This window comes from Macaca fascicularis, chromosome 16, assembly GCF_037993035.2.
Source record: "Macaca fascicularis isolate 582-1 chromosome 16, T2T-MFA8v1.1".
Taxonomy (NCBI): domain Eukaryota; kingdom Metazoa; phylum Chordata; class Mammalia; order Primates; family Cercopithecidae; genus Macaca; species Macaca fascicularis.
The window spans coordinates 47957285-48182231 of NC_088390.1; the positions used below are offsets into that span (position 1 = coordinate 47957285).

At 44.5% G+C, this 224947-nt stretch overlaps 4 protein-coding genes, 2 long non-coding RNA genes, 4 other non-coding genes and 1 pseudogene across 41 annotated transcripts; 8 read left to right on the forward strand and 3 right to left on the reverse strand.

The window, feature by feature from the left end:
• Positions 1 to 3340: 3340 nt before the first annotated feature.
• LOC141408789 (uncharacterized) lies at positions 3341 to 14839 on the reverse strand. Its single transcript, XR_012425576.1, has 2 exons — positions 14702 to 14839; positions 3341 to 3511 (listed from the first exon to the last, which is right to left on the reverse strand). It is a non-coding gene; the product is annotated as an uncharacterized lncRNA (long non-coding RNA).
• A 1031-nt stretch (positions 14840 to 15870) lies between these two features.
• RAD51C (RAD51 paralog C) lies at positions 15871 to 61410 on the reverse strand. Of its 11 annotated transcripts, none has more exons than XM_074019143.1 (9): positions 61324 to 61410; positions 58660 to 58758; positions 56507 to 56673; positions 49186 to 49319; positions 42447 to 42578; positions 30135 to 30201; positions 26203 to 26263; positions 17661 to 17724; positions 15871 to 16082 (listed from the first exon to the last, which is right to left on the reverse strand). In XM_074019143.1, exons 3-9 carry the CDS (start codon positions 56670 to 56672, stop codon positions 15978 to 15980), a joined length of 729 nt encoding a protein of 242 aa, XP_073875244.1. In that variant the 5' UTR covers position 56673; positions 58660 to 58758; positions 61324 to 61410; the 3' UTR covers positions 15871 to 15977. The 11 variants fall into 11 exon arrangements, with proteins under 11 accessions (XP_073875244.1, XP_073875241.1, XP_073875240.1 ...); XM_074019140.1 differs by having other exon boundaries at positions 17661 to 17721; positions 58500 to 58758; XM_074019139.1 differs by having other exon boundaries at positions 58500 to 58758.
• A 563-nt stretch (positions 61411 to 61973) lies between these two features.
• TEX14 (testis expressed 14, intercellular bridge forming factor) lies at positions 61974 to 199591 on the forward strand. Of its 22 annotated transcripts, XM_015438374.4 has the most exons (33): positions 61974 to 62080; positions 102770 to 102906; positions 122329 to 122443; positions 129981 to 130146; positions 131314 to 131450; positions 135494 to 135575; positions 137157 to 137287; positions 138117 to 138230; positions 140297 to 140420; positions 142481 to 142659; positions 149019 to 149170; positions 151871 to 152061; positions 152506 to 152656; positions 155795 to 156585; positions 161762 to 161868; positions 167343 to 167468; positions 167697 to 167782; positions 169273 to 169554; positions 171051 to 171151; positions 173921 to 174040; positions 175939 to 176005; positions 178292 to 178373; positions 181460 to 181522; positions 182407 to 182534; positions 183570 to 183775; positions 185195 to 185294; positions 186393 to 186467; positions 189854 to 189931; positions 190713 to 190812; positions 194370 to 194462; positions 196393 to 196502; positions 198107 to 198158; positions 199220 to 199586. In XM_015438374.4, the coding sequence occupies exons 2-33, from the start codon at positions 102771 to 102773 to the stop codon at positions 199254 to 199256; spliced, it is 4482 nt and encodes a 1493-aa protein (XP_015293860.3). In that variant the 5' UTR covers positions 61974 to 62080; position 102770; the 3' UTR covers positions 199257 to 199586. The 22 variants fall into 22 exon arrangements, 14 of the variants coding, with proteins under 14 accessions (XP_015293860.3, XP_045231035.2, XP_045231036.2 ...); XM_045375100.2 differs by lacking the exon at positions 173921 to 174040 and having other exon boundaries at positions 155795 to 156708; positions 199220 to 199591; XM_045375101.2 differs by lacking the exon at positions 173921 to 174040 and having other exon boundaries at positions 155795 to 156708; positions 175939 to 175978; positions 199220 to 199591.
• On the forward strand, positions 77004 to 77165 carry LOC123569626 (U1 spliceosomal RNA). The gene has a single exon (XR_006693441.1). It is a non-coding gene; the product is annotated as a U1 spliceosomal RNA (small nuclear RNA).
• On the forward strand, positions 88110 to 88272 carry LOC123569615 (U1 spliceosomal RNA). The gene has a single exon (XR_006693430.2). It is a non-coding gene; the product is annotated as a U1 spliceosomal RNA (small nuclear RNA).
• IGBP1C (IGBP1 family member C) lies at positions 92629 to 94035 on the forward strand. Its single transcript, XM_045375109.3, has one exon. It carries the CDS (start codon positions 92858 to 92860, stop codon positions 93878 to 93880), a length of 1023 nt encoding a protein of 340 aa, XP_045231044.1. The 5' UTR covers positions 92629 to 92857; the 3' UTR covers positions 93881 to 94035.
• Positions 95310 to 95497, forward strand: LOC123569659 (U1 spliceosomal RNA; annotated as a pseudogene).
• On the reverse strand, positions 96501 to 103317 carry LOC135967650 (uncharacterized). Its single transcript, XR_010581797.2, has 3 exons — positions 103180 to 103317; positions 102264 to 102323; positions 96501 to 96636 (listed from the first exon to the last, which is right to left on the reverse strand). It is a non-coding gene; the product is annotated as an uncharacterized lncRNA (long non-coding RNA).
• Positions 114938 to 115151, forward strand: LOC123569672 (small nucleolar RNA U3). Its single transcript, XR_006693476.1, has one exon. It is a non-coding gene; the product is annotated as a small nucleolar RNA U3 (small nucleolar RNA).
• Positions 121213 to 121430, forward strand: LOC123569673 (small nucleolar RNA U3). The gene has a single exon (XR_006693477.2). It is a non-coding gene; the product is annotated as a small nucleolar RNA U3 (small nucleolar RNA).
• Positions 199592 to 213082: 13491 nt separating the features above from the next.
• LOC141408791 (uncharacterized) lies at positions 213083 to 216245 on the forward strand. The gene is made up of 2 exons (XM_074019168.1): positions 213083 to 215203; positions 215861 to 216245. Exons 1-2 carry the CDS (start codon positions 213610 to 213612, stop codon positions 216010 to 216012), a joined length of 1746 nt encoding a protein of 581 aa, XP_073875269.1. The 5' UTR covers positions 213083 to 213609; the 3' UTR covers positions 216013 to 216245.
• Positions 216246 to 224947: the final 8702 nt, after the last annotated feature.

Sequence of the window (224947 nt, forward strand, 5' to 3'; positions counted from 1 at the left end):
GAGGTGGCGGGCGCCTGTAGTCCCAGCTACTCCGGAGACTGAGGCAAGAGAATGGCGTGGACCCGGGAGGCAGAGCTTGCAGTGAGCTGAGATCCGGCCACTGCACTCCAGCCTGGGCGACAGAGCGAGACTCCGTCTCAAAAAAAAAAAAAAAAAAAAATATATATATATATATATATATATATATTTGAGACATAAATAATTGCTTCTTATAACTAAGAAGTATATCAAAGCTGATTTTAAAAAAACCAGTCTATAACTTTTCAGTTTATCTTCAATTAATATTAGCTTGGGGCCAGACACAGTGGCTCATGCCTGTAATCGCAGCACTTTGGGAGGCTGAAGGGGGAGGATTGCTTGAGCCCAGGAGTTTGAGACCAGCCTGGGCAACACAGTGAGACTTCACCTCTACAAAAAATAAACAAAATTAGTCGAGCATAGTGGCACATGCCTGTAGTCCCAGCTACTTGGGAGGTTGAGGTAGGAGGATCGCTTGAGCCTGGGAGATCAAGGCTGCAGTGAGCCATGTTCACACCACTGCACTCTGGCCTGGGCCACAGAACAAGACCCTGTCTCAAGAAAAAAATTAGCTTGATTATGCAAGTCTGGAATATTCTGTCTATTCCATTCTAAAGTGTGCCTGTTTTATCTATAGGCAGAAATAGAAATACTATTTCCAGAAAACCCTCAATTTTGATTTGCTAGTTGTAAAAAACAATTGATTTGAAGCTAATATCATATCTCAAATAGTAAAACATAGTTTACGTTAACGTAAAATATTGGCATTTTATATTTCAGAGAGAGTATTATAACAAATTATATATAGCTCATATCCCAAGGCCTAAAAATTAATGCTTATGTAAATGTTTAACGCTAGGCCTAATAAGTTGCAAATATTGATAAGTTGCAAATATTAAAATGTATATTTTAAATTTATATTTTAAAAACTGAATGGAAGGATAACTAATATATAAATCAGGGGTGTGCAATCTTTTGGTTTCCCCAGGCCACATTGGAAGAAGAATTGCCTTGGGCCACACATAAAATATACTAATGATAGCTGATGAGCTAAAAAAAAAAAAAAAAGTCCATGCATAAACCTCATGTTTCAAGAAAGTTTATGAATTTGTGTTGGGCTGCATTCAAAGCCGTCCTGGGTTGCATGTGGCCCATGGGCCACAGGTTGAACAAGCTTGATATAAAGAGTTTTATTTATTTATTTATTTTTTGAGATGGAGTCTCACTCTGTTACCTAGGCTAGAGTGCAGTGGCGTGATCTCAGCTCACTGCAACCTCAGCCTCCCGGGTTCAGGCGATTCTTCTGCCTCAGCCTCCTGAGTAGCTGGGACTACAAGTGTGTATCACCATGCCTGGCTAATTTCTGTATTTTTAGTAGATACGGGGTTTCATCATATTGGTCAGGTTGATTTCGAACTCCTAACCTCGTGATCTGCCTGCCTTGGCCTCCCAAAGTACTGGGATTACAGGCCTGAGCCACCACACCCAGCCAATAGTTTTTAAAATATTAATTTGACTATGTTGTCAAATTGACTAGTAGGAAGCAACAGAACATCTGACAACTGAAAAAACTGAGTAACATAGAAACGTTTTCAAAGAGAAACTTCTTCCTCTTCTACATCCCAGATCAATAATATAAAAATCATCCCCATTTGCTGCCAAAAATACTACTGCTATAATAATTTTTTATTTCTTTTTTGTTGCTGGCTAATATGGTCATGTTGCAGCAATAATTCAAAGCTGTCAAAATTAAAATTCACATCAGGTAATAACTGGTCCACATGCACTATATTTTACTAGTTTTAAAAAACAAAGAAGTAAATCCCCAAAACAGATTCTAACCTTTATTCTTGTTTTAACCATTAATAAAAATCTTTTTATCTAGCATGGTTCTTTGAGGAACCAAAATTATTTATTATGATATACTTACAAAAGAAGAGGGCAGTGCTTGATGGTAATTTGATGATGGTGCTATAAATGGCTAACATGTGGTATGTTCCTTCTATAATAAATGGTTCTTCCAAAATAAATTGACACTGTTTTAAAAATCCACTTCAACCTTTTGCTACTAGTTTTCACTTTACAAAAGAAAAATGCTTTATGGTGGTAAAAACTTTACCTTTATTATCATCTAATTTTTAACTATCTTTATATGTTTATTTTAAATAAATACATGCAAGAATTCAGAGTGATACTGATCATGTCCTATTTTAGTCAGCAGATGCCCAATCTTCACTCTGGAACATGCATCAAAAAAAAACTAGCTTTTAAAAATGAAAATCAAACAGTCAACTAAATATGAAAACTTCACAAAGGTGTGTTCTTTGCTTAGATAGTACGGAATATTTTATTCTTAGTTGAGCTGATGGAATTGAGCCACAATGACATTTGTGACTAGAAGGGAAGATGGAAATGATTCCATTAACCTAGAGTGCTGTAGCATATGGTAATCATAGGTGGTAGAATAGCTGTGCCGGACAAGGGTAGAAGTAAGCCATGTGGCACAGACATTATCAATTACCACACATGGTAACCATGCTGACACAATGTATCTTTTCCAGAAAGAAAATGATTTGGGCATAGGAAGTAGTTTGCTGCCTTATGAAAGAGTGATCTATAAATGACATATCTGGCACCGATATAGCACACACATGGTTTCCAGTAATTCTGCAAGCTAAGGATTAAGATTTGGTGAACCTCCATATACCTAAGTAATAATACAATACATTGCAGTTATTTGCACAAAGGCAGCAAATCAAAATATATATGCAAACTGAAGTTGGGTCCTTCACACATGAAATTATTAATTTATAAAATATCCTTTTAAATTGTCATATAAAATTCTGGAATTTTGTATAGCTGGAAATACATGCCAATAATTTCAGGACTCTTTAAGGTTATAAAGCCTATGGGCAAAAGTTCAAGATTAGATCTAGGCTGTAGTGGGAAATGGAACTGCAATTATTTGTTCTAAGTATTGACAAAAATACTGAATTTAGAAAGAAATATAACCAAAACTGTGTTTTAAGAAAATTTAATATGCAGACATTCTTTCAGATGAATGCAGGATGGACTGAAGAAAATTGAAGGCTGGAATCAGTTGGGCAATTGGAGATTATGAGAGTACAGAAAAGAATGGTGTCAGTAGAAATGAAGATGAACAGAAAAAGCTAAAATGGACATTGGACAGGAAGATCTGAAATTCTAAGAAGGCACCTAAAGACACAACTTGGGAAGATCTTGTAACTCACCCAGAGAGGCTCTCAGGCAGCTGTTTCAGTTATCTGTTGCTATAAAACAAACTACCCCAAAACTTAGTGGCTAGAAGAAAAACCATTTTACTATATCTCACAGCTCTGTAGGTTGACAGGACTCAGCTAAGTGGTTCTCACTTGAAGGTCTGAGGAAGCGGCAATAAGGTAGCAGTTGGGGAGAGTATCTGAAGGCTCCACTGGGCTAGATGTCCAAGATGACTTACATTATATCTTTTCATCTATATTGAAAAAAATTGAGTTGATAATTAATATGTAAATATTTTTCAAGATATTAATTTGATTGTGTTGCCAAACTGGCCATTGATGCTGGCTGTTGACTGTTAGTTCAGTTAGGGCTGTCAACTGTAATGCCTACACATAATATCTCCCGCATGATGGCTTTAGGGTAGTCAGACTTTTTTTTTTTTTTTTTTGAGACGGAGTCTTGCCCTGTCATCCAGGCTAGAGTGCAGTGGTGCGATCTTAGCTTACTACAACATCCACCTCCCGGATTCAAGCGATTCTCCTGCCTCAGCCTCCTGAGTAGCTGGGACTACAGGTCCCTGCCACCAAGCCCGGCTAATTTTTGTATTTTTAGTAAAGACGAGGTTTCACCATGTTGGCCAGGCTGGTCTCAAACTCCTGACCTTGTGATCTGCCCACCTCAACCTCCCAAAGTGTTGGGATTACAGGCACCTGCCACCAAGCTCGGCTAATTTTTGTATTTTTAGTAAAGACGAGGTTTCACCATGTTGGCCAGGCTGGTCTCAAACTCCTGACCTCGTGATCTGCTCGCCTCAACCTCCCAAAGTGTTGGGATTACAAACGTGAACCACTGTACACAGCCTAGGGTAGTCAAACTTCTTATATAGTAGCTTAGAGCTTTAAGAGTGAATGTTCTAGTGAATAAGAAGATGCATAGCCTTTTATGACCTAGTCTCAATAGCATTACTTTTATGGTACTCTATTGATCAAAGCAGTAATAGGCCCATTTTAGATTCAAGAGAAGGGGACATAATACACATAATACACCCCACCTCCTGATGGGAAAAGTGTCAAATAATTTGTTTTAAATTACCATAATGACATTTACCTTCATGAATTTATGACAATTTCAGCAACTTGAACTTGAAGGCTCAGAAATATGAGTGCTCCAAATTTAATTAAATGGAGGGATATTAACTAATGTAAATCTCACAAGAGTATATCAAAATCACAATAACAAAGGAATTTACAGTGAGAACTATTAATTCCAAGGAGATCAGACATTTGTATTGATCTGGCTATACCCAAAGTATCTGGGGAAATCCAATTATCAATTGGTTGATAATTGGTATGCATAGAACCAGATGAGTTCATTACGATTCAAATACTTAATGGCAGCCAGGCACAGTGGCTCATGCCTGTAATCCCAGTACTTTGGGAGGCCGAAGTGGGAAGATCACACGAGCCCAGGGGTTCGAGACCAGCCTGGGCAACAAAGTGAAACCCTGTCTCTACAAAAAATAAAATAATTAGCTGGGCATGGTGGTACATGCCTGTAGTCCCAGCTACTCGAGAGGCTAAGGTGGGAGGATTGCTTGAACCTGGGAGATCGAGGCTGCAGTGAGCTATGATTGTACCACTGCACTCCAGCCTGAGTGACACAGACCCTCTCAAAAAAAAAAAAAAAAATTTAATGGCATGAAGCTGACATAGCCTGATGCAACCAAGAAAAATATAAAATAGGCCAGGCGCGGTGGCTCAAGCCTGTAATCCCAGCACTTTGGGAGGCCGAGACGGGCGGATCACGAGGTCAGCAGATCGAGACCATCCTGGCTAACACGGTGAAACCCCGTCTCTACTAAAAAATACAAAAAACTAGCCGGGCGAGGTGGCGGGCGCCTGTAGTCCCGGCTACTGGGGGGGCTGAGGCAGGAGAATGGCGGGAACCCAGGAGGTGGAGCTTGCAGTGAGCTGAGATCCGGCCACAGCACTCCAGCCTGGGCGACAGAGCGAGACTCCGTCTCAAAAAAAAAATAAATAAAATAAAAAAAAAAAAAGAAAAATATAAAATCATACTATGAGATGTCATTATAGAAAAAATTTATCAAATTGTTAAAAAAAAAAAAAAAGATAAAATACAGTGTTGTCAGAAATGTGAGAAATACCACTCTCAAACATCACTGGTGGGCTGGAACAGTGGTGTACATCTGTAGTCCCAGCACCTGGGGAGGCCCCGGGAGGCAGATCACTTGAGCCCAGGAGTTCAAGTCCAATCTGGGCAACACGGTGAAACCCTGTCTGTACCAAAAATACAAAAGATTAGCCATACACGTAATAACGTTTGCTTCCTAAAAAGAAATTAAGGAGGGCCAGGCGCGGTGGCTCACGCCTGTGATCCCAGCATTTTGGGAGGCTGAGGCGGGCGGATCACGAGGTCAGGAGATCGAGAACATCCTGGCTAACATGGTGAAACCCCGTCTCTACTGAAAATACAAAAAAATTAGCCAGGCGCGGTGGCGGGCACCTGTAGTCCCAGCTACTCGGGAGGCTGAGGCAGGAGGATGGCGTGAACCCAGGAGGCAGAGCTTGCAGTGAGCCGAGATCACACCACTGTGCTCCAGCTTGGGCAACAGAGAGAGACTCAGTCTCAAAAACAAACAAACAAACAAAAAAAGAAATTAAGGAAAGTGACTCAGAAACAGGAGACAAAATAAAACATACTTTTCATTGAATTTTAAATCCTGTGCTTTTAAAATTTAAATCCTGTACAAATATTACTTAGGAAAAAAATTTAATTAAAACACAAAAAAACAACAGCCAGAAAAAACCTTTTTTCTTGAAAAACTGACATACTTCCTATTAGACCAAGACTAGTATATAACCAATTTTTTATTCTTTGAGTTGGTTTGTAAGAATTCCTGATACAAATTCTCATTAATTGGCTCCTCAGCTTTTGTCTTTTATCTTAATTTTTTATTTTCAAAGTGAGTAGAACATAATTTCTGTAAAATTTCTCAAGCCCTTCTGAAGTGAGCCCAACTTTTAAATCATCATAAAATAAACTACACATGAAATCACTCTCAGAGTCATGGTAGCTAAAAACTTACATCTTAACTACACATAATTGGAGTCAAATGGATAATTGAAACATAAAAGGACATCATCAGATATCAATGGTACACAAAAACTGACAACAAGCAAAGGAATATACTGTGGTCAAAAATACGTAAAATCTTGTCAACATATTTTATGCCAAAATCAGTTTTGAGGGAGCAAAATGTTCTGTAAATTTTGACAGTAACAGTAAATTTAGGCACTGACGTTAACTAAAAATACGTATTATGAACAGCCAGCCTCTCTTCTGCAACTCAATGTTGTTATTTTTTAAAGCAATATAACATTTCAACATTAGTCTCAAAACTGAAATGCAATGTATTATATTGGGATCCCTAATATTATTGATTTTGAAAATAAAAGTGTATAAATGTCACTCCTTTCCATGTTTCCAGTACTGATCATTTAAAGTGAATATTTAATATTGCCTCTACAAAAGCAAAACCCATAAAATTTAGACCAATGAATTTAGCAATCATTTAGTCTTATCTTGTTTGAGAAATAAGGTAAAGGCATGAAAAAATAAAGGTGCCCAAACTGGCATGGCTTGGTAATGTCTCACATGCAACTAAAATGCATATCTTCCAACTCTAGTCCCACGTTCTTTCTACCACATTATACTGTAATTTTATCACTAGTTGCAAACAGTTTACTAAGAAGAAAAGTAAAATACAATAGAGAGAAAAATAAGAATAGCTAATATACGAGCCAGGTGCAGTGGCTCATGACTGTAATCCCAGCACTTTGGGAGGCCAAGATGGGGGATCACTTGAGGTCAGGAGTTCAAGATCAGCCTAGCCAATATGGCAAAACCCCGTCTCTACTAAAAATACAAAAAATAGCTGGGTGTGGTGGTGCGTGCCTGTAATCCTAGCTACACGGGAGGCTGAGGCATGAGAACCACTTGAGCCCGAGAGATAGAGGTTGCAGTGAGCCGAGATCGAGCCATTGCACTCCAGCCTGGGTGACAGAGTAAGACTCTGTCTCAAAAAAAAAAAAAAAAAAAAAGTGGCTCACGCCTGTAATCCCAGCACTTTAGGAGGCCAAGGTGGGCAGATCACCAGATCACCCAAGGTCAGGAGTTCAAACCAGCCTGGTGAAACCCCATCTCTACTTAAAATACAAAAATTAACCAGGCATAATGGCAGGCACCTGTAGTCCCAGCTGCTCTGGAGGCTGAGGCAGAATTGCTTTAACCCGGGAAGTGGAGGTTGCAGTGACTCGAGATTGTGCCACTGCACTCCACTCTGGGAGACAGACCGAGACTCTGTCTCCAAAAAAAAAAAAAAAAATTCTGTCTCAAAAAAAAAAAAAAAAAAAAAAAAAAAAAGTGGTGATGTGCATTTGGGAGGCTACTCTGGGAGGACGGCTACAGCCCAAGTATTGAAGGTTGCAGTGAGCTAGGATCACACTATTGCACTCCAGCCTGGTGGCTCATGTCTGTAATCCCAGCACTTTGGGAGGCCCAGGCAGGGGCACTGCTTGAGCCCAGGAGTTCCATACCAACCTGGGCAACATGACGGAACCCCATCTCTACAAAGAATAAAAAAATTAGCCAGATATGGTGTCATGTGCCTATAGTCCCAACTAGTTGGGAGGCTGAGGTGGGAGGATTGCCTAAGCCTGGGAGGCTGCAATGAGCCATAGTTGTGCCACTGCACTCCAGCCTGGGTGGCAGAGCAAGACCCTGTGTCAAAAAACAAACAAGGCTGGACCTGGTGGCTCGCGCCTGTAATCCCAGCACTTTGGGAGGCCGAGGCAGGCAGATCACAAGGTCAGGAGTTTGAGCCCAGCCTGGCCAACACGGTGAAACCCCTTCTTTACTAAAAATACAAAAATTAGCCGGGCATACTGGTGGGTGCCTGTAATCACAGCTACTTGGGAGGGTGAGGCAGAACTGCTTGAACCCAGGAGGCGGAGGTTGTAGTAAGCTGAGATCACGCCACTGCACTTCAGCCTGGGCAAAAGAGCAAAACTCTGTCTCCAACACAAAACAAAACAAAACCAATCTAAATGTCCACCAAATGTCCATTAACACAGTGGTCCCCAACGTTTTTGGCATCAGGGACTGGTTTCATGGAAGATAATTTTTCCACTGACCAGGGGCAGGGGGGATGCTTTTGGGATGATTCAAGCACATTACATTTATTGTACACTTTATTTCTATTATGACATTGTAATATATATGAAATAATTACACAACAATCAGTGGGAGCCCTGAACTTGTTTTTCTCCAACTAGATGGACACATCTTGGGGTGATGGGAGACAGTCACAGATCATTAGGCATTAGATTATTATAAGGAGCACGCAACCTAGATTCCTTGCATGCGCAGTTCACGATAGGGTTCAGGCTATGAGAATCTAATGGCACTGCTAATATGACAGGAGGCGGAGCTTGAGCAATGAAGGGTGGCTATTAAATGCTGACCAAGCTTTACTTTCTCCCCCAAAACTCACCTCCTGCTCTGCAGCCCAGTTTCTAATAGGCCACTGACCAGCATCAGTGTGTGCCCTGGCGGTTGGGGTCACGTGCATTAACAGAAGAATGGATAAACAAAATGTACAGTAGTAGTCTCTCCTTACCTGTGATTTCACTTTCCACAGTTTCAATTACCTGAGGTCAACCGATGTTTAAAAATATTCAGTGGAGAATTCCAGAAATAAACAATTCCTAAGTTGTAAATTGTGCAATATTCTGAGTAGCATGATGAAATCTTGCACCATCCTGCTCTGTCCTGCCTGGGACATGAATCATCCGTCTGTATATGCTACCTGCCCCATTAGTCACTGAATAGCTGACTCGGTTATCAGATCAACTGTCAGGTGTCAGTATGGCAGTGTTTCAGTTTAAATAGGCCTTATTTTACTTAATAATGGTGCCAAATTGCAAGAGTAGTGATGCTGGCGAATAGGATATGCTAACGAGATGGCATAAATTTCTTCTTTTTAGTGAAAAGGTAAAAATTGTAGATTTAATAAGAAAAAAATGTTATGCCAACATCGCTAAGAGCTATGGTGAGAACAAGTCTTCTGGCCGGGCGCAGTGGCTCACGCCTGTAATCCCAGCACTTTGGGAGAATGAGGCAAGTGAATCACCTGAGGTCAGGAGTTCAAGACCAGCCTGGCCAACATGGTGAAACCTTGACTCTACTAAAAATACAAAAATGAGCTGGGTGTGGTGGTACATACCTGTAATCCCACTACTTGGGAGACTGAGGCAGGAGAATCGCTTGAACGTGGGAGGCGGAGGTTGCAGTGAGCCAACCTGTGCGAGAGAGAGTGAAACTCCACCTCAAAAAACAAAAACAAAAAACGAGTCTTGACTGGGCGCGGTGGCTCACGCCTGTAATCCCAACACTTTGGGAGGCCAAGGTGGGCAGATCATGAGGCCAGGAGATGGAGACCATCCTGGCTAACACGATGAAACTCCATCTCTACTAAAAATACAAAAAATTAGCCGGGCGCGGTGGCGGGCGCCTGAAGTCCCAGCTACTCAGGAGGCTGAGGCAGGAGAATAGCATGAACCCAGGAGGCGGAGCTTGTAGTGAGCTGAGATAGCGCCACTGCACTCCAGCCTGGGCGACAGAGCAAGACTCCATCTCAAAAAAACCAAACAAACGAACAAAAAAAACACGAGTCTTCTATCCATGAAATTGTGAGGAAAAATATTCATGCATCATACATATAGAAGTGCAGTACTGGCCGGGCGCGGTGGCTCAAGCCTGTAATCCCAGCACTTTGGGAGGCCGAGATGGGCGGATCACGAGGTCAGGAGATCGAGACCATCCTGGCTAACACGGTGAAACCCCGTCTCTACTAAAAAATACAAAAAACTAGCCGGGCGAGGTGGCGGGCGCCTGTAGTCCCAGCTACTCGGGAGGCTGAGGCAGGAGAATGGTCTAAACCCGGGAGGCGGAGCTTGCAGTGAGCTGAGATCCGGCCACTGCACCCCAGCCTGGGCGACAGAGCAAGACTCTGTCTCAAAAAAAAAAAAAAAAAAAAAAAAAAAAAAAGTGCGGTACTACCTTTGGTTTCAGGTATCCACTGGAGGGTCTTAGAATGTATCCCCCTTAGATAAAGGGGGACTACCGTGATATATACATGCAAGGAATATTATTTAGCAATAAAAAGAAATGAAGTTTATATATGCTACAACATGGATAAATACTAAAAACATGCTAAGGCTAGGTGTGGTAGCTTATGCCTATAATCCCAGCACTTTGGTAGGCTGAAGCAGGCAGATCAACTGAATGTAGTTCAAGACCAGCCTAGGCAACATGGGAAACCCCATCTGTACAAAAGATACAAAATTAGCTGGGCGGTGGCCTGCGCCTGTAGACCCAGTTACACAGGTGGCTTATAAACACCATCCTAGTCATGACCAAATAGTATTTCCATCTGACCATTTGAAAAACAGAATTTGTTCATATCACGTCAGGGTCACCAAAAAAAATACCAAACAAACAAACAAAAAAAACGGAAAAAAGAAAAAAAAAACACAATGTGGCCGGGCGCGGTGGCTCAAGCCTGTAATCCCAGCACTTTGGGAGGCCAAGGCGGGCGGATCACAAGGTCAGGAGATCGAGACCACAGTGAAACCCCGTCTCTACCGAAAATACAAAAAATTAGCCAGGCGCGGTGGCGGGCGCCTGTAGTCCCAGCTACTCAGGAGGCTGAGGCAGGAGAATGGCGGGAACCCGGGAGGCGGAGCTTGCAGTGAGCCGAGATCGCGCCACTGCACTCCAGCCTGGGCAACAGCGTGAGACTTCGTCTCAAAAAAAAAAAAACAAAAAAAAAAACAAAAAAAACCCACAATGTATTCAAAATCTTATTTGAAATATTATTTCAACAAGTGGTTAAATGTGTGTTAGGCACTGAATGGATGGAAGGAAAGATGAAAAGCAGACAGGCTAGCCTATCACATCCACCTTACAGAGCTGCTAGAAGGATCAAATAAAATGATGTAGAAGTGTTTTTTTTTGTTGTTGTTGTTGTTGTTTTTTTTGGGATGGAGTCTCGCTCTGTCACCCAGGCTGGAGTTCAGTGGCGTGATCTCAGCTTACTGCAACCTCTGACTCCCAGGTTCAAGAGATTCTCCTGCCTCAGCCTCCCAAGCAGCTGGGTCTACAGGCATGTGCCACCACACCCAGTTAATTTTTGTAGTTTTAGTAGAGTAGGGGTTTCACTATATTGACCAGGCTGGTGTTGAACTCCTGATCTCAGGTGATCCACCCGCTTTGGCCTCCCAAAGTGCTGGGATTACAGGCATGAGCCACTGTGCCCGGCCAAAGTGTGTCATAAATAATAAAGAACTATATAAATATGTTTTAAGTTACATATCACAAAAATTGAAGCTAAAAATACAATTTATTTTATTTTTTTTGAGACAGAGTCTCACTGTGTCGCCCAGGCTGGAGTACAGTGGCGCGATCTCGGCTCACTGCAACCTCCGCCCCCCAGGTTCACACCATTCTCCTGCCTCAGCCTCCCGAGTAGCTGGGACTACAGGCGCCCGCCACTGCGCCCGGCTAATTTTTTGTATTTTCAGTAGAGACGGGGTTTCACTGTGTTAGCCAGGATGGTCTCGATCTCCTGACCTTGTGATCCGCCCGTCTCGGCCTCCCAAAGTGCTGGGATTACAGGCGTGAGCCACCGCGCCCGGCCACAATTTATTTTTTCTAAGAAAAAATACTTCTGAGATGATTTGCCAAACTAACCACAAGATGAAAACTGGATGCAATCATTGGTTTGCCAGAAAGTTGAGACTTTAACCAATTTACTGGTGTAGCATTAGATGGCAAGCCTATATAAAGTGTGGGACATAGGTGTACTATCATATCCTCAGTTAAAACCAAGTAACAAAAAATTCTAAGGGGCCTGGGCACGGTGGCTTAAGCCTGTAATCCCAGCACTTTGGGAGGCCAACGCGGGCGGATCATGTGAGATCAGGAGTTCGAGAACAGCCTGGACAATATGGTGAAACCCCGTCTCTACTAAAAATACAAAAATTAGCCAGGCGTGGTGGCATGTGCCTGTAGTTCCAGCTACTCAGGATGCTGAGGCAGGAGAATCACCTGAACCCAGGAGGCGGAGGTTTCAGTGAGCCAAGATGGTGCCACTGCACTCCGGGCCAGGTGACACAGCAAAAAGAGCGAAAGTCCATCTCAAAAAAACAAAAAAAATAGCTGGGCATGGTTGTGCATGTCTGTAGTCCCAGGAACTCAGGAGGCTGCATAAGAATCACGTGAACCCCGGAGGTGGAGGTTGCAGTGAGCTGAGATTGCACCACTGCACTCCAGCCTGGGCAACAGAGCAAGACTGTCTCAAAATAAATAAATAAATACATAAAATACAGTACAGTGTTATGATACTTTATAAAAAGACATTCTGGAGGCCAGGCCAAATGGCTCACATCTGTAATCCCAGCACTCTGGAAAGTTGAGGCAGGAGGATCACTTGAGCCCAAGAGTTTGAGACCAGCCCAGGCAATATCGTGAGACCCTGTCTCTACAAAATAATAAATTAATTAGCTGGGCGTGGTGGTGCATGCCTGTACTTTCCAGTCTGAAGTGGAAAGATTATCACTTGAGACTGGGAGGTCAAGGCTACAGTGAGCAGTGATCGTGCCACTGCACTGCAGTCTGGGTGACAAAGACTCTGTCTCAAAAAAAAAAAAGAGATCCTACATTATTTTATTTCATCTGATGCTTGGTAACACTGATATTTATCACTTATAACGCCCTCATACTCCTGATTTTATGATTTCAGAAGACAGAATATAAAGTGATGGGTATTTGTTAAAATGATGGCATCAATTATAATAAATTATATGCTTTGAGGCCCACAAAAGAGAGTCACAATTAGTCATTCTATGTCAGAGAAGTGATTTGAAGTTAGTCTTTGTTTATAGCCTCTGTATTGGCATAATTGTTAGCAGTGCCTGCTTTCACTCTCAAGTCCTGGTAGATGATGGCTATTCTATATAATCAATTGCAGAAAAGAATTACACTGACGTAATTTTATAAATTTACTGTTTAATCTGGGATAGGAAATAACACCTATCACTAAAATTTGGAAAATATTGCTGCTACAGTATTTAATATTCAATTATTCAAATAATTTTGCAGTCATAAAAAAGAACAAGATCATGTCTTTTGCAGGAACATGGATGGAACTAGAGGCTATTAGCAAACTAATGCAAGAACAGAAAACCAAATACCGCATGTCTCACCCACAAGTGGGAGCTAAATGATGAGAACTTATGAAAACAAAAGAAAAAACAGGCCAGGCACGGTGGGTCATGCCTGTAATCCCAGCACTTTGGGAGGCCAAGGTGGGTGGATCATGAGGTCAGGAGTTCGAGACCAGCCTGGACAACATGATGAAACCCCGTCTCTACTAAAAATACAAAAAATTAGCTGGGTGTGGTGGCGTGTGCCTGTAATCCCAGCAACTCTGGAGGCTGAGGTGGGATAATCGCTTGAACCCGGTAAGTGGAGGTTGTAGTGAACCAAGATCCTGCCACTGCACTGCAACCTGGGTGATAGAGCAAGATTCCATTTCAAAAATAAAAATTAAAAAAAAAAAAAAAAAAAAAAAAAAAAAACAACCAGACACACACTGGGGTCTACTACCTAAGGGTGGAAGGTGGGAGGAAGGAGAGAAGCAGAAAAGGTAACTATTGGGTACTGAGTTTAATTCCTGGGTGATGAAATAATCTGTACAATAAACCCCTGTGACATGAGTTTATCTATGTAACAAACCTTCACATGTACCCCTGAACCTAAAACAAAAGTTTAAAAATAAATATATAAATATGGTTGGGCACGCAGGCTCACACCTGTAATTCCAGCACTTTGGGAGGCAGAGGTGGGCGGGTCACTTGAGCCCCAGGAGTTCAAGACCACCCTAGCCAACACAGAGAAACCTGTCTCTACTAAAAATACAAACTATTAGCTTGGCATGGTGGTGCATGCCTGTAATCCTAGCTACTTGGGAGGTTGAGGCACAAGAATCACTTGAATCCTGGAGGTGGAGGTTGCGGTGAGCCAAGATTGTGCCTCTGCACTGCAGCCTCGGTGACAGAGCGAGATTCTGTCTCAAAAGAGACAGAAAAATTAATTAACTAATTAATTAATTTTTTTCCCCCACAGGGAACCAAAGTAAATTTTGTGAGTAAGTTGAAAAGTACGAAGAGCCAGGTGCCAAAATATTTTTAGGTGATTTTGAAACCATCAATAATTGAAATCTTTAACTTATTTAAGCAAAGTTAAGATTATTCAAAGAAAAATCTCAATGTAACAACTAGAATTCTAAAATGGATCATACCGTGTTTCAAAATATAGAAATAAGGCCAGGTGTGGTGGCTCACATCTGCAGTCCCAGCACTTTGGAAGGACAAGGCAAGAGGATCGCTTGAGCCCAGGAGTTTGAGACCAGCCTGGGCAACCTTGTTTCTACAAAAAAAATCCAAAAATTAGCAGGGCATGGTAGTGCCTACCTGTAGTTCCAGCTACTCAGGAGGCTGAAGTGAGAGGATTGCTTGAGCCCAGGTCAAGGTTGCAGTGAGCTGTGATCATGCCACTGCACTCTAGCCTGGGAGTGAGACCTTGTCTCAAAACAAAACAAAACAAAAAACGTAGCAGTAAATGATTGTGAGCTTATCAACCTATTCTGGAAGATATATGTTCCAAACAATCTCTAGAGAGAGATAACAGCTCCAAAGTCCTCCCTTTAACATTATAAAACATCATTAAATGCTAAACAAATGGCTTAGATTTTAGGATTGAGGTCACTAAAATCAGTGTGGTCACCTAAAATTTGTATCTTACCTAATAAAACTGAACAGAATGATATGCTGACTCATGGTGCTGCAGGTCATTTTAAAGAATTATCAAACTTACATTTAAAAAGAACATGGCTGGGCACAGTGGCTCACGCCTGTAATCCCAGCACTTTGGGAGGTAGGGGCAGGCAGATCACCTGAGGTCAGGAGTTCAAGACCAGCTTGGCCAACATGGTAAAATTCCGTCTCTACAAAAATACAAAAAAATTAGCGGGGCATGATGGCGGGTGCCTGCAACCCCAGCTACTCGGGAGGCTGAGGCGGGTGAATTGCTTGAACCTGGGAGGTGGAGGTTGCAGTGAGCCGAGATTGCGCCATTGCACTGCAGCCTGGACTACAGAGTGAGACTACATCTCCAAAAAAACCAAAAAACAAAAAACAAAAAAAAAACCACAATAAGAATATGAAAAAATCTTTTCTTCCTAAGATTTTCTAGGCAACTAGGAAAGAAAGGGGTAAAAACAGTCTGAATGGTAAATTCAGACTAGCCACATGAGATCAGCTTTCCACATTTGTGAAATATAATCATCATCTCTACTGAATGTTACTGAAAATGAAAACAGGGTAAAATATAATTGCAGAATACTGCTTTAGAAAAACTTTCACAGAATCATATTTAGGTATTTTTCCCATTCACTTCATATAATCTGGATTCATTCATGCCATAGTGTTTATTTATACTTTAAAGTAACAAGTCCACTTGTACACACTGGTTTCACAGCATCAATAAATTTGTACACTTTGAGATTTGTTTCTGGGTTATAATTCTTCCTCTGGTTCTCGTGACCGTTTGCGAGTGCTCAAGGAACCTTCTGTTTGCAATGAACATGCAGAAGTAACAACAGTATCTCTAAATCCCTGAGGCTGAAAGATAAAAAATACATATACAAATATGATTTAAGAACAGTTGAAGACTGATCTTAGAAATATTTTTAAGTAATTAATAAGAAAGTTACTTTATTCTAGGGCCAGGTGCGGTGGCTCACACCTGTAATCCCAGCACTTTGGGAGGCCGAGGTGGGTGGATCACAAGGTCAGGAGTTCAAGACCAGCCTGGCCAACATGGTGACCCCCATCTCTACCAAAAATATGAAAATTAGCTGGGCGTGGTGGCGCACACCTCTAGTCTCAGCTACTCTGGAGACTGAGGCAGGAGAATTGCTTGAACCTGGGAGGCGGAGGTTGCAGTGAGCCGAGATTGTGCCACTGCACTCTAGCCTGGGCAAAAGGGCGAGACTTCGTCTCCAAAAAAAAAAGAAAGTTCCTGAGATAGAAATTTATCAACCACTGTGAATGAAGAGGATAAATCTCAAGGATAGGTGCCTAAGCCCGGATTATATTAAGAGTATTTTATATATACTTATTTATACACTTTCATACACACACATAGAAATAACATTGCATTATAAAAATGTTCTGTAAAGGACAATCCTAACAAACTTTATGATAGCTTTGTTAGAAGAAGTAAAAGGAAATAACCTAAGTCTTAGGTACTTTACAGATTTATTTTCATAATTAAATACTCTAAAGTTTTCCAACTAGGATATTTCTCTCTTTTTTTTTTCCAACTAGGCTATTTCAAAGACACCTGGGCAGTACAAAACTAAGTGGATAATTCCATTTCAGAATCTCTATTTCTGTTTATGTCCTTATAAAAATGAGATAAAGCCTGGCCCAGTGGCTCACGCCTGTAATCCTAGAACTTTGGAAGACTGAGGAGGGCGAATCACTTGAGGTCAGGAGTTTGAGACTAGTCTGGCCAACATTGCGAAACTCCATCTCTACTAAAAACACAAAAATTAGCCAGGCGTGGTAGCATACGCCTATAATCCCAGCTACTAGGGAGGCTGAGGCAGGAGAATTGCTTAAATCAGTAGGGCAGAGGTTGCAGTGAGCCAAGATTGCGCCACTGCACTCCAGCCTGTGCAACACAGAGAGACTCCATCTCAAAAACAAAAAGAGATGCCAAAAATACATTTGGCTCAACACTATTGATAAATATGTATATTTCAGCCAAAAAATGTGTGTTCTATGATGTAAATTCACAGAAAAATTAACATCTTAAAGTGGGCTATATTTGGTGGCTACAATAGATCTATAATACCTACAGACCAAAATAAATAATGTTAGCATTTTTTCTTTTCTGGAAATCTTCAACAACTTTCACTTTAAAGATGTTTAATATCCTGACATTACATATGGCATGGAACACACTACCCCAAAATAAGTATTTCCTCTGTTCTTAAGAATAAATTTCAGTCCATTTGTGACTACAATATTCTGTATACACTACTATTTTGGGGACAATGTTCTAAGCATCAAAAGCTGTCCTCAAATATGCTTGCTGCCTACAGAAGTTAACAGAAGCAAGTTGTAAATTCTCTCTTTAGATAATTACTGCCCATCAATATCAAAATCCCACTCTAATCAAATAACACTGACTTTGATTTGAAACAGTACTGTGGATTCCTTCTGGCTGGGTGACTTGTACAATGTTGCCAACCTGCTTAAAAAAAAAGAATAAATACATACAAACACATGAACTTAATTAATTAAAAGTTCAGATGACCAAACTCATAATTTAAATGTTTAGGTTTATTATATTAATAATTCTATTATTTTTTCTCTAAGAACACAAAAACGAGAGAAATATTAAATATACACCCTTCAAATACCCGTATGTATATGAGTTATAAGAAATTTTAAAGCAACGTAAAAGTCCAATGACTGATTCAAATAAATTATTTTATATATGATGAGATATTACTTATGCTAAAAACTAAAGGTGGGAGAAAATATTCAAAGAGATAGGAAAGTATTAATAATATACTAAATAACAGTTATACCATATAATCCCATATTTGTAAGTATGTATACACACATCTCAAAAAATTGATAGAAGACTACAATCAAAAAGTTAATAGTTGTTATCACAAAGTAAAGGTTGCTTGCTTATATTTTCCAAACTGTCTGCAGTAATCATGTTTTTTTCATTATTGCTGAAGAATGATGTTAATTTCTTATACTACAAATGAGAAACACTTACTCATATTACACCAATAAAAATAGCTAGGAAGACATTGTTTTAAATGATGCAGCCAGGCATGGTGGCTCATGTCTGTAGTCCCACCTCTTTAGGAGGGCAAGGCAGGAGGATCACTTGAGACCAGGAGTTTGAAGCCATCCTGGGCAACATAGTGAGACCCTCATCTCTGTAATAATAATATAAAATGATTATGTCCCAAAAATAAGTCATGACAGAACAAGATCTGCTTAGGTGGGATTTTACTATATATATATATATATATAAATAATTTATTTATTTATTTATTTTTGAGACGGAGTCTCGCTCTGTCACCCAGGCTGGAGTGCAGCGGCGCAATCTCGGCTCACTGCAAGCTCCGCCTCCCAGGTTCACGCCATTCTCCTGCCTCAGCCTCCCGAGTAGCTGGGACTACAGGCGCCTGCCACCATGCCCGGCTAATTTTTTGTATTTTTAATAGAGACGGGGTTTCACCGTGTTAGCCAAGATGGTCTCGATCTCCTGACCTCATGATCCGCCCACCTCAGCCTCCCAAAGTGCTGGGATTACAGGCGTGAGCCACCACGCTCGGCCGATTTTACTATGTTTTATACAAAGTAATATAAAACTGAAAGCTAAAAGTAGCTGAGAAATAAAATTCTAAGCTCTTATTAACTATATTCAAGTACTGTAACAGCAACAAATATAAACAAAAACCTTTAAAACTGCTTTTTGGCTGGGCGCGGTGGCTCACGCCTATAATCCCGGCACTTTGGGAGGCCAAGGCAGGCAGATCACCTGAGGTCAGGAGTTTGACACCAGCCTGACCAACATGGAGAAACCCTGTCTCTACTGAAAATACAAAATTAGCAGGGCATGGTGGCGCATGCCTGTAATCCCAGCTACTCGGGAGGCTGCGGCAGGAGAAACCGCTTGAACCTGAGAGGCGGAGGTTGTGGTGAGCCGAGATCGCACCATTGCACTCCAGCCTGCGGAAAAAGAGTGAAACTCCATCTCAAAAAACAAACAAAAAAACAAAAAACAAACAAAAAAAAAAACCCCACAAAAAACTGCTTTTAAGAATTACTTTAAAACTGATACACTGTAACTTATTCACAATAGCCAGAGGTAGAAGCACCCAAGTGTGCATCCACAGATGAATAAAAAAAATGTGGTATGTACCTACAATAGAATATTCAGACTTAAGGAAGAAAATTCTGACACATGCTACAACATAAATGAGCCTTGAAGACATTATACTAAGTGAAATAAGCGAGTCACACCAGAACAAATATTATATGATTCCAATTATATGGGGTAGATAGAGGAGTCAAATTCAGAGACAGAAGGTAGAATGGTTGGTGATTGTCAGGGCCTGGGGGTAAAAAAGAACGAGAGTTAACATTTAATGGATACAGAGTTTCAGTATGGGAAGATGAAAAAGTTCTGAAAATGGATGGTGATGGTTGCACAATATGAATGTACTTAATGCCAGTGAACTGTATGTAAACATAAAGTGGTAAATTTTATATTGTACATATATTTTAGCACAATGTGATAAAACTGAAATAAAAAATACAGATTCTAACGTAGAGGAAAGTAAGATTCTCAGAGTTATAAGTGTCATTTATTTACACAAAATAGAATGATTTGTTTTCAAAGACAATTCAAAAAGGACATTTTGGCTTTATTTGTTACTCTCTTAATTTTGAAATTGCCCCTCTTCTCAGACACAATTCAAAAGAAAAACAGAGACCAAAATACAGCCGAATCCAAAATGTCCTATAATCCACAATTGCAACTTTAAACATAAACAAAGTAACTGCTAATATGTAATAAAAGAATAGCTATGTTGAGGCTGGGCGCAGTGGCTCACGCCTCTAATCTCAGCACTTTGGGAGGCCACGGCAGGCAGATCACGAGATCAGGAGTTCAAGACCAGCCTGGCCAACATGGTGAAACCCCGTCTCTACTAAAGATACAAAAAAAAAAAAAAAAAAAATTAGCCAGGCCTGGTGGCATGCACCTGTAATACCAGCTACTCAGGAGGCTGAGGTAAGAGAATCACTTGAATTGGGGAGGCGGAGATTGCAGTGAGCCAAGATCGTGCCTGTGCACTCCAGCCTGGGCGACAGGCCGAGACTCAGTCTCACAAAAAAAAAAAAAAAAAAAAAAGAATAGCTGTGTCGAGTAGAATTACAAACTTTTATAATTCTTTAGGGTTGATAATCTATCTTTAATGGAAAAATTCACAGAAAAAGAGAGGCAAGGTGTATTTTAACCTGCCTCAATAGGAAATGATTTTTTGAATGACAAAAATCAGCTAACTTTCTGAAAAACTGGTATCTAAATCACCTCATATCAACGGTATGTCCAAATAAGGTACCTAGTACATTTATCCTGAGGAAATTATTAAAAAGTGATAAGCTTTTAAGAAGCATTTACATGCTTATTAAGAATCCTAAAGTCGGCTGGGTGCAGCGGCTCATATCTATAATCCAGCACTTTGGGAGGCTGAGGTGGGCAGGTCACTTGAGGTCAGGCATTCGAGACCAGCCTGGTCAAAATGGTGAAACCCTGTCTCTACTAAAAATACAAAAGTTAGCCAAGTGTGGTGGCGCATGTCTATAATCCCAGCTACTTGGGAGGCTGAGGCAGGAGAATTGCTTGAATCAGGGAGGCGGATGTTGCAGGGAGCCGGTATCGCGCCACTGCACTCCAGCCTGGGTGACAGAGTGAGACTCCATCTCAAAAAACAAAAAAAGAATCCTAAAGTCAAAGGGGCATTAATTATTCAGGTTGAAAATCATCCTCAGGCCGGGCGCAGTGGCTCACACTTGTAATCCCAGCCCTTTGGGAGACCAAGGTGGATCACCTGAGGTCGGGAGTTGGAGACCAGACTGACCAACATGGAGAAACCTCGTCTCTACTAAAATTACAAAAAATTAGCCAGGCATGGTGGTGCATGCCTGTAATCCCAGCTACTTGGGAGGCTGAGGCAGAAGAATTGATTGATGAACCCAGGAGGCCGAGGTTGTGGTAAGCTGAGATCGCGCCATTGCACTCCAGCCTGGGCAACAAGAGCGAAACTCCATCTCAAAAAAAAAAAAAAAAAAAAAGTCCTCAAATTTCTAGGTAAAAATACCATTTTTATGCATCATGCCTCTTTAGAGATCTTTTTAAATGAAAACTAAACCAAAGAATCACTTGGCTCATGGCCCCAGTTGAGATGTAGCTTAACATATGGCTGAACTACATAGCTTGGGTCAGGAAGAAATAAGACAGAAGCACAATTTGTGCTCTAAAACTGAGCACACATATGAAACACTGTGTGGGGGTGTTGATTTATTACTCCACTCTACCACCAGATCATCTTGGCAAAGAGTAGTGTAATTCTGAATAATCTTGGCCTCGTATAATCATGAATATGCAAATTGGAGGAAAACCCACATAATATAAGGACACAGACAAAAGTATTTCTTTTAATAACTGTTGGAATATTATTCCATCATTAGTCTAAGGGTAAAAATCAGGTATTACTGGTGAAGGACAGGAGCTGGGGCATGAAACAGTACACCTAAGTTCAATTCCTAATATAAATTTGGCTATTCAAGATTTTTAGTTTCTGGATGGGTGCTGTGGCTCACACCTATAATCTCAGCACTTTGGGAGGCCAAGGTAGGTGGACTGCCTGAGCTTACGAGTTTGAGACCAGCCTGGGCAACATGGCGAAACCCCATCTCTACAAAAATTAGCTGGGTGTGGTGGTACATGCCTGTGGTCCCAGCTACTTGGGAGGCTGAGGTGGGAGGACTGCTTGAGCCCAGGAGGTTGAGGCTACAGTGAGCTGAGATCGCACCACTGCACTCTAGCCTGGGCAACAGAGTAAAACCCAGTCTCAAAAAAAAAAAAAAAAGATTTTTAGTCTTCCTCTCCAAATGAAAAATGTTCATTTTTATAACTATTTTTCACTGATAATGAATTTCTATTTCCATCCTTTTAAAATAAACTAAAATTTAAAAAGCATAAAAGCATACAAAATTTCATCCAACTTTTTTTTTTTTTTTTTGAGACAGAGTCTCACTTTGCTGTCCAGGCTGGAGTGCAGTGGTTCAATCTTGGCTCACTGCAACCTCTGCCTCCCAGGTTCAAGCGGTTCTCCTACCTCAGCCTCCCGAGTAGCTGGGATTACAGGTGCCTGCCACCATGCCTGGCTAATTTTTTTGTATTTTTAGTAGAGACAGGATTTCCCCATATTGGCCAGGCTGGTCTCGAACTCTCAACCTCAAGTGATCCACCTGCCTCGGCCTCCCAAAGTGCTGGGATTATAGGTGTCAGCCACCATGCCTGGCCTCATTTTTTTTTTTTTAAATATCTTAGAGATGGGGTCCCATTTTGTGGCCCAGCCTGGAGTGTAATAGCACAATCATAGCTCACTGCCACCCTGACTTCCTGGGCTCAAGCGGTTTTCCCAACCCTGGCCTCCCAAATAGCTAGAATTATAGGTGCCCACCACCACGCCCGGCTAATTTTTTATTTATCTATAGAGGTGATGTCTTGCCATTTTGGCCAGACTGTTCTCCAACTTTTGGGCTCAAGCTCATGCAACTTCAACAACTTAAAGATGCCAGGTTTCAAATGATAAAGAGCAAAACTACTTCAATTCTAATAAATGATGTCAATTTATTTTGATTACATAAAGTATGTACATTATTTATCATATATCCACAGGCTGGGAAAAAAAAAGTTTGAAGAAAAAAGATTTTACTTAAAAAAAGGAATAAGCTACATATTCAGATTGGCTAGCAATCAACGCAATACTACAATTACCTTCTAGAAACAGTCATCATAGAAGAAAAGAAATGAACTCTATTATAAAGTCAGCTATGGCTGGGTGTGGTGGCTCACGCCTGTAATCCCAGCACTTTGGGAGGCCAAGGTGGGAAGGTCACTTGAGGTCAAGAGTTCAAGACCAGCCTGGCCAAAATAGAGAAAGCCCGTCTCTACTAAAAATACAAAATTAGCAAGGCGTGGTGGCAGGCGCCTATAATACCAGCTACTCAGGAGGCTGAGACAAGAGAATCACTTGACCCCAGGAGGTGGAGGTTGAAGTGAGCCGAGATCTCACCATAGCACCTCAGCCTGGGCAAAAAGAGCGAAACTCCCTCTCAAAAAAAAAAAAGTTTATAAAGTCAGCTATAAAATGTAGATAATACTATTTCAGCCTATAGCCATACCACCCTGAATGTGCCCGATCTCATCTGGTAATACTATTTCAAAGAATTATGTGGAAAATAAAATAAAATATATATACATACACATACATACATGTATGTACACATACACATATATATGTATATACATGTGTATATATACATCTATATGTATACATATATATACATACATGTATATATACGTATACATACAGTGCTTTGCACAATAAAGGACAGTTAATAAATATTCAATAAATAGTAGCTATTATTTAATACTTATTCAGTTAACCTTTCTGGGCCTTGGTTTTCTGACTTTTAATAATAATCGGTATAGGTTCTGCAAATAATTATTGAAAAGATTATCTGAAATGTTGTAAAGTGCCTAGTAAAATACCTAGTACAAGCAAGCACTAAAATGACAGTATGAAAAATAAAAATTAAAATTAAAAAAGATCTTATGAGATGTAGAAAAAATATTATAGAACAGCAGATTTCCCCCAATCTATCTATATTCAATGTTGGTGTTGTACGTCATTTTCTTTTTTTGGGGGGGACAGAGTCTCACTCTGCCACCAGGCTGGAGGGCAGTGGCACAATCTTGGCTCACTGCAACCTCCACCTCCCAGGTTCAAGTGATTCTCCTGCCTCAGCCTCCTGAGTAGCTGGGACTAAAGGCATGTGCCACCATACCCAGCTAACTTTTTATTTTTAATAGAGACAGGGTTTCACCACGTTGGCCAGGATGGTCTTGATCTCCTGACCTCATGATCCACCTACCTCAGCCTCCCAAAGTGCTCGGATTACAGGTGTGACCCACTGCGTCCGGCCATGTATTTTATTTTCTAATTTCTTGGGAAGGATTTGTAAGAAGGTGAATTCATAAAAGGTTAACTCATGGTAAGCAAGATTTTCTGATCTCTTGGGTACCTTATCAATGCTAACTTCTAGAACTTGACAAAGAAGTCAAAGTTTTCCTCCTGATGAGTTCATAAAAAGATGAAATATCTTGCTCTGCTCCTATTATTTTTCTTCTTTTTTTTTTTTTTTTTTTTTTTTTTTGAGACGGAGTCTCGCTCTGTCGCCCAGGCTGGAGTGCAGTGGCCAGATCTCAGCTCACTGCAAGCTCCGCCTCCCGGGTTCCCGCCATTCTCCTGCCTCAGCCTCCCGAGTAGCTGGGACCACAGGCGCCGCCACCTCGCCCGGCTAATTTTTTGTGTTTTTAGTAGAGACGGGGTTTCGCCGTGTTAGCCAGGATGGTCTCGATCTCCTGACCTTGTGATCCGCCCGTCTCGGCCTCCCAAAGTACTGGGATTACAGGCTTGAGCCACCGCGCCCGGCCTATTTTTCTTCTTAAATGCATTTTATTAGTGAATATTTAATTATAGTCTGAAGAAGACTACTGTATACTAGCTCAGGCGTAATTCCTATGAAAAAATAAATGATGGAATGTGCTTTACAGAATAACCTAAAACTGGGAAAGTATAAACAATATGTTCAAAAGACTCTCAGCTGGAGAACTGTTGCCAAATCTTTACAATAAGGTTTGGTGCCAAGAAAAGAACTCCTTTTGTGGCTCTAGTATACAGCCACGTAACTTACAAAACTAGGGGAACTATCTCAAATTGTGATCATAGAAAAAAAATTAGGGGGAGGATTTACCAGACATATTGGTTTAAAGTAAAAAATTTGTTTAAATTAGGGGGAGACAGTCAATAGTAAAGCACTATGTATTGTGGGGAAAAAAACGTTACCTGAGCTCTTCGCAAATACCATTTTTAAAGAAGACACAAACTGCACGATCAGTTGCAAAAGATACATACAGAAGTGTAATCGATTCTGTTATGAGCTTCGGGTCTGCAAAACCTAACTTGGTCAGGCAAGATTTTTTTCAGTTTGTAAAACAACAAAGAAATATAGATTAAAAAATAGACGATTTCACTGGCTAGGCCCAATATGTATTTAAGTGACCCTTTATTCCATCTTTACCCGCATGCCTTTTAATTTCTCCCTTTATTAGAGCATTTCCAAACCAAGACCTCTAGGTTATACCAATTAATCACAAAGCAGAGAGGCTAGTATAAATCTGACATTTTCTAGAAGTATAGAAAAGACTTCACTGCTTTCAATGGCCTATTTTCAAGAAAATAAAAGCTGGTTTGTTCACTTGCTCAGCAGCTTTAAAAACAAATACAAAGATTTCATGCTGCCATACTTTTAAAGAACAATACTTGTGAAATGCAGGTAACTGGATAATAAAAGCCGGAGAGCAAAATACAAAATGAAAAAAAAGACACAATTTTATACAAGAAATACACTAAGGAACTAAGAAAAACCATTGTATGTTCCAAATAAATTAATTTTAAAGCTAACCTCAACAATTTTCCTTTTGTCCTGATTTTGTTCTTTTTTTTCAATCTCTTTCAGGAACACAGAGTACTCACCTCCTTCTACATGGCTAATAAATTATTTCAAAGAGCTTTAGAAAATGGCATTCCTTGGCCACCTACTCATTTCGGGTGCATGCGCCCCATCATTTAAATATTCCAGAGAATTTCCTATGTAGCTAAATATGCAGTAATAACAGCACATTTCTATGTTTGCTCTAGGTGATATCAGACAAGGCAACAAAAGTGTTACTTCATGGGTCATTGTATATCTCATCCACAGGACTAGCTCTAAGAAATCTGTAAGTGTTCATTCAGTGTAATTAACCCAATATTCAGAATTATTAACTTGTTTCTATACTGACCTTTGCTTTCGGTCCCAATGAAAGATTAGCCGTATTGTAGCAGCATGTCCCCAACTTTCCCCTAAGAGTAAAGAACATAATAACTGTATATTGCCTTACTGACTTGGTTATACATTTCTCAGAACCCCTCTGATCAAACATAATCTTACTTTATTTAACATAACAAAAGTTTACTTGCTTTCAAAAAACCTGGAAAATGAGTAATATCCTGAGATTACAAGATTTTTACCAATCTAGGGAAATAATGCAAATCATTATTCTCTATTTGCTTTTAGAAAACTTTATTGTCTGAGTCCATATGTGTGTCAATTTTCCATATCATCAAGCCTAACATATTTCTTTTTTTTTTTTTGAGGTGGAGTCTCGCTCTGTCGCCCAGGCTGGAGTGCAGTGGCGCGATCTCGGCTCACTGCAAGCTCCGCCTCCCGGGTTCCCGCCATTCTCCTGCCTCAGCCTCCCGAGTAGCTGGGACTACAGGCGCCGCCACCATGCCCGGCTAATTTTTTTGTATTTTTAGTGGAGACGGGGTTTCATTGTGTTAGCCAGGATGGTCTCGATCTCCTGACCTCGTGATCCGCCCGTCTCGGCCTCCCAAAGTGCTGGGATTACAGGCTTGAGCCACCGCGCCCGGCCAAGCCTAACATATTTCTGACCTCCAGAAGAAAAGTAAAACTCTGGTAAAATATTCTTTTTTTTTTTTTTGACATCAACAGAATATGTAATTAAGTTGTGGCATATTCATGTCATGGAAATGAACTACACTGTCATACAACAACATGGATGAATCCAAAAATAATAATGAGCAAAAGTTGTCAGTCATATACAGTATAATTCTATTTATATAAAAGCTATAAATAAGCGACTGTTGGGGATATACAGACAGTAAAATCTATAAAAGCTAGGTGACAATTATACAAAATTCAGGACAGTGGTTGCCTCTTTGGGGGAGAGTACACGAGGTTCCTGGGGTGTGGTAATGTTCCATTTGTCAAGCAATGGGCACCTGGACATTTATTATTGCTCTTCTAAATACACATTTTCATTTGTATATTCTATTTCACATTAAAAAGAAAAAAAGACCCAAAAAAAGCATTAGGTGTAACTCAAGATTTAAGCAATGGTGCTTGGGAGTACTATCGTATCATGTAGACATAGTGCAAGGAAATGAAAAGGTGGATATAATTTGTGAGGTAGAGATGATGGGCTCAGGATTGGACAAACTGAGCTCCTGAAATACAAGACTTTTATTATTAGTCATATTAGGTGTGAAACTGCCCTGAGATCACCATTTGCTTTTATGCTGGATTTGGAGGGCAAAGAGGGCAGTTGAACTCAGCAATTTACGTGTCCAGCACTGAAAATCTTCATGGTAAATAGGTTATATGTTAGGTTACTTCTCAGTCCCACTCAGCTCAAAGGGTTTGTCATTACCCTACTGATTTGCACTTCTAAGTCTTCTGCCTGTTGCATTCTGATGATCCATTTCTACGCAAGACACAGAATCTAAAGCTGAGACATAGCAATAGAAGACCAAAGAACAGACACAGCAACAAAGTTTGTATGAAACAAATCAGCCGGGCGCGGTGGCTCAAGCCTGTAATCCCAGCACTTTGGGAGGCCGAGACGGGCGGATCACGAGGTCAGGAGTTCGAGACCATCCTGGCTAACACGGTGAAACCCCGTCTCTACTAAAAAATACAAAAAACTAGCCGGGCGAGGTGGCGGGCGCCTGTAGTCCCAGCTACTCGGGAGGCTGAGGCAGGAGAATGGCGTAAAAACCCGGGAGGCAGAGCTTGCAGTGAGCTGAGATCCGGCCACTGCAGTCCAGCCTGGGCGACACAGCGAGACTCCGTCTCAAAAAAAAAAAAAAAAAAAAAACAAATCAGGAGGGTAGGAATGAGATTTTGATGTGCATCCTGGCCAAATTCCAGAACTAGCAAAGAGAGGTCCGGTTTCTAATTCCAATCACAGCAAATTCAGCCATCTTATTTTCACACAGAAGTGGTCTACATTGATTTTTAAATCTCTTTAAGGGATTAGGGAGCCTCTTAAATATAAAGGAAACTAAACTGATAGTAATGTAAAATGAGCAGTGACCTATCATACCAGCAAACACTGTCAAAAACAGAAAGCTAATAGTGGGACTGAAGTCTAGAACACAGGAGTTATGTTTATCCAGTGCTGCACTGTACAACAGGGCAGTCACTTGCCACATGTGGCAATTTAAATTTAAGTAAAATTCAATTAAACATTCCATTCCACAGCTGCACTAGCCACATTTTAAATGCCTCAATAGCCACATGTAGCAAGGGCTACTGCACTGAAGAGCACAGACATAGAACATTTCTATCATAACTGAAAGTTATATTGAACAATATCCTAGCAATATCCAAGATAAAGGGTGTTCTGCTAGTAAAGTAAGGTCGGCATCAGAATTATTACAACTTAAGCATAACATTCCTGAGGGCATCCATTTCCATTTATTTGCTTCTCTGCTCACCAACTCTGAACCCCTGCTTTCCCAACTTTCTGGTATCTGGGAAGAAAATAAACTGACTAGAAAACATAAATTTCACTGTTTGACAATTGTAATTCTCACTAAATTTATAAATTTGCTTTCTGATTTATCATGGCGTGCTGAAAGAATGAGTTTGAGAAAGGCTGAGTTTGATTACCCCTGAGTGGATCCAAACATTAGGAAGCTCTTAATTAAATGGGTGATAGAAAGTGACAAAAAGAGGTGGAAGAAACATGAGACTATTACACTCCCTTCCCTAACCTTCCTCCTTTTCATCCTGCTCACCTGGGCCAGGTTAGAATCTGTCCTTTGTACAGTACCCTGTACCTTTCTATTGTAACCTTTACGACATTATCTGTTTATAGAATGATCTATGCCATTAGTTGAAAACTAGTCCAGGGCAGAAACTTTTTTTTTTGAGACAGAGTTTTGCTCTTGTTGCCCAGGCTGGAGTGCAATGGCGCAATCTCAGCTTACTGCAACCTCTGCCTCCCAGGTTCAAGCGCTTCTCCTGCCTCAGCCTCCCGAGTAGCTGGGATCACAGGAATGTGCCACCGCACCCAGCTAATTTTGTATTTTTAGTAGAGACTGAGTTCTCCATGTTGGTCAGGCTGGTCTCAAACTCCCGAGCTCAGGTGATCCACCTACCTCGGCCTCCCAAAGTGCTGGGATTACAGGCATAAGCCACCGTGCCTGGCCAAAACTCTGGTAGAATACTCTTTAAGATTTTAGTGGAAATAAACCTTGAAGCATTGCATTCTAACAAAACCACGATATTCACTGTAATGTGATTTGTATTTAAGTGTATTCACCCTTCCTTCTCTCTAACACTGTGAACTCCCTGGGGGCAAGAATTTTGACACTATAGTTGCCAGACAGTAGATACGCACTTTTTTAAGAGTCTTACTCTGTCCCCCAGGTTGGAGTGCAGTGGCACGATCCCAGCACACTGCAGCCTGTGCCTCCCAGGTTCAAGCAATTCTCATTCCTCAGCCTCCCAAGTAGGGGGGATTACAAGTGTGCGCCACCATGTCCGGCTAATTTTTTGTATTTTTAGGAGAGACAGGGTTTCACCATGTTGACCAGGCCAGTCTTGAACTCCTGGTCTCAAGTGATCCGCCTCGGCCTCCCAAGGTGTTGGGATTACAGGTGTGAGAGGCTGTGTCTGGCCACTCAATAAATGTTAAATAACTAAAAGGAACAGCCAGTATTTAAGGGTACTGTGCTTAGTGCTAAGATTAACCAGTGAACAAGACAAATACAGTCTGCTTTCATGAAGCTATAGTATTCAATGAGAATCAAATGAAAGAAATAAGAAAAACTGTGATTAACTAAAATGTTTATCTGGAAAATCAAACGAAAGAGATAAGAAAAACTGTGATTAACTAAAATGTTTATCTGATTAATTACCCACCTAATGCAGGAACGAGCAAGGCCTGATTTTTATCAATCTTTGTTGTCATCTGATTGGTTAAAATTACCTACAAAAACAAAATGTAAGAAAATTAGGTGAGTCTCCTTAAAAATTATCAAGTAGACCAGCCCGGCCAAGATTGTGAAACCCCATCTCTACTAAAAATACAAAAATTAGCCAGGCATGGTGGCATGCACCTGTAATCCCAGCTACTCGGGAGGCTGAGGCAGGAGAATAACTTGAACCTGGGGCAGGCAGAGGTTGCTGTGAGCCAAGATCAGTCCACTTCACTCCAGCCTGAACAAAAGAGCGAAACTCTGTCTCACTAAATAAATAAATAAATACATACATAAATAATTAATCAAGTAAACAGTCTTGTGATTTTAGTAATCTGAAAATAATCTACCTATTACAGACAGCCATTTAAGTAATACAAATTTTTCTGATAAAAAATTTTTAAAATATACTCATAAAAAGATGGAGTTATCTGAAAATATGATTCTACTGATCATAAAATATTTTATTTTCATACTTTAGAGATGAGGTCTTGCTATGTTGCCCAGGTTGTCCTTGAAGTCCTAGACTCACATGATCTTCCCACCTCAGCCTCTTGAATAGCTGGGACTAAAGGTGTTTGCCAAATCTAGCTCATAAAACTTTTTTTTTTTTTTAAAGACACAGGGTCTTGCTGTGTTACCCAGGCTGATCTTGAACTCTGAACTCCTGGACTCACACAATCCTCCTGCCTCAGCCTCCCAAAGTGCTGGGATTACAGGCATAAGCCACTGTACTTGACCTATAAAAAACTTTTAAAAAAATTAGCTGGGCATGGTGGTGCACAACTGTAGTCCCAGTTACTCAGGAGGCTGAGGTAAGAGAATTGCTTGAGCCCAGGAGGTTGAGGCAGCAGTGAGCCATGATCCTGTCACCGTACTCCAGCCTGGCGAACAAGTAAGACCTTGTCTCAAAAAAGAAAGATTGAGTCTCGCTCTGTTGCCCAGACTGGAGTGCAATGGTGCGATCTCAGCTCACTTCAATCTCCACCTCCCAGGTTCAAGCAATTCTCCTGCCTCAGCCTCCCAAGTAGCTACGATTACAGGTGCCTGCCACCATGCCTGGCTAATTTTTGCATTTTTAGTAAAGACGGGGTTTTAATATGTTGGCCAGCCTGTTCTAGAACTCCTGACCTCAAGTGATCCACCCACCTCAGCCTCCCAAAGGGCTGGGATTATAAGCATGAGTCACTGTGCCTGGCCTGAGTCCATGTTCTTTATCATTATTGCCTCCCTAGAATATTTTTATTGAAAGGAATATGAAATCCTTAATAAATACCTCAGTTTTTATACTTTTAGGAAGGAGGCAAATATAGTATTACTGTTTATAATTTTATAGGAAAAAAGGAAACTGAGGCAACAAATTATGAGAAGAGACTTAAAACTCATTTTAAAAAGTACAATATAAGTAGATGAACTAGGAAAAAAAAAAATCCTAGTAGTCAGGTCAAATGACTCCAAATTATGATTATGCTAGTTGGCTAGTAACAGCCACAGGTGTTGCTTTGCAACTCACAGATGGCCCTCCAGGTTTCATATTGCTAATTCTCTTTGTATAAATACTGACCTACAAAAAAGGTTCCAGGTTTTGAAAGACAGTAATTTTAAATAAAAGCAAGGAAAACAAAAGTGTTTAAGGTTGACTTAACATAGAAGTCAGATCTGTTATCTTTCCACCCAAAAATCTCCAGAAATGGTTACTTTATATACTCTTCTAATACATATCTTCCCTCCAGAAAAAAGAGTTAATATTGGAAACTAAAACTGATAACGAAATTCTTTGAAAAGCAGTAAGAAAAAGGTGTCTGCTCTGAAAATGAGTATTTTACATAAGAAAACTGAAAAACAGCCCAGGAGCGGTGGCTCAGGCCTATAATTCCAGCACTTTGGGAGGCCAAGGCAGGCAGATCACCTGAGGTCAGGAGTTCGAGACCAGTCTGGCCAACATGGCGATACCCCATCTCTACCAAAAACACAAAAAATTAGCCGGACATTGGGGCAGGCACCTGTAACCCCAGCTACTTGGGAGGCTGAGGCATGAGAATCGCTTAAATCCAGGAGGCAGAGGTTGCAGTGAGCCAAGACTGTACCACTGCACTCCAGCCTGGGCAACGAGAGCAAGACTCCATCGCAAAAAAAAAGAAAAAGAAAAAGAAAAAGAAAAAGAAAACTGAGAAAGAAACAAAAGGTTGTTTGGCTGTTCCCATTGCAGTGGTAACACCCTAACATTTCTGTCCGGCCACAAAGGAGAAATCTGTGATCCACCTAGATCTCAATTAGAAACCAAGTGAATGACAAGATTTTCTTCCAGTTCCCCTCCCCTTACATGCCACAGGGCATTCTCCATTTGTTACCTCTCACTAGGCACCTTAGAAAAAGCTAAGCAGGAATTTAAATTGGAAGCTTTTCTTTCTTTTTTTTTTTTGAGACAAGGTCTCATTCTGTTGCTCAGGCTGGAGTACAATGGCATGATCTTGGCTCACTGCAACCTCCGCCTCCTGGGTTCAAGTGATTCCCCTGCCTCAGCCTCCTGAGTAGCTGGGATTACAGGTGTGAGCCACCACGCCTGGTTAAGTTTGTATTTTTAGTAGAGGTGGGGTTTCTCCATGTTGGTCAGGCTGATCTTGAACTCCCGACCTCAGGTGATCTGCCCACCTCGGCCTCCCAAAGTGGTAGGATTAAAGGCATGAGCCACCACACCCGGCCGGCAGCTTTTCTTAAGAGTATTTTTTAGAAATGGGGTCTCGCCGGGCGCAGTGGCTCAAGCCTGTAATCCCAGCACTTTGGGAGGCCGAGACGGGCGGATCACGAGGTCAGGAGATCGAGACCATCCTGGCTAACATGGTGAAACCCCGTCTCTACTAAAAAATACAAAAAACTAGCCGGGCACAGTGGCGGGCGCCTGTAGTCCCAGCTACTCGGGAGGCTAAGGCAGGAGAATGGCGGGAACCCAGGAGGCGGAGTTTGCAGTGAGCTGAGATCTGGCCACTGCACTCCAGCCTGGGCGGCAGAGCGAGACTCCGTCTCAAAAAAAAAAAAAAAAAAAAAAAAAAAATTGAAATGGGGTCTCACTCTGTCACCCAGGCTGGGGTGCAACGACACAATCATAGCTTACTGCAGCCTTGAAGTCCTGGGCTCAAACAATCTTCCTGCCTCAGCTTCCCTAGTAGCTAGAACTATAGGCAAGCACCACCATGCCTAACTAATTTTTAAATTATTTGTAGAGACAGGGTTTGGCTATGTTGCCCAGACTAACCTTGAACTCCTGGCCTCAAGTGATCCTCCCACCTTGGCCTCCCAAAGTGCTGGGATTATAGGCATGAGCCACTGTGCCTGGCCCACATGTAGCTTTTAAAAGTTAAATTAGCCGGGCGCGGTGGCTCACGCCTGTAATCCCAGCACTTTGGGAGGCCGAGGCAGGCGGATCACAAGGTCAGGAGATCGAGACCACGGTGAAACCCTGTCTCTACTAAAAATACAAAAAATTAGCCGGGCGCGGTTGTGGGCGCCTGTAGTCCCAGCTACTCGGGAGGCTGAGGCAGGAGAATGGCGTGAACCCGGGAGGCGGAGCTTGCAGTGAGCTGAGATCGCGCCACTGCACTCCAGCCTGGGCGACAGAGCGAGACTCCGTCTCAAAAAAATAAATAAATAAAAAAAAAAAAATAAAAATAAATAAAAGTTAAATTAGCCGGGTGTGGTGGCTCACGCCTGTAATCCCAACACTTTGGGAGCCGAGGTGGGCAGATCATGAGATCAGGAGATCGAGACCATCCTGGCTAATACGGTGAAACCCCGTCTCTACTAAAAATACAAAAAATTAGCCAGGCGTGGTGGCATGTGCCTATAGTCCCAGCTACTCGGGAGGCTGAGGCAGAAGAATGGTGTGAACCCAGGAGGCAGAGCTTGTAGTGAGCTGAGATCGCACCACTGCACTCCACCACTGCACTCCAGCCTGGGCGACAGAGCGAGACTCAATCTCAAAAAAAAAAGGTAAATTAGAGGCCAGGCGTGGTGGTTTATGCCTGTAATTCCAGCACTTTGGGAGGCTGAGGCGGGCAGATCACAAGGTCAGGATATCGAAGCCATGCTGGCTAACACAGTGAAACCCCGTCTCAACTAAAAATACAAAAAGTTAGCCGGGCGTGATGGCAAGCACCTGTAGTCCCAGCTACTCGGGAGGCTGAGGCAGGAGAATCGCATGAACCTGAGAGGAGGCTGCAGTGAGCCAAGATGGTGCCACTGTACTCCAGCCTGGGCGAGAGAGTGAGACTCCATCTCAAGAAAGAAATAAATAAATAAGTTAAATTAAAACTATAAAGTCAGCAGCTCAGTAGTATTAGCTATATTTCAAGTGCTGAACAGTCATGCAGCTACTGTACTAGACTGTACATTTTCATCTTTCCATCAGATCTACTGGACAGTGCTGGTTTAGACAGAGTAGTTTACCCATTATGTACCTTCAGGAAAATATAAATCAAACTACTGATTTACCAGGTATTCAACCTACCAAAATTAGAATTTCCGATTATTAGCAAATATTTATATAGTAATTATATTACTTTTGCAAAACGATTGGCCTCCGTGATACAACTGAAAATTATTATGTGATTATGCCAAGCTTCTAAAAAATAGTGTTTTTTTTTTTTTTTTTTTTTTTAAGACAGAGTCTTGCTCTGTTGCCCAGGCTCAAGTGCAGTAGCACAACCTCGGCTCACTGCAACCTCTGCCTCCTGGGTTCAAGTGATTTTCCTGCCTCAGCCTCCTAAGTAGCTAGGATTTCAGGTGCCCGCCACCAGGCTTGGCTAAATTTTGTATTTTTAGTAAAGACAGGGTTTCACTATGTTGGCCAGGCTGGTCTCGAACTCCTGACCTCAGGTGATCCACCCAGCTCGGCCTCCCAAAGTGCTGTGATTACAAGAGTGAGCCACCATACCGGGCCAAAAATTTAAAACGTAAAGTAACAATCACTTGAAATTATGAACTTCAGGCCGGGCACGGTGGCTCAAGCCTGTAATCCCAGCACTTTGGGAGGCCGAGGCGGGCGGATCACGAGGTCAGGAGATCGAGACCATCCTGGCTGACACGGTGAAACCCCGTCTCTACTAAAAAATACAAAAAAATAGCCGGGCGAGGTGGCGGGCGCCTGTAGTCCCAGCTACTGGGGAGGCTGAGGCAGGAGAATGGCGTGAACCTGGGAGGCGGAGCTTGCAGTGAGCTGAGATCCGGCCACTGCACTCCAGCCTGGGCGGCAGAGCGAGACTCCGTCTCAAAAAAAAAAAAAAGCAATTATGAACTTCAGAGCTTTAAAAATATTTCTGCCATCCAATGTCCTTCAACCAATGAACAGATAAACAAAATGTGATATATCCATAAAATGCAAAATTATTCAGTCATTAAAAAGACATTGATAGGTGCTAAAATACAGATAAACCTTGAAAACATGTTAAGTGAAAGAAGTCAGACATAAAAGGCCACATACTGTCTGATCTGCTTATATAAAATGTCAAGAAAAGACAAATTCACAGAAACACAAAGCATACTAATGGTTATGAGGGACTGAGGGAGGGTAGAATGGAGAATGACAGTTAATGAAAAAGGTTTTGGTTTTTTTTGAGACAAGAGTTTCACTCTTGTTGTCCAAGCTGGAGTGCAATGGCGCCGTCTTGGCTCGCTGCAACCTCCGCCTCCCAGTTTCAAGCGATTTTCCTGCCTCAGCCTCCAGAGTAGCTGAGTAGTACGTGGGCACCCACCACCACAACCGGCTAATTTTTTTGTAGTTTTAGTAGAGAAAGGGTTTCACCACGTTGGCCAGGCAGGTTGCAAACTCCTGACCTCAGGTGATCCACCCACCTTGGCCTCCCAAAGTGCTGGAATTACAGGGGTGAACCATTGCGCCCAGTCGAAAAGAGGGTTTTTTTTTTTTTTTAAAATCTGGAACTGTGAGTTTCCCAGAACCAGAATTACTTTCTCCATAGGGTACAAAGTTATAGTTGACCATAAGAAAAATTTGCATGAGATTTGAAAAGTGAGTCAAGGAGCAAACACTAAATATTCTGAAATTCATTGTGAGGTGGTTTCTTTTTTGGGGTGATGGAAATATTCTAAAATTATACAGTGGTGATGTTTGCAAAACTCTGTGGATACACTGAAAATCACTGAATTGTACATGTTGCAAGGATGAATTTTATAGTATATGGATTATGTCATTAAAGCTGTTTAAAAAATTATGCCAATAATAAAAAAAACATATATATATATATATATATATATATATATATGTTTTTTTTTTTTTTTTTTGAGACGGAGTCTTGCTCTGTCACCCAGGCTGGAGTGCAGTGGCCGGATCTCAGCTCACTGCAAGCTCCGCCTCCCGGGTTTAGGCCATTCTCCTGCCTCAGCCTCCCGAGTAGCTGGGACTACAGGCGCCCGCCACCTCGCCCGGCTATTTTTTTGTATTTTTTAGTAGAGACGGGGTTTCACCATGTTAGCCGGGATCGTCTCTCGATCTCCTGACCTCGTGATCCACCCATCTCGGCCTCCCAAAGTGCTGGGATTACAGGCTTGAGCCACCGCGCCCGGCCAAAAAAAACATATTTTTAAAGGACTTTCCCTATATCGATTTGGCAAAGATTTAAAAGACTAGTACCTGGCGGGGCGTGGTGGCTCACGCCTATAATCCCAGCACTTTGGGAGGCCAAGGCGGGCGGATCACCAGGTCAGGAGATTCAGACCATTCTGGCTAACACGGTGAAACCCGTTTCTACTAAAAATATAAAAAATTAGCCAGGCATGGTGGCAGGCGCCTGTAGTCCCAGCTACCCAGGAGGCTGAGGCAGGAGAATCTCTTGAACCCAGGAGGCACAGGTTGCAGTAAGCCGAGATCGAGCCACAGCACTCCAACCGGGGCAACAGAGCAAGACTCCATTTCAAAGACATAAATAAATTAAACGACTGGTACCCAAAGTTGGTAAAGATATGGGAAAACAAGAGTTCCCATTCATTGCCGTAGAGACATACTTTGGAGCATAGTTTCTGAGGGTAATTTTATAATATAAAACAAAATGTTCAAAAATCTATTCCTTTGGCTTAATATTTTCACTTTAAGAAATTTATTCTAGGCTAGGTGTGGTGGCTCATGCCTGTAATCCCAGCACTTTGGGAGGCAGAGGAGGGTGGATCACTTGAGGCCAGGAGTTTGAGACCAGCCTGGCCAACATGGTGAAACCCCACCTCTACTAAAAATACAAAAACCAGCCAGGTGTGGTGGTGCATGCCTGTAATCCCAGCTATTCGGGAGACTGTGGAATGAGAAGCTCTTGAACCTGGGAGGGGGAGACTGCAGTGAGCCAAGAGTGTGACGCTGTACTCCAACCTGGGTGACAGAGGAAGACTCTGTCTAAAACAGGAAAAAAAAAAAAGAGACAATCAATAAGGAGGTGGTTAAAAAAACTACACTACAGGCTGTGCACAGTGGCTCATGCCTAGGGAAGGTTGAAGCAGGAGGATCCCTTAAGCCCAGGAGTTCAAGAACAGCCTAGGCAACATAGTGGGACCTCATCTCTACAAAAAACTTATTTATTTATTTATTTTGGAGATAGAGTCTCACTGTGTCTCCCCAGCTGGAGTGCAATGGTATGATCTTGGCTCACTGCAACCTCCACCTCCTGAGTTCAAGTGATTCTCCTGCCTCAGCCTCCCAAGTAGCTAGGACTACAGGTAAGCACCACCATGTCCAGCTAATTTTGGTATTATTAGTAGAGACAAGGTTTCAACATGTTGGCCAGGCTGGTCTTGAACTCCTGACCTCAAGTGATCTGCTCGCCCCGGCCTCCCATAGTGGCGGGGTTACAGGTGTGAGCTTCCACACCCAGCCTCTACAAAAAATTTTAAAAATGACTGGGTGTGGTGGTGTGTGCCTGTAGTCTCAGTTACTCAGGAGGCTGAAGTGAAAGGATTGCTTAAGCCCAGGAGATTGAGGCTACAGTGAACCAAGATCATGCCACTGCACTCTAGCCTGGGTGACAGAGCGAGACTCTGTTTCAAAAAAAAAACCCAGCCGGGCGCGGTGGCTCACGCCTGTAATCCCAGCACTTTGGGAGGCCGAGGCGGGCGGATCACAAGGTCAGGAGATCGAGACCACGGTGAAACCCCGTCTCTACTAAAAATACAAAAAATTAGCCGGGCGCGGTGGCGGGCGCCTGTAGTCCCAGCTACTCAGGAGGCTGAGGCAGGAGAATGGCGTAAACCCAGGAGGCAGAGCTTGCAGTGAGCCGAGATCGCGCCACTGCACTCCAGCCTGGGCGACAGAGCGAGACTCCGTCTCAAAAAAAAAAAAAAAAAAACCCCAAAACAAATACAAATACAAAAAAAACCTATGCTACAGTCAAACAACAAAATACTATGCAGTTATTAGCGCAAAGCAGACTTATTAGTGTACATAGAAGAAAAAAAGTAGTGTACGTGGAAAGATGTTCACAATATATTAAGTGAAAAACAGAAAACTGCTTTGCACAATAGCATGTATAATATGACCTCATTTTCATTTCTTTTTGTGTTTTTGAAGACAGGGTCTTGCTCTGCTGCCTAGGCTGGAATGCAGTGGTGCGATCTCAGCTCACTGCAACCTTTGCCTCCCAGCCTCAAGCAATCCTCCTCCCACCTCAGCCTCTCAAGTAGCTAGGACTATGGGTGCGTGCCACTATGCTTGGCTAACATTTTTTTTTAAATTTGTAGCAATGAGGTCTCACTATATTTCCCAGGCTGGTCTCAAATTCATGGGCTCAAGTGATCCTCCCACCTTGGCCTCCCCAAGTGCTGGGATTACAGGCCTAAGCCACTGCAGTGGCATGACCTCTTTTTCTTTTTTTTTTGAGATGGAGTCTTGCTCTGTCGCCCAGGCTGGAGTGCAGTGGCGCGATCTCAGAACACTGCAAGCTCTGCCTCCCAGGTTCATGCCATTCTCCTGCCTCAGCCTCCCAAGTAACTGAAATTACAGGTGCCCACCACCACACCCGGCTAATTTTTTGTATTTTTAGTAGAGACGGGGTTTCACCGTGTTAGCCAGGACAGTCTTGATCTCCTGACGTCATGATCCACCTGCCTCAGCCTCCCAAAGTGCTGGGATTACAGGCCTGAGCTACCACGCCTGGTCTATGACCTCATTTTCTAAAAAGTAAGTTTGTGGGACGGGCGCGGTGGCTCACGCCTGTAATCCCAGCACTTTGGGAGGCCGAGGCGGGAGGATCACGAGGTCAGAAGATTGAGACCGTCCTGGCTAACACGGTGAAACCCCGTCTCTACTAAAAATACAAAAAATTAGCCGGGCCTGGTGGTGCATGCCTGTAGTCCCAGCTACTCGGAGGCTGAGGCAGGAGAATGGTGTGAACCCAGGAGGCAGAGCTTGCAGTAAGCCGAGATGGTGCCACTGCATTCCAGCCTGGGCGACAAAGCGAGACTCCGTCTCAAAAAAAAATAAAATAAAATAAAAAGTAAGTTTGTATATGTGTAAATTCTGCAAAAATATTTACACCAGACAACAATATTTACACCATCTCTGAGTAATGAATAATCGCTTTCTACATTTCTTATTGTTTAGATCTTTTTTTTTTTTACAAAAAGCATACATAACTTAAAATTTTTCTTTTGTTTTTTCTTTGAGACGGAGTCTTACTCTCTCACCCAGGCTGGAGTGCAGTGGTGCGCTCTCGGCTCACTGCAACCTCCGCCTTCTGGGTTCAAACAATTCTCTTGCCTCAGCCTGAGTAGCTGGGATTACAGGTGCGCACCACCAAGCCTGACTAATTTTTGTATTTTTAGTAGAGATGGTTTCACCACGTTGGTCAGGCTGGTCTCGAACTCCTGACCTCATGATCCACCCACCTCAGTCTCCCAAAGTGCTGGGATTACAGACGTGAGCTGCTGTGCCTGGCCAATTATTCTTATTTTATGTAATTTTTTTTTTAGAGATGGGATCAGGCTTTGTTGTCCAGGCTGGCCTCAAACTCCTGGCTTCAGGCGATCCTCCCACTTTGGCCTTCCAAAAGTATTGGGATTACAGGTATGAGCTACCACATCTGGCCTTAAAATTATAAAATACATTATCAAAAGCCATACATGTTATATATAAGCTAATTGGGAAAAAAACCTTCAAGCAAAGAAATTATAAAGTAAGAAAGGGAAAGTGTGTCCTTAACCCTACAAAATTCCATCCTTTGAAGTAGCCAAGGCCGGGCACAGTGGCTCATGCATGTAATCCTAGCACTTTAGGAAGCTGAGGCCGGCAGATGATCGCTTGAGCCGAAGAGTTCATGACCAGCTGGGCAACATGGTGAAACCCCATCTCTACAAAAAAAAAAAAAAAAAAAAAAATACAAAGTGGGAGAATCACTTGAGCCCGGGATGTCGAGGCTGCAATGAGCCCTCACTGCACCACTGCACTTCAGTAAGATTCTGTCTCCAAAAAAAAAATAAAAAAGAAGTAGCCAATGTTAATGTTTTGGTCCTTTCATATCATTCTCTTCATATATACAAATATAAATGCATACATATAATTTTGTTTTCTCTAAACTGAGATTACACTAAATATATTTTATATACAACCTAAATTTCTTCTCAGTAACCTATATGTAAATATCTTCTTCCATGTTAGGACGTTTATATTTACATCACTCTTTTTTTTTTTTTTTTTTTGAGACGGAGTCTCGCTCTGTCTCCCAGGCTGGAGTGCAGTGGCGCGATCTCGGCTCACTGCAAGCTCCGCCTCCCGGGTTCACGCCATTCTCCTGCCTCAGCCTCCCCAGTAGCTGGGACTACAGGCGCCCACAACCGCGCCCGGCTAATTTTTTGTATTTTTAGTAGAGACAGGGTTTCACCGTGGTCTCGATCTCCTGACCTTGTGATCCGCCCGCCTCGGCCTCCCAAAGTGCTGGGATTACAGGCGTGAGCCACCGCGCCCGGCCTACATCACTCTTCTTAAACACTACCTACTATTTGATGTTATTGTTTGGATTGCTTTTTTAGTCAGAAAAGGTGAAGCTATTTCTGTTAAAATAAAAACATAACTATGCAACCCATTAGTCTTGAGTGCCCCCTACTGGAGGCTCTTCACTGATATTAACAAAAGGCTAAATTACGATTAATTTAAGCAAGAAGTAATTCAAACACAGGGCACTATGCTTTTCAGCACATGGCAAAAAATCTGGAAATTAAAAGAAAAAAGTATGCTTTAAAATTATTTTACTGAGAAAGTTCTTTATTTACTTATGATGCATTATAGGTATGTGCTAAAGTCTCTCCAATTAAGGCAAAGACAAAGAAACCAAATTTAGCAGTTTGACCTTACATCTTACTACCAGACAAATGTGTGTATTTGTGTCAGTGGTGAGTGAGATGGGGATTCAGGGTGGGAAGTAATGGCGAACAGGTAGTTAAAGAGGAGTGAGGTAAAACTTTAAAAAAAAAATCTCTTCCCTTCTGAACTGATATATACTTCTCTCCTCACATTTCAAATCTTCAAGAGGTATTTGGCTCTACCTCAAAGCACCTCGGTTGTTTACACTAGGTAATGTTTCGATCCATCTGAATCTGTGATTACATACCACATAATAATCAAAGACTCAGAGTAGAAGAAAACCAGCGATATTGGAAGAGTTAACCTGAAAAACATCCAAAGTATATTTAAACAAAGAAGACACTGCAATTAACAAAGGTGGCACTTCTTTATCAAACAAAATCCTTTTTTTTCTCTCGAGACGGAGTCTTGCTGTTGCCCAGGCTGGAGTGCGATGGTGCGTTCTCCGCCCACTGCAACCTCTGCCTCCTGGGTTCAAACGATTCTCCTGCCTCAGCCTCCCGAGTAGCTGAGATTACAGGGGCATGCCACCACGCCCGGATAATTTTTTGTATTTTTTTTTTTCAGTAGACACAGAGTTTCACCATGTTGGCCAGGCTAGTCTCAAACTCCTGACCTCATGATTCACCTGCCTTTGCCTCCCAAAGTGCTAGGATTACAAGCGTGAGCCACTGCGCCCAACCACAAAGTCCATTTTTAAAAATGACATATTAATTATGCTTGTTTTCCAGAAAAACTGACACTTATGACCAGAATTTTTTAATAGAAACCAAAACCAAACTGAAACTTTACTCAAAACTGCATGTCTATATTATTTGTCAGACAAATGCTATTTTGATATTTCTAGACATTAACATTTTATACAGTCTTGACTTTGTTCTAAAATTCTCTTCACTAGTTAATACTTACAGCTAATCTGTGATTATTTGCAAGGCTGATCATTTGCTGGGCTAGGCCATTTAATAACCGAGTACGAAGAGACAGGTCATCTAGGTCATGACGAAACGGAAAAGCAATACCATCCACTATCACTAGTCGAACCTAAATACAGAAGAGATAATATTAGATTTGGTATCAAAAATAAAATAATAAAAATGACATCCAAAAACCATAGTCCGTTACAGGAAAAAATCTTAAAACCCAGGGCTTTATTTCCAACTGTCTAAAAAATGGCTTTCTTTTGAAAAGTTACAAAGCTATTCACCCAATACTTTCTGCGGTAATCACTAAAAGTTAAAATGGACTCTGCTTTGATAATTTCTCAACTTTAAAAAAGTAATTCAAAGGCCAGTCACGACGGCTCACACCTGTAATCCCAACACTTTGGCAGGCCGAGGCAGGTGGATCACGAGGTCAGGAGTTCAAGACCAGCCTGGCCAAGATGGTGAAACTCCATCTCTACTAAAACTACAAAAATTAGCTAGGCGCAGTGGCAGGCACCTGTAACCCCAGCTACTCGGGAGGCTGAGGCAGGAGAATCGCTTGAACCCTGGCAGCAGAGGTTGTGCCACTGCACTCCTGTCTGGGCAACAGAGTAAGACTTTGTCTCAAAAAAAAAAAAAAAAAAAAAGAAATTCAAAAAGAAAAAGGAATAATTATAATTTTCTTTTTTCTTTTTTTTGAGACAGAGTCTCGCTCTGTAACACAGGCTGGAGTGCAGTGGCGTGATCTCGGCTCACTGCAAGCTCCACCTCCCGGGTTCACACCATTCTCCTGCCTCAGCCTCCTGAGTAGCTGGGACTACAGGCGCCTGCCACCACACCCGGCTAATTTTTTTGTATTTTTTAGTGGAAACGGCGTTTCACTGTGTTAACCAGGATGGTCTCAATCTCCTGACCTCGTGATCCGCCCACCTTGGCCTTCCAAAGTGCTGGGATTACAGGCATGAGCCACTGCGCCCAGCCGAATAATTGTAATTTTCTTATAACTTGCCACTGTACACAGTCTTTACTGATAAAAAGCACATTTAAAGTATTTACAAAACATTCGGAAAAGGGGTAAAGAAAAAGTCTTGGTAAAACAACAAATTTGTCAATTAAACACACCAATTTTACCTTCAGGGTTCCTTTTATGTTTCTTGAAAAAAAAAAAAAACACCCCTTCAGGCTGGGTGCAGTGGCTCAAACCTGTAATCCCAGCACTTTGGGAGGCCGAGGCAGGTGGATCATGAGGTCAGGAGTTTGAGACCAGCCTGGCCAACATGGTGAAGCCTTGCCATGTACTTCAGCGTGGGGGACAGAGTAAAACCCTTTCAAAAGAAAGCCCTCCCAAAGCAAAACATAAACAGCGAGGTTAGAAGAATAAACCAATATATAAACCTTAAGATCACAAAATCAAAAAGCATCTAGAAACTAATCGAAATGTAAACAAACAAAAAACCCCAATGCTGTTTTTTTTTTCTATCTAGTGAGGGCTAGATTAAAGAAGAGGTTTTTATGAAGCTATGTCTAAGTCAGTCATTTTTTTTAAAGTATTTGTTTCTTCATTTAGAAGTATTAACTGACACATCCTTTCCTATATGCTAGTTACTGTTCCAGGCATTGGGGATGATATAGTAAATAAGAGAGAAGAATATAGTAAATAAAAGAGAAGGTCCCTGCTCTCTTGGAGTTTATGTTTTAGTGGAGTAAGGTACCATTAAATATGCAAACAAACACACGAATAAGGTAATTTCCAATAATTATAACAAAATAAAACCGGACGAAGTGATGAAGAATAGTTTAACACTAATAAAAAGCACAAAAATGCAAAAAAAAGTGGCATTATAAAGATGGTGAAAAGGACACTTATTTACAGTATGACAGCTGATATAAAAAGGCAGAACATGACCTTGTTCATCCTTAGCTGGGAATGTGTGCACAGGTTGATTCGACTTTTCATGACTCCACACATGACCAATGCTCTGTGTCCCCCCAATATTCGTAAGTTGAAGCCCTATCTCCCAGTGTGACAGTATTCGGAGAGAGGGCCTCTAAGGTAGTAATTAATGTAAAATGAGGTCATGAGAATAACATCCTGATTTGAGAGGATTCGTGTCCTTGAAGAACAAGACACCAAAGAGCTCACTCCTCTTCCTTCCTCCCCATGAGGACACAGCAAGAAGGTGGCCATCTACAAGCCAGGGAGAGAGCTCTCACCAGAGACCAATCAGCCAGAACCTTGATCTTGAGGTTCTAGTCTCCAGAACTGTAAGAAAATAAAATTTCTGTTGTTCAAGCCACTCGAGACTATAGTATTTTTGTTATGGTAGCCTGAGGTGACCACAACAGATTTTAGTATAAAGATATGAGGTATGGTGGGTTGAGGGGTGAGAGAAGTGAGATACTACTATAACAAATACCTAAAATGTGGAAGTGATTTTGAAATTGGGTAATAAGCAAAGGCTGGAAAAGTTTTGGGGCACATACTGAAAATATGGACATTAAGGGCAATTCTAGTGAGGCTTTTTTTTTTTTTGAGATGGAGTCTTGCTCTGTTGCCCAGGCTGGAGTACAGTGGCATCATTCTCAGTTCACTGCAACCTCCATCTCCCTGGTTCAAGCAATTCCCCCGCCTCAGCCTCCCCAGTAGCTGGGATTACAGGTGCCCGCCACCACGCCCAGCTAATTTTTTTGTATTTTTAGTAGAGATGGGGTTTCACCATGTTGGCCAGACTGGTCTTGAACTCCTGACCTCAGGCACTCTGCCCGCCTCAGCCTCCCAAAGTGCTGGGATTACAGGCGTGAGCCACCACGCCCGGCTATTCTGGTGAGACTTTATACAGAAATGAGGAACACGTTATTGAAAACTGAAGGAAAGCTGGTGCTTAGTATAAAGTGGCAAATAACTTGGCTGACTGTGTTCTAGTATTTTATGGAAGGTAAAACTTGTGAGAAATGAAATTGGCTATTTATCTCAGGAGATTTCTAAGCAAAGTGTACAGGAAGTGGCTTGGTTCCTCCTAGATCACTTACAGTAAAAATGAAAGAGGAGACAGATGAATTGAAGAAGGAATTGTTCAGCAAGAAGGAACCAGAACTTAGAGATGTGGAAAATTCTCAGCTTATCCATATGGCTAAAAATAAGAAAGCTTGCTCTAGAGAGAAGACCAAAGGTAGGGTTGAACAATCACTCTATAAATAGATTATCCATGATGTTAATCAGCCATCTCAGCAGATGCCAGTGACAGATAAGGGATTATAACAGCAGAAACACTGCTAGTTTGAAGTAAAGACAGAGAAAGTGGGAAAGAATGAAAGAAGACTGTTGGACTTCCTTGATTCCACAAGACAAAACCATTAGCTACTTGACTGTGAATGTGCCCTATTCCTCAAGAAAAGGAAAGAATGATGCCAAAGGGGATCACAGATCCTCAGAGCTGCCACTCTTTACATATGCCCAGGGGGCAATGCTATGTTTTTCTTGGTTTCAGAGGGTGGGGCCCTTGCAGAGAGAGGAAGGGACAGGGTCACCCCACAGAGCAGTAGGGTGACTCTGCTACTGCAGTGGGCCTAGAAGGCAGAGCATCAAAGCAAAGGATGATTCTTTTTATTATTATTTTTTTGAGACAGAGTCTCACTGTTACCCAGGCTGGAGTGCAGTGGAATGATCTCATGTCACTGCAACCTCCTCTGCCTCTTGGGTTCAAGTGATTCTTCTGCCTCAGCCTCCCGAGTAGCTGGGACTACAGGCACGTGCCACCATGCCTGGCTAATTTTTGTATTTTTAGTAGAGATGGGGTTTCACCATATTGGCCAGTGTGGTCTCAAACTCCTGACTTTGTGATCCGCCTGCCTCAGCCTACCGAAGTGCTGGGATTACAGGCATGAGCCACCGTGCCTGGCCAGCAAAAGATTATTCTTGAGCCTTATGGTCTAATGAAATTTGCCTTGCTAGGGACCCATAATCCTTTAGGGAATGTTCATCCTATGCCTGTCCTACTATTGTATTTTGAAAGCATATAAGTTGCCTGATTTCAAACGTTCACAGCTGGAAGGGAATTTCACCTCAGGATGAATTATAACTTGAGTCTCACCAATCTCAGATTTAGATAATATTTAGATGAGGCCTGGGACTTTTAAGAGTTGATGATGGAACCAGTTAAGACCTTTGGGACTGTGTGGATGGAATGGATACAAGAAAAACATAAATGTGGTGGGTGGGGGGGCAAGGGGCCAGGGGCAAACTTCTGGGAACTCAATTGTGTCCACTTAAAATTCGTATGTTGAATCCCTAAACCCCAACGTGAATGTATGAGGAGAAAGGACTTCTAAGGAAGTAATCAAAGTTAAATAAGTTCATAAACATGGGACCCTAATAGCCTCCTTGTAAGAAGAAACATCAGGGTCCGGGCACGGTGGCTCACGCCTATAATCCCAGCACTTTGGGAGGCCGAGGCGGGCGGATCACAAGGTCAGGATATTGAGAACATCTTGGCCAACATGGGGAAACTCCGTCTCTACTAAAAATACAAAAATTAGCCAGGCACGGTGGCACGCACCTGTAGTCCCAGCTACTCTGGAGGCTGAGACAGGAGAATCGCTTGAATCCGGGAGGCGGAGGTTGTAGTGAGCTGAGATCACACCATTGCACTCCAGCTTGGGCGACAAAAGCAAAACTCTGTCTCAAAAAAAAAAAAAATTAAGAAAAAAAAAAAAGAAGAAACACCAGGGAATTCACTCTCTCCTTCTTTTCCTCCCTATCATATGAGGACACAGAGAAAAGATGGCTGTCTGCAAGCCAGGAAGAAAGCCCTTGCCAGAAACTGAATGAGTTAGAACTTTGATCTTGAACTTCCAGGCTCCAGAACACCAAGAAAATTAATTTCTATTGTATTTATTTATTTAATTTTTATTTATTTATTTTGAGACAGTTTCTCTGTTGCCCAGGCTGGAGTGCAGTGGCACGATCTCGGCACACTGCAACCTCTGCTTCCCAGGTTCAAGAGATTCTCCTGTCTCAGCCTCCCAAGTAGCTGGGATCACAGGCGCATGCCACCACACCAGGCTAATTTTTGTGTTTTTAGGTAGAGATGGGGTTTTGCCATGTTAGCCAGACTGGGTGACAGAGCAAGACTCTGTCTCAAAAAAATTAATTAATTAATTTAAATAAATAAATAACAAAGAGATGGCATTTTCCATGCAGAATCCTGGCAAAAATATTCATAAGGTCAGGATGATGGGTAACAGGCATTCTCATATATTATCAGTAAGAGTAGAAATTGGTGCAATCTTTCTGAAGGGCGATTTGTGCTCAAGAAAAAATGATTCTAACACTTCTTAAAACAGTAAGGAGACCATATTCAAGACTATTCCAATAGGGGTATCACAATAGGGGAGAGAGATTGGGTTCAAATCAGAATACAAAGACAAGTGGGGATTCACAACCAAGAGCAAGGTGAAGGGGTCAGTGAATGAACAATTACTAACAGTGAGACATCAAGGGTAGGAAAATTCTTGCTAAACTGACCGAACAGGATTCTTACTAAAGGCAGGCCAGCCAGGTGAGCAGCCTGGCCAACATGCAAAACCCTGTTTCTACTAAAAATACAAAAAAAAAAAAAAAAAAAAATTAGGCGGGCATAATGGCGCATGCCTGTCATCCCAGCTACTTGGGGGGCTGAGGCAGGAGAACTGCCTGAACCCGGGAAGCAGAGGTTGCAGTGAGCCAAGATCGCGCCACTGCACTCCAGCCTGGGTGACAGAGCAAGACTCCATCAAATCAAAAAAAATAAACAAACAAAATAAAGGCAGGCCAAGGATTTAAATATCAAAGGTGGGGAATGAGGAACGTGATCAGATATCAAAGGTGCTCAGACTATCAAATGTGAGAGATTCTCTATGAAGCTTAGCAGGTTTCTTTGCTAAGACTGGGCTGGGTAGGCCAAAGACAGGATGGGGCCAAGTTCAGTCAAAGACAATCTTTGTCACTGACAATGTTTATCAAAATTAAAGGGCCAGGCACAGTGGCTCATGCCTGTAATCCCAGCACTTTGGGAGGCCGAGGTGGGAGAATCGCTTAACCCTAGGAGTTGACTCCATTTCTACCAAAAAAAAAAAAAGGTGATACATGATGGCATGGTAGCTCAATGTAGCCTTGAACTGCTGGGCTCAAGCAATCCTCCCACCTCAGCCCTGCTCCACCCAGCCCTTGGTAGCTGAGACTACAGCTACACCACACACGGTTAATTTTTTTTTGGTAAAGACAATGTCTTACTATGTTGCCCAGGCTGGTTTTGAACTACTGGGCTCAAGTGATCCTCCCACCGTGGCCTCCCTAAGTGCTGGGATTACAAATATGAGCCACTGCACCTGGCCAATAGTGATCAACTTTGGGGGGAGGCACTAGAAAACAGTAGCAGAAGGAAGTTTTTATTCTTCATTTCATACTTTTCTATACAATATGGTTTGACAGGAGCTATTCCACTATTACTGGAAATGAAACTTCTATATTATTTCAATGTCTTACTCTGGGCATAAACTATATATACATATACATATACATACACAAAACAAATATAAATATAAATAAATTGTAGGTCAAGGAAGGAAGAGGTCTTCTCAATTGGCTTTGACTTTGATTTTATGCTATTGTACTGGTTATTTCTTCATGCTTATCAAACACCTCAAAAAACTGTTGTTTAGTTACATTTCAGTAGTCTGACTCATACCTTTGAGTGTTCTGAAAGGAAATCTGGAAGAAGATAAACTTGTGCCAGTAACTCTGTGTAGTCACGACAGCGAAAATAATAAATATGGGAAAGAATATTATCAAGAGTGAAATCCTCCAAAGCTTTTCGGTGTTCTGAAACAACAAAACAATCTTAATTAGTTTTACCTGTTTGGATGTGCTGGCAATTGTAAGAAAACAATACTTTTTAATAACAAAATGTTCTCATTTGTATAACAAAATTCTTTAACAGAAAGATGACAAACTGTAGCAAAATTACCATAAACTATCAGTTCACAATTTCTGATCTCTCTCTTAATTTGTTTAGAGGTAAGGTCTCACTCTGACGCCCAGGTTAGAGCACAGTGGCACAATCATAGCTCACCACAACCTTGAATTCCTAGGCTCAAGGGATCCTCCTGCCCTAGCCTCCCAAAGCACTGGAATTACAGGCATAAAGCACTGTGTCCAGCCCCTTGAATTTTTTTTTTTTTTTCCAGATAAAGTCTTACTCTGTTGCCCAGGCTGGAGTGCAGTGACATGATCTCAGCACACTGCAACCTCTGCCTCTTGGGCTCAAGCGATTGTCCTGCCTCAGCCTCTTGAGTAGCTGGGATTATAGCCACTCCCCACCACACCTAGATAATTTTTGTATTTTTAGTAGAGACAGGGTTTCACCATGTTGGCCAGGCTGGTCTTGAACTCCTGACCTCAAGTGATCAGAGCCACTTCAGCTTCCCAAAGTGCTGGGATTACAGGCATGAGCCACCACACCCAACCTGATCTTTTACTTTCACATTTTCCACTGTTTCCTATTAGGCAATGTAAAATTATTTATAAACATATATAACCAGTATTTTAATGCCTGCCTTTTCATATTTCTAGTCACTGGCTTCATTGAACAGAAGTAACATAATGGAAGTTTCTCTTTCTTGTTTTTTTCTATAGGACTACAAATTAAGAGTTAATGGCAGCCTGGACAACATGGCAAAATCCCATCTCTGCAAAAAATACAAAAATTAGTCAGGTGTGGTAGTGTGCAACTGTGGTCATAGCTACTCAGGAGGTTAAGGTGAGAGGATCGCTTGAGCCTGGGAGGTCAAGGCTGCAGTAAGCTGTGATAGCCACGCTGTACTCCAACCTGGGTGACAGAATGAAACTCCGTCTCAAAAAAAAGAAAAAGAAAAGTTAGGAAAAAATGTTCAAATGAAGCATTTTTTCTCTTGAATGCTGTAGTACAATTTGATATTTAATAGCAACAATTATATAAAATCTTTCTTAGCTTTGATGTTTAAAACAAACAGTTTGAGGCCGGGAGCAGTGGCTCACACCTGTAATCACAGCACTTTGGGAGGCTGGGTGGGTGGATCACTAGGTCAGGAGTTCAAGACCAGCCTAGTCAACATGGTGAAACTCCATCTCTACTAAAAATATAAAAATTAGCCTGGTGTGGTGGTGCACACCTGTAATCTCAGCTACTCAGGAGGCTGAGGCAGGAGACTTGCTTGAACCCAGGAGACGGAGGTTGTAGTGAGTCAAGATCTCACCATTGCACTCCAGCCTGGGCGACAGAACAAGACTCTGTCTCAGAAAAAAAGAAAAACAAACAAACAAAACAGTTTGGTTTTACATCTATTTCAGAGAAAAACCAATAGAGTTACTGCATTTTCTCTTATCTTTTTTCTTTTTTTTTGAGACAGAGTCTCCCTCTATCCCCCAGGCTAGAGTGCAGTGACACAATCTCAGCTCACTGCAAGCTCTGCCTCCCGGGTTCATGCTATTCTCCTGCCTCAGCCTCCCAAGCAGCTGGGACTACAGGCACCAGCCACCACGCCCAGCTAATTTTTTGTATTTTTAGTAGAGACGGGGTTTCACTGTGTTAGCCAGGATGGTCTCCACCTCCTGATCTCGTGATCTGCCTGCCTCGACCTCCCAAAGTGCTGGGATTGCAGGCATGAGCCACCGTGCCCGGCCAGTTACTGCATTTTAAAATGTACTTAGCCAGGCACGGTGAAACCCCGTCTCTACACGGTGAAACATGCCTGTAATTCTAACACTTTAGGATGCCAAGGCAGGCAGATCTCTTGAGCCCATGAATTCAAGACCAGTCTGGGCAACATGGCAAAATTCCGTCTCTATAAAAAATGCAAAAAAAAGTAGCTAGGCATGGTGGTGCCCACCTGTAGCCCCAGCTACTTAGGGGGCTAAAGTCAGAGGATCATCTGAGCCCAGGGAGGTCAAAGCTGCAGTGAATTGTGATCATGCCACTGCATTTCGGCCTGGGTGACAAAGTGAGACCATTTCAAAAAAAGTAAAATATTAAAAATAAAATGTACTTAAATTTTAACTCTCAAAAAACAAGAAGCTGTATTTTAGAATCGAAAATATTTCCGGCCGGGCACGGTGGCTCAAGCCTGTAATCCCAGCACTTTGGGAGGCCGAGACGGGTGGATCACGAGGTCAGGAGATCGAGACCATCCTGGCTAACACGGTGAAACCCCGTCTCTACTAAGAAATACAAAAAACTAGCCGGGCGAGGTGGCGGGCGCCTGTAGTCCCAGCTACTTGGGAGGCTGAGGCCGGAGAATGGCGTGAACCCGGGAGGCGGAGCTTGCAGTGAGCTGAGATCCGGCCACTGCACTCCAGCCTGGGCTACAGAGTGAGACTCCGTCTCAAAAAAAAAAAAAAAAAAAAAAAGAAAATATTTCCTATTGCAAATATACACGTAACAAGAGTCAAATTTTCACCAAAACAATGCCAACTTAATCAATCTCATATCAATCATTTAAAAACTTTAGGCCAAGTGTGGTGGTTCACGCCTGTAATCCAGCACTTTGGGAGGCCAAGGCAGGTGGATCACGAGGTCAAGAGATCGAGACCATTCTGCCTAACACGGTGAAACCCCATCTCTACTAAAAATACAAAAAATTAGCCAGGCATGGTGGCAGGCACCTGTAGTCCCAGTTACTCGGGAGGCTAAGGCAGGAGAATGGCGTGAACCCGTGAGGCGGAGCTTGCAGTGAACTGAGATTGCGCCACTGCATTCCAGCCTGGGCAACAGAGTGAGACTGTCTTAAAAAATAAATAAGTAAATAAATAAATAAAAATTAAAACTTTACATCCCAGTGCTATACCTACTCTATTTACGGTAAGGTTTTAAGACACTAATACAAACACACATAGTGGCATGAGTAGCTTTAAGGTATAGGGGAAGAAAAATTTTTTTCCTGCCACCCTCTTAGGTTTCTTGGCTGGAGCCCTGTAAATCGGACTGACAAAAGATGGATTAACAAGAGAAAAACAGTTTTTTAATCATGCATAGTGCATGTAACAACACAGGGAAGTCCAGAGATTAGTAACTCAAAAGTTTGGTTAGATTTGGAGCCGGGCACAGGTGTTCACACCCATAATCCAAGCACTTAGGGAAGCCAAGGTAGGAGGATCACTTGAGGTCAGAAGTTTGAGACGAGTCTGGCCAACATGATGAAACTCTGTCTCTACTAAAAATACAAAAATTAGCCAGGTATGGTGGCATGCGCCTGTATTTGCAGCTCCCAGCTACTTGGGAGGCTGAGTCAGGAGAATCACTTGAACCTGGGAGGTGAAGGTTGCAGCAAGTCAAGATTGCGCCACTGCACTCCAGCCTGGGCAGCAGAGCCAGATTCCATCTCAAAAAAAAAAAAATTTGAGCTTATCTTCCCGAAGGTACAATAAATTTTTAGAGAAGTAACAAGACAAAGGAAAAGAACCATGAGTCTCTAAAGGCAGCAAATATTGAAACTAATTGGAGATAAAAGATAGCTAGTAAAATTTGTTATGTACGCTGATAACGGTCAAAAGTTGTCTGCGGTGATTAACTTTTGTCTTCCTGGTAAGAGAGGGAAGATGGGACTCTTCTGTACATTTATATCCTGTATTTAGGAAGGGTAGACAGATTTATCTGTTTCTTCTCAATTGCCTTCAGCTCAAAATAATCCTTATGCCAAAGTGGCTTATTTTGGGGTAGCATATTCTGCTAGGGCCCAAAGGGCTTTCAGTAAGCATGCCGGTCATCAGCAAAATGGGACACTTAGTACCTTCATTAAAAAAAAAAAAATCCAGCTGATTACACTCATTTAAAGGAAATCTTACGAAAAGCATTTTTTTTTAAACTTCTAGAGGAAAGAATAAAGACCGCACATCCAAAAAATAAATAAAACAAAGAAAAAGAAAACCCGTAGCTCACGCCTGTAATCCCAGCACTTTGGGAGGCTAAGGCAGGCAGATCATGAGGTCAGGAGTTTGAGACCAGCCTGGTCAGCATGGCGAAACCCCACCTCTACTAAAAACACAAAAAATTAGCCAGGCATTGTGGCACACGCCCGTAGTCCCAGCTACTCAGGAGGCTGAGGCAGAATTGCTTGAACCCAGTAGGCAGAAGTTGCAGTGAGCCGAGATTGTGCCACTGCACTCCAGCCTGGGTAATAGAGCGCGACTCCATCTCAAAATAAATAAATAAAAAAGAAAACAGTCACTCCGTAAGCCATTTAATTTATAAGTAATTGAAAGGGTAAGAACTTGAATATAAATTTCCTTTCTTTTCTTTTGAGAAGGAGTTTCACTTTGGTCGCCCAGAATGGAGTGCAGTGACGCCATCTCGGCTCACTGCAACTTCCACCTCCTGGGTTCAAGCGATTTTCCTGCCTCAGACTCCTGAGTAGTCGGGATTATAGGCACTCACCACCATGCCCAGCTAATTGTTTGTATTTTTAGTAGAGATGGGGTTTCACCATGGCTCCTGACTTCAGGTGATCCGCCCACCTAGGCCTCCCAAAGTGTTGGGTTTACAGGAATGAGACACTGCACCCGGCCTACAAATTACCTTTCAAAAATTGTTTTAGGCTGGGCACAGTGGCTCACGCCTGTAATCCCAGCACTTTGGGAGGCCAAGGTGGGCAGATCACCTGAGGTCAGGAGTTCAAGACCTGACTTGCCTACATGGTGAAACCCTGTCTCTACAAAAAATATAAAAATTAGCTGGGCGTGGCCGGGTGTGGTGGCTCATGCCTGTAATTCCAGCACTTTGGCAGGCAGATCACGAGGTCAGGAGATCAAGACCATCCTAGCTAACGTGGTGAAACTCTGTCTCTCCTAAAAATACAAAAAAAATTAGCCAAGCGTGGTGGTGGGTGCCTGTAGTACCAGCTACTTGGGAGGCTGATGCAGGAGAATAGCGTGAACCCAGGAAGTGGAGCCTGCAGTCAGCCAAGATTGCGCCACTACGCTCCAGCCTGGGCGACAGAGCGAGACTTTGTCTCAAAAAAAAAAAAAAAAAAACTAGCTGGCCTTGGTGACACATACCTGTAATCCCAGCTACTCAGGAAGAGGCTAAGGCAGGAGAATCGCTTGAACCTGGAAGGTGGAGGTTGCAGTGAACCGAGAGCATGCCACTGCACTCTAAACTGGGCGACAGAGCAAGACTCTGCCTTGAAAAAGAAAAAAAAGACTGGCCGGGTGCAGTGGCTCACGCCCGTAATCCCAGCACTTTGGGAGGCTGAGGCGAGAGGATCACCTGAGATCAGGAGTTCGAGACCAGCCTGATCAACATGGAGAAACTCTGTCTCTACTAAAAATACAAAATTAGCTGGGCATGGTGGCACATGCCTGTAATCCCAGCTTCTCAGGAGGCTGAGGCAGGAGAATCCCTTGAACCTGGGAGGTGGAGGTTGCGGTGAGCTGAGATTGTGCCACTGCACTCCAGCCTGGGCAGCAAGAGTGAAACTTCGTCTCAAAAAACAACAAAAAATTGTTTTACAGTCACTTTATTTTCACATAACTGAAGGGGTGGCCTGCCCCTTCACACCTGTGGGTGTTTCTCGTTAGGTGGAATGAGAGACTTGAGAAAAGAAATGAGACACAGAGACAAAGTATAGAGAAAGAAAAAGTGGGCCCAGGGGACCGGCGCTCAGCTTACAGAGGACCCACGCCAGCACCGGTCTCTGAGTTCCCTTAGTATTTGTTGATAATTATCTTTACCATCTTAAAGATAAGGGAGTGGCTGGACAATAGGATCATTGTAGGGAGGAAATCAGCAGTAGACATATGAACAAAAATCTCTGTGACATGAATAAGTTTAAAGGAAAATGCTGTGCCTTGAGATGCATATGCAAACATCTCCATAAACCTTTTAGCAGCATTGTTTCAGCCTATCACATGGGGAGAAACCTTGGACAATACCTAGCTTTCCAAGCAGAGGTCCCTGGGTAGTCGAAATTAAGAGAATGGTGATGACTTTTAACCAGCAAGCTGCCTTCAGGAACTTGTTTAACAAAGACACATCCTGCACAGCCCAAAATCCATTAAACCTTGAGTCACCACAGCACATGTCTCTTGCATGGACAAGGTTGGGGGTAGGGTCACAGATTAACAGCATCTCAAATACAGAACAAAATGGAGTCTCTTATGCCTACTTCTTTCTATATAGACACAGTAAGAGGCTGATCTCTGTTTCTTTTCCCACACATAACAAGCACCAAAAAACACCTCCCAAACACTTTAACAATTAGTGCAGTTATGAAATCAGCTATATAATCAAAGCCCCCAAGTCAATCTGCTTAACAATTCAAACATTTCAGACGTGGTTTTTTTTTTTTTTCTTTTTTTAAGAGACAGAGTAGTCTCACTGCTGCCTAGGCTGGAGTGCAGTGGCGCAATCTGGGCTCACTGCAACCTCCGACTCCCGAGTTCAAGTGATTCTCCCGCCTCAGCCTCCTGAGTAGCTGAGATTACAGGCATGTGCCACCACACCTGGCTAACTTTGGTATTTTTAGTACAGACAGAATTTCATCGTGTTGGCCAGGCTGGTCTCGAACTCCTGACCTCAGGTGAGTCACCCGCCTCAGCCTCCCAAAGTCCTGGGATTATAGGCATAAGCCACTGCACCTGGCCTCAGACGTGGTTTTCAAAGCTACTTTGGTTTTTGGAAAACCAATATGGAAGCTATTATACATTGAAACGCTTTTAACAACAGCTGCTTATATTAAGGTGTCCAAAACCATTAAATTACACCTGATAAGATGCAGTATGATGACTGAAATACATACATAGGTTTTGTCCCAAAGCTCCTACAAGAAGTAGTGAGGGCCATAAAAGGGGAAGAAAAAAAAGCCAGTCCAGGCTGTGGCATTTCTCATTTTGCAACAGTAGTAAAAGAGTTTAACACTAGTTCATGGTCAAGTCATTAGGCTTCACATCCAAATGGTCTGTTGCTGAGGTCTGAGATGGGCACAAATGCAAATTGCTTTTACTAATACAGAAAAAAAGAGGATCATTTGCTAACTTACCCTCTCCCTTGTGTTTTTCTGCTATAAGCTGAAGGTGCTGAATGCAGGCAGTAGCAAGGTCTACCACTCTATCAACCATAAAACTTCCCTCTGTATCAATAAAAACTGCTTCACCTGCCACTCCTCCAAAACATTCTGGTATCTGCACATCTACTGCCAATTGCATACTGTCAATAAAAAGATGACAAATAACCAAATCATCATCATGATCTAAGGCAGTGTTTTTGAAACTCTAGATAATAACAAGTTAGGTACCACTAAAGTTTTATAAATGCAAATATGTTCCCCAAGGCAACAGAAATGTCTAACTCTTCATGACTCCAGATATAATGTGAACCAATCGACCATATGTGAATCAACTGGATTGGGGGACAGCATGCCTATAAAACCAAGATTAAGGACATTTTATTTTATTTATTTTTATTATTATTATTTTTTTAGACGCAGTCTCGCTCTGTTGCCCAGGCTGGAGTTCAGTGGTGTGATCCCGGCTCACTGCAAGCTCCACCTCTTAGGTTCATGCCATTCTCCTGCCTCAGCCTCCCAAGTAGCTGGGACTACAGGTGCCCGCCACCACGTCCGGCTAATTTTTTGTATTTTTTAGTAGAGACAGGGTTTCACCGTGTTAGCCAGGATGGTCTCGATCTCCTGACCTCGTGATCCACCTGTCTCGGCCTCCCAAAGTGCTGGGATTACAGGCATGAGCCACCACGCCTGGCCGATTAAGGATATTTTAATTATTTCCAGGCCTCTCAAAATGGAGCTTCTTATTATACATAAATCTACTTACAGAGTCTTGCTCTGTCACCCAAGTTGGAGTACAGTGGCATGATCTCAGCTCACTGCAACCTCTGCCTCCTAGGTTCAAGCAATTCTCCTGCCTCAGCCTCCCGAGCAGCTGAGACTACAGGTGTGCACCACCATGCCTGGCTAATTTTTTGTATTTTTAGTAGAGACGGGGTTTTGCCATGTTGGCCAGGCTGGTCTCGAACTCCTGATCTCAGGTGATCCGCCCGCCTCAGCCTCCCAAAGTGCTGGGATTACAGGTGTGAGCCACCACCCTCAGCCTCTTTTTTTTTTTTTTGGAGATAGGGTCTCACTCTGCTGCCCAGACAGTGATGTGATCAAGGCTCACTGCAGTTTCGACCTCCCCAGCTCAAGCAATCCTCCTGCCTCAGCCTCCCAAGTAGCTAAGATCACAGGCACACCACTCTTGGCTAATTTTTCATTTTTAGTAGAGTCGAGGTCTCACTATGCTGCCCAGACGGGCCTCAGACTCCTGGACTCAAGTGATCTTCCTGCCTCAGCCTCCCAAAGTGCTGGGATTATAGGCATGAGCCACTACCCCAGCCATAAATCTACTTTCTTTTTTTTTTTTTTTTTTTTTGAGACGGAGTCTCGCTCTGCCGCCCAGGCTGGAGTGCAGTGGCCGGATCTCAGCTCACTGCAGGCTCCGCCTCCCGGGTTCACGCAATTCTCCTGCCTCAGCCTCCCCAGTAGCTGGGACTACAGGCGCCCGCCACCTCGCCCGGCTAGTTTTTTGTATTTTTTAGTAGAGACGGGGTTTCACCGTGTCAGCCAGGATGGTCTCGATCTCCTGACCTCGTGATCCGCCCGTCTCGGCCTCCCAAAGTGCTGGGATTACAGGCGTGAGCCACCGCGCCCGGCCTCATAAATCTACTTTCAAACATCTGACTTTCAAATATCGTCTCAGGAATGAATAAAGCAGAAACTTACCGTTTAACCTTAAGACTGCACTACAATTTGCAAAAGAAACATTTTTTCACATCAAAATAATTGCATCAATTTATCAAGAAGGGATACTGAAGTAACACAAATAGTAAGTTAATTTTTGTTTAATGCACATATACACTTAAAATTAACAGCACATATATACCTTATTTGGTTTCCTGACTGTAAACCAACAGTACAAAATACTGCTTTCATAATATGTTATTAAACCCACCCTTAAAAGGAGAACACTTTATTTTACCATAATTGTGTTTTTCCAACACCTGGTGCACCACAAATTTCTGTTGTTTTCATTAAGGGTACTCCACCCCCAAGAATATCATCTAGTGCTGAACAGAAGGTAATTATGAAGCCCTGGGTATGCTCCTGCTCAAGAAGTTCCAGTGCTGTACACTTCTTGCCTGACTCAGATGTACCAGCATATCTTGGTTTATTTGTGAGACTTTCTCTTCTGATAATCTGCAGAGTTTCTAAGGCTTCCGCTTTAGATATCCCAACTTCTGAAAGTAAAATAAGAAAAAAAGAACCCTAATTTCAGAGATTTAAAAGTGTAACATGATAATGGCTTGTCTTCATTAATTTTAATTTTTAGACAAGAGTGATGCTAGGAGTAGAGAAACATAAAAATGCAACATTCTATCAACATTTAATTTTTCAGTTTGGCCGGACACAGTGGCTCATTCCTATAATCCCAGTACTTTAGGAGGCTGAGTCAGCTGGATCACCTGAGGTCAGGAGTTCAAGACCAGCCTGGCCAACATAGTGAAACCCCGTCTCTACTAAACATACAAAAATTAGCCAGGTGTGGTGGCATGCATTATAATCCCAGCTACTTGGGAGGCTGAGGCAGGACAATTGCTTGAACCCAGAAGGTGGAGGTTACAGTGAGCAGAGATCGCACCATTGCACTCCAGCCTGGATGACAGTGTGAGACTTCGGTTCAAAAAAAAAAAAAAAAAAATTCAGCTTAATAAAGGCATTTGTTGCCTTAGTCATCACATAAAGAATTACCTATTACCTCAGAAACAATTCAACTAAAGCATTTCTGAGTACCTACAAGTGTCTCAGGAAGCAGAAATAAAAATGTACTCACTATTACCACACTTTTACTATCTCTTTTGGTCTTATGAAGCCATAATTATCTTGCTCTCATAAGGTATACAAATTATTTTTCAGATGAGAATGAAAACAGATTTTTTAACTGCCTACAACAAGGTACAACTTTAAGAAGCAAATATGCATATATTATTTATAATAAAAACTTTTCATGGAAATAACTGATGTAAAAAATTCATGTATCACTCCAAACTAATGAGAATATCCAATGCATAAGCATTTTAAAGAATACATTTATGCGTCCTCGACTACACAATTTCACCCATCTGACAGTATGGCCTGAGAAGAGAATATGGCAATTACAAAACAAGCTGGTAAAGAAATAATGGTGAGGATGACATCACGTATCAGTTTATCAGTGCTTGATCTGGTAAGAATATGAGCCATAAATACGGGGCTAATAAAAGACAATGGTGATGAGAGCATTTAGGAAATGAAAATCCTATCCAGTTCAAGAGCCTGAATGCTGGAATCAGATTGCCTGGGTTTGTAAATCCTGGCACCACTTACTGCGTGACTTTGGGCAAGTTACTTCACTTTTTCTTTTTTGCTCAGATTTTTTTCTTCTATAAAATGGGAATGAGACGATACATGTAAAAAGCTTGGTAGAATATCAAGGCTGTCTAAAATGGTCAACAGTTGTTAGTGATTATTATTATTCAGAGTCTCATATTTCTTCTTTGAAAAACCAACTTGAAGAAAAAAGAGCCCATCAAATTTTGGGGGACACAGTCTGCGTGCGGTATGGCTTAAACAGTTAAGATTGGCCGGGCGCGGTGGCTCACGCCTGTAATCCCAGCACTTTGGGAGGCCGAGGCGGGCGGATCACAAGGTCAGGAGATCGAGACCACGGTGAAACCCCGTCTCTACTAAAAATACAAAAAATTAGCCGGGCGCGGTTGTGGGCGCCTGTAGTCCCAGCTACTCGGGAGGCTGAGGCAGGAGAATGGCGTGAACCCGGGAGGCGGAGCTTGCAGTGAGCCGAGATCGCGCCACTGCACTCCAGCCTGGGCGACAGAGCGAGACTCCATCTCAAAAAAAAAAAAAAAAAAAAAAAAACAGTTAAGATTGGGTCTACAAGACTTATTCTTTAGAGGTGAATCGAAACCTCCGTATTTTCCACCATTAAGGGCAGTAATTTAAAATTCTGTTCCATCTTCTTCAGTGAATAGCACAGGTCTGGACATGTCATAGTGTAACGTGCACGAGTGACCACGCCAGCTTCATATTTGTATACCTCGGGATGCAGTGGTTCCCATCTGCAGTGCTCTGGAATATGAGGTTTTGGGTGTTTCAGTGAATTACGCAAAAGGAGAATATTACCGCTTCCTCAAGATTCCGGGCATTCTACTCCCTTTCCCATTCTTAGTGTCTCTAGTCCTACACAAATCCTGCATTTCTGAAATTTAACCCTTACCCCTTGGATCTTGGAACAGCAAAAATTAGACAACCAATTCTGACTCCACCATTTCCTAACCCACTTAGCATGAACAGTTACCTACCCTCCGCAAGATACCAGTTCTCTCATCCATATACTGAATAAAATACATATACTGAATAAAATAATCTACGTAAGCAGGTTGAGGGTTAAATGAGACAATCCTCAAAGCATTCAGCAGGCATTGCCAGAGGAAACGCAATTAGTAAATGTTTTCACGACCACAGTTCTCCTAACCATTCAGACAACTTGTAAGTGGAGTCAAGTAGCTGTTTCACGTTGTAAACGCGGACGTGGGAGGCAGCAGAATCTAACAGAGACTGGGCTGAAGCCCGAGGCGAGAGAGCGAAGACTGAGGCGGCGCTGACGGCGGCCGGTGTGCCTCAGCTTGCCATCAAGAGTCGTTACCTTTGCTAAGCTCGGAGGGTTTCACCTCTAGGAGTTCCTCAGCAGTCTGGAAACCCGCAGACACCAGCTTCACCCGCACCGCTGGAGACAGCGGGAAACTCACCAAATCCCGCTGCATTTCAAAGCCAAACGTCTTGCCGCACAGTCGCGCGAGCTCAGGGACCAACCCCGGAGCAGCCAAACTGCGCACGCCCTCAGAAGGGCGTGCGGCGTGACGTCAGACGTAAAGCGGAAGGGGCCGGCTTTGTGGCCTCGCTGCACGCGGCTCTGGGCCTTGCAGCTCTGCGCAGGCTTGTAAATTTTCACACTTGTGCACTATTCCGTTATGATTCCCCAAAGTCCCATTTAGAGATTCCCCATCAAATGTACACCCTGACTGTAAAACGATGGACGGAGACCATAGGATGGACAGCCAGGCCCAGTGGGTTCTCCACACAACATTTCCTTGCCTCCACTGTGGCCTGTTAGGTGAAGCCTCAGAGTTACTAATAGGAATGATCTCGAGTGGGAGTAGTGAGTGTAACGAGCACACACTGGCCAGTTTCCATTATTTTGGTGTGAAAAGCTCAGGGAATTAGGAGTAATCTGCGTCTTCATTGTAGAGTTGCAGTCTCTTGGCTCTTCCCGCTGACCGTCCCCCTTTTGTGACCCCCGCCCCCCCCCCGCGCCCTCCCCCCCCGCGCCATTGCTTTTCCCGCTCTCGCGAGGGATTGTGGGCCAGCCCCCAACGGCCGTTGGGAGGGATCGCTTCCCATTCCGCGCACCCACCCACACCTACCCGGGAGTCGAATGTCTAGCATGGGGGTTTCTGAGACCGTTATTTCTTCATGGCCTGCCTAACTTAAGCAGTATCTGGAAAAGTAAGCAACTAACGTCCCTATTAGTAGGTCTGGGGTCCTGAGAGGGAGGGGCTGGGCTACACAAGAGCTCCATTTGTGGTACAGAGTTGGGAAGGGGCGTTCAAACCGTGGTAGTGGCCACTTCTAAATTACAGAACTTTGGGGAGGAAAGGAAGCAGTTTAGAAGGTGGTTTATGAGATCTTTCCTTGTCTCAGTGAGTGTAACTTATTTAGCAGGGGGTAACTTATTTCCTACCTATTGGCGAAGATTTTTTTTTTTTTTTTTTTTTTTTTTGAGACAGAGTCTCACTGTGTTGCCCATGCTGGAGTGCAGTGGCGCTGTCTCAACTCACTGCAACTTTTGCCCCCCGGGTTCAAGTGAGTCTCCTGCCTCAGCCTTTCGAGTACCTGGGATTACAGGTGCATGCCACCATGCCCGGATAATTTTTGTATTATTATTAGAGAAGAGGTTTCACCATGTTGGCCAGGCTGATCTTGAACTCCTGACCTCGTGATCCGCCTGCCTCGACCTCCCAAAGTGCTGGGAGTACAGGCGTGAGCCACCGTGCCCGGCCCTGTTGGCAATGATTCTTAGTCTTGACTTTTCTTCCTAGCTTAGAGAAACTTTCTAAATATTGCAAATCAGAGTCCTCTACATACTTACATCTAAAAAAGGAAACAACGTATGTTGAGCACTTTAGCAAATCCCACACATTTCAAATGGGCATAGCCATGCCAAAAGGAAGATAAGGACATAGAAGCTCAGCATATAGTTTGATATCAATTCTGATGAAAGAAAGCTGGCCGGGCGCAGTGGCTCATGCCTGTAATCCCAGAACTTTGGGAGGTCGAGGCGGGTGGATCACCTTGAGTTCATGAGTTTGAGACCAGCCTCAACAACATGGCTAAACACCGTCTCTACCAAAAGTACAAAAAATTAGCCAGGCATGCTAGCATGTACTGGTGGTCCCAGCTACTCAGGGGTCTGAGGTGGGAGGATCCCTTCGGCCTGGGAGTGAGCCGTGATCGCACCACTGCACTCCAGCCTGGGTGACGGAGTGAGACCCTCTCTCAAACAAACAAAACACCTCAGCACGGTTTTCTTAAAGCCAAGATTCAAACCTAGCATCCGTTTTACTACCCTGATCTATTAAAATTTTGAGTCCCTACTGGTGGGGAGAATACAAGAAGCATTTATACCCCATTTGGTAGGTCAGAGTAAGTCTTGTAGGACTGACCAAAATCTGGTTGGCCACTCAACCCATTGCTTAACTTCTAATATGGTCTATATTTGAGCACTCAGCACATAAATACTATCCTCAGGGAGAATTCACGCTTATGCTTATAAACCACCCAGATTCTCGGGTAAAGAAAAAAATGGTATTACCACATTCAACAATAAGTCTTCAGTTAGTTTGGTCAAACTCAGTGGAATCGGTCGTGTTTAGAATTTCTTTCATTGACAGTGGAAAGTTCAGAACTACTCTGGCCTGGCACAGTGGCTTAAGCCTGGAATCCAAGCACATTGGGAGGCCTAGGAGGGCAGATCGCTTGATCTCAGGAGTTTGAGATGAGCCTGAGCAACAGAGCAAAACCCCATCTCTATAAAAAATACAAAAATTAGCCAGCATGGTGGTGCATGCCTCTAGTCCCAGCTACTTGGGAGGCTGAGGTGGGAGAACTGATTGAGCCTGGGAGGCCGAGGTTGCAGTGAGCTGAGATCGCATAACTCCACTCCAATCTGGGTGACAGTGAGATTCCATCTCAAAAACAAAACAAAACAAAAACACACTCAACTCTATAGCTATACAATTAAGTGCTGTTAATATCTTTTGCGGATCATAAGGTCAGGAGATCAAGACCATCCTGGCTAACATGGTGAAACCCCATCTCTACTAAAAATAGAAAAAATTAGCCGGGCATGGTGGCGGGCACTGGTAGTCCCAGCTACTTGGGAGGCTGAGGCAGGAGAATGGCCTGAACCCAGGAGGCGGAGCTTGCAGTGAGCCTAGATCACGCCACTGCACTCCAGCCTGGGTGATAGAGTGAGACTCAGTCTCAAAAAAACAAAAATCTTCTGGCCCTTGCCTATAATAATAATTTTCATCATCATTCTTAAGAGGTCTTTAATGCAATTTGCTTTGTAGTCATGCTTTCAAACTGGGATCCAGGTTTTTGAAGCCAGGCACTAGGAACTAAACAAAGCTATGGGATAAATATGGAAGGTGCACCTTCTTATATTATCACTTTTCTCAAAAAAATATTTCAGGGAGGGAAGAGTTAAATGATTTACCTGGTAAGTCATTTGAAATGGTTTATATTAAGCAAACATTACGTCTGTGTAGTATGGATAAATCATTAAAAATTTTGAAAAAGAAAATAAACATTAATAAAATGTGGGGTAGGCCGGGCACGGTGGCTCACTCCTGTAATCCTAGCACTTTGGGAGGCTGAGGTGGGTGGATCATGAGGTCAAGAGATCAAGACCATCCTGGCCAACATAGTAAAACCGTTTGTCTACTAAAAACACAGAAATTAGCTGATGCGTGCCTGTAGTCCCAGCTACTCAGGAGGCTGAGGCAGGAGAATAGCTTGAACCCGGGAGGTGGAGGTTGCAGTTAGCTGAGATCGGGCCACTGCACTCCAGCCTGGCAACAGAGAGAGAGTCCTTCTAAAAATAAATAAATTGGCCAGGCACAGTGGCTCACGCCTGTAATCTCAGCACTTTGGGAGGTTGAGGTGGGTGGATCACGAAGTCAGGAGATTGATACCATCCTGGCTAACACGGTGAAACCCCATCTCTACTAAAAATACAAAAAATTAGCTTGGCGTGGTGGTGGGCACCTGTGGTCCCAGCTATTTGGGAGGCTGAGGCAGGAGAATGGCGTGAACCTGGGAGGCAGAGCTTGCAGTGAGTCGAGATCACGCCACTGCACTCCAGCCTGGGTGACAGAGCGAGACTCCATCTCAAAAAAAATAAATAAAATATACATATATAAATAAATGTGGGGGTAAAATGCAAATATAAAAATAAAATTTAAGCCGGGTGCAGTAGCTCACGCCTGTAATCCCAGCACTTTGGGAGGCCGAGGTGGGTGGATCACGAGGTCGGGAGATCGAGACCATCCTGGCTAACACAGTGAAACCCCATCTCTACTAAAAAATATAAAAAATTAGCTGGGTGTGGTAGCATGTGCCTGTAGTCCCAGCTACTCGGGAGGTTGAGGCAGGAGAATCGCTTGAACCCGGGAGGCGGAGGTTGCAGTAAGCTGAGATTGCGCCACCACACTCCAGTCTGGGCGACAGAGCTAGACTCCGTCTCAAAAATAAATAAATAAATAAAAAATGAAAAAAAAAAAATTTAAGAGAAAAGTATGAGCTTAGAGACACATCAGGCTTAAACTGGATACTTCAGTAATCTCCCAAACCCCCCTGGGAATATGTTTTGGTTTTTCTTGCAACTTGAGGTTACCTCAAAAAAATTTGAGAGACATTCCTATGGGCAAACCAGCATGGGCTGCGGAGTCATACAGATTTGGATTTGTATCACGTGTTTGGAAGTTACCAACCATGTGACCTTCAGCAAGTTACTCAGTCTCCTCAACTGCAAGTAGAAAGTATTATTTCCTGGGGTTTGGTCAAGATTAAATTAACACATATACAGTACTTATCACAAAAAAAAGGTACATAATCTGAGTCTGTTTCTCAGTTTTTACAGTATTCTAATGCGCATATTCAGTTGGAATAAATCCTTATAGAATACCTAGCTCAGCAGAATGCTAATGCTAAGATGTTTTTTAAAAATGTTTACAATTAGGCCAGACACAGTGGCCCACACCTATAATCCCAGTACTTTAAGAGGCTGAGGCCGGCAGATCACTTGAGGTCAGGAGTTCAAGACCAGCCTGGGCGATGTGGTAAAACCCCATCTGTACTAAAAACACAAGATTAACTGAGGGTGGTGAAGGGTGCCTGTAATCCCAGCTATTCGGAAGGCTGAGGCAGGAGAATCACTGGAACATGAGAGGCAGAGATCGCAGTGAGCTGATATCACGGCACTGTACTCCAGCCTGGGCAGCAAGAGGAAAACTCAGTCTCAAAAACAGAACAAAACAAAGTCTACAATTGTAAAAGTGCCGAAGTAGAGTACTTTTATATATTTTATTTTCTTTGACTTGATCCACAGTAGTCCTATGACTGGGGTCTCCATTCAGGATTAGCACTCTGAAGATTGGATCACTAAAACAAGATTAAATACTTATTAATTGCTAGTTTTGTGCCAGATGACAGGGTAAACAGGACAGATTCTCTGCCCTCGTGGAGCTTATAATCTATCAGGATCTTTATTATTTCTGGCATGTTGCATTTCTGACTTGTGTAGCTATCTTGATGTAATTCTAAGGGTAGGAAGGAGCTATTGCTGCTAATATCTATAGTTAACCTGCCAGAGTATTCCAATAACAAGACATTTTCAGGTTGATTGGGCTGTTTCTGGAGATGTAGGAGAGGAATAATATGAATACTTTTGTTATAGCTGGGGAGAAGTTTATTTTTTTTTTAGCCTAAGAACATAGAACTTTAAAAAATGGTAACCACGGCCGGATGCAGTGGCACACGTCTGTAATCCCAGCGTTTTGGGAGGCTTAGGTGGGTGGATCACTTGAGGTCAGAAGTTCAAGACCAGCCTGGCCAACATGGTGAAACCGTGTCTGTACTGAAAATACAAAACTTAGGCGGGTCTGTGTAGAGCACCTGATTGTGTCGCTGATCAGGGCACCACTATGTAACCCACACGGACCTATGGGCTGAATAAAGGAGGGCGAACGTGGGAATAAAAGACAAGAGACAAAAGAGTATATTTGGAAGAAGGGGTCAGGGGGCACCTTGCCTGTAGTGGACAAGGGCCCTGAGCTTTACACAGCCCTCTGTATTTATTAGGTAAAAGAGATAGTGAGAAGGCGGGTGGAAGAAGGGGTCAGCTGCTCAGTCCAGAGTAGGCTTGCAAGACGTATTCTCTAGATGTTACAGTAGATAACCTCAGTGCCAGGGAGTGATTGCTTCCAGCAAATCTTCTGTCAGCAGGAGCAGTCATGAGTTTGTTCACATCCTGCATTCATGATTAACAGTTTGCTGTTTGATCATAGAGCCTCCAGTGGAATGCTGAGTTGGTCACATCCCACGGACCTTCAGCTCCCTACAGGTGTGGTGGCGGGCGTCTGTAATCCCAGCTACTCAGGAGGTTAAGGCAGGAGAATCTCTTGAACCCCAGAGATGGAGGTTGCTGTGAGCTGAAATTCCGCCACTGCACTCTAGTCTGGGTGATTAAGCGAGACTGCATCTCAAAAGAAAAGGTAACCTTTCTTGTTCAAGTGGATTTGGGAATAGGAGAAAGAAGTGAATGTTGTTCAGACTGAGGGGGAAAAAAAAAAAAAAACCTCTGAATCAAGGCATAGCTTTAGAGGTGGTTATGATAAAGCTTCCTTCTTTAAGGCCTCAGCCATATATAGTAGCAGTATCAATTTTACAAGACCTTATACATAATAGAAGCACAATATGTATTTGTTGTCCATAGACTCCTTGAAACATTCTTCTTAGTTGGCTTTTGTAATGCCACACTTCTGATTTCTTTTCTACATGTTGGGCTTTTCTGTTTCTTTTGCAAGCACATCCTCTATAACCTGGGCATGGCAGTGACTCTCAAATTTGTATTTCTAGCCCTGACCCTCTGTCCTCTAGATACAAAAATCTAATTGCCTACCGGACAATTCAAAGTCTCCTCCAACTCAGCCTATCTTAAATCTAACTCATTATCTTCACCCCACTCCCAGAACCTTGCCCTCTTCCTGCATTTCCTGCCTCCATGAACCACATATCCATCCTTCCATCTGCATAAACCATAAACCTAGAATCATCCTTGACACCTCCTTACCTTTCACTCTGCATGTTCACTGCACTCCAGTCATGGAGTGCAGTGGCATGATCATATCTCATTGCAACCTTTAACTCCTGGGCTCAAGGAAGAGGTACTTCTGCCTTTGCCTCCTAAGAAGCTGAGACTAACAGGCACATGCCACTGTGCCTAGCTAATTTTTAAAATTTTTTGTAAAGACAAGGTATTGCCCAGACTGGTTTTACAAGTCATCCTTCTGCCTCAGCCTCCCAAAGTTCTGGGATTACAGGTGCAAGACACCATGGTCGTCCTGGCATGATCTTTTTACAGTACATTTCAGTTATGTCACTCCTTATTTTGCTCTTTTTTTTTTTTTTTTTTGAGACGGAGTCTTGCCCTGTCGCCCAGGCAGGAGTGCAGTGGTGTGACCTCAGCTCACTGCAACCTCGACCTCCCAGGTTCAAGTGATTGTCCTGCCTCAGCCTACTGAGTAGCTGGGATTACAGGTGCACACCACCACACCCAGCTAATTTTTATATATTTTTTAGTAGAGACAGTGTTTCCCCATGTTGGTCAGCCTGATCTTGAACTCCTGACCTCAGGTGATCCACCCACCTCAGCCTCCCAAAGTGCTGGGATTACAGGCATGAGGCACTGCACCGCATCTTATTTTGCTCTTAGGATAAAGACCAAATTTCCTAATAAGGCTTAAAAAAAGCCTTGCATGTTTTGGCCCCTGTTTTTCCTCTTTAGCTTCTTCCTTTTCCTCTCTCCCATTTGCTTCCTATACTCCTGCTACTTTGCCCTTTTCTTAGTTCCTTGTGTATGCTAGGCCTCATCCCTCAACAGTGTTTGCAGATGTCTATAATATTACCTCTCCCTCCTTCACCTAATTAACTATTTATCTGTCAAATCTGAAATTCCTTTTTTTTTTTTTTTTTGACACCGAATCTTGCTCTGTTGCCCAGGCTGGAGTGCAGTGGTGCAATCTCGGCTCACTGCAATCTCCGCCTCCCAGGCTCAAGCGATTCTCCTGCCCAGCCTCCCAAGTAGCTGGGATTACAGGCGCCTGCCACCACGCCTGGCTAATTTTTGTATTTTTAGTAGAGACATGGTTTTGCCGTGTTGGCTAGTCTAGTCTTGAACTCCTGACCTCAAGTGATCCACCCACCTTGGCCTCCCAAAGTGCTTCAAAACAGGTCCTTCAAAACTAGGCCAAATCTAAAGTATTCAATTTTTGTATTCTGACTTTGGTAACATGTTTAGAAGGTCTATACAAAATTATAAATGGATTTTTCATTTGTATTATTTCTACATATGGTTTAGATCTACATGTGAATCTTTTTTATTTTTTTATTTTATTTTCTAACGACCCATTCCTTCAACATTTGAAATTTTAATTTATATGATTTTTTTTTTAGATTGAGTTTTGCTCTGTCACCTAGGCATGATTTCTGCTTGCTGCAACCTCTGTCTTGAGGGTTCAAGCAATTCTCATGCCACGGCCTCTTGAGTAGCTGAGATTACAGGCGTGAGACACCAGCTTATTTTTGTATTTTTAGTAGAGACAGGGTTTTGCCATATTGGCCAGGCTGGTCTCGAACTCCTGACCTCAGGTGATCTGCTCACCTCTGCCCCCCTATTAATCTATATGATTTTTAAAAAAATAAATGGTAGGAGGAAGGAAACTTTTTATTTATTTATTTATTTTTGAGACAGGGTCTCACTCTGTCACCCAGGCTTGAGTGCAATGGCACGATCTCTGCTCACTGCCACCATTGCCTCCCTGGTTCAAGTGATTCTTCTGCCTCAGCCTCCAGAGTAGCTGGGATTCCAGGCCTGTGTCACCATGCCTGGCTAATATGGAAGCAATTTTTTTTTTTTTTTTTAGACCGAGTTGCACTCTTGTTGCCCACGCTGGAGTGCAATGGTGTGATCTCAGTTCACTCCAACCTCTACCTCCCATGTTCAAGCGATTCTCCTGTATCAGCCTCCTGGGTAGCTGGGATTACAGGCACCTACCACCACGCCTAGGTAATTTTTGTATTTTTAGTAGACAGGATTTCATCATATTGCTCAGGCTGGTCTCATGCTCCTGACCTCAGGTGATCCACCCACCTTGGCCACCATGCCCAGCAGAAGCATTTTTTTTTTTCTTTCCAGTTGTGACCTAATTTTTGGAGCAGTCTTTGAAATAATCAGTTCCTTCCCTATCTATATGAAATGCTACCCTTATCATATACTTTTATATATGTAGGTCCTATAGTCCTGGAATAAAACCTCTTGAGTAATTGTGTCTCATTTATTTAATTTTTTTTTTTTTTTTTTTTTTTTTGGAGACGGAGTCTCGCTCTGTCACCAGGCTGGAGTGCAGGGGTGCCATCTCGGCTCACTGCAGCCTCCACCTCCCGGCTTCAAGCAGTTCTCCTGCCTCAGCCTCCTGAGTAGCTGGGATGACAGGGATGCGCCACCACGTCCAACTAATTTTTGTATTTTTAGTAGAGATGGGGTTTCACCATGTTGGCCAGGATAGTCTCAATCTCTTGACCTCGTGATCTGCCTGCTTCGGCTTCCCAAAGTGCTGGGATTACAGGCGGGAGCCACTCCACACGGCCAAGTGTCTCTTTTTTTTTTTTTTGAGCCAGAGTCTTGCTCTGTTGCCCAGGCTGGAGTGCAGTGGCATGATCTCAGCTCACTGCAACCTCCACCTTCCAGGTTCAAGCAATTCTCCTGCCTCAGCCTCCTGAGTAGCTGGGATTACCGGCATGAGCCACTATACCCGGCTAATTTTTGTATTTTTAGTAGAGACAGGGTTTCACCATGTTGACCAGGCTGGTCTCGAACTCCTGACCTCAGGTGATCCGCCTGCCTCAGCCTCCCAAAGTGCTGGGATTAGAGGTGTAAACCACCGCGCCTGGCCAATTGTGTCTCTTAATAATGTACTAGATGCAGTTTATAAAGATTTTATATGTTTACTTATATTAGTATTTAACAAACATATTTCCTCTTTTTTTTTTTTTTGAGACGGAGTCTTGCTTTGTCACTCAAGCTGGAGTGCAGTGGCATGATCTCAGCTCACTGCAACCTCCACCTCCCAGGTTCAAGCAATTCTCCTGCCTCAGCCTCCCCAGTAGCTGGGATTACAGACATGTGCCACCATGCCTGGCTTATTTTTATATCTTTAGTAGAGATGGGGTTCCGCTATGTTGTCCAGGCTGGTCTTGAACTCCTGACCTCAAGTGATCCAGCAGCCTCAGCCTCCCAAAGTGCTGGGATTACAGGCATAAGCCACCGTGCTCAGTCTTTCCTCATTTTTGTCTTTTTTTTTCTTTTTTTTGAGACGGAGTCTCGCCCTGTCGCCCAGGCTGGAGTGCAATGGTGTGATCTCAGCACGCTGCAAACTTGGCCTCTCAAAGTGCTGGGATTATAGGTGTGAGCTACGACACCCAGCTCCTCATTTTTTTCTAATCAAAGAAATGTGGCTCTTCTCAAAGGGTATTATGGTATGCAGGGCCTCTGTGAGGATTGTAACAGTAGCATTTTTTGTAACTTGCTTAGAGTTACAAGACAGTGGAGGACAGACATCTTTTTGCCTAAGGCTGACTCCCCTAAATAGATATTTTGATAACTAGGCCAGTAACAGTGAAATTTTTGTGAAATATTGAAACTGGGACTTGTGAGGATTCACGGGCCACTTAAGACTCTGTAGGCTGGGCAGCCGGGCATGGTGGCTCACGCCTGTAATCCCGGCACTTTGGGAGGCTGAGGTGGGCCTATAAATTATCAACATTTTGTTTTGTGAAATAAAACACACTTTGAAATCTGGTTGGAGGAGTGGTCGCGGTGGCTCACACCTGTAATCCCAGTACTTTGGGAGGCTGAGGCAGGTGGATCATTTGAGGTCAGGAGTTCAAGACCAGCCTCGCCAATGTGGCAAAAACCCGTCTCTACCAAAAATATAAAAACTAGCTGGGCATCGTGGCACATACTTGTAATCCCAGCTACTCAGGAGGCTGAGGCAGGAGAACTGTTTGAACCCGGGAGGCAGATGTTGCAGTGAGCCAAGATGGTGCCACTGCACTCTATAGACGACACAGCAAGACTCTGTCTCAAAAAAGAAAGAAAGAAAGGAAGGAAGGAAGGAAAAGAAAGAAAGAAGGAAAGAAAGGAAAGAAAGGAAGAGAGAAAGAGAGAGAGAGAGAGAAAGAAAGAAAGAAAGAGAGAGAGAGAGAAAGAAAGAAAGAAAGAAACACTCCGTGGCCTGGGCATGGTGGTTCCATGCCTCTCATCCCACCTGTTTGGGAGGCAGAGATGGGTCAACTGCTTGAGCCCAGGAGTTTGAGCCTGGCCTGGGCAACATGGTGAAACTCCCTCTCTACAAAAAGTACAAAAATTAGCCAGACATGGTAGTGTGTGTCTGCAGTCCCAGCTACTCAGGACACTCAGGTGGGAGGATCACTTGACCCCTGGGGATCAAGGCTGCAGTAAGCTGTGATGGTGCCGCTGTACAATAGCCTGAAGAAGGCACTGCTAGTCACAAATCTTCTGAAACTGGCATTTTGGTTGTTTAAGAACTGTTTAGTGGTAACAGCAGTATAGTTCACATACATCACCTTTTCCCTTACATGAGTTGTTCCACCAGATTTCTTTTTGCTTTTCTGTTTGAGACAAGAGTTTCCCACTATCACCCAGGCTGGCGTTCAATGGCACGATCTTAGCTCACTGCAACCTCTGCCTCCCGGGTTCAAGCGATTCTCTTGCCTCAGCCTCCTGAGTAGCTAGGATGACAGACGCGCACCACCAGATATTTTTGTGTTTTTAGTAGAGACAGGGTTTCACCATGTTTGCCAGGCTAGTCTTGAACTCCTGGCCTCAAATGATCCACCTGCCTCGGCCTCCCACAGTACTGGGATTACAGGTGTGAGCCACCACGACCAGCCCTCCAACCAGATTTCAAAGTGTGTTTTATTTGACAAAACAAAATGTTGATCATTTATAGAGCATACATATACATATATGTGTACATATATATATTACATAATACTTCTTTGAAATATATATAAAAATTAATAGACTGTCAGAACATCAGACTTGAGAACACGTGTCTGCTTGCATCACAGAATCCCCTACCTCCTTGTCCCAATATTATTTTTCTCCCCATCTAAGACACCTCTATGTTCTCAGTTGTTGCTTGTTTATCAAGATTTTTATTTATTTATCATAGAGACAGAGTTTCTTGTCACTCAGGCTGGAGTTCAATGGCACGATCTCGGCTCACTGCAGCCTCTGCCTCCTGGGTTCAAGCAATTCTCCTGTCTCAGCCTCCTGAGTACCTGGGATTACAGGCGCCCACCACCATGCCTGGCTAATTTTTTTTATTTTTAGTAGAGGGTTTCGCCATGTTGGCTAGGCTGGTCTTGAACTCCTGACCTCAGGTGATCCACCCACCTCAGCCTCCCAAAGTGCTGGGATTACAGGTGTGAGCCACTGTGCCCGGCCCAAGATTTTTTAAAACAGCATTATTTCTTCCTGTTGTAAAGATGGAAAACTGTGAGCTTGAAGTCAGAGACAAGGGAAAAGAAGTTGTAAACTCTGGCTAATTTATTTTGGCAGAGGAGAAGATACCAGAAGAGTCATTCTGTAAGATAAAAGATGTGGGAAATTAGGGTGATTCTAGTGTGATCTTGGAAAGACAATTGAAGAACACTGTTAACTCTGAAACTCCAATTCTAATTTGGTTTTTTGTTTTTGTTTTTGTTTTTGTGGGGTTTTTTTTGAGATGGCGTCTCGCTCTGTCGCCCAGGCAAGAGTGCAGTGGCGTGATCTCGGCTCACTGCAACCTCCACCTCCTAGGTTCAATAGATTCTCCTGCCTCCTGAGTAGCTGGGATTACAGGTGCCTGCCATCACTCCCGGCTGACTTTTGTATTTTTATTAGAGATAGGGTTGTACCATGTTGGCCAGGCTGGTCTCGAATTTCTGACCTCAAGTGATCCGCCAGCATCAGCCTCCCAAAGTGCTGGGATTACAGGCAGGAGCCACAGCTTCCAGCCTGCTTCATTCAAAATTAGAATTAGCGTTGTGCAATTGATCTTTCAAGTAAGATTGATCCTTTGCTGTATGTTTGAAAGACAGCATTTTGTACGTAAGCATGACAATTTGGACTGGTAGGTAACCTATACGGAGATTGGATTTTCAGATATGTAGACTGGATTTTCAGAAATAATTTTACCAAATTTCATGTTTTCAAACTTATTCAGGTTACGTGCATAGGAACTTGTTTAACTGTGCAAGAAACCAGTGCACGCCTGTTTTCACAGCTGCTGGGGAAGGCTGAAGCTGGAGGATCCCCTGAGGCCAGAAGTTCGATAATTACTGCACCCCAGCCTGGGCAACAAAGCAAGACTTTGTCTCTGGGAGGGGAAAAAAAAAGAGAAAAGACGCCATAGTGACATCATTAGCGCCAAACCCTTAAAGGCAGGAGCTAGTTTACGTTATTTATCTTTTAATCTGTAGAGCATTTTTGAGTTTTATGTCAGTTATGTCACCAAACATACTAGGAAAGGACATGCTGAATAAGATCATCAAAAGGGGTGTGGAGTGCCGGGCGCGGTGGCTCAAGGCTGTAATCCCAGCACTTTGGGAGGCCGAGACGGGCGGATCACAAGGTCAGGAGATCGAGACCATCCTGGCTAACCCGGTGAAACCCCGTCTCTACTAAAAAATACAAAAAACTAGCCGGGCGAGGTGGCGGGCGCCTGTAGTCCCAGCTACTCGGGAGGCTAAGGCAGGAGAATGGCGGAGCTTGCAGTGAGCTGAGATCCGGCCACTGCACTCCAGCCTGGGCGGCAGAGCGAGACTCCGTCTCAAAAAAAAAAAAAAAAAAAAAAAAAAAAAGGGGTGTGGAGTATGTAGATAAGCGCAGTGACTGCTGGCTATTTGTACCCTAGGCTTATATTTCCTAAGATTTTGAATAGCCAGATATTAAAAATATAGCTGCTGGATTATTGTAATTTGGAAAAAAGTCTTTATTTCAGAAATTAGGGGGTCTGAAGAGCACATGAGAAAAATGACCCTATATTTAGAGTGGTTTGAATCTAAGGGTTAGCTCCCAGGCAGGTCGCAGGACTTACGTTTTCCCAGCAGAGCAACTACCATGATTACAAAAGTGGTTTTCCCGAAATGATTGCTTGTGTGTTGTACCGTGGATGTGTGTCTAACTTGTGGTAGTGAGGACTGTATTTGTACTCTTTCGTGTTCTGGCTTGTTTGTGAAAAACGTTCCTTGTATCTTTACTTCTTAGGTTCTCCTGTATTGTGTTGTAATCTCGTGTTATGTCATAATTCTTGTTTTGGAATACCCAGAGATTGATGTCTGAATGGCCAATTTTCTGGAGGCTCTAAGGGAGTGTTACCTTCACATTTTTCTTGTTTGTAGCCCTTTCCTTTTCAAAGCTAACAATTTAGCATCTTCTGACTTTTCTTCTGTCTTTATATATTTTTGTGAACCCCCAGAGTCCTTCTGCTTTTTTTTTTTTCTTGGAGACCGAGTTTTGCTCTCGTAGCCCAGGCTGGAGTGCAATGGAGTGATCTCAGCTCACAGCAACCTCAGCCTCAAGGGTTCAAGGGATTCTCCTGCCTCAGCCTCCTGAGTAGCTCTCATAGCCCAGGCTGGAGTGCAATGGAGTGATCTCAGCTCACAGCAACCTCAGCCTCAAGGGTTCAAGGGATTCTCCTGCCTCAGCCTCCTGAGTAGCTGGGATTACAGGCATGCGCCACCACGCCCAGCTAATTTTTGTATTTTTAGTAGAGATGGGGTTTCACCATGTTGGCCAGGCTGGTCTCGCACTCCTAACCTCAGGTGATTTACCTGCCTCAGCCTCCCAAAGTGCTGGGATTACAGGTGTGAGCCACGGTGCCCGGCTGCAGTGTCCTTCTCTTTTTATTATTATTATTATTATTATTATACTTTAAGTTCTAGGGTACATGTGCACAATGTGCTGGTTTGTTACATATGTATATATGTGCCATGTTGATTTGCTGCATCCATTAATTCGTCATTTACGTTAAGTATTTCTCCTAATTCTATCCTTCCCCCATTCCCCCACCCCATGACAGGCCCCAGTGTGTGATGTTCCCTGCCCTGTGTCCAGTGTTCTCATTGTTCTGTTCCCACCTATCAGAACGTGCGGTGTTTGGTTTTCTGTCCTTGCGATAGTTTGCTCAGAATTATGGTTTCTGGTTTCATCCATGTCCCTACAAAGGACATGAACTCATCCTTTTTTTGTGGCTGCATAGTATTCCATGTTGTATATGTGTCACATTTTCTTATCCAGTCTATCGTTGATGGACATTTGGGTTGGTTCCAAGTCTTTGCTATTGTGAATAGTGCCACAGTAAACATACATGTGCATGTGTCTTTAAAGTAGCACGATTTATAATCCTATGGGTATATACCCAGTAATGGGATTAGCAGGTCAAATCATATTTCTAGTTCTAGATCCTTGAGGAATCGCCACACTGTCTTCCCAGTGTCCTTCTGTTAAGGACCCTGTGATTACATTAGGCCCATCTGGATAAGCTTTTCATCTTAAATCAATCACATCTGAAAACTTCCTTTTTTTTTTTTTTTTTTTTTTCTTGAGTTGGAGTCTCGCTGTGTCACCCAGACTGGAATGCAATGGCGCGATATCTGCTCACTGCAAGCTCTGCCTACCAGGTTCAAGCAATTCTCCTGCCTTAGGCTCCTGAGTAGCTGGGCTTACAGGCACCGCCACCATACCAGGCTAATTTTTGTATTTTTAGTAGAGATGAGGTTTCACCATATTGGCCAGGCTAGTCTCAGATCACTCCTGACCTTGTGATCTGCCCGTTTCAGCCTCCCAAAGTGCTGGGATTACAGGTGTGAGCCACTGCGCCCGGCCATTTCTGGCTCTTAAACTTTGGAAAAGTCTCTATCTTCTAAGTGGCAAGGCTAGAACTTATGCAAGGAGAGTGACCCTATGTGAAGAGTGTTTTGAATCTGAGGGTGAGATGTCAGGCAACAACCATGCCTTCCACTTACCCATCAGGGAAGATACCCTGACCACAAAGGTGGTTTTCCCAGGGCGAGTTTCACTCATTGCATTCTGTTTGCTGGCCCCTGTGATTTCCCCAAATGTGGGAGACTCAGCTGCCTAATTTGTGGTAGTGGGCGACTGTGTTCACGCTTTCCCCTGTGTTATTCTTTGTCAAATGGGAAGTAGCCAGTGTGATTGTCAAGTGGCCGATTTTGGCTTCTCCTTGCTTGTTTCTTGTGAACTGTGTCTTTAAATTTCCATGGAAGTGAGAAGCTGTACTACTGTTTAGTCTATGATAGTAACAGGCTTCCTTGGTGTTTTCTCTTGTCTGTGTTCCCTTAATCCAGCATAAACTTTGTACACAGTGAGTACCACATATATGTTGACTGAGTCAAATGAACTGGAAATCAAACTCAGGAAGGATTTCCTCTAAGCAATTTTATTTTTAGAGACGGGGTCTTGCTCTTGTCTCCCAGACTGGAGTACAGTAGTGCTTGATCATGGCTCAAAGCAGCCTTGACCTCCTGGACTCAAACAGTCCTTCTATCTCAGCCTTCCAAGTAGCTATGCAGGCACGTGCCACCATGGCTGGCTAATTTTTTTTTTTTTGAGACGGAGTTTCCCTCTTGTTGCCCAGGTTGGAGTGCAATGGTTTGATCTCGGCTCATAGCAGCCTCTACCTCCTGAGTTCAAGCAATTTTCCTGCCTCAGCCTCCTGAGTAGCTGGGATTACAGGTGCCCGCCACAATGCCTGGCTACTTTTTTGTATTTTTTAGTAGAGACAGGGTTTCGCCATGTTGGCCAGACTGGTCTTGAACTTGGCCTCGGGTGATCCACCTGCCTCGTCCTCCCAAAGTACTGGGATTACAGGTGTGAGCCACCACACATGGTCAGCTGGCTAATTTAAAAAAAAAACAACACTTTTTGTAGTGATAGGGTCTCGCTACGTTGTCCAGGCTGGTCTGAACTGTTGGCCTCAAGTGATCCTCCCACCTCGGCCTCTCAAGGTGCTGGGATTACAAGCATGAGTACCATACCTGGCCCCTAAAGGATTTTAACCTGCTTTTAACATGACTATAGAATTGAAATTCATTTACTGCATTCTAAAATGACTGTTTTGAATGGATCAGCTTTAGGTTCTGACATAGTAGTAGTTTTTTTTGTTTTTTTGTTTTGTTTTGTTTTTTTGAGATGAAGTTTTGCTCTTGTTGCTCAGTCTGTAGTGCAATGGCATGATCTTGGCTCACTACAACCTCTGCCTCCCAGGTTCAAGTGATTCTCTTGCCTCAGCCTCCTTAGTAGCTGAGATTACAGATGCCTGCCACCAAGCCTGGGTTTTTTGTTTTGTTTTGTTTTGTTTTTTTTGAGATGGAGTTTCTCTCTTGTTATCCAAGCTGGAGTGCAATGCTGTGATCTTGGCTCACTGCAACCTCCGTCCGCTGGGTTCAAGTGATTCTCCTGCCTCAGCCTCCTGAGTAGCTGGGATTACAGGCACCTGCCACCACGCCTGGCTAATATTTATATTTTTAGTAGAGATGGGGTTTCACCATTTTGGCCAGGCTAGGCTTGAACTCCTGACCTCAGATGATCTGCCCTCTTTGGCCTCCCAAAGTGCTGAGATCACAGGCGTGAGCCACTGCTCCCGGCCGACTAATTTTTGTATTTTAGTAGAGATGGGGTTTCACTGTATTGGTCAGGCTGGTCTTGAACTCATGACTTCAGGTGATCCATTAACCTCAGCCTCCCAGTGTGCTGGGATTACATGTGTGAGCCACGGCCCATAGTAGTTTTAAAAAGGGAAAAAGTTACATATTACTGTGATCTATCAATTTAAAAATGCAGAAAGTCCAGGCTCAGTGGCTTGTGCTTGTATTGTAATCCCAGTACTTTTGGAGGCCCAGGTGACAGAACAAGACCCTATCTCTAAAAATTAAAAACATGTTTAAAGGAAATCCTTTTGGAAATGCTTCCTGAGTTTGATTTCCAGTTCATTCAATTCAGCCAATATATAATGGGGTACTTATTGTGGATAAAGGTTATTCTGGGTGAGGGGAATGCAGATACCCTTGGAACGTAGTCCTTGTCATAATCGGGAGTCTGTCTGGGGAAGGGAGATGGGGAAGCCATCTATTAATATTATACCATACAATTCACCCATTTAAAAGATAGTTTGATTTTTAGAAAGAGCCAGAGATTGTCTGGAGACTTTTTTTTTTATGTGAACATAACCTCAATATTTTATTGTCTTCATTATAAAACAAAAGATGACACTTAGAACTGTATATCATTTGGCCCTTTCTCTTCTCATCTCCTCCCACTTCAAAATGCTTACATCTCTTAATACCCAGCATTCTCTTTGTTCTGCAGTTGGACTCAGCACACTCAAGGCTTGGCACAATCTTCTTCGTAGTTTTAGCCTTTTTCAGGAAAATCAACTAGTTTGCCCACTCATAGCCAGATACTTGTCATTTCGATTCTAGCAATCATAGTGAGGGTGAAGTGGTATTTCATGGTGATTTTGATTTGCATTATCCTGATGGCTAAGGATATTGAGCATATTTTCGTGTGCTTATTGGCTATTTGCATCTTTTTTTTTTTTTTTTTTTTTGAGATAATTTCCCTCTGTCACCCACGCTGGAGTGCAGTGGCACAATGTCAGCTCACTGCAACTTCTGCCTCCCAGGCTCAAGCGATTCTCATGCCTCAGCCTCCCGAGAAGCTGGGATTATAGGCATGCACTACCATGTCCAGCTGATTTTTGTGTTTTTTGTAGAGATGGGGTTTCGTCATGTTGGCCAGGCTGGTCTGGTCTCGAACTCCTGGCTTCAAGTGATGCGCCCACCTCTGCCTCCCACAGTGCTGGGATTACAGGTGTGAGCCACCGCGCCCAGCCTACCTGCCTTTTTTTCTCCAAAGGCCTCACTGAAGAGAAATCTTTTTTTTTTAACCACTTTATTGAAGGATGATTGACATTCTATACTTGTGCTTTTGATGTCATGTAAGAAATCATTCCCTAATTGGAGGTCAAGAAGATTTACGCCTATGTTTTCTTGTTAGTGTTTCCTTTTGTTTTTTGAGATGGAGTCTTCCTCTGTCACCCAGGCTGGAGTGTAGTGGCACAATCTCGGCTCGCTGCGACCTCCACCTCCCAGGTTCAAGCAATTCTTGTGCCTCTGCCTCTCAAGTAGCTGGGATTACATGCCTGAGCCACCATACCCAGCTAATTTTTATATTTTAGTAGAGACGGGGTTTCGCCATGTTGGTCAGGCTGGTCTCGAACTCCTGACCTCACGTGATCTGCCTGCCTTGGCCTCCCATAGTGCTAGGATTACAGGCGTGAGCCACTGTGCCTGGCCGGACTTTCATCGTAAAGAAGTTATTCTCACTCCTGTGAAAATGATGTGGATGCAATAGGATTAGTTTGTGGTTGTCAATTCTGTCAAATCAAGTGTTTCTAAGTGTTTCTTTTTTTTTTTTTTGAGACAGGGTCTAGCTCTGTTACTCAGGCTGGAGTGCAGTGGTGCGATCTCGGCTCACTACAGCCTCCACCTCCCTGATTCAAGCAATTCCCCTGCATCAGCCTCCCAAGTAGCTGGGATTAGAGGCGCATGCCACCATGCCCAGCTAAATTTTTTGTATTTTTAGTAAAGACAGGGTTTCACCATGTTGGCCAGACTGGTCTCAAACTCCTGATCTCAGGTATTCTGCCTGCCTTGGCCTCCCAAAGTGCCAGGATTACAGGTGGGAGACACCGTGCCTGGCCCAGGGTTTCCTTTTATAACAACTAGTAACATTCCACTTACTACCCTGAAGATATTCATAGAAAATACAAACTACATATAGTTACCCCACAGATAATATGTTCTAACTATAATATGAGGGAGAGAAGCCACGTGGGGTAGCACACATCTATAATCCCAGGACTTTGGGAGGCCAAGGCAGGAGGATCGCCTGAGCCCAGAAGTTCGAGACCAAGCTGGGCAACATGGCTTAACCCCAACTGTACAAAAGAAAAGAAAAGAAAAGAAAAAATTAGCTGGGCATGGTGGTGCATGCCTGTGGTCCCAGCTACTCAGGAGGGTGAGGTGGAAGATCACCAGAGCCCAAGAGGTTGAGGCTACAGTGAGCTGAAATTGCGTGACTGCACTCCATCCAGCCTGGGTTACAGAGCAAGACCCTGTCTTAAAAACAAAACAACACAAATATAAAAGAGAGAGAAAAATAAAATAAGTTACAATACATTTATTTATTTATTTGTTTTTGAGACAGAGTCTTACTCTGTCACCCAGGCTGGAGTGCAGTGGCACAATCTTGGCTCACTGCAACCTTTGCCTCCCGGGTTCAAGTGATATTCCTGCCTCAGCCTCCCGAGTAGCTGATACTACAGGTGTGCACCACCACACCTGGCTAATTTTTTATATTTGTTATTTTTTTTTATGGTTTCACCATATTGGCCAGGCTGGTCTCGAACTCCTGACCGTATGTACCGCCCGCCTCAGCCTCCCAAAGTGCTGGGAATACAGGCATAAGCCACCGCGCCCTGCCCTACAGTACCATATTTTAATATGTAAAGGTTTGGCATGACTACACAGGGAAACAAAAACATCACCACAGAATTTCAAAATTTCCCTTTGGGAGTGGCTCCACTGTCACGGAGAACCACTCAATTGTGGAGAACATTTGAAACAGCTGGGTAGAAGAAATTGAAAGAAAAAAAAAAGTATGTATAAAAGGAATGCCGGCCGGGCGTGGTGGCCCACCCCTGTAATCCCAGCACTTTGGGAGGCCGAGGCTGGCAGATCACTTGAGGTCAGGAGTTCAAGACCAGCCTGGCCAACATGGAGAAAACCCGTCTCTAGTAAAAATACAAAACTTAGGCATGGTGGCGTGCATCTGTAATCCCAGCTACTCAGGAGGCTGAAGCAGGAGAATCGCTTGAACTCGGGAGGCAAAGGTTGCAGTGAGCCGAGATCATACCATTGCACTCAAGCCTGGGTGACAGAGCGAGACTCCGTCTCAAAAAACAAACAAACAAAAAAAGGAATGCCAACTGGGTGTGGTGGCTCAGGCTTGTAATCCCAGCACTTTGGGAGGCCAAGGAGTTTGAGGCCAGCCTAGCCAACATGGTGAAACCCCATCTCTACTAAAAATAAAAAAAATTAGCTGGGCCTGGTAGCGCCTGCCTATAATCCCAGCTACTCCGGAGGCTGAGGCAGGAGAATCGTTTGAACCTAGGAGGCAGAGATTGCAGTGATCTGAGATTGCACCTCTGAACTGCAGCCTGGGTGATAGAGTGAGACTCCAGCTCAAAAAAAAAAAAAAAGGAATGCCAAGCAGCAGTGAGGATGTAGTTGCAGTTTGCATAAATTTGGAGTATTTGGAGTAAGAGTGCTGGAAGATTCTGCAACTTTCTTTCTCCAGCAGTGCTGGGGAAATGGGAGTAGAGGAGATGACTGTTGGTTGGCTCTAGGACCAGTTAGAGCAAGGGATTCCAAACCCCCGGACCGTGCATGGTACCAGTTGGTGGCCTGTTAGGAACTAGGCCACACAGCAGGAGGTGAGTGTCATTACCACCTGAGCTCCGCCTCCTGTTAGATCAGCAGCCACATTAGATTCTCATAGGAGCGTGAACCCTATTGTGAACTGAGCATGCCGGGGATCTAGGTTGCACACTCCTTATGAGACTCTAACTAATGCCTGATCAGCTAAGGTGGAACAGTTTCATCCTGAAACCATTCCCACCCACCCCCTATTATCCGTGGAAAAATGGAAAATTTGTCTTCCATAAAACTGGTCTCTGGTGCCAAAAAAGTTGGGGACCCATGAGATAGAGGAAATACGCTGTGGTGCAGCATGAAGTAGGTGAGAGATTGGGCTAGGGGCCTAGTGAGTGAAACGGCGTGAAAGTCTGAAGGATCAGATGAATTGAGGGATAAGCTTCTCTGGCAGTGAGTAGACCTGAGGTCCAGGGAAGGCTTTTCTAAGCTCAAAATATGTAAAATGTTGAGAAAATAGAACAAGAAAATGAGTTTTTAAAATAAATTCCTGATCTAGCAAAAAGAGAAATCCACAGAGACCCAGAGAAAGAAAACAAATCCAGAAAGGAAAGGCAGGGATGGACCCTGTGTATTTCCTGAGGACATTGGCCATCCTCAGAAGCTCTGGATCTGGCTTTTAATGGACCACAGGCAGGAGACAAAGCCTGGGGCCTGATCCAGGTGGGAGGTCTGACTAGAGAGCCCCTCCCTATTCTATAAAGCGACCACCCCAGGAGAAGAACACCCTCAGTTCTGAGGAATGCCCCCTCCCCAAGAGAAAGATGTTAGAGATATGTGCCTGTCTCAGCCTCAGCCTGAGAATGGGAAGGGGCAGAGAAATCTTTACCACTATCTCACAACTCACAGTCCCTCAAAATGGGCCAGAATTCATACTGCTATATGTATATGTTAGGGGATGGGACAAAAAGTTACTTTAAATTAGCCTGGCTTGGTAATGCCCCAGGCACCAGGCAGAAGCAAAAGGAAACCCTCTCTAGTCTATTCATTTCTCAAAATGAAAGTACAATAATTGGAATAATAATCGTAGTGAATGGGTTAAGCAGCAGACACTGCCAAAGAGAGAATTAGTGAAGACATATCTGAAAAATTACCCAGGATGTAGCTCAAAGAAATACAGAGATGGGAAAATGCAAGAAAGTTTCAAAGAGATAGAGAATAGAATGAGAGGGGTCAATATAAATGCAATGGGAGTTCCAGAAGGTGGAGTGAAAGCAATATTTGGAAAGGTAATGGTAATCAGTGTCCCAATTGTATATATTTATTGTGTACATGTTGTTTTGAAGTATTATACATTGTGGAATGGCTACAGGGAGCTAATTAACATATGCATTACCATATGTACTTGTATCATTTTATTGTTGTAAAGATGCTTAACATATGCTCTCAGGAATTTTCAAGAATATATTAAGTATAGTCACTTTTTTTTTTTTTTTTTTTTTTTTTGAGAGGGAGTCTCACTCTGTAGCCCAGGCTGGAGTGCAGTGGCGCAATCTCAGCTTACTGCAACCTCTGCCTCCTGGGTTCAAGCAATTCTCCTGTCTCGGCCTCTCGAGTAGCTGGGATTACAGGTGCCTGCCACCACACCCGGCTAATTTTTATATTTTTAGTAGAGACGGATTTCTCCATATTGGCCAGGCTGGTCTCAAACACCTGACCTCAAGTAATCCACCTGCCTCAGCCTCCCAAAGTGCTGGGATTACAGGCGTGAGCCACAGCGCCTGGCTGAATTTAGTATCTTGGTCCTTGATCCTTATTCTTACCTTCCCAATTTTTTTTTTTTTAATCTTTTCAAAGTTTATTCAGGCTTCCCACACTCCTTTTCTATCACATTTCTCAGCTTTCTAATCATTATACACATGCATCCTATAGACAGATGGACAGGCAGAAATATAGGTAGATAGGTATAGATATCTTCCATGCAAGGTACTTTGCTAGCCTAAGACTCCAGCAGTGACAGATGAAAACTCTCAGGTCCTTGGACAGTCTGTAGTCTAGCCCAGGAAACTGACTGATAATCACACAGTGGAATAATGAATGGATTGGAGATGTGATAAGGACTAAAAGAGAAATTAAAGGACTCTTACTATGATAACAGAGGGAACTCAGCATGAGAAGTTAGATTTAGCAGGAGAGGCAGGGTAAAAACATTTTAAGCAAGGGGAACTACACAGGCAAAAGCTCTAAGGCTGGAAGGAGGCTGCAGCTGTAGCTGTGGCTGCCACTGCAGCATGGTGGACAGTACAGGCAGGCTGGAAAAGCTGTGGAGCCAGCCCATGCAGAGCCTCAAGGAGCATGGGATGGAGTTGGGGCTTTATCCAGAGGACAATAAGGAGTATTGAAGGGCTTTGGGCAAGGGAGTAACATCAGATTAGAGCAGCACCAGTGCTCCTTCCTGACATCTCGTTAACACGTATTCACATGAGGGTGCTTCTTGCTAAACCTCAATCAAGTCTCAAGCTGTTGCTGGCTTTTTTTTTTTTTTTTTTGAGATGGAGTATCTCTATCGCCCAGGCTGGAGTGCAGTAGCCTGATCTAATCTCACTGCAACCTCTGCCTCCCAGGTTCAAGCGATTCACCTGCCTCAGCCTCCCGAGTAGCTGGGATTACTGGCATGCGCCACCACACCTGGCTAATTTTTGTATTTTTAGTAGACACGGGGTTTCACCATGTTGATCGGGCTGGTTTCGAACTCCTGACCTCAAGTGATCCACTTACCTTGGCCTCCCAAAGTGTTAGGATTACAGGCGTGAGCCACCATGCCCAGCAGCTGGCTTGTTACATTCTATAGCCATCGTGTGGTGACTTTCAGCAAATGTGACAAACTCCTCTCCACGGCTCCTCCTTTTTTTTGGTGGTTTTTTTTTTTCTATTGCTTTTTTTGGTGGTTTTTTTGGTGGTGTTTTTGTTTTTGTTTTGAGACAGAGTCTTGCTCTTTTGCCCAGGCTGGAGTGCAGTGGCATGATCTCAGCTCACTGCAACCTCTGCCTCCTGGGTTCAAGCCATTCTTCTGCCTCAGCCTCCCCAGTAGCTGGAATTACAGGCATGCCCCACCATACCTGGCTAATTTTTGTATTTTTAGTAGAGACAGGGTTTCACCATGTTGGTCGGGCTGGTCTTGAACTCCTGACCTCAAGTGATCTGCCCCCCTCAGCCTCCCAAAGTGCTGAGATTACAGGGGTGAACCACTGCGCCTGGCATTGTCTCTCCCTTTTTTACACAATATAGATGTATCCCTAATCCTCCATTCATACAGTGTTGATAATTGCCAGTTTCCATTTTTTATGCTTGCCTTAGAACAGTGGTTCTCAGCCTTTTTTTCTAATTTGACATATACCCGGAACAAATGATACTCACTTGCCAGAAAGTTTCCATCCTACAGCTTCTCAAACTGTGTGATGTGATATATTGACCCCCCAGTCCTCAGGGTCTTTGGGTGGGATGTTAGGGTGGGTGACTAGAGCCCTTGGGCCAGTTACCTAACATAGCAGTTCACCTGGGATGCCACATGCTTTCTGGGTGATCCAGATTGTTTTCTATAGATGTCACCCTTGTCTATGTGTGCATAAAAATAAAAAAGGAAGTCCTCTCTGGGGATGTCTATGTGGATTTTAATTCCTTCTCTGCCACTTGGGCATATATCAGCCTCTCTTGGCCTCAGTTTTCTCATCTGCAAAATGGAGATATTGTCTACTCTGTAGAATTATTGAGTGGATTAAATGAGTTAAGGTGTGTGAAGTTCTTCTCCCTGTGCTGGGAGCACCATGAGCCTTCAGTGAGCATTGGCTAAGATGATTCAGTAGACAGTCATGACTGGACCCAGGCTCTAGCTACTTCCTCCACATTTGCAGGGGTTTATAGTTACTGTAGCTCCTCCAGGCACATCAGTAGAAGAGGCTTTGGTAACTGGGAGAGGTGAATTTTTTGCTGTAAGGATGACTTTGTTTAGGACCATCAGGATAGGTATAGGGACCACTGCAATGGGGTCTTATAGTAGAGGAGAAAGATTGGGCACAAGTCCAAAGTACAGCATGGGCAAATGGGAATTTATAGCCAAGGAGCAGTGTGGAGGTCAGTGGATGGAAAATTACCAAGAGGAAACATCAGGGGTAAGAGGAATTCTGGCTAAACTGATCTAACAGGATTCTTGCTGAAGACAGGCTGGGGTGATCAGATATCACCTGGGGGGTGGTGCAGGATGAGGAACCTGATCAGATTTGGAGAATTTGGGTTTCAGCTAAATTGAATTAGTAGGGTTCCTTTACTAAAACTAGATTTTACAAGAACATGCACAGACTGGCCTATGAGAAGATTCAGAAGCCTGACTAAGGTTTCGCCAAGCAAACAAGAAAAGAATTTTTTTTTTTGAGCCAGAGTCTCGCTCTGTCGCCCAGGCTGGAGTGTGGTGGCGTGATCACGGCTCATTGGCTCACTGCAACCTCCGCCTCCCAGATTCAAGCAATTCTCCTGCCTCAGCCTCCCAAATAGCTGGGATTACAGGCGCGTGCCACCACACCCAGCTAATTTTTGTATTTTTAGTAGAGACGGGGTTTCATCATGTTGGCCAGGCTGGTCTCGAACCCCTGACCTCAGGTGATCCGCCCGCCTGGGCCTCCTAAATGTATTGGGATTACAGGCATGAGCCACCTCAGCCGGCCAGCAAAGAATCTTCATCATGCCTCAGGTTCTTTATCCATGAAATGGGGATGATTCCATTTCCTACTTCAACGTTGTGAGGATTAACCATAAAGTCCAGGTGCATGGTAAACAGTAGATGTTAGCTGTTAGTATTTCTTGGTTTGCTTTAGGGTTTTTATTGGATTGCGTGACTCACATGTTATAATTATGCTTTAAGGTTTAAGCTATTCGTTAATTTATTTGGTTTAGTCTTTACAAGAACTCCTCCAAGGACAGTAATGCAGGTTTTACAAACTGAGGAACAAGTTGAGGCCATAAGCTCATCGAAAGTCTTGCATTGTGAACACTAGATTGCAGTCCAGATCTTGGATTCCAAAACCCTCCACTCTGCAATACAACCTGCTAGCATGCCCTATTCCCCTTCTTGGAATAAGAGAAAATGATGCTCGGCTGGTGCATAGCGTGGGTATCCCGCGACTAAAAGTTCATTCACGTCTGTTTGCTCAAGGAAACTCTCCATACTGGGAGATCCGAAGGCCTTAGGCTACGCCAAAAGTAGGGAGGTGGTGCGTTTTTGTCAGGAAAATGGCCTGACAGACGTCACTTGCATTGATGCGAGCGGGAGGAGGAACTGGTGGTTGGAAGCGGGCCCAGATGAGAGCGCAGCTGTGCTCTCTGACCAGCCAGGCCTACGCATGACGTGACGCCGGGAGGGGGAGTAAATTAAAGACTGCATTTTGGAAGGGCGTTCCTTTTTGCACAACTCTGTCGCCAACACTAAGATATAGTATAAAAATCTATTTTGTTCACGATATGTGGACAGAGTACAATTAGAGTCGTTTCAGGAGTTACACGCAGTTTACAATGATGTGGGTGGCACCGGGGATTGCTGGGGTCTGGCAAGTACCTCATACTTACCTGGCTGGGGAGATACCATGATCACGAAGGTGGTTTTCCCAGGGCGAGGCTCATCCATTACACTCCAATTATGCTGACCCCCGCTGCTTTCCCAGATGTGGGAAACTCGACCGCATAATTTGTGATAGTGGGGGCCGCGTACGCTCTCTTCCCTGGTTGTGGTGGTTGAAATGAGAGTTTTGTTGTGTATTTGCTTTTGCTTTGTTTTTTGCCGGTGGAAGGATTGTTTGGCTTTGTTTACCTAGGCTGGAGTGCAATGGTGCCCAGATTCATGCGCCCAGCTTCTTTGGTTGTTTTAGGTTTTTGCCTTATTTTGGGGGGGCACAGTCTTGCTGTTTCCCAGGCTGGAGTGCACTGGAGCAATCTCGGCTCACTGCAGCCTCCATCTCCCGAGTTCCAGCTATTCTCGTGTCTCAGCTTCCCGAGAAACTGGGATTACATTACAGGAGTGTACCACATGCCCGGCTAATTTTTGTATTTTCAGTAGAGATGGGGTCTTACCATGTTGGCAAGGCTGGTCTGGAACTCCTGTCCTCAAGTGATCCACACCTTTGGCCTTTCATAATGCTGGAATTACAGGCGTGAGCCATGGCACCTGGCTTTTTTTTTTTTTTTTTTCTTTTGAGACAGCGTTTTGCTTTTTGTCACCCAGGCTGGAGTGCAATGGTGCAATCTCAGCTCACTGCAACCTCCGCCTCCTGAGTAGAGCTGGGAATACAGGCACCCGCCACCACGCTTGGCTAATTTTTTGTATTTTTAGTGGAGACAGGGTTTCACCATGTTGGTCAGGCTGGTCTCTTGATGTCAGGTGATCCACCCTCTTCCGCCTCCCAAAGTGCTGGGATTACAGGCGAGAGCCACCGCGCCCTGGGTTGTTTTTTTTTTTTTTCATTGTTTCTTTTGGTTCTTAATGCTTTTGGGGTTGCAGGGTTGTTACCGTTGCTTACTGTTTAAAGCTGTACCTTGCTATCGTTTAATGCTTAGGAACTTTAGTAAGGTAAATGCAATGATTTGTGGGTTTTTTTGGTTTTTATTTTTTGTTTTTTATAAGACAGAGTCTCACCCTGTTGCCCAGGCTGGAGTGCAGTAGTGTAATCTCAGCTCACTGCAACCTCCGCCTCCCAGGTTCAAGCAATTCTCATGCCTCAACCTCAGAGTAGCTGGACTGCAGCCATGCATGACCACAATAAGCTAATTGTATTTTTGGTACAGGCAGGGTTTAGGCAAGTTGGTCAGGCTAATTGTCAACTGCTGGCCTCAAGCCATCCGGCCTCAGCCTCCCAAAGTGCTGGGATTTTAGGCATGAGTCATCGTGCCCAGTCAAAACATGATAATAAAGTTAATTTCATGTGGGCCCGGCCTGATGACTCACACTTGTAATCCCAGTACTTTGGGAGGCTGAGGCAGGAGGATGGCTTGAGACCAGGAGCTCAAGACCAGACTGGGCAGCATAGCGAGACCCTCATCTCTATAAATAAAAAATAATAAAAATAATAATATAGCTACTAAAAATGTTCAATTGAATATGTTGAATGTTGCCCACACCATATTCCACTGGAGAAGCATTGCTCTACTTAATCTGTTTCCTTACTTTAAAGTTTCCAGACAGCCTTACTGTATTACTTCCATAAACTTATATGCCTGCTCTTCCTGGAATGCACTTCCCTGCCCTGCCGTTCTTCATCTACCTGGAAAACTTGTACTTCAGCCCTTCCAAACTGCCTGGGATCCACTCAGTGCCACTGAACCCACCTAACCTTATCTGTTAGGTACCATAGGCACAGGGCCTAGGGGCACTTCTTTTAAAAATCAGAAGAAAAAAATGAATTTTTAGCTGGAAGAAAATGTCATATATAATAATATATTCATGTTTTAATCAATGCAGTCATAAGATAGCATTTTTAATATACATTTTAATGGAAATATGTATATTTTAACAGAGGAGGCAGGCACACAAAGGCAAAAGTATGGGCCCTTCAAAATCGTAATGTGGCTCTGACTGAACTTTTTATAGTCTGGCAAGTCTGTTTTCCCTACAGACTATGATCTTATTTATTGCAGGCAGACTCGGTCTTTGCATTATTCCTCTTAGTATCCCCAGAGGCCAGGCCAGTGGACTGGACCTTGAACATTTAAGTGGCTGTGAGTAAATGAAAAGTATGCACTACGTGTAAGTAATGACTTGAGAACAGGTGTTTTTCATCATTAGCAGCACTCAAAGAAATTCAATAATACTTTATGAATGGTGAAAATACTGGAGTAGACAATGTGGTCATCAGAAATGAAGTTCTCCCAGCATAGCAAAAAGGGTCTGTTAGTACCTGTGATATCAGAGCCATGGGGGGCACAAATAATCATAGAGGCCTCAGAGCTGTTGTCAGCCTGGCATTCCTGGATACCATTGAAAGCAGCCAAAGTATTACTTTCCTGATGTGAAATCAAACCTTCTGGAATAAAATTAGGAAGATAGTTCAATAATGAGATTATATAGTATAACTGAGGTGGGCTGGGTCACACTTTGTGGATGAAGGTAATCCAGCAATTGTCCTAAATCAGCAATTGTACTAAATAGTGTGGAGTTGGTTTTTTGCTGCTGTTGTTGTTTTTTGTTGATTGGGGAGCGGTTAAGACAGGGTCTTACTCTCACTAGGCTGGAGTGTAGTGGCACAACACAGCCTCAATCTCCCCAAGCTCAGGTGATATCAGCACCTCGGCCTCCCAAAGTGATGGGATTACAGGCATGAGCTACCGCCCCTGGCCTAAACAGAGTTAGTATGGTTTTTATTGCAGAGCTTTGTGGCTGAGAAATGCAGCTTCAGGGCCAGTGTGTTTCAGGAGTGAATGGATTTGGCTCTCCACAACTCAGAGTGTTGAGTAAGACATTTAGTGGCCGGGCACAGTGGCTCATGCCTGTAATCCCAGCACTTCGGGAGGCTGAGGCAGGCAGATCACCTGAGGTCAGGGGTTCGAGACCAGCCTGGCCAACATGGCGAAACCCTGTCTCTACCAAAAACACAAAAAATTAGCCAGATGTGGTGATGCATGCCTATAGTTCCAGCTACTCAGGAGGCTGAGGCAGGAGAATTGCTTGAATTCAAGAGATGGAGGTTGCAGTGAGCCAAGATCATGTCACTGCACTCCAGCCTGGGTGACAGAGTGAGACTCTGTCTTAAAAATAATAATAATAATAATAAATTAGATTCAGTGACATTGGCATTAATGACTTTTTTCTTTTTTTTTTTTTTGAGACAGAGTTCTGCTCTTGTTGCCCAGGCTGGAGTGCAATAGCGTGATCTCGGCTTATTGCAACCTCCGCCTCCCACGTTCAAGCAATTATCCTGCCTCAGCCTCCTAAGTAGTTGGGGTTACAGGCATGTGCCACCACAACTGGCTAATTTGGTATTTTTAGTAGAGACAGGGTTTCTCCAAGTCAGGATGGTCTCAAACTCCTGACCTCAGGTGATCCAGCTGCCTCGGCCTCCCAAAGTGCTGGGATTACAGGTGTGAGCCACCACGCCTGGCCAACATTAATGACGTTTTAACAGTCACAATTGCTCTGTGAACTTATATGACAAAACTCAGCTTTTAAAAACTACTGAGTATATATGTCAATCTCATATTTCTGAGCATCAGCCCTTCCTTCCTTGACCCCCATGAGGCTAAGGGATGGTTGGAAATTCAGAGATGAGGTGAGACTCACAAACTGAGGGGCATGTCTTAGGACAGCACACCTGAGTTGGCAGGAACAGCCATGATCTGAGATTAATAGGTGTGCGCGTGTTGCCCTTCCCCACGTGTGAGGGAACTCTCCAAATAACATTCTGTATTGAGGGGCTGTGTTTCTCCATCTCAACTTATTTGGGGCCTTTGATTTAGTCATGATTTGGTCATGTAGTTGGTTTGATTCTGTGTATGTGTGTGTGTGTAATATGTGTGCTATATATCTGTACACACATAATATGTATTATGTACAAGCAATTCTCCTGCCTCAGCCTCCTGAGTAGCTGGGATTACAGGCACCTGCCACCACGCCCAGCTAATTGTTTGTATTTCTAGTAGAGACGGGGTTTCACTGTGTTAGCCAGGATGGTCTCAGTCTCCTGACCTCGTAGTCCGCCCGCCTCGGCCTCCCAAAGTGGTGGGATTACAGGTGTGAGCCACCGTGCCCGGCCGCTCAGTAATTTTTAAAAACTGAGTTTTAGGCCAGGCGTGGTGGCTCACGCCTGTAATCCCAGTACTTTGTACATCATACATACACAGATATACACATATAAGCGCACTCAGTTTGTTACCAAATCCAGGCCTGATGCTACTTGCCTGTGTGGCAGGAACTGCAGATACTTGAATCTTGGCAAAGTCAGTTTGGGGGTTCCAAAGTACAGGGGGCAGCAGTCGAGGGGCAGAATAGCCTGGGTTGGGGGTAGCCGCATTTTAAATGCATTCTCTTATTCAGTCCTCACAGAAATCTTGTGAGCCAGGCAGGCAGTATTATTCCCACTTTACAATTTTAGGAAACGAAAACAGAGAGACAAAGTTTGACGAAGACCCAGAGTGGAGCAGCGATTCAGACCTGGCACAACCGACTCTGTTGCTTTCCCCTATGTCTCCCCATCGCCACCGCCTCCCTGACTGCCCTGCTCGGCAGCGCCCGATTGAGACTGGTTGTTAGAAATCCGCGCCAGAATCTTTACGTGTGTCCAGAAAGGGAAGGAATCAACATTACACGTCAGCCTTCCCAAGATGGCAGCTGCTGAAGACGAGTTTCTGCCGCCGCCGCGGCTCCCCGAGCTGTTCGATTCCAGCAAACAGCTTCTGGAAGAAGTCGAAGGAGCGACTGAACCCACCGGTTCCCGGATAGTCCAGGAAAAGGTGTTAAAGGGCCTCGACCTCCTTCAGAAGGTTGCCAAAATGTTATCGCAGCTCGACTTGTTTAGCCGAAATGAAGATTTGGAGGAGATTACTTCCACCGACCTGAAGTACCTGATGGTGCCAGCGTTTCAAGGAGCCCTCACCATGAAACAAGTCAACCCCAGTAAGCGTCTAGATCATTTGCAGCAGGCTCGCGAACACTTTATAAAATACTTAACTCAGTGTCATTACTATCGTGTGGCCGAGTTTGAGCTACCCCAAACCAAGACCAACTCAGCTGAAAATAACACTGCTATTACTTCCACGGTTTATCCTAGCCTCGTTGCTATGGCATCTCAAAGACAGGCTAAAATAGAGAGATACAAGCAGAAGAAGGAGTTGGAGCATAGGTTGTCTACAATGAAATCTGCTGTGGAAAGTGGTCAAGCAGATGATGAGCGTGTTCGTGAATATTATCTTCTTCACCTTCAGAGGTGGATTGATACCAGCTTAGAAGAGATTGAGAGCATTGATCAGGAAATAAAGATCCTGGGAGAGAAAGACTTTTCAAGAGAGGCATCCACTTCGAACTCATCTGGCCATGAGAGGCCTCTAATAAAACCCTTCATTCTCACTCGGAACATGGCGCAAGCCAAAGTATTTGGCGCTGGTTATCCAAGTCTGGCTTCTATGACAGTGAGTGACTGGTATGATCAACATCAGAAACATGCAGTGTTACCAGATCAGGGAATAGCTAAGGCAACACCAGAAGAATTCAGAAAAGCCACTCAGCAACAGAAAGATCAAGAAAAGGAGGAAGAGGATGATGAACAAACACTCCAAAGAGCTCGAGAGTGGGATGACTGGAAGGACACCCACCCTAGGGGTTACGGCAACCGACAGAACATGGGCTAATCTTCCCACAACACGGCAGGACTTCAGGGTGCACACCTTCCCCGCCAAGCAAAACCATGCAGCCTTCCCCTCCCTGGGCTCCTGTTCAGCTGTGTACAACGAAGGCAAAGATGCTTAATGTTGCTTTGAGTTCAATAAAGTGTTAATTATTATTATTGTTACTATTATTTTTTGAGATGGAGTTTTTTACTTGTCGCCTAGGTTGGAGTGCAATGGTGCGATCTTGGCTCACTACAACCTCCACCTCCTGGTTCAAGCGATTCTCCTGCCTCAGCCTCCTGAGTAGCTGGGATTACAGGCGCCTGCCACCACACCCAGCTAATTTTTTGTATTTTGAGATGGGGTTTCACCATGTTGGTCAGGCTGGTCTTGAACTCCTGACCTCAGGTGATCCACCCACCTTGGTCTCCCAAAGTGCTGGGATTACAAACGTGAGCCACCGTGCCTGGCCTAAAGTGTTAAATTATTAAGCATGTATTTGTACTGTAGATGATGTGAGCCATCAATCTAGTTTTGGCATCATCATCCTCATCGTGGTGTGTTCCAATTTCTTAAGTGGAATGAAAAGAACACTGAGGGCCAGGCGCGGTGGCTTATGTCTGTAATCCCAGCACTTTGGGAGGCCGAGGTTGGCGGGTCACCTGAGGTCAGGAGTTCGACCCCAGCCTGGCCAACGTGGTGAAACCCCATCTCTACTAAAACTACAACAATTAGCTGGGCGTGGTGGCAGGCACCTGTAATCCCAGCTACTCGGGAGGCTGAGGCAGGAGAATTGCTTGAACCTGAGAGGCGGAGGTTGCAGTGAGCCGAGATCACGCCATTGCACTCCAGCCTGGGCAACAAGAGCGAAACTCCGTCAAGAAAAAAAGAAAGAGAAAGAGAGAGGGAGAGAGGGATAAAAGGGAGGGAGGGAGGGAGAAAGGGAGGGAAGGAGGGAGGGAAAGAAAGAGAAAAGGAAGGGAGGGAGGGAGGGAAAAAAAAAACACTGAGAAATAGGTCTGGATAATTAATGGCTGTATGAATTATCTGAAAAAGTAACAAAGGTTCCTTCTATTATATGAGCCTGTGCAGAAAAAAGGAAAAGAAAATTTCTTATCACACAATGCGATTTCTTTTGAATCTTTGGGAGCGGTAGCTAAGAGTGAACCGATCTGGAAGGGAATTCAGTCAAAGCGTAAAGAAGCAGATGGTGACGTCACTATTAGAGGCGGGCATATGTAGATAGAGGCGCAGTGATTGCCGGTTCTAGTGCGTTCTTCGCGCGGAAGAATTTTTCTAGCGAATATCAAAGAAGGTGTAGTCTGAGTTGTGTCATACGAAGAAGCGGTGGTTTCGAAATGATGCCTAAAAACAACTCACAATACAATTTGCCATGACTAAGTAGTGTGTTGAGGACGGTGGTGAGGTAGCTAGTAGTAACTAACAACTCGTACTTATCTAGCAGGGGAGATATCATGATCACGAAGGTGGTTTTTTGTTTTTTTTTTTTTTTTTATTGAAGGTGAGGCTTTTTCGTTGCACTTTGGATGTGTGTATTGATCCTTGTGATTTCCGCAAATGTGGGAAACTTGACTGCGTAATTTGTGGTAGGGGCGACTGCGTTCGCGCTTTCTTCTGATTGCACGATGTGTTTGGAAAGATAGCATGTGTGCCGTTGTTGTCATAGTGTCGTGGGTTTGGAATTGTTGCGAGCTTAGGTTTTATCCGGCTATGTCTTTTTTCTGTTTCAAGTTTAATTAGGCGCTTTTTTATGCACTTTCTATGAAAGGTGGAAAAATAAGTCAGATTCTCGGGTGGTGGTGTGCACCGGTGCTAGCTCCTCAGGAGACTGCGGTCATTTGATCCCAGAGGGAGACTTTAATGAGCCAATATCGTGCCACTGCACTCCTGTCTGAGGGACAGAGACCCAATCTCAATGAAGAAAGAAAGAAAAAAAATTCCTGGGTCTTCAGGTGGGAAGTTAAGTACCTCATCCCTTGTAGTTCAGTTTTTCTGTGCAGATAAATTTACCAGTTTCCTGTGCAGATAAATTTACCTTAGCCTTTTCTTCTGGTGGGATGAATTGCTGAGGGTGGCTCAAGCCTACAGTCCCAGCACTTTGGGAGGCCGAGTCGGGTGGCTCACTTGAAGTCAGGAATTCCAGACCAGTCTGGCCAACATGATGAAACCCTGTCTCTACTGAAAATACAAAAAATTAGCCAGGCATGGTGGTGCACATCTGTAATCCCAGCTACTCGGGAGGCTGAAGCAGGAGAATCACTTGAACCCAGGAGGCAGAGGTTGCAGTGAGCCAAGATCACACTACTGCACTCCAGCCCAGGTGACAGAGTGAGTCTCGGTCTCCAAAAAAAAAAAAAAAAAAAAAACCGCCGGTGCACAGCTGGTACACACCAGGAGGTACAGGCTGAGGCATGAGAATAGTGTAACCACCCAAGGGGTTCACCTTGCCTGCTGCCTAGACAGAGCCAATTCATCAAGACAGGGGAATTGCAATAGAGAAAGAGTAATTCACACAGAGCCAGCTGTGAGGGAGACCGGAGTTTTATTATTACTCAAATCAGCATTCGAGGAACACAGTTTTTAAGGATAACTTGGTGGGTGAAGGGAAACCAGTGAGCCAGGAGTGCTAATTGGTCAGGGAAGAAATCATAGGGAGTCAAAGCTGTCTTCTTGTGCTGAGTCAGTTCCTGGGTGGGGACCACAAGATCAGATGAGCCAGTTTATTGATCTGGGTGGTGCCAGCTGAAGTGCAAGGTCTGCAAAATATATCAAGCATTGATTTTAGGAGCAGTTTAGGAAGGGTCAGAATCTTGTAGCATCCAGCTGCATGACTCCTAAACCATAATTTCTAATCTTGTGGCTAATGTTAGTCCTACAAAGGCAATCTAGTCCCCAGACAAGAAGGAGGTCTGCTTTGGGAAAAGGCTGTTACTGTCTTTGTTTAAACTATAAACTGTAAACCAAGTTTCTCCCAAAGTTAGTTCAGTCTACACCCAGGAATGAACAAGGACAGCTTGGAAGTTAGAAGCAAGATGGAGTCAGTTAAGTTAGATCTCTTTCACTATCTCAGTCATAATTTTGCAAAGGCTGTTTCAATTGCTTGAACCCGGGAGGCAGAGGCTGCTGTGAGCCGAGATCGCACAACTGCACTCTAACTTGGGTGACAGAGCAAGACTCTGTCTCAAAAAAAAAAAAAAAAAGGCATTTCCCGTATTGCTCAGATGAAATTATACACACGACAAAGACACAAACACCAGTTACTCCACTCAGTATCTGAGTTTTAATGTGGCAAAACAGACAAGAGGTTCCCTCTGAGTGAGGCCTGCTGAGCTTCTGCTAGTGATTCCTTCAGGATTCCACCCCCGACACACAGACAAGAACAAGCACAAGCCTTCACAAATCAGAATTCTAAAATCAGATTTGGGCCCAGCGTGGTGGCTCATGACTGTAATTCTAGCCCTTTGGGAGGCTGAGGTAGGAGATCACTTGAGCCCAGGAGTTCAAGATCAGCCTGGGCAACATAGTGAGACCTCATCTCTATTTTTAAAAAATAATAATAAAAAAATAAAAATAAAACCAGACTTGGCCAGCATGGTGGCTCACACCTATAATCCCAGAACTTTGGGAGCCTGAGGCAGGAGGATTGTTTGAGGCCAGGAGTTGAAGACCAGCTTAGGCAACATAGCAAGATCCCACATCTAAAAAAATTAAATAAAACCCGATTTCTTTTCCTTTTTTTTTTTTTTTTGAGATGGAGTTTTGCTCAGTTGCCCAGGCTGGAGTGCAATGGCATGATCTCAGCTCACTGCAACCTCCACCTCCCAGGTTCAAGTGATTCTTGTGCCTCCGCCTCTTGAGTAGCTGGGACTACAGGTGCTCGCCACCACGCCTGGCCAATTTTTTTTGAAACGGAGTCTTGCTCTGTCACCCAGGCTGGAGTGCAATGGCATGATCTCGGCTCACTGCAACCTCCGCCTCCCAGGTTCACGCAATTCTCCTGCCTCAGCCTCCTGAGTAGCTGGGATTACAGGTGCCCGCCACCACACCCAGCTAATTTTTGTAGTTTTAGTAGAGATGGGGTTTCACCATGTTGGGCAGGCTGGTCTAGAACTCCTGACCTTGTGATCCACCAGCCTCACCCTCCTAAAGTGTTGGGATTACAGGCGTGAGCCATGCACCTAGACTTTTGTTTTTTGTTTTGTTTTGTTGAGACAGAGTCTCGCTCTGTTGCCCAGGCTGGAGTGCAGTGGCATGATCTTGGCTCACTGCAACCTCCACCTCCCAGGTTCAAACGATTCTCCTGCCTTAGCCTCCTGAGTAGCTGGGATTACAGGTGCCCGCCACCACACCCAGCTAATTTTTGTAGTTTTAGTAGAGATGGGGTTTCACCATGTTGGGCAGGCTGTTCTAGAACTCCTGACCTTGTGATCCACCAGCGTCACCCTCCCAAAGTGTTGGGATTACAGGCATGAGCCATGCACCCAGACGTTTGTTTTTTGTTTTGTTTTGTTGAGACAGAGTCTCGCTCTGTTGCCCAGGCTGGAGTGCAGTGGCATGATCTCGGCTCACTGCAACCTCCACCTCCCAGGTTCAAACGATTGTCCTGTCTCAGCCTCCTAAGTAGCTGGGACTACAGGCGCCCGCCACGACACCCAGCTAATTTTTGTATTTTTAGTAGAGGTGGGGGTTTCACCATATCAGTCAAGCTGGTCTTGAACTCCTGACCTCAGGTGATTCACCCGCCTTGACCTCCCAAAGTGTTAGGATTACAGGTGTGGGCCACTGTGCCTGACTGCCCGGCCAATTTTTGTATTTTTTGTAGAGACAGCATTTTGCCGTGTTGTCCAGGCTAGTCTCAAACTCGTGACCTCAGGTGATCCACCCTCCTCAGCCTCTCAAAGTGCTAGGATTACAGGTGTGAGCCATTACGCCCAACCAAAACCAGGTTTCTGAACTGAGACTTGAAGGGTCCAGGAGTACTTCCCCAAAACAGTGCCCTTTATTCTTCCAGTGTGGAAAAATGCCTTTAACAGGTCCCTTTCTATAGGTTAGGGAGAGTTAATAGGACCCTCGAAGAGTTTACATGGCCTCTGAGGAGGCCAACAGATCAGGAGAAGGGAAAGGGAGGATGGATTATGCTTGGGAATAATCATCAGAGACTTCTTCCAGAATCAGAAACCATTTCTCTGCTGCAAGCCAGTTTACGCGCCTAAAGTCAGCAATGTCCCTGCCTACAAGGGAGGTGCCAGACATGGCCCCTGGCTTAAAGGAGGGCTCGTCTCAGGGTGTCGAAATGTCAGGGTGTCCCAGAACAGAATGAGGTCCAGCTGCTTGTTCTCACAGTCCAATAATGAGATCCAGACTGGGAAAGAAGGGAGTTTATTGGCCAGGCGCAGTGGCTCACTTCTGTAATCCCAGCACTTTGGGAGGCCGAGGCAGGCAGACCACCTGAGGTCAGGAGTTTGAGACCAGCTTGGCCAACATTGTGAAACCCTGTCTCTACTAAAAATACAAAAATTAGTCAGCCAGATGCGGAGGCTTATGCCTGTAATCCCAGCACTTTGGGAGGCTGAGTCGGGTGCATCACGAGGTCAAGAGATCGAGACCATCCTGGCCAACATGGTGAGAACCCATCTTTACTAAAAATGCAAAAATTAGCTGGGCGTTGTGGTGCGTGCATGTAGGCCTAGCTACTCGGGAGGCTGAGGCAGGAGAATCGCTTGAACCCAGGAAGCAGAGGTTGCAGTGAGCTGAGATTGCGCCCCTGCACTCTAGCCTGGCGACAGAGCGAGACTCTGTCTCAAAAAAAAAAAAAAAAAGAAAAGAAAAAATTAGCTGGACGTGGTGGTGGGTGCCTGTAATCCCAGTTACCCAAGAAGCTGAGGCAGGAGAATGACTGGAACCCAGGAGGCAGAGGCTGCAATGAGCCAAGATCACACCACTGTACTTCAGCCTGGGCGACAGAGCAAGACTGTCTCAAAAAAAAGACTAAAAGAAGGGAGTTTATTTCTGCAACTGGTTACAGGGAGAAGGTCAGAGTAACTCACCAGACCAACTAAAAAAGTTAAAAGTTTTGGCCCAGCGCAGTGGTTCATGCCTGTAATCTCAACACTTTGGGAGGCCTAGGTGGGCAGATCACCTGAGGTCAGAAGTTCGAGACCACCCTGGCCAACATGATGAAACTCCGACTCTATTAAAACTACAAAAATTAGCTGGTAATGATGGTGGGCACCTGTAATCCCAACTACTCGGGAGCCTGAGGCAGGAGAATCGTTTGAAGTCGGGAGGCGGAGATTGCAGTGAGCTGAGATCATGCCACTATACTGCAGCCTGGGCAACAAAGTAAGACTGTCTCAAAAAAAAAAAAAAAAAAAAGTTACAAGTTTTTTTTTTTCCCCCAAAGCTTATATACATTCAAGGTCCATGCCGATATGCGGGAGTGCACCTACAAGGTGGGATGTTTCATTCAATCTATATCGAATCTTTTTTTTTTTTTTTTTGAGATGGAGTCTCGCTCTGTCTCCCAGGCTGGAGTGCAGTGGCACGATCATGGCTCACTGCAAGCTCCGCCTCCCGGGTTCAGGCCATTCTCCTGCCTCAATCTCCTAAGTAGCTGGGACTACAGGTGCCTGCCATCATGCCTGGCTAATTATTTTTTATATATATTTTTAGTAGAGACGGAGTTTCACCGTGTCAGCAAGGATGGTCTCGATCTCCTGATCTCGTGATCCGCCCGCCTCGGCCTCCCAAAGTGCTGGGATTACAGGCGTGAGCCACCACACCAGACCTATATCTAATCTTTAACTAGGATCTAGGGTCTGAAAAGCTTCCTCTTGAGTCTTGGAAAGTTTCTTAATCTTAAATGGTTCCCTGGTACAAGGTGTATGTGTAAAAATGCTATTATTATTTGATCAGACTTTAGGACCTGAGAAAGGCCAGATGGTGTCTTAATGGGTTTTTTTTGCATTCCAGCCCTTGTACTCAGGCACCAGTTTCTCCAGTTCTTTAATGTTTAACATATGCATTCATCAAAATTATAGTAAAGGGTTGGTGGAACCAGATTGTTCTGGCTGCTGATGAAAACCTGGACTGCCACAAAGGGGTCACTGAGCCATGGTTAAATGCCCACAAAGGGCATCTTTTCATAGGATCACTGTTAAATTGTAATCCCACGTGGCAAATCAGTGTAGTGAGACACTGGGTTGCAGCAGAGAAAAAGGTTTAATCATAGGACCGCAGAACAAGGAGATGGAAAGAAACCTCAAATGTCTCCCAAACTCATCGTTTTATAAGGAACCCACTCCTGCCATAACGACCTACTTCCTTTATAATGACAATAGCACTAATCCATTCATGAGGGTGGTGCCCGCATGACCTAAACACATCTTAAAGGTTCTACCTCCCAACACCTCCATATTGGGGATCAAGTTTTCAACATATGGATTTTGGGGGACACGTTCAAACCATACCAGTAGGTACACCACAGACACTTGATTGTAAGAATGATGGTCAGATGTGGCTGCCACGTATGGAAAGTTAAAATTTCTCTGCATGGGTCTTATGCACAGTAACAGCTAACAACTATAGTGAACTTGTTTGGTGCCAGGTACTATGCTAAGCACTGCACACAAATTAGCTCCTTTGAAACTCTCAGGCTGGGCGCAGTGGCTCACGTCTGTAATCCCAACACTTTGGGAGGCTAAGGCAGGCGGATCACAAGGTCAAGAGATCAAGACCATCCTGTCCAACATGGTCAAACCTCATCTCTACTAAAAATACAAAAAATTAGCCGGGCATGGTGGCGCGCACCTGTAGTCCCAGCTACTCAGGAGGCTGAGGCAGGAGCATCGCTTGAACCCAGGAGGCAGAGGTTACAGTGAGCCAAGATTGCGCCACTGCACTCCAGCCTGACGACAGAGTGAGACTCCGTCACATACACAAAAAAAGAAACTGAAACTCTCAGCAACCCTCTGGTTATTATTATTCCCATGTTACAGATGAAGAAATTGAGGCCTATCAATGTTAAATAATTCCTCCAAGATCACACAGGGAGGTGACAGAGCCAAGACAGTTTCAGAGTCTGAACTATGAACCTAAACCACTATGTTATACTATCTAGCTTTACATAATGACTGCATTTGTGTTCTAACCTTTCAAAGTCAATACTCTCCAAGTTATCTTAATGACACAATAAACACATGTATTTAGAATTTTACTTCCTAGAAGTCCTCACTTTTTCAGTCCTGGGAATTAGTGACAAATATTGTATTCGTCTGTTCTTGTTCTGCTAATAAAGACATACCCAAGACTGAGTAATTTATAAAGAAAAGAGGTTTAATTGACTCATAGTTCTGCAGGGCTGGGGAGGCCTCAGGAAACTTACAATCATGGCAGATGGGAAGCAAACATGTCCTTCTTCACGTGATGGCAGGAAGGAGAAGTACTGAGTAAAAGAGGGAAAAAACCCTTTTAAAACCATCAGATCTCATGAGAACTCACTCACTGGTCACAAGAACAGCATGAGGGTAACCACCCCCATGATTAAATTACCTCCCACTGGGTCCCTCCCATGACTTGTGGGGATTATGGGAACTACAATTCAAGGTGAGATTTGGGTGGGGACATAGAGCCAAACCATATAAAGTATATTCAAATATATATATTTTTACTTGTCTCTTCTCATCATTCCTATATTCAACAGTATATTGAAGTTCTTTAATTTCAGCGATAACACTGAGGAAAAACATTAATTCAGAGTTTCAATAATTGTTCCCTAATCTTCATTATTAATGAGGGTGGCTGTACAGGTTTCTAAATGTGAAAGAATTAAGTTGTTTCCTTGCATTTCTGGTTCAGTTAAAATAAGCATACTGCTCTCTTTTGGAACAGGATGTCTCGGGCTGTTCCTCTTCCACTCCCCTGTCCTGTTCAACTTGGTACCTTAAGAAATGACTCCCTGGAAGCTCAGCTTCATGAGTATGTCAAACAAGGGAACTATCTGAAAGTGAAGAAAATTCTTAAGAAAGGTAAGCACCATATTGAGATGGCAGATGCACCTTGGTACACATTTCTGAATAGCGTTCAGAGAAAAAGGAATGTCATAAAGCTATGAATGAGTCCTTGGGGAAATCCAGAAATTAAATATAGAAATTAGATGTTCTCTAGCAGTGCAGTCAAGAGAGGTGTTAAATTCTTATTTTGAGGATGTTTTGCTTTGTTTTGTTTTGTGCTGGGGAAGCAACCACAAGCGCATCCAACTGCTACTGCTAGGCTCCTAAGGTTTCTCTGAAGTCACCCACCTTTGATTCTGCCTGATTCCTTTCCTTCAAATCTGCTCCATCCATTGAGTTCTCTGACACCTGTGGTTGACTGAGGAGACCAGTGTTCACAGCTGTCCCCTTCCTTGCTCCTTACTTCCACTTGGTGCCCTTTTTCCAGGGTTTTCTTGCTGAAGAATACAGGCAAACGTGGCTCAATGGCTGAAGCAGTCTTCAAAAGAACCAACAAACATGCCATGTGAATTTGGTCTGAGGAAACAAACCAAAGAACCAACGAACAAAAACCCATACACAAACAGAACCTTTTCTGGTGTTTGGCTCCTGATCTAGGGACCCAGACCTGCTTTTTTTTTTTTTTTTATTGAGATAGAGTCTCACTCTGTTGCCAAATGCAGTGCAGTAGCATGATCACAGCTCATTGCATCCTCGACCTCCATGGGCTCAGGTGAATCTCCTGCCTCAGCTTTTCCAAATAGCTGGGACTATAGGCGTAAGCCACCATGTCTGGCTAATTTTTGTGTTTTTTGTTTGTTTGTTTCTTTGTTTCTTTGTTTGTTTTTTGTAGCGATGCTTTTGCCTTGTTGCCCAGGCTGGTCTAGAACTTCTGGGCTCAAGTGATCTGCCCATCTCAGCCTCTCAAGGTGCTAGGATTACAGGCATCAACCCAGACCTGCTATTTTCAATGTGAGCAGAGGTCCTGCTGGATACCCCCTCTCTTTTCTTAGTATTGAAGGGGAGGCTTCTGAAACTTCTCTTTGCTGATTTGTGGAATAGTCAGGGTGACCTGGTTTTTCTCCACTTGCTTCAACAGCATTCCTGAAGATGTCCAGAAGGGTAACCCCAATTTTCCAACTATCCCACTGAATAGTTCCCTCATGAAGTTCTCATGGCTGGCACAGCGAATCCCATCTATCTGTAAACCCAGCACTTTGGGAGGCTGAGGCAGGAGAATTGCTTGAGGCCAGGAGTTCAAGACCAGTCTGAGACCAGCCTGGGCAACACTGTGAGACCCTGTCTCTACAAAAAATAAAAAAAAAATTAATCACTAGTTGATACTACAAGCATGGTAGTGCATGCCTGTAGTCCACCACACCAGGAGGCTGAGGCGAGACCCCATCTCAACAACAAAAAAATAAGTTCTCAAACCTTTTCATGTACTACCCCTAGGGTCCATAAGTGAAGTAGCTCACACTGAGCTCAATCATTTATGTGAAAGGTCCTGGGCTTTTTTTTTTTTTCCCCTCAAAATTTTGCATTTTACTCCATAACTATCCACATATGTTTTAAAATAAAACGTTGTAAAACTCTGCTTCTCGGGCCAGGTGTGGTGACTCACACCTGTAATCCCAGCACTATGGGAGGCCAAGAGGGGTGGATCACCTGAGGTCAGGATTTGAGACCTGCCTGGCCAACATGGTGAAACCCCGTCTCTACTAAAAATAATTAGCTGGGCATGGTGGCGGGCGCCTGTAATCCCAGCTACTTGGGAGGCTGAGGCAGAAGAATCGCTTGAACTCGGGAGGCAGAGGTTGCAGTGAGCCTAGATCGCACCATTGCACTCCAGCCTGGGCAACAAGAGTGAGATTCTGTCTCAGAAAAAATAAAAAATAAAAAATAAATAAAACTCTGGGCTAGGCACAATGGCTCAAGCCTGTAATCCTAGCACTTTGGGAGGCCGAGGTGGGTGGATCACCTGAGGTCAGGAGTTTGAGACCAGCCCAGCCAACACAGTGAAACCCCGTCTCTACTGAAAATACAAAAATTAGGCCGGGTGCGCTGGCTCACGCCTGTAATCCCACCACTTTGGGAGGCCGAGGCGGGCGGATCACAAGGTCAGGAGATTGAGACCATCCTGGCTAACACGGTGAAACCCCGTCTCTACTAAAAATACAAAAAATCAGCCAGGCGTAGTGGCAGGCGCCTGTAGTTCCAGCTACTCAGGAGGCTGAGGCAGGAGAATGGCGTGAACCTGGGAGGCGGAGCTTGCAGTGAGCCGAGAACGCGCCACTGTACTCCAGCCTGGGTGACAAAGTGAGACTCCGTCTCAAAAAAAAAAAAAAACCAAAACTTAACTTAGCTGGGCGTGGTGGCGGGCACCTGTAGTCCCAGCTATTCAGGAGTCTGAGGCAGGAGAATCACTTGAACCTGGGAGGTGGAGGTTGCAGTGAGCTGAGATCAAGACAGAGTGAGATTACTCTGTCTAAAAAATAAATAAAACTCTGCTTCTCACAGTGAATGGTATGGATAGACAGTCACTAGAAGTGATAGCATACTTATATTGAACATCAATTTTTTTAGTGAATATCAGAGTATTATGACATTTATTATCTCCTAGACATCTCCTGAATATTCTGCATCTTCAAATGCTTGATATTCAGTTAGAGTAAGGGATGGGGTTAACAAGTGTACCTGGATATAGAACAGGACTTCATCTGCATCTGGGAATTCAATCTGAAGCCTCAGATTGAAGAATAAGGGGCAGTAAGTTCTCCCAAAGTCTGATAGAGGGCTTCTTAGGAGATGATCTAAATGATCACTAGATTCTTTAAAAGGTATTCACAGGGCCAGGTGTGATGACTCACTCCTGTAATCCCAGCACTTTGGGAGGCTGAGGTGGGTGGGTCACCTGCGGTCAGGAGTTTGAGACTAGCCTGGCCAACATGGTGAAACCCAGTCTCTACTAAAAATACAAAAATTAGCTGGGTGTGGTGGTGGGTGCCTGTAATTTCAGCTAATTGGGAGGCTGAGGCAGGAGAATTGCTTGAACCTGGGAGGCAGAGGTTGCAGTGAACCAAGATTGCGCCATTACACTCCAGCCTGGGCAACAAGAGCAAAACTCCACCTCAAAGGAAAAAAAAAAAAAGAAGCCAGGCGTGGTGGCTCACGGCTGTAATCCCGGCACTTCGGGAGGCTGAGGTGGGCAGATCACTTGAGGTCAGGAGTTCGAGACCAGCTGGCCAACATGTTAAAACCCTGTCTCTACTAAAAATACAAAAATTAGCTGGGCGTGGTGGCCCATGCCTGTAGTCCCAGCTACTTGGGAGGCTGAGGAAGGAGAATTGCTTGAACCCGGGAGGCGGAGGTTGCAGTGAACCAAGATCATACCACTTCACTCCAACCTGGCGACAGAGCAAGACTCTGTCTCAAAAAAAGAAAAAAAAGAAAAGAAAAAGAAAAAAGGATAGTCACAGGATTAGAAAGCTGTGGCTTTCCCCATCCTTGCCAGTCTCAAGACAAGAGGCCCTTCAGACAAACCTCGGAGAGAATTGTAGTGCTTGCAGGCAGGAGAGATGAGACCTGAGTCCCAGCCTGCTATACAGTTGAAGTATGTCAGCCTACCCAAGCTGCCACCAAAGTGACATGCCAAGAAGCTGCAGTGTTCCCTGGAGTTGAGGAGGCAGGAAGACTGCTATCTGTCTCTTACTTGGAGCAGTCCTTGATGGGTGGGTGAGCATAGAAGGCTAGCAGTAATTAGTCACACTTGCACCAGCTGGTGGAACAAGTAGACTCCACAGTGGGTAGCTGAGCCATCTAAGGGGATTCTACCTGTGAAGGAAGAAAGAATCCCAACAGAGAGGCTGCAGGTAAGGCTCTAGAAGGAGGGAGTTGGGTGGTGGGCAAGAAGTCAGCAGAAGAGAGCACTGGCCTGTGTGGGGTTCTGCACAGTGTGGTGGAGGCACTTGAAGGACCCACTGGCACCTTCCACAACAGGACAGGCTTTAGGATAAAGCCAGAAGCTACACAGGGCATCAGCTGAGTATGAAGGCCATTGCCTCATTTTGTTTCATTGGTTCTCCCCCTTGCCTCAGCTCTGGAGTTGCCACAAACAGCGTTGAGATCAGAGGAAGAGTGGAGAAGCAAGGAGAAGGACAGTTAACAGAGCATTGCTGCATCCTGCAGTGTAGAGGAGGGAAGAAATTGGAATTGGCCTGGGCACGGTGGCTCACGCCTGTAATCCCAGCACTTTGGGAGGCCTAGGCAGGTGGATCATTTGAGCTCAGGAGTTTGAGAACAGCCTGGCCAACATGGTGAAACTCTGTCTCTACTAAAAATACAAAACTTAGCTGGACTTGGTGGCACATGCCCGTAGTCCCAGCTACTTGGGAGGCTGAGGCAGGAGAATTGCTTGAACTTGGGAGATGGAGGTTGCAGTGAGCCAAGGTTGCACCACTGCACTCCAGCCTGGGCGACAGCAAGACTCTGTCTCAAAAAAAAAAAAGAAAGAAAAGAAATTGGAATTGGATGAGAGATTAAGATTTTGATTTTAGTGGAACAACAATTTTTGTGTTTTTTTTTTGCCTGACCTCATGCACACGCTTCATTGGCTCTTCCTTCCCCTCCTTGATAGGCATCTCAGGCAGAATCCATTTTTTTTTCTTTTTTTTGAGACGGAGTCTCGCTCAATCGCCCAGGCTGGAGTGCAGAGGCGCAATCTCGGCTCACTGCAAGCTCCACCTCCTGGGTTCACGCCATTCTCCTGCCTCAGCCTCCCGAGTAGCTGGGACTACAGACGCCCGCCACTAAGCCCGGCTAATTTTTTTGTATTTTTAGTCGAGACGGGGTTTCACCATGTTAGCCAGGATGGTCTTGATCTCCTGAGCTCGTGATCCGCCCGTCTCGGCCTCCCAAAGTGCACCTGGCTGCAGAATCTATTTTTTCTGTCACTTTAATTGTGCCGTTCCAGGCTGGGCGCAGTGGCTCACGTCTGTAATCCCAACACTTTGGGAGGCTGGGATTTGGGAGGCTGACGTGGGCGGATCACCTGAGGTCAGGAGTTCCAGACCATCCTGGCCAACATGGTGAAACCCCGTCTCTACTTAAAACATAAAATAGGCGTGGTGGCGCAAACCTGTAATCCTAGCTACTCGGGAGGCTGAGGCAGGAGAATCGCTTGAACTCGGGAGGCGGAGGTTGCAGTGAGCCGAGATGGTGCCATTGCACTCCAGCCTGGGCAACAAGAGCGAAGCTCTGTCTCAAAAAAAAAAAAAAGAGTGTGCCTGAGGCTAAGTTGTCTCCTGATTGTATCCTACTCAGTTTAGCTCATTCAGAAAACCGATTGTTAGAGATTATGACTGTGCCCTTTGGGACCATAATCTAACAGAAGAAACAGACATAAATTGGGAGCTGAAGTGTACTGACAAGGGCAGGAAGTGAAGTGAGCACACAAGATTCATCTGAGCCTCCTTTTCTATGGGATAATCAAGAGAAACTTCTCAGAAGAAGTGTTGTTTAGGCCAGGACCTCAAGGAAGAAGAGTTGACCAAGCTGGGTGCCTTGGCACACACCTGTGGTCCTAGCTACTTGGCTGACTGAGGTGGGAGGATCACCTGACCCGGGGAGTCCAACCTGGGCAACAGAGTGAGATTCCATCTCTGAAAAAAAGGAAAAGAAAACGTAAAGGAGTTGATCAGGCAGGAGTTGAGCTCAGGATGGAGAGGAGCTAGAAAATAAAAGGGTCTGGTTGACATGAGTTGAGGGGAAAACCAGTGGGGTGGAGAGAGAGATGTGAGATGAAACTGGCGAGGGAGGCCTGGGCTGGACCAGTCAGAGCCTTGTGGGCTATTGGAAGGATTTTGGTTCGATTTAAGAACTCCCATTTTATATTGTTTTGTGTTTTACCCTCTATTTTTGTTTCGTCTCTTTCCTGCGTTCTTTTGTGTTAATGAAATGTTTTAGAATTCCATTTTAACTTATGATAGCGATTGGCTTTTAAGCTATACCTCTTTACATTTTTTTTTTTTTTTTAGTGATTGCTCTAGTTATTTCAATACAGTTGACACTACTTATCTGTGGGTTCCACATTTGTGGATTCAACCAACCAAGCATCAAAAATATTAGGAAAAAGGAAACAATTAAAAAATAACAGTACAATAAAAAATACAAACAAAAATGAAGACTAACAACTATTAACATAGCATTTACATTGTACTAGATATTATAAGTAATCTAGAGATGATTTAAAATATACAGGAAGATTAGATAGGTAGGTAGGTAGGTAGATAGATAAGATAGATTATATGCAAATACTATGTTATTTTATATAAGGGACTTGAGCATCTGTGGATTTTACTGGTATGGGAGGGTCCTGAAACCAGTTTCCCATAGGTACCGAGGGATGACTGTCTATATCTTTAACTTTTAACAGTTTACTTACAGTTAATGTACCACTTCACATAAAAGATACAAACTTAAAGGTGCATTTCTCCCTTTCTCTTATCCTTTATATTATAGAAGCCATAATATATCTATGAGTTATGAATCCTACAATATAATTTTATAATTTTGTTTTAAAGACTAATATAGGCTGGGCACGGTGGCTCACGCCTGTAATCCCAGCACTTTGGGAGGCCAAGGTGGGTAGATCACTTGAGGTCAGGAGTTGGAGGCCATCTTGGCCAACATGGTGAAATCTCGTCTCTACTAAAAATATTTTTAAAAATAGCTGGATATAGTGACGCGGGCCTGTAGTCCCAGCTACTCTGGAGGCTGAGGCAAGAGAATCGCTAGAACCTGGGAGGTGGAGGTTGCAGTGAGCTGAGATCACACCACTGCACTCCAGCCTGGGTGACAGAGTGAGACTCCGTCTCAAAAAAAAAAAAAAAAAAGTTAAAAAAAAAAGAATACAACTCAAGAACAGCCAAGGCTGGGCGCAGTGGCTCACACTTGTAATCCCAGCACTTTGGGAGGCCGAGGTGGGTGGATCATCTGAGGTCAGGAGTTCAAGACCAGCCTGGCCAACATGGTGAAACCCTGTCTCTACTAAAAATTCAAACATTAGCCAGGCGTGGTGGCGGGTGCCTATAATCCCATAATCCCATAATCCCAGCTACTTGGGAGACTGAGGCAGGAGAATCGCTTGAATCCGGGTGGCGGAGGTGGCAGTGAGCCAAGATCTTGCCACTCTAGCCTGGGCAAAAGAGCACAATTCCGTCAGAAAAAAAAAAAAAAAAAAGTCCGGGTGCAGTGGCTCATGCCTGTAATCCCAGCACTTTGGAAGGCCAAGGTGGGTGGATCACCTGAGGTCAGGAGTTCACAGCTTGACAGCTTGACTAACATGGTGAAACCCCGTCTCTACAAAAATACAAGAACTAGCTGGGCTGGGTGGCATGCGCCTGTAATCCCAGCTACTTGGGAGGCCGAAGTGGAAGAAGTGCTTGAACCCAGAAGGCTGAGTTTGCAGTAAGCCGAGATCGTGCCATTGCACTCTAGCCTGGGTTACAGAGCGAGACTCCATCTCAAAAAAACAAAAACAAAAACAGCCAAAAGTAAGAGATACCTAGGGTTTTGTGTAGGTATAAGGGGAGGGGCTTCCATTCCCTCTGGTGGCATTCCACCCTCCCAGTTCTTCAGTGTGTTCACCATCCCAGAAGCTCTCCAAACCCTATTTGTGGATTTTTATGGAGGTCTCATTATGTAGGCACGATTGATTAAATCATTGGTCATTGGTGATTAAATTCAATTTCCCACCCTGCTCCTCTCCCTAGAGGTTAATGGTAGGGTATGGTATTAAAGGTCCTAAACCTTTATCATAGCTTGGTCTTTTTGGTGACCTACCTCCATTGTGTAACAGAGGTATGAATAGATTTGCATGTCCAAATGGCTGCTCTGGCTATAGGAGGCTATGAGGTAGGTGGGGGGAGAGATAAAGCACTAAGATGACTTAGGCTCCTTTTTTTTTTTTCTTTTTTTGAGACAGAGTCTTCCTCTGTCGCCCAGGCTGGTAGAGTGCAGTGGTACGATCTCGGCACACTGCAACCTCCACCTCCTGGGTTCAAGCGATTCTCCTGCCTCAGCCTCCCTGTTAGCTGGGATTACAGCATGCATCACCACACCTGGCTAAATTTTGTGTTTTTTTAGTAGAGATGGGGTTTCACCATGTTGGCCAGGCTGGTCTCAAACTCCTGACCTCAGGTGATCCGCCTGCCTGAGCCTCCCAAAGTGCTGGGATTACAGTTGTAAGCCACTGTACCCGGCCCTAGGTTACTTTTTTTTCATTTTTGAGACAGGGTCTTACTATGTTGCCCCAGACTGGACTTGAACTCCTGGGCTTAAGTGATCCTCTCACACAGATGGGAGGACAGACTCATGTGCCACTGCAACTTTAGGCTAGGTTTTTGTTTTGAGCAACATGGTTGAGAGTGATACTATTCCCTAAAAGAGAAATATGTTTGGGAGGAAGCTGATCTAAGTCAACTTGGGTAGGCTGAATTTGAGATATCTGTGATTCACCTAAATGCAATGTCAAGTAGAAGCTGGATATTTGAGCCAGAAGCTCAGAGGAGTGATATGGACTGCACAGACATATTTTGAAATCAAGGATAGGCAAGAGGAGAAGGCCAGGAACCCTGCTGACATGTTCCTCACTGTATTTCAGACAGGCCAGCTTTATTGGGGGAGGAGTAGAATAAGAAGGAAGGGAAAACCAGGTGGTTCCCAACAGGTCAGTAGCAGGACTTGAGGGAAGGAACAATACATTCACGAATTCATCATTCATTCAGTTAGTCAGCATTTACTGGACATCTGCTGTGCCACGCAATGTGCTGGAGATACAGAGATAAATAAGACATGTTCCTGCTTTTAAAGAGCTCACAGTTTAGTAAGGGGAAGTAAATGTATTTGGAATTCCAGAGTGAGCTATGTAGAAACCTATACAAGGATGACTAAGGACACAAAACACAGAGTGGGCTGTGTTATTTGCAGAGGTCAAGGAAGACTTCCAGAAGAGGTGATATGAGCTAAGTCAGAATTTACTGGAGTGATGGTCACACCCACGTGAAGTTGGAGAAACTGCTCAGAGGAGGCCAAGGGATGGCATGGTTGGTGAGAGGTTTCCAGAAAGATTGGAGGAATAGAGAATGGAGAATGGAAGACAGATATAGAAGGGCCCAGACCAGAGATAGGACCCTGGATGAAAGTGACTGGAAAGTACTTTATAAATTCAAAATATACTAGGTGGGAGGCTGAGGCAGGAGAATTGCTTGAACATGGGAGGCACAAATTGCATTGAGCCCAGATGGTGCCATTAACATTCCAGCCTGGGCAACAAGAGCAAAACTCCATTTAAAAAAAGAGTATATATATATAAATATATATAAATAAATGTATATTTATATATAAATATAAATAATATATTTATAAATAAATATATTTATATTTCTATAATATATAAATATATTTAATATATAATATACAAATATATTAAATATATTTATGTTATATTTATATATTTATATATAAATACATATATTTATAAATATTTAAAATATTTATATATTTATTTATAGTTATATATTTATATATATATGGAACTGCTCTGAAACCAAAAGATACGTCCCAGACCGGCCAGATTGCCCCAACATTGTCCCTTTTTCTGAAAAAAATTAAGTACGGAGCATTTGGCTATCTGTAAAGAGAACTGTCTGTGAGGAGATTCTATTAGGAGAGGCGGTTGAATAAGATGACTGACTGCTAAGCATCTTTACAACCTGATGGTCATATTTGTGATGCTGCTATAATGCAATTAAAAGTGTGGTTGAGGCCGGGCGTGGTGGCTCAAGCCTGTAATCCCAGTACTTTGGGAGGCCGAGACGGGCAGATCACGAGGTCAGGAGATCGAGACCATCCTGGCTAACACGGTGAAACCCCGTCTCTACTAAAAATACAAAAAACTAGCCGGGCGAGGTGGCAGGCGCCTGTAGTCCCAGCTACTTGGGAGGCTGAGGCAGGAAAATGGCGTAAACCCAGGAGGCGGAGCTTGCAGTGAGCTGAGATCCGGCCACTGCACTCCAGCCCGGGCGACACAGCGAGACTCCATCTCAAAAAATAAATAAATAAATAAAAGTGTGGTTGATTAGAATACTGTGCCATGTGAATGTTCATGTGACCCTGTGCTTCCTGGCATGAAATTTACAGCAGGAAGTTAAGTGACTAAAACAGTTGCACATCATCTATCTGAGATGTGTTAACTGAGGTGAAATTGAGGCTAACTTTTCCTAGAAGTAAATGGGTAGGCTTCCTCAGGGATTTAGAAGCCAGGAAGATGAGTCATTCAGACCTAACTTTGAAAGATTATATATTTAATGCTTCATCAGAGAACTGAATTGATTGGAGACTAGACTTCTGAAGAAGACCCCTTCAGCTTACCAGAAAGAACAGGGACTTGATTTAGTGCCAGACAGGCTTAGGTTCCAACAGTGGTTCCTTCAGGAGTGTGACAGATGCTATACCCAGCATCTGTGAAAGGAGAAATAATCACCTATTCTCCTTCAGTTGTTTAAAGGATTAAATGAGATAAAGGATTAAAACATCTATCACCGCTGGGTGTGGTGACTCACGCCTGTAATCCCAGTACTTTGGGAGGCCAAGGTGGGCGGATCACGAGGTCAGGAGATCAAGACCATCCTGGCTAACACGGTGAAACCCTGTCTCTACTAAAAATACAAAAAAATTAGCCTGGCGTTGTGGCAGGAGCGTGTAGTCCCAGCTACTCCGGAGGCTGAGGCAGGAGAATGGCGTGAACCCAGGAGGCAGAACTTGCAGTGAGCCGAGATCGTGCCACTGCACTCCAGCCTGGGCTACAGAGTGAGACTCCGTCTCAAAAAAAAAAAAAAAAACAACAACAACAACAAAAAACATCTATCACTTGGCTGGGCGCAGTGGCTCACGCCTGTAATCCCAGCACTTTGGGAGGCCAAGGCAGGCGGGTCGATCACAAGGTCAGGAGTTACAGACCAGCCTGGCCAACATGGAGAAACCCTAAAAATACAAAAATTAGCTGGGTGTGGTGGTGCATACCTATAATCCCAGCTATTCGGGAGGCCAAGGCAGGAGAATCACTTGAACCTGGGAATGGGAGGTTGCAACGAGCAGAGATCAAGCTGCTGCACTCCAGCCTGGAGAGAATGAGACTCCATCTCAAAAATAAAAATAATAATAATAATAAATAAAAGAGAAAGAAAGAAAAGAATGGCTACTCCATAGGCACAGCTGCCTGGTTGACTACTTTTTTACTTTTTTTTTTTTTTTTTTTTGAGATGGAGTTTCGCTCTTGTTGCCCAGGCTGGAGTACAGTGGTCAATCTCGGCTCACCGCAACCTCCGACTCCCAGGTTCAAGCGATTCTCCTGCCTCAGTCACCCAAGTAACTGGGATTACAGGCATGTGCCACTATGCCTGGCTAATTTTGTATTTTTAGTGGAGCTGCAGGTTGTGACTGGCCCTCATTCAGTATTATGTTATTTATTTATTTAATTAATTCATTTTTTGAGACGGAGTCTCGCTCTGTCGCCCAGGCTGGAGTGCAGTAGCGCAATCTCAGCTCACTGCAAGCTCCGCCTCCCGGGTTCACACCATTCTCCTGCCTCAGCCTCCCGAGTAGCTGGGACTACAGACGCCCGCCACCGTGCCTGCTAATTTTTTTTGTATTTTTAGTAGAGACGGGGTTTCACCGTGTTAGCCAGGATGGTCTCGATCTTCTGACTTTGTGATCCGCCCGCCTCGGCCTCCCAAAGTGCTGGGATTACAGGCGTGAGCCACTGCGCCCTGCAATATTACGTTATTTAAACGTAGCCGCTTAGATGTGTATGATTAAGCCATTTTTTAAAATTACATTTCCACTTGAAACAGTAAATGCGTTAAGTGATAGTATTTGAAAAGACTGTATGGCAGAGCTGGGTTTTTTTCCCCCTAGTGGAACTGAAATGGGGAAATCTGTAATAACTAGCCATCAGGTAAAAGTGTGCGGCCGCAATAGACCCAGCAGAGGCAGCCGATAGACGGTTAAGACTATACTTTTAGGAATCATTTCTATAGCTTGCCACTAGAGAAGCTTTTCTGGACATGTGGAGCACTGGCAACTGCGAGGAGACGCAGTGTTCTCTCCTGAGCCTGAAACCTGCAGTTGGTGTTGCTTTGCTGCAGCTACTGTTTGCCATTGATGGATGATTCTTCTTTTCCTCTGAGAGAGCAAGCGGGAGAGGACGCAGTCTGAGTGGTTTCTCTTGTTCTTCCGCTTAATGGAAGAGGAAGCTGCTTCACGCAGTTGTCATTTCTAGTATTTCTGTGCTTATGTTAATTATTGCTTTACGGGTCTTTTCTTTTCTTTCTTTTCTTGAGATGGAGTCTTTCTTTGTCGTCCAGACTGGAATGCATTGGCCCCATCTTGCCTCACTGCACTCTCCACTTCCCAGGTTCAAGTGATTTTCCTGCCTCAGCTTCCCGAGTAGCTGGGATTACAGGCGCCACCACAACGCTCGGTTAGTTTCTGTACTTTTAGTAGAGAGGGCGTTTCACCAAGTTGGTCAGGGTGGTCACGAATTCGTGACCTCAAGTGTTCCACCTGCTTCAGCCTCCGAAAGTGCTGGGATGACAGGCATGAGCCACCACGCACGGCCAATTTTGTGTTTAATGAAGTGATTTGGTTGTCAAATAGCAGCCTGCGTTTTGGTGTTGGGGATAGGATTTATGTAGTTTTGCTCTCCACCTAATGTCAATACGTATCTGACCTATTTTTCAAGCATTTGCCATGTTCTGTTCTGCTTTTTGAGTAATGGGAGTTGGAGCCTACATTCTGAGTTACTTAGGAAAGCAGTTGGAAGTGGTTTTAAATGTGCTTTTAATATTTTCTTGCCAGGTACGGTGACTCATGCCTGTAATCCCATCACTTTAGGAGGTGGAGGTGGGAGGATCGCTTGAGGCCAGGAGTTTGAGACCAGCCTGGGCAATATAGCCAGACCCTATGTCTACAAAAAAATTGTAAAAGTAGGCCAGAGTGGCGGCGACTGCCTGTAGTCCCAGCTACTCAAGAGGCTTCAATGGGAGGATGGCTTGAGCTTCTGGGAGTTCAAGGCTTCAGTGAGCCCTGATGGCACCACTGTTCTGCAGCCTGGGCAACAGAATGAGACCCTGCCTGAAAACAAAAGTTTTCTTTTTTTTTTTTTGAGACGGAGTCTTGCTCTGTTATTTATTTATTCATTTATTTTTGAGACGAAGTCTCACTCTGTCACCCAGGCTGGAGTGCAGTGGCGCGATCTCAGCTCGCTGCAAGCTCCGCCTCCCGGGTTCACGCCATTCTCCTGCCTCAGCCTCCCGAGTAGCTGGGACTACAGGCGCCCGCCACCTCGCCCGGCTAGTTTTTTGTATTTTTTTAATAGAGACGGGGTTTCACCGTGTTAGCCAGGATGGTCTTGATCTCCTGACCTCGTGATCCGCCCGTCTCGGCCTCCCAAAGTGCTGGGATTACAGGCTTGAGCCACCGCGCCTGGCCCCTTTTGGGTTTTTATGGAAACTTCATTACGTAGGCATGGTAGATTAAATCACTAGCCATTCCTCTGAGAGAGCAAGCGGGAGAGGACGCAGTCTGAGTGGTTTCTCTTGTTCTTCCGCTTAATGGAAGAACCTTCCAATTTAACCTTCAGCCCCTCTCCCCTCCCCAAAGGTTGGGGGGCAGGGCTAAGAGTCCCAACCCTCTCATCATGCTTTGGTCTTTCCAGTGACCAGCTGTCATCCTGATGCCATCTGGATGGGCCCAGTCACTAGCTACAGTCAGCATCAGCATACAAAAGATACTCATCATTCCAGAGGTTCAAAGAGTTTTAGAAGCTCCATATCAGGAAACAGGCATGAAGACCAAATATATATTTCTTGGTTTTTTTTTGGTTGTTTGTTTGTTTGTTTGTTTGTTTTTTGAGACAGAGTCTCACTCTGTCACCTAGGCTGGAGTGCAATGGCACACTCACTGCAACCTCTGCCTCCTGGGCTTCAAGCAATTCTCATGACTCAGCCTCCCAAGTAGCTAGGATTACAGGCGCCCACCACCATGCCCAACTAATTTTTGTATTTTTAGTAGAGACGGGGTTTCACCATGTTCGCCAGACTGGTCTCGAACTCCTGACCTCAAGTGATCCATGTGCTTCTGCCTCCCAAAGTATTGGGATTACAGGCATGAGCCACCATGCCCAGCCCCAAATAAATCTTTTTTTTTTTTTTTTTTGAGACAGAGTCTCGCTCTGTCACCCAGGCTGGAGTGTACTGGCATGATCTCAGCTCACTGCAACCTCTGCTTCCCCAGTTCAAGCAATTCTCCTGCCTCAGCCTCCCAAGTAGCTGGGACTACAGGCGCATGCCACCATGCCCCGCTAATTTATGTAATTTACTAGTAGATACGGGGTTTCACCATATTGGTCAGGCTGGTCTCCAACTCCTGACCGCAGGTGATCCACCTGCCTCGGCCTCCCAAAGTGCTGGGATGACAGGCATGAGCCACCGCGCCCAGCCCCAAATATATGTTGCACAATATCACAGAGACAGTGGTATAGTGCATGGACTTTAGAACCAGACTGGTTTGTGACCTCTGGCAAATTGATCTCTCTCCATTTCTCCATCTACAAAATAGTGATAATAATAGTTTCTTCTTCGTGTTGTAGAGTTGTGAGGATTAAGTGAATTAAAAGAATGATGCCTGGCATACATTATTGTTAATATCAGATATTACCTCGTAGGAGGCCCAGAGGTTAGGTGACTGACCCATCTCGAGGCCCTGGGCTAATGAGGGTGGTATTAGGATGTCAACATTTGAATCCAGGTCTTTTAACCTTTTTGGTCAGTCTTTGTCATAGCTGCCTCTGGTCACTTCTTGTGGGACTGTTTTTAGTTACCTTTACAGCAGCCACAACATGGGTACAATGCTGGCCTAAAATAATTATTTGTTGAATGAATAAGTGTTATTTTTTATTAGGAAATCTCCAAAGGGCATGTTTGCTTAAGTTGTAGGGACAGAGGTTTTCACCTATTTTTCTTTCCAGCCACCTGTATCCCCTCAAGATTTGTTGCTCAGTGCCTTCCCCTAAGTGTTTTCTGATCCTTAGAGAAGCCCTTGGAGGGCTGGGCGCGGTGGCTCACGCCTGTCATTCCAGCACTTTCGGAGGCCAAGGCAGGTGGATCTCTTGATGTCAGGAGTTTGCGACCAGCCTGGCCAACATGGTAAAACCCCATATCTACTAAAAATACAAAAATTAGCTGGGCATGGTGGTGCGTGCCTGTAATCGCAGCTATTCGGGAGGCTGAGGCAGGTGAATCACTTGAATCTGGGAGGCAGAGGATGCAGTGGGCCAAGATCATGCCACTGCACTCTAGCGTGGGCTACAGAGGGAGACTCTGTCTCAAAAAAAAAAAAAAAAAAAAAAGAGAGAAGCCCTTGGAGGCCTTGGTTGATTTAATTTTTTTGCCTCCTGAGCCCCAGGAGGGGCTTCCCTAGACTGTAATTTCTTCTTGTCAATAACTATAACTTCTTGTCAGCCTGCTTCACTTGACTGTAATTTCTTCTTGTCAATAACTATAAATAGTTTCAGATTTGATAAATTAGACTGCTACAGGTGTGTGGATGAGATTCTTGGGGTCATAGATGAATGATGGTTTATAACTCATAGCAATAGCAGTAGCCAGAATATCAGTATTTTTTCCTTTTAACCTTTTTTTTTTTTTTTTTTGAGACAGAGTTTCGCTTTGTCAACCTAGGCTGGAGTGCAATGTTGAGATCTCAGCTCACTGCAACTTCCACCTTCTGGGTTCCAGCAATTCTCCTCCCTCAGCCTCCTGAGTAGCTGGTATTACAGGCGTCCGCCACCATGCCCAGCTACTTTTTGTAGTTTTAGTAAAGGTGGAGTTTTACCATGTTGGCCAGGCTGGTCTCGAACTTCTGATCTCAGGTGATCCGCCTGCCTCGGTCTCCCAAAGTGTTGGGATTACAGGCATGAGCCACCGCGCCCGGCTGGAGACATTGTTTTTATTATACTGGATGATAAGCATGTATTCAATTTGCTATGAATGTAGATACTATGTGTCTTCCAAAGTTCATTATACAAATATCTTCAAAGAGGTGCCCTGAACAGGTTAGTGCCTTGCCCCCGTAACACGCATAACTGAGAGATCCATGCAGAATTGTCCTTTTTCTATTCTCTGCTGCTCTTTTCTACTCTTAGGCTGGCTTGTGTTGGGCAGATAAGTGAACAAGGCACTGAAGATAGGGGAGATACACTGGGCAGTTCCTACCCTCTAGTGTAGGAAAGACAGTCTGGTAGAGGACACAAACATACCACAAATTTTTGTAACACAGCAAGTCCTGAGCAGTAAGACATGTGAACCCCTCTAGTAATGCTCTCACCATGAACACTGTTTCTTTTTCTTTTTTTCTTTTATTTGAGACAGGTTCTCACTCTGTTGCCCAGGTTGGAGTGCAGTAGCACAATCTCAGCTCACTGCAACCTCCACCTCCTGCCTCAGCCTCCCGAGTAGCTGGCATTACAGGCGCCTGCCACCAAGCCCGGCTAATTTTTGTGTATTTTTGTATTTTTATTAGAGACAGGGTTTCACCATGTTGGCCAGGCTGGTCTTGAACTCTTGGCCTCAAGTGATCCACCCACCTCAGCTTCCCAAAGTGCTGGGATTACAGGTGTGAGCCCCCACACCCAGCCCAATTTCTTCTTACTAGATGTCTCAGGCTTTGATACTGTTGACTGATCCTTCTTTTTGAAACTTTTAACCTTCCTTGTCACTTGTGACCCATGTCTTCCAGGTTTTCCTCTAATCTCTGCCTACTTTTTGGCTTTTTTTGTTATTTGCTTTTTTTTTTTTTTTCCCCCTGAGACGGAGTCTTGCTCTGTCACCAGGCTGGAGGGCAATGGCGTGATCTTGGCTCACTGCAACCTCTGCCTCCTGTGTTCAAGTGATTCTCCTGCCTCAGCCTCCTGAGTAGCTGGGACTACAAGCACGTGCCACCATGCCCAGCTGATTTTTGTAGTTTTTAGTAGAGACGAGGTTTCACCATGTTGGCTAGGCAGGTCTCAATCTCCTGACCTTGTGATTCACCCGCCTCAGCCTCTCAAAGTGCTGGGATTACAGGCGTAAGCCACCGCGCCCAGCCCCCGGCTGATTTTTCTATTTTTATGGTAGAGATGGGGTTCCTCCACGTTAGCCAGGCTGGTCTCAAACTCCCGACCTCAAGTGATCTGCCTGGCCTGCCAAAGTGCTGGGAGTACAGCGGGGAACTACCATCTCTGGCCCTAGCTTGCCTCAAGATGGTAGTGGACCTCAGGGTTGCAGCTGTAACCCTCTGCTTTAATTTTCGATTTCCCAATAAAGAAACTTTCTTCCCTTTTATGACCCTTCCTCTACATTCTGTTCGCTTATTGTGACCTTCTAGGTGCATGAGCTGTGCGGTTTGTTACGTTTGCAGGCTGGCTGCCAGTACTTAGATTTATCTATTATGCCTTGAAAATGGACCATTTAAAATATTTTCTCACAGAAGTATGTAGAGAAGTTTTGTTTCTACCTCAAGAAATGGGAAGCTACTGAAGCTTAAACCAGGGGAATATGTTGTCCTGCTTGTTTAAACACAGCAGTGACTGGGTGTGATGGCTAACGCCTGTAATCCCAGCATTTTGGAAGGCTGAAGTGGGAGGATCGCTTGAATCCAGGAGTTCAGGACCATCCTGGGCAAGAGTGCGAGAACCAGAAAAAAATAAACACAGCAATGCCATGTAGAATAAAAACTCCCTGGTTTGGGGGGAAGAAATCCAAAGTATTTATGTGTCTGGAATTTTGATCACAGTATAAAATATAATAGGGCGCGATATGCGAATATCAAAGTCTTTGGCTTTTAATTATCGCTTTCTCCTTCACTCTTTGGTTGTTCTCGAAGGGCCTCCTCGCTTCCGATTATAGGTCCAAACTGGGCAGCGTCGTTGAAGGTTTCTGGAGCTCCGGCGCGCTTTATAGTCGTCAGCGTTACGTGTGGAGGAAAATGGGGCGGGGTTAGAAAGTATCTAGCGAGTGATTGGCTGTTTTGCTACCATATGTTAATTACCGTGATTGCCTAAAGTATCTTCGAAATTTTGAGTTTATTTTAAATGCTTTGTCGAACTTTGGTAATGGAAAGATCGTTTTTGGAAAAAAGCACATACTAATATTTTCTAGGAGAAAATGGTGCTCACGAAAAACTCACCATCAACGAAATATGTGTGAGTTTCTTTCGCATGGGGGAGGCGTGGTATGGTCGGGTAAGACTCTACTTTGCGGGATCATTTCTAAAGTTTGTTACTAGAGAAGTTTCTTTGAACGTGTAGAATACCGGAAACCACGAGAATAGAGATGCAGTGGTTTTTTCCTGAGCGTGAGATTGCCGCTTGGTATTGTTTTATCGCGTTTGCCTTTTGGCATTGATGATCGTTCTTCTTTCCTTTTGGGAGAGTAAGAGGGAGAGAGCACAATCTGAGTGATTCCGGATGTTTTACTTGTGTATTAAAGGTAGTTCGTGTGTCAACTAGTCAGCGATTTTTTCAATTAGTTGTGGTTTAAGGGAATGCTCATTTTTCTTTTGTTTTTTGGAGACTGGTTAAGTGTGTACATGTGCTGTTGTTTTTTACTTTTTTGAGTTAGGGCATTGTTCTGTTATCTTAGGCCGGAGTGAAATGGCCCGATTTCGGGTCATTGCGCTTCCGTCTTCTAAGTAGGTGGGATTGCAGGTTCGCCTCTATTCCCTGCTAGTTTTTGTATATTTAGTAGAGAGGTGATTTCGCTTTGTTGGCCAGGGTGGGTTCGAGCTCTTAGCCTTAGGTGATCCAGTCGCCTCCGCTTCCCAAAGAGCTGGGATTACAGGCGTGCGCGATTAATTTTTTCTTGGTAGGTAAGACGTGTTTTATTTTTTTTCTTGGTCGTGTTACTACTTTGGCCTTTTTCTTTTTTTTCAGTCCCTTTTAATTATTCACAGCCTCATTGTTTGATAGTACTGGAAATTGGTCTGTTTTGTGTATTTTGTTTTCCCTTGTCTAATTAGTCTTTATACTTTAGTAAGATCTTTTAGGTGAGGACTTGTAATTCCAGTGAGCTCTTTTTATGTTATAGCCTTCCTCCCAACACACACAGTATCTTTAGTCCCTCCCTCATCCCTTCCCATGATTGAGAACCATTTTAATCCATTTTGTAATACACCAGAGTGTGGTGAACTAAATGCTTCAATGCAACTTTCTGTAAATATTTTTGATGAATAAACACTGAGTTTGCCTTCCAGTATATCTATGTGTGACTAATGAAGGCCTTCTTTAATCCCCCCCACCCACCCAGTTCCATCTCAGGAAATTTTCTGATATTTGCATTGATTCTGATATTTCCTTTGCAGGAATTTATGTTGATGCAGTTAACAACTTGGGCCAAACAGCACTTTTTGTTGCGGCATTATTGGGCCTTAGGAAATTAGTTGATGTTCTGGTGGATTATGGATCAGATCCAAATCAGTAAGTACAATAATACTGATGTCTAGAAAATAGGGGTTGTGCTATTAAGATGAGTTGGGGTGTTTAGAAACTAATTTGAAGAACCATTGGCCGGGCGCGGTGGCTCACGCCTGTAATGCCAGCACTTTGGGGGGCCAAGGCGGGCGGATCACAAAGTCAGGAGTTCGAGACTAGCATGACCAACATGGTGAAACCCTGCCTCTACTAAAAATATAAAAAATTAGCCGGGCGTGGTGGCGCATTGCCTGTAATCCCAGCTACATGGGAGGCTGAGACAGGAGAATCATTTTAACCCTGGAGGCGGAGGTTGCAGTGAGCCAAGATCGTGCCATTGCACCCCAGCCTGGGCAACAAGAGTGACACTCCATCTCAGAAAAAAAAAAAAAAAAAAAAAAAGGGGTGACTTTTGCCTGACTCTTATAGCTGTGGTTTAAAAGAATCGGAGTTTAGGCCAGGCATGGTGGCTCACGCCTGTAATCCGTGAGCCACTTTGGGAGGCCGAGGTGGGAGGATCACCTGAGGTCAGGAGTTTGAGACCAGCCTGACCAACATGGAGAAACCCTGTCTCTACTAAAAATACAATGCTGGGCGTGATTGCGCATGCCTGTAATCCCAGCCACGCCGGAGGCTTAGGCGGGAGAATCGCTTGACACGGGAGGAGGAGATTGTGGTGAGCTGAGATCTCACCATTGCATTCCAGCCTGGGCAACAAGAGCGAAACTCCATCTTAAAAAAACAAACAAACAAAAAAAAACACACTAAAAGAATTGAAGTTTAATAGTTGGTCTAAATTTTAATATGGAACAGCAACACAATGAATTAGTGACAGGTAAACATCTACTTTTTTTTTTTTTTTTTTTTCTGACACACGATCTGGCTCTGTCACCCAGGCTGGAGTGCAGTGGCATGATCTTGGCTCACTGCAGCCTCCACCACCCGGCTTCAAGCAATTCTCCTGCCTTAGCCTCCTGAGTGGCTGGGATTACAAGTGCGCACCACCATGCTTGGCCAATTTTTTGTATTTTTAGTAGAGACAGGGTTTTGCCATGTTGGCCAGGCTGGTCTCGAACTCCTGGCCTCCATCCACCTTGGCCTCCCATAGTGCTGGCATTACAGGTGTGAGCCACTGCACTTGGCCGAACATCTCTTTTTGTGAAGCACTTCGGCTTTTCCTCGGGCCTTCCCAAATGTTAGCTTACTTGACACCTTGACAGAGAAGGGAGAGTGGTGGTGGATATTTTTTCAGTTCCCATTAAACAGAACCAGAAACTGGGGTTTTGAGCACTTAAGTGATTCTAGCTGATTTTCACAGGAACGCCAGAATATGAATAATCATAAGTCTTTCCCATCTTACTTAAAGAGGCTGTGTTTAATGTACCTACTTAAATTATTGATATTGGAAGTTTTTGTACTTTTTTTTTTTTTTCTTGTGATGGAGTCTTGGTCTGTCACCCAGGCTGGAGTGCAGTGGCGCTATTATGGCTCACTGCAAACTCCACCTCCTGGGTTCAAGTGATTCTCCTGCCTCAGTCTCTCAAGTAGCTGGAATTACAGGCACCTGCCACCATGCCTGGCTAATTTTTGTATTTTTAGTAGAGACGGGGTTTCGCTATGTTGGCCAGGCTGGCCTCGAACTCCTGACCTCAGGTGATCCGCCCACCTCAGCCTCCCAAAGTGCTGGGATTACAGGTGTGAGCCACCGCGCCCAGCCCGTTTTACCATCTAATCATTCCTCCCACAAACAATAAGAAATCTGGATTGGGAGAGAGATGATATTATTTCTCATTTCTCATGAATGCTAAGAAGGAAAGGAATAATGATTTATACCCAGCTAAGCTTACAAGAAAATCCAGGTCTACCTGGTATCAAAATGTGTACTATCATATTTATTTATCGTAAAGCCTAAAAACTGGAGTCTCTGGCTAGCCAACTCAGAAGTTTATGTGGTACACACAGTGTTCAAAAAAAATTGAAATAGGGAGATTTTCTTTCTTTCTTTCTTTTCTTTTCTTTTCTTTTCTTTCTTTTCTTTCTTTCTTTCTTCATTTTGAGACAGTGTCTTGGTCTTTCGCCCAGGCTGGAGTGCAGTGGCACGATCTTGGCTCACTGCAACCTCCGCCTCCTGGGTTGAAGAGATTCTCCTGCCTGAGCCTCCTGAGTAACTGGGACTACAGCACCCGCCACCGTGGCCGGCTAAATTTTTTTGTATTTTTAGTAGAGGCAGGGTTTCACCATGTTGACAAGGATGGTCTTGATCTCCTGACCTCGTGATCCACCCACCTTGGCCTTCCAAAGTGCTGGGATTACAGGCGTGAGCCACTGCGCCCGGCAACATTTGGGAGATTTCAAATTAAAAACTGGGATTTCTGGCTCTTGGAAATTCGGAATATCTGGCTTTCCTGGCTCCCTTTCCTGGCTCCCTTTCCTGCCCAACAGCAATAGATCCCTGACCCTCCTCAGAGAAAGCCTAAACCCAGTTACTTGGTCCAGCAGGCATCTGATTTGTGACTTCAATAGGTCCAGTCCATCACAGCATTTCCACTGCGCATATAATAGGAATAAAACCTCCTGGCTGGGTGCGGTGGCTCACACCTATAATCCTAGCACATCGGGAGGCTGACGCAGGTGGATCATCTGAGGTCGGGCGTTCGAGACCAGCCTGGCCAACATGGTGAAACCCCATCTCTACAAAAAATACAAAAACTAGCCAGGCATAGTGGCGTGTGCCTGTAATCCTAGTTATCTGGAAGGCTGAGGCAGGAGAATTGCTGCTGGAACCCTGGAAGCAGAGGCTGCAGTGAGCCAAGACTGCGCCACTGCACTCCAGCCTGGGTGACAGAGCGAGACTCCATCTCAAAAAAAAAACAAAAAAAAAAGAAGCCTCCTGGCTGGGTGTGGTGGCTCATACCTAAAATCCCATCACTTTGAGAGGCTGAGGCAGATGGATCACCTGAGGTCAGGAATTCAACACCAGCCTGGACAACATGGCAAAACTAAAAATACAAAAATCAGTCAGGTGTGGTGGCGTGCGCCTGTAGTCCCAGGTACTCAGGAGGGTGAGGCAGGAGAATCGCTTGAACTCAGGAAGCAGAAGTTGCAGTGAGCCAAGATCGCACCACTGTACTCCACCTAGGAAACAGAGCAAGACTTCATCAAAAACAAAAAAAGGAATAAAGCCTCCTCCCAGAAATTCCCCTTCACCTTGATCAGATAAAAAAAAATTTAAAACTTTTTTTTCCTGGTACCTCTATGCAGCTAATCATCAGATATTTTTTAAGTCACATGAAAATGTTCCTAACAACAAAATAACAAAGCCATAGGGGTTTGCCATCCTCTCTTGTTCTTGTCCATTTCCACTTCCTTCCTGGCACTGCCTGGCATTACAAGTGGCCTTCCTGGATACTTGAAAGAGGGAACTTCTTTAAACTCTGAGGTCTTCAGAAGCTGAGCTCCTTCCTGGTCTCAGCTGTGTCATTACTACTATGCACCATATCATGGGCTAGTCTCAACTCCCTGATCTTGAAAATTAAAGGTTTGAATGGTTTGATCTTTAAAGAAATCAGCTTTAAGCCTGGACAAAGCAGTTGTAAATGCAAATGACTATAAAATATTTCAATTTTTATCTGTATTTTTTTATACAGGCTTTTAAAAAACAGTTTATGTTTTCTGAACACAGTTATACTGTCATACAGAATATGAAAGTGGTGATGGTCATGACTATTTCACTCAAGACATTGTTTATACACCTTGTTCCAGTAATTAAAAGAAGTGGGAAATAGCGGGGCTTGGTGGCTCATGCCTGTAATCCCAGCACTTTGGGAGGCCGAGGTGGGTGGATCACCTGAGGTCAAGTTTGAGATCAGCCTGGCCAACAAGGTGAAACCCCATCTCTACTAAAAATACAAAAATTAGCCAGCCGTGGTGGTGGGCACCTGTAATGCTAGCCACTCAGGAGGATGAGACAGGAGAATTGCTTGCACCCAAGAGGCGGAGGTCACAGTGAGCCAAGATCATGCCACTGCACTCCAGCCTGGGTGACTAGAGCGAGACTATCTCAAAAAAAAAAGTGGGAAAAACTGAAGAAAAAAGAAGATGTTGCATTTTTGCTGAAGAACTGCAGGCTGTCCCAATATGGCCTCCATACAACACGGGTATATGCAAATATCAGCTGAGCCAGTCCCCATGCTGCTTTTTTTTTTTTTTTTTTTTTTTTTTTTTTTTTTTTTTTTGGTATAGACAGGGTCTCTGTTGCCCAGGCTGGTCTCAAAACTCCTGGGCTCAAACAATCCTCCCACCTCACCTCCCAAAGTGCTGGGATTACAGGTGTGAGCTACTGCATCTGGCTGACCCATTTCCTTCCGGGCTTTGAAATTAAACAACACAGTAGAGACAGTAGAGCATGTGTGAGTCAAGAAAAATTCTGGAAGGAAACGCAACAAAATGTTCATTGTTTTAAGTTACCTCTGGTTACTTAATTCTCATACTAATTGGCTTTTTTCTTTGTACTTTTCTAAGCTTCCAACTTTTCCTCCCCTAAGCAATCTTATAACCAACCCCTCTACAACACACACACATAAAATACAAAAGCTGCCAGGCGCAGTGGCTCACGTCTATAATCCCAGCACTTTGGGAGACTGAGGCGGGTGGACCATGAGGTCAATAGTTCGAGACCAGCCTGGCCAACATAGTAAAACCTCGCCTCTACTAAGAATACAAAAATTAGGGCGGGTGCGGTGGCTCACGCCTGTAATCCCAGCACTTTGGGAGGCTGAGGGGGGCGGATCATGAGGTCAGGAGATGGAGACCATCCTAGCTAACACGGTGAAACCCATCTCTACTAAAAATACAAAAAATTAGCTGGGTGCAGTGGCACACGCTTGTAGTCCCAGCTACTAGGGAGGCTGAGGCAGGAGAATCACTTGAACCCGGGAGGTGCAGATTGCAGTGAGCCGAGATTGTGCCACTGCACTCCAGCCTGGGCGACAGAGTGAGACTCCGTCTCAAAAAAAAAAAAAAAAAAAAATACAAAAATTAGCTGGGTGTGGTGGTGCGTACCTGTAATCCCAGCTACTTGGGAGGCTGAGGCAGGAGAATCTCTTGAACCCAGGAGGTGGAGGTTGCAGTGAGCCGAGATCGCACTATTGCACTGCAGCCTGGGGAACAAGAACGAGACTTCGTCTCAAAAAAAAAACCCAAAAAACAAAAAAGAAGATGGTAAGACATTATACAAAGCTGTTTTTGCAGCAAGGAGGATATTGTGGTTCCCACAATGCACTGTGCTGAACTACTTCTCTGCCCAGCAGTGGGAGAGAGCCTGCAGTGAGAACCAATGGGATCAGTGGTTCCTATATGCCTGGGTGCAGGCAAGCCTCATTAATATCACCAGGGGAATTTGAAAAATAAAACAAAACCAAACCACATTCCTGGGTCCTGTGCTTGCAAGTTTTGTTTCAGTCAGTGTAAGGTATAGTCTGAGAATCTGTGCTTTTGACAGATATCCCAGCGGCTTATTTTATTTATTTATTCATTTATTTTTGAGACGGAGTCTCGCTCTGTCACCCAGGCTGGAGTGCAGTGGCTGGATCTCAGCTCACTGCAAGCTCCGCCTCCCGGGTTCATGCCATTCTCCTGCCTCAGTCTCCCGAGTAGCTGGGACTATAGGCGCCCGCCACCTCGCCCGGCTAGTTTTTGTATTTTTTAGTAGAGACGGGGTTTCACCATGTTACCCAGGATGGTCTCGATCTCCTGACCTCGTGATCCACCCATCTCAGCCTCCCAAAGTGCTGGGATTATAGGCTTGAGCCACCGCGCCCGGCTGCGGCTTATTAACTAAATTATGATACACCCATTCATTGGCATACTATGCAGCTGTTAAAAAGAATGGAGGTGCCTTGTAGTTTCTCATATGGCAATTTCTCCAGGATAGATTCTTAAATGAAAATACATAGGCCGGGCGCAGTGGGTCACGCTTATAATCCCAGCACTTTGGGAAGCTGAGGCGGGTGGATCACCTGGAGTTCGAGACCAGCCTGGCCAACATGGTGAAACCATGTCTCTATGTCTCTACTAAAAATACAAAAAGTTACTGGGCGTGGGTGGCGGGCACCTGTAATCCCAGCTACTTGGGAGGCTGAGGCAGAAGAACCACTTGAGCCTGGGAGGCGGAGGTTGCAGTGAGCTGAGATCGTGCCTCTAGCCTGGGTGACAAGAGCGGAACTCTGCCTCCAAAAAAAAAAAAAGAGAAAAGAAAATATGTAGATACAGAAGAGTTTGTATAGTGTATTCTTATCTATACTTGTATATACCTAGAACATTTCCAGAAGGATACAAAAACTTGTAATAGTAATTGCATCTTGGTAAGAGAACTGGGTGTCTGGAGTTGGAGGACTTTTTTCTTATCTTCTCTTCGTCATCCTTTTATTTTCTTTCTTCCTCCGCTTTTTCTTCTTCCTCTTCTTCCTCTTCTTCCTCTTCCTCTTCATCCTCTTCCTCCTCTTCCTCTTCTTCTTTTTTTTTTCCCTTCCCCCCTCCTCTTATTTGTGTTTCTTTTTCAGTTAAAGAGAGAGTTCCCCGGTGATTCTCATGTGTAGCCAGGTTAGGAAACTAAGGCTATACATCATATCCTCACTGTATCCTGGACACATTAAAGGCTGTCACTTCATGCCTCAGAGAGTTTACTGGCTTTGGTGAAATTTTTCTGAGGTGAAATTTTTCTGAGGTGTAGATCCTTGACTGCGTTGCTAATGCCAAGATTTTGTGGGCCTCTACCACAGGATCTTTTTGGGGGACTGTGGGGAGACATTCTCAAATGAGAGAGCTGGCACCTTGTTAGGCTGTGCTTGACTAGCCTGATCCCAGGACACTGCAGATGTGAAGACATTGTTTCCGTGCAGCCAATATCAGGGTACTGGGGAAAGAAAATTGGATTTGGAACCAGGTCTATGCCTGGGAATGAACCTCAGCTTTGCCATTTTGTTTCCTCATCTGTAAATTGGGAAATGATACTTCCTTGAAGGGTTGAGTGAAGGAGGGAAAAAAAGGTGTGTGTGTGTAGAAAGTTCCTCTGGTCACAGATGGGCTTCACAAATTATGATGTTATATTCCTCGTCATCAAGGTTGCCTTGTAGAGGCCGAGCGCGGTGGCTCAAGCCTGTAATCCCAGCACTTTGGGAGGCCGAGATGGGCGGATCACGAGGTCGGGAGATCGAGACCATCCTGGCTAACCCGGTGAAACCCCGTCTCTACTAAAAAATACAAAAAATTAGCCAGGCGAGGTGGCGGGCGCCTGTAGTCCCAGCTACTTGGGAGGCTGAGGCAGGAGAATGGCGTGAACCCGGGAGGCGGAGCTTGCAGTGAGCTGAGATCTGGCCACTGCACTCCAGCCTGGGCGACAGAGTGAGACTCCGTCTCAAAAAAAGAAAAAAAAAAAAAAAAGGTTGCCTTGTAGAATAGGAGCCATGTGTTGCACACTGAGCCCTGCTCCATGGAATGCAGGAGCATTGCCATGGACATCCATTGTACCCATCTCCCTCCCCAGCCGCTGCTTTGATGGGAGCACCCCTGTCCACGCAGCAGCATTTTCAGGCAATCAGTGGATCCTTAGTAAACTGCTGGATGCAGGAGGTGACCTGCGACTCCACGATGAGAGGGGTCAAAACCCGAAGACTTGGGCTTTGACAGCAGGAAAGGAGCGTAGCACCCAGGTAAGGGTGGGTCCCACTCTGTAGCCATGCCCAGTAGAAGAGCACTGGACTGAGAGTCAGGCTCCCAGTGGTCAGCACAGAGCGTGCAGTGGCCTTAGCTTTGGCACTGGACTCTCAAGCTTGGATCAAAGCAAGTTAGCCAGCTGCGAAACTTCCGGCAGTTCTAGTGAACCTTTCTACTCATCCATTCTGTGGGAAAGGCAAACAACTGTAACTTTGTCTGACCTATTTAACTAGCACTTACCATGACTCAGATGTTGTTTTAAATGTTTTTTATATATTAAGTCACTTTAATCTTCACAACAGCCTCTCAGGTAAGTACTATTATTGTCCTTATTGTACAGGTGGGGAAACTGAGGCCCACTGACATTAAGTAACTTTGCTTGGCAGGTGGAAATTGTTTTTTTTTGGGGGGGGGGGTGGGGGGAAGGAGTCTGTTGCCCAGGCTGGAGTGCAGTGGCATGAGCTCAGCATGAGCACACCAACACACTCAGCTTTTTTTTTTTTTTTTTTGAGATGGCATGTTGCTCTGTCACCCAGACTAGAGTGCAGTGGTACGATCTCGGCTCACTGCAACCTCTGCCTCCTGGGTTCAAGCAGTTCTTCTGCCTCAGCCTCCTGAGTAGCTCGGATTACAGGCATGCACCACCACACTCAGCTAACTTTTGTATTTTCAGTAGAGACGGGGTTTCTCCATGTTGGCAAGGCTGGTCTTGAACTCCTGACTCACGTGATTCGCCCGCCTCGGCCTCCCAAAGTGCTGTGATTACAGTCATGAGCCATCGCGCCTGGCTGGTGTGATGTGTTTTAATGAAGACTAAATAACATAAATGTAAAACTCAAAGGGCAGGTACAGTGCCAGGCCCCTCTGTGTGCAGTCTCCTTTCTGGGGCTCCTGCTTATTAGCTGTTGGGCCTTGGACCAGCAGTTTTACTCCTCTTGGCCTTGGTTTCCTCATCTGTTGAAGGAGGGAGTTGGAGGAAATTGTTGCCCTAAATCCTGTCCCTGAAAACATTCCATACCTTTAGAAAATCACCTGGGCCCTTTCCTTTTGAGAGATTTTTCTATTGGGGGCTCTCAGTTCCTCGGACCATTTGTCTTCACACCCAGGCTTCCATTCCATTGAGAACTGGTGTGCCCGCATTGGGCATCTCTGATGTTTTGCAGATAGTGGAGTTCATGCAGCGCTGTGCCTTACACATGCAGGCCATCATCCAGGGCTTCTCTTATGACCTCCTGAAGAAGATAGACTCCCCGCAGCGGCTTGTCTACAGCCCACCCTGGTTTGGGAGCCTTGTGCAGGGGTGAGTACTGCCTCAAGCAGAGTGGGATATTCTCCATCACCCAGCCTTCCTTGTGGGAGCCCTGCAGCATGGGTTGCTTCGGCTCCTCCACATCAGTGCCCTCTGGCATCTGGCCCATCCAAAGGGGCGTGCTTGGAAAGAAAAGGCTTGCCCCTGATGAAGGAAGGCCAGAGGATCACCTTTGGCCCTCTCTTCCCTCTCCCCAGAAGGTCTGAGAGGAATGAGTGTGGGCTCCAGTGGAAACTACCCTGTGTTTAGCAGAAGGGGAACATCTCAGGTCTGAGGAGCCCAGCAGAAAACCCTTACCCAGCAGGACACCTTTCTGGCTTTTTCGTCATCTCCTGAAAACAATAGAAAGAGTGTTCCTTTATTACTAAGGTTGCAAAAGACCACAAATGCTTAACTTACAGTTTCTTCGGCTATTTTCAGCTGATATGAGAGACTTGCTGCCAGCTGGATGGGCAGCCCCCTCCTTCTTCCATCACAGCTGCAGGAGGTGGGCTCTGTGCTTCTCTCCGTGCTCAGGGTTAAGCTTGGAAGGGAGGAGTGTCATTTCAACTTCTCTGGGATTGGTTGACTTAGGGTTTGTATGTACAAAGTCCTTCCTGTTTGGCTTTTCTCTGATGGCATCTCTTTCTGTAAGCAGGGTAGGTGGGCTCACCACACTTTTGCAGGCTTCCTTGTCCTGTCATTCATGCACTTCAAGTCCTGACTTTCCTCTGATGATTGGATACTCCTGGCTCCTCAGGCGAGATGAGTTCATGATCCCGTTAACTCCTAGCTGCTGTGCTGCCTGCCACTCTGACCAGTTTTGGCTCTTTACTCAGTATCCAGAATGACCTTTTAAAAATGGAAATCAGGTAGCTGAGTGCAGTGGCTCACACCTGTAATCACTTTGGGAGGCTGAGGTGGGCGGATCACCTGAGGTCAGGAGTTTGAGACTAGCCTGGCCAACGTGAGGAAACCCTGTCTCTACTAAAAATACAAAAATTAGCGGGGTGTGGTGGCATGCACCTGTAATCCCAGCTACTCAGGAGGCTGAGGCAGGAGAATCACTTGAACCCAGGAGGCGGAAGTTGCAGTGAGCCAAGATCGCACCACTGCACTCCAACCTGGGTGACAGAGCAACACACCGTCTCAAAAAAAAAAAGCCTAGTGTGTTGGTGTGCTCCTCATAGTTCCAGCTACTCTGGAGGCTGAGGTGAGAGAATCGCTTGAATCTGGGAGGTGGAGGTTGCAGCAAGCCAATATCATGCAACTGCACTCCAGACTGGGTGACAGAGCGAGATCCTGTCTCAAAAAATTAAAATAAAATAAAGTAATCAAACAAAAAATAAAATAATAGAAATCAGGTTGTACCACTCTGCTAAAACTCCTTAAGGACCTTCCCTGTGGCTATTAGGTTAAGTTCAGAAATCCCTTATCTGGCCTTGGAGGCCCTGCCTCATCCAAGCCCTCCCACTTCATCTCCTCCCTCTGCCCCTGGTGCTTGTATGGAGACCCCTTCTTCAGAGTTTAGAGAATTGTCATAGTTTGCAATTATTTTATTTGTATATGTTCTTCTCCAGTTTTCCAATTAAATTGTGAATTCCAAGAGGGCAGGGGCTGTGTCTGTCCTCTTCATTGCTACTAACCCTTAGCTGCTTGGTGCATGGTAGGGCTCTGTAGAAGGAGAAGAAGCTCATGAGTGAGCCTGAAAGGAAAACCCAAGTGTAAGAGTGGGTGAGCTTTTACAGTCTTACTTATCTAGATACAGCATCGAGTTTAGAATTAGATGAAGCATTCTTATGGGGTTAATGGAATGTTTACATGGAAATACACTCCTCTTCCCCCACCTTTTTTTTTTTTTTTTTTTTTGAGACTGAGTCTTACTCTGTCGCCCAGGCAGGAGTCCGTGCAATCTTGGCTCACTGCAACCTCTGTCTCCTGGGTTCAAGCAATTCTCCTGCCTCGGCCTCCTGAGTAGCTGGGATTAATATAAAATTAGCACACCTGGCTAATTTTATATTTTCAGTAGAGATGGGGTTTCACCATGGCCAGGCTGGTCTGGAATTCCTGACCTCAAGTGATTCACCCACCTCTGCCTCCTGAAATGCTGGGATTACAGGCGTGAGCCACCGTGCCTGCCCCCCTTCTCTTAATGTAAAAAACCACACAAATTCTTGAAATTAGAGTTAGCCTTTGAGATTTGTGAGTGGTACTATGTCAGATAAGATTCCTCACACGTGTGTTTGCACAGAGCTTGTACTGGGAAAAGAAGAAAAGCACTGAGTTGAGGACCAATGGCTGTAGATGACTGAAGTTAGTTTTTTCTCCCCTTAACCCAGCCGAGTTTAGTTATATAGATGTGTGCTGAGAAATTTAGGTAGGAGAGCAGGAAATGTTGATCTGAACTGCAGTTGTTGTCCAGGTCACTGTTTGAGAACACTCGGCTCTTTTGCTTAAAAAGAACTCTCCGCTCCAAAGAGCCACGTACTGCCCAGAGATCCCAGAGTGGAAGGCAGGAGGCCTTGTCACTGGTTACCCCCAGTTCCACTGCTGCTGGAGGCTGACATCGTCACTGTCAGCACAAGTTCTGTTCCCCTGGGCAAGAAACGGTTCACTGTCTCTTAGATCTTCTGAGGCCTAAGCACATAAGCCTTATTTTAAGAAGAGGCTGATGATTTGGTGTAGAAAAGTGGCCTTTTTCTTAGGGCCTGTCTACTCAAGTGAGAGTGACCATATAGCTTATTATCTGTTGGCTGTTTCCAGAGTGAAAGGGAGACTATCAATAATGGTGCTGAGATACCAGGTGTAAACTGGGATGCTCAGTTTATCTCAGTCTAAACTTCAGAGTCTTCTCCTCAATAGCATAGCAGCTTAAAGCAGATACGGGACAGCTTGGCACTGATGAGTTGCTGAGGAAATAGAAAAGAAGTAAAGCGTTTACATGTGTTCTCTAGTAGTGGCATGTGGGGCCTCACAGACCTGAGGTAGGCTGGCCCTGAATATGCACCGTCCCCCAGCTCCTTTGCCATTTGCCAAGAAAAGGAAAGTGCCTCTGGTGGTGGTAGGTTGTTTTTTCCTTCAGTCTGAGCTGAAAGTACTCAACTGGCAAGCATTAACTGAGCACTTACTGCATGGCACCATGCCAGATTCTGGGAACCAAAGAAATACGAGGCATCACCCCTTCTTCCAAGACAACTTCAGTGAAGGGGTACCCTGATGCACAGGTGATGGTTTGGGTGTGGAATGTGAGAAGAACAGTGGCTGGAATGAGCAACATCAGGGTCTGGTCACTGCTGCATTTTATGACTTCAGGCCAGCAAGTTTCCTGTTCCTGGGCTTCATTTTTTTGCCTATAAAATGAAAAAACTGAACACGATGTGCTTATGGTTATTTCCAACTCTGACCATCTGTATTTGTTATCTATTGCTGTATAATGAATCACCCCCAAACTTAGCAGCCTCAAACAACATTTTTATCTCACACAATTTCTGTAGGTCAGGAATCAGGGAATGGTTTAACTAGGTTGTTCTGGCTCAGAGTTTCTAAAGAAGTTGCAGTTAAGATGTTAGTTAGGGCTGTATTCATCTGAAGGCTTGACTGAGGATGGACAGTTCAGTTCCAAGATGGCTCGTTTACATGGCTGGCAAATTGGTGCTGGGCATTGAGCCTCCCCCTAGGGCTGCTCATATCATGTCCTCATATCATGGCAGCTGGCAGAGCAAATGATCCAAGAGAGATCAGGGCCAAAGACTTGGTAGATTTAGCCTCAGAGTGACAGACCATCACTGTTTTGCACTGTTAACAGTCAAAAATGAGTTAACAGGTCAACCCCGTCTGACCTGTGAGCGCCTACACAAGGTTATGCATACTGGTAAGTGAGAATCATAGAGGCCCTCTCAGAGGCTGGCTATTACATCATCTCTAGTTTTGTAACAAAAAGTCTAGCAGTAAAGACAAAATCAACTATACCTTCTGAAAACTTGGCTCAGCATTATTCTTCTGGATATGAGTGGTTAATTGAGTTTTTTTTTTTTTCCTCTTTTAAATATTTCTAGAAACCCCAATGGCTCTCCTAACCGACTGCTTAAAGCTGGAGTCATTTCTGCTCAAAATATCTACAGCTTTGGTTTTGGGAAGGTAAGAGGTTGCCACTGACAGCCAGTGTTTGCAGGACTAACTGGAGAATCATCGGGCCCCATCTCCTACCTTTGTCCAACTCCTGCCTCCTTATCCTTACCAAAGTGGTGTTCTTTTCCTTTTTTTTTTTTTTTTTTTTTTTTTTTTTTTTGAGACGGAGTCTCGCTCTGCCGCCCAGGCTGGAGTGCAGTGGCCGGATCTCAGCTCACTGCAAGCTCCGCCTCCCGGGTTCACGCCATTCTCCTGCCTCAGCCTCCCGAGTAGTTGGGACTACAGGCGCCCGCCACCGCGCCCGGCTAGTTTTTTTGTATTTTTTAGTAGAGACGGGGTTTCACCGTGTTAGCCAGGATGGTCTCGATCTCCTGACCTTGTGATCCGCCCGTCTCGGCCTCCCAAAGTGCTGGGATTACAGGCTTGAGCCACCGCGCCCGGCCGTTCTTTTCTTTTTTGTCCCTATTGAGGGAAAGGTATCTCTTAGTATTGCTGTCTTACTAACAAATTGTGAAACCCCCAGAGAATTCCCTTGGATGACCCTGGGCTAGACTTAAGTTTAGAAAATGATCTTTTAATTAATTAATTAATTTTTAGTTTTAAATTAAAAAAATTTTTTATTTTTTTGAGACAGAGTCTGGCTCTGTTGCCCAGGGTGGAGTGCAGTGGCGCGATCTCGGCTCACTGCTGCAACCTCTGCCTACTGGGTTCAAACAATTCTTGTGCCTCAATCCTCCCAAGTAGGTGGGATCACAGGCATGTGCCACCATGCCTGGTTACTTGTATTTTTAGTAGAGATGGGATTTCACCATGTTGCCCAGGCTGGTGTCAATCTTCTGGACTCAAGCAATCCACCCACCTTGGCCTCTCAAAGTGCTGGGATTACAGGCATGAGCCAACTCGCCTAGCCCTACTGCGCGTTCTGTTTGTTGTGCTGAGGCAGCCTTGGGGGGGCGGGGAGGAGGAATATCTGATTTGGCCGCACACAATCCTGGGTGCTGTGGGGGCCACAATGGGCTTCTCAGTCCCAGCCATGGCACTTGAGGCATCTGACTTCTTTCTATGAGCCTCAGTTTCTTCACAGAAAAGAATAAAAGGGAAATAACATACAACCTTGAAAGTTTTTAGAAAGATTAAAGATAATATAAAGAATTGTGGTGAGGCCTGGTGGCTTACGTCTATAATCTTAGCACTTTGGGAGACCAAGGTGGGTGGATCACTTGGGCCCAGGAGTTTGACACCAGCCAACATGGCAAAAGCCCATCTCTATTAAAAAAAAAAAAAAAATTAGCCAGGTGTGGTGGTGCATGCTTGTAATCCCAGCTGCTTGGGAGGGTGGAGTGAGAGGATCGCTTGAGCCCAGGAGGTCAAGGCTGCAGTGAGCCAAGATCATGTCATATGCCACAGCCTGGGTGACAGAGTGATACCCTGTCTCAAAAAAAAAAAAAAAAAAAAAGGGCCTAGTGCACAGGGGTGTTCAGAAAGTTGATAAATAGCAATTATCATTCTTTTAGCTGGTTGATAGGATTCCGGATGTGTTCTGCTTTTCCTCCCTTCTCCCCCTAATTTGAGGCTATGCCTTGGTTTCAGTTTTATCTCACAGGGGCAACACAGATCGCCTATCTAGGATCTCTTCTGGTCATTGGAGAAAAGGAAGTGATTCAAGCTGATGATGAGCCCACCTTCTCTTTCTTCAGCGGTCCCTACATGGTCATGACCAAGTAAGTGGGGGCTGGCCAGTGGGAGGTCTGATTGAGTTTCAAGGGAAGAGTGTGGGCTGCATGTGACTTCCTTATATGTGGGGAGTTTCTACTCAAACACAGGGAACACATTAGAACATCTGTCTAAATCAGGGTTTCTCAGCCAGGACACTATTACCATTTTTGGCCAGATGATCCTGTTGTTGGGAGTAGTCCTGTGCATTGTAGGATGTTTAGAAGCCCCTGGTCTCTACCCATTAGTGCCAGTTACAGTCCCTTACAGCCCCCACAGCTGTGACAACCAAACTGTCTTACAGACATTGCCAAATGTCCTCTGGGGGAGAACCACTGCTCTGAAAGATTACTCATTACAATATTTTAATGTCTTTGCTTGCTAAAGAATTAGAGGCAGCTTGGTAGTGACTATCTTGCCTCTGATACAGGCCAAGGGTAACGAAGCCCCTATAGAAGCTGTGTTATTGCTACTGCCTTTGCCCAAGTCTTTACCATCCCTCACCTGGACTGGTCTCCTAACTGGCTTCCCATTCTCTGGACCACCCCTCCCCTACCCATTCCCCACACTGCCGGTACCATTGTGCTTTTGAATACAAACCTGATCAAGTCACTCCCTCCCTTGCATTCAGTGACGACTTCCCACCACCTATACCTAAGTTCTCCAAGGTGCTTTAGTAGCTGGGGGTAGTGGGAGGGAGGACCCAGTAGTGCCCAGTGGGCATTGCAAGTTCTGTGTAGAGACCATTTCTCTGGTCCTTGCTTAGGAAAGCTCATTCATTGAAGGAGTAAGTGGCTGCTCACTCCCTTCTGCTGAAACTCTTTCCTGTCCTTGTAGCCTGGTATGGAACGGGAGCAGGGTCACAGTGAAAGAGCTAAATCTCCCCACCCACCCACACTGCAGCAAGCTGCGGCTGGCCGACTTGTTAATTGCTGAGCAGGAACACAGCAGGTGAGAAGGAAGCCCAAGGCCCAGGCCCCTTATAGGTCTAGGTCTCTCTACAGACCCAGGTTCTGGGCTATTCAGCTCTGTGCCTGGGATAGGGAGCTCCAACCCCTCTCAGTCTCAGCATTTCCTGACTGTTGAAATTGATTGACTTGACTTACAAGGGCTGCCAAGAAAGAGGAAGAGAAATTAATGAGTAGCCTGAGCAGTGGGGACAGTGGTGGTGAGGGCCTGTGTCTGTCAGCTGCCCTGTAACCCATGTCTCTGAATGCGGCAGCCTCCGTGCAGGCCCTTCTGGTTATTATGCTACAATCCCTGAGTCCCACCCTCTTTGGGCCCTGTACCCATCAGGACAACATGTGGCTATCCTGTTTTCATAGAGAAATGGCTTGCTTAAGATCCAGATGTCTGAGGACATGTCTCATGTCCATTGAGGACAGGCTCATGGATCTCTGGACCTTAGGGCTCCTGTGGCTCCAGAGTTAGGTCCTTCTGCTCTTGCTGGGACAGGGTCTTGATTCATTCATTCAGTGGACCCAGAGTTAGGTCATTCTGCACTTGCTAGGACAGGTTCTTGATTCATTCGTTCAGTGGACCCAGGCTCATCGAGCTTTCTCCTGAGAAGGCTCCTCAACTCCTGCAGGAGGCATGTAGAGGGGCTACATTCTTTTTTTTGTGGAAATCGACTTGAAGGGACCAAAGGAAGCTTTAAGAAGGAGCCTGGGCATCATAGACTTTGACATGAGACTGAGTCGGGTGTGCAAACTTGGATGAATTCCTGACATATTTCTTCCTCTTTTTTGGGGGGGTGGCGGTGGGGATTGAGTCTCACTCCGTCACCCAGGCTGGAGTGCAGTGGTACGATCTAGGCTCACTGCAACCTCCACCTCCTGGGCTCAAGCGATTCCCGGGCCTCAGCCTCCTGAGTAGCTGGGACTACTGGCATGTGCCACTACACCTGGCTAACTTTTGTATTTTCAGTAGAGACAGGGTTTCATCATTTTGGCCAGGCTGGCCTCAAACTCCTGATTTCAAGTGATCTGCCCACCTTGGCCTCCCAAAGTGCTGGCATTACAGATATGAGCCACTGCACCAGGCCCTGACATTTCCTTGATGTTGGTCTCCTCATTTATAAAATGAGCATAATGATACATTTCTTGCAGGTGGTTGTTAGGATCTGAGATGATATATGCAAAGAATACAGGAGCTCTTAGCCACATTGCCATTGTTGTCATTGATGGCTCTAAGCTCCCAGGGTCTCATCAGTTAGGACCACAGATTCCAACAGAAACCCTTACCAACACCTCATCCTATTTTCTTAGAAAACATTGTATACAAAAGGCTGGGTGCAATGGCTTATGCCTGTAATCCCAGCACTTTGGGAGGCCAAGGTGGGTGGATCACCTGAGGTCAGGAGTTCAAGACCAGCCTGGCCAACATGGCAAAACCCCATTTTTACTAGAAATACAAAAATTAGCTGTACATGGTGGTGGTCACCCATAATCCCAGCTACTTGGAAGGCTGAGGCAGTAGAATTGCTTGAACCCAAGAGGCGGAGGTTGCAGTGAGCCGAGATCACGCCACTGTACTCCAGACTGGGCAATAGAGTGAGACTCAGTCTCAAAAAAAAAAAACAACAAAAAAAAGCCGGGCGCGGTGGCTCAAGCCTGTAATCCCAGCACTTTGGGAGGCCAAGACGGGCGGATCACGAGGTCAGGAGATCGAGACCATCCTGGCTGACAAGGTGAAACCCTGTCTCTACTAAAAAATATATAAAAAAAAAAAAACTAGCCGGGCGAGGTGACGGGCGCCTGTAGTCCCAGCTACTCGGGAGGCTGAGGCAGGAGAATGGCATAAACCCGGGAGGCGGAGCTTGCAGTGAGCTGAGATCCAGCCACTGCACTCCAGCCTGGGCGACAGAGTGAGACTCCGTCTCAAAAAAAAAAAAAAAAAGAAAAGGAAACATCGTATACAAATGGTATTTGTTTAGAATGTGTTCAAAAGGCCTATGCCCATTTTTTCATTATGTCCTCCTCTCCCCTGCCTTTTCTGAAGCTTCTTTTCTTTTGCAGCAAGCTACGGCACCCCTACCTGCTACAGTTGATGGCTGTGTGTCTGTCCCAGGACCTGGAGAAAACTCGCCTTGTATATGAGCGCATCACTATTGGCACATTGTTCAGTGTCCTTCATGAACGAGTAAACTGCTGTTTCCATGGATTTTCCATTGCTGCCCTCCCAATTTCTTCCTTCCTTACCCTCTTGCCCCAGCTGTGGCGATCCCATTGCTGTATGCATGGAAGATAAATATCTTTATTCTTTTGCTTTATAGGGGCTGTGTAACATGCTATTTAAGGCTGATAAGCACATGGTCAGAACTAGTATGGTTGTATTATTGTCAGTTCTACTTTTTTTGTTTTTTGAGGGACAGAGAGTCCCTCTGTTGCCTAGGCTGGAGTACAGTGGCGCAATCTTGGCTCATTGCAACCTCCACCTCCTGGGTTCAAGTGATTCTCCTGCCTCAGCCTCCTGAGTAGCTGGGATTACAGGTGCCCAACACCGTGCCCAGCTAATTTTTGTATTTTTTGTAAAGACGGGGTTTCACCCTGTTGGCCAGGCTGTTCTCAAACTCCTGACCTCAGATAATCCACCCACCTCGGCCTCCCAAAGTGCTGGGATTACAGGCTTGAGCCACTGTGCCCGGCCTGTCCTGCTTTTTTTTGAGACGGGGTCTTGCTCTATTGCCCAGGCTGGAGTACAGTAGTGAGATCATAGCTCACTGTAACCTCCAGCTCCTGGGCTCAAATGATCCTCCTGCATCAGCCTTCAATGTAGCTGGGACTACAGGTGCATGCCACCATGCCCAGCTAATTTTTTTTTTTCGAGACAGAGTCTCCTTCTGTCTGCCAGGCTGGAGTACAGTGGCATGATCTCTGCTCACTGCAACTTCTGTCTCCCTGGTTCAAGCAATTCTCATGCCTCAGCCTCCGAAGTAGCTGGGATTACAGGCACCCCCCACCACACCCAGCTAATTTTTGTATTTTTAGTAGAGACGGGGTTTCACCATGTTGGCCAGGATCATCTTGAACTCCTGACCTCAGGTGATCCACCCGCCTCAGCCTCCTGAAGTGCTGGGATTGTAGGCTTGAGTCACTGCACCCAACCCCCACCCAGCTAATTTTTTAAATTTTAGTAGAATCATGGTCCCACTATGTTGCTTTCCCAGGCTGGTCTTGAACTCCTGCCTTAGCTTCCCAAAGTGTTGGGATTACAGGTACGAGCCACTGAGGCCAGCCTAGTCCTGCTTCTTTATCAGACATCTAAGAGTGCAATGGACCCAGAGAACACAGACACCTTTTGACTAACTATAATCCAGCAACCACTGGCTTTATTTTCCTACATTTTCATTTGTGCTCTGCCAGTTTTTTCTTTAGAGGCCTGTATCACTCCCCTCTCACCTCTCAAGTTTCCTTGGGGTTGGGAGACATCTTTCCTGGCTTGTATAGAGTCCCTGGGAAGGGTGCTTCGGCCTGAGATGTGGGTTTAGAGAGCTCTTGGAGTATTTAGGTTTTTTCCTCCGTAACTTTGCTCTAAAGATTCTAGATATAAATAAGGAGACCCCAAGAAGGGCCCTTCCCCCAAATGGCTTGCCATTCTTTCTGCCTGAGGACATCCTATTCTGTTTTTTTGTTTTTCCCCCTTGAGTGAGGGTATTACCTTAAAGACCATTTCTCTGGGGGAGAGACCCATTAAGACTTTAGTCAGCCAGGTGCATTGATGTGAGTGACTTTCTGTCCCCTTAGAAAGCACTTTCTGGCTCATCTGACTGGGGTAGGACTTAATTGGTTATCTGCATCCTGCAGGGTCCTTTGAGCTTCTAGGTTCTCCCCAGCAGCTTGGGCTTGGACAGGGAGGGGACAGGGCAGGTTTACTGGTGGTATGGGGGGACCTCCCCTGTCAGTTTTCCCCTGGCCAATCCTGGATGCACATAACAGACTTTGAGAAATTTATTTTCATTTTTTGTGGTATGAAGCAGCTCAGCTGAGGGAAAGGAATCCAGGTTTGGATCCAGGGGGCCTGAGTCATTGGGACGTCAGGCCTTTCACTTAGCCTCACTGAGCTTTAGGTTCTCCATCTCTAAAATGGGGATCCTTGGTAGCCGTGAGGATCATATGGAAAGACTGGAAATCACAAAATGCTACAGTGTCAGAGCCCCAGTCCTTTTTTTTTTTCCTTGACATTTTATCTCTTGCTTGCAGCGATCCCAGTTCCCAGTGCTGCACATGGAGGTGATCGTGCACCTGCTGCTCCAGATATCTGACGCCCTGAGATACCTGCATTCCCAGGGGTTTATCCACCGCTCCCTCAGCTCCTATGCTGTCCATATCGTCTCCCCAGGTGAAGCGAGGCTGACCAACCTGGAGTACATGTTGGAAAGGTGGGCACAACATGGAGTGGAACTTTGTCCTGAAGGCAGTCTCCCTTGGGGACCTCTCCTGTAGAGATAGAATCTGATCTGGGTGGGACTCCTCATTGGTGAGATGAACCTGCCCATCAGTTGATGAACCTGTCTCAAATGCCTTACCCTGTCTGCCAAGGCTAGAGGAATTTGGAGACATTTTAATAAACATTTAACAAGTATGATCTCGTATTAGCTAATGTGTATAAATGCTATAATTATCCACTCCAACATTTTTAGTGGCTTTTCTTTATTTATTATTATTATTATTATTTTTTTTTTTGACGAGTCTTGCCCTGTTGCCCAGGCTGGAGTGCAGTGTCACAATCTCTGCTCACTGCAACCTCCACCTCCCGGGTTCGAGCAATTCTCTTGCCTCAGCCTCCCGAGTAGCTGGGATTACAGGTCCTCACCACCACACCTGGCTAATTTTTGTGTTTTTAGTAGAGATGCAGTTTCACCATGTTGGCCAGGCTGGTCTTGAACTACTGACCTCAGGTGATTCTCCCACTTCGGCCTCCCAAAGTGCTAGGATTACAGGTATGAGCCACTGCGCCCAGCACTTTCAGCAACTTTTAACACAACAAGGTATATTTCTCACTCACATGGCAATCCAGTGTGTGTTGGAGGCAGGGACAGTGTTCCCTGTCACTCTAATCTGTAGCTTCACCACCTTTCAGACCTTGATCCCCCACTGCATTCTTTGCATTGCCAGTCAACAAGCAAGAAAGAACATGGAGGGGACACAGTGGGGTTTGGGGCCAGTCTGAAATGGGTATGTTACTGCCTCCCACTTTGCAGTGGCCAGAGACCAGTTAGCTTCTACTGGAGGGAAGCTGAACTGTCCCTTAGCTGTGCATCCTGGAAGGAGAGAAGGTGATGGGTGCTGATGAGCCTAATGGTCTGTCACACCTACATCTGGGTCAGGCACTGGCCTGGATAGACGGAGGTCACTCTCTGCCCTCAAGGGGCTCAGCACAGTGAGAGAGGCAGTCAAAATTCAGGAATTGGTAAGGGGGCTTAGTTTCCTGTTGGCAAGAGTCAAAGTCCTCCTGAGAGCCTCCAAGCTTTGAGAGGCAGAGGCTCTCCCCTGTACTTCCTTACTGCCATCCACAGCTCTGAGCCTTTGGGCCAGTATTGGTTCTGCTCTTCTGTGAGGCCTTGGCCACTGGGCAGACCCCTTGCCTAGACCCACCTACTTCCTTTTACCCTTGTCTGCCACCTACCCATCACTGATGCTTTGCTTCTGGTCTCTTACCAGATCTTTGCTTGTCACATACTCTGTAACTTCTCTCAAAGATGAAAAGCTCCATGAGGCAGGGATTTCTGTTTTATTTACTGCTATATCTCAGATGCCCAGAACAGGCCTTTGCATTTGTGCCCTGAACATACGTTTTTTGAACAAATGAAACAAAAAGGCTCTCACTTCCCCAGACCTGGAGTGCCTCTTGTCCCTCTGCATGGAGAGGAGGCAGAGGTCAGGTTGTGCTTGGCCTTGTGGGCCCTGGTGAGGAGTTTGAATTTTATCTTAAGAACACTGGGATGTGTTCTTAGGATAGGCATTTTTGAGCATTATAGTGTCACGGATGATTTGTAGGTTAAGATCCTTCCTCTTGGCTGGGCATGGTGGCTCATGCCTGTAATCCCAGCCCTTTGGGAGGCTGAGGTGTGTGGATCACCTGAGGTTGGAAGTTTGAGACCAGCCTGACCAACATGGAGAAACTCCATCTCTATTAAAAATGCAAAATTAGCCAGGCGTGGTGGTGCATGCCTGTAATCCCAGCTACTCGGGAGGCTGAGGCAAGAGAATCTCTTGAACCCGGGAGGCAGAGGTTGCGATGAGCCAAGATTACACCATTGCACTCCAGCGTAAGCAACAAGAGCAAAACTCCATCTCAAAAAGAAAAAAAAAAAAATCCTCCCTCTTGCTCCTGTGTATGGAGAAGGGGCTGTGATGGGGCAAGAGAAAGCAGGGGAGCCGTTAGGGTATGACTGGAGCCATGGCACTTTTCTGGATGAGAACAGGCAAAGGCCAGATAACTGTCACTAGTTGAGCTGCTCAGCTTCATATCTGGTCCATTTTTAATCTGAGTTAAAAGCTTTCAGGGTCTCATTATTGCCTGCAAGATTAAGTCCAGACCCCTTTTCAGGGAGCAGAAGCCTTCCCAAGTGGGACTCCACCCATAGTGCCAATCTCCTAACTGCCCCTCTCCCTCCTGACCATCTGAAGGCACTTTCACTACACTGCTGTCTGCATCTGGAATACCTGGCACACGCCAGTTTAGCCTTTTAAACTCACTTCAGAAACAGTCTCCCAACACTCTCTGTGTAGTCTATACTGATGCCCTTATCCCCTGAGGCACTTTGCATATTCCTCTCCTCACTTGCTTCACGCAAATGTACCACAGTCATTTCTATACAAGTGTGTCTGCCCCACCAGATGGGGAGTTCATCACCAGCTCTGGGCCTGCCACATGTGGTAAGTGCTCAGTAAATATTTTTCATTTTTTATTTATTTATTTTTATTTATTTTTTATTTTTTTATTTTTTTTTGAGACGGAGTCTCGCTCTGTTGCCCAGGCTGGAGTGCAGTGACCAGATCTCAGCTCCCTGCAAGCTCCGCCTCCCGGGTTCCCGCCATTCTCCTGCCTCAGCCTCCCGAGTAGCTGGGACCACAGGCGCCGCCACCTCGCCCGGCTAATTTTTTTGTGTGTGTTTTTAGTAGAGACGGGGTTTCGCCGTGTTAGCCAGGATGGTCTCGATCTCCTGACCTTGTGATCCGCCCGTCTCGGCCTCCCAAAGTGCTGGGATTACAAGCTTGAGCCACCGCGCCCGGCCTCATTTTTTATTTTTTTGAGACAAGATCTTGCTCTATCGCCCAGGCTGGAGTGCAGTGGCACGATCTCAGCTCAGTGCAACTTCCCAGCGTCAAGCGATCTTCCTACCTCAGCCTCATGAGTAGCTGGGACTACAGGCACATGCCATCATATCTGGCTAATTTTTGTATTATTATTATTATTATTATTATTTGAGACAGAGTCTTGCTCTGTTGCCCAGGCTGTAGTGCAGTGGTGAGATCTCGGCTCACTGCAAGCTACACCTCCCAGGTTTACGCCATTCTCCTGCCTCAGCCTCCCGAGTAGCTGGGACTACAGGTGCCCACCACCATGCCCGGCTAATTTTTTGTATTTTTAGTAGAGATGGGGTTTCACCATGTTAGCCAGGATAGTTTCAAACTCCTGACCTTGTGATCCGCCTGCCTCTGCCTCCCAAAGTGCTGGGATTACAGGCGTTAGCCACCGCGCCCGGCCAATTTCTGTATTTTTTATAGAGATGGGGTCATGCCGTGTTGCCCAGCCTGGACTTGAACTCCTGGACTCATGCGATCTGCCTCCCAAAGTACTGGGATTACAAGTGCGAGCCACCACACCCAGCCTTCTTTTTTGGGGGTGGGGGACACAGGATCTCTCTCTTTTGCCCAGACAATAGTATAGTGACTCACTACAATCTCAATCTGCTGGGCTCAGGCAGTCCTCCTGCCTTGGCCTCCCAAAGTACTGGGATTACAGGCGTGAGCCACTATACCTGACCAGTAAATGTTTCTTAAATGATTGGATGACCTAGTTGAAGGAAGAATTTGAAATGGTTCAGAGCAGGGTTGACCTCTCTGGCTATGTGTGTTGAGGAGCAGTGGAAGCTAGGGGGTGTGCACTTTTGTCAGTGATGGAGCGCCATCTGATGTAGAGAGAAAGGTCCCACAGTTTCTTCTCCTTTTGCTCTTCAATAGAAATGTGAATCCTAGAATGAAATGGAACTTTGGAAATGGCCCAGCCCAATGCTGTCCTTATATAGTTGAGGAAACTGAGCCACCCAGGGGTGAAGCAATAGTGTGAAGTTACCCAATTGATTGGTTAGAGACATAGATGGGCCTTAACCAGTTGGCAGAGGATGTCTCCAGGACATAGGGGCAGAATGGATTGGAGGTTGAGGACAGGAACACCAGCCAGGAGACCATGAGACAGGGCCTAGTGGTGACCATGGAGCCAAAATGGGAGGGAATAAAGTGAAATGCATGGAGTTGCTGGGGTCAACAACTGGCCAAGTGAGGGGGTAGGAGGTAACCAAGGGTCTGTGAATGTCTAGGAGTGACCTCAGGATGGAACTTCAGGTAGAAGTGTCAGAAATGTCAGTCAGCAAGCCATTGCAGGTGAAACAACATACCCTTCTTTGAAAGCTGATAACATGAGTTGATTATTCACCAACCCAAAATAGCCTTCAATCCCACATTTATTTTTGGTAACACTCTACTAGGGCATATCAGTTTGTTGAATGTCATTGTCAAGGACGGTGTTCCATCTCTTGGTATAAAAGTGATACAACAGTTTCTCCTACCCTTCAGCTCCTTTTTTTTTTTTTTTTTGTGACAGAGTCTTGCTCTGTCTCCCAGTCTGGAATGCAGTGGTGCAATCTCGGCTCACAGCAACCTCCACCTCCCGGATTCAAGTAATTCTACCTGAGCATCCTGAGTAGCTGAGATTACAGGCGCGTGCCACCATGCCTGGCTAATTTTTGTGTTTTTAGTAGAGATGGGGTTTCTCCATGTTGGCCAGGCTGGTCTTGAATTCATGACCTCAAGTGATCCACCCGCCTTGGCCTCCCAAAGTGCTGGGATTACAGGCATGAGCCACCACACCTGGCCTTTTTTTTTTTTTTTTTTTTTTTTTGAGACGGAGTATCGCTCTGTTACCCAGGCTGGAGTGCAGTGGCTCAGTCTTGGCTCACTGCAACCTCTGCCTCCCGGGTTCAATATAAAAATATTTATGTATTAAATTTGTATGCATATCCACACTGTTCACACTATACCAGGCCATAGGTGACTTTTCAGCAATACAACTAAAGTCAATACTAGTTTTTACACCTTCATGACTTCATGAACTGACTGCCCTCTATCCAAAGATTTACTGGAATAAACTTTATTTAGGGAAGTTTGCTCAAATCTGAGAAGCCCATCTCATCCTCTAAAATCTGTCCTTTTTCCAGACTAACAAAAAACTTGCTGTCACTTGCTTTTTAAAAGCTTAATTCTTAGTTATCAACTGCCAGTCATTAAGTCTTGACTGAATGCCTCCCATAATATTCATACTAATTCTTTACATGAAAGAGCGCTTTATGGCTCACCAAGTGTTTCTACATCCATGATCTCATTTGATTGTCATGACAGCTGTAGGCTGAAGTCAGTGCTGAGTTTACCCTGAGGACTCTTGCTGGGCCAGAAGACATTTAGGATGCTCTGACTTAGCTCTTAAGGAGTCTGGTTGGGAAGATGAGTTATTTAAGCCTATGAGTGAACCCTTGAATGCTAAACTGAGAGGGCGCATTCTCAAAAGGGCAGGAGTTCAGAAAAGAAATCATGAGGAGTTGGAGAAGTCCCAGATGGCTTTGATAAAGCAGATGGGGGTTGAGGGGGCTCTTGAAAGAGTTTGCATTCATTTATTCAACAGCAAGCATCAAGGCCCTGGTGTAAGCCCAGGAGTACAGTGATAAAGGCAGATGAGGTGCTTACTCTCATGGAGCTGACTCTCTAGAATGGAGGGGAGACATGATAAACTAAATAAATGAACACAAATTCAGATAATAAGTGCTCTGAAACCAATAAAACAGGACTACTTTTGGCAGTCAGGGAGGGCCTCCTTGAGGAAGTGACTTTCAGACAAATAGTCACAAAAAGTAGCTAGTCACCCTAGGATCTGTGGGCAGGGCATACCTGGCAGAAGCTGCCAGTGCAAAGACTTGAAGGGCTAATGTGCTAGGTATGTTGGAGGAACTGAAAGAAGGCCCCTGTGACTTGAGTGGAGTGGGCGAGCAGTAGAGTTGCCAGATGAAGTTGGGGGAGAGGGCCTAGGTGGAACAGTAAGGAATTGCAGGTGTTGGAACAGCTCTGAAGCAGTGTGGATTAGCTCATTGTCTAGCTAGGTTTCCAGGAGCTCAAAGAGGTTGTCGGCCTTCAGAGGCAAAGTTTTCACAAATGCAGTATGTTGATTAAAAGACCCACGAGCCTGGCCAACATGGCGAAACCTCATCTCTACTAAAATACAAAAATTAGCTGGACCTGGTGACACACACCTGTAATCCTAGCTACTTGGGAGGCTGAGCAGGATATTCGCTTTAACCTGGGAGGCAGCAGAGGTTGCAGTGAGCCGAGATCACGCTGCTGCTCTCCAGCCTGGGTGACATGACAAGACTTTGAATGAATGAATGAATGAATGAATGAATGAATGAATGAATGAATGAAAGACCCTTTAAGGCATGAGCCCTGACTTGTGTGTTTCCTTCCCTAGCAAGGACAGAGGTGAACAGAGGGACCTGACTCGAGTGCCCCTTCCTACCCAGCTGTACAACTGGGCCGCACCAGAAGTGATCTTACAGAAGGCAGCCACAGTGAAGTCGGACATCTACAGCTTTTCTATGATCATTCAGGAGATTTTAACAGGTAGATCAAGATCATTAATGGTTGACCAAAGTCCCTATTCTTAGATTGTATTTTTCTCCCCCAACAGGAGTTACTTACTTGTATGAAAATAACAGACTTACTAAAAAGAGATTTCTTGGCTGGGAGCAGTGGCTCACGCCTGTAATCCCGGCACTTTGGGAGGCTGAGGCGGGTGGATCACCTGAGATCAGGAGTTCAAGACCAGCCTGGCCAACATGGTGAAACCCCATCTCTACTAAAAATACAAAAATTAGCTGGGCATGGTGGTGCATGCCTGTAGTCCCAGCTATTTGGGAGGCTGAGGCAGGAGAATCTCTTGAACCTGGAAGGCAGAGGTTGCAGTGAACTGAGATAGCGCCACTACACTCCAGCCTGGGTAATGAAGTAAGACTGTGTCTCAAAAGAAAAAAAAAAAGGACTCAGCAAAGCCCATCCATCTGCTTATCAGTGACAATGCATTTAATCCAAACAAAATATTTATTTTTATTTTTAAAATTTTTTTATTTTTTACTTTTTTTTTGAGACAGAGTCTTGCTCTGTCACCCAGGCTGACATGCAGTGGCTCGATCTTGGCTCACTGCAACCACTGCCTCCCGGGTCTGAGCGATTCTTCTGCCTCAGCCTCCCGAGTAGCTGAGATTACAGGTGCACACCACCACACCCAACTAATTTTTGTATTTTTAGTAGAGATGGGGTTTTAAAATATTGGCCAGGCTGATCTCGATCGCTTGACCTTGTGATCCACCCGCCTCGGCCTCCCGAAGTGCTGGGATTACAGGTGTGAGCCACCACGCCCAGCTGAACCAAACTTTTTAACCTGAATATTGGTATCAGTACTTATGATCTTTGTGAGGTATCCCTTGAGAACTTGTAAATTAGGGGGAAAGACTAGCCTCTGAGAAGTAAACTATGAAATTAAACACACCCTGGGTCCATTAGATGTATGAACAGTGTCACTTGAAAGAAATGGATGTACTTCCAAACCCACTGCTCTGATGTGGAGAAAGTAGTCACATATCTGAAGATGGAAAGAATCCCTCAAGAGGAAGACGTACACACACAGTAAAATCACATTCATTAAGGGCTCCTTTTTTTTTTTTTTTGACAGAGTCTTGCTCTGTCGCCCAGGCTGGAGTACAGTGGCGGGATCTCGGCTCACTGCAACTTCTGCCTCCCAGGTTCAAGCGATTCTCCTGCCTCAGCCTCCCAAGTAACTGGGACTACAGGCGCATGCCACCATGCCCGGCTAATTTTTTGTATTTTTAGTACAGACGAGGTTTCACCATGTTAGCCAGGATGGTCTGGATCTCCTGACCTCGTGATCCACCCACCTCAGCCTCCCAAAGTGCTGGGATTACAGGCGTGAGCCACCACGCAATACTTTTTATTTATTTATTTATTTATGTATTTATTTTTTTTTTGAGACGGAGTCTCGTTCTGTCGCCCAGGCTGGAGTGCAGTGGCCGGATCTCAGCTCACTGCAAGCTCCGCCTCCCGGGTTCACGCCATTCTCCTGCCTCAGCCTCCCGAGTAGCTGGGACTACAGGCGCCCGCCACCGCGCCCGGCTAGTTTTTTGTATTTTTTAGTAGAGACGGGGTTTCACCGTGTTAGCCAGGATGGTCTCGATCTCCTGACCTCGTGATCCGCCCGTCTCGGCCTCCCAAAGTGCTGGGATTACAGGCGTGAGCCACCAGGCCCGGCCAAGACTTTTTTTTTTTTTTTTTTTTAAGATGGAGTCTTACTCTGTTGCCCAGGCTGGAGTGCAGTGGTGCGATCTCAGCTCACTGCAACCTCCGCCTCCTGGGTTGAAGCAATTCTCCTGTGTCAGCCTCCCAAAATAGCTGAGATTACATGTGCTCGCCACCACACCCAGCTAATTTTTGTATTTTTAGTAGAGATGGGATTTCACTGTGTTGGCCAGGCTGGTTTCAAACTCCTGACCTCAGGTAATCCACCCGCCTCAGCCTCCCGAAGTGCTAGGATTACAGGTGTGAGCCACCGTGCCCGGCCAAGGTCTGCTTTTGTATGGTGTTTGCAGTCCCAGAGGCAAAATGACAATATATGTGAGATGAGTATTGGGCTCCCGTGCCAGCGGGGAGCCCATATGTACGTGTTGCCGACACTGTTGTTTCCTATCTCTGTGGCAGGGATCTCCCTGGTAAATGGGTAAAGTGGCTTCTCACTTATGAATTGACCTTCCAGGTAGTTTTTTTGTTTGTTTGTTTTTTGTTTTCTGTTTTTGTTGCCAGGCTGGAGTGCAGTGGCACAATCTCAGCTCACTACAACCTCTGCCTCCCAGGTTCAAGTGATTCTCCTGCCTCAGCCTCCCGAGTAGCTGGGAGTATAGGCACCGGCCACCATGCCCGGCTAATTTTTGTATTTTTAGTAGAGAGGGAGTTTCACCATGTTGGCCAGGATGGTCTCAATCTCTTGACCTCGTGATCCACCCACCTCGGCCTCCAAAAGTGCTGGGACTACAGGCGTGAGCCATCGTGCCCGGCCCCTCTGGGTAGTTTTCCTACAGAAAGAAATTAATATATAAAGCAATGAATTGTTTCTAAAGTACAGTGGGTTAGAAAAAAAAAATAAAGGAGTTAAGTAACTTGCCTAAGGTTACCCAGCTTCATCTAATTTCTTTTCCCCCCACTCTACTCTCTGATTTTCTAATGTTACTCCTTTGTATGACTTTTTCCTTACAGATGACATACCCTGGAATGGCTTAGATGGCTCAGTTATTAAAGAAGCCATAGTGTTGGGGAATTATTTAGAAGCTGATGTGAGGCTTCCGAAACCTTATTATGATATTGTTAAGTTGGGCATCCACATCAAGCAGAAAGACCGAACTATGAACCTTCAAGATATCCGGTATATTCTGAAGAATGATTTAAAGGCAAGCCCTGAAGTTGTTGGGAGTTTATTTCTGCTTACCTAACTCAGGAAAGTAGGGAGTTAGAGACTAAGAAGAAGCTGGAGACCAGGTTATAAGAAATTTTCGAAATTCTCATTTTATTACACTATTTCTGTGTTCTTGAGAATAGCCTAACTGCTTAACTTGGTGAAAGCAGCATGGAACTGAGGAAGGGAGCTAGGGAGGTTCAACACATAGGCATAGTAGGGGCACACTGCAGGCACTTAGTGGAGATTCTATGAATGGTAGCTATTATTATTGCTTTTAAGGTACTGGCAATTACAATAAACTAGTTAATTAGGACTAAAGTCAGTCTACCCAACAGGACTAAGAGGGAGTTTATCAGATACTTAGATGGTTTCTAAAGCACCAGTGACATTCAGGATGACTGAGACTATGTCCTTGACAATATTCCCTGTGTTACAGGATTTTACTGGAACCCAGAGAACTCAACCAACCGAGAGCCCCAGAGTGCAGAGATATGGACTCCATCCTGATGTCAATGTCTATCTAGGACTGACTTCAGAACATACCAGAGAGACCCCTGACATGGAAATCATAGAGCTAAAGGAAATGGGTATGGCCTTAATTCACAGGTTGTGTTACTTTGACACAAATGTGTTCTGAGAGTCACATGAGCTACAACTAATTGACTCCTCTAAACTGTAGATATAACTTGTTTGTTTGTTTTGTGAGATAAAGTCTAGCTCTGTTGCCCAGGCTGGAGCGCAGTGACACAATCTCAGCTCACTGCAACCTCCACTTCCTGGGTTCAAGAGATTCTTATGCCTCAGCCTCCTGAGTAGCTGGGATTACAGGTGTGTACCAGCTTGCCTGGCTAATTTTTGTTTTGTTTTTGTTTTTGTTTTTGTTTTTTTGAGAGGGAATCTTGCTCTGTCACCCAGGCTAGAGTGTAGTGGCAGGGTCTCCGCTCACTACAACCTCTGCCTCCCAGGTTCAAGCAATTCTCCTGCCTCAGCCTCCTGGGTAGCTGGGATGACAGGGGCATGCCACCACGTCTGGCTAATTTTTGTATTTTTAGTAGAGGCAGGGTTTCTCCATGTTGGCCAGGCTGGTCTCGAACTGACCTCAGGTGATTTGCCTGCCTTGGCCTCCCAATATGCTAGGATTACAGATGTGAGCCACTGCACCTGGCCTAATTTTTGTATTTTTAGTAGGGACAGGGTTTCACCATATTGGCCAGGCTGGTCTTGAACTCCTGGCCTCAAGTGATCTGCTTGTCTTGGCTTCCCAAAGTGCTAGGATTACAAGCATGAGCCACCGTGCCTGGCCACTGTAGATGCAACTTATACTGGGAAAAGATGGATGCCTTAGGAAGAAAATCAAGATCCTTGGAATTATTAAGGTAAACTTTTTGGGCTCCATATATATATACCTAGTGTGGATCTAGAACTAAGTCATAATAATTGAGTTTATTTCTAGCATGATTACTCTTAAAATTTTATCTAATTGTTTCACAAATAAAAATGCTCATTATAGAGAATTTGGAATAGTTTAAAGAAGAAAATTACCATTTTTTTTTTTTTTTTTTTTAAGAGACAGGATCTTACTCTGTCGCCCAGACTGGAGTATGAGGCACAGTTATACCTTACTGCAGCCTCCAATTCCTGGGCTCAAGCCTCTCGAGTAGGCAGGACTATAGGTACATGCCACCATATCCTGCTAATTTTTTTTAAGGTTTTTTTTTTTTTTTTGAGACATGGTTTTACTCTGTTTCTCAGGCTGGAGTGCAGTGGTACAATCATAGCTCACTGCAGCCTCAATCTCCCAGGCTCAAGTAATCCTCCTGCCTTGGCCTCCCAAGTAGCTGGGACTACAGGTGTGTACTACCACACCTAGCTAATTGTTTTAAATTTTTTTTTTTTTTTTTTTTGAGATGAGTCTCGCTCTGTCGCCAGGCTGGAGTGCAGTGGCATGATCTCAGCTCATTGCAACCTCTGCCTCCCTCGTTTAAGCGATTCTCCTGCCTCAGCCTCCCAAGTAGCTGGGATTACAGGCACGCACCACCATGCCCAGCTAATTTTTGTATTTTTAGTACAGATGGGGTTTCACCATGTTGGCCAGGATGGTCTCGATCTCCTGACCTCGTGATCCACCCACCTCGGCCTCCCAAAGTGCTGGGATTACAGTCATGAGCCACTGCGCCCAGCCTAATTTTTAAAATTTTTAGTAGAGACAAGGTCTCACGATGTTGCCCAGACTGGTCTTGAACTCCTGAACTCAAGCAATCCTCCTACCTGGTCCTCCCAAAGTGCTGGAATTACAGGCATGAGCCACCACACCTGGCCTAAAAAAGTTTTTTTTTTAGAAATGAGGTCTCATTACGTTGCCCAGGTTGGTCTTGAACTCCTGGCCTCAAGCAGCCCTCCCACTTCATCCTCCCAAAGCATTTGGATTACAGGTGTGAGCCACTTTGCCCAAGCAGTTTTACTACATTTTAGTACATTTGAAAACCTTAGAATTTAGAACTGGAAAGGACCTTGCAGTCGTCAGGCTTAATTCCTTCATATTACAGATGAGAAAACTAAGGGTCAGACAGGTTGTAACCTGTTCAGGATCACAGAGAACTTGTTATAGAACTGGAACCCAGGCCTTCCAATTCCAGCCAAATGACCATTCACTCTGACTCTCCGTCAGCAGTGCTGGAGGCCTCCAGGGTGGCCCCGTAACCTCATTACTTGGGCTGCTTCATCCCATTCTCTGTAAGCTGTACACCTGTAAACCAGGGGTGGTGGGTGGTCAATCCTAGCATTATTTTTTTAGTTTTTTTATTACTCCCATAATGTAATGGCTCCTTGGGTGGTATCTAGGCTACTTTTTTTTTTTTTTTTTTTGAGACAGAGTTTCACTCTTGTTGCTCAGGCTGGAGTGCAATGGCGCAATCTTGGCTTACTGTAGCCTCTGCCTCCCAGGTTCAAGCAATTCTCCTGCCTCAGCCTCCCAGGTAGCTGGGACTACAGGCATGCACCACCATGCCTGGCTAATTTTTTGTATTTAGTAGAGATGGGGTTTCACCATGTTGGTCAGGCTGGTCTTGAACTCCTGACCTCAGGTGATCCACCCGCCTTGGCCTCCCAAAGTGTTGGGATTGCAGGCGTGAACCACTGCGCCCTGCCCTAGGCTACTTTTATCAGATGCTCACCAAGAGCATAACTTTAACTGAGAAATAGTCAAACTCTTTTGTGTGGAAAGAAGGCTATGAATGTGGTCCTTAAGATTCAGGGGAGCTGGGCACGGTGGCTCACACCTGTAATCCCAGCACTTTGGGAGAGTTAGATGGGAGGATCACTTAAAGCCAGACATTTGAGAGCAATCCAGGCAACATAGCAAGACCCTATCTCTATAAAACAAAACAAAACAAGATTCAGGGGCCTATAATTCGCATGTCCTGGCAGTTACGCATGTTTGGGCACACAATAAAGTTTAGAATATTTCTTCCATGGATAGACCCCTGCCCTGACAACAATTTCTGCCTCATTCCATGTCAAAATAGGAGCTTTCACCTAGGTGACACATACTCCCTCACCTTTTGTGAGTGTATCCAGTAGTCTTCCACAACTGGGAAGGGTATGGGAAAATAAAAAGCTTTTTTTTTTTTTTTTTTGACAATCTTTGCCTTTTGAACAAACCAAGGCTGCTTAGCGGCCAAATATGTTCATTTTAATGAGTTGAATTTTGCTGTTCTTTTCAATAGGCAGTCAACCTCATTCACCAAGGGTTCACTCTTTATTCACCGAGGGGACACTAGATCCTCAGGCCCCAGATCCATGTCTGATGGCCAGGGAGACTCAGAATCAAGATGCTCCTTGCCCTACTCCATTTATGGCAGAAGAGGCCAGCAGCCCCAGCACAGGTCAGGCAAGCCTCTGCAGTTTTGAAATCAACGAGATCTACTCAGGCTGCTTGACTTTGGAAGATGACATAGAAGAGCCCCCAGGAGCTGCTTCATCTTTGGAGGCAGACGGACCTAACCAGGTAGATGAATTGCAATCCATGGAAGAAGAGTTGGATAAGATGGAGAGAGAGGCGTGTTGTTTTTGCAGTGAGGATGAGAGCTCTTCAAAAGCTGAGACAGAGTACTCTTTTGAGGACTGGGACTGGCAAAATGGTTCACTCAGTTCACTTAGCCTTCCCGAGTCAACCAGAGAAGCCAAGAGCAATTTGAACAACAGGTCCATGGCTGAGGAGTATCTCATCAGTAAGTGTGTGCTGGATCTAAAGATTATGCAGACAATAATGCATGAGAACGATGATAGGCTGAGGAATATCGAGCAGATATTAGATGAAGTTGAGATGAAACAGAAGGAGCAGGAAGAGCGCATGTCTTTATGGGCCACTTCAAGAGAGTTTACGGATGTCTACAACTTACCTCCAGCTGTGGGCCCTCCATCTTTAAACTATATTCCTCCTGTCCTACAGCTTTCAGGGGGTCAGCAGCCAGACACCAGTGGCAAGTGCCCAACCCTACCAAGATTTCCAAGAATGGTAAGAGACTTTCAAGGGGGACATTGTGGCAAAAGATCCAGGAAAAGAAATGGTTATGGCTGGAAACCTTTCACCCAAGTCTCCGAAGTAAGCACTGGGGATCAGTCAGAGATGAGCCATCAGGTAACCTAAGTGGGAGGAAGGGGCAGCCTAAGCAGGAACCCAGTGCTGGGTTTGACATTGCCCCTAACCTGTGTGGAGGGACTGACGTATATATGCAACCGACTCATAGCAAGGTGCTCTTAGCTTTAGGAAATCAGTCCTCCATGATGGAATTTCAAGGTAGATACTCTCTGCCTCCCAGTCCAGACCCAACACACAGCCCATGTCCTTCTCTGTAAATTCATATGTATCAAATTGACCCATATTAAATTGCTGTTTTATTAGTTAAAATGGTCAAGTATTGGCAATTTTGCGTGGCTCAATTTACTGAATAAAGTATCTTGGATAGGTATTAATCTCCATTCTAAGTTGCTTATTCGTTCATTCATTCATTCACTCATTCAACAAACACCTGCGGAGCCAGAGGCTATCTAGACTCTGGGTTTTTTTTTTTTTTTTTTTTTTTGAGACAGAGTTTGTTGCCCAAGCTGGAGTGCAATGGTGTGATCTCGGCTCACCATAACCTCCACCTCCGGGGTTCAAGTGATTCTTCTGCCTCAGTCTCCTGAGTAGCTGGGATTACAGGCTTGAACCACCATGCCCGGCTAATTTTGTATTTTTAGTAGATACGGGGTTTCTTCATGTTGGTCAGGCTGGTCTCAAACTCCTGACCTCAGGTGATCCGCCCGCCTCGGCCTCCCAAAGTGTTGGGATTATAGGCTTGAGCCATTGCACCTTGCCTAGACTCTGGATTCTGATGATGAATAAGCCACAAACTCTGCCCATAAGTAGCTCAAATACCAGTTGGGGACTGAGGGACCTGGTGGATCAAAGAAAACCCCTCAGAGGAGGTGAGCAGACACCATAGGAGCTGGCTGGGAGGTATAGCCTGCAGAGAGGCTCCTCCTTAAGGACAGGGCTGTCGTCTGACTCCTCCTGTGTCCCAGCACCTAGCATGATGACCAGTACATAGAAGGAAATCAATAAATGGTCAGTGAAGGAATGAGGGGATGAATGAATTAATGAATTTGAACAAGTTCACACTCAGAGAGCTGGCTGCCTCTTGAATTATAGAATCTTAGAGTTGGAAGATCCCTTAGACATGGATTAGCCTGTCAATTTACAGAGTGTGACGCTTAAGCCCAGTGATGTAAACTTCCTGAGGCCCAGCGATGTCAAGATGCGAGTGGGGTAGGAGAGGTCTGCCCCATTGGAAGGCGGATGTTATTACTGGTATTATTTAGAATATCTGGCCCATGATGATAAAATGCAGGCCAGCTTTTACTGGGTTTTGTTACTGTTTTAAAATTCTCTGCTTAACAGTTATCCTCTTTTTTCATTTTTTATTTTATTTTATTTATTTTGAGATGGGGTCTCACTCTGTTGCCCAGGCTGGAGTACAGTGGCACAATCTCTGCTCACTGCAACCTCTGCCTCCCAGGTTCAAGCAGTTCTCCTGCCTCAGCCTCCCGAGTAGCTGGGACTACAGTCACGTGCCACCATGCCCAGCTAATTTTTTGTATTTTTAGTAGAGACAGGGTTTCACCATGTTGGCCCAGCTGGTCTTGAACTCCTGACCATAGGTGATCCACCTGCCTCGGCCCCCCGAAGTGCTAGGATTATAGGTGTGAGCCACCGTGCCTGGCCATATCACCCTTTTATTGCCTATACAGGACAGATAGCTCTCCCTGCCACCCCTCAACTTGTTGTGCTACAACCAAGGGCCAAGTTGGTTAGGGGCAGGTCTCCTGATTCCTGGTCTGTTGTTCTTTCATTGTACAATGCTGAATCTTAGTGAGGCTTCAGTCCTCACTTAGAACATTTGGAAAAGCATTGGCATTTATTTTTGCTGGAGTGAAGTGGCACTATCATGGCTCACAGCAGCCTCAATCTTCTGGACTCAAGCGATCCTCCCGCCACAGACCCCTGAGTAGCTGGGACTACAGGCTGTACCAATATACCCAGCTAATTTTGTGAATTGTAGAGATGGGGTCTCAGCACGCCCAGCCAGTATTTATTTCTTTATCTTTTTTTTTTTTTTTTTTCCCATAGAGATGGGGTTTCATTATGTTGCCCAGACTGCTCTCAAACTCTTGAGCTCAAGCAGTCCACCTGCCTTGGCCTCCCAAAGTGTTGGGATTACAGGCAAGAGCCACCATGTCCAGCTGTCATTTGTTTTTATATAAAGAGAAGACACAGCCAGGTGCAGTGGTTTACGCCTGTAATCCCAGCACTTCGGGAGGCCAAGACGGGTTAATCGCTTGAGCCCAGGAGTTCGAGACCAGCCTGGGCAACACAGCGAAACCCTGTCTCTATAAAAGATATCAAAATTAGCTAGGCATGGTGGCGTGTGCCTGTAGTCCCCACTACTCGGGAGGCTGAGGTGGGAGGATCACCTGAGCTCAGGAAGTTGAGATTACAGTGAGCTGAAATCATGTGACGGTACTCTAGCATGGGCAACAGAGTGAGACCCTGCCTCAAAAACAAAAAAGGCACAAAAAATTTACTTATATCCTAATATTTCTGTTTCCATAGAAAATTAGAGTTTGCTAGAAAACTATTAGAAATCACTTTTTTTTTTTTTTTTTTTTTTAAAGATAGAATCTTATTCTGTCACCCAGGCTGGAGTACAGTGGCACCATCTCAGCTTACTGCAACCTCCGCCTCCCGGGTTCAAGTGATTCTTCTGCCTTAGCCCCCCGAGTAGCTGGGACTACAGGTGCACGCCACCATGCCCGGCTAATTTTTGTATTTACTCCTGATCTCGTGATCCGCCCACCTTGGCCTCCCAAAGTGTTGGGATTACAGGTGTGAGCTACCATACCCGGCCTGAAATAACTTTTTTATGTATTATGTTTTATTATCTATTGCTGCATAACAACAACAACAAAGCCCAAAACCTAATGGCTTAAAATAACAATAGTTTATTATTTCTCGCAATTCTGTGGGTCAGGAATTTGACAGGGTTCCCCTGAGTGAATCTTCTGTTCCACATGGCCACTGGCTAGCATCACTCACTTGTTTGCAGTCAGCTGGAGGTTGGACTGGGCAAGAAGGTCCAAGAAGCCTCTACTTACATGTCTTGTACCTTGAGCTCCTCCAGGTGGCCTCTCTTTGCACTTGACTTGTCATCATTCAATAAATAGTCTCACCCAAGCTTCTCTACAGCATAGCAGCTGACTTTGCAAGTGAAAGGTAAAACTACCAGACCTCTTAAAAGTTAGTCCTGACCCTAGGATTGTATCACTTTTCGCTGCTTTCTGTTGATCAAAGAAAGTCACGAGGCCAGCCCAGATTCATTGGGCGGGAAAATAGACTCCAGCTCCTTATAGGAGGTGTGTCAAGGTGGACAGAAGGGAGGGAATTGATGGTGGCCACTGCTGGAAACCATCTATTAGTACATAGGATATAAAACAATGATACCATATTTATTTTTTCCTTAAAAACATCACCATCCTTTTTTAGCATTAGAGAAAAAGCCATCTCTATCTAAATGAATTTTTCAGACAATTGAAGTTTATTTCTTTAATTTCTTAGTTCTTAAAATTTTAATTATATTGAATGAAAACATTACAGACTTCATGATATTCTAAATATCTATTTTGATTATATTCTAAACATATTCTAACCTTGGTGACAGTGGTATTTTTCTGAACACCTGTTATGGTGAAGCATCATGATACAGTGCTATCTTAAGCTTCTGCTAAGGAGTGTTTGCCCATACAAAGGCCTCTGGATCTTATACTTCAGGGAGCATGTAGTAAATTTTTGTGCCTCCTTCTCACTTTTACACATCTTGCTCCCATCTCCAAACTCCACATTTGTTGCTTTAATTTGCTGTAGGCTAGGAAATATAATTAACTAAGTTTGTTAGAATTATGTTAAACTTGGGATAAGTAGAGCCAATAGTCTCTTGAATAAAGAGCATAGACTTTCACTTGTTTTACTTTTGCTATTTCCTAAGTATTGTAACCTTTGTTGTAATCTATTTTATTTTCATAGCATCCCCAGTGGTAGGTATTATCGTTCTTATTTTATGGATGAGGAAACTGAAGTGCAAGGTTCTCTTAGTGTTAGGGCGCAGTGTCTCACACCTGTAATCCCAGCACCTTGGGAGATCGAGGAGGGTGGATCATTTGAGGTCAGGGGTTCATGACCAGCCTGGCCAACACGGTGAAACCCCGTCTCTACTAGAAATACAAAAATTAGCCCAGTGGTAGTGACACACATCTGTAATCCCAGCTACTCAGGAGGCTGAGTCACAAGCATCTCTTGAGCCTGGGAAGCAGAGGTTGCGGTGAGTCGAGACCATGCTACCACACTCCAGTCTGGGCAACACGGTGAGGCCCTGTCTCAAAAAAAAGAAAGAAAGAAAAAAGAAAAAGATTCTCTTAGGTTAGTCTGAATAACACTTAGACTGGAACCCAAGGGCCATGACTCCTGCCACAAAGATCTGCTGTCTTCATATTCATATAGGACGGGGAGAGTGGATATTTTAAAAATTTCTATCTTGTCTGCTTACTCTCCACTTGTACCCTGTCTGGGGTAGGTTCCTGGAGACCAACATTTTTGGGTAAAGACCTCAGATAAGCTGGGCACAGTGGCTCACACCTGTAATCCCAGCACTTTGGGAGGCTGAGGCGGGTGGATCACCAAGTCAAGAGATCGAGACCATCCTGGCCAACATGGTGAAACCCTGTCTCTACTAAAAATACAAAAATTAGCTGGGTGTGGTGGTGCACGCCTGTAGTGCCAGCTACTCAGGAGGCTGAGGCAGGAGAATCTCTTGAAGCCAAGAGGCAGAGGTTGCTGTGAGCCAGGATCTCGCCACTGCATTCCAGCCTGGTGAGAGAGCCAGACTCTGTCTCAAAATAAAAACAAAACAAGAAACAAAACAAAAAAAAAGACCTCCAGATAAGAGATGGGTTAGCAGATAGGAAACATGTAAAGGGAAATCCTGGTAGGTCTGGTTATTTCTATATATTTAGCAGGAATAGCTTTGAAAATAGTGTGAGAGTGAAGAGAATGGGAATTCTCTCATCAAAGTACTGAAACATGTTTATTGCTTTTTAAGCTGCTGACTCTTTGTGACCCTGGAAAACAGAACACAGATGAACAATTTCAGGGCACTCAAGGAGTCAAGGACAGTTTGGAAAGAAGCAGGATCCAAAATACCAGTAGGTGGGTCAACATTTTGTTGTTCTTAATGTCACTATGCCTTTAGACTTCTGCGTGTCTCTGAGGCCACTCGGTGATCTTCATATGTCTAGTGACAAAAGGGGACTGTGAGTGATGAAAAAGAGCAGCATCATAGGAAGTTGAGGAGACATCAAAGCCCAAGTGACTGACAGGTTAATCAGACAGAACTCATCAGTTGTTAGAAGCAAAGTATCTTGCCTTTCCACAACTGCCCAGATAGTTTTTCTTATAAAAACAAACACCAGTTATTCCATTTACCAGTGCTCCAGAAACCAAACTTATTGGAAACCAAGGTTGTTTAAAGTGTCACTGGCTCCAGAGGGAGAGTTGAACAATGTCACTATCACCCTGGGGTGTGTGATTTCCAGCCAAATGAATGAAATGAATTGACTTTAGCACAAATTACTGGAAGAAGAGTGTGTGTATGTTTGTATATATATTCATACACATATGTGTATATAATATATTCATATATGTATATATATTCATGCACACATATATGTATCTATTCATGCAAATATATGTATATACACATATTTATGCGTATGTATACATACATATATTCATACATACACACACACACACACGCTGAGTTTTAAAGAACTTAATTAAAACAGGCCGAGTGTGGTGGATCACGCCTGTAATCCTAGCACTTTGGGAGGCCAAGGTGAGCAGATCACTTGAGGTCAGGAGTTCGAGAGCAGCCTGGGCAACATGGTGAAACCCCGTCTCTACTAATACAAACATTAGCTGGGTGTGGTGGCGGGCACCTGTAATCCTACTTGGGGGATGGAGGCTCAATAATCGCTTGAACAGCCAGGCGCAGTGGCTCATGCCTGTAATTCCAGCACTTTGGGAGGCCGAGGTAGGTGGATCACAAGGTCAGGAGATCAAGACCATCCTGACTAACATGGTGAAACCCCGTCTCTACTAAAAATAGAAAAAATTAGCCGGGCGTGGTGGCAGGTGCCTGTAGTCCCAGCCACTCGGGAGGCTGAGGCAGGTGAATGGCGTGAACCCAGGAGGCGGAGAGCTTGCAGTGAGTGGAGATCACGCTACTGCACTCCAGCCTGGGTGACAGAACAAGACTCCATCTCAAAAAAAAAAAAAAAAAAGAATCGCTTGAACCCGGGAGGCAGAAGTTGCAGTGAGCTGAGATGGCACCACTGCACTCCAGCCTCAGCAACAGAGCGAGACTCTGACTCAAAAAATAGATAAATAAATAAAGAAAGAACGAACTTAAGTAAAACAAATTTATTTGGTGTGTGGGAATTCTTTTTTAATTTTAAAAAAATTTATTAAAATTTTTTTTTGGTTTAAATTTAGTTAAGTATTATAAGTAAGGGAATTACTAAAGGGGCAATAAATGTTTTTTTTCTTTCTTTCTTTTTTTTTTTTGAGACGAAGTTTCACTCTTGTTGCCCAGGCTAGAGTGCAGTGACGTGATCTTGGTTCACTGCAACCTCCGCCTCCCAGGTTCAAGCGATTCTACTGTCTCAGCCTCCCAAGTAGCTGAGATTACAGGTGCCCACCACCACGCCCAGCTAATTTTTTGTATTTTTAGTAGAGGTGGGGTTTCATCATGTTGGCCTGGCTCGTCTTGAACTCCTGACCTCAGGTGATCCACCCACCTTGGCCTCCCAAAGTACTGGTGGGATCATAGGTGTGAGCCACCACGCCCAGCCAGTACATGTTTTTCAAGGCAGACTAGTATATCAGTTTTAGGGTTTTTTTTCCTATGGATAAATGGTAGCACTCATCCACAACTTTGAAGTCAGTTCTGGAAAAAAAAAAAAAAACTTTTTATTCCTCCCCCTAGTGGTGATTGAGACTAATGACGAGTTTGCTGTTTCATGTTGGCAAATATGTACATAAGGGAGAATGAAGGAAAATGTCCAGAGATTTTATTTATTTATTTTTTATATTTTTGTAGTGGAGTTTCACTCTTGTTCTCCAGGCTGGAGTGCAATGGCGTGATCTCGGCTCACTGCAACCTTCGCCTCCCAGGTTCAAGTGATTCTCCTGCCTCTGCCTCCCAAGTGGCTGGGATTACAGACATGCACCACCATGTCTGGCTAATTTTGTATTTGTTAGTAGAGACAGAGTTTCTCCGTGTTGGTCAGGCTGGTCTCAAACTCCCGACCTCAGGTGATCTGCCTACCTCAGCCTCCCAAAGTATTACAGGCGTGAGCCACCGCGTTCAGCCAGATATTTTAGATCAGTGTATTTTATTCTTATGAAGGGAATAATGAAGAACTACCTAGCTGGCATCAGAGTGTTTGGCACTTACACCACTTATAGAAGCAGATGGGATGACATAGCCATTAGATGACAAAGAAAAACCCGTAATTGTTGTGGCTTCCCCTGCTTGGCACCCTCTTCCCTCAGAAGTACAAAAAACAGACCAAAGAAAAGTTTGACATTTTTCTACCTGTTCATCTAGTCTTTTTGTATGCTTAAAAAAAGTGACAATTATGATATGTGTAGGCAATTTTATATCCTGATTTTTCACTTTACATTAGAATGTAAGCATTACTCTATGTTATTAAAAAAAAGCAACAACAACAACCTGTAAACTTATTTTGAAATTGATGGGCTGGGCAAGTTGGCTCCCACCTGGAATCCCAGCACTTTGGGAGGCCAAGGCAGGCAGATCACTTGAGCCCAGGAATTGGAGACCACCCTGGGAAACATGGCAAAACACCATCTCTACAAAAAATTAGCCAGGCATGGTGGTAAGCGGCTGTAGACCCATACCCTCCCCTACTTGGGAGGCTGAGGTGGGAGGATCACCTGATCCTGGGGATGTCAAGGCTGCAGTGCCATGATTATGCCACTGCATTCCAGTTTGGGTGACAGAACGAGACTCTGTCTCAAACAACAACAACAAAAATAGTTGGATTTCACCTATGGTTGAATTTTAGGTTGCTTCATTCTTTATTCTATTATGAATAGGGACACAGTTACTTGTAAATAATGCTTTGTTTTTGCATTTTGGATTATTTCCTCAGGATAGATTCTCAGAAGCAGAATTACTTGGTCAAAGGTTTTGAAGATTTTAAGGATAAGGATTCTTTTTTTTACCCCCCTTTTTAAGACAGGGTCTCACTCTGTCGCCCAGGCTTCCTTGCAGTGGCGCAATCTCAGTTCATGTTTTGTTTTGTTTTGTTTTGACACAGAGTCTTGCTATGTCGCCAGGCTGGAGTGCAGTGGCGCAAACTCGGCTCACTGCAACCTCCGCCTCCGGGGTTCAAGTGATTCTCCTGCCTCAGCCTCCTGAGTAGCTGGGATTACAGGCGTGCACCACCATGCCCAGCTAATTTTTGTATTTTTAGTAGAGATGATATTTCACCACGTTGGCCAGAATGGTCTCAATCTCTTGACCTTGTGATTTGCCTGCCATGGCCTCCCAAAGTGGTGGATTACAGGAATGAGCCACCATGCCCGGCCAATCTCAGTTCACTTTACGGGGCCAATGTGGGAGGGTCGCTTGAAGTCTGGGAGTTTGAGACCACCCTGGGCAACAAACTTAGTGTGACTTCATCCCTACCAAAAATATAAAAATTAGCTGGCTGTGGTGGCAGGTGCCTGTGGTCCCAGCTACTTGGGAGGCTGAGGTGGGAGGATCTCTGGAGCCCGGGAAGTTGAGCTGTAGTGATCTGTGGTTGTGCCACTGCATTCCGGCCTAGGTGACAGAGTCAGACCCTGTCTCTGAAAAAAATTTATTTTTTAAAAAGGAAGCTGATCAGATCTGCCCTCTCTGATTCAGCAGTCTCTCTGCTTTCTGGTCCAGCTGGGGAATAGGACATTCTGGATAACAGGGAATTCATATCTGTGCCACAGAGCACACACTCTTTTTTCTTTTTTCTTTTTTTTGTTTTTTGAGATGAGTCTCGCACTGTCACCCAAGCTGGAGTGCAGTAGCCTGATCTTGGCTCAGTGCAACCTCTGCCTCCTGGGTTCAAGAGATTCTCCTGCCTCAGCCTCCTGAGTAGCTGGGATTACAGGCGCTCGCCACTACACCCAGCGTGTTTTTGTTTTGTGGGGTTTTTTTGTTTTGTTTTGTTTTTTTGTATTTTTGTATTTTTAGTAGAGATGGGGATTTCACCATGTTGGCCAGGCTAGTCTTGAACTCCTGACCTCGTGATTCACCTGTCTTGGTCTTCCAAAGTGCTGGGATTACAGGTGTGAACCACTGCACCCAGCCTACACTTTTTTTTCTTTGGAGATAGAGTCTTGCTCTGTTACCTAGGCTGGAGTATGGTGGTGTGATCTCAGCTCACTGCAACCTCCGCCTCCCGATTTCAAGCAATTCTCATGCCTCAGCCACCTGAGTAGTTGGTATTACAGGCATGCACCACCATGCCCAGCTAATTTTTGTTTTTGTAGTATAGAGTTTTCCCCATGTTGGCCAGGCTCACCTCAACTCCTGGCCTCCGCCTACCCTGGCCTCCCAAAGTGCTGGGATTACAGGCCTGAGCTACCGCACCCAGCCAGATCATGCATTTTTGAAAAGTTAATTGAATAGATGATAAAATGTACATGTTCATGAGGTATTTATAAACTTTATTTTTTTTCTGGAGACAGGGTTTCACTATGTTTCACAAGCTGGCCTTGACCTCCTGGGCTCAAGTAATCCTCCTGCCTCAGCCTCCCAAATGGCTGAGACTACAGACCTGAGCCACCATGCCTGGCTAGTTATGGGATATTTAGAGGAAAAAAAAGACTCCCTTATGTTGCAAATGAGGAAGCCTTGGCCTAGACAGATTGATGTTTGCCAAAGTCAGATAGTAACCTAGTGGTAGGTCAGGTTCTAGAATTCAGTAGGACTAGATTGAAGGTTTCTGAATGTTCTTCAGGATCTCTGATGCCTTAAGACTGTTTTTAACAAATCAGCCGGGCATGGTGGCTCACACCTGTAATCCTAGCACTTTGGGAGGCCGGGGTGGGTGGATCACTCAAGATAAGGAGTTCAAGACCAGCCTGGGCAACATGATTTTCTACTAAAAATGCAAAAATTAGTCAGGCATGGTGGTGTGCACGTGTAATTCCAGCTACTTGGGAAGCTGAGGCATGAGAATCGCTTGAACCCAGGAGGCGGAGGTTGCAGTGAGCCGAGGTCGCACCACTGCACTCCTGGGCAACAGACTGAGACTCTGTCTCAACAACTACAGATGTTAATTGTGTTGTCACAGATATGAAGGTGGGCCTGTTACCAGAGAATTCTGATGGAAGGGCAGGAGCAGAACCCTCACCTGAACCATCATCTGTGATTTGTGGCATTTGCAGGGGAGGCTCTGCAACAGCCCAGGGATTGTCTTGTGAAACTGCGCTTCAACTGTGGGTTTCTTCTACCTCTGAAAATCTCCCAAGAGCACTTTTATAATCACAAAATCTAAACTTAGAAACTAAAAATACTCTTAGAGATCTTATAGCTCAGTCCTTTCATTTCTTAGCCGAGGAAAACCTAGAGAGTCCACTGCCCAAGCCAAAGCCACACAGTTTGATAGTGCACTCTTCACTCTGTCAAGCCACTGGCAGGGACCTTCTGCATCACCCAACTCTCACTGGGATTCTACCAGGTAAGGATCCTTGCAGGCTGGAAACTGGTGGTGGGGCAGGGATGGGGGCGGGTTCTGGCACCCTCTGCTGGTGCAAAGGGGTCAGTGCAACTCTAGGAATGGCTCGGAGAGTAGGAACAGGTCCTCTGGATGGGCTAGTGGGCTTTCAGTTCTGTCAGGAACTTGAGCAAACTGATGTGTTTGTGTCCACCCTGCTCCCCCTACCTCCAAAAAACCCATGCAATTCAGGATGAGTGTGGATCCTGTTTCTTCTGAAATCTATAATGCAGAGTCCAGAAATAAAGATGATGGAGAGGTACACTTAAAATGGAAAAGTGAGTATAAAGTCATGGGTTTTGTTAGACAAAATGAAATTTAAAGTATATTTCTAATGTGGTTGATATTTCTAAGTATACAACCTATGTTGCACATTTAGAACCATAGCAATGTCCTTCTGAATTTTTTTTCTTTTATTATATTTCATTTTAAAAGCAGGGCCCTTCTGACTATAGACTTCAGAAGGGAAATGCTTTTTTTTTTTTTAATTTCTAGACTTTATAGGAAATATTCTTATTATATAAATGTATATTGTATAAGAAATGTAATAAAACAGTACACAATACAATAAGTCCTATTAATACTGTTAATAGGAAACAACAATGACTTTAAGCAAACTATGACTTTAAGCAAAACGATGTATAACAAAACCAATTTTACCATGGGCTAATTGATATAAACAAGAGTTAAGTTCCTACAGCATATTTCTGGTCACAAATACATCACCATACTTCCAAATAAAGACCAGAACACTTCTAATATTAAACATTGAAATAAATGTGAGCTATGTACACATTTAAGAGAGATTAATAAAAACAGGTAAGATAAGTAATTACCCATTTATTCTAGTTCAGGGTCACAGGTGGCTAGAACCTATCCTGGCAGCTCAGGGTACAAGGAGGGAACCAGCCCTAGACAGACACCATTCCATTGCAGACTACTCACACACTCCCACTCACACAGACCGGGGCCATTTCGACACACTAGTTCACCTAACGTGCACATCTTTGGGATGTGGGAGGAAACTGGACTACCTGGAAAAAACCCATGCAGATATGGGGAGAATACTCAGGTGCCACACAGACAGTGGCCTCAGCTGGGAATTTTTTTTTTTCTCATCAGAGTTACAATGAAACAATATTGAATAAAATGACATTATTTGAGGAACTGCTACATAGATATTTACTGTATAGCATTATTAAAGTGGAGAGTATGCAGTGTCACTCTCATATCCTGTGGGCATTATCCTTTGTATCAGTTTTCTCTTATAGGCTTAAAGGATATAATGTCTATTTTTAATACTAGTCGTAAGTGACATTAGCAGAAGTGTTCCACAACTTTTGAAATGAAAACATGCATGTATGTATGCACTCCAAAAATATGAGCTCAGTGTAGTCTGGAAAGACTAGACAAACTCAAATAGAATCCTTTCTATTATTACACACTGGGAACTTTAGATGCCATTTTTCCTGTTAAAATTTCACAGGAAGAGGGTCTATCTGTAAGTTTTTTGCTATCTTTCACCCTGGAAGTCAGCAACAAGGGTTGTTGTTTGGGATGACTAACTGAAATTCCCTTCTCTCTGTCATCAGTTCTCCCCTCACCTCCCATTCAAGCCAAACAGGGCAAGCTAAGGATGATACAACTGTAAAAAGGCAATTATTGTTACAGTATGAGTTATAATAGTATTGTGTATTTCTTTTAGATGAAAGCCTGTGTTTCCAGTATTTACAGTGATGTTTTAAATGCTATTTTCTCTTGTGCCCAGTGGAGGTGAAAGAAATGGCAGAGAAAGCAGCTACTGGACAGCTCACCGTACCTCCTTGGCATCCTCAGAGTAGTTTGACTTTAGAAAGTGAGGCTGAAAATGAGCCCGACGCCCTGCTGCAGCCACCCATTGGGAGCCCTGAAAACACGGATTGGCAGCGAGTTATTGAGTATCATAGGGAAAATGATGAGCCCAGAGGAAATGCCAAGTTTGACAACACGGGCAACAATGACTGTGACAGTGATCAGCATGACAGACAGCCCAGGCCTGGAAGCTTCACCAGTAAGTTCACTTGCGGGAATCAGGATAGGTGAACTCAATCAAGTATCAGTCTGCGAGGTGGCTCAGCCTGTAATTCCAGCACTTTGGGAGGTGAGGCGAGCAGATCGCTTGAGCCCAAGAATTTGGGACCAGCCTGGCCAACATGATGAAACCTGGTATCTACCAAAAAAAAAAAAAAAAGAAAAAAAAAAAGCTGGGCATGGTGGCACACGCCTGTAGTTCCAGGTACCCAGGAGGCTGAGGTGGGAAGATCACATGGACCTAAGAGGTGGAGGTTGCAGTGAGCTGTGATCACGCCACTGCACTCCAGCTTGGGTGACAGTGAGACCCTGTCTCAAAATAAAAATAAAAGTTATCAGCTCTCAAAAAAGTAAACCTTCCAGCATATTTTTTTGGTTTGGTCCTCTCTACTTTCCTACTTTTCTGGAAACCTTGAATTCCAGGGGAAGGCAGTATAGCCATATATCTCATTGCATTTCCCACAGGCAAACAGATTCAGATACTGATCAGTTTTTATATTACTGAAACAGGCCCCTTTGTCCAAAGGAAGTAAAATAATCACGTACTGACCCTGGTTTTGACAAGGAATTGAGCCTTCTTTACCTGGGGATAGAGGTGGGCCACCACTGCCTACTGCCCATGTCTCTGCATTGTATTCTAAGCTGGAAATAAATTCTCCCAGAATTTATTTAGAATGTATTCTAAGCTGGCATTAAATTTTCCCTCCAGAGAGTCTATGCTGGAGGAACTTAGAGACACATGACATTTATTGTCATCGGTTTATAGATTTACAGGTTAAAAAAAATGAAGGCCATATATTTTCAGTTGATAATTTGCTTACAATCAGGGCATGGGATATTGTTTCACAGTTGTTTATAAGTTAAAGAAAGATACATCTGGCCGGGCGCGGTGGCTCACACCTGTAATCCCAGCACTTTGGGAGGCTGACACGGGCAGATCACGAGGTCAGGAGATCGAGACCATCCTGGCTAACACGGTGAAACCCTGTCTCTACTAAAAATACAAAAATTAGCCGGGCACGGTGGCGGGTGCCTGTAGTCCCAGCTATATGGGAGGCTGAGGCAGGAGAATGGCGTGAACCCGAGAGCCTGAGCTTGCAGTGAGTGGAGATCGCGCCACTGCACTCCAACCTGGGTGACAGAGCGAGACTCTGTCTCAAAAAAAAAAAAAGAAAGATACATCTAAAATTGTCATTTGTCTTAGGCAGAAAATCTATTGACTTGGGTATTGTTTGTATTTAGAATCTCTTTCTTGTCAAGCGTCACTCGCGAATGGGTGGGCAGATGATCCAGGGCTGCATTTTGAGGTCAGGCTAAACTAACAGTCTCTACTCTCTGGACTGAATGTAAGGTATGGGACATGGCCACTCTTGGCAGAATATGTATACATCTCTTCTCTCATGCCACCTTTATGCTCTTCCATGTTGTCTGAATATCACTGAATAACTTTGGCCCTGACTGTGTTACAATCATTAGATATCAGGCACCCATCTCCCAGACAAAAGGAACAACCAGAGTATAGTGAAGCCTTTCAAGCAAGTTCTGACGCATTGGTGGCTGTTGAGAAATCTTACAGTGTAAGTAATACTGCCTGGAAAGCCAAGTCGAACCCAAGGATCTAATAAGATAGATCTGAGTTGTTATGTGTTATGACACCAAAATAATATCTATAGTAGTTATTTTTGGCTGGAGCATGTGCCTTCATGTCACTGACATGAATAAAATAATCTTTCCTCCTGTCTGATACTTTTTAAAAAGTCAGTTCAACTCAGTGAATTGTGTATCCTGGAGATTGGGAGAGTACAGAAAAGTGTCAGATTCAGCTTTTGCACGTGAGTTTCTGATATAGTTGGGTAAACAAAACTGGAGCAAAGCTCCTTCCCCAGCAGATGACTGAGGTCAGTTAGGAGTAGGAAAAGCAAGGGCAGGGTTGCTATGAGAGTACCTTCACCTGGAATATCCTCTGAGGGCCAGACTCAGCTCCCAGCTCAGTGGAAGTGATGTGTTTGTGCCTGACAACTGCACCTCAGCAGGATCCATTTGCATTTCCACTGCAGTTACAGCCTTGCTTCAGGGGTTTAACACACTCTAGGCCATAGCGCAGCCAGACTAAGAAACCAAAAGTTTTTTATTGTCATTGATGTGGGATTGCAATCATTTAAAGAATATAGACAGCAATTGAGAATGATACAATATATGAATACAACAGTGATAAAATGTAAGGTCTTTTGACCTATTATATTTAATCATGGCATACGAACCGTTCATAAGATCAGCTTATTCTTTCTCTGACTTGAGGGCTGGAAGAACAGTCATATTAAGCATACTGGCTGAGCTGGAGAAGCAGGCCTAGGCAGAAAAGTGGGGAATGTCTGCAGGAGGCCAGGACTCAAATTCAGTTTGGTGAGAGGTAAAGAGGAGCAGCTGTTAAGTGCACAGGAAGGGAAGCGTGTGGCAAAAAGCAGTGTCCGAGGAAATTAATCACAAAATCTCTGCCAAGAGATCACTGAAGATTGGGTGTAGTGGCTCACACCTATAATTCCAGCACACTGGGAGGCTGAAGCAGGAGGATCGCTTAAAGCCGGGAGGTCAAGACCAGGCTGGGCACCATAATATGACCCTGCCTACAAAAAATGTAAAAATCAGCTGAGCACAGTGGCTCACTCCTATAATCCCAGCACTTTGGGAGGCCAAGGTGGGCAGATTGCTTGAGTCCAGGAGTGCGAGACCAGCCTTGGCAACATGGCGAGACCCCATCTCTACCAAAGATAGAAAGGTTAGCTGGATATGGTGCATGCCTGTAGTCCCAGCTACTTGGGAGGCTGAAGTGGGAGGATCACCTGAGCTTGGGGAGGTTGAGGCTGCAGTGAGCCATGATCACGCCACTGCACTCCAGCCTAGGGGACAGAGTGAGACCCTGTCTAAATAAAATAAAATAAAAATTAACCAGGCATGATAGTGTGCTCCTGTAGTCTCAGCTACTCAGGAGGCTGAGGCAGGAGGATCACTTGAGCCTAGGAGTTCGAGGCTGCAGCGAGCTGTCATTGCGCCACTGTACTCCAGCCTGGGTGACCAAATGAGACCCTGTCTCAAAAAAAAAAAAAAAAAGACTGAAGTGAGCCGTTTGTTTGGCCATATGGTAATCAGGTCCTGAATATTGCAAAATAAGCAGGAAAAAAGGGATGGAACAGAGATGCTATAGAAATAAATTTGCAGGCAGGTCGCGGTGGCTCACCCCTATAATCCCAGCACTTTGGGAGGCCGAGGTGGGAGGATCATTTGAGATCAGGAGTTTGAGACCAGCCATGCCAACATGGTGAAACCCCATCTCTACTAAAAATACAGAAAGTAGCCAGGCGTGCTGGCATACACCTGTAATCCCAGCTACTTGGGAGGCTGAGGCAGGAGAATCACTGGAACCCCAGAGGCGGAGGCTGCAGTGAGCCGAGATCATGCCACTGCACTCCAGCCTGGTTGACAGAGGAAGACTCTGTCTCAAAAAGACACAGAAATTTGCAGGCTGGGCATGGTGGCTCACGCCTGTAATCCCAGCACTTTGGGAGGCTGAGGCAGGCAGATCACAAAGTCAGGAGTTCAAGACCAGCTTCGCCAACATAGTGAAACCCGTCTCTACTAAAAATACAAAAATTAGCCGGGCATGGTGGCACACACCTGTAGTCCCAGCTACCTAGGAGGCTGAAGCAGGAGAATCACTTGAACCTGGGAGGTGGAGGTTGCAGTGAGCCGAGATCATGCCTCTGCACTCCAGCCTGAGTGATAGAGCGAGACTCCGTCTCGGAAAAATAAATAAACAAATATAAATTTGCTGCTTTTTACTATTTTATTTTTATTATTGAGAGTACATTGCTGTTTTTAAAATGCTTCTTCATTTGCCTTTAACCTACAATACGCGAGGGACTCACAGGTTCTGAGTAGCCGCAGCCTCTTCATCTGTAAGATGATGCCAACACACGGGCTATGTCTCTGCCTATGAGGGATCAGGGTGTTTAAATTCAGTACTCAACTTGAGTTGACTAGGGCCTTTCTCCTTATTTAGAATATTAGAATAGGACGGTCACTTCATCTCCACCCATTCTGCAGATGATGCTGCTGAGGCTCAGGATTAGCATTCCTTCATGCTACTCCAGGCAGTTCACAGCTGCTTTTCCCCACCAGGAAGGGAAGGCAGAGGCACATGCACAAAGAGGTAGGGAGAGTCAGCTCAGAGTGTCATACTGACTGCTGGGTAGTGTTAGGTAACCCCGTTGTTAACACTGCATCCAACTATAAAGCGATTTGGTTACAATGAACAGCAACTTAAAAGTGATTTCCTACATTATTAATAGCATCAGTCCATGCAATCAACTTGTTCACCAGAGTCTTCTGAGGACATAACAGATGAATTTTTAACTCCAGACGATGAATATTTTTACTCCTCGACTGCTCAAGAAAACTTAGCTCTAGAGGTAAAAAACGCAGTTCAGGGTAAAGTACATTTTCACCTTTCTCCATTGCCTTATTTCTTTTATTGAGAAAAATAGCTTACATATCAAAGTATATAATGTGTACCAGGGTTTTTTATACCTTTTTTGGTGTCAGGAGTGTGATATGAACCTATGCACTCATATGTGTTTTGAAAAAACGTCTGAAAGATTTTTTATTTTTGAGGATGGGAGGTCATGTGCAGTTTCTCCCCAAATTTGGTTACTGCATTTATACAGCACTTTGTACTTTTTTTTCAAAACATTTATTTATTTTTTAAAATTTTTTGAGACAGTCTCACTCCATCATCCAGGCTGGAGTGCAGTGGTGTAATCTTGGCTCGCTGCAACCTCTGCCTCCCAGGTTCAAGCGATTCTCCTGCCTCAGCCTCCTGAGTAGCTGGGATTACAGGTGTGCGCCATCACACCCAGCTAATTTTTGTATTTTTAGCAGAGATGGGGTTTCACCATGTTGGTCGGACTGGTCTTGAACTCCTGACCTCGTGATCCGCCCGCCTCGGCCTCCCAAAATGCTGGGATTACAGGTGTGAGCCACCGTGCCTAGATCAAAACATTTTTATTCATGCTACCTAATTCACATATTCTTCCTATTGGGAATGGGCAAGGCTATCATTCCTGTCTCTGAGGAAGACTGGTGTTCTGCAGATGTACGGAATTAATTAACTCCAGCCTGACAAGCTTTAGTGATGGGAGAGCCAAGATTGAGGCAAGGGTTCAGCAACAAATATGAGACTGTCCAATATACCAAGTTTTCTTGGGAATCTGCCTAGCTTTTACAAGAACCTGCTGTACAGAGTATTTTCATTTCTAAAATGAATTTTGTTGGATTCTCTTATTTACTTATTTTCTACCCTACCTCCCTGCTAACCTGGCACCTTTTTGGGATCTTTTACCAATATGAAAGGTGGGGTGGAGGAAAGGGAGGATTGTATGTGTCAATCACAGTATTTGACTGATAAGAATTCTAGGATGCATCAAAGATACAATTTCAGGCCAGGCGCAGTAGCTCACGCCTGTAATCCCAGCACTTTGGGAGGCAAAGGTGGGTGGATCGTGAGGTCAGAAGTTCAAGACCATCCTGGCCAAGATGGTGAAACCCCATCTCTACTAAAAATACAAAAATTAGCTGGGCGCAGTGGCAGGTGCCTGTATTCCCAGCTACTCGGGGGGAGGCTGAGGCAGGAGAATTGCTTGAACCCGGAGGTCAGAGGTTGCAGTGAGCTGAGATCATGCCACTGCACTCCAGCCTGGGCAACAGAGTGAGACTCCATCTCAAAAAATATATGTATAATTTCAGCTTGGTGTGGTGGCTCATGTCTATAATCACAACACTTTAGGAGGCTGAGGTGGGAGTATTGCTTGAGCTCACGAGTTTGAGAACAGCTTGAGCAACATAGCAGAACCTTGTTTGAAAAAAAGGAAATGAAACATTACTAGTCCCCAAAAGACCTCTTGTGCTTCCCCCATCCAGTCACTGCCTCTTCCAAAAGGAACCATCGTTCCGACTTCTTACCTCATAGAGTAGTTTCGCATACCAGGCCAGCTTTTAAACCTTATTTAGCTCTTTTGATAAAGCTCCCAAGAACCAAAACATCTTTGTTGGAAGATTGGGATGAACAGGGATAGTGATATAAGGTGGGGGAGTCACATAATTCCTCTTCACAATGGGAGGTGAGGGAGGACTTACTGAGGAGGGACATATGGTACAAATAAGTACTTAATGTCTAGGAAGCAAGTTTGTACTTTTTCTATAAAGACGCAGGGATCTTATGAAGATTTTCAAGATTTAAGAACATCAAGAAATTATTGACCTTTTAATATGTCTGCCTCCAGTGAACCTCCTTTCTTTTGTTCATTTTTAGACCTCGAGTCCCATAGAAGAGGAGTTTGAAGGAATACAAGGTGCATTTGCCCAACCTCAAGTCTCTGGTACTAAGCCCTTACAGAAGATTCCTTGAGAATCACTTCCCTTCACTTTCTTCTGTTGGATCACAGATGTTTAGAGCTGGGGGGATCCTGAGGGACAGCCTCGTCCAAACCTTTCATTATATGGTTGAGAAAACCAAGGTTCAATGATTTCTCCTCAATAGAACAAATCCCTTGCTCCTCACCAACCTCATGACATCCATGTGTTGTATTATTTATACCTCCCCTTGCGTTTTTATAGCATATGTTGTTGTAGTCACTGCTTTTTCCCCCTTTGGTCTCTCAAGCTTTCAGGCTCCTTAGTGTGCCACATAACAAGTGCACAGTTATCTTTGCTAAGCTGACCTGGGGGATTTGCCCAAGCTACATAGCTAGTTTTTGACATAACAAAATTAGAACTAGGTTTCCATGTATTTCTTCTCCCTAGAAGGCAGTGTCACCAGCATTTTCCTTTGCTTGCTTAGCATCTTAGCAAAGAGTTAGTAACAGCTAACAATGCAGATTCAACTTAACATCTACCACTTGGGAGGCCTTGGGTTCTGTATAACTTAGCAGGGGCTTTCTATTAGGTGAGAAGGTAACCTTGGATGCGTAGCCAGGGGTGTGTCACCAGACAGACATAAGTTAACTGTTGGCTTTGTTACATTTTTAGAATTGTGTACTCTTGTTCTTTTAAGGTATGCACTCATCTATTTTAAAACTAGGGTTATCCACCTACCAACCTGTGTAACTGTCCATGGTCATGTCTCAACCCTGTAAGCCCAAAGAAGGTGGGGTTATGAACTTACTCGCTTCCTCCGCTGCATACTCCAGCTTCCAACTGTAACCTTGTGTAGGCCCCTGCCAGAGTTGGAAGTGTTTTAAGAAGCTGTAAGCTTTTAGATGAACAGTTAAAGTCTCAGCATAATATGTATTGAAAGTCTCCAGAGCCTTGGGCCACCCACCTCTTCCTGCAGAGCCTTTTTTGGACCTGCCTTGTATGTGGCCACTTAACTTGTATTTGGAGGTGAGTTGAGTGGGATGGAAAAGTTTAGAGCAGACAGGTCAGATAACCAGAGTTAGTTTGATACAGACATCTGAAGTATGTGAAAAAGTCTCTGATTTCTACTCCATTCACTTCTTTCTGCCCCTCTCTACCCCCTTTTCCATCTAGTGCTCTGATGTATATCGCCTTCCACATCAGAGGATACAACAGGGGTACAGGATGCAGTGTGCTAGGTTCCAAGCCCCATTCTGCCGCTGACTTTTTCTGCATAAACTTCAGCAAGTCACTTCACCCCAGGGCCCCACTTTCGCCTGGTATAAAGTAAAGGAGAGGGTCTGACTCTAAAGTCTCTAAGCTCTAAATGTTGCTTATTAGGAATTAGTTTATGCTTTCTGGATATTTATCATTTTAAAAGAGGGTCAGAGGAAGAGGAACCCCTAATGTCTCTCCACTGGTGGAGTTTCAGAGCTACTTGGTAGCTGTGAAAGGTGGCATTGTTCTGGTGGGCCTTTATAGTGTCTACCAGACCACCTGGACCTAAGGAATGGGATGGGGGTGGGGGAGTCATGGGCATTTGGAAACAGGGCTGGATGCTCCATCTGCCCCCTTCTTTATTAACTAGGACAGTACAGTGGTGGAAAGGAAAATGGATACTGACCCTGCCTGCCTGGAGGTCTGCAAAGCAAAGGATGCTCCGTCTGCCCCCTTCTCTATAAGCTAGGACAGTACAGTGGTGGGAAGGAAAATAGATACTGGCCCCGCCTGCCTGGAGCAAAGCATCTTACTGAGAATTGGGGAGGAGTAACTTCAAATAACTTGATGCCAAGGAGAACAGAAGACTGTTGAATTAGCTCCTCAGTACTCAAGACTCCACCCCCGCCCCTACTCTTTAGGTGGTGTTTGATGGCCAAGTGGCATAGTTAAAGTTCGGGACTGTTTAGTTAACAAACAGTTCTTGTTTTCAACGCCCCCTGCTGTCTGTTCACAGGAACCCGGTCAGTTTGCCTTCTTAAAAGGACAAAACAACGTTTGTCTCCAGAAATAACTGTGGTTATAACTGAAAGGCCAGTAAATAACTTGATTGTATTCTGAGTGTCAGAATATAGTTCTGTGCTCTGAGCAAGGAAAATAAACTTTCAGAGCAAAAACCTCTTCTATAGCACTCAATCCAAACCCAATTAGGGCAGCACTTTGCTTATCCGGATTATTTCTAATTCTGGACCAGACAAAGGGACATTCTAGGGAATGATGATAATAATTTGGCTTGACAAAGATCAGTTAAAAAAATTATTTTATGCTTTCAGGTGAGGAAAAGTTCCAGATGAGAAAAATTCTTGGAAAGAATGCTGAGATTTTGCCCAGGTCTCAATTTCAACCTATACGAAGGTATGGGCTGTTTTATCTTATGCGGTTTCAGACTCATAGATGTGGTGTTAAATGGTGATAATGCCCCGTGCTTATATATTGCTTGTCTTCAAATGTATTAGCTACTATCTTATCAAAGTTAGCTTTGGGCAGCTTAGCTTTGTTAGGACTTGTGCAGTACAATTTGAGGGGTAGAGTCATCACCTTTACTTAGATCCTGACTCTGACTTTCTGTTCATGTGACCTTGTCAAGGTTCTCAGCCACTCTATTCTATTTTCCCATCTGTGAAGTAGGGATAAGAATCCTTACTGAGAATGTTGACAATAGGAACTTAAAGTAATAATATAACTCCTGGGCATTTATCCCAGAGAGATGAAAATTTACATTTACGCAGAAATACATATGGGAACATTTATAACAAATTTATCCATAATATCTCCACACTGGAAACCCAGATGTCCTTCACCAAGTAAATGATTAAACAGACTTTGGTACATCCATACCATTGAGTGCTACTCAGCAGTGAAAAGGAATAAACTATTGATACATGCAACAACTTGGCTAAATTTCCAGAGAATTATGCTGAGTAGGAAAAGCAATCCCAAAAAGTTATTTACTTTGTGATTCCATTAATATAACATTCTTGAAATGATGAAATTATAAAAATAAAGAACAAATGAGTGGTTGCCAGCGGTTAAGGAAGGGGTGGGGAAAGGAGGGAAGTAAGTATAGCTGTAAACCAGAAATATGAGGGTGGTAGAAATGTTCTGTATCTTGACTGTATCAATGTCAATATCCTGGTTGTGATACTGTCCTATAGATTTGCAAGATGTTACCATTGGGATAAAGTGGGTAAAGTGTTTTTGTTTTTGTTTTTGTTTTGAGATGGAGTTTCACTCTTGTTGCATGATCTCAGCTCACTGCAACCTCCACCTCCCGGGTTCAAGCGATTCTCCTGCCTCAGCCTCCCAAGTAGCTGGAATTATAGGTGCATGCCACCACACCTGGCTAATTTTGTATTTTTAGTAGAGATGGGGTTTCACCATGTTGGCCAGGCTGGCCTCAAACTCTTGACCTCAGGTGATCCACCTGCCTCAGTCTCCCACAGTGCTGGGATTACAGGCGTGAGCCACCACACTCAGCCGGTAAAGTGTATTTCTTGCCTGTGACTCTACAATTACCTCAAAAGAAAAGTTTAAATTAAAAAATTCATAGTTGATATAAAGTATCTGGCACAATAACATTCAATTTATTTTCTTCTCTCTGGGCCTCAATTTCCTTAATTATAATTATTACAGCTAGTATTTCCTAAATATCTAGCATATGCCAGGCACTGTTTCATTGTCTAATTTAATCCACATTAACAACCCCGTGAGGCACATACTATTGCCTCCATTTTGTCAATAAGGAAAGCAAAGTTCAGAGAGTTTAAATATTTTTTTCTAAGGTCACACAGCTAGTCAGTCAGGATAGACTAGATTATACTATATATAGTAAACAACTCCCAAATTTTAGTGGTTTAAAACAGGTTTCTTCTTTGCTCCTGCTTCATTTCCGTGGCTCATGGCTTGGCCAGGAATGTTCTGTGCTGTATTACCTTCTATCAGACTTAGGCTGAGGGAGGCCCCGTTTTTGTGCTTCCTTCATTGCTAAGGCAGGAAAAATGGAAAATGGTGAGTTGTGCACTGGCTGTTAAAGTTTCTGCCCAGAAATGACTCATCGCTTTCACTCGTATTTTATTGGTTAAAACAAGTCCTGTGGTCATTTATGTAAATCAAGAGGGCCAAAAAGTGCTGTTCTATTATGTGCTTAGAAGGAGAAACAAACATTTTTGGAAACAGAATAAAGTCACAACTCAACCCCAAATCCGTGATCTTTCATTTATATCATTGGTCTCACAGGATTTTTGCAAGGATTAAAAATGTGAAGGTCAGGCACGGGGGCTCACGCCTGTAATCCCAGCACTTTGGGAGGCCAAGGCAGGCGGATCATCTGAGGTCAGGAGTTTGAGATCAGCCTGATCAACATGGAGAAACCCCGTCTCTACTAAAAATACAAAAAATTAGCTGGGAGTAGTGGCGCATGCCTGTAATCCCAGCTACTTGGGAGGCTGAGGCAGGAGAATCGCTTGAACCCAGGAGGTGAAGGTTGCTGTGAGCCGAGATCGTGCCACTGCACTCCAGCCTGGGCAACAAGAGCGATACTCTGTCCCAAAAAAAAAAAAAAAATGCGAAAACATATGGAAGGATTTAGCATGGGATCTGCCTTATAGTTAATGTTCAGTGAGTACTGAAATTGAATCTTAAGTATTGGTTAAAGTAGAAACGGGTCAAGTTTATCTTCACTATTCTGGCCATTTTTTGGTACAAGCCTCTCTGGCCTCTCCTAGTACACTATACCAGGAAGCTTCTTACAGGTGCTAAGGCCTCGTGGCTGTGCCCCTTTGCTCCAATATCTCACCTCCCAGCAAAGTTCCTGTGCTCTGTTGATTTTCTCATGAACTTGCTCATGGTCATATACAGTCTTTAACTGATTTCAGAGCTGACCCTTAGAGAGTATTTATTCAATCTCTGGAGAGAAAATTGAGGCCCAGGCCCAGACACTCAGAGAACTTACAGCTAGTAGTATAGCCAGAACCAGAACTCACACTTTTTTTTTTTTTTTTTTTTTTCTTTTTCTTTGGAGATGGAGTCTCACTCTTGTTGCCCAGGCTGGAGTGCAATGGCGCGATCTCGGCTCACTGCAACCTCTGCCTCCCGGGTTCAAGCGATTCTCCTGCCTTAGCCTCCTGAGTAGCTGGAATTACAGGTGCATGCCACCACGCCCAGCTAATTTTTGTATTTTTAGTAGAGACGGGGTTTCACTATGTTGGCCAGGATGGTCTCAATCTCTTGACCTCGTGACCCACCTGCCTTAATCTCCCAAAGTGCTGGGATTACAGGCATGAGCCACTGTGCCCAGTACAGAACTCACACTTTCTACTCCTGAGCTTAGTGCCCTTTCCTCTGCGTCTCACACTGGGCTGATCAACTGGTTCCTTGTACCAAGTTAGTGTACTTTGTTCACAGAGGGGATTTATGTAATTTTCTTACTTTCTTTCTCACAGTACTGAAGATGAACAAGAAGAGACATCAAAAGAGTCACTAAAGGAACTGAAAGAGAAAGACATGTACGATCACCAAAGAGAGTGTCTAGGGATGCTTGTGTAAAGTCTTGGTTTTAAGGGAATAGTATATTCTTGTTTGTAAGAATCTTTCCATTTTTATGTGTAGACTTAATGTGAGTATGCTGCTTCTTTCACCAAAAAGTTGTTATCAAATTGGTGATGTGATTTATAACTAATAGCAGCTTACATTCAAGGAAATGTAGTGACGATAATAATAAGTTTATGCTTAAGGTAGGTTAAATCTGTTTTCCACATAAATATCCTGGAAATATGGAATATTTCATCTATGTAAATAGTTTATTTTAAGCTGCTGATATGTTTAAAGTTACAATATCTGGCAAAAAAAAGTCTCTATGGTGCCAGGTGTGGTGGCTCACGCCTGTAATCCCAGCACCTTGGGAGGCCAAGGCGGGCTGATCACCTGAGGTCAGGAGTTTGTGACCAGCCTGGCCAACATGGTGAAATCCCATCTCTACTAAAAATACTAAAATTAGCCAGGCGTGGTGGCACATGCTTGTAGTCCCAGCTACCCGGGAGGCTGAGGCAGAAGAATCACTTGAACCCAGGAGGTGGAGGTTGCAGTGAGCCAAGATCGTGCCATTGCACTCCATCCTGGGTGACAAGAGCAAAACTCCGTCTCAAAAAAAAAAAAAAAAAAAATCTCTGTGGTAATAAAGAATATTTTTTAAAAAGTTACAATCTCTTTTATATATGTTCTCTAATATTCTCTTTCAGATATATAAGATGTTCTAAGATATTCTCTAATTCTGGCCTATTGCCACATACAAATTTTGCTAAGAATATACTTAAAAAATACCTGTCAGGAATATATTGTTTGATTTTTCTAGCCATCTTCTCATCATTATTGTGTGCTCTTAATTCTTTAGATCATTGACAGACATTCAAGACCTGTCTAGTATCTCCTATGAACCAGACAGCTCTTTTAAGGAAGCTTCATGCAAAACACCCAGAATAAACCATGCACCTACCAGTGTCAGCACTCCACTCAGCCCAGGTAATCACAGGGAAAAGAAGTGTTTGGGGAGAAGAACTTACAGCCCCAGCCCATTGGCTCTGGGAAGCCAAGCTGTGGGATCACAGCTGATGGCTGTGTTGTCACAGTGCAAAGGTTTTTCCTTAGGGCCAAAGCTGGGTAATCCCATTGTAGGCCAAGGGGGCAGGGTGATGGTGGTGGTGATTATTGGGCAGCCATTAGGAGGTTTTGGTTAGAACTGCAGTGGTAAAGCCATGCAAATACTAGGTCTCCTCTAAGCGCTACTGAATTTAGAACAAAAACATTGAGTTTTGTAGAGTTTGCAACTTAAAACAGTACCTTGTGCTTAAATTTTATATAGTTCTTAGGTCCTGCAACCATATGCAACCAGCATCAAATATCCTGTCTTTAGTGGCCTTACTTCCAATATATTTGTGGTTTAAAAAATCTCCCTTTATTTTATTTTGATAAAGTTTAGAGGACAAGTTTAGAGACTATTATTTTTTATACCATGAGGAGCTGTGTCAATGATTATTTCAGTAATTTTTTTTTTTTTTTTTTTTTTTTTAAGACAGAGTCTCATTCTGTCGCCCAGGCTGGAGTGCAGTGGTGCAACCTCGGCTCACTGCAAGCTCTGCCTCCCGGGTTCACGTCATTCTTCTGCCTCAGCCTCCTGAGTAACTGGGACTACAGGCGCCCGCCACCACACCCGGCTAATGTTTTGTATTTTTAGTAGAGACGGGGTTTCACCGTGTTAGCCAGGATGGTCTCAATCTCCTGACCTCATGATCCGCCCCCCTTGGCCTCCCAAAGTGCTGGGATTACAGGTGTGAGCCACCGCACCTGGCCTTATTTTAGTTATTAGCAATTTGGAAAATCCTTAGTATAGGTATAAGTTTGTGGGTTTGGATGTTTTCTTTTGTTTTTTTTTTAATATAAAGGATTCATTTCTGCACATCATATTGGGGCAGAAAAAAACAAAAACGAATGGAAAAAGGGAAAAAAGAGAAATAATATAAAGGATTCAGACAGTAACCTCCTGCTTTTCTCCAACAGGGTCAGTTTCTTCAGCTGCCAGTCAGTATAAAGACTGCATTGAAAGTATCACATTTCAGGTTAAGACAGAGTCTGCCTCTTGCTGGAACAGTCAAGAATTTATTCAAACTTTGTCTGATGAATTTATAAGTGTCCGAGAGAGAGCAAAGAAACTGGATTCTCTCCTTACTGCCTCTGAAACTTGCCCTTCAAGACTGCCTGGTCTTGTAAGTATATCAATTCCACATTACAAACTCATGGAGTCAGCCCAAAGGGCCAGTGACCCAAACTGCCAAGATTTCTCCAAATTCATTAAGAAGGGAAGAAATAAGCTGGGTCCTCTCCTGGGTTCCCTGGGACTCCTCTCTTGAGTCTATATTATGGGAGGCTTAAGTTTTGCTTCCTCCTTAAAGCCTCTCCTGGTTACTTCCCTGAGAGTTTTGATCGATCTCTACTGTTCCCTGAACTCCTGAACTGATAACCTGCAGGAAAAACACTTAATGGTATACTGCCTTCTTCTCCTCTTCTACTTCTTCCTCCTTTTTTTTTTTTTTTTTTTCTTTTCCTCTCCCTTTCTCATATGTGTAGCCTCTTCAGGAAAACTACAAGTTCTGGCCAGGCACGGTGGCTCAAGCCTATAATCCCAGCACTTTGGGAGACCAAGGCAGGCAGATCCCTTGATTTCAGGAGTTTGAGACCAGCCTGGGCAGCATGATGAAATCCTATCTCTACGAAAGATACAGAGAATTAGCCGGGACATGGTGCCATGTGCCTGTAGTTTCAGCTACACAGGAGGCTGAGGTGGGAGGATTACCTGAGCCCAGGAGGTCGAGGTTGCAGTGAACTGTGATTGCACCACTACACTCCAGCCTGGGCAACAGAGTGAGACCCTGTCTCAAAAAAAAAAAAAGAAAGAAAAGTACAAGTTCCTTTATGAAAAATTGTCAACTTTTTTGGCATTTGGCTCAAAAAAGGTCTCACTTTGAAGTAGGGAAATGACAAGGAATTTTATGTGTTCATTTAACAAACCGTTAATTGGGGAGATTCTAAGTGCCGGGCACCATGTCAGGCCCTCTTCAAGGCATCCCAGTTTCAATAAGACATAATCCCTACCTCTAAGGAACTCACTGTCTAGTGAGAAAGACAGGCCTGATGTAATACAGCGGTAAGTACTGAGTGCTGAGGAGGCAGTCAGGGATAAGAAGGCTTCCCAGGCTGGATGTGGTGGCTCACACCTGTAATCCCACCACTTTGGGAGGCTGAAGTGGGTGGATCATTTGAGGTCAGGAGTTTGAGACCAGCCTGGCCAACATGGTGAAACCCCGTCTCTACTAAAAATACAAAAAAAAAAATTGGCTGGGCGTGGTGGTACACACCTGTATTCCCAGCTACTTGGGAGGCTGAGGCAGGAGAATTGCATGAACCCGGGAGGCGAAGGTTGCAGTGAGCTGAGATTGTGCCACTGCACTCCAGCCTGGGCAACAGAGTGAGACTCCATCTCAAAAAAAAAAAAGGAAGGCTTCCCAGAGGAGGTGACATGTGAGTGAGTTTGACTTGATCAACAAAACAACTAGAAATGACTGAGCTGCATGCATATGCCTTTTTAGCTCAACACACATGACAGTTACCATGTTTATCTCTTATAGAAAAGATTGTCTTCATTTATTGGGGCTGGATCCTCCAGCCTTGTTAAGGCATGTGACTCATCACCACCCCATGCCACCCAGAGAAGGAGCCTGCCTAAAGGTACCCTGTGTTTAATATCAAAATAGAAGTTTATAATCTAGGAGGCTTAAATTGATGCTTATCAATCTTTGATGCCACAATAGGTTCAGACAGAAATGCTGTTTTCCCCATGATTATAAAAGTAAAACACACTCATTGTAGAAAACTTGGAGAATAAATAAAAGCTTAAAAAAGAAGGTGACTATACTTTTTTAACCTCATGTACTTTTTTTTGCATATCTTTTAAATATTTTTATAAATATATAATAATGTGTTTTAGCATAGTGAGATCATATTGTGTATCAGTTCTGGACTGCTTTATTCCCTTGATATATTTTGAGGCTTTTCCCTTGTTATTAAAAATTGCTCATAAATATATTTAGTAGTTATAGTCCATTCTACTTGTTGCTTAACCATTTTCTTACGTGTAAGATTTATATCATTTTCCACTTTTTGCTCTTTGTACATAATTTTTTATCTGTACCTCCGATCCTTTCCTTAGGATAGATTCTTAGAAGACAGTTTCCAAATCACGAGGTCTGAGAATATTAGCAGTCTTGAGGCATATTACCTTTATTACTTTAATTTTAACGTCTTCTGTCTTTGGTATAACTCTTGGAATTTCCCTCAGGGGGATAGAGATTTTGTAAATTATGTTGAGGTTTGGTTAATGTTATAATTGAGCACTTGGGGCAAGACCCAAAGTATGATTGCCTCTAAATCCCCTGGCCTGATAATATTTAGTTAAAGGCCTCCTACTTTGTGCTTTTGTTCATTTTGGCTGGTCCAGAACCTCTGTATTCCTCCAGCAGCCCTGGTCCAGATTGAGCCACTTAGTAAGAATTTGTAAAATATCCTTAGGAAGAGAGGGGCATCGATCAAGCAGTACCAGGGTAAGGGCTGATGTAGGAAAGGAAAGGGATTGGGGTAAAAGTGGGGAGTAAAGACCATTCACATGTTAGGAGGTCTCTACTGGAACTATTATGTAAGAGGTTTCCTTCCTCCTTAGTTTGTTTCGTCATTGAGAGAAATCCTCAGTCAAGTCTATGTGAGAGCCTAGAAAAATTCAGTTCAGGTCCAGAGAGGTGTTAAGACATTTTCCCTTTTGCCTTTTTTAAGAACTAGTAGAAGCCTTCTCACAGCATCACATTGATGAGCTGCCGCCACCATCTCAGGAACTACTTGATGAAATTGGTAAGAGACGTTCAACACAGAATATACTTCTCGGCCCTGTTAGTTATGTCACTGACCACAATATGGTGTCTTTGTCTCAAGTATGAACACTAGTATCAAAGGCTCTGTGACAGCTTGGTTGAATATAGGAAGGGGCAGTTTTCCAAAATTTAGGAAGGGGCAATTTTCCAATAAAATGAGCCACAGCCTGGCCAGGATGATTGGCTTGTGTCAGTTGTCATTTTGTTACTTAAAGGACTTATGTTGATGAATCTAAGGGGAAATAACATTCAAGGGGTTTATTATGATGAATTTCTTTTATTAAAGGAGTTCTTATCTCCTTTTCAGACCAAACCAGCCATTCCTTTGAGGCCTGAGGTCTGGCTGCCCAGGCCAAGACACCTGTGCTTTCAGTTTTGCCATTAGCTGTAGGTATTAAAGGTATTGAAATTGTGAATAAATCCCCCTCCTAAGAACAGGGAAGTCAGTGGCACAAAACCTAAAGATACCAGAATTTTCAGGCAGAGACTGAGCAGTACCAACCAAATTTTTTTTGCAGCTGATTGGCTGGCCCTGTCCAGCTGGTCTGATGCTGAAAGTAAATGTTGCATGGTTATGGAAACTGGGGGCAGGTGGTCTGTTTTCCTAGGAAAGACCTGACTGCTCCTTTTTGACAGCCTGGCCAACCAGCCCTTCACCCTCAGAAAATGCATCTCATCAGACTCTGGATAGTCCAGTTCTTGTTATGGGACCTATAGAGAATTTCCTGAGGGGCACCCCTTGGTTTTCAGGGTCTCTGAGGTTTTGTGTTTCATAAAGGAGGAGGTAAATCAGAATTTTCCGGTCTGACTCAGTGGACAGCTCTCTCCAGGCTTATTGTCATAACCCTTAGCTCCTGTCCCTTGGCCTGATGAATGTGGGTGGAGCCAGTCAGTGCTGTCAGACCTTCCTTGGTTTCTTTCTTTTTCCATGGTCATAGGACCTTTCTTGCTTCACTTTACCCTTCCCCCAGTGCCACAGTGTTGTAGAGTCACAGAGTTGTTGGGTCAGGCTCTTAGAGCCCACACTCCCACCCCTGCTTTCCATATCTGGAATTCCCCAGGCAGTCCTTGCGAATTCCTCCTTTCTGGTTGCTCTCCTTAAAATAACAGTACTGCTGAGAGTGGAGGTCACTCCACACGTGTTCTGCTCAGGTAGATTCTTAGTATTATTTGTTCTTGGTCGTAGTTTAAGGCAGTATTGTAGGCTCCTTTGCAGTTTGACCATAGCTGATACTTTTTCTCTGGATCCTGCTGTCTTCCCTCTGTAGTTGCTGTGTAAACCTTCCATTCACCTCCTCCATTTCAGCAGCTGTGTTACCAGACTTTGTCCTGGACTCTGGCCTCATGGTGCTGCTGCACCCCAGCACAGTTTGCAGAAGCCTTCCCTCATTTCACTTATGGGAATTATCTGGGCCTCATTTAGCTTATGGGTTTCTAGGTGATGTCTGCACTTTGAGATGGGTCGGTAATTTTGCAGAAAGACAAAGGGCAGAGGGCACTTGAGTAGTTTCTTCTGATAATGGGCTTGCCCGCCCAATTACTATGTATCATCACTCTGTTGTTTCCCCTAAAGAGACATTTGGGAAGTTACTGGAACTCTCAACTGCTATTTTGGAGGGCTTACATCCAAAGCACCTGACAGGTGCACAAAGTGGAAGGTTCTTTGGAACTAGGATACAGATGATCGTTTAAGATCTGCACTACTTTTAACAAGGACAAAAATGGATTTTTAAAATTTCAAATTATATTAAATGATCTTATGGGGACCCTTGACACCCATGGCTGCCAGGTAGGGCTGCTTCCTGCACTGCAGGAAGGGAGAAGACCTGCACCAGCACAGAAGAGGACCATGCCAACGAGCTCAGGGTGGCTTGTCTATGCTGCCTCCCAGCTTGCTCTGCTTCGCAGAGCACTTTGAGGATAAAGCAGCATACTGAGTTAGCAGATGCTTGTCTTAGTCTAGTGAGTATTCCTTGCTTTGCCTTGCCTTGCCTTTTTCCTTGCCTTGCCTTTTTCCTTTTTCCTTTCCTTTGACAGGGTTTCACTCTTGTTGCCCAGACTAGAGCGCAATGGAGCGATCTCAGCTCACTGCAACCTTCATTCACCTCCAGGGTTCAAGCAATTCTTCTGCCTCAGCCTCCCGAGTAGCTGGGATTACAGGCATGAGCCACCATGCCCGGCTAATGTTTTGTATTTTTAGTAGAGATGGGGTTCACCATGTTGGTCAGACTGATCTCAAACTCCTGACCTCAGGTGATCCACCTACCTCAGCCTCCCAAAGTGCTGGGATTACAGGTGTGAGCTACTGCTCCTGGCCAGACTGAGTATTTCTTTAGGAACTGGAAATGATGGATATTCTTTGCTTTCCATCTTTTCTGTTTCTTTTCTTTTTTTTTGAGACAGAGTTTTACCCTGTCGCCCAGGCTGGAATGCAGTGGCATCATCTCAGCTCACTGCAACCTCCACCTCCTGGGTTCAAGCAATTCTTGTGCCTCAGCCTCCTGAGTAGCTGGGATTACAGATGTGTGGCACCATGCCTGACTAATTTTTGTGTTTTTAGTAGAGACAGGGTTTTACTATGTTGGCCAGGCTGGTCTTGAACTCCTGACCTCAAGTGATCCACCTGCCTCGGCCTCCCAAAATGCTGGGATTATAGGCATGAGCCACCATGCTCAGCCTGCCTTCTGTCTTTTCATAAACCAGGTAAAAAATATGAAATGTAGGCGAATAGAGATGGGAAAACATTTAGATTGTTTTGATGTTACTTTTTGAGAGACTATAAAATAGAGATTAAGAGCGTAAACCTTAGAGCTAGACTGCCTGGATTCAGTTCCCAATTTTACCACTTACTGTCTGTGTGATTTTTAGGCAAGTTCCTTAACCTGAATTTCCTCATCTGCTAAATAGGAGTAACAATAACACAGTCTATCTCAGAGGGTTGTTGTGAAGATTAATTGTGAACATTCATCCTGAATTAATGTACGTGAGTGCTTAGAAACAGAACCTGACACCTAGGGTTCTGCAAGTGTTAGGTATGATCATCATCATTTCTATTTTGAGTGTCGTGTGGGATTTTGTCATGCTTGAAGAATTCCTTTCAAACCTGGAATGCCCTAAAGCAGTGGTTCTCAAATTTTATTAGGCATCAGAATCACCTGAAGGGCTAGTTAAAACACACATTGCTAGACCCCCAGAGTTTCTGATTCAGCAGGTCTGAGAAGAGGCCTGAGAATGAGAATTCCTAACAAGTTTCCAGGTTATGTTAATACTGCTAGTCTAAGGATCACCCTTCGAGAACCACTGCTCTAGAGAATGGCAGGACATGCAAGGGAGGAAATGTTTCCTTTGGCTTTTGTGTTGTGACAGAGCTCTTGAAACAGCAGCAGGGCTCATCCACGGTGTTGCATGAGAACACAGCAAGTGATGCAGGAGGCACTGCAAATGGTAAGCGAACTACCTAGATCCTTTTCATCAGGTTCTTGTAACGCTGTCCCTGGCAACACAGTGGTACTTATAGGGAAGTGTGACCTTGAGGTCAGGCACAACTCCACCTCAAGTCTGACTTTATAGTTACTTGTATGGCAAGCTGTTTTACTGTTTCTGAGCCTCAGTTGTCTTAATCTGTAAAATGGGGACAATAATTTCTGTCTCATGAAGTACATATTAGCTCCATGTACAGAGCCATGTACAAGTACTAACATTTTCAAATACTTAGCAAATGTTAGTCCTCTTCCCTTTATAGGACTGCTGGCAGGATGGAATGAGATAGCATATGTAAAATGCTTGGCATACATTAAAGGGTACATCCCTTCCCCACCCAAATTCCTTTCCTAGAACTCCAACTTAGAAACATCTAACAAGTGGAGAACAAGATGGTCCCCAAAGTAAATTTGTGCGTTTTGTTTTCATGGTTGCTTGCCTCCTATTTTATGTGCCCTTTCTTTCTTCTGCTTCCTCTGTCTCCCTTGAGCCTTGGCACAAGCAAGGTTTCCTGTAGCTTCATCTGGCACTGAAAAGCTTCCAAGACCCCAGAAGCAGCTGTTGCAAATACAGGTGGCCTGCAGACTGCCACCTGGCCCCCTGCTCTCGTGGGAACAGGGGAGCTAATGCATTGCACACTTCAGGGACCACTGATTGGCCTTAATTTTTGAACTCTATTTTAAAGGCAACCTTTCTCAAATTTTTTTTTCATTCTAATAAAGTTAATTCTTTCAACTGCTTTTAGATCAAAGGCACTTAGAAGAACAAGAAACTGACAGTAAAAAAGAAGATAGTAGTATGCTTTTGTCCAAAGAAACTGGAGATCTGGGAGAGGACACAGAGAGGTAACAGGAAAAGCTGGACTTCTGAAAGGATTTTAAAAATTGTATTAGTTTATATTAGTTTTTTTTCTAATATTGACAAATAAGAAATGAAAAAAGTGGTCCTCTTTCATACTATCCTAGTGGCCCCTATTCCTAAAGGGTTGCTTTTTTTTGGCTTTAAAAATGTTTAATTGTGATAAAATGTATATAACAAAATTTACCATCTTAACCATTTTTAAGTGCAAGGTCCAATCACATTAATAAGTATATTCACATTGTTGTGCAAGTAATGTCCCAAACCTTTTCATCTTGCAAACTGAAACTCTATACCCATTTAAAAACTCCCCATTTTCACCGGGCGCAGTGGCTCACACCTGTAATTCCAGCACTTTGGGAGGCCGAGGCAGGCGAATCACAAGGTCAGGAGATTGAGACCATCCTGGCTAATACGGTGAAACCCCGTCTCTACTAAAAATACAAAAAATTAGCCAGGCGTGGTGGTGCGTGCCTGTAGTCCCAGCTACTCGGAGGCTGAGGCAGGAGAATGGCGTGAACCCAGGAGGCGGAGCTTGCAGTGAGCCGAGACGGTGCCACTGCACTCCAGCCTGGGCGACAAAGTGAGACTCTGTCACAAAAAAAAAAAAAAAAACAGAAAAAAACCCTCCCCATTTTCTCTTCTTCCCACACCCTGGCCACCACCATTTTGCTTTTTGTTTCTGAGTTTCACTACTGTTGATACTTTACATAAGTGAAATAATACAGTATTTGTCTTTTTGTGACTGGCTTATTTTAACTTAGCATAATGTCCTCAAAGTTCATCCATGTTGTAGCATGTGTCAGCGTTTCCTTCCTTTTTAAGGTTGAGTAATATGTTTCATTTATCCAGTCATCTGTTGATGGATATTTAGGTTGATTCCACCTTTTGTTATGGTGAAGAATTCTACTGTGAACATGAGTGTACGGATATCTCTTTGAGATCCTGCTTTCAATTCTTTTGGATATATACCCAGAAATGGTATTACTGGATCATATGGTAATTCTATTTTTAATTTTTTGAGAACTGCCACACTATTTTCCATAGCAGCTGCCTCACTTTACAGTCCCACCAACAGTGCCCAAGGGTTTCAGTTTCTCCATATCCTTGCCAACACTTGTTATTTTCTCTCTCTTTTTGTGGGGGTGGAAGCTCTTTTTTTTTTTAAATATAGTAGCCATCCTAATGGGTGTGAGGTGGTGCCTCACTGCAGTTTTGATTTTCCCTTCCCTAATGATTAGTGATTTTGAACATCTTTTCATATGCTTCTTGGCCATTTGTATATCTTCTTTGGAGAAATGTCTGAGTTCTTTGCTGTGTGTGTATATGTATGTATGCATATGTGTGTGTGTATACATATATATGTATATATATGTATGATCTATATATATACAGGTATATATGTATACATATATGTATGATATCTATATATACATATGTATGATCTCTCTCTCTCGCTCTCTCTCTCTCTCTCTCTCTCTATATATATATATATATATATAAAAATTAGAGATGGGCTCTATGTTGCCCAGGGTGAACTTGAAGTCCTAGGCTCAAGTGATCTTCCTGCCCCATCCTCCCAAGTTGCTGGGATTACAGGTGCAAGCCACCATGCCTGGCTCTTTGCCTATTTTTTAATAGGGTTATTTGTTGTTATTTTCTCTTGAGTTGTTTTTAGGGTTTTGTTTGTTTATTTTTACTTCATTTTGTTAGGCAAACACAGTTTCAGTCTCTTTCAAAACATTTTAGTTAGAGGCCTTAGAAGAGAAAATGGGGGCAGTCATCCAGACAATTCAGTCTAAAAGTACAAGGTTGCCTCAAGAAACCTGACTTTGTTCCTGATTTGGAGCTCTCTTTTTACCTGTGTTGTAGGGTAAACTACTTCAGCTCACCTCCTCTGCCTTATTATTTGGGGCCAGGACTAGGTTAAGGTGAGCTCAGGAGATACACTCCTTGGATACAAAATTGAAGGGAGCAACAAAAAAACTCAGTAGTCAAGATAAGTAATATTTTAGTGCAATTTTTTTTTTTTTTTTTTTTTTTTTGAGACAGAGTCCCACATTGTTGCCCAGGCTGGAGTGCAATAGGGCATGAACACCGCTCACTGCAGCCTTGACCTCCTGGCCTCAAGTGATCCTCCTGCCTCAGCCGCCAAGTAGTTGGGTCTACAGGCTCATGCCAACATGCCTAGCTAATTTTTGTATTTTTGTAGAGATGGGGTTTTTGCCATGTTGCCCAGACTGGCCTTAAACTCCTGAACTCAAGTGATCCACACACCTTGAACTCCCAAAGTGCTGGCATTACAGGGGCCGGGCACAGTGGCTCACACCTATAATCCCAGCCCTTTGGGAGGCCGAGGTGGGTGGATCACTTGAAACCAGGAGTTCGAGGCCAGCCTGGCCAACATGGCAAAACAGCGTCTCTACTAAAATTATATTTTAAAAAAATTAGCCAGGCATGGTGGCACACACCTGTAGTCCCAGCTACTCAGGAGGTTGAGGCAGGAGAATCGCTTGAACCTGGAAGGCAGAGGTTGCAATGAGCTGAGATGGTGCCAGGGCACTTCAGCCTGGGCAACAGAGCGAGATTCTGTCTCAAAAAAAAAAATTAAGCTCTTTTTACGTGATCAAAAGTTAGCTACTGTTATTGTTGTCTCTTCCTTTTCCAAAAGGGCCAGCAGTGCTGACCACAGATAGATGCTCCACAGATGCTCAGTCATCTCAGTGCTGTGAATGATCAATCTAGGCACCAAGCCAGAGTGGAAGATATTTTTTCAGATGGGCAGGATTTTCAGGCCTTCTTAAAATACTCTACCTTGCATCTTCTAGCCTTTTCTTGGGAAAACATGTAGGAAAGCATGTGTAGTTCTAGCCTCAGGTAGAAAACTGACTCAGTGATCTAGAATTGAGAACAGAGTCTACCATCAGACTTCGGGAAGCAGTGATCTTAATAGGTGCTGAGGCTTTTTGTCAAGGGGTTAAAGGACTGTTTTAGTGCATATTTCTTCTTTCTTTCTTTTTTCTTTTTTTCTTTCTTTCTTTCTTTTTCTTTCTTTCTTTCTTTCTTTTTTTTTTTTTTGAGACAGAGTCTTGCTCTGTTGACCAGGCTAGAGTGCAGATCTCAGCTCACTGCAGCTGCCACCTCCTAGGCTCAAGCTATTCCCCTGCCTCAGCCTCCCAGGTAGCTGGGATTACAGGTGCATGCGACCATGCCCAGCTGATTTTTGTATTTATAGTAGAGATGGGGTTTGACCATGCTGGCCAGGGTGGTCTCAAACTCCTAACCTCAGGTGATCCACCCACCTCGGCCTCCCAAAGTTCTGGGATTACAGGTGTGAGCCACCGCGCCCTACCAGTGCATATTTCAGTCAGATCTAAGTGACCTCTGTGACTCCAGACACAATCTCACTGAACTCTCGTTTTTTCATACGTATAGTGAAAGCACAGGTTTTAAGGTCCCTTTCTACTCTAAAGTGTTATGCATCTTTGTCAAGGGAGATGGGAAATGACTGTTGTCTCCATTCTCTTCACTTGTCCTTGAACAGAGCTCACTCTACTCTGGATGAGGACCTGGAAAGATGGCTGCAGCCACCTGAGGAGAGCATGAAGCTACAAGACCTTCCCAAGGGCTCTGAAAGGTTATTGTTCCCCAAGAGAGAATCCTTTTTTTCTTTTTCGGGAAGTGGGGCTAAGTTTTAGACTTCTTGGAGAATGAATACCTGGTGATGGCATTACATTGATTTAGATAAGCCAGTCCTGACTCCACCTGTCTGCACTCATATTTGCCCTTCTTCCTCTGACCACCCACAGTACTCAAGATATTGATTAGCAGATTCATGTCAGTATAGACAGAGGCTTCTAAGTTTGCTGTATCTTGGCCCTGCTACCTTTGACATTTTCATCAGTCATTTGAATTAAATCAGAAAAGGCATGCTTATCAAATTTTTAGATAACACAAATCTAGGAATGAATGCTGATGTGATGAGTAATAGTCTGAGGATTCAAAATCATCTTGACAGGTGGAAATGTTAGATTCTGTAAAAGATAAAGGTCAAAGATCCAAAATTACAGAATGTGTGAGACCTGGTCTAATTGAAGTTTTCATCAGAAGCTTCTGCTCACTATAATTTTACTGAGGGCAAGAAGTATGTCTTATTTTTGTGTGCCCAGTACTGAGCCGTCAATTTCTTGACGATGAGAAGTCAAGAAATTCTTCCTGAGAAGGCATGGGCAATGACTCTGTGAGGCCTGTTTGATGAAGTGCTGAAAAGGTCAATGCAGCATTGATGCTGGATATATAGAAACGTACTGTCCAGATGATGGTAATGTGCTGCTTAGAGGAGTCCTAGGACCCGTGTGGGGCTCCATTCTGGGCATCACATTTTAAAAGGGATATTAACAAACACAAGAGTGTGGCCACAAATCAGTCAGAGATCTGGAAACCATGTCATACGAGAACAGCTGAAGGAGCTGAGAAGCTCAGCCTGAGAAGAGCAGATGGAATGGAGAATTTGATAGCTGCCCTCAAATACCTGAAATATTGTGAAGTAAAGAGAGTCAGCTTACTTTTCTGCCCCAGAAGACTGATTAGTGACTAGAAATTGCAGAGTAACAGATTTTTATTCAGTAAAGCACAAACCTAATAGCCACAGCTATCTGATAAAGGGAACAGCTGCCTGCCTTTACACTTACTTTAGTAATGGTTACTGCTGCTCAGGCAGTGGCTAGATGATTCCCTGTCTCGGGCATTTGAACGGGGGTGGAAGATAACCCAAAGGCCTCCTCCAACTCTTGGGCCTGTGATTCTATTAGTGGGAAAATATTAAGAGGGGAAAAATTCTTTTGACTGTAGCTGGCTTTATTTTCTCTCTCATTTGACATATTTTGTTTTGACTATCCACCACATGAAAACAGAATAATCCCTAAACAATGTTATTTTGGTTCAACCAGCATCCACCGAGCACTGACAATGTCCAAAGCACTGTGCTAGGGGCTGGAGGTACCACGAAGAGGGATAAGATGGCTCCGCCTATAAGGAGTTTCCAGTTGGGTCAAGGGGATGGTCTCTGCTTAATAGATTGACAAACGTGGTCTTAAATTTTGAGGTACTTAAATTATTTACATATTTCACTTAGGAGAGAGTTTCAGGAAATGAAGATGATAAAATAAATGATGGTTTTGAAAAGGACACCCATGAAAATTTAAGTAAAATGCCTTGTTTTTCCTTTGAGGCAATGTAGCATAGTGGTTGAAAGCAGAGTCTAGGGCAGAGTGAGTCTGAGGTCAGATTCCAGCTCTAGGAATTATTAGGTGTGTAATTTAACTTCTGTGTGCCTCAGTTTCCTCATTGCTTAATGGGGATGGCAGTGGTAACTACCTTATATACTTATGATAATTAAATGAGTTAAATTATAGCACTTAAACCAATGCCTGGTCCATAGAGAACACTTTTGTTAGTGCTAGCTATTATATGGGTTTTTTTTGTTTGTTTGTTTGTTTTGTTTTGAGTACAGTCCTATTTTCTTGGCTGTTGTGCATATGTTTTGATTCCCCAAATCGTTGTTACAGGGAGATAAATATCAAAGATCAAGAAGTTGGTGAAGACAAGAGAAAAAGGGAAGATAGCATCACGCCAGAGAGAAGGAAATCAGAGAGTGTTTTAGGGACTTCTGAAGAAGGTATGAATTAATGAGTATTTATAATGTAGTCTGTAGTCCTTAGGCTTTGATGTGCATCAAAGTTATTTAGAAATGTTTCCCAGATGCTATACATAATCCTCCTGCCTTTGATAATTTATTTTTCCCTGCAGTTCAGCCCAGGTATTCTGTTAATTGCCAATCATAGCTTTATCACAAAAACAGTAATAACATCCAATTCTATTTCCAAAGCAAGCTTTTGCCCAGTCTCATCATCATTATCTTGCACATTGCCTGGAGAGACATTTGCTTCTTTTTTTTTTTTTTTTTAGACAGTTTCACTCTTGTTGCCCAGGCTGGAGTGCAGTGGCACGATCTCAGCTCATCGCAACCTCCGCCTCCTGGGTTCAAGTGATTCCCCTGCCTCAGCCTCCCCAGTAGCTGAGATTGTAGGTGCGCGCCACCACGCCCAGCTAATTTTTGTGTTTTTAGTAGAGACGGGGTTTCACCATGTTGGCCAAGATGGTCTCAATCTCTTGACCTCAGGTGATCTGCCCACCTCGGCCTCTCAAAGTGCTGGGATTACAGGTGTGAGCCACTGCATCCAGCCGATGTTTTGCTTCTAATTGTCCAACGTCTTCAAAAGAGTTTTAAATTTAGCTCATATAGATGCTTCAAAATCCAATAAGAAATCACATTTATGGACTTTAAATGGAGTCTACAAGTAATGTAAAAATTATAAATTAACCTTAATTTTAAAACTATTTTGATAGAGCTTGAAGGCTTCTGATATGCCCTTTACAGTGATGCTTTCCCATATTTAAGTTCTTCCTACTTAGGGAAGTAAGAGACATTAACTCTTTCAGAGCATCTGGTATTCCTTTCATCCCTTCCTGATTTCCTACTCATTCTCTCCATCTCTGCCCTGCTTTGTGCCCCAGAATGCTGACCCTAGTGGACTGTATCTCCTGGACTTCCTGTTTGCCAATGACAGGCCCCAGCAGAAGATTAAGGGGGCTAGAGAGAAGTTGGGGTATTACTTTGCCTCCCTGCTTACTTCAGCACCTTGTACCTGGTAGAAGTGGTGTCCCTCCACAAGTGCGGCTTCTGTAGGCAGCCCATTCATCCCAATTCCAGCTCTCATTAGGCTCTGGTAACTGACCTCTTATCTCCAACACTCAGTTCCTTCAGACTTAGGCTTCCCACTGCTGCTAATCACTGGATGCCTTGACATTCCTTGTTCGTTCCCTTAACTCTAAATAAACCTCTGTATGTAGTCACTTCATTAAGGATCTTTATTTGAACCAGCCATGGGTACATTCTGTTTCCTCCAGAACCCTGACTGCAACAGGGCCTAGAGCGTGTAGACATTTAGCTATTAATAGTATTGATTTCACTGAGAAGATAATACAGGGACTTTGTGAATTAGTGTCATTAGTGTCCATTGCTGTGGCAGAAAACTATAGAATGTTAGGAGGGAAACCCATTAACTGTGTTTTTAGAAAGAGTCTATCTGGCAGAATATAACAACCACTGTAGGTAAAACAGTCTACCCTAAATGAGAGGGAGCACTAATATGAATACTGGCACCCTTTGACCTAGAAAATAATCATGTTGTTTTTTCCTTCCTCTTATATTTCATCAAGATGAACTAAAACCTTGTTTTTGGAAGCGACTAGGTTGGTCCGAATCATCCAGGTAATGAGATACGAGATGTTTGTAGATCAAAAGTCATATTTATAGACAACAGAAGCAGAATTAAAAACATTTACCAGTGTCTAAATACACATTAATGACAAAGACTTGAATTTAGACAAACTCGCTCAATGTTTAAAATGTTAGTGTTTATAGGCCGGGCGCGGTGGCTCAAGCCTGTAATCCCAGCACTTTGGGAGGCCGAGGCGGGTGGATCACGAGGTCAGGAGATCGAGACCATCCTGGCTAACATGGTGAAACCCCGTCTCTACTAAAAATACAAAAAACTAGCCGGGCGTGGTGGCGGGCGCCTGTAGTCCCAGCTACTCGGAGGCTGAGGCAGGAGAATGGCGTGAACCTGGGAGGCGGAGCTTGCAGTGAGCCGAGATCGCGCCACTGCACTCCAGCCTGGGTGACACAGCGCGAGACTCCGTCTCAAAAAAAATAAATAAATAAAATGTTAGTGTTTATAGTTAATTAAAATGTAAAGTGAAATTAATGCCAACTTTGATTAAATAAGTGATAGAGTCAGCATAAGAACAGTTTTAGGCCGGGCACGGTGGCTCACGCCTGTAATTCCAACACTTTGGGAGGCCTAGGTGGGCAGATCACCTGAGGTCAGGAGTTCAAGACCAGCCTGGCCAACATGGTGAAACCCCGTCTCTACTACAAATACAAAAATTAGCCGGGCATAGTGGCAGGTGCCTGTAATCCCAGCTACTTGGGAGGCTGAGGCAGGAGAATCACTTGAACCCAGGAGGCAGAGGTTGCAGTGAGCCGAGATCAAGCCATTACACTCCACCTGGGGAACAAGAGCAAGACTCTGTCTCAAAAAAAAAGAACAGTTTTAATATGGAGAGAATACAGAAGATGCTGCTGTGAATTGCTTTTTCGTCATTTTGCCTTTCCATGACACACTGTTGGTCATAATCGCCCTTGATTATAAAGACCAAAATCCCTTTCCCTTGAATTTAATTGAGTAGAAAGATGTGGTTTGTGTCTTTAAAAAACATACACACCAACTTGAAACTTCCTTTTTTGTTCTTTAAAAAACATGTGCATAGGATAATCGTGCTGGATCAGAGTGACTTGTCAGACTGACTGTAATTGGATCGTAGATGGACTCCTGGTCTGAGTTTTAAGTGTCCTGGTTGTGAGCTCCTTTCTTCTCTTTCTGCTTCAGTTGCTATCAGGGCAGCAGTTCCAGTTCTGTAAGTCTCCCTTTGTTCAGCTGCCACAATGGACATCATCATTTGGCCCTCTCTGTTAGCAGCACATTCAACCATTTGTTTTCAGTCAGATTTCTGAAAAGTGAGAGGTAGTTTTGATTGTAAAAATTTTTGGTTGTGCCTAGAATGGCTTTGGTTTTGTTGATGTTAATTTTCAAAAACTTTAACTCTTGTTATATAATAAAATGTTTACTTTTAATAACAGATTTCGCTGTGTAAGATATATTTCTGAATTTGAGTTGTTGGGAGTTGTGGGGAGAACTGCCACCCAAAGAGGCTTCAATTTCTGACAAATATGCAACTACTGCTACCACCCATTATACATACTGGTACCAGTCATCTGTGTCTCATAACAGAACTACAGCTGAGAGTGCCATATTCCCATTCCAGCTAGAATTGGCTCACACAATCAAAGTATAGGTAGTGGCCAGATGTGGTGGTTCACGTCTATAATCCCAGCACTTTGGGAGGCCAAGGCAGGAGGATTGCTTGAGCCCAGGAATTCGAGACTGGCCTAGGTAACAGAGGGAGTTCCCTGTCACTATAAAAAATTAAAAAATTAGGCAGACATGATGGTGCTGTCTGTAGTCCTAGCTACTTACAAGGCTGAGGTGGGACGATCACTTGAGCCCAGGAGGTTGAGGCTGCAGTGAGCTGTGATTATACCACTGCACTCCAGCTTGGGTGCAGAGTGAGACCCTGTCTCAAAAAAAAAAAAAAAAAAAAAAGTAAGTACAGGTAGCAATAAAGTCCTAAGATAGTTTGAACTCGTTAAGGTGAACAAATATTATCTCCATCTATTTTGTACTGTACCACTAAGATCATAGCATTGTCTCTAATTTAGCCTGTTGTGACCACTGGCCAGAGGCACATGTGCAGTTTTTTTTTGTTTTTATTTTTGTTTGGAGACACAGTCGCTCTGTCACCCAGGCTTGAGTACAGTGGTGCGATCTTGGCTCACTGCAACCACCAATTCCCGGATTCAAGCGATTCCCCTGCCTCAGCCTCTTGAGTACCTGGGACTACAGGCGCCCGCCACCACACTCGGCTAATTTTTTGTATTTTTAGTAGAGATGGGGTTTCACCGTGTTAGGCAGGATGGTCTCAATCTCCTGACCTCATGATCCGCCTCCCTCGGCCTCGCAAAGTGCTGGGATTACAGGCGTGAGGCCTGGCCATGCAGATTTTTTATATACCTTCACCAACCTCCAGTTTGGAATCTTCATGATGAATAAAAACATTTTACTTTCTTTTTTTTTGAGACAGAGTCTCACTCTGTTGCCCAGGCTGGAGTACAGTGGTACCGTCTTAGCTCACTACAACCTCTACCTCCTGGGTTCAAGTGATTCTTGTGCCTCAGCTTCCCGGGTAGCTGGGATTACAGGTGTGCACTCCCACAGTACACACTATCACACCCAGCTAATTTTTGTATTTTCAGTAGAGACGGAGTTTCACCACATTGGCCAGGCTGGTCTCGAACTTCTGACCTCAAATGATCCGCCTGCCTTGGCCTCCCAAAGTGCTGGGATTACAAGCGTGAGCCACTGTGCCTGGCCATGAATAAAAACATTTTCTTAGAAGCTATGTGCTGTTGTGCAGTACTAGTCAGCTAACATTTTATTATTCTGTCTTGGTGAGTAAATAGTAGGTCTTTTGTTTGTGAAAACTGAATAGTTCTTATTGTAGATGGTTATATTCATACTTCTTTGCACTCAGAAATTTTAGCCTGCGCAGATAAAATGAGAAGGTATAAATCTATCTGACCATTTTAAAGTAAGGAAACAGTTGCTTGCTGTTGTAACCAGAGAAAAAACACCCAAAAATGAATTAGTTTATAAATAATACGAGGTGAAGAAAAGTTTGGTTTTCTTTTTTTTTTTTTTTTTTTTTTTTTTGAGACGGAGTCTCGCTCTGTCGCCCAGGCTGGAGTGCAGTGGCTGGATCTCAGCTCACTGCAAGCTCCGCCTCCCGGGTTCACGCCATTCTCCTGCCTTAGCCTCCGGAGTAGCTGGGACTACAGGCGCCCGCCACCTCGCCCGGCTAGTTTTTTGTATTTTTTAGTAGAGACGGGGTTTCACCGGGTTAGCCAGGATGGTCTCGATCTCCTGACCTTGTGATCCGCCCGTCTCGGCCTCCCAAAGTGCTGGGATTACAGGCTTGAGCCACCGCGCCCGGCAAAAGTTTGGTTTTCTTAGAGGCAGGATCTCACTTTGTTGCCTAGGCTGGAGTGCAGTGGCACAATCATGGCTCACTGCAGCCTTGAACTCCTGGACTCAAGCGATCCTTCCACCTCAGCCTCCCAAGTAGCTCGGACTACAGACATGGGCCACCACACCTGACTTTTTTTTTTTTTTTTTTTGAGACGGAATCTCTCTGTTATCACCTGGTCTGGAGTGCAATGGCATGATCTCGGCTCACTGCAACCTGTGCCTCCCAGGTTCCAGCAATTCTCCTGCCTCAGCCTCCCAAGTACCTGGGATTACAGGTGCCTGCTACCACGCCTGGCGAATTTTTGTATTTTTAGTAGAGATGGGGTTTCACCATGTTGGTCAGGCTGATCTCAAACTCCTGACCTCAGGTGATCCACCTGCCTTGGCCTCCCAAAGTGCTGGGATTACAGGTGTGAGCCACTGTGTGTGCCTGGATTTTTTAAAACAATTTTTAGGAGAGATTAAGTCTCCCTACGTTGCCAGGTTGGTCTCAAACTCCTGGGTCAAGTGATCCTCCTGCCTCAGCTTCCCAAAGTGCTGGGATTACAGGTGCGAGCCACTGTTCCTGGCCTGGATGAAGAAAATTTAAAGGATACAAGGATTTAAAATACACCATCTTCCTCTCATAAAACGTATTCTAATCGATGAGACAAAACCAACATATGTACAAATGTAAGGACCAATAATAGACATATCAGGATAAATGATGAGCTATATTATGATGGCATTAATTATTAGTATTCATAAAGGCTACAAGTCCTAGTATACAAGTTCCTGCTGATAAGGACTGTAATCTCCTTTATTCAGAGTAGACTCTTCTGTCTGGCCAGTGACTGTAATATTGGCCAATATTAACATTTATAATATTGGCAGGTATTATTTATTGGTTATAGAGCAACTGTGATGTGCCAGTTACCTTATAAACATTAATCCTTTTCTTGCACACAGCAGTCCCACTGTGTTTTCTTTTCTTTTCTTTTTTCTTTTCTTTCAGATGGAGTCTCACTCTGTCACCCAGGCTGGAGTATAATGGCACAATCTCGGCTCACTGCAACCTCTGCCTCCTGGATTCAAGCAGTTCTCTCACCTCAGCCTCTGGAGTAGTTGGGATTACAGGTGCATGCCAGCACACCCAGCTAATTTTTGTATTTTTAGTAGAGATGGGGTTTCACCATGTTGACCAGGCTGGTCTTGAACTCCTGACCTCAAGTGATCCACCTGCCTGGGCCTCCCAAAGTGCTGGGATTACAGGCGTGAGCCACCGTGCCCAGCTACTGTGTTTCTTTAGTATGCGTCTTCTCCCACTCTCATCATCTATTTCAGACTTCCATCCTTCACTTTGCATAAACTCTTAACAGATGACTTTACCTCCAACTTTACAGAAAAAATAGAAGCCATCAGATGGGAATGAACTCAGCTGCCTGCCACCAAACCAAAACTACTAACATGGCCACATCTATCTGTGTAGAACAAAACAACAGTTGTAGGTGAAGCAGTCTGCCCTGCACTAGAGATGGACTTATTCTACACCTATTCTTTTCACTTTCCTTCCTGTTATACTGAAGGAGGTGTCTCTCTTCCTGTCCTTGGCCAATATCATCTTTTTTCCACTCAGGGTTATCTTTCCCAGGTTATTATTTCTCTTTTTAGTAGCTTCAACCCACCCCTCATTTTTTTTGAGACAGAGTTTCACCATGTTGCCCAAGCTGGACTCAAACTCCTGAGGTCGAGTAATCCTCCTACCTCAGTTTCCCAAGGTGCTGGGACTACAGGCTCTTGTCACTGAGCCTGGCTTCTTCTTTTCTTTTCATCAGCATTAACACACTTGGATTTTCCTATCTTTAAAAAGCATTTCCTGGATCTCACTTAGTTTTCCAGCTACTGTCTCATCTCTCTCCTCCCATTGCAACAAGAGTTCTTGAGAGAGTTGTCTACACCTGCTATCTTTAGTGCCTTACCTCCCACTACCTCCTCAGCCCATTAGAATCTGAATTCTACTTCCATTCTCTAGCAGTCATTTAAGATCACAGTGACACAGAGCTGGGCGCCGTGGCTCACGCCTGTAATCCCAGCACTTTGGGAGACCAAGGCAGGTAAATCACCTGAGGTCAGGAGTTTGAGATCAGCCTGGCCAACATGGCAAAACCCTGTTTCTACCAAAAATACAAAAAAATGAGCTGGGTGTGGTTGTGCATACCTGTAATCCCAGCTACTCAGGAGGCTGAGGCAGGAGGATCGCTTGAACCCAGGAGGTGGAGGTTGCAGTGAGCTGAGATCCTGCCACTGCACTCCAGCCTGGGCAACAGAGCTTGACGGTGTCTAAAAGAAAAAGAAAAAATGAAAGAAATCACAGTGACTCTTACTCCTAAATCTGATGGACACTTTGGCCTCCTTGTCATTTGCTCTTTACCTATTGCCTTGGCTTTCCTGATGTCACACTCTGGTTTTCCTTCTATCTCTGTTGATTACTCCACCTCAGCCTCCTTTGGAGGTTCCACCTCTATCTTTTCTCACTGCAAGTTCTTCTCCTAAGAGACCTTGTTCACTCCCATGGCTTCAGTTACTGTCTATATATATATACTGACAGCTCCCAGATTTGTGTTGTAGTCTAGGACTAGATTTCTCTTCTTAGCTCATATTACTACCCATATATTTGATGTCTCCATTTGAACTGAACTCATAGTCTTAACTTTCTCCACCTCCAGCATTCCCCTTCCAATCAGTGGTATTGCTGTTCAGTCAGCCACTCAAACCAGAAACCCAGGAGTCATCCTTGACTCTTCTCCCATTCCTTTACTCCTTACATAAAAAAAAAAAAAAAAAAAAAAAAATCAGGTGCTTTGGCTCATATCTGTAATCCTAGCACTTTGAGGGGCCAAGGTGGGGGGATTGCTTGAGGCCAGGAGTTTGAGACCAACCTGGTCAACATAGCAAGACCCTGTTTCTATAAAATATTTAAAAATTAGCCAGGTGTGGTGGCATGCGCCTGTAGTCCTAGCTACTCGAGAGGCTGAGACAGGGGGATTGCCTGACCCTAGGAGTTCAATGCTGCAGTGACCCATGATTGTGCTACTGTACTCTAGCCTTGGCAACAGAGCAGGACACTGTCTCAAAAAAAAAAAAAAAATCAATCATTGGCAATGCACAGTGGTGCACACCTGTAGTCCCAGCTATTCAAGAGGCCTCCAAAATCTATGTCCTTTATGCCCATTTCTTTCCATTTCTATTGCCGCTGCACTAATCCAGACTATAATTAATTCCTCCCTGGACTATTGCAACAGCCTCCTGAAGTGGCTGCTTCCATTCAGTCTCACATTCAACAGATATTTTTTGAATGACTCCTATGTTCCACGTACTACTTTAGGTGCCGGGGTGATAGCGAACAAAGCAGAGTTCCTGCTGTCCTGGAGTTAAATGAACAAATGGTAAAAGCTATGAAGAAAACAAATAGGTTAAAGTGATAATTGGGTCGGGGAGCAACTTAACATTAGCTAGGGCTATTCAAGGGAAAGTTGCTCTTAAGAAGTGACCCTTGGCCGGGCGCGGTGGCTCAAGCCTGTAATCCCAGCACTTTGGGAGACCGAGACAGGCGGATCACGAGGTCAGGAGATTGAGACCATCCTGGCTAACACGGTGAAACCCCGTCTCTACTAAAAAAATACAAAAAACTAGCCGGGCGAGGTGGCGGGCGCCTGTAGTCCCAGCTACTCCGGAGGCTAAGGCAGGAGAATGGCGTGAACCCGGGAGGCGGAGCTTGCTATGAGCTGAGATCCGGCCACTGCACTCCAGCCTGGGTGACAGAGCGAGACTCCGTCTCAAAAAAAAGAATTAAAAAAAAAAAAAAGAAGTGACCCTTGAGCGTTGATTGGAATGATGACAAGGAGCCAGTCTTGTGACTCTGGGAGATGAACATGCCAGCAAGGGAATGGCAAGTGCAAAGGCCCCACAGGAAACACCGAATTAGAGCAGCAGAAGGCCGGTGTGGTGGTGGAGGGTAATCCGGGGGGAGGCTGGTAGAGTAGAATAACCTGTAGGGAGGCTGATAGGAGACGAAGTGAGTCTGGAGACTGAGGAGGGTAATTATAGACCATGGCAAAAAGTGGAAATCCAGTGGAAGGTTCTAAGTAAGGGGACGGAGTGGGGTAAAACAAACTGAGCTACATTTTTTAAAGATTTCTTTAATACTCTCTCTTCTCTACTTTTTCTCTACAATGATCTTTTTATCATGAAAAAATAATTGTTTTATTTCCTTGTTAAGATCTTTGCCCATAGCTCTTAGACATAACTGGATTCCTCTCAGTTCTTCAAATACATCATGGCACATGCTGTTCTCCCTGCCCAGAATGTCCTTCCTCATAGGGACCTCATTTTTCAGTTCATAAGTTATTTACACTTCACTTCCTCGGGGAGTTTTCCTGAAGTCTATGAACCTTAGAGTAGGTTAGGGCCCTCTGTAAGATACTCCCATTTTTCGTTGCCTGCCCTCTCCCTGCCAACACACATAACCACTTTTTTTTTTGTTTATTTCTGAGATGGAGTCTTGCTCTGCCATCCAGGCTTGAGTGCAGTGCCACAATCTTGACTCACTGCAACCTCCACCTCCTGGGTTCAAGCGATTCTTCTGTCTTAGCCTCCCAAGTAGCTGGAACCACAGGCGCGTGCCACCACACCCGGCTAATTTTTCGTATTTTTAGTAGAGACAGGGCTTCACCATGTTAGCCAGGATAGTCTCGATCTCCTGACCTCGTGATCCACTAGCCTTGACCTCCCAAAGTGCTGGGATTACAGGCATGAGCCACTGCGCCCAGCCCATAACCACATTTTTATTTCATAGCATATAGCACACTTAAAAGCCAATAGAATGTTCTACCACCACCTGTGGAACTTACATACAACTGTAAGTTCCACAAGGCCAGGGATCATGTCTGGGTTGTTCATTGAGGTATCCCCAGCTCCTGGCACAGAACCTGCACATATTAGGTGCTCAACAAATATTTGTTAACTGAGTATTTTTAATCTTCACAATAACACTGAAAGTTGGATATTATTATCACTACTTACAAAAGAAGAGACTACCCAAAGAGGGTTCCATGACCTTCCCAAGATCATACTAAACATTAATTTGCATACTTACAGTAAAACACAGTAGCTTATGTTGGGGTGTCAGACAAGCAAACCCTGCCTCAGCCCTTCCACCAAGAGCTTACCCTGAGATTATAGTTTAAGAGTGCCCTAAGCAAAGTTTCAGGATTGTGAAAGTGAACCAAGGGCCAACTTCAAGTTAAAACTTACTGCTATGGTTTGAATGTTTATCCTCTTGAAACTCAGGTTGAAATTGAATCCCAGTGCAACAGTATTAGGAAGTGGGCCTTCAAGAGGTGACTGGGTCATGAGCACTCAATCCTCTTGAATGTATTAACCCATTAATGGATTAATGGGTTATCATGGAAGTTGACTAGTTATAAAAGCCACTTTGGTTCTCTCTTGTGACCCCCTTTTGCCCTGTGATGCCTTCTGCCATGTTATGATGCAACAAAAAGGCCCTCACCAGATGTGGCCTCTTGACCTTGGACTTCCCAGCATCCAGAATTGTAAGAAATACAATTTTTTCTTTTTTTTTTTGAGACAGAGTCTCACTCTGTCACCCAGGCTGGAGTGCAGTGGCGCTATCTCGGCTCACTGCAACCTCCACCTCCCAGGTTCAAGTGATTCTCCTACCTCAGCCTCGTAAGTAGCTGGGATTACAGATGTGTGCCATCATGCCTGGCTAGTTTTTGTATTTTTAGTAGAGATGGGGTTTCACTATACTGGCCAGGCTGGTCTCAAACTCCTGACCTCAAGTGATCCGCTTGCCTTGGCCTCCCAAAGTGCTGGGATTACAGGCATGAGGCACCGTACCTGGTCAAATGCACCTTTTTATTGCCTATACAGGGCAGATAGCTCTCCCTGCCATCCCCCAACTGGATGTGCTACTACCAAGGTCCAAGTTGGTTAGGGGCAGGTCTCCTGACTCCTACATTTCTTCTTCTTCTTCTTCTTCTTCTTTTAATAAATAACCCAGTCTTAGGTTTCTATTATAGCAACAGAAAGCAGACTGACACTGTCATGACACGTCCTTTATGAACTTCACCCCAATCTCCGTATCTATTCTATGGGTTTTGTGCCAAGTTTTTAGAATGTACTAAGTCCTTCAAGATGAGAAAGCAGAGAGAATATGTAGCAAGTTCTAGACCCACAGATGATTTATAAACATTGGTTCACTGTTGAATGAAATTACTAGAGTACCCTTGGAAAGTTTGCATTATTAGAAATTTTCAGAATAAGGCCGGGCACAGTGGCTCACGCCTGTAATCCCAGCACTCTGGGAGGCCAAGTCAGGTGGATCACCTGAGGTCGGGAGTTCAAAACCAGACTAGTCAACAGGGTGAAACCCCATCTCTACTAAAAATACAAAAATCAACCGGGCATGGTGGTGCATGTTTGTATCCTACCTACTCAGGAGGCTGAGGCAGGAGAATTGCTTGAACCTGGAAGACAGAGGTTGCAGTGAGCCTAGATCATGCCACTGCACTCCAGCCTGGGCAATAGACTAAGGCTCCGTCTCAAAAAAAAAAAAAAAAAGGAAATTTTTGGAATAAATTTCAATTGCTCTTTTCCAAATACATTACTTTTGGCTCCTTTCTGAATGCTAATGGTAATGTTATGTACTCGTATATGTTGGTATTGGAAGTGGGTTATAGTGAGGTGCCCCCCAAGAGCTCAGAAATAAGTTGCTCCTGTGGGAGTTAAGTAAGTAAAATCCACTCTCCTACTGAATATTACTAATTGTATAGTGGAGTAAAATTAAAGGACTTTTAATAAATGCATGGATGGAACAATGCTGTAAAAGAAGTCAGGAGGAAGGACTTGTCCTACCATATATTAAGGTATAGTATAAAGCTGTAATAAACAGAGTATGGCATTGGCATAAGAATGGAAAGAATTATAGAACATAATAGAAAGTTTCTAGCCTGGGCAACATAGTGAGACCACATCTCTACAAAAAATTTAAAAATTAGCTGGGTGCAGTGGCACATACCTGTGGTCCCAGCTACTCAGGAGGCTGAGGTGGGAGGATCATTTGAGCCCAGGAGGTTGAGGCCACAGTGAGCTGTGTTCACACCATCACACTCCAGCCTGGGTGACAGAGCAAGATCCTGTCTCAAAAAACAAAAAATCCCGAATAGTCCAAAAAACATACCAAAGCATAAAGTTTGGGAATTAAGAATGTAAAACTTATTTACTACAAACAATGCCTGAACAAGGATAAAGTCAACAAACCAGGTGGAAATAATTGCAATATATTGTATAAACAAAAAGTTTATATACCTAATATACAGAGAGTTCTAATAACCTGTAAGAAAAAGACAAACACCTTAATAGAAAAATAGACAAAGAACAATTCACAAAAGAAGCTGTACAGATGGTCAATTAGCATATTAAAAGATGTTCAGTTTAACTTGTAATCAAAGAAATGCAAATTAAAACACGGTTGTTTTTCACCTCACTGCGGAGGACAAGTATTGATAATATCTAAGGTTGCTGAGAGTATGGAGAAACAGACATCTTCATTCTCTATGTTGGGTATAAATTGGTACTACCTCTCTGGAGGATATTTGTCAGTATGTATTTTAAATGTGATTATTTTTTGACCCAGAAACTCCATTTAGACCAGTATGACATAGATTTTATTGTACATATGAATCACCTGAGGGTCTTGTTAAACTACTAATTCTGACTAAGTAGGTCCAAGGTGGGGCCCAAGCTCCTGCAGGTCTAACAAGCTCCCAGGTGGTTCTGATGACGCTGGTCCATGGACCACACTTTGAGTAGAGAGGATTTAGAGAACTTTATACCCTGGTTGCACATTAGAACCATCTGAGGCATTTTAAAAAAATACCGATGCTCAAGCCTTACCCCCAAATTATTTGATTCATTTTGTCTGAGGTGGAGGCATGGGCTTTGAAAGATCTCCAGGTGATTCTAATGTGCAGCCAGGATTTAGAGCTATTATCCTGAGGAGAAAATTGAACTATACACAAATATATATTTATAGAAATGTATGTTTATTGCAACGTTGTTTATAATATTGAAAAATTAGAAACAACCCAAATGAGGTGGGCTACTCAGTAGGCTGAGGCAGGAGAATCACTTGAGCTCAGAAGCTTTGAGGCTTTAGTGTGCTGTGCTCAGGCCTGTGAGTAGACACTGCACTCCAGCCTGAGCACCATAGCAAGAAAAAAAAGAAACAACCTAACGTCCAGCAGTAAAGGACTCATTTAAAACATTCTGGAACAACCGTAAGTAGGTTAATTAGAAATTACATCATAGATATAGACTTATTGACAGAAAGGTATTCATAACATGTTATGGAATAATGCTAGTACTAGGATGCTGGGAAGTTTATAATAGGACTATGTAAATTTATAAATAAATGTCTATGTACTGTAAATGCATAGAAAGATATGTGGAAAGATGCTTATTAAAATAGTAAAGGGGTCCTCTTAGGTGATTTCAACTTTTTATAATTATTTATAAAGCTGTCTAATTTTTAAAACTATTTATTTATTTATTTGATAGAGATGGGGGCTCACCATGTTGCCCAGGCTGGTCTCGAACTCTTGAGCTAAAGTGATCCACCCACCTCAGCCTCCCAAAGTGTTGGGGTTACAGGCTGGGCCACCGCACCTAGCCAAAGCTGTTTTCATTTTGGGGAATAGAAAGGGTTTAGAAATACTTAAAACTGGCTGGGCACTGTGGCTCACACCTGTAATCCCAGCACTTTAGGAGGCCAAGGTGGGTGGATTATCTGAGGTCACGAGTTTGACACGAGCCTGACTAACATGGTGAAACTCCATCTCTACTAAAATACAAGAAAATTAGCTAGGCGTGGTGGTACGCACCTGTAATCCCAGCTACTTGGGAGGCTGAGGCAGGAGAATCGCTTGAACCCAGGAGGCAGAGGTTGCAGTGAGCTGAATCGTGCCACTGCACTCCAGCCTGGGCGACAGAGTGAGACTCTATCTCAAAAAAAAAAAAAAAGGAAAAAGAAATACTTATAACTTAGGCCAAGTGCAGTGGTTTACACCTGTAATCCCAGCACTTTGGGAGGCCGAGGTGGGTGGATCACTTGAGGTTAAGAGTTTGAGACTAGCTTGGCCAACATGGCGAAATCCCATCTCTACTAAAAATAACAAAAATTAGCCAGGCATGGTGGTGTGTGCCTGTAATCCCAGCTACCTGGGAGGCTAAGGCATGAAAATTGCTTGAACCCAAGGAGGTGGAGGCTGCAGTGAGCCAAGGTCGTGTCACTGCACTATAGCCTGGGCAACAGAGCAAGATTCTGTCTAAACAAAAATAAAATATTTAAAACGTAAATCAACAGGAGGCAGGACTAGAATATCACAATTAATAGCTAAACCTAATCAATTTTATTATAGCTCATTTGAGGAAAAACTGTTAACAGAAGAGAATGGGTCAGTGTAGAGCATAGAAAAATGAAGCTGGGGCCGAGATTACAGGATACAGGCTCATCCCTGTAATCCCAACACTTTGGGAGGCCAAGGCAGGCAGATCGCCTGAAGTCGGGAGTTTGAGACCAGCCTGACCAACATGGAGAAACCTCGTCTCTACTAAAAATACAAAATTAACCAGGTGTGGTGGCACATGCCTGTAATCCCAGCTACTTGGGAGGCTGAGGCAGGAGAATTGCTTGAACCCAGGAGGCAGAGGTTGCAGTGAGCCAAGATCACGCCATTGCACTCCAGCCTGGACAACAGCCTAGGCGGAGTTTATTTGAAACTCCATCTCAAATAAAGAAACAAACAAAAAAAGACATAAGAAAAATAAAATAAGAAATAAGAAAAATGAAGCTGACCATCCTATAATCTCAATGACCCTTCAGAGTTCATAATAGAATATTGAATATGGCAGAGTCTATGTCTAAAAGAGAGAGCGAGAGAAAGAGCATGTGAAAGGGAGAGAAGTTGACAGAGTCTCCTCCAAAATGGTCATCCAAATTGGAAAGTCACTCTTCAAGAGAGAACCGGAGTCCAGCTGATTGGACAGGTGACAGAATCATGAGAAAGGACATTAACATTTGTTGTGTGACACCCATGTACCAGGCAGTGGTTTCCAGGTGAAGAAACCAAGTCCCATGAAAGTCAGGTAATTTCTCCTAGGTACATCACTAGTCATTTATGATGAAAACCAATGACTAACTCCAAATTCCTTCTTTCTTTCTTTTCTTTCCTTCCTTCCTTCCTTCCTTTTTTTCTTTTTCTTTCTTTCTCTCTCTCTTTCTTTTTCTTTCTTTCTTTCTTTTCCTTCTTTCTCTTTCTTTCTTTCTCTTTCTTTCTTTCTTTCTTTCCTTCTCTTTTTTTTTTTTTTGAGATGGAGTCTTGCTCTGTTGCCCAGGCTGGAGTGCAGTGGCACAATCTCAGCTCACTGCAGCCTCCATCTCCCAGGTTCCAGCGATTCTCCTGCCTCAGCCTCGGGGGTAGCTGGGATTACAGGCACGTACCACCACGCCGGGCTAATATTTGTATTGTTAGTAGAGTCGGGGTTTCACCATGTTGGCCAGGCTGGTCTCAAACTCCTGACCTCCGCCCACCTCAGCCTCCCAAAGTGCTGGGATTACAAACGTGAGCCACTGCACCCAGCCCAAATCCCTTTTATTTTCTTTTTATTTATATATTTTTTTTGAGATGGAGTTTTGCTCTTGTCACCCAGGCTGGAGTACAATAGTGCAATCTCAACTCACTGCAACCTCCACCTCCCGGGTTCAAGCGATTCTCCTGCCTCAGCCTCCCGAGTAGCTGGGATTACAGGCACCTGCCACCATGCCTGGCTAATTTTTTGTATTTTTAGTAAAGACGGGGTATCACCTTGCTGGCCAGGCTGGCCTCAAACTCCTGACCTCAGGCAATCCACCCGCCTCGGTCTCCCAAAGTGCTGGTATTATAGGCGTGAGCCACAATGCCCAGCCCCAAATCACTTTTATTTATTTATTTATTTATTGTTTATTTATTTGAGATGGAGTTTCGCTCTTATTGCCCGGGCTGGAGTACAATGGCGCAATCTTTACTTAATGAAACTTCCGCCTTCCGGGTTCAAGCGATTCTCCTGCCTCAGCCTCCCAAGTAGCTGGGATTACAGGCATGCGCCACAACACCCAGCTAATTTTGTATTTTTAGTAGAGATGGGGTTTCACTATGTTGGTCAGGCCATCTCAGACTCATGACCTCAGGTGATCCACCCACCTCGGCCTCCCAAAAGTGTTGGGATTACAGGTGTGAGCCACTGCACCTGGAAAATCCCTTTATTAATAAAACACCAAACTCTCCTGGACCAAGAATGTGAGAATTTTATTATTTGAGCAACCTGGATTTTTACCCCAGGAGCAATGAAACCATCCATGAGACCTGGAAAAAGCTGAAGCTCTCTTTTTTTTCTTTTTTTTTTTTTTTTTAACTTGTATACAGTACAGTTTCAAACAAAATTGGGGCAACTTTGTACTTTGTACCTTATTAAAACTGGGGCTTACACAGTGTGTTTGGTTTGACCTTGTCTTCATAGGATCTTCTGGCTGATTCCTTCTCTGGATGAGTCCCTGAGAATTTCTAGAATCTGGGGAGAGTAAAGGAGGGTCTGGAGCCTTCTCTATATACAAGGAAATCCCAGTTTTGTTAAAAACTTGCCAAAGGCTTGGTGATATAACTCCAAAGAGAAATCCACAGATTCCTTTCAGGTACTTCTTTGGGATTCTGTAAAGAATTGTGACTGTACACTGGGATGTTTAATAGGAAGGAAACTCCCTCCTTTATGACATCACCAGACAGAGAGGTAGCTAAGGGGACTAGTTGAGACACTCTTAGAACAACAGCCACTTTTGTGGGAGCCCAAGAACAGCAGCTTTAAAACGGGGTAAATATTCAGGCATCATTAGGATCCTGAATACAAGCGAGCCAGTAAAATATGGGATCTACTCAGAAAGGCACAATCTATCAGATGGTCAAGACAAATAAACCTGGGGCCAAGGTAGCAGTTTCAGCACAGAAAGGGTCTGAGGTTACTACTAACACATCCCCTCAGCGGGGACATGGGTACATTCTTGCCTCAAGCCATCGAAGTGCTGCAGTCTCCCTGAACCCTTCCCACCGAAGATCAGAAGCTGCACATCCCACCACTCCCCATTCGGCATCAGACTATCCTCAATCTGTCTCCCTCCAGTCAGGGCCTGGACACTATGCGGTACCCACTCCTCGGGTAACCGAGACTGGACCAAGAACAGAATCATCCCGCCATTCCTCTCCTCCTAGAAAGAACCAGCAAACTCAGACACTGGCTTCCCATGCTTCAAGCAGACTACGGAATGTTAGTCCACCTGGAGAGGAAGCAGCACGAAGAGGCGGTGAGAGCAAGTCAGGGCGCGAGGTCGGCCATCATGCCTCATCAATCCCAGATGCCAAATCTACTCGTCGGTTGAGTTTTCAAGATCAGAAGGATAACTTACAATCACAAATCTTACAAGATGACCCACCATCCAAGGTCCAGAACCCCCAAGGAGTCAGAGTTCCCCGTAGGATTTTGACTTACCCAAAGGATGAAGCAGTACAAACTGAGCCCATCCAAAGGATTACAACTGCTAGCGAGATCAGATCTCCAAGGAGTCCCTCTCGCCCAGAGCACAGAAGCAGCTGTGTCTCTGCAGACTATCAGACAGCCCAGAGAAAGGTCCCTGTAGAAGAATCAGAAACAGGTCCTTACAGTTCAATTCCTTCAAAACCCAAGGCCTTGTATAGGAATATGAACTTGGACTCATCACTCAAACTCTCTGTCCTTAAAGATTCTGATGGTGTACACCGAGTTTCTACACGGGTAGACCCTGAGTCTCTTCACAAGTATTCTGTCTATCCTGAAACCAAGCCCTCCGCAAAGGTCTTAATATCATCACAGGTGGAGTCCAATGTGAGGGCCCCAATCCGAGGAAACAACGAGGTTGGCCGCAGGGTCACCATCTCCCCAGGGGTACAGTCAGTAGAGCCAACTCACCGTGTGACAGCTCAATCAGTGTCTGAGGGCTCCCACAAGTCATCCATGTTTGTCACTCCAGAGCCCATCTATAAACAGCAAACCCCAAAACCCCCAGAAACTACCTACATGTCCCAAGGACCTACACCCAGGTATCCAGAACTCTCGCAAAAGCCCTCCATCCATGCAGAACTGGAACTGACCCCTCGGCCCTTGCCTCCTCGGTCCTTACCTAGGTACGGACCTGACTCCTCATGGTGGCCCTTGCTGAATCCTGAAGTTGAAACACCCCAAAGCCAGCCGACAACACCTGATTTTGAGCTTAAGTGTTCTCCTTCCCTAGATCCTTTATTGTCCGGTTTTAAAATAGACTCTAGCCCTTTCTGTGAGGATCTGAAGTTCCAGAGAGAGAAGGCAAGCCTATCACCACCGTCACCACCAAAGGAGTTTCCAAGTTGGGCACCACTGAATAAAGTGCCACAGACCCCCAAGCACACCTGCAAACAACCCATTCAAAGGTTTAGTGCTTTCTTCCTGGGTATGTGAAGAAGCAGACTGCCCAGGTGCAGCCCCAATTTAGTGAGATGGGATGTTGGGGTGGGCAGGAAAGACCACCTCTTCATTCTGGGAATAAGGGCTGCTCTCCTGCCAGTGCCAAAGCTAGTCCTATCCTTGAGCCTATTGCTCCATTCCTTCCCTGCCAGCTTCTCTGTGCTCCAAGCTAATGACATCGATGATGATGCTTGGGCCGGGCGACAGGCATTGACTCCTCCAGGCAACACTGCTTACCTTTTCAATTGAAGGTAGTAGAGAGGGCTTGCAGGGTTGAAAGCTGCTTCCTGAGTGGGGATGAAGAACTGAGCTGGGGTGAGGGCCGGTAAGGGCTGTTAAATAGAATAAGGGCCTCAGGTAAATACTCTGACTACAAAGTGGAGAGGGTGGGGTGCAGATGAGCTGGGATTCCAGGAGGGGAAAGGCATTCACAGTGGCACAGAGAGAGGGTGTAAAAAAGGGAAAGGGAGAATGGGTATATGATATATAGTTCTAGGCTGGAGGAGCTTCTTGGAGAGGACCAAGGGCTGAGGGCACCTTTGGGTGGAGAAATGTGGAGCTAGAAAGGGAGCTGCAAGTAGTGGAGGGTGGGATGTGCATCCCACAGAGAGAAGAAAAGCAACCATCTCTCTGTTACTTTCAGATGTCTCAGAGGAAATGTACAATCGTGTCATCTGGTGGCTGAAAGGTCTGTGCTTTTCCCTCCTATGGGTCCACTGTGGGAGCTTGGGGGATGGGAGGACAGGTGAGGAGTGGCATCTATGTATCTACAGAGTTGGGTCGTTTAGGAGGTAAATGCTGGGATTTTGACCTGAAGAAGCAGAGGAACTTCTCATCTTGCTGAAAATTTCACCATTAGAGTCATTTCTTTGGGGGCTTGGGATCTTTTCCATTTTCAAGAGTCTCCTTTTAACAGGAAGTTACTTCTGGAATGGAGAATAATTTAAGCCTCATGGCCTTTTCAGCTTAGTTGGTCACCTATCACATGATTTAAAAAAAATACACCAAAGCAAACCGCCTGCTTCACAGTCTTGCTCAGAGTTGACTTCACCCTAATTCAGGCTGGGGACTCTTCTCATGTGTTTCTCGGGTTCCTCAGAACCCTCCTCATGCCCCCACTCTACCACCTGGGGTACTTATTGGTGCTGCCCAGGCAGGATCTTCAGAGATGTCTGGGCCTCCCCCTTGAGACCGTCAGTGTGTCTTGCAGCTCTAGAATACTTAAGAGAAGTGTCCCCAGACCTTGTGACCCTCCGCTCCCTTTATACTCTTGGCTTCTCTGGGGGCAGGGGAGGGTGGGGACCAGCCCTCAAGGAGTAAATCTTGGCAGCAGGGACCTCTTGCTGTGAGCATTTTGGCCCAAAATATACTCCAGCCCTATGAGCATGACAGAGGCCAGGGCTATGGATAAAGCAGTTCCTGGGGAGGAGAGAGCCCTGGGAATGCCGTCCAATCCCAACCAGCATGAGCCCTCCTAGTGATGGTCAGCAAAGAGCAGAGAAGGGCAGTCCTCCTCAGAGGGAGCAAAGCTCTATAGAGTAGCAGCACAGTAAAGTACGAACTCGAGTTATCTAAGGATTTGGGCCCTGGGTCCACTATTTTCTGACTGTGACCTTGGGTAAGTTATTTTACCTCTCCAAGCATCAGTTTCCTCATCTGTTAATGAGAATAATGGCTCCCTCTTAGGGTTATTGTGAGGATTATTACAAGCTATTACCGAAAAAACACTTAGCACAGTGCTTGGCAACAGTGAGCATTCAGTAAATACTAGCTGCTGTTATTTGGGCCACTTGCACTTGGAAGGGATTGGGCCAGGTTTGCCCAAGTCCACTGGGCGTCTTTAGTAAATTTCTCTTTTTCCCCTCCTATTGGCACTCTCTGAATTCCATTTGCTGCCCCCTGGGAATGCCTGGCTTCTACTCTGTTATGACAGATGAGGAGGTAAGAATGCCCCTGGGAGGTTACTCCCAGTCTTCCTGGGCCCACCCTACAATCCAAATCCATCTCCTGTCCTGTAATGGGAGAAGGCATGGAGGGAGACAGAGCTGCTCCCTATGGTTGAGCAGATTGTTCACTGCACAAGAGCACTGGGTGGAGGGGGTAAGTGGGGGGCCGAAATCTAACCTGTGTTCCATTTGCCAAGCTGTGCACCTGTGGGGCTGCATCTCCCCAGAGGGGGATTTGCACAAAAGCACTGTATGAGCTAGTTGCAGTCCTAGAAAGAACAGACCTTTTGGCAGATGATGAATCTTGCCAAGTGCTCTGTGGGAAGGCTGTCTAGGTAGCCGTTGGATCAGTCCCCACCTGGTTCTCCTCTTTTCAGCCTGGGGCATTCTAGAAAGGGGTCGCTTTTTTGGGTTACACACTATTTGGGTCCTCAACTTGGAAAAACTCAAGGTGGACTCTGCTCTCAGCAGTCCTGTGTCCTCATTTTGGCAGTGTCCTGATTTCACTGCATTGTTCCCATAAGTACTTTGGCTATTCTTGGCCCATGTTTGATAAGATGGTCAAAGCTCTTCCTACTTCCATTATTTTCTCTTGCCGTATTTCTCTATTACCCAAAGCCTAACAATGGCCTCTAATGGGTCCCATTCATGGGCTGACTCAGGATGCACAGTTGGCCACAGATAGAAAGCAAACCAGTGCATAGTGGGGGTCAGCCTAAGCTCAGATAATGGAACAGCTGAAGGGGAGGTGACCAGAAACAAGGCTGCCACCTCCCACTGCCATGGGTTCTTATCCAACCCTGAGCTCAGCTGTAGGTGGGAGTGGCTACTTTCAGAGATTATCTCCATGCAAGACAGTAAGTCCCTCCCTCCCTTTCTCCCTTCCTTCCTTCGTTCCTCCCTCCCTTCTTTCAATGAACAATTTTTATTCAGATGCCTAGCACTCTACTAGGCACTTTTAGGGGAAGCATTGAAGTTTCACAGCACACACATTCCTTGGCCTTGAGAAACTTGCCATGATATGGTTGGGGAGATAAAACACAAACAGGAAACATTTAAACAACAATATGAAATAGTTGGTGCTGAAATGTCAAAATAGATGGAACAGACTGAGTAAGTGCTCTTGGAGGGTCTTAGGAGAGAGGGAGTTCGCAGGGATATGGGTAGGGGGTCAGGGATATGGGTAGGCCCTCCTTCCCAAAGCCAAGGGATGGTGGTGTCTTAGCTAGCCTTTTGCTCACCCCTAGATGCAAATCTGTACCTTTGGGAAGGGGTTAATATTTTCCTTCAGTCAAGATTTGATGTTTTTGACTGAGCAAGCTCCTCCCTGTTCTCCCCCATCCTCACCCCCTTTTTCTGTGCATCATGTTTTAGTTTAGTAAGTCAAAAGCCTTGGCAACAGGATGGCTCCTTCCTAAAATAGCTCTTATCCTGTCTCAATAATTACAGCTCTCCAGCCCTGTTCAGCAACAGAGTTGCTCCCCAGAAGCCGAGAAGAGAAGGCTCCCAGGCAGCTGGGCTGCTGATCTTCTCTGACATTCTGGAGGTAGGATGGCATGGAGGTGGGCCAGGTGCTCTCTAATGCATGAGAGAGCTAGGCTCTCCCCAGCCTGTCCCCCAGCCAGCATGGCCCCATGCAGACTCAGGATGGAGATGCTGTGGTGCTGGTGTCCAAGGCCTCTGATTCCTCTAATCTGGGAATGGTTGACCATAGAGTCTGTTCCAGATTCCATTCCTGGCTGGGATTCTCTGGTGGCCTGGCCACGATGCCTGGCTTGTGGAAGGCATCATGTTTGTTGTTGAGCTTCACAAGCTTCTCTGGGTGAACAGCTGGGGATGGCACCTGATTCAGCCCATCTCTTTCTCCTAAGTGTCAGTCCCTTCCCAAATGGCCCTTCAAGGCCCTTTTGTCTAAGGAATGGGGTGGACAGATGCTTCTCATCCTTGGATTGGGACATTAGGGGCTGGAGTCTCCCTAGAGGAGTTTGTGCTGGACTGAGGGAAGCATTCCTGATGGGGTTTTTTTGGGATCAGAACTAGCAAAAGCTCAACAGGAAGGTCCTGAGGGTGCCCTAATGGGTCACTGGGGGCTGTCTTCTCACATAGCCCTGGGGAGTTCCTGAAAATAAAGCAGTTCTGATGGGAGGGACTGCAATGCCTTTGATGGACAGGGTGTGTTAGCCCCAAGATCCTGTTTCCTCAAGGCATCTGACCTGCTCATCCTTAAATGTGACTTCTCAGGCTGTCATAGGGCAAGGTGGTTTACTCTCTGCTCTATCAATTATGCAAGAAACCAACTCTGGAAAATAGGCCAGGAATCAGAGGAGGCCATCTCACTGATACTTAAGGCAGACCTCAGTGTCTTTTGGATGACATGTCATGTGACCCCTGAGGGATAGGATGATCAGCCTCCTGTTGTCTTCTGAATCACAGGAACATTTTGCTCAGGTTGGCTTCCTTTACAAAGAGAAATCCAAAGCCTTTGAGGAACTCAGGGAGTTTCCACATTCATGAGGATGTTCACAGAATCCTAGGTCATGGGCTATCTGGAAGGAACCCTCTCTCACTTTTTTTTAAAGTGCTCTGTTGCCCAGGCTGGAGTGCAGTGGTGCGATCCATAGCTCATTGTAATCTTGAACTCCTGGGCTCAAGTGATTCTCCTGCCTCAGCCTCCTGAGCAGCTGGGACTATGGGCACCAGCCACTGTACCTGGCATTTCTCTTGCTTCGGGTAGAGGTTCATAGTTGAGAAGAAAGAGAATCGTTGAAAGAATGGAGCAGAACTGCTGAAAATGGGGCAAGGCATCTCGGGAGGCTTTTTTTTTTTTTGAGACGGAGTCTCGCTCTGTCGCCCAGGCTGGGAGTGCAGTGGCATGATCTCGGCTCACTGCAACCCATGCCTCCCGGGTTCAAATGATTCTCCTGCCTCAGCCTCCTGAGTAGCTGGGATTACAGGCACCCACCACCACGCCCAGCTAGTTTTTGTATTTTTAGTAGAGACGGGGTTTCACCAAATTGGTCAGGCTGGTCTCAAACTCCTGACTTTGTGATCTGCCTGCCTCAGCCTCCCAAAGTGCTGAGATTACAGGCATGAGTCCCCACGCCTGGCCTTGGGAGGATTTTTATAGCAGTTTGACCATTGTTCCACAGCTTCTTAGGAAGCAAGCATCTTACCCCATCAGATGGCACTCTGTTCATTTCCAGCTACCATGGGCAGCCAATTCCAGAGCAGGATGGAAGGCTGGTGACCTCTGGCTAAAACTTGCTAATTTGGGGACAGGCTAAGTTGACCAGCTCATCAGGGTTTGCCTGGGACTTTGCTGGTTTTAGCACTGAAAGTCCCATGTCTCAAGAACCCCCTCAGTCCTGGGCAGACCAGGACAGTTGGTCACCTAGTACAAGCTGTGGTGCAGTCTGCCTGGAAGCACAGAGTGAGGGGACAATGTCCTGGCTTCACAGTGATACATGGGCAGGTTACTCCCTCTGCCTATAAAATGGGGGCAGGAAAATACGATGCTTTTCTCTCAGACTTGATAGCAGAGCTGAGGGCAGACTCTCTTCTTAGTTCTTTGTTTTGCCCAGAATAATCCCACATAGGGAAAAATCTGCCACATCCATCGTGGACTTTTTGGTGTATTTTCAGAAGCTGTGTGGTGACTGGAACCAATCTCCAACATCACATCTTTCTGCAGAGTAGTTTGGTGCTGTTTGAAATGGTGGATTTTCCAAGTAACAGAAACAGTGGGCCTGGGTAGAGTAGGGAGCTTGGCTTCACAGGCCAGGGTGCATACTCGGGTGAGGAAGTAAATCTGTAACCAAGGAGCCACCCTGACAGGTGCTCAGCCAGAGGCAGGCTGTCCTGAGAAGCAGAAATGGCCGTGTCCCTCACCCTCCTCTGCTCAGCTGCCTTTGGCTCAGCTGCTGTTAGGGGAGCAGCAGGAGACAGCTGCACCTTGAGGGCTGAATGAAGCCTGGAGGAGGGGGACAGAATGTGAAGCAGTTCCTGAGGGAAGCTCAGGCTGACACTGTGGGTGTCGCTTCCTTGGCACACCCACTGCCGGCAAAGCCATCTAGTTCCAGGGGTCTCCACAGTGGCTGTTTCCGGGAACTTGGGTGGGTAGGTCTGAGACCAAGCACTAGCTTTCTAGAGATGGTGTCTAGCTGGAGAAGCTGACTCCACAGATGGTGGTGGCTTGGTCATTCCAATGTCACTTTAATTTAAGGCATTACTCTGGTATTCTCTGTCCTCCCATCTCTTTACCCCTATTACATGTGCACACTCCAAATCCTTTGGAGGGAAGGCATTTGAAATAGTCACAGTTGACAGTTACTGGTTTGATGTTGATAATTTTCTTATTAGTGGAGATAATAGCTACCATTCATTTAGTGATCACATTAAGTGCATTAGTGGGTTTTCATAGTAACCTATGAGTGGATTTATGCTCCCTGTTTCACAGATGAAGAAACTGAGGCTCAGAGTTTGTTCATCAAAGCTGGAAGCATTTTAAGGAGCAGTCTGTCCCAGGGAGTCAACTATATGGTATAGAAACCCTTCTTCTATAGCCACGTCTCCCTGGAAAATACTTTTCAATATTTCAGCAGCACCTTTAGGTATCAAGAATTGTGAAGGGAAAGGTTTTAGTGGGAGTAACATCTGTGTCCTTGCATGTGAACCATGAGGCTGGGAGGTGGGTGTGAGCTTGTGAGCAGCCAAGATGAAGGGCAAGTGAAGGGTCAATGAAGCCCAGAGCCTCAAGGCTTGTCTGGGCTCTAAAATCAGAATGGAAAACTAATCAATGAGTCCTTTTAGTCAATCCATATTGATCAGCCATCTCCTGGGGGCAGAGGCCTGGACACCCAGACAAACATCACATCACATGTTTGCTGATTTGAAGTGAGCAGAGGTTAAAAGAGAAGACATACTCCCTGCCCTTGAGGAGCTTGTGGTTAATTCGGTAGAGAAAAGTATACAGATGGGTCACTTGAAAGGGTGTGGACATCAAAGGACAAAGCAAAGTCCAATGAAATGAGTCAGCAAAGCTTCCAGCATGGAGGCATATGGAGGGTAAAAGCCAGGGAGACACAGATATTGGCACAGTATAGTGAAGACTTTGGTAACTTGGCTGCCCAAAGGTTGAAGGGCAGTTGTTTAGAATCAGTGAGTTTTTGGCCGTTGGAGGTAGGTATTCGAGCAGAGGCTGGGAAGGTAGGGGAACCTTCAGACATCTGGTGAGTAGTCACATCAGGAGGTTTGTAAGTCCTTTCCAACCCTGAGCTCCTATAGCCCTGCCCTGCTCGTGGAGGGTGTCGGAAGGACTGTCTGGCTTCTAGCACTCCACCAGCTCCGGAACTGCCCCTCTTTGCAGTCATTCGGCAGGTGCCAGGAAACACAGTGTTCCCCAGCCTTGCCACCCACACCTTATGCCTGCCTCCAGGATCATGGGACACGTGGCAGCAGCTGGGGGAAGATTTGGGCTTAATGTATTTTGGTTTATTGCCTTTGTCCACCACAGACCTAGTTGGACAGACTTGCTGAGGTTTCCTTGAAAGACACAACCCAGTGATAGCCTTTGGTCCGAGGGCTCTCTGACTGTATCATCAGTGACTCATCTATCTCACTGGGGAAGGGATGTATGATTAGTTCTTGCACCACTTTAGGGAAACTTAGCTACTGAGAGGCAGAAATGGCCATTGCTAGTTATGCAGATCTGAAATCCTGATTTCCTATGGTAATTGCTGTTTATTATCGGCTTTAAACCTGGGCCCTGGGATGGCCCACATGCAGCCTCCTTGCTTAGGTCCTGTGCCACACAACCTGTACCTATGGGTGGGCAGGAAAGACCTAGTGGAGGGGGCCAGGACATACCATGTTGGCCTGACCTAAGCAACGGAGCCCAGGACAGCAGGCTAGAGCTATGGTAGCTGAGCTGAGTTTCCCAGCTAGACACTCCCCTAGACACTTGGCTCAGATACCGTGCCCTAGCAGTGCCTGGGGAGTTGTACTCTAGTCAAGGCCATCAATGCTTGGTGGGATATTGAATTTTGAGGGAGAGCTAGCGCTGCAAGAGCTGAGCCATGCTGAAGCAGAGTTGGCCAGGCCACCTGCTGGCTGGAGATGAGGAAGAGCACTCAGTAAATTGCCAGTGACTCACGCAAGGGCTGCTGTATTAGACTCTAACTCCCTCACACAGAATGTAAGAGCTAGAGTTGAGAGAAGTCCAGTCTTCTCTTTCAGTGGGGGAAAGAGAGGCCCAGAGAGGGCAAGGGACTTTCAGGCAGTAAGACAGCCAAGTTAGCATAGGACTTGTGGCCAGGCCAGGTTCTCTCAGAGTCCTCCGAATGCTGTGGTAGGTTAGCATGCAGGGCTTGTGCAGGGGGGATGGCTCAAAGTCAGTCTTCAGCTTTTATTTCACCCAGCATGCCTCATGTTAGGCCTGTGGTACAGTGATTAGAAAGAGATTAGACCAATATTCTTGGCTTAGAGCTAAGTTCCGTGGTCCCAGGACTTGCTTGGGGCCTCACTTTCCTCAAGGCAAGCTGGTACCAACCTTCCTCAGGACACACAGGGCCCTCTGGCGCCTGGGCAGCAGGTGCCAGAGAAGAACTGGGATTCCAGCCACAGCTGAGGATGAGCTGGCTGGGCTGCCTTTTGAGATGTGTATGTGTCCACACTTGGAATTCAGCTGAGATCAGGGGAAGGGGCATGTTATAATAGTGGAAAGTAAGGGTTTCTGCTGGGTCCTGTCTTCCCTGATGTAGGCTTTCTCCTCACCCCAGGCTACAGGACTCTGGAAGCATGTAAGAGGTATTCTTAGAGTGCATACATGAGTACTGGAGGCCCAGGGCTTTGAACAGTGGGGCTTTGTATAGCCCAAGCTTGACATTTGGGGCTGATGGTAGCAGCAGCTGCTGCTTCTGCAGACTTCCAACTGCCATTGGTTTCTCTCTTTATGTCTTTGTTTTCCTGAGTACAGCTTCGGATGCTCTGATCTACCCCAGACCTTTTCTGGGAGCCTCTCTTTACCTTTAGAGGTTCCCTTTCAGGGGAGCCAAGCTGCTGCCCCCATTCTATACATTCTCCCCCTTTTCTCAGATCCTGGGCCCTCTCCTGAATCACTGCATGGCCAACCTTTCTCCAGCACCTCCTGCTGCTGCCTTGTTCTCTTATCTTCCTCCAAGGCCTATAGTAGCATACAGCATATCCTCCTTCCCCCACTCCATCCACTTTTAAAAGGCCAGAGCTGCAAGGAAGCTTAGAAATCATCTAGTTTAATCCCCTCATTTTCAGCTATGGAAACTGAGACCCTGACGGGTGAAGCAAGGCCACCCAACTAGGAAGGTTTCTCCTCAACCTGCTGGCTCGTGAACACCCTGCCATCTTCCAGTCCACCAGTGCCAAACAGCCAATAACAGCTCCAGTAGCAGCCCCATTGTTTTTCTCAGCTTGATCTTACCTGCTGCCTCAGGCCCTCTTCCCTCCTCTGGCTGAGTTCTAACTGGTCCCGACCACTGCTACTGGTTCACAGATCAGACTGAAATACAGCAGGCAGGCCTCTGGCACTTCTACCAACAGGGAGGGCCGTGCCTGTGGGTCTCAGTTTTGTCCAGAGTGTATTCAGGCAGAAGCCAGTCAGCCTGCCATTGAGAGAGGAGTCTTGGGGGTCAGGACGGAACATGCTTCTGGAAACTTCCACAGGAGCCTGACCAGCTCAGACCCTACTTAGCTCAGGGAATCCCTCACCAACACCCCACTCACCAAGCATCTGCCTTCCCCTAGCTGCTGCT

What these genes read in the sequence shown, in the direction of transcription:
- IGBP1C (XM_045375109.3), top strand. Translation starts at nt 92,858, where the DNA reads ATGGCAGCTGCTGAAGACGAGTTTCTGCCGCCGCCGCGGCTCCCCGAG.
- LOC141408791 (XM_074019168.1), top strand. Translation starts at nt 213,610, where the DNA reads ATGGGATCTACTCAGAAAGGCACAATCTATCAGATGGTCAAGACAAAT. An exon ending in GTTTAGTGCTTTCTTCCTGG is followed by an intron (nt 215,204 to 215,860) that starts GTATGTGAAGAA and finishes TGTTACTTTCAG; the next exon opens with ATGTCTCAGAGGAAATGTAC.
- TEX14 (XM_045375100.2), top strand. Translation starts at nt 102,771, where the DNA reads ATGTCTCGGGCTGTTCCTCTTCCACTCCCCTGTCCTGTTCAACTTGGT. An exon ending in TCTCACTGGGATTCTACCAG is followed by an intron (nt 167,469 to 167,696) that starts GTAAGGATCCTT and finishes CATGCAATTCAG; the next exon opens with GATGAGTGTGGATCCTGTTT. An exon ending in TGCAGGAGGCACTGCAAATG is followed by an intron (nt 189,932 to 190,712) that starts GTAAGCGAACTA and finishes AACTGCTTTTAG; the next exon opens with ATCAAAGGCACTTAGAAGAA.
- RAD51C (XM_005583854.4), bottom strand. Translation starts at nt 61,338, where the DNA reads ATGCAGCGGGATTTGGTGAGTTTCCCGCTGTCTCCAGCGGTGCGGGTG. An exon ending in CAAATAATCACAGATTAGCT is followed by an intron (nt 30,202 to 42,446) that starts GTAAGTATTAAC and finishes TTGTTTTTGTAG; the next exon opens with GTAATTTTAACCAATCAGAT. An exon ending in CTTGCTCGTTCCTGCATTAG is followed by an intron (nt 26,264 to 30,134) that starts GTGGGTAATTAA and finishes CTTTACTCTTAG; the next exon opens with GGGAAAGTTGGGGACATGCT.